We start from the raw sequence: 242,500 nt of genomic DNA, 5'->3' as shown, positions 1-242,500 counted from the left end.
AGGGAGGCACAGAAGAAAACTCCAAGGGCCCCAAAAAGCAGAGAACAATCAAATAAACCATTGGTTGCTGCTGCTTCCCTTCTGCAAACACATGAAGACAAAATTTCTGGGCTTTGTGCACATGTTCATTTTACAAAGCACAATTTTAGTTCTCTGTCTCATACACCTACACTAAAAATCCATCTTTCTCTTCCTGGTGTAGGATTTTCCCACCCATCCATCATCTTCCAAGTGGCTCTCTGATATTTCAAGTGCTTTTCTTGTCCCTCTTCTCTTCCTTCATTTATCCTGCTGCACAATTTGCATCTCCTTTGTAGGTGATGAACGTGCATCTCACTGATAAGGGCATTGAGATCTGCAGTTTATCTTCTCTGGAAGGTTTTGGCCTCCTTCCTGGCTCTCTAGGTATGTCTGCAAAAATAGCCCCTGGGCATGGCTGGCTGATGAGCACACCCTGGAGAAATAACCCCCCTAAAGAACAAGCCCAGAAGCCAAGACGCTCTGGCCTTGCCACATGCCACAAAGATCACCAGCCCCAGAGTGCCACCCAGACAGGACAGAATGCCAGGAGCAAAGGACACATAAATCTACTGCCTGTCAGCTTAACTGTGTCAGCTGATTTCTGAGCTCAGGCAGAGGGGGAGAGGAGAAGGGTGGCCCCAGGTTAACCTTGGTCATCTCAATGAGTCCAAACCTCTTCCAAAGTGATTGGGGCAGTTCCTTAAACGTTTCACCCAGGAGATGTTCATTGACATGATCCATCAGACAAGCCACCCAGAGGTCACAGAGGTGGTCAGAGGGCAGCAGGAGAGCTGGGAGGCTCCAGGGAGCAGCTGAAGCCTGTGGGATTTATTTCTCTATTTATTTATTCCAAAGGGTTTGTCGTTTGCCACATCACGTCACCCTGATCGTTGTTTGCAGAGATGAAGGTCACAGCACCCAGACAAGTCTCAGAATCATGGAACCACAGAGGCATTCAGGTTAGAAAAGCCCTCTAGGACCATGGAGTCCAACGTTCTCCCAGCACTGCCATGGTCACCACTGAGCCATGTCCCACATTGCCACATCCATGGGTTTATTGGACATTTCCAGGTATGGAGGCTCCACCCTTGCCCTGGGCAGTCTGTGAAGTCCTGGTGAACATGAGAGTCACCTGGTCTGGCAGCTGAGAGAAGCTGCAGCTGGGTCAGTGATGGTCACTGATCCACAGAGGTGACAGTGGAGGAGGGTTCTGGAGGTTCCCACTCCATCCTCCCACTCAGGGCTGGACCCTCTGGAACACCACATTGCAGCAGTCAAGGCTTTCCCACTGAGTCTCATCAACCCCCTTATACACCCCCAAGGGTGGAGGTTCCCCCTTCTTTGATGGCCTGTCCCAGCTTCCTGGAGAAGCATTTTCCTAAGCCCAACCTGAACCTCCTGAGGTGGAACTTGTGGCCATTGCCTGTTGTCATTTGGCAGCACCAAGAAGTGTTTGGCCCTGTCCCCTCTGGGGAGGCCACACATCTCCCAGTGCAGCAAAGGATGCAAAGGGCTTCATGATGAGCACACAGAGCTGGTTCATCCCCAACCTGGAGACCTGGAGACCATCTGCACCAGAACATTTGTGTGCTCTCCAAGGCAGAGAATCACAAACCACAGGTGGAAAATTGTGCTAATTTTGATTAGTGAACATGAGATCATAATGAAGATTCTGTGGACAAGCACCAGGACAAAAGGGAGGGGACTCTGTTAGAAGATGTGGGAATGGCTAAAAGGAGGTAACAGCCATGAATTCAGCAGAGATCAGCGTGGAATTGGAGTCAGCATGGCATGACCTGAAGAAGGGGAAGCTGAAAGGAGAACTCCTGAGTCAAAACCCCTCTGGACAAACCATGTCCCATGAGGCAGTTTTGAATGTGAAGCTTCCAAAGCTCAGCATGCCAGAGGCAGGGATTTGGGATTCCTGGCAGCATTTCTCTCCTAATGGTTTTGCTTACCAGAAGGTCTGTCATCGAGGCTCTGTGAAGAATTGCTGCCCTGCTGCAGCCTGGTCTCAGCTGGCATTGATAGCTGGGCAGCCCTGGCCCACGGAAGGGGCACATTTGGATGTGCTCAGGGAGGACACACCTTGTTTTCATCTGCCCTCAGTGAAGAGGAGACTGTGAGGGGTGGGGTTTGTCTGACCTAGCAGAGGTGGCACAAAAATGCCACTCCTGCCAGGGCCACCAGGGCCATCAGGGCCACCAGGGCCATCAGGGCCACCAGGGCCATCAGGGCCACCAGGGCCTGTCACTGATCTCAGGGGCCAGACTTGGATCCTCAAGGTTTTGCCACAGCACAAAGTTAATGTTGAGTGTAAGACACAAGTTCATCCCTGTGCTGGGACAGACTTTCATCTGTCTGGTCCTTGGAATCTGTTGTTTTCCTCTGTGTTCCAGAACCTTCTGAGGCTTACAGACCCCAAATGTGGTACTCCACACCAAACACAGATGGAAACAAAACCGGGGCTTTTTTCTGCTCTGATCTTAATTTCCAGTGTATTCCCTTGGCACCTTCACACCTGCAGATTTTCTCAGGCTTCTGGTTCTCACGAGTCTGAGAAAGGATGTTTGAGCAGCTTTTACGCCTCTTCCAACCTGCTTTGTTTGCAAAGTGGTTTAAGTAACAATTGACAAATATCACCCTGGGTAGGACAGTCCAAATTCCTTAAGACAAACAGTGGGAAAATCCAGACCGAAAAAGATTAAATGGGCTCACTCTGCAGCGTTGAGAAGGTGAGAATGTGTGAAGCCTCAGTTTTAAATAATAATGAGGGAGATAATGATGATGACAAAGCCGACTGGGGAACAGAGGGGCAAAAACGGAAATTACTGTGGGAGAAGTGGAAGGAAAACGTGCCAAGGAAATATCAGTGTAAGATTTTTATCTCAATCTCTGAGCTCTCCACCACAAGCTGTGGACGCTGCTCTTCGTCCATGTTCAAGAACAACTTGCTCAAGGAGGAGGATGTGTGGGGATGGCACCAGGGGCTGCTCAGGCAGTGGAGGTCAAGTTGGACTAAGAGTGAGTAAGGTGTGTTTGTTTGGTCCAACAAAAGAGAAATGGGAGAAAAATACTATTAAATACCATCATCATCATCATCATCATCATCATCATCATCATCATCATCATCATGGTCAGGCTTCGTGGATGAAGATTTGGGAAGGGCACTACCCAGGCTTGCTGCAAGCTGCTGGTGGCTAAAAGGGCCGATACGGGACAGGCAGGTCTGGTCACAAAAGGCACAGGGGAACCTCTCCCTGGGTGACATTGGCAAGGAACGGTTCTGTCTGCGGTGTCTGTTCTCCTCCAGACTGACTGTGCTGCATTCCCAAAGGAAGCAGCAGCGTCGGGAATGGTGTGTCTCCATGAATCCCGATTGGAGGCCAGAGTGGGCCATTGGGGCAGTCAATATGGCCAAGGCTGAGCTGTTGTTTCAGGGATTCCTTGTATCTCCTCTTGGGGCTCCTCTCTTGCGGCAGCGGGTGGCGAGTTCCCCACAGAGCACAATCTTTGGGAGGCAGTGGGTGATCCTCCATCCTGGAGATGTGCCCTGGGCAGTGGGTGATCCTCCATCCTGGAGACGTGCCCTGCCCTGGGCAGTGGGTGATCCTCCATCCTGGAGACGTGCCCTGGGCAGTGGGTGATCCTCCATCCTGGAGATGTGCCCTGCCCTGGGCAGTGGGTGATCCTCCATCCTGGAGATGTGCCCTGGGCAGTGGGTGATCCTCCATCCTGGAGACGTGCCCTGGGCAGTGGGTGATCCTCCATCCTGGAGATGTGCCCTGCCCTGGGCAGTGGGTGATCCTCCATCGTGGAGACGTGCCCTGGGCAGTGGGTGATCCTCCATCCTGGAGATGTGCCCTGGGCACTGGGTGATCCTCCATCCTGGAGACGTGCCCTGCCCTGGGCACTGGGTGATCCTCCATCCTGGAGACGTGCCCTGCCCAGCTCAGCTGCGTTCTCACCAGCATGGCCTCCATACTGCTGACCCTGCCTGTTCAGAACAGACACACTGGTCACGTAACCAGCCCAGTGGATGTTTAGGATTGAACGGAGGCAGCGCTGATGGAACGTTCGAGGAGCCGCAGGTGGTGACAGATGACCCAGGATTCAGACCCATATAAGAGAGCAGACAGAACAATGGCTCTGTAGACACTGATCTTTGTACTTTTCTTCAGGTGTTTATTGGACTAGACCCTTTTATGGAGTTTTCCAAAGGCTCTGTGTGCCTTTGCTGGCCTGTTGTCTGTCTCTTTGTCGTTCTTACAGTCTGAGGAAATGATACTTCCCAGACAGGTGAACTGCTGGACTGACTTAAGCTCTGAATTGCCTATGGTGATGTGAGGATGATGGAAGACTTCCTGAGGTACAGGTTGGTAGAGAACTTCTGTCTTCTTCAGGCTGACTTCCAGCCCAAAAAGCTCAGCAGCCTCTGCAAAGCAGGATGTGAAGCGCTGCAGAGCTGCTTCTGTGTGAGCAACGAGGGTGGCATTGTCAGCAAAAGCAGCTCTGGACAAGGTGATTCAGGGTCTTGGTGTGGGCCTTCAGTCACCTCAGGCTGAATGGGCTTCCATCGGTACCATATCGGATGGAGATGCCGTTTTCTTCATCGAGCTCTGCTGTGGCTCTTTGGAGCATCATGCTGGAGAAGATTGTGAATAGAGTTGGTGCAAGAACACAACCTTGTTTCACACCATTGGTTATTGGAAAGGGCTCAGAGAGTGCATCGCCATATCTGACTTGTCCACGCTGATCCTCATGTAGCAGGATGATCCTTTTGAGGAACTTGGGGGGACATCCTAAACGTTCCAAGATCTGCCACAGCCCTTTTCTGCTCACAGTGTCAACAGCTTTGGTGAGGTCAACGAAGGTTACATAGAGACCTTTGTTCTGTTCCCTACACTTCTCTTGCAGTTGCCTGAGAACAAACACCATGTCTGTGGTGCTCCTATTGGCTCTGAAACCACACTGGCTTTCAGGTAGAAGTTCTTCTGCAATAGTGGGTACTAATCTGCTCAGAATATTCTTGCAAGGATTTTACCAGCAATGGAGAGCAAAGTGATACCTGGGTAATTTGAGCAGTCTGATTTTTCTCCTTTCTTCTTGTACAGGGTGATGGTGACTGCATCACAGAGATCTGGTGGAAGTTCCCCTTGTTCCCAGCAACGCACAACAAGCTCGTGGAATTTGGCATGGAGTGCTTGACCTCCATGCTTCCAGATTTCAGGTGGAATTCCATCAATCCCAGCTGCCTTGCCAGTTTTCACCTGTTGTATGGCCTTGAGTATCTCTCCCATAGTAGGGGCTGCATCCAATTCATGTTTCACCGGTTGTTGTGTAATGTGCTGAATTGCTGAGCCTTGGACTACACGGCTGGCTCTGAAGAGAGTCTGAAAGTGCTCAGACCATCGGTTCAGGATGGAGGTTTTATCTGTGAGAAGCATTTGACCTGGTGTGTGGGTCCGTACACTGCTTTCAGGGCCTCATAGAATCCTCTTTGGTCACCCAAATCTGCGCATAGTTGTGTCTTTTCTGCTGGGTTGAGCCACCATTTGTTCTGGATGTCTCAAAGTTTCTGTTGGAGCTCACTGCATGCAAGATGAAAGGCGGATTTTCTTACATGGCAAGATGGCTGAGCAAGGTGTGCTTGGTGAGCAGTTCTCTTCTTCTTCAACCATTCCTGAATCTCTTGGTTGTTCTCATCAAACCAGTCTTTGTTTTTCTTCAAGGAGAACCCTCGGGACTCTTCAGAGGACTGCAGGATGCAACTTTTAATATGTTGCCAAAGCGCTTCAGGAGAGGGATCTATGGGATTATCTTTAAGTCTAGTTTGAAGGTTTCCCTGGAAGCTGTCTCTCACTGTGGCTGTTTGAAGATTGCTGACTTGGAGCCTCCTCCTTGGAATGCCGCCACTCTTAGGTTTGGGCTTGAGGTGGAGGTTAAGTTTGCAGCACACAAGGTGGTGTCTGTTTGACATTCTGCACTCGGCATGACTCAGGTATGACGGACATCGCTGACATTTCTCTGTTGTACTAAGACATAGTCAATGAGGTGCCAGTGCTTGGATCGAGGATGCATCCAGGTTGTCTTCAGGCTGTCTTTCTGTTGAAAGACAGTGTTGGTGATGGTGAGCTGCCGTTCTGCACAAAACTCTAGCAGGAGGCATCCGTTGTCGTTGCAGTTTCCAAGGCCATGCTTGCCCAGGACTCCTTTCCAGGCTTCAGAATTCTTACCTACTCTGGCGTTGAAGTCACCAAGGATTATGATCTTATCATCTGCAGGAACCTTTCGGGTGAGGCGGCGCAGGTCAGTGCAGAATTTGTCTTTTTCCGCTGGGTCAGCTTGGAGAGTTGGGGCATAAACGCTAAAAAGAACAACATGTTGCTTGTTGTGTAGAGGGAGGCGTAAGGACATAATGAGATTGGAGTGACCTGTCAGCAGATTTTCAAGTTTGGAGGCCATGGAGATTTTAATCATGAAGCCAACTCCTGTTGGTTTTGGGCTTGCCTGACCAGCAGAGTGTGTAGCCAGCTGTCTCGGTTTGAGGGGAAAAAACCAAAATGTTTTACCCACAAGCAGGGGAGGGGCCTCCTCCACAATAATCACACCACTCTTTATCAAATTTAAGAAAAGGAATTTTAATACAAGAAGGATAACTGATATATATATATATATATATATATATGTAAACAGACTAGTGCAACCCACTTCCCTAACACCACAAGAGAAAGAAAAAAACCAAAACAACAAAACCCAGCAGGTTTTCCTCCGGGAGAAAAGGTTATACTTAAGTGTCCTTGTCACAGCCCGCTGGCTGCAGAGTGAGTTTCAGTCCCTCTCCAGCGAGACAGACGAGCAGTGGGCTTTCAGATGGACTCAGTCTCTTCCCCCTGTGCTCCCCGTCCAAGAAGCAGAAAGGTACGAGCAACCAAAAGCAAATCCAAGGCAGGCAGCAGCAGCGCGGCACAAAAAAGTAGTCCGGGGTAGGCAGCAGCGAGACAGCCAGGAAAAAACCCCAGCAGTACCAGCAGGGCAGCTGCCTCCTTGGAGCCCCCACTCCCGCGTTCCGCCGAGCCAAGACTGGGAAGAATATCCAAAAAAAAAAAAAACCAAAAGAGACAAACCTGCCCCCACCCGAGCGATCAACAGTTAACTGCTTCTTTTGTTAACCGCTGGCCTGGGCAGTTAAGTGGCAGGGGAGAGAATTTACATAATAATCCCAAACTACAACACCAGCACCATGTTCTTTAAGGCTGCCCCTTCCTCATGAAGACGAACTTCACTGAGAGCAGCAATGTCGATGTTGAGCCGTGACAGTTCGTGGGCAATTAGAGCAGAACGACGCTCAGGACATCCACTATCCCCAGTATCAAGCATGGTTCTGATGTTCCAACATGCCAGTGTTAGTTTGAGCACACCTTTGCAGGCAGGTGTCTGCCTTTGAAATCTCTTTGGTTTCGTTTGACCGCATGGAAGATGCCGGTTGGCCGCGGTTATCCAACCAGGTGTGGAGATGAGCTTTGTTTAGGCCACCTTTGCTGGGCCCCCCTGCGTGTGGAGCAAGCAGTGCTGTCCCTAGAAAAGGCTGCTTGGTCAGTCAGGATGCTGCCCCACAGACTGTCATCTCCGGGGTCAGTCTCTAATGACCCATATCCTGCCCCTCCTGCATGCAGGGTTGGGTCTGGCGCTTCCAGCTGCTTCCCATCACCTGCCGTTTCCGACCCTCACCTGTCGCTACAGGGCTTTGCAATGTGGGTGAACCCTTTGAGGCTGCACAGTGGATTGTTCAGGTGAGGCTCAGCGTGCACAGAACTGACCCCACCCTTTACTCCTGAGGTTCATCTGCCACGGCCCAGCGAGCTTGGACGGTGACAGTGAATACCTCAGGACGTAGGTTTGGTCAGAGTATCCCTCTCTTAGATGGATGGCCTTACAGGGCTAAGTGAGCTCCACCTGCCCCGGGTTGGGGTTGGAGTTGTCCTTCTCCTAGGATGGTTGCCATGGGGCCAGCGAGCCCATCCTGGTTTGTCCTTCTCCTAGGATGGTTGCCATGGGGCCAGCGAGCCCATCCTGGTTTGTCCTTCTCCTAGGATGGTTGTCATGGGGCCAGCGAGCCCATCCTGCCCATGGACACACTTTGTCTGACCCTTCAGCTGAGACCTGTCTGGCATGGGAGACCCTACGGGTGGCACAAACCACCTCCAGCACAGCTCTCAACCTCATGAGGGCACGCAAGCTCCTCCCCCGCGACAAGGGGGTGTTCCTGGAGAAGTATTAAATACCATTTAAAAGTAAATATCAAAGGAGAGGATGAGGTGACAGAAGGCCAGAGGAAATAACTGTCCATAAAGAGAAATATCAGGTTTTTAACCTTCAGCCGTGCCTAGAACAGTTGGAATAACAAGGCAAAGTGTCTGACAGAGCTCCCATGGATTATTTTATAATGGGAACTCAGAGGCACATCTTTCTGCCACTCAAACCCAGAGGCCTTTTCTAAGGTCAGGGCCGATGTCTGGGAGGACAAATGGGCAGGAGACACTGAACTCAGACACTCTTGGCTGCAGTAAATGCCACTTGGAGTGACTTGCTTTACAGTTATTTTGGCAATTTGTTGTCCCAACCCTTGGATATTCTCTTTCAGTTGCCAAACTATGGTGAACTTTGTGCACAGCACGACAGGGCAGCCCCAGCCCAGCCCAGCAGCAGCAAAGGAGGGAACTGTGGGTACCACAGGGCTCTCATCTGGGAGGACAAGGCAGTGCTGTGCCAGCTTTACACACCACCAACACCCCTGCCAGCACTCCCTTAGAGCAAGAGGGGCCCAACTCTTCAGGTAGAAAGCACAGCTTGCTGTTCCACCCAAACAGGAATACCACTTTTGTGTGTCTGTTCTCTGTCAGACACGGTGGTGATTCTTCCATCACCTCACAGAATCCCAGAATAGGCTGAGCTGGGAGGGACAAGGACAGGCAAGTCCCACCTTCAGCCCTGCACAGGCCCATCCCCAAGAGTCCCACCCTGTGCCCCAAAGCATCATCCAGGCACTCCCTGAGTGCTGTGCCCACTGCCCTGGGGAGTCTGGTCAGTGCCCACCACCCTCTGGGGGAATAACCTTTTCCTGATACCCAACCCAAACCTGCCCTGACACAACTCCAGGCCATTCCCTGGGTGCTGTCCCTGGTCCCCACAGAGCAGAGCTCAGTGTCTGCCCCTCCTCTGCCCCTTCCCAGGCAGTTGTGACTGCAATGAGGTCTCCCCTCAGTCTCCTCTTTCCAGCTGAACACACCAAGTGCCCTCAGTGTCCCCTCCAGGCCCTTCCCCATCTCCTTTGCCCTCCTTTGGACACTCCCTAACAACTTGGTACCTCTCCCATTTGTGTGCATGTTCCCACGTGCCTCTGCCTGGCAGAGCTTCCCTGGGACTTCAGCACCTGAGAATCACCACATTTGTCTCCAGGCTCATGACTGTGCTGAGCAGGGATGGAGAACATGGCAAGCTGTGACCCAAGCAGTGTCCCCCCCTCCTTCTCCTCCCTCAGCTGCCAGTGGAGCTGCCAGCAGAGCTCCTGCCCCAGTGCCCAGTGCTGGGTGTTCCTGCCCCTGCTGCAGCCCATAAATTACCCACGGCCACTTTTAACACCTCACTGTAGTTATGCCCAAAAGCTTCCAGTCCTGGTGGCTCTGGAAGTGGGCAGAGCATCTGCCTGGCCAAGCAGGTGCTGATAATAAGGAAATGCCCCCCTTGGTGAGAGGAATTTTAGAAGCTGTGAGGAGAGGTTGCAGGGGTGGGCAGGGCAGTGTGAAGGTAGCTCTGTGTGCCCACTGGCACCCCCGGGCACGTGGCTTCAAGGACAGGAGCTGTGCCTGCAAACAGATCCTTGGCAGAGCCTGTGCCAAATACAACTGCTACAGCACAGTCCCCGTGCTGTGCCTTCTGGCTGGGAGTGTTCTGCTGGACCAGGGATCTTCAGGGGAGGTGGGAAACACAGAGTTGTTGCATGGTTTGACTTGAGAAATGAGCATTCCTGAGATAACCATTAGAAAAATCTCTCCCCAGACTTTAGGACAATAGTCAGAGCTACAGAGATGATGCAGAGGCTCTCAGGTATTTCTTAATATTTGGGTAATTTGGTTACGAATCAAAGACATCTCACCATTCAGAAAGGAAATCCATCATGGGAACATTAGTCAGGAAGCCAAACCAAATAAAAGTCCCTTCATACTCATAAGTGAGTGTTCCCTCACACTCCAGTATCCCCTAGGGGTGAAGAATTGCCTCTCTTTGGTGGACTTGGATGAAGTGGGAGAAGGGGACATGGGGTGGGCACTGAGAGCATCCTGCCCACAGCTCTGTCAGCAGCCCCAGCACCTGCTGCAGTTCTTGACTGTTTGTACTGATTCCCTGTGAGTTCAAGGGGCACTCTCTGAGTTCCCAGCACACACATTCCAAAGGAAATGGTCCAGCAGAGCATCTACTGCAGCCAGTGCCAGAATCCACCTCCCTTTCCCACTGGTTGCTGTTCCCTGTGTTGCAAACTGCAGGAGGGTGAGTTAGCCAAGGGCAGTTTACGTTGAATATTAGGAAAAACTTCTTCCCTGAAAGGTTGCCAGGCAATGGCACAGCTGCCCAGGGCAGTGGTAGAGTCGCCACCCCTGGAAGTGCCCAAAGAACGTGCAGATGTGGCACTTGGGGACATGGTGGCTTTTGCAGTGCTGGGTTAATGGTTGAAATCGGTGATCCTGGAGGTCTTTTCAGCATAAATGACTCTGGAATTTTCTGGCTCATGAGTAGCACAGGACCTTCAGCCTGACCACTGCCACTCCTGAGATGTCACTGGGATGTCTATGCTGCTCCAGACTCTTTGTCTCTACTGGTACAGCCACAAGGCCCTCTGGGTCACCCATTTACCACCGTGTAGGACAGTAGAACCTCATGTTGAAGCCAGAGATTGACCCTGCAGAGGGAGTTGGGAAGTTGTGATGCCATCACAGCCTCCCAGAAAATGCCATGAAAACAGGTCTCTGTTGCAGTGCCCCACAGTGTGTGTGGGCAGTGGCTGCCCTGACCCATCAATTACAACATGCAATTAGCTGCCCTGAGCCAGAGGCACGGCACAGCCCTGGCAAATGGCCCTTCCTCCCACCTCTCCCTCATTAGGCTGCTCCCTGCCCTTGCTTGGTCTTTAGCTTGTCATCTGCAGCTTGGGCTGGGTTGAACACACCACATTGTCCCAGATGAAACCACGTGAGACAGATGGGACACCAAGTGTATCAGGAGAGGAGGTGAGAAGACATGCAGAGCCATCAATAAGTGTCTGACTCCACGGCCAGGCTTGCCAGGGGCAGCAGTGAGATTTCTTAGTTGGACAAACTGGGGGGGTCCAAACTGAAGGGTGGCTGAGACCAAACAACCCCATTTCAGCAGGACCAGCAGCAGGGAGAGACAAAACCCAGTGAAACCTTGAGGAATAAATCTGTTTGTTGTGCCAATGAGGAGCCCAGCCATGGCGAACCAGCAGTTCCACAAGGAATCATCATCACACCCTGACTCCCTCATTTGCCCTCACTCAGAAGGCAACATTTGGCCTCAAACCCCTTTTTCCCTGCCTGCTGCAGCATTCCCTGTGTGCCACCCATGGAGGGAGGGAGGGAGGGCAGCCCCCAGAGCTGCCACCTGTTGCCAAGCAGAAGCCAAGGCTTGTGTCAGCCTGCTGCAAATGTTTTCCCTCCGACCCTGGTGACCTTTTCCATCACCCTTCCCGAGGCAGACTGCTCCCATTAAGTGCCACTTGATCCTCTGCTAATGCAGCAGTTATGAAAGGCCCACAGCACTTGTCACTGGGATAAACACCTCTGCGGTGGGGGCAGGCTGTGGGGAGCGGGCACAGGCTGGCTCTGCCCTCTGCTCCCTCACCTCCCTTTCCTGTTTGCCCATCACCACTGGAGCAACCTCTGGTTTGGGGCAGGAATGCTGAAGCACTGCTGTCTGTCTTTGCCGCCTGGCAGGCTCAGCTGCCAGTACCTGAACAGGCACACAGACAGGGGGTTCTGGTCAGAGAAATGTTCCACTGCAAGAGAGGGATTCAGGGAAAGCAGGGGGTGTGATCCCCTCAACACTGTGGGTCAGGTGGGCTCAGTCAGCTTTGGAGAAGACAGGTCCTGCTGCAGCCACCCCTGCAGCCTCACTGAGCTTAGGGACAAAGGACTCATGTGCCAGGGATGGTCCAGGTTGGGCTTCAGGAGGGATTTCTTCACTGAAAGGACTGTCAGGCATTGGAAGGGGCTGCCCAGGGACTGCCCATCCCTGGAGGTGTCCAAAGAACAACGGACCTGGCACTGGGTGACAAGGTTGGACTTGATGATCTTGGAGGTCTTTTCCAGCCTCAGTGATTCTGTGATTCTGAGGCATGAACCCACTTTCCCCACTGGAGCACCCCTTGGCACTGCCCTCAGTCTTCACAGGGGTGACTTAGTGTTTGGGTGGCACCTGACGAGGGTCACCAAGGGGCTGGCACTAATGGGTGGCACTACTGCCCTTCAAGACTTGCCCAAGGAAGCTCTGGGGTCAGGGCAGCCTCCCCTTCAGGAGTGTGCAGAACCATGGTCACCACTCTGGGTGCTGGGACAGGTGACACCCTGGAGGACAAGGAGCCCTGCTCTGGTCAGGTGTCATGTCTCTGGGCTCTTCAGAGCACAAACAAGCTGCCATCAGTGTCCTGCCAGGAGGCCCCTTCCAGCTCCTGGTGCCACTCACATGAGTGCCCAGCACTGGGCATTTCACCAGCCCTTTGAGGAGGGTGAATAAACCAATTTCTCTGTCCCAGAACAGGACTGGACCCACACAGGATCTGTCTTATCAACCCCGTGGAGAGACCTCAGGACTCCCAAAAAGGGACTGACTTTTTGCAGAAAATGGACAAAATGTAGTGAATTAAAAGGTCCTCAGTAACTTCTGCCTGAGGAGAAGAAAAAGCAATGAAATGAAGTATCTTCCTTTTCCAGCAGCTCTGGTGCTCCAGCCCTGGCTCTCTCAGCTGGGTCTCAGGGAGCAAGAGAACCTCCAGCCAGCAGGAGGAGCAGGTTTGCAGCAGCTCCGAGGGCTGGTGGCAGTGGCAGCACCTTTGGGGTTGCTTTGGGCCTCACCTGGGGGTGAGAGCTCAAGGTGGGTGTGCCAGTTGTACCACCATGTCTGGCCTGAATGGTATGCAGTTGCTCTTGGGCAAACAGGAGGTGAATCTGAAGAGACACCTGAGTATTATCTGCCTTGGGTGTAAAATACATCCCTTCTGGACCAGCATCTACAGAGGACTGCTCCTCTAGGCAGTGGTCTCTGTGCATGTCTGTGTGAGACTTCTGAAGGCTCTAACCCAAACCCAAGCTCTTCCAGAGCTGTACCTGCTCAGGTATTTTTGGGAGGAAGCAGAACAAAAGGAAGTAGTTGGGACACCGGCAAAATCATAGAATCATAGAATCTGTTGGGTTGGAAGAGACCTCTGAGATCATCAAGTCCAACCCTTGATCCAACCCTACTTTGATTACCAGACCATGACACTCAGTGCCACATCCAGTCCCACCTTAAAAATCTCCAGGGATGGAGAATCCACCCCCTCCCTGGGCCCATTCCAATGCCTGAGCACTCTCTCTGTAAAGAACTTCTTCCTGATATCCAACCTAAACCTTATCTGGCAGAGCTTAAGCCCCTGCTCTCTTGTCCTACTGTTGGTTGCCTGAGAGAAGAGACCAATCCCCACCTGGCTACAACACCCTTTCAGGGAGTTGTAGAGAGTGATAAGGTCTCTCCTGAGCCTCCTCTTCTCCAGGCTAAACAACCCCAGGTCACTCAGCCTTTCCTCATAGGACTGGTCCCCAATCCTATGGCCTGTCTGGCCACCCCTTCCTACCTGTCAGGAGCATTCCCCAAGAAGGAAAGAGTCATCAGTGCTGGGAAGGGCTGTGAAATCTGCCCCATCACAGCAAGATCAGCTTTGAGGAGAAATTTCCCTTTTTCTGTTGCACTTGAGGTAAAGACTACAGAGGTCTGAGGGGGAATCCCACCACACCCAGGGCCCTCATCCGAGAGTTTGGGGGAAACAACACCTGAAGCACCAAAGTTCCTGCTGGGCAACTGCAGGTCCCCAGCAGTAGCTTTCTGAAGATAAGGCAAAAGAAGGAATGGGAGCAATAATGGAGATACTGTTCACTGTCTTCAAATCACCAGGGAGAGAATTCTGCCCATCTGGCCATCAGCTGAGTGGCTTCCCTTCAGCTTGCCCTGTGTGCATGGAAAAGACAACCAACACTGCTCTGGGAGACCAGGCAGTTGGAGAATAAAGGGGGAGATGTTATCCCAGCCCTTGGGTGAACAGTCCTGGCCAGGACTGCCATCCAGGTGATGATAACTGGGCATGATTTATTCAGGTAGAAATCCCTCTTCCCACTCTACCAACACTTTGTTTGCTTTGTCCTGAATAACAAACCCACTCGTGCCCTGGAGCTGGTTGTTCAGAACACATGTGAGAGTCCCTGAACTGGGCACTGCCAAGGGGTTTGATCAGCTCAGATAAATCCCCTTCTCCCCAGAGACAGGCCCTCATGCTTCAAATGTCTCACCTCCCCTACCTGCCAACTCTTGAAACCAGAACCAGGCCAGCAGGGAGGGGTCTGGGGGGGCAGTGCCACCCACGGGATACCTGTCAGGCCAGGGGTGAGGGAACAGCTCAGCACCAGGCAGGAGGGGCCTGGCTCTGCCAGGCTGGGCAGTGCTGGGGCACTGAGCATTCCAGGGTGGCTCTGGGAGTTTCTCCAGCTGTCCCAGCACCTCTGGATGCTTCAAGGCCGGAAGCAAAGCTCCAGTGGAGACTCCACCTCCTGCAGCAGGTTCAGAAGAAGCTGGGGACGCCCAGTGCAGCACTCACTGATGTTGGTGTCAGCCCTCCCATCACTGCCAGGGTGTGCCAAAGCAGGATACCACCACCTGCCTCCCCAGTAACCCACCAGTATCTTCCAGTGCTGCACCAGACACCTGCTGGCCCTTCTCTCTTCTCAAAGGCTGCTCTCAGTGGTTTGTGATTCCCAGCAGTGCAGGTCACCTTTGTTGCCATAGATGGGGCAGGTACATCCCTCCATAGATGTTCTTCACCTCCACAGCCATGGGCTGTGTCCTCCTCTGCATTACACACCCCTCTGTCACTGAGCCCAAAATAGCAATGCAGAGAAACAGGATTTTTGGCTCCCTCCCACTGTTCATGGGACCATTTGTTCTGCAGAGCCAGAAACCCAGAACCCTCCAGCATGGTCTGGGTGATGTGGAAGTGCTCAGGGGTGGGGGGCCACATCCACAGGCCACTCCTGACAAAAGGTACCACTTGGAATCTACTCCTGAAATAATCCTGCCCATGCTGAAAACCACCACAGCAGAAATGCAGAGCAGCTTCTGTGTCCAGACCCTCCTCTGCCTTCCCCTCCAAGGAGAAAGCTCTTCCACAAGTGATTCTGTGACATAAATACCTCCAAGGTGGGTGTCAGAGGATGGTGCCAGACTCCTTTCAGTGGGGCCCAGTGACAGGAGAGGAGCAATGGCCATAAACTAAAACACGAGAGGTTTCAACTCATCATGACGAAGAACTTCTTTCCATGGAGGTGGCAGAGCACTGGAGCAGCTGTCCAGGGAGACATTCCAAGCCCACCTGAACACCTTCCTGTGTCACCTGCTCCAGGTGACCCTGCAATGGCAGGGAGTTGGACCGGGTGATCTCCAGAGGCCCGTTCCAACCCCAACCATCCAGTGATTCTGTGATTATGGAATGGCTCTTTGACCAGCACTGAATAACCTGTATCCAATCAGAGCCTGCTTGCTGGAGAAGCTGTTAATTGCCTCCTGTGGTCTTCTGTCAGCAACATTATCCCCTCCTGCCCTGCTGAAACTGGGATGAGGGATTGTCCTGGTCAGTGGCTGCAGTGGGATATGAAGAAGAGGAAGGTGAAATATAATATGAGAATAATATCTATGGCAGCGAGCGATGCTAATCAAAAAATCGTGAGGGGAGCAGGATTCCAAGGAGGGAGGAATGCTGGGGGAGGAAAAGCACAGCCCTCTCTTGACAAAGGTCCAGGCTCAGTTTAAAAGGGCCCAAGAAATTCTGTTTTACTGTCTATTTTTAATGCAACCTCCATGTGTGAGGAGAGCACTGCCTGCCACGCCGTGATCTCGTTACTTCCCAGATTAGCAACAAAAAGATTAATTTAGAAGGGAGGGAATAATTTTTAATAAAAGTGTCACTGCCTTGTGGGGAGCAAGGCTGACCCAAAAAGAGCACGTACAGGGAAATCCCACACCCCAGGCAATCCCTCCTGGAGGGGAGTCCCCCAGCTGGAAACACAACAGTTTGGGTTCATTTCAGCATGATGATGTCACAGGGCTGAAAGATGTCTCTTTAACTGGTCATAAATATCTGCGATTCCACTAAGCTGTGGAGACAAAAGAGCCCTCAGAAGCTTCCCACTTGCTTGTCCTTGCTTGTTTTCCTGGTTTACATTTTAATCCCTCCAGGTAATCCAGAAATATAAGGCTTGTGTTTGCTCCCTGTCCCTTTTCCAAGAGCTGCAAACCCCCCTGAGAAACCCTCAGCCTTCTCCAGATTTGGCCCACGCCGAAGGTGACAATCCTTCGTAGCTGGAGGCTCCATGGTTCTCCTTCTCCTTCTCCTTGAGGCCAGCCCTGCCCCATATTGCTGGATACACACGGGGATGGCCCATCTGAGGCCTCCAAATTAAAGGCAGAGCTGAGAAGGCACATCAGCATTTGGGTTGAACTGAAGGAACTTGCCCACTTTTTAACTTTTTTGTATTATCTTCTTTGCCAGAGAAACTAAGCTTTTACTGGCATTGAAAATCATGTCACAACACAACTGAGCCATTTCTCCAAGTTGCTACCAGCATTTCTGGAGAGCATCCTGCCCCAAAGGAGCCAAACACAGGTGGGATCCTGTAACCACAACCCCTCCCAGTCCCACCAGCCCCTTCACACAGAGAAATTCATCCTGCCCAGGGGCCTCTCCAGAAATCCCTTCATCCTTTCCAGAACAGAGCAGCTGTTTAGCAGTGGCTCAGCACAGCAGCTCAGAAGGTGTTGGATTCTGCATTCACTTTGGAATTTGTAGAGAAACAAAAGCCCAGCTGTGCAAGCTGGAAATGGGCTGACACATGGTCAAACACTGCCCTGAGTAACCCTTCCAAACCATGGGCACTTGGCTACAAACTGCCCCCAAATCAGCAGCCTCTGGTAGGAAACACTTCCTTGGTCTCACACAGAATTTTCCCTCCCGTTCCTGCCGCTGGGAAGTAGTGAATAAGTTCCTTGTTTTACTTTTTTTGCGTGCATGGCTTTTGCTTTACTTGTTAAACTGATTTACCTCAACATACAAACTGTCTCACTTCTACTCTTCTGATTCTCCCCCATCACACCGTGGGGCAGTGAGTGAGTGTGGGGCTGAGCTGCCAGCTGGGGTTAAACCAGGACACCACTTGGAAGCAGGAGGGATCCCTGACCATCAGCCCAGCTCAAGAGCTCTGAGCAGACCAGGCTTAAGAAGCAAATCCCAGTGTGAGCAGGGCTGGGCTGACTGCAGCCCTCCTGCATGACCTTAGAAGGCAAAACCAAGCCAGGGCAGGCCTGAGGCCAAAAATACACTGAGGCATAAATGTTCTGGTGTTTCATTCAACTCCATCAAAAATCCTGGAGAAATTTATTTGTGGCTGAATCAGGTGTCACTGAAAGGAGTGCCAGCTGCAGGTTTCTCTGCCAAGTCAGGAGGAGACAAGACTTCCAGGGACTCCCACGGGGTGCAGAGAAAGTCACCAGAGGCTGCAGCCACTCAGTCTCACAAACAGGATCCACCACAACCAGCCTGATGATGTTCCTTCCCCTCTTCCCCCACATCACACATAGTGGGAGGGCAGCAGGAAGGGTGTCCCTGGTACTTCCCAGCCTCTGTACAGCCAGAAGGGCTGTGAGTGCCTCTGCTGTAGACAGTGCTCTACACCACTGGCTTGAAAGGTGAGCAACACCTTGTGCCTGGCTCTGTGAAGTCTCCATTTGCTCCAGCTCCAGCAGAGCACATTCCCTGCCCCTTCCCATGGCAGCTCCATCCCAGAGGCTGCTGCTCAAGCTCCTGCATGGTTCAGCAGGGCTGCACCACCACACAGGCCCCCAGGCTCCAGGACAGAGCATTGACTCTTCAAAATATACCTCTGGCCACACAGAATTCCCTTTTCCCTCTAAAAAAGGCTTCTGTTTGCTTGGGAAAACACAGGGAACTCAGGCAGAGGGACCTGTGTGGGCCTGTGGCTGTGGCCAGAGCAGTGCCCTGGGCTGCAGCCACTCCCTCCTCTGATCTCAACACTGCAGTAGCTTCCTTGAACTCTGACAAGGCCTTGCTCCTCAGCCATCCAGTGTCAGAGTCCCAGAATCAGCTGGGCTGAAGAAGAACTCTGAGATCATGGAGTTCAACCTTTGACCAAACACCACCTTGTCAACAAGGCCAGGGCACTGAGTGCCACGTCAAGTGGTTCCTTGAACACCTCCCCAGACAGTGATTTCACCACCTCCCTGGGAAGCTCAGTCCAATATCTTATCAGCCTTCCTATGAAGAAATTCCCCCTAATGTCCAGCCTAAACCTGCTCTGGTACATAGTTTGTGACTGCTTAGACCAGCAGTGGCCTCCAGTCCAGGGGAAGAAGCAATCTATGAAGTAAGGTGGAGAAGTGTAAGTGCAGCCCTTTGGGGCATCAGCCATGTCTGGGTTGTTTCCCCCTCACCACCCCCAGAGACACCCCAGGTCTCGTCACCCTTCAGTGGCTGCGCAGCCACGAGCCCCAACACCCGACACCATTGTCCAGATTTATCCTGCCATGGCTGGTACATTCGTGGTTGTTCTCTGCCCATTCATCCCATGGGCGCTCATGGCTGACAGAGTGTCCCTCCCAACAGCAGCCTGTCTGTGCATGACACAAGGACACACAGTGACACTGGATCTCCAGGGTTATCAGAGTCCAACGTGCTGGAGAGCCACAGCTCCTGTCCACTCCCCCCCACACACACCAGCTGCTCCTGCCTGTGACTGACCTGTGCCTCTGAACCGCCCTCAGCAACGGCCCCCATAGCAACCGTCCTAGCAATGGCCCCCTCAGCAACTGCCCTAGCAATGGCCCCTCCCCATAGCAACTGCCCTAGCAACAGGCTCTCCTCATAGCAACCACCCTAGCAACAGCCCCTGCCATAGCAACTGCCATAGCAAGGGGTTCTGCCCATAGCAACTACCCCAGCAATGGGCCCTCCTCATAGCAACCGTCTTGGCAACAGCCCCCTCCATAGCAACTCCCCCAGCAATGGCCCCCCCACAGCTGACAGTGTTTGTTGTGCTCACAAATCTCCAGGAGGCTTCTACATGGCTTTTTAAGATCATCAGCTCTTTCATGTTGAGAGAAGCTCTCAAGAACTTGCCCTCACAAGCAGGTCTTGTGATCCTCACAAGCTCATCAGCCACCCTCACAGAACCCTACAGCATTGCTGTGGACCATTTGACTGAGGAAACTATGGCAGAGCACCAGAAAACAGTTCCTTGGGGTTGTAAGGGAGCTGACAGCAAAAAGAGGAAAAGAATTTCTGCTCCTTGGTCTGACAAACCACCCTGCACAAGGAAGAGCCCTGTAGGTTGGCCCAGTCCCAAGCACCCTTGAATCTTCTCATCAGCTTACAGTTCTCAAAGCATTTCATTTCATGCTTGATACAATGACCAGATCATCTTTCTGCTAGTGAAGAATGAAACGTGTTCTCTCCGAATTATAGAATGTTTTTATAATGGCAGGATGTCTTTCTAGAATATTTACAAGTGGGTCTGTGTGTTCACAATCTCAAATAAATTGCCCTTTAACCGTGTGCCAGGTGCTGTGACCCAGCGCTGTGCCGGAAGGAGGCTCCCAGCGCTATCACCAACCCGGGTGTGTCCACAGAGAACAAGGACAAGCTGTCCCTGGGTGGGCTCAGCCTTGTTAACAAAAATGCCACCTGTCCTCCAGGCACTGACACCACGAGTGTCAGCAGGGCCTAAGGGGCAGGGACAGCTCAGGGCATTAACAGGAGCACCAGATGCCCTTCCCCTCTTGTGCATGTTTGTGTTTCTGTGTTTCCTGTGCTGGTCTCTGATTCCCTTCACGTCACATGAATTGTGTTTGGCCTCTCTTTCCCAGGACACTGCCCTCCTCTGAGGCACCTCTGCCTTGTCTGCTGCCAGCAAAGTGAGAGGCAGAAATGGGGAATGAACAGCCCTGTGGGGTCACTGCTAATTCTGAGGTCTCCATACCAGAATGAAGCCTCTTGCCCGATCCCTCCAGGTCAGTGCCAGTGGCTAAAATCAACCCCAATTAGTGGCAATTCAGGGCAAGACCTCTAAGGGTTCAGGACCCACTACTGGGGAGATTTTTGAAGGGACTTGCATTAGACACACTGAGAAATTCAGGAAACGACCACATCTGTTGGATGTGGTCACTGAGGAATAAGGACAAAGCTGAGCAACAGCTTGGGAGAAATAAAGAAGCAAATCCTGCTCCCTCTGGGCAAACTCATTTTCTCCACTGCTGCTGGGCTTTAAACACAGCCACAGGGATGGCACCCAGAAGATAACTGAGCCCACTGCATTCCAGTTCTCTGGGACAGACAAAAAGGTCTCTGGGCAGAGGGAAAGCCTGGAAACAGTTTTCTGGAGGTGAGTCCCCCATCACTCTGCAGGAAATGCACATGCAGTTCACCCTCCCATCCAAAAATTGGAAACCAGTTTCTTGGAAAAGGGACTTGAACTAAAATGCTACTTTCAAGCTCATCTTGTATTGGCTGGGTCTGGTTTCAAGGCATTCACCTGAAAAACCTGATCCCTGCATGTGGTCTCTCAGCTGCCTGGGCCTTTCCTTTGCATCTTGCAAGGGCATTTTCCAGGGTCTTGTCACCAGCTCAGCCGCTTCCTCCAGGTGTCAATCCAGCCTCCTCCAGCAGTGCCATGTACCTTTGGGCTGCAGAAGGACACAGAGGAACAGATTGCTGCTTTCCAGAGGAGATAAAAATACCCCTCACCAGTCTGGGAAAAGTCAGTAACAGAAAATCCCCGTGGTCTTGTGGCTTTGAAACCTGCACAAACTCAGTGGTGTCACAGCACTGACTGTCCATGGGCAGGTCGAGGGTTCTGCTCTGAGCCACCACCAAAGAGCTCCTTCCGCTCGGAGTAGGAGGAAGGAATTAGAGGTCCTTTGAGCATGTAATACCCAGGATTATTCCCGTGGAATATTTCCTTGGATCAGTCCAGCTGCCTTAGGCATACAGACTGCAGTGAGTGGGGGGGAATGCAGCCGTGGCAGGGCCAGGATTTTGCACATTACAGCAATGGGGTGAGAAAAGGATTTACACTGTTATTTACAAGAGCGTGTAGTGACAGGACAAGGGAGTAGGATTAGATTAGATATTAGAAATTCTTCCCTGGGAGGGTGGGCACGCCCCAGGATGGAATTCTGAGAGAAGCTGTGGCTGCCCCAGCCCTGGAAGTGTCCAAGGCCAGGTTGGATGGGGCTTGGGGCAACCTGGGATAGTGGAAGGTGTCCCTGTCCATGGCAGGGGATGGCACTGGATAGACTTTGAGGTTCCCCTCAACCCAACTCATCCTGGAATTCTGTGAAAAAACTTTCACAACAGTGATTCCCATATTGGGGGCATGGAGAAGTGTGGGACATTTTAAAGCATAGCAGCCTCCACAGCCTATATATTTTACTGACAGGGTGTGAGGGGGAATGGGATGTGAAGGGAGAGGGGTGTGAGGAGAGAGGGGTGTGAGGGGAGAGGGGTGTGAGGGGGAATGGGGTGTGAGGGGAGAGGGGTGTGAGGGGAGAGGGGTGTGAGGGGGGAATGGGGTGTGATGGGAGAGGGGTGTGAGGGGGAATGGGGTGTGATGGGAGAGGGGTGTGAGGGGGAATGGGGTGTGATGGGAGAGGGGTGTGAGGGGGAATGGGGTGTGATGGGAGAGGGGTGTGAGGGGGAATGGGGTGTGAGGGGAGAGGGGTGTGAGGGGGAATGGGGTGTGAGGGGAGAGGGGTGTGAGGGGGAATGGGGTGTGAGGGGAGAGGGGTGTGAGGGGGAATGGGGTGTGAAGGGAGAGGGGTGTGAGGGGGAATGGGGTGTGATGGGAGAGGGGTGTGAGGGGGAATGGGGTGAGGGGGAATGGGGTGTGAGGGGGAATGGGGTGAGGGGGGAATGGGGTGTGAGGGGAGAGTGGGATGTGAGGGGGAAAGGGGTGTTGGGGGGAATGGGGTGTGAGGGGAGAGGGGTGTGAGGGGGAAAGGGGTGTGAGGGGGAATGGGGTGTGAGGGGGGAATGGGGAGTGAGGGGGGTATGGGGTGCGAGGGGGGTATGGGGTGTGAGGGGGGAATGGGGTGCGAGGGGGGAATGGGGTGTGAGGGGGAATGGGGTGTGAGGGGGAATGGGGTGTGAGGGGGAATGGGGTGTGAGGGGGAATGGGGTGTGAGGGGGAATGGGGTGTGAGGGGAGAGGGGTGTGAGGGGGAATGGGGTGTGAGGGGGAATGGGGTGTGAGGGGGAATGGGGGGAGGGGGGAATGGGGTGTGAGGGGGAATGGGGTGTGAGGGGAGAGGGGTGTGAGGGGGGAATGCCGCTCTGAGGGCGGAGCGGGGCTTCCCGGCGGCTCCGCCCCAGGACGGAATGGCCCAGTCCCACGAGGGTCAGCCCAGCCCCACGAAAGGAGGCCCAGCCCCACGAGGCTGGGCCCAGCCCCACGAGGGGAGGCAGGCAGGAGCTGGCCGGGCCATGTCTGCCGAACGCCGCCCGGCAGCGGCGATGCCGCCCGGCCCCGGCCCCACCATCGGCCCCGGCCCCGCTCCCTCCTCCCCTCGCTCTGAGCGGCGCGAAGGGGGCGCGGCCCCGCCCTCAGGACCCGGCGGTTTCCTGCCTTCCCATTGGCCACGCCTGCTGCCTGTCACCGACCGTCGCGCTCTGCAGCCAATGGGCTGGCGGGGAGCGGGTCGGGGGCGGGGCCGGGGCGGTGGCGGCGTGAGGGGCAGGTACGGCAGGTGGGAGCGGCCCCGCGGCCCGGGCCGGCTCGGGGGGGACGGGGGTGGCCTGTGCTATCGGGGGAATCCGTGCTACCGGGGGCATCCCGCGTTACCGGGGGCATCCGTGTTACCGGGGGCATCCGTGTTACCGGGGGCATCCCGCGTTACCGGGGGCAGCTGTGCTGACGGGGACATCCGCACCATCGGGGGCATCCCGCGTTACCGAGGGCGGCCCGTGTTACCGGGGGCATCCGCGTTACCGGGGGCATCCGCGTTACCGGGGGCATCCCGCGTTACCGGGGGCATCCGCGTTACCGGGGGCATCCCGCGTTACCGGGGGCATCCGCGTTACCGGGGGCATCCCGCGTTACCGGGGGCATCCGCGTTACCGGGGGCATCCCGCGTTACCGGGGGCATCCGTATTACCGGGGGCATCCCGCGTTACCGGGGGCATCCGTGTTACCGGGGGAATCCCACGTTACCGGGGGCATCCCGCACCACTGGGGGCGGCCTGTGCTACCGGGGGAATCCGTGTTACCGGGGGCATCCCGCGTTACCGGGGGCAGCTGTGCTGACGGGGACATCCGCACCACCGGGGGCATCCCGCGTTACCGAGGGCGGCCCGTGTTACCGGGGACATCCCGCACCACCCGGGGGCGGCTGTTACCGGGGGCAGCTTGTGTTACCTGGGACATCCCGTGTTACCGGGGGCATCCGTGTTACCGGGGGCATCCGCATCACCAGGGGCATCTCCGCGCCCCGTCCGGTCGGTGTCGGGGATGGTTCGGGCACAGATGTGGGTGGGAAAGGGGCTGGAGCTGTCGGAGCCTTAGAAGGGCTCCAGGTGGTCCGTGGGATCATTCCAGAGGGATTCGGGTGGGAAGGGACTTTAAAGCCCATCCGGCGGTGCAGGGACACTTTCCATAGCCCAGCTGCCCAGAACTCCATCCAGCCTGGCCCTGGGCACTGCCAGGGCTGGGGATGTTGAGGGTGAGTGGGAGGTTACAGGGTGGGTGCTTGCAGGTGTGCTGTGGGCATCCTTTTGGGGGTTCATTCCTGGGGGCTGCCACACTCAGAGCCCCCAGGACCTTCACTTCAGCCACCCCCTGTCACTGCTCCTCACGAGTTTTGGTGCCATGCAGGTCCTTTTGGGCAGATCCTTTGGCACAGGTGGCAGCTGTGGGCTGGGCTGACTGTGTGGAAATCAAGAAGGGACATGTTCATGAGCCCCTTTGGTGTTAGAAAGAACCACATATAAATTAGCCTTTGTGTGGCCGTGGTTGTCCTACAGTTCATGGTAGGTGGATTCTGCCCAGATGCCATTGCAAGTTTTTATTTATCATATACATTAATCAAATGTATTTCCCTGCTTTTATTGAAAGTGACATTTATTAGTTGTTCAGATGTTCTGAATTCAGCCAAGAGGCCAAAACTCAATTCCAGGCACACACCTCATTGCTGAGTTAAAAATTCAGCTCAGCCCAGTCCTGCGGGGGAGTCTCCCAGGAAAGAGTTTGGAAAATGTGGAGCAAAGGGTTAATAAATGCTGGGCTCAGGTGATAGGACTGGAATGCATTTTGGTGGGTTTGGCAGGTCAGCTTGATAGAAGTGGCTGGTGCTTTGTTAGATAAAGAAGAAAGGAACTTGGTGGTGGTAATCCATTATGTGAGTTTACAATGTTGACATAAGATAAAGCAAAGGGTGACAGAATATTGTAGGGTTGTCAATCCCAATGGAATCAGTGACAGGTGATGGAGTAGAAGGACCTGGAGTGACCCATGGGTTAACATGGAGCTGATTTATAAAGGTGTAAATGCCCTCCCTGAGGCAGCTTTTCTGAGCTGTCCCAGGGTCCCCATGAACCTGCTCCTCCTTTTCTCTCCTCATGAGCTGCCATTTCAAGGGTGAGCACCAGCCTGGCCATGGCCAGCTTGGCCTTTGTGCAAAGAAATTTCATATTACGGATTTGTGCAAACTCACATCTCTGGAACAACTTTTATCCTTGCATGTGGGAGTTGGAACAAGGTTCCTTCCAACCTAAACCATTCTGGGATTCTGTGATATGTAGCAAAAGACATTGATGAATTTACCAAGCTGCCAGGATTTTACTGAACAAGTATCTTAGGCTAAAGGAGCTTTAGGAATTGGTTTGGGATACTTAGGAATATTCCACCCCTTTTCCATGACTTGTGAGAGGAGAAAACACACTGATCCCTTCAGCAGCAAAACTTTGGGTATCAGAAAATGAATGATTTTTTATGACACTGCAGCAGTGAGGCCCCAGTGTGCTGCAAGGTAACTCTTGCTTCAGGGGTTTTCTGGTTCTGTGTCTTCTCCTGAGCACAACTGTCAGCAGCAAAATACCTGTTGCAGGTCTCCACAGTGGAAAAGAGGAACAGGAGGTTTTGTGGAAGTCAAATTGTAAGGAAATCAGGACTGGTTTTGCAGGGCTGAGGTAGTTGGGATGTGTGGTTGTAGGTGGTGGAAGCTGTCCTGATAGAATTGTTTCTTGGGATTTCTGTGTTTCCAGGAGTTTCTGGCTGTGATTCAGGGATAAAATCTTACTTTCTGGGCTGTGTTCAGCTGAGATCCTCTGTCCTATATGTGAGCTTTTGTTCCCTCAGGATCCCACGATGTTGGCCCAAAAGTGCTCCTGGAACTCTGTGAGCCCCGTGGTGCTGTTAGTGCTGCTGGGCTGCCTCCTGTGTCCCCCAGCACAGGCCAGCAAGGTGGGTGACTCTGTGGGGCACCGTGTTGGGGGCACAGCAGAGCCAGAGTGGCAGAGAAGCAGCTCTTTCTCTGGGGCTGTTTGCAAAGATAAGGAATGTATTTGATGTGTGTGTCTTGTGTAGGGCTGGGACTGTGTGTGACAGTGGCCCTTGCCCTGCCTTCTGCTGGGTTTTGGAAGTTTGCCTTGTAAAGTCTGTTTGAAAAGCACCTGGTTGGAGGTGCTGGAAGTGGCCGAGGTGCTTGGGATGTGTTAAACCTGTGAAGGTACTGCTGTCAAAGCAGAAGAGGAGACATGGGGGGGAGTGTTGTGTGTCCTAGAGAAGGCTCAGCCTGTTCCCACCCTGGGGTGGGAAGGGTGCAGAGCTGTGATTTCCCTCTCTCACCTGCTCCTGTCCCCCTGCAGAGCTCGGAGGACATTCGCTGCAAGTGCATCTGCCCCCCGTACCGGAACATCAGTGGGCACATCTACAACAAGAATGTGTCACAGAAGGACTGGTGAGTTGGGCTTGAAGCCTGAGGGGTCAGGGTCAGGGTCAGGGTCAGGGTCAGGGTCAGGGGCAGGGGCAGGGGCAGGGTTAGGGTTAGGGTCAGGGTTAGGGTTAGGGTCAGGGGCAGGGTCAGGGTCAGGGTTAGGGTCAGGGTCAGGGTTAGGGTTAGGGTTAGGGTTAGGGTCAGGGGCAGGGTCAGGGTCAGGGTCAGGGTCAGGGTCAGGGTCAGGGTTAGGGTTAGGGTCAGGGTCAGGGTCAGGGTTAGGGTTAGGGTCAGGGTTAGGGTCAGGGTCAGGGTCAGGGTTAGGGTTACGGTTAGGGTTAGGGTCAGGGTTAGGGTTAGGGTTAGGGTTAGGGTTAGGGTTAGGGTCAGGGTTAGGGTTAGGGTTAGGGTTAGGGTTTAGGGTAGGGTAAGGGTTAGGGTTAGGGTTAGGGTTAGAGTCAGGGTCAGGGTTAGGAGCAGGGTTAGGGTTAGGGTTAGGGTTAAGGTTAGGGTTAGGGTTAGGGTTAGGGTTAGGGTTAGGGTTAGGGTCCAACGCTCCAGAGTTCCCAGCTGCTGCTAAGGCAGCAATTCCCTGTGTGTTTGCACAGGGAGCTGTGGTGGGTGAGGTTCAGCACAGGCCAGGGGCAGTTTTTGAACAGAAATTGAGGAATTTGGGATGATTTTTTAACCGACAGCTCTTGGCAGATGTACAGTGTACCCTCCAGTCTCTCTCACCTGGATTGAATCCTTGCAAAAGGCACTTGGACAGTCCTACCACTAGTAAGACATTTTTATGAGATAAAGACAGACCAGGACTAGCTGAGCTGTGAAAAGCTCTTAAAACCAGATCAGCATTATCAGCCTAATGGAAATGCTGTGACAGACACAAAGTCACCCCAGTGTCCTTCCAGAGTGCTGGTTTCACCTTGTCCTGCTGCTGACCCTGGGTTGTTTCTGTTGCAGCAACTGCCTGCACGTGGTGGAGCCCATGCCGGTGCCTGGCAATGATGTGGAGGCCTATTGCCTGCTCTGCGAGTGCAAGTACGAGGAGCGCAGCACCACCACCATCAAGGTAGCTGTGGGTCACAGAATCACAGAATGGATTGGGTTGGAAAAGACCTCTGGGATCATCAAGTCCAACTCTTGATCCAGCCCCACGGTGATCACCAGCCCAGGGCACTCTGTGCCCTGGGCTGGTGATCACAGTAGGGTTGGATCAAGACATGGTTGGATCAAGACATGGTGATCACAGAGGGGTTGGATCAAGACATGGTTGGATCAAGACATGGTGGATTCTCACTCAGTGCCACATCCATAGAATGACAGAATCATGGAATGGATCAGGTTGGAAAAGACCTCTGGGATCATCAAGTCCAACCCTTGATCCAACCCCACTGTGATCACCAGCCCAGGGCACAGAGTGCCCTGGGCTGGTGATCACAGTGGGGTTGGATCAAGACATGGTGGATTCTCACTCAGTGCCACATCCACAGAATTGGGTTGGAAAAGACCTCCGAGATCATCAAGTCCAACCCTTGGTCCAACTCCAGTCCCTTTACCAGATCATGGCACTCAGTGCCACGGCCAAGCTCAGTTGAAAAACCTCCAGGGATGGGGAATCCACCCCCTCCCTGGGCAGCCCATTCCAATGCCTGAGCACTCTCTCTGCAAAGAATTTTCTTCTGCTCTCCATCTTCAATTTCCCCTGGCAGAGCTTGAGCCCATCGTGGCCCCTTGTCCTATTGCTGAGTGCCTGAGAGAAGAGACCAACCCCCACCTGGCCAGAACTTCCCTTCAGGCAGTTCCAGACAGTGCTGAGGTCACCTCTGAGCCTCCTCTTCTCCAGGCTGAACACTCCCAGCTCCCTCAGCCTCTCCCCACAGCACTTGTGCTCCACTCCCTTCTCCAGCCTCATTGCTCTTCTCTGGCCCCGCTCCAGTCCCTCAATCTCTTTCCTCAACTGAGGGGCCCAGAACTGAACACAACACTCAAGGTGTGGCCTCCCCAATGCAGAGTACAGGGGAAGGATCGCTGGTCCCTCCAGGCCTGGCTCCTTCTCCTGGCCATGCCACGCCAGCCCAGGCACTGCTGCACTGGTGGGTACCTGCAGAGGAGCCCAGAAAGAAAATCAAACTGTCAGAGTGAGCACACAGCGGCAGTGCCAGGAGCTCGCCCTCTACAGCTCCCTGAAAGGAGGCTGGAGCCAGGTGGGAATTGGGCTCTTCTCTCAGAGAGCCACTGACAAAACAAGAGGACAATACATCAAGCTGCACCAGGGGAGGCTTAGGTTGGACATTAGGAAGAAGTTCTTCACAGAAGGGGCGATTTGATATTGGAAGGGGCTGCCCAAGGAGGAGGTGGTGGAGTCACTGTCCCTGGAGGTGTCCAAGGAATGACTGGATGTGGCACTCAGCGCTCTGGTCTGGGTGACAAGGTGGGGATCGGTCGCTGGTTGAACTTGATGATCTCAGAGGTCTTTTCTCACCTAACTGATTCTGTGATTTCTGTGTCCAAGGCAGGAATGTTCCTGGCAGTGAGGAGCTGCCCAGGAGCCCAGTCTTCTTGCTGGGGATGTGTGACAGTGCCAGGCACCCATCTTGCTGGTGTCCTCTCATGTGCAGCACATGCCCTCAGCTGGCACAGTGGGGATGGTCAGCACAGTGGGGAGATGGTCAGCACAGTGGGGATGGTCAGTGCAGTGGGGATGGTCAGCACAGTGGGGATGGTCAGCACAGTGGGGGGGTGGTCAGCACAGTGGGGATGGTCAGCACAGTGGGGGGATGGTCAGCACAGTGGGGGGGTGGTCAGCACAGTGGGGATGGTCAGCACAGTGGGGGGATGGTCAGCACAGTGGGGAGATGGTCAGCACAGTGGGGGGATGCTCAGCACAGTGGGGATGGTCAGCACAGTGGGGGGATGGTCAGCACAGTGGGGAGATGGTCAGCACAGTGGGGATGGTCAGCACAGTGGGGATGGTCAGCACAGTGGGGAGATGGTCAGCACAGTGGGGGGATGGTCAGCACAGTGGGGAGATGGTCAGCACAGTGGGGGGATGGTCAGCACAGTGGGGATGGTCAGCACAGTGGGGAGATGGTCAGCACAGTGGGGGGATGGTCAGCACAGTGGGGGGATGGTCAGCACAGTGGGGAGATGGTCAGCACAGTGGGGGGATGGTCAGCACAGTGGGGATGGTCAGCACAGTGGGGGGATGGTCAGCACAGTGGGGAGATGGTCAGCACAGTGGGGGGATGGTCAGCACAGTCTGTGCAGTGACAGCACAGTGGGGAGATGGTCAGCACAGGGGGGATGGTCAGCACAGTCTGTGCAGTGACAGCACATCCTTCTGGCAAGGGCAGGAGACTCATGAGCGCAAAGAGAATGAGAGCTCAGACATCAGAGGCAGCTGCAAAGGCCCTTCCTGTGCTGCTGCTCCCCCACAGTGCTGATCCTTTCCCGTGTGCTGTGCCTGCCTGCAGGTGATCATCATCATCTACCTGTCCGTGGTGGGGGCCCTGCTGCTCTACATGGCGTTCCTGGTGCTCGTGGACCCCCTGATCCGCAAACCGGACGCCTACACCCAACCCCTGCACAACGAGGAGGAGAATGAGGTGAGGGCTGCAGGGGGGTCACCTGACAAGAATGGGTGACAGGGAAGCAGTGACCTGTCCCCTCTGGTCCAGGGAAGGATCAGCACTGCTGCTTTGTGGCTGTTTACCCAGTGAACACTTAGATCAAGTCTGCGCAGGTCATGCTGAAGTACAAGGAATATTCAAAGCTCTGTAACAAGCCCATGATGTGCCCTGTCCTCTGGGGCAGGGGTGGCTTTGTACCAAGTGGACTGAGTTTGGCGTGTCTGTCTAGATGGAACCAAAACTCACATGGATCCTGTTTGTGCAGTGCACAGGGTGGATTTATGTGGTGCTGAGCTCCCAGGGAAAGATGGGCATAAGTATTGGCTGAAACATCTTAGAGACCTATAAAAGAGCAGCCTCTGAAGGGCTGTCTGATCCTGCTCTGGGGCTGGGCCCTGTTGTATTCAGACTGCTTTTCCTCTTGCTTCTCACCAGAGCAGAATTTCATTCAAATCCCATCTTTTTTGGAGACAGTGGCATACAAGTCTTGGTCAGGAAGATCAGGACCAGTAGCAAAGAGAGAGCCTCTCTCACACATGGGTTTTTTAGGGGGACAAATTTCTTGCAGCATGAATTTCATGCCATTTCAGCACTGGATCAGACTGCTGATAAGTCCTGTTTGTACTTTGCTTTAAGTTTAAACTATTTGGCCTAATTCTTTTGTACTCTATATTATAAAGTGAGGAGTGGCTGCTCCAGTGTGCACAGTCCATCCATTACCAGCCTCTGCTGAAAAATGGGGTTTTGGAGGAGGAGATGAATTGTATTCTAAAATTGTGGGTTTGCTCCCCGCTCCACAGCAATAATTCAGAGTGAGATCCAGGTGCATGCTGTAAATGCCTGGAAAGCTTTATCTTAGCCCAGTGTGCTGTATTCTGGAACAGGCCTTGGTGCTTGTGTGCCACAACAGCAATCTCTGGCTTGGTTTCAGTGGGGTGATGTGGGTCACTTCAGCATGTGGTTCCTTGCAGACTCCGAGCAGTGGATTTTTCAAGCAGAGCTTTAGATTTAGTGCAGTTCCTGTCCTGGGGACTTCTGTCTGGAGCTACGGGTGCTCCCCAGGGCAAGGAGTTGGGGGGTGGGTGTTGAGGAGCTCTGGAAATGAGGCTCTTCCTCAGGACAACTCAAGCCTTGAATTGCTCTTCCAGTTGCAGTTTGTCCCAGGGTGAGCTGCCCCCCTGTCCTGGGGCTGGGCATTCCCAGCTCTGCTTTCCCTTGCAGGACTCTCGCTCCCTGGCCGCAGTGCCCGCCCCGGCGGGGGCCAGAGCCAACACGGTGCTGGAGCGGGTGGAGGGCGCCCAGCAGCGCTGGAAGCGGCAGGTGCAGGAGCAGAGGAAGACGGTGTTTGACCGGCACAAGATGCTGAGTTAAAGCCCTCTGAGGCCTTGGCACCACCTCCAGGACATGGGGCAGCTCCTGGACGAGATGGACAGTGATGGACAGTGAAGCCCTCAGGACACCCACGGGGCTGGACTGAAGGCTCGAACCCTCCTGAGTGACCGTCTCCATCGAGAGCAGCAGCCCCCAATGGCCCCTCTGGCTCTGCCCCCCTGCCCTTCCCCTCTTGGCCCAGAGGCCATGCTGATCCTGTGGGTGCATGTGGAGGTTGGCCACACTCCCAGGGCTCCATCAGCACCCCCTGCATCAGACAGTGATCTCAGGACACAGCGCTGGGGGCTGGCTGAGTCTTCCTGGGGGGGAAATAGTGGGATAATTTTGATGTGGGATAAATTATGTGATGTTCCTCCAGGATGAAGCAGCCACCTCCTCCTCCTCTTCCTCCATCGTGCGCTGATGTTAACTGGGTGTTGTGGTGCAGCACTGGAAGGAGGAGGAAGGGGTTCCTGCCAGCTGCTGCTTCCACTTATCCTGGTGTAAATGGAAGGATTTCCACACTTCAGTGGAGTCTCTCCAGGTTTACAGCAGCGTAGCTGAGACTGCAGCTTGTTACTGTGCAGGTGAATATCACAAAACCAATTAGTACCTGGACCAGTAAGAGTCCAACAAGTAAAGTGCTGATTCATACTTACAGCTTTTCAGGCTTTAGCAGTGAATTAAAACCTCCTGCGTAAAAACCTCTCATTTGTACCCACACCGGTGGCCCTTGGTGCTCCCCCAGTGTGGGCAGGAGCATTTGTGTCCAAGAGAACCAGGGAGAGGCTCTCCTGGAGCACTGGAAGCACTTGTCTGGGCCTTGGGGCCCTGGGAAGGGGACACTTATGCTACTCAAAGCACTCTGAGAGCTCTGACCAGACTTGGGCTGTGGGGAAGAAACTGAAGTGTTTCTGTGAGGAGCACACTGAGAACATTTGGAATGTCAGGGAGGTGCTGGAGTTCATCATGTAGCATCTCTGTATTAAATGCAGACAAAGATCCAGTACTTGGGTGGCTTTTTTCTCAGGGAAAAATCCCATCACTTCAGGTCTGGGCTCCCCAGCTGCCTTCCAGTGCTCAGCAGGTGAGTTGATGCCACCTCAGTCCAGAGCTGTGGTTACAGCACTTGGGTGTTTGGGCACTGCAGGTGTGTCCCTGGCACTGGTCTGTGCTGACAGTGACCAGCCTGCCCCAGGAGAGCTGGGCTTGGAACACGGGCACACCAGAGCCCTCCTTGGCACAGGCTTGGACAGCTCTGAGCTGTCTCATGGCAAGGCCAAACTGATCAGAATTCCTTGTTTGCTGGAAGCTGAGGAATTGTTGCTAAAAGCCCAACTGGGAGAGGTTCTGTGGGCAGCAGCTTCTGATGGAGCTGCCCAGCAGCAGCCAGCCCTCCCAGCTGAACACAGGATGAACTGAGGTCATCCAGTCCAGCCTATAACCATGATAATTATGATCCTGCCAGACAAACCCTAAGAGAAGGTTTTGGGGGCCTGTGTGTTCCCCCGTTACCCTCCAGTACCTAAAAAGGCTAAAAAGGACCCTGAGCTTCCTGTTATATGGAGGTCACATTTTCCTTGACCTGTCCTTGTTCCCCGGTGCTCAGTTCTGCACCTTTCCCCCCCTTTGCAGAAACCTCATCTTGCCTGTTGTCCTTCCCTCTAGGTGTGAATCCCTCATGGACACAGGGTGTGGTCCCTGGGAACTGTTTTTCCTCCCTCGCGGGAGAGGCGCTGCTGGGTCGGGCTGAGCCGGCGCGATGGGTCCATCTGGTGGCCGCAGCCCCTCGCTCAGCACCGGGACGTGGGTGGTCACCAGTCGGGGGGTTCCTGCTCCCACCAACCGGAGCCTGGAGGGGGAGGGGTTTGGTGAGCGGCACCCCCTGACCTTCCCCTGAAGGAGCAGCTCGGAAATGGGAGAGGAAAGGAGGGAAAAATTGCTGGTAGAAATTGAGTTTTGGTGAGTTAGAAAGCTTAGGGAAAGGGATGATGTGGAGAGGCTGCAAAAGATGCCACTGCCTGATTAGTTACTTGGTTTGTTAATTAACTGATCAGCTTTGTCCTGGACATCATCCTCCCTGGGAGCAGATGTTTTCTACAGCCCAGCCTGGAGCTCCCAAGCCTCTTCCCCTCCCAGTACACCCTCCATTGCTCACTGGGACACCCAGCTGGGCACATCCTGGTAGGGACTGCTCCCAGTCCCATCCACATCCCACAGCAGTGGTTCCCATCCCTCAGGAGATCCGACAGTGCCAGTAGGAGTCAATAATTTAATTCCTAAAGGACCTCTTAGAGCAAACCCAGCTGCTCTGACAACCCGCCCCATCAGGTGCCCGCCGTGGTCCAGATGTCGATGCTCTGGATGATGAGCCACTCGCTCTGTGCGCGGGTTACCCGGATCCTCACGCACTCCACAGGGCCGGGGATGCTCTTCTGCAGCCCCTGCCGATCCAGGGTGCCCTTCTCGAAGGTGCCCACAGGGATGTAGGTGGAGCAGTCGTGGCCATCACGGCGCCGCTGCCGGCCCAGCTCCAGCACGCCCTCGCGCAGGAAGTCGCCGCGGCGCTCGGCGGAGCCCGTGCGCACCCGCACGCGGCTGACGTGGGCTGGCTGCTGGAACACGACGGAGAACACACTCCCAGCCGCTGGGTCCTTCCCCCAGAAATAGCCCTCGACTGAGCTGTAAGCCTTGAGGGGCTCATAGTGCTCGAAGATGGCCATGCTGGTGTACAAGGACGCTGGAGGGTTGTCCGGAATGTCCGAGGCATCAGCCTGGAAATCGTCATCCTCCAGCCGGTTGACGGTGCCCTGGAAGGAGGAGTAGAGGCCCATGTGCTGGAAGAGGGATGGCTTGAAGCGGATGGCGTCTCTCTGGGTGAGCAGGTAGCGGAAGTGGACCAGCAGCCAGTCACAGGGCATCTCCTGGTAGAAGAGAAGGAGGAAGCGAGCCAGGCGGGGGAGTTCGCTGGAGCGGTAGAGCTTCCCAATGTAGCCCAGCTTGGAGAACTCCAGGGTGGCCCAGTTGGAGCCTTCCTGGGACGCCAGTGCCCTGCGGATGGCCGTGAGGAAGGACTTGGCGCACAACACGTCGTCCTCGATCATCAGGTAGTAGGAGGAGAGGTTGGCGGCGAAGGCGAGCAGGAAGGCGTAGTCCACGTTCTGCTTGGAGCGGAACCTCACCCGCTCCTCGGGGTCATTGTAGTTCCTCTTGAGGCCCTCTAGGGTGGGGTACAGCTCCTGGGGGGCGTGGATGAGCAGCAGCCGGCCCAGCAGGATGTGCTGAGCAAACTTGTGGGCGATGCTGAGGGCGACGCGCGCGTTCCAGCCAGGATCCACGTCGGCCAGGTGCACCACCACCACCATCTCCTGCAGCTCCTCCTCGGTGGACTGGTTGAACAGCGACTCCAGCGTGGCAGGGAGGTAGAAGCCACGTGGCCGCCGCACCGATGCCAACCCCACCGCCAGGAATTCTGTACAGCAAAGGAAAGGCATGAGCAGGCTGAGGGGTGGGATCCACCATGGTGAGGTTCTGCCCTGCAGGCCAGAAAGAGGCTTTAAAAATCTCTTCCCTTGGCCAACCTGCACAGTTAGTTCTATTTATAACCCCATGTCCAAGGCTGTGGGTCCTTTGTGAAGCTGAAGCCCCCCGTGTCTCTGAAGGGGCACAAATGGCAGGGAGAGGATGGGAAGAGGAAGCAGGAGCTTCTCTGTAGAAGAAATACTTGGGGAAAATACCTTAAAAAGCCAAACTCAGAGAAGTAACAGGGCAGGAATGACTTGTTAGCATGGCTGCGCATCCTGGAATGTGCCCTACTCTGAACCTTGTGGAGATGCACCCACTGTGGCATGAGGCATCAATCCCACCTCCTCCCCACAGCCCATCAGTGGCTGTACTGGTTTAGCTTCTCTTGCTACTGGTCTGTGTAGCACCATCCACATCCTGGTTCCAGCACAGCCTCATATGGGGCTGCCATGAGCTTCTTCCTGTGGGGTTTGCATGGGAACTGTTCTTTGTGCACCTGCCCAACAGCTTGGCCCGCAGTCCCACAGTGTGAGCTTGTCCTGGTGCTCCAGATCCACAAGAACCTCAACCCCAGGGAGATGGGATCTCAGCCACCTTCCCCACAGAGGTCTGGGAAACCCCAAATGCCTGCAGTCACCTCAGGGCCAAGGTGCAAAAAGATGGACCATGCTTGGAACATGTGGACCTTCCCTTACCCCTCCATCCCCACAGAGTGGCAAAGGCTGGCCAGGGAGGAGGTCACCAGGTGTTGGCAGGTCCCCCACCCCAACTGGGTGGACACAGCCCCTCCCTGCCCTGGCAGCAGCTATGCTGGGACAGATGTGCAAACCCAGAGCCCTGCTCAGGCCTGGGTCCCCAAAGCACTCACTTTTATGGGGTGACAGGGAGCCAGCAAGGAGCTGGGAGGAGACATTGTGGAGTATGGAGAGGTCCTCTGTGTCCCTGAGGATGTGCTGGGCTCTTTCTGGCTGCATCGTCTGCAGGATCATGTCGGGGGTCAAGCCCCTGAGATCCACCTGTGTGGGAGACACAGGCAGCCAGGTCAGACCCCAGAGCACCAGTGACACACATCAAAGGGGGGATGACAACAGGGGTCTCAGAAGTGAGGGGGAACAACCATCCTGCCCTCCCAGCTCCAGGATCAGGGGAGGCGCAGCTGCCCAGGGCACCCCCAGGGAGAGGAGAAGGCAGAGCTGGGGTTTGGGGGTGACATGGTGCAGGGAAGGGAACAGAGCTGGGGTTGGGGTCCATGTGGGGCAGGAAAGGATGGAGGATGCTCCAGTGGCCCCTCCAGTGGGACATCACTGGTTAGGGACTCACCTCCAGGGGATCCTGTTTCTGCTGGCTGCCCCCATGGAGGAGGAGGAGGAGGAGGAAGAGGAAGGAGGCTGTGAGCACAGCTGTGAGGGAGCGCCTCAGGGAGCATCGCATAGCACTGGGCCGGCACTGCTGAGGGCTGCAGAGGAAAGGGTGTGTCAGGGATCAGCCTGGGGAAAACCACTTGGATGCACCCCTGGGACTGACCCCTCTGCCCAGACAACCCAGGGGCAGCCATGGGGCATCAGGGGACCCTTGTGCACTGTCCCCTTTGGGCAGGTGGGACAGGATCCCCCAGCTTGGCCAGAAGAACATCAGCCAGGTACAAAAAAATCCACTCCCTGCCCCAAAACAACCCAACTGCCCTGGGACACCCCCCACAGCACCCCCAGAGATGGAGGCAGGAGAAATGCAGGGCCACGTGCCTTGAGGAGGGCTTTTGGGTCATGGGGACAACCCTGGAGCAGTCACCAACACCTCAGGGCTTGGCACCAAGCCCTGGGAAACACTCAAGCCTCAAAAGAGCCTGGGCTGCTCTGCCAGCACTGCGAGGATGAAGCAGCTCCCCCAGCCCCTTCTGGTTCCAACCTGTCCCCACCATGTCCCCTGGTGGGTAGGACAAGAAAGGTGTCCCTGAGGTGACAGTGTCACCTTCAAGAAAAGTCGTACCACCCTTGAGATATTTTACCGTGTAGCAGAGGCATGGCAGGAGGCTGAAAGGCTCCTGTGTTTGCCTGGGTTTTTTCCATTATGAGCATGACTGGGGCTGTCCTGGAGCAGGAGAGGCTGGAGACTCACTGAGTGCCCGTCCGAGTGGGGCAGACACACTCAGCCCCATTCAAACTGCTCTCAGTGCCTTGGTTTGTCTTAGTCACAGCATCTATGAGTGCAAACGTGGAGAAGAAACCCTTCCAAACCTTCCCAAAACAAGGCTGGGAACTTCTCCAGACACTCCAGAAGTCCTCCAGGACTTCTCCCTAAATACCTCCCTGCACCCACTGCCCTTGTGCAGCTGATGCTCCCAGCCCATCCACTGGCCCCACGGTAACAACCCTCAGTGTTCCTGTCCAGGAGTCCTCTGGGGGTTGGCAGCACCTCAGCCGGCTGGTGCTGAGCAGGTGCCCCCAGCACCGCAGGCAACCTGTCCTTGTGGCACTGCCCGTCCTTGTGGCACTGCCCGTCCTTGCGGCACTGCCCGTCCTTGTGGCACTGCCTGTCCTTGCGGCACTGCCCGTCCTTGCGGCACTGCCCGTCCTTGCGGCACTGCCCTTGCCCAGGAACACGCCTGTTCCTCGGAGACAAACCTTTGGAGCCAGGAAGTGGCTCCTCCAGGAAGCAGCACAACCTGTCCTAGCCAGGGAGAGCAGAGCAGTCGCCTGCCCTGAGCAGGAAGCCCATTGTGGGTGAGGTTTTTCGAGCAGTTGGGAGGATAACAATCTCCTGGAGCTGCCTCAAATCTCTGTCCAGGTCCCAGCAGAGAGTGAAGCCCTTCCTTCCCTCACAGTTCTGGGACATGGGGAGCTCACCAGTTTATGGGGGAGCAGCATTAGGAATCCATCCAAGCCACAGGGATATCACACCCTGAAGCCACCCTGGAGGTGAACTCCCCAACCTGGGATCTGCAGCACCAAGGCCATGGGGTGAGTTGGGCAGGGCAAGGTTTGGCAGCTTGCCATGGGCTGAGTGCTTGGTTGCTCTGGGTGGCCAAAGGTTTTTCTGCCTGCTGGGGAGTGTTTGGCTGCCAACAGCCCATCCTGGATGGAAGACAACGTGCTGCTCAGCACCTCCAGCTCCCACAGGCAGCAGCCTCACCCCAGGGAAGCCCCTCCAGCGAGGCAGGTTTGTCAGAGAAGGGAACAACGCTGCCCCAAAATTAGCACCCTAACTGGGCTTTGGATTTTTGCCTCCATGGAGAAATAAAGCAGCCCAGCTAGATGGGAACAACCAGGATCCTCAGCACTGTGGGCACTCACCAGGGTGCAGCACCCTCTCAGTTCTGGCTTGGGTTGACACCTCGGAACATACTTGTCCCCATTTTGGTCCCCAACACCTCATGCACCTTCCCCACAGCTCAGCACCCCACTGGTGGTGTCCCCAAAAGCCACCCTGCTGTGGGGACACGGGCCAGAAGGAGCTGGCTGCTGACAGTCACTCTCTTGGAGCCAAACTCCTGAGTTTGCTGGGAGACTCCGGCCCAATGGAGCAGCCGTGGCTCAGTCCAGCAGCGCAGGGGAGGGACTGGCAGCACACACAGCCCGGTCCCACGAGGAAGGGCTGGATGCTCCCCACAGGCAGGAGGCTCCAACTGCTTCTGCTGGCACTGGAGAGAGCAGGGCTGGCTGCACAGGGAGCAGGGAACAGCCAGGGCTCCCCCTCCCACTGCCAGCAGTGCTCTTCCACGCTGGGGGAAACTGAGGCACAGACAAAGGATAAAGGATACAGGATAAAGACTGTGTCACTCAGCAGGATGAGCGCCAGGTCTCTGCAGCACAGGTCTGTGTCCTTCCCACCTCCCTGTGAGGGTCCCCAGGATGGAGAGGGACAGAGGGTAGCCCAGCACCAGAAATAGACTGGGGGACACTGCAAATTGTGGCAGCACAATGTCCCTCATGGGGAATCATGGCCCTTCAGGGCTGTGTGGGACGGGGGCTCCTGGACCCCCAGGGAGCCAGCCCAGGTTCCAGTCCCACCACCCATGGGTGTCTCCGCTCCAAGGGTTGTCCCACAGGGAGGAAGGAGGGAAAATGCTGTGTCTCAGCTAAACACAACTCCAGGAGCCAAAGCTTTTGGTCAGCACAGGTGTCCCACTGCCCCACAGCCACAGAGGGGTCCCTGCAGGCAGCTTGGGAAGGGGACACTTGGCTCCAATCTGGCCCCCACTGCTGACAGCACAGGGACCCCCAGCCCACCACCCCATCCTCATCCCTCTGGGCCCCCAGGCACCCCTTTCCATGACACCAGAGCTGCTCCTGCCCAGCACTGCTCCAGATGTGCCCACCGAGGCAGCAGAGACTTACAGAGGGGTGGCAGCCTGGCAGGGTAGGCACAGCCGGGCAGGGTGGGCAGCAGAGACTCACGGAGGGGCAGCAGAGACTCACGGAGGGGCAGCAGAGACTTACGGAGGGGCAGCCCTCTGGCAGGGTGGGTGCAGCCTCGCCGGCTCCAGGCGCTCGGCCCTGGCAACTCCCCCGGCCTGGCCAGGCTGTGGATTCTCACTCGGCAAAGCCCCACCCCGAGCCTTCGCCTGCCTCCCGCAGAGGAGGAGCGTTGGCCCGGCAGGCTGTGCCCCAGGAGAACCGGCCAGGCCGGGGGGGGCACTCCGGGGGTACTGCCAAGGGCATCCCGCCATGGCTCCGGCTGTATCCCACCCACCCCATCTCCACTGGCAGCTCCAGCCCCCCAGGCAGCATCAACCCCCTCCAAGGGCTCTTGCCAAGCCCCAGCATCCCAAACTCTGGCTCAAACCTGCCACTTCAGTGGCACTGAGGTGAAAACACACCACACATCAAGCCAGGAGCTGGGACACGGACTTAAGCTCTGCAGGGGAGGTTTAGGTTGGGTATCAGAAAGAAATTCTTCACAGAGAGAGTCATCAGGCACTGAAATAGCTACCCAGAGAGGTGGTGGGTTCTCCATCTCTGAAGGTTTTTAAGATGAGACTGGATGTGGCACTCAGTGCCATGATCTAGTAATCATAGTGGGGCTGGATCAAGGGTTGGACTTCATAATCTCAAGAGGTCTCTTCCAACCCAGCTGATTCTATGACATGGAGCTGGCACAGCTCTTTGCCTGTTTATTTTCCAGCTCTCGGGCTGAGATGGCAAAAATCTCTGGGGCTGCTGAGCCAGACCTGCACCCCCTGGTACCCCAGGCCAGGACAGAGCTGGCTGCCTGGATCCCACCTGGGATGCAACCCCTGAGGCACTGCTGCTTCCCTGCACACCTCAGCTCCTCCCTGGAGCTTGAGCATCACAGCTGGGCTGAGAATGAAGCCCCTTCTAAGCCCCATGAGCCAACGTGGCCCACGCGGGGCCCTTCCATGGCACAGTTTGTTCCCTCCTCCTCCACCCTCCAAGCTTTGTCTCCCACTGCTTCCCTCCTCTGGATCCACAGCAGGAAGGTGGCTCTGGAGAACCCAGGATGAGTCTCCCAACAGCATCACTTGCCCCCAGCTCAGAACCAGAGCAGCTCCTTCCAACATGGCCACTCACCCACAGCATTCAAACAGAGAGGAAACCCCTCCCCTTCCCCTCCACCCCATCCACTCCATCTATTCCTACAGAAGCCTGGATCCCACATCCCTTCTCTCCGTGCTGGCCTGGACCCCTCCTACCTTCAGGAAGGCCCCACGTCTCTTCCAAGGCTCCGTCTTCTACCAATGCCCCATGAATTCCAGCCCAGGCTGCTCAATGTGGGAGAACATGGAAACTGTCCCGGGGCTTGTCTGCGAGGACAAAGGTGGCCACAGAGAGATCCTGCGGGGCAGGAAGCAGGTGGTGGCTCTGGGAAGGGGAGGAAGCGATGCCTGCAGGCTCCCAGATCTGCTTTTCCCAAGCGGTTTGGGTTTTAAATCCTTACTCTCCCATCATGGGATGCCAGTGGCTCTGTCCCCAAGGAGGGGCTCAGTGGGGACACCCCACCTGCACTGGAGCAGGGGCAGTCTGGTATTCTTATCCGGGCAGGGGTTGGAAGACGCCAGGAGGGCCAAGGGAGCCGGGATGGTGTAACCCAGCAGAGATTTGATGTCCAGTGGCACAGGACAGGAAGGGTTGTGGGACTCGGTGGCTCTGGGAAGTGTCACAATGGCAGCAGCTGCAGGAGGGAGAGGGGTTTTCTCACCATACGTGTCCCGTGACCCCCATCCCTGCCCAGGAAATAACAGGGCTGGTCCTTCCTGCCCTCATAGGAAGGAAGGGGAGGGTGGTGGGGCTGTGGGGCCCAGCACAGCCCTGGTGTCCCCAGAATGGCCCAGCACTGCCAAGGGCTACAGCAGAGCCACCAAACCCCACTTTGGTCCCCACATGCCACTCCAAGGTGCAGTGCTAGGGCAGGATTTGACCCTCTCTAGGCACATCCAGCCTGCCTGGAGCAGGAAAGGAATCCACAGCCAGGACACAGCCCCCAGGCAGTGCGGCCCTGGGTCCTCCTGCCCTCCAACAGGTCCCACAGGCCCAACCTGAGCCAGCCCATCCAGTCACTCCCTTGTGCCATGGGGCAGATCCCAAATGGTGTTTTGGGTGCTGGAAAAGGGCCTTTCCACCTGTCCCCCTCTGTGAGGGCCATGGCACAGCCCCAGTGCCCAGGTACAACCAGGGCCCAGCACCCAGAGCCACTCTCAAACCTCCCTCTGGCCCAAAACATGCTCTGCTTGCCAAAATATTTGGCCTGGGGGAACAGGAAGTTGCTGAAATGAGGCAAAAAGGCACATTGTTTTTGCTGGAGAATGACAGAGAAGCCCCAAGTGCAAAGACTGTTCTGAGAGGGGCACACACACAGCTCAGGGGACTGGGGAGGACCAGTTCCCCCACTTTGGGCTGGAGGTGAGCACTGGGGTGGGACAGGCACAAGGACACCCACGGCAGGGCCCAGCCACCTCCCCCAAGCGCCCAGCCTTCACCTTACCTGGCTCAGCTCCTGTTGGACACCGGATCCCTGACAAGGAGGGGAGCAGGGTGAGGCCAGGGTGGTGGCCAAGCCTCTGTCCTCCCCTGGGAAAGCAGAGAGCCAGCCCGGATCTGTTTACAGACCTTCCATTATTCAGGAGCCCAAGCAGCCCAAAGGGGAGGGAAAACAGAGCTTCACACAGCAGGAAGAGCATCAGGGCTCCAACCACCACCAGGGCTCCATGTCCACACCAACAGGGACCCCTCTGAGCCATGTCCTGCACAAAAGGACACAGCCTCTCCTGTCTGTGCACAGCCTCACTCCATCCTATCCCTGGAGAACACCAGAGAGGAGATTTTTGGCAAGCAGGCTCTGAGGGAGGCTGGGTCTGGGGCACAGGGGTGGGAAGAAACCCTCCTGCTCAGGGCTGAGATCTGGCCAGGGTCACTCACATCACCCAGCAAACCTCAGCGGAGGGGCAGGTTCTGCTGCTGTGGGTCAGGCAGGAAGGGGAACACTCACTGCCTGCAGCTCTAGACGTAGGCAAGCAGAGCCCAACCCATCCCTGCCACCTCCAGGGCATCCCTGCCACCTGCACAGCACTTCTGCCACCTGCACAGAACCCCTGCCACCTGCACAGTATCCCTGCCACCTGCACAGCACTTCTGCCACCTGCACAGTATCCCTGCCACCTGCACAGCACCCCTGCCACCTGCACAGCATCCCTGCTACCTCCACAGCACTTCTGCCACCTGCACAACATCCCTGCCACCTGCACAGTATCCCTGCCACCTGCACAGCACCCCTGCCACCTCCACAGCACTTCTGCCACCTCCACAGCACTTCTGCCACCTGCACAGCATCCCTGCTACCTCCACAGCACTTCTGCCACCTGCACAACATCCCTGCCACCTGCACAGTATCTCTGCAAACTCCAGGACATCCCTGCCATCTCCACAGCATCCCTGCCACCTGCACAGCATCTCTGCCACCTGCCCGGCATCCCTGCCACCTGCACAGCACCCCTGCCACCTCCACAGTATCCCTGCCACCTCCACAGTATCCCTGCCACCTGCACAGCATGCCTGCCACCTGCACAGCACCCCTGCCACCTGCACAGCATCCCTGCCACCTGCACAGTATCCCTGCCACCTGCACAGTATCCCTGCCACCTCCACAGTATCCCTGCCACCTCCACAGTATCCCTGCCACCTCCAGAACATCCTTGCCATCTCCACAGCATCCCTGCTACCTCCACAGCATCCCTGCCACCTGCCCGGCATCCCTGCCACCTGCACGGCACCCCGGCCACCTGCACGGCACCCCGGCCACCTGCACGGCACCCCGGCCACCTGCACGGCACCCCGGCCACCTGCACGGCACCCCGGCCACCTCCAGGGCATCCCTGACACCTGAACAACACCCCTGACACCTGCACAGCATCCCTGTCACCTGTACAGCATCCCCACATGGATCAGGACACCTGCTGCCTGGCACAGCTCCAGCACCAGAGTCACTGGAAAACACTGCAAATCGTTCTTCCACATTTTATCCATTTTAGCCTAGAAAAAGGCTGGTATTGGAGAGGCATCTCTGGTGAGGGACATCTGTCTGTATTTATCTGTATTTGAATCCAGCAAGTTTATCAGCAGCAGGGAACATCCCATCCACCTGCCTTCTGGGCCACCCACTCTGGCTGCACCACCTGGGATCAGCCCAGGGCATTGCTCTGGGGTGGGTGCTGCTGAGTGCTCCACAACACTGGGCAAATGCTGGCCATGCCACCCTCCAGATTAGAACATACTCCTGCTTTCCCAGGAACATCCAGGAACACCCAGCCCCAGGATCTGGTCTGTATTTCTCTACAGAAACAAGGCCCAGGCTGCTGTTCCCATCCTTGTTCAGCCAGAGCAGCTCTCCAAGGTGAGGACAGAGCTTTACACAGCCTGCTCCATCCTGCCCTGACCTGGGAACCAAACACCTCTGCTCCCACTCTCCAGAGCCCTGCAGAAGCAGCACCCACCAGGCACACGGGGCTGGCATCATCAGAGAACACTCTGAAGCACAGTCAGAACACGGGCTCTGAGTGAGCAGCTGCCTCCCTCCAAAACAGGGAACTGAGCAGCCTGACCAAGTTTCACTCTCTGCCCTCCTCCCCCTGAGCACTTGTCCCAGGGCTCAGTGGTATTTAACCCCATGGCAAAGGGAAGATTGTTGTCCCTCACTGCCCTGGAGCAGCTTCCTCCTGCACAGGAATGGAGCACTGCACCTCCACACACAGCTCCAGCACCAACCTGCTGTCCTGCCCCTCCTGCAGGACACAGACCAGGCTCTGCTCTGCCATGGCAGCCTCAGGATCAGTGACAGCCTGTTTTTCTCTCCCTGTGTCTCTACTTTCACCAACCCAGTTCCAAAACTTACCTGCTGGCATCCCCAGGTGTTCAGCAGCAGTGAGAAGGGCAGGAGCTGTCCCAAATGTGTGTCTGAAGTCGTCATCAAGAGCCTGGACTGCAGATCCAGGCTGGGGCAGATGTTTTCGGTGGTGATTTACAGAGCTGCAGAAACTCCTCACAGGGTCATGGGGGATCACAGAATATGCTGAGCTGGAAGGGATGCACAAGGATCGAGTCCAAATCGAGCTGGCAGAACTCCCTCTCCTTCCAGGTGCTTCACTAAACATTATGTATGGAAAAGTGCTGTTACTCCTGCCCAGGACAAGATCTGATGGGCACTGGGACTGAGGAGCTGAGCACTGATAGGCAGCAAGACTCAGTCCACTGCTGCTCAGCTCCCTTCCAGTTACTCCACCTCATTTGCACCTACACTGCAGCACCTCCTCTGCCTGCACCACTCCTCCACCAGGCCTTGTCTCCAGCCACATCAAATCTCCAGCCAGATCCATCCTGGACACACTGTCCTCCTGACAGGCCCAGCCTCTGTGCCCCTCTCCCTTCTCAGGCAGCCCAGAGCCACAGAAAGTTTCAGGGTCGCTTCTTCCTCACAGAAATTAATTTGTTTAGTCAAAAGCCAGACCAGCGATTCCTTGTGGGCTTTCAACAGGAAAGATTTCCACACTGCTCACTGCTCTTAGAAACAGCACAGAGTCGAGTCCTTCATCACTGCTTTGGTTATTTCAGTTTTTCCCCTCCAGTTCCTCTCCCTCTCTGTGTATCTTCTCAGAAAAGCACCTTCTGGTTTTAAAAGTTTAGCTCTTCTTTTTCTTTTCAAAGCAAACCACCAGCATGAGAACTTGTAGTACCTTTACATTCAAGACAGACTGTTGCCTTATGACTTCTCTTTGAAATAATTCCTTTTTTTGATCATTTATGCCTTTTTCTTTCCTTAAGCTTGGATCTGTTGGGCTGGGAATTATTGTCCATCCCTTCTGCTTTGCTCACTGAAATTATCACACTGTGTGTGAACACAAAGGGTTTTGTTTGTAAATTGTTTCTGGAAAGCAAACTGCAAAGTTCTTGGAAAGCAAAACCTCCTGCTTCTTCCCAAACAACAGAACACAGGACCACTTTGATTAGCACCAAAAGGATTTTAAATGAACAGCTCCAGGGAGCTCCTTTCAAATCATAAAATGTCAACTTTACATAAAAGTGTGTTTACAAATAGTTTCTGCTTTACACTCAGCTCGGCCCATTACTGACCAGAAGTTATATACATACAAACTACCTCAGCAGCTTCGACCACTTGCAAGGAGACTGCAGAATTTATTTAAGAAATAAAAATAGGATTTCCTGGGTCCTAAGAACTTCTCTTCAGCCCGCCAGATTCAGCCACCTGCCGGCCCCTGCAGCCTCAGGAGGGCACTAAGCTTTGGGGGAGAAGGGGTACTGTGGGTGCCACCAATCCAGGAGCCTGACGCTGTGCACGGGGTCCAGCACCACCTGCACCCCCTGCTCCAGGCGCGGCTTCTTCCCGTTGCGCACGGGCGCGTCCTGGAACACCAGGCGCACGCGGTGGTGCCGCATGTCGGTGCTCACGTTGATGGTGAACTGCAAGAGAGGAGAGCAGGAGGGGCTCAGAAAAACAGCAGTGGAGCTCTCAACACAACACTTGTGGATTTGTTTAGAACTCCTTCTGGACTGTACAAGTATTTCAGAATCTGCAGCTCTGGTTTGCTCTGTCTGGCAACCCCAACTAATGCTGTTCTAAGGGTCGTGAAACACTGGCACAGCTGCCCAGGGCACTGGTGGAGTCACCATCCCTGCAAGTGTGCAGAAGGCCTGTGGATGTGGCACTCAGGGATGTGGTTTAGGGGTGACCACAGCAGTGCTGGGGGATGGTTGGACTTCATGGATCTTAAAGGTCTTTTCCAGTTGAAACAATTTTGTGAGTCCGTAAGTGTCTCTGGAAGCAAGTGGCTGTCAGGGGAAGTCTGGAAGTCACTTCAGAAAAATCAGTGGGGTTCTCAAAACAACATTTGTGGACTTGTTTATAATTCCTTCTGGATTGTACAAGTCCTGAAGTATTTCAGAGTCTGCAGCACTGGTTTGCTCTGTCTGGCAATCCCAAATAATGCTGCTCTACGGGTTGCAAAAGGGTTGTAAAACCTTGGCACAGCTGCCCAGGGCACTGGTGGAGTCACCATCCTGCAAGTGTGCAGAAGGCCTGTGGATGTGGCACTCGGGGATGTGGTTTAGGGGTGACCACAGCAGTGCTGGGGGATGGTTGGACTTCATGGGTCTTAAAAGGCCTTGTCTTTTCCAATCTGTCCTAGTTCAGCAGGAGGGACCAGCTAACCCTGTGTGGGGGTGATCAAAGCTGTGTATTCTACCCCCTCTGTTCATTCCCCAAGGTCAATGGGCCATTAGCAGCAGCTGCCCAGGGAGCCATTATCACCTTCACATCCAGCCTGAGGGGGGCGGAGCTGCTAATGGGCCATCAACAGTTCAACACCCCCTGGCTCCCAGAGTTAATCACCCATTGTGTGAGTCCCCGCCCAGGGGGAGGGACTGGTTGCTCCCTGAGGGTACATAAGTGGTGGGTAAGAAAACCTTGGGAATGTCTCGTTGGATCCAGAGCAGCAGCAGGACCTCGACAGGAGGAGATCCCCGCTCTCGCCCAGACCACAGCCCTTGCCTGCACCAACAGGTTTTTTCTTTTCCTTTTGCTCTGGACTTGGGGGAACCTCAGGGGTCTCAGCACAAGGGCAAACAAACCCCCTTGGGTTTGTGCCCCAGGACACTGGGTTATACTGCTGGGGTTTTGTGAGTTGAAAGCCATTTCCCTTTTGTGTCAGTGTTGTTATTGTAATATTATTATTAAATTGTAGCTCTGACTTATAATCTCTCTCGTGGTGAGTTCATTTCCCCTGCTGGTTCACCTTTAAACCAGCACACAATCAAAACAATTTTATCAGTCTGTGATTCTAAGTGACTCTGGAGGTAAGTGGCTGTCAGGGGAGGTCTGGAAGTCCCTACCCCACTCCTCAGTAAAGCCAGACTGAGCCCCTCCTGGGCACAGGCCACTTCTGAAGCCCTGGCTCACAAGCACAGCCCGTTGTTCCCCAGGGCACTGCCCAGCCCTCCTGCTCTGCTGCTGTCTGGAGCCCAGTGTGGGGGCTTTGCCCCAAAGCTGCTCTTCCTCCCAGTTAGGGACCAAACACACATTCAAAGAGTCTGCTCATATGGGATCTTCCCCTCAGAATGTACTGCCAGGAAGGAGGTATTTTTTGAGGAGGGCAGAGCTCCACCTCTCCTGCCCCCTCCCTCTCAAACTGCTGCAGTTCTGGTAACCAACCTGCCCTCACACACTGCACAACCACAGCTCCCTACAGATTCTCTACATCCTCTATATTTACTGTCCAAAATAGGGAAGAGCCAATGGAAATGGAGAAGTTAAACTGAGCTCCTCAGCATCTTCTGTCCATTAAACACAAGATTCCTGGAACTGGTTTGCTGATGGAGCACTGGGATTTACACAGCCCCAAAGAGGCACCAGCTGGGATTCCTGGGGTTGTTCTGTGCAGGGCCAGAAGTTGGACTCCACGATCCTTGTGGGTCCCTTCCAAGCCAGGAGAGTCCATCATTTTAGGTGCCTTCTCCTTACAGAAGCCTCACCTGCAAGGCCTGGCCAGCAGCTTTGCCCCACTCACCAAGGTAAACGTCATGCCCATGACGATTGGCACGAAGATGAAGTTGAAGGTGGTGATCTGCAGCAGGCAGCAATCCTGATCCGGGTTTGTGTGCACTTCCTCGTACTGGATGGGGGGCTGCAGACCTTTGCAACACTTGCTCTTAAATCTGGGGGACTTGAAAGAAAGAGAGGTTGGTTTAGCCAAGCAGGTTCTCGACACCTCCCCACGTGTCTGGGCAAAGTGTTCCATGAGCAACACAGAGCCATCACTCAGGACAGGCAGCACCAATTCCTTAGAGGGGAAAGCTGCAGGATTCCCAAGGCTGCCTGGAATTACTGGCTTCTCCCAAGACCTGTTCCTGGAGGTTTTTCCTGGCTTTCTTCATTTCTCTGAGAGATCTTTGCCATGGTAAAACAAGAAGTTTCAGATTTTGGTCAACATTTTGACCACTTCAGTCAAACAGCTGGGTTTTGGTAGTAAGTTTTAGCAGTGACACGTCAAAGACGAGGTTATTTGAGGTAACAAATGATCCACACCTTATAGCAGAGAAAGGATATCAAAGGAGGCAATAAAAATGTGGGATTCTAAATGTCCTGATAACACAGACTGAAAACTGAGTGTAGTTTCAGAATGTGCTTTAGTTTACCATGGGAATCAGGCTTTCTCTTTATCATAAAAAGTCTACACCTTCCCTTCTACCACCCTGAAAAATAATTCCTGCTTCAAACAAAAGTCACAGCCAATCTGGTTCTTCTTTCATACCTGCTTTTTGAACTTGAAGTTGAATTCCCACATTGCTTCTTGTCTGTTCCCTACAATCTTTTTGCACCAGAAAAGCAGACACTGAGGTGGAAAAAAGAAACACAGAATTATGAAACCCTTTAGAGGCACCACTTTAAATAAGTTTTAGCAGAGCATAAAGGCTTTCAGTTACAAACAGAATTACACAGGAGCAATTAGGAGCCATTTATTCCAATCAATCATGTTCAAAGAACACTCCCAGCAGTTTAGGTCTCCCAGTTTCAAGTGGTCCAACTCCTCATGCAACTGTACAATACCACACACAGCCACTGATGTGCCAAAGAGAAAAATCCTGTTGTGCCATTTATGCCTTTCCCAAGGCAGGGATGAGTCGTGCAGATTCACCCATTTCCTCTACCAGGAACTGCCATTAAACTCCAAACAAGGTTAAAGAGAGGAACAGCTGAAAACAGAGTAAGGATCAAGAAAAGGATCCAGAGAGAAATGAAAAGACATCTAAACTATGGGGTGATGGATGAGGAAGTTCCTAAGCCACTGTGGTGTCAAACCTTGACATCACCAGGCACTGCCTGTCATTGCTCAGAGTACAAACCACTGCCAGGACAGCACAGTCTGACCAACCTCCTACCCCTTTGTCTAAAGAAAAGGAGTAAAAAGCCTCAAACAGCCCCTGAGGTCACCAGCACTGCCTTCCCACACACACGTAGCACCAGAGTCCTCCACTTTCACCTGGTTATCCCTGTGTGAGCCACAGGCTCACCCCAGCATCCAGCACTTCCTCTAGAGCAGGAGTCCCAGCAGAACTCCTGCAGGAAACTGGGTGGGAGGGAAACTCCCTGCCTGGCAGTCAGCAGAAGCAACTGGCCCTCAACAGCCAAGGAAAGAAGGTGGCAAGTCAGTCCAGCCATCCCTCAGAGCATTTCTACAGGAGAGGTGCCAGCCCACCACAGCTGGTCTTACCTTCCACCAGTGTCAGCAGGAAAAGGAGGAACAACTGGGTGAGGAGAAGTCCCTGCGAATCACACACAGTCTCTCCTGAAGAGGGAATGCCTGGCTGGGCTGCAGGGTGCAGCACACACCTCATTTCACTCTGGGACAGAGTGACCCCAATGAAACAAAGCCAGAGTCAGCCTTCACCTCGAGGGCTCCAAAATTGGAACCACAGGTGATACAGGACCCTCTACTTCAACTCTGAGTCATGTCCATAAACAAGAGTCCTTAAAGGACCTTTATCTCCACAAGAGGTGACCAACAAAGCCATGTGGAGCCAAGCTCAGAAACACCGTGACAAAGCAGCCCTCAATTTTTTTTCCAATAAAAACATTCTCCAGATCTTTTTTAAACTCAGGTGGGCAGCGGGTGCTGCTGAGTTTAACTCCACCACCACTCGTGGTTCACCTGCAGAGACAGCCTGGCCCAGCAGCTCGTTTGGTCACGGCAAGTAGTGAAGCACAAAACGGTCAGTACCTCCCAAGGGGCAGAGGATGTCCTCGGGTCAGCCGTCCTGCCCTTCAGACGCGCCGTGCTCCGCCAAAAATTAGGGGGTGTCTTTAAAGGGCAAACACCTCTGCTGACACCATAACGGCTCCAGTGTCCCACACAAGCTAGGCTAGGGAAAGAAAAAAGGAAATTAAAGAGGAAAAGCTGCATTGGACAACACCAGGCTCTGGGCTCTCCTCTTGCCACATGCAGTTTAGGGAGGTGTTGCCGTTAGTTTGAACGACCCGTAAAGGTACAACCAAAGCCCATGGAAGCCAGAAGGAGGGGAGGCAGTGTCAGAGCCTCCTTCAAACCCTCTGTGCCAAGGAATTTCTGTGCACAGGCACACAGCTGGAGCTCAGAGTCCTGCAATGCCATGGTACAGCAAGACCAGACTCAGGATGGCTCTTTCATGCTCCAAGGTTTTAGGTCAATCTGCTCTGACAAAGCCTCTCATCGCCATTGCATTTCCTTTTTTAAAAGCTGAACAACAAGAAGCTGCACTTAACAGATGTTCCTCTAACCATTAGTAGGAGAAGCACTAGCAGTGGGCACCAAAGCCGTTATGATGTCAAGGTGAATCCTTCCCAAATGCCCTGCCAGCATTGTCCTGGGGTTTCCAGCTCTTACTGCCACTGCAGACCCGAGCAGTGGTAGGAGGTGGGCTCAGGACTAGAGTTAACTTGAAACTTCCTCAAAACGTTTTGTTTTTTTAATCTTTTAAGAGCACTGATCCTCCAAGTGGGGATTGAGGAAGAGCACGAAGAGCTCTGGATGCAGAGCTAAGACCACACACAGATCCGTGTGTGCTTTTTTCCCTGTGCTGCAGCACCACCTGCCTGTGTGCTGCTGGATGCTCCCTGAGCCTGGGACAGCCTTTCCAGTCCCACCCAGGGAGAGGAAGGGAGGAAGGAACAAAGCGGGGATGTCACCTATGGATAGATGAGGTTGTTCTATTTTGAATGGAAAAGGAAGTACAACTCCTGAACCAAATCCACTTCAGCTCCAAAAACCTCATTCACCAGGTTTTTGACCTTGGATTTGGAGGGTGGAGAATTCACATTGTTGCTGAAGCTGCTCACAGAGTATCAGCCAGTTGCAAGTAAGAAACCAAACGAGCCACAGAGACATTTCAGAGTTAATGGTCAACAGCAACTAAACAGGAATGGTGCAAGTGCTGCAAGCTGGGTCAGCACAGGGAAATACCTGCCCACACCAGAGACAAAGGCTTTACAGCCCAACACAAGTACAGGCCCAGGCCCAAAGCAGTCACTGGCTCTGCACATCTGCCATGCTAACCACCCTGGCACTACCCTCCCTCACCCCGATACCCGACCACGGATGACCTACAGGAAGGCAGCACGACATGACTCCTGGCTACCAGTGTCACTCCGGAGCTCTCCACATGCCTCTTACGGAGAAAAGACGTACTCTGACAGACAGTGTCAGAATAAAGCAGAAGATACAAAAGCTGATCTGTGGAGCCTCCTTTCAGAGGAGGGGAGAGCTGCAAACATGCCAGGCAGTTCTCACAGCCAGTGAAGCGAGTGCCCTTTTGCTGGTTACAGACGTGCTGTGGTAGGACTTGAGCAGAAGTTATTCCAAAGAGTAACTACAGACATAAACAACCAGCACACTTAGAAATCCCTGCTCCAAGTTAATAACCAAGCTTTGCTGGTGACCATCTAAACATCCTCTAGAAAGAAAACAATCCAAGGCAAACAGAACCAGCAACACCTCAGGTATGTCCCACTTCCTCTGCGACCCCACTTACTCTGGAGTTTTTTAAAGTGCTGGGAGTAGTGTCTGGAATAGCTGGATTCCTGGAGAGGCGGGAGGCGAAGGGCTCGTACATGTGGTAGAGCGAGCGGATGACGCAGGCGCGGAGGCAGTGCAGCTTCTCCATGGACTCCGGGCGCAGGCGCAGCGGCAGGTACGCGTCCAGGCTGTAGTGCCTGAGGGCCAAGCACAAACCCAGCCTGAGCTGCGGGGCACAGCACCAGGCACAGAGCCAGCCCAGGGCAAAAGGGGACAGCTGACTGAGCAGAGGAGCTCTGGGCAACACCCTGAGAGCTGTGAGGGTGTTGTGCTGCTCTGTGTGGCACCCTGTGACCTGCACCGGACAGGTTTCCAGCACACGCACCTCTCCTGGAATAGTGGGGCAGTTTTGGGCACCACAATGTAAGATATAAAACCATTAGAAGGGCGTCCAAAGGAGGGCAATGAAGATGGTTCAGGGCCTGGAGGGGCAGCGTGGGAGGACACTGAGGGCACTTGGTGCGTTCAGCTGCAGAAGAGGAGACTGAGGGGAGACCTCATTGCAGGTACAACTTCCTTGGCAGGGGCAGAGGAGGGGCAGACACTGAGCTCTGCTCTGTGGGGACCAGGGACAGCACCCAGGCAATGGCCTGGAGTTGTGTCAGGGCAACGTTGGGTTGGGTATCAGGAAAAGGTTCTTCCCCCAGAGGGTGGTGGGCACTGACCAGGCTCCCCAGGGCAGTGGGCACAGCCCCAAGGCTGACAGAGCTCCAGGAGTGATGGATGATGCTCTGGGGCACAGGGTGGGACTCCTGGGGACGGGTCTGGGCAGGGCTGAGGGTGGGACTTGCTGATCCTTGGGGTCCCTCCCAGCTCAGCACGTTCTGTGGTATCATGCTGCAATTTCCCAATTAATTCCCAGCAGACAATTTGCCTGGAGGCACCAGACAGGGATTGAGCTGCTGAGCTGGGCACTGCCTGAGGAGCCTGAACTCTGCGCTCCAGGGCCACTCTTTGATCAGATCCCAAAGGAGCCCTTGCTGGGGACTGTCCCACTAAAAACCAGGGGTAGGGATGACCATGGATGCTCTCTGCCCTGTGCCCTTGCTGCTTGTGCCTCCCGGGCAACAGTCAGAGCAATGTAAAGAAAATGTTTAGTCCTGAAGGAAAAACCCGGTGACATGTCCTGGGACAGGAGGATTTATTTCCAGTTCTGACCCCCTCTGTCCTTTTTCTCTGGCTTTAACTTACTTCTGCCACTGTACAGCTTCCAAATGCCTTGGTTCCTTTCAGGTCCCCCTAACTACAGGAAGGTGGCCATGACCAGAGCTCAAGGTAGGACAAGTTGATCACCAATGATGTCGCTGCCATTCAGGAAGGGGACAGCTCTGACCCTGCCCTAAGTACCTGCAGCGCTTCACACACACACACACAAGTGCTGGGCCATGGAGAGCAGAAAAGCTCTGAGATCTTACAGGGAACATACAGGAATACACCACACAGATCCACTTCCAGACCCAAGAAAGATGTAACATTAGAATCAAGGATTGGTTTGGACTGGAAGGAACCTTAAAGCTGCTCATTCCACACCCTGCCATGGGCAGGGACACCTTCCACTGTCCCAGGTTGCTCCAAGCCCTGTCCAACCTGGCCTTGGACACTGCCAGGGATGGGGCAGCCACAGCTTCTCTGGGCAACCTGTGCCAGGGACTCACCACTCTCTGAGTAAGGAATATTTTCCTAACATCTAACGTAACTCTGCCCTCTGTCAGTTTAAACCCCCTTCCCTTTGTCCTGTCACTATCTACCCACACAAAAAGTCCCTCCCCCTTCTTTTTACAAGCCCCCTTAAGGGACTGGAAGGCCACAGGGAGCCTTGTTTAGCCTGGAGAAGGCTCAGGGGAGACCTTGTCACTCTCTACAACTTCCTGACAGGAGGTTGTAGCAAGGTGGGAATTGGTCTCTTCTCCCAGACAGTAGAACAAGAGGGGCTGAAGCTCTGCCAGGCGAGGTTTAGGTTGGATATAGAAAGAAATTCTTTACAGATAGAGTGCTCAGGCATTGGAATGGGCTCTCCAGAGAGGAGGTGGATTCTCCATCCCTGGAGGTGTTTAAGGTGAGACTGGACGTGGCACTGAGTGCCCTGGGCTGGTGATCACAGTGGGGTTGGATCAAGGGTTGGACTTGATGAACTCGGAGGTCTCTTCCAACCCAGTTCATTCTATGATTCTATGATTCTCTTCTCCAGGCTGAACAACCCCAGCTCTCAGTTTGTAGGAGAGGGATATTCCATAATTCCTTGCCAAACAAGGCCCACAACACCTCATCAATACACAAATACAGGGCCCTGGCCTGTAGGGAATTATTCCCTTATTTCCAGCTCTGCTGAGAGCTGCTCATTGCTGAAGGCTCCTACAAACAGTTTAAAAACTCTCTCAAGTCTCACCTTCTGTAGAGCCTGGTCCAAAAGGCAGCAGTGCAAGTCACAGTCCAGGCTTTCTTGCAAATCAGAGAAAACCTGACAATGTCTTCAGGGCGAATGTAGGAAGCCAAGAGCAGCCAGATGTCGATGGGATACTCCTCTCCACCTCCCCCTTCGGCACTTTCTAGATGCAAGGGAGGTGTGTTAGAGGAGTGAAGAACATCTGTACCAAGTCACACCTCCACGTGCTTCACTCCTGGTAGCACAGGGAAGCAGCTGAATGATGGACAGTCAGCCCAACAAACCCAAGGAAGAACAAGGTCAGCATCACTGCTGTTGTTTCCACACCCACAACACCCCTTTGTTGGACACCGGCCATTATTATCCCTGTATTGGCTGCATGAGTGGCTTAAGTGGCAGATTCAGAGTCATTCAGGCTGAAAGGGTCCTCTGGGGGGGTTCTAATCCAACAGCCAGCTCAAAGCAGGCACAATTAGAACGTTCTGTTTGGGATCTTGTCCCATCAAGTTCTGACTGTGTCCAAGGATGGAATCCCAAAGCCTTTCTGGCCCCTCTTTCAATGCCTGACCCTTTCACAGCTAAAATACCACACTGAAGTGGAGAAGTAAAAACTGAGTGGGAAATAAAGAGGCAACTTTATACAAAGGAGGGATGAATTCCTGCATTTTTAATCAAAGCTGCTCATTTAACAGGACACCAAAACTGCTTTACACTGAAGTCCCTGAGCATTAAGACACTGGTGAGTTTATCAATTCTTTGTCCCAGTGGTCACAATATTTTTGTGGGAGCTCTGTCAGGGGAGAAAAACAATTCCCTCCTGCAACTGGCAATCAGCTGCTTGCCTTAAATCTCTAATTTCATTAAAGCTTCTTGGATGGGAAACTTGATTGCAATTCAGTCTGTTCTTCCCCTCAGAGGTGTCAGAACTGCTCCTCCAGAATTGAGGGTTCAGACACTCCTTTCACTCCCGTGGTGTTTTTAGGTTTACACCAGATGTTTTTCTACAAACGCTGCTCCAGCTTTCAGAGAAAAAATACTTCTAAAGAATATAAATAGCTAAACAATAGTGAGCATTAGGGATGTTAAGGAAAGAGAAAGAAAACACAACTTGCAGGGAGTGCTAACAAGAAAAGCTGCTATGAGGCCTGTGGCATAGAGGAGCTGTTTGCCAGATCTAATCCTGAGACAGCAGGTTAATAACAAAGGGCAGGTCTTTATCCTCATGTGATAATTGCCAGAGAAAGCTCTGGACTGATCACTTCCCCACAGCACTTCAGATTTATGGCAGGCACACCCACAACAGGCTGCAAAATCCACCCTGCTGGGTCAGCTCTGGCTCAAGGAGTCACCAAACTTCCCACTCTGAACTCAAAAGCATCACTGGTCTAGCACCATTCTTTACTTCCTAAACATGTAGCAGAAATAAGACAAGGCTGTAGTAGAACAGAATAGTCTTTCCACACTCAAACTCCACCCACTCAGGTATTATTTTGCCAGGAACCTGAAGGATCTCTTAATAAAAGAGGTTAAACTCCCAGAGGAGTGCTGTGCACCTGCAGTCTGTGGTTAATGTTGATGTGTTATAGAAATCAGCATAAAGCTCAAGAAAATTAGTTAAAATTTGTTTCTCATCCTGAAAGCAACCTGTTAGTAGAAACTTCTGCAGGGTTCCACAGTGCAGGAGAGCAGTTTGATGCTTACACTGCATTGCAAATGGAATTCTAGAGTTGCACAAAGACTAAATGCTGAGGGATCCATCTCCCTGGAATTAACCTGCTGTGATGCCAACAGGATCAAATGCACTTCCTTGCTGGAACAAGAGCCCTCTGAACTCATTTGTAACAAAACACAGCCTTGAAAATAGAGCTTGTATTTTGCCAACACTGTATCCTGGACAGCAGCAGGTCACCCCCAAAGCAAATCTGTTTTCACCAACACAAGCTCAGTGAAGCAACATGTCCAGTGGCAAAGTTTTGCAACTCTGGAAGAGCAGTGTTTGTTTTCCAAGGCTCGGAGAGATATTTATTTAAAAGCAAGGAGCTCTCAGGCTTTGATTTCACACCCCAGGCTCTGCCTTTGTGCAAATACAGCCCCTCTGACCAGCTGAGGGAGCTGGGGGTGTTTAGCCTGGAGAAGAGGAGGCTCAGAGGTGACCTCAGCACTGTCTGGAACTCCCTGAAGGGAAGTTCTGGCCAGGTGGGGGTTGGTCTCTTCTCCCAGGCACTCAGCAATAGGATCTATGGGGTTCTATGGGGGGTCCATGGGAGTCTATAGGGGTGTGTGAGGGTCTATGGGGTGCATGGGGGTCTAAGAGCATCTATAGGAGATCTATGGGGCATCTATGGGAGGGTCTATGGGGAGTCTGCGGGGGTATATGGGGGGTCTATAGGATTCTATAGGGTATCTATAGGGGGTGTGAGGATCTGTGGGGTCTATGGGGGTCTCTGGGGAGTCTATAGAGGGTCTATGGGGGGTCTATGGGGGATCTGTGGGGGGTGCGTGAGGATCTATGGGGTGTATGGGGGTCTATGAGCATCTATAGGGGGCCTATGGGGGGGTCTATGGGATTCTATAGGGCTCTATAGGGGTGTGTGAGGATCTATGGGGTGTATGGGGGTCTATGGGATTCTGTAGGGGGTGTGTGAGCATCTATGGGGGGCTATGGGGGGTCTGTGGGATTCTATAAGGCCCCAGGCACTCAGCAATAGGACAAGGGGGCACGATGGGCTCAAGCTCTGCCAGGGGAAATTGAAGTTGGAGATCAGAAAAAAATTCTTTGCAGAGAGAGTGCTCAGGGATTGGAATGGGCTGCCCAGAGAGGGGGTGGATTCCCCATCCCTGGAGGGTTTTCAACTGAGCTTGGCCGTGGCACTGAGTGCCATGATCTGGTAAAGGGACTGGAGTTGGACCAAGGGTTGAACTTGCTGATCTCAGAGGTCTTTTCCAACCCAATCCATTCTGTGGATGTGGCACTGAGTGAGAATCCACCATGTCTTGATCCAACCCCACTGTGATCACCAGCCCAGGGCACAGAGTGCCCTGGGCTGGTGATCACAGTGGGGTTGGATCAAGGATGGGACTTGCTGATCTCAGAGGTCTTTTCCAACCCAATCCATTCTCTGATTCTAAGTGCCAGGAGGTTTCCAAGTGACTGACCCCTCAGCATTTCCTTGTGCACACGCAGGTTACAGAATGCCCCGGGAGCAGCCCCCAAATCCCAAGCACTGCCAGGAGGAGATGCAGCAGGAGCCCAGAGTGCCAGGAGAGCTGTGACCACACCTTTGTGCCTTTTGCTCTTCTTTTTCCTGGAGGCAGCCCGCCCATTGATGCTCTCCTTTGTATCCATCTCATCGCTGCTGTCACAGGACTCTCCTGACACAGACAGAACTTCCTCAGCAGGAACACAGGAAGCTTCCAAACCACACAGGGATTTCACTGGAATGACAAACGGCACGGTAAGTACAACAGCAGAGAGGAAAAGGTGGTCCAAGTTCAGGAGATCCTTCAGTGGAACCACTGCCTTAAAGCTTCCTGGTGAGTGACACAAGCAAGTAAATCCTGCTCAAGGATTACCTTGTCAGGGACAATTAGCAGGGGTGAGTGAACTGGAAACAAAATTATTTGCCTTCTTGTTTTAAAGAATGAACAATGAGGATGATTAGGAGCACATTATGTAGATCCTTCTGGTTTAGCTGTAGCTCTGCACAATTCTGAACAAAACAACAGGCTCTTTCTGCAGGGGTAAGAACTGTCTTGAGTGGCCACAGTTCAGCCTGGAGCCAGCACCTACTCTGGAAATGTTTTATCAGCACAGAGAAGGCACACTCCCTTCTCAGCAGGACAAACAGATCCTGTGGCTGATGACACACAGTCCATCAGTGAAATAACTCAGTGCCAAGCACACAGGAGCTCCACTTACCCTGGAATGTAGTGAAAGGAAAGGCTTTGGCCTAACGAAGCAAACAGCAAGTCGAGTCAGCTGGGATTTGTTTTGGGTTGAGGGTTTTTTCCTGCCTTTGGAGGCATGGTCAGAATCCTTCCTTGTTCAGAAGGATTAGTTTTAAAAGTTCATCTGTAAACTGAGGAGTCAATAGGGCAGAAAAATCCACATGAGTCAGTAATGACAGTGTTGGAAAATAAAAGGTGTGGTCCTGTGTGGGGCACTGTCAGACACTGGCACTGTCACAGCTGCACAAACTCTGCAGAGAGTCTGTAAAATTCACTCAGGAGCTGAATTTCAATCCAGCTTGCTGGGTGGAGAACAGCACTGCTACCAAGAGGCACCTGCCCATGCCAGAGGGGGCTGGCACTGCTCAAGCTTTTCTGCCTTAACACGAACCACAGCCCAGGAAGGTTTTCTACGTCTCATCTGCAGTCACCAGAGCCACTGGAGAGCAAGATGTGCTACTTGAATCACAGGGGCAGAGTAGCAGAAAACAGAAACAACAACAAAAAAAGAAACTGATCACAAATAAATTCAGGTGAGAGATATTCCCATTTCTAACCACTAAACAAGGTTTCAAAATGGTAATACAGAAGAAGGAAAGAGTCTCAAGACAGAGCTTGACTGTACCCACAAACTAGAGACACCTTCAGTGCTTTGCTAAGCCTGTTCTACCTCCTTTTGCACTGTTTACTCTGTACACTGGATGCACCCGTGGTATCTGAATGCATTCATGGTATCTGGATGCACTCATGGCACATAAAACCCAAAACCTACAGCCCTCTCCACATGACATTTTCTAGGCAAAAAGACAGAGAAATAGATGGCAACACAAATGAGTGATGACATCAAACACAGCCAAGCCAGGGAGGACAAAGTGACAGGGACTCAGAGAGGGGTTTAGGAGAAGAACCACCACACTCTGCAAAGGAAAGACCAGCCTCTGAATCAAAACCACACAAGTCTATCAACAGTGGGTCAGGCTGCACTGCAATCCTGCAGGGGCACCCTCTCCATCTCCCAGCTTCAATCCCCCCCATCCTGAGAGGTAGAATGGGTAGGAAAAAAGCCCAGGAAAACTCCCCCTGGCCCTCAGTCCCCTCCCTGTGGGAGGCTCCCTGGCTGGCAGTCACACCCAGCTCCACAGTTACTCTGAGCCAAGATCCTCGAGGGCAGGGAGGCCAAAGGCTGCAGCCCCCGGGGCAGAGGCTCCCGCCCCACTCGTGGCACCCCAGGCTGCCACAGACACGGCTGGGCCAGATAAGGTTGCAGCAGGTCATGGCTGCACCAGATAAGGCTGGAGCACAGCCCTGAGGAGGAGAGATCTCGAATCCAGAGGGGAAACCCACTGCAAAGACCTGAGAAAGGGGTGGGCAGGGAACTGCTGTGAGCTGGAACCATCAGGATGGTGTGGAAGTGAGCCAGGAACAGAGCAGGATTTTAGGGAAGGGACAAAGCAGGTGATGCTGGATGCAGGGACTCGGGTGGGGCAGGGGGAAAGAAACAACAGCAGTTTGCCAGTGTGATGCTGAAGTGCAGTGCTTTGCTTCAAAAACAGAGAATACACAAGGGTCAGCAGGAGAGGGAATGGAAGAGGAAGACCCAGGCCTATACCAAAGGAGGCAACAAAAGAGGGATGTTTCCAATCTTAAGAGCTGGAGAAGCAGCAGCTCAAAAGGATATTCACCAGCATCACTGATCCTGACAGAATTCATGCAAAGAGCAGATTTTCTTTACATGTAACATTTCAGCAACAACCCAAGAGTTTCCCCATATGAACAGTTCAGTCATCACAGTCAACACAACAACGTCCCCCTCCAAACTGTGTGACCAGCTCCTTTCCAGAGTCAAGGCCTAAACTTTAACATTTCTCAAGCAAATGGGGTGTGTTGGTTCAGAAAGCTCCCAGTTGAGGAGGAAGTAGATAACAAAATAATGCAATACCTTCCCAGGAAACCCCTTGTTTTACAAAGTTCCCCAAGAAACAGCAACACTCTCCCAAGACCTCCCTGCAGCACACGTTTGCCAGAACTGTCACAACCTCACTGCCACTGCAAAGACTTTTACCTGCTGATAAAGTTGTCTACTTTTTATATGAGGTAATAAAGCAATAAAGAGTTTTATTCTGTTATTTTCTGCTTCAAACAGGAGATGACACCCAAGGCCTTCTATTTCAGGCACCAGCAAAGACTCAGCAATTCCTACTGGACTTGCAGCAGCCTTGCTGCAACCTCCTGTCTGAGCCCTCACCACCTGATTCTGCAGAGCAGCACAGGCTCATTTTCAGCACTAAATGACACACATTCTCTCAGGTTAGGGAAGGGGAGTTTCCCACCCCATGCAGAGGTGGAGGCAGCCTGGGGCAGGCAGGCCCCCGGGGCAGACTCACCTTCCTGCTGCACTGCATTGGCCACAGCCTTCTTCACCCTTCCAGACTTCACCACAGCTGGGTCCGAGTTGGCATAATCTGCCACCGTCACTGCAGAGGGTGGGACACAGGGGGCAGGGGCATTAGGGATTACAGGGCAGGGGACAGAAGGGCTGAGAGCCACGGTGCCTGAAAGGGACAGACCCCAGAGCAGCAGAGGCTCCAGCAGGAGATGCACACGCAGGAAAACGAGTCCCAGCAGAGAGGTCCAGGCCAGGGCTCCCCGGCAAGTCTCTACCCCAGCCCAACAGTCTACCAGGCCCAGGGGAGCCACCTCATGCCCAGCCCAGCCCAGATCCCCCTCTCCCACCACCAAACCCCAGAACCCCACTAACACCCGGCCTAACCGGAGCCTGGCTGATTCCCCAAGTCCCAGGCTCTTTGTACCCAGGCAGAGCTCTCATTCCCACCCACCAGGCCAGATCCCCCTCTGCCCACCAGACACACTCTCCCCACAACCCGAGTGGGCTGTGCTCACCTCCCAGGTGGGGCTGGACTGTCCTGCCCCTCAGACCCTCAGCCAGGCCAAGCCCAGGCCCCTCAACCTCCTCCTCTTTCAGACCCCAAACACAGGCCCAGGCCCAGGCCCAAGACCAAGCCCCACAACCATCTCCTCTCTCTGGCCCTAACGCAGGTCCGGGCTCTGCTCTGCAGACACCACAGGCCAAGGTAGGACCGAGCCGGGCCCGGCTCCTCTCATGTCCCGCTGCCCTCAGCACCCGCTCCAGGCTCAGACCCTTTCCCTTCACGCTCTCTCCCTTCACGCCTTCTCCCCTCACACCCTTTCCCCTCTCCCCTCACACCCTTTCCCCTCTCCCCTCACACTCTCTCCCCTCACACCCTTTCCCCTCTCCCCTCACACTCTCTCCCCTCACACCCTTTCCCCTCTCCCCTCACACTCTCTCCCCTCACACCCTCTCCCCTCACACCCTCTCTCCTCTCACCATCTCTCCTCACACCCTTTCCCCTCTCCCCTCACACCCTTTCCCCTCTCCCCTCAAACTCTCTCCCCTCACACCCTCTCCCCTCTCCCCTCACACCCTCTCCCCTCACACCCTCTCCCCTCTCCCCTCACACCCTCTCCCCTCTCCCCTCACACCCTCTCCCCTCTCCCCTCACACCATCTCCCCTCTCCCCTCACACCCTTTCCCCTCTCCCCTCACACCATCTCCCCTCTCCCCTCACACCCTTTCCCCTCTCACCATCTCCCCTCTCCCCTCTCCCCATCTCCCCTCTCCCCTCACACCCTTTCCCCTCTCCCCTCACACCCTCTCCCCTCTCCCCTCTCCCCCGTCCCTCCCGCCCCGCTCCCGGCCCCGCTCCGGGCCGTGTCTCACCGCGCTCAGAGCACACATCGTCGGCGCGGAACTTGAGGCGCTTGCGGGCGGCCCTGCGGGGCATGGCGGCGGTGCCGGGGTTGGTGGCGGTGTTGGTGGCGGTGGCGGCGGGGCGGCCGCGCGGGGCCATGTCCGGCCGGGCCCCGCGGGGACAGCGGGGACAGCGGGGACAGCGCCCGCCCCGCGACAGCGCGTCACGGCCGCGACAGCGCGCGCGGGTGACGTCACCGCGAAACGGGGGAGGGACACGGCCACCCCCAGTCCGATCAGAAACGGGGGTGGGTGAAGGAACTGCCCCTCCCAGTGACGGGGGATCCCCCCCTCCCAGTTCTCCCATTAACGGGGTATCCCCCACCACCCCCCAGTTCTCCCAGAAACGGGGGGACTTCAGGGGGTCCCTCCCAGTAACGGGGGAATCTCAGGAGGTCTCTCCCAGTAAGGGGAGTGGGTGAAGGAACTGCCCCTCCCAGTAACGGGGGATCCCCCCGCTCCCAGTTCTCCCAGTAACGGGGGGACTTCAGGGAGTCCCTCCCAGTAACGGGGGGAATCTCAGGAGGTCTCTCCCAGTAAGGGGAGTGGGTGAAGGAACTGCCCCTCCCAGTAACGGGGGATCCCCCCGCTCCCAGTTCTCCCAGTAACGGGGCAACCTCAGGGGTCCCTCCCAGTTCTCCCATTAAAGGGGTACCCCCCCACCCCCCAGTTCTCCCAGAAACGGGAGGACCTCAGGGGGTCCCTCCCAGTAACGAAGGGAACCTCAGGGGTCCCTCCCCGTAAGGAGGGTGGGTGAAGGAACTGCCCCTCCCAGTAACGGGGAGACCTCAGGAGGTGCCCCCCCAGTAAGGGGGATGGGTGAAGGAACTGCCCCTCCCAGTAATGGGGGATCCCCCCTCCCAGTTCTCCCAGTTAACGAGGGGACCTCAGGGGGTCCCTCCCACTAAGGGGAGTGGGTGAAAGAACTGCCCCCTCCCAGTAACGGGCGTGGGTGAAGGGACTGCCCCCTCCCAGTTCTCCCAGGAATAAGGGGACCTCAGGGGGTCTCCCCCAGTAAGGAGGGTGGGTGAAGGAACTGCCACTCCCAGTTCCCCCAGTAACGGGGTGGGGGGGGGACCTCAGAGGGTCCCTCCCAGTAACGGGTGGGTGAAGGAACTGCCCCTCCCAGTTCTCCCAGTTAACGAGGGGACCTCAGGAGGTCCCTCCCACTAAGGGGAGTGGGTGAAGGAACTGCCCCCTCCCAGTAACGGGGGTGGGTGAAGGAACTGCCCCCTCCCAGTTCTCCCAGTTAACAAGGGGACCTCAGGAGGTCCCTCCCACTAAGGGGAGTGGGTGAAGGAACTGCCCCCTCCCAGTAACGGGGGTGGGTGAAGGAACTGCCCCCTCCCAGTTCTCCCAGTTAACAAGGGGACCTCAGGAGGTCCCTCCCATTAAGGGGAGTGGGTGAAGGAACTGCCCCCTCCCAGTAACGGGGGTGGGTGAAGGAACTGTCCCCTCCCAGTTCTCCCAGTCAACAAGGGGACCTCAGGGGGTCTCCCCCAGTAAGGAGGTGGGTGAAGGAACTGTCCCTCCCAGTAATGGGGGATCACCCCCCTCCCAGTACTCCCAGTAACAGAGGGACCTGAGGGGGTGCCCCCCAGTAACAGAAGTGGGTGAAGGAATTGCCCCCTCCCAGTTCTCCCAGTAATGGGGGACCTCAGAGGGTCGCTCCCAGTAACGGGAGTGGGTTAAGGAACTGCCGCTCCCAGTTCTCCCAGTTAACGGGGGGACGTCAGGGGCCCCTTCCTAAGGGGAGTGGGTGAAGGAGCTGCCCCTCCCAGTAATGGGGGATCACCCCCCTCCCTGTTCTCCCAGTAGTGGGAGACCTCAGGGGTGTTCCCCAGTAATGGGTGTGGGTGAAGGAACTGCCCCTCCCAGTTCTCCCAGTAACGGGGAGTGGGGGGGAGGGGAAGGGGGGGAGACAGACCTCAGGGGGTCCCCCCTCCCAGTCTTCCCAGTATTGGGGGAACCCCAAGGAACATTTTATCAGCAGGGAACACATTTGATTGAGAAAACTGACCATGCCAGGCAGGAAAGGCCATTCCTTGCCAGCAATGCTGTCCCTGGTCCACCTGTTCCCAAAGCAGTGGATACAATGAAGGGAATGGCAGTGGATAAACGGGATCCTGGTGCTCATGGCTCCATCCACCTCCTTGGAAATGTTCTGCTTGGAAATGTTCTCCTTGGACCATGCTATTCATCATTGTTATTTCAGAACTGTATCACAAGTACTAGTTTTAAAAAGTAAAGGTTGTCCTGGCTTGGAAAACCCCATGGAAAACAGATGGAGTTTTATTGGGATACAAGAGCAACGTGAAGCCAGAAAGCGTTTGCTGGGCTGGTGCAAACTGAGGTGGCTGTAAGTGGATTAATAATGGATTTTCCTGGGGGAGTTTGAGATCCCTTGGGTGACTGTGCAGAGAAGAATGTCACAAAGAGTTACTGGGCAGCTGTATCCATAGCCAGTAGTCCATAGATGTGTTCAGAGAAATTCCATCAGGAAAACCTCTCTGGGGACCATGGTTGGAGCTCCCTGGCCTTGGTCCTCCCTCCTCCCATGCTCTCATACCACCAAAGGACTCGTGTGAAATATTTCATACCTTGTGTGATATTAAGGATAACTCAGTTCAGCAGCTAAAGTTTCTGTCTCTTCTCCATCCCAGCTTCTTTTCCAAGCAGGATATTTTGGAAACAGGAGAATGAGCCCTTTGAACCATCATAAGATATTCTGATGGCACACGATGACTTTGGGGTGACCCAGATGGATGTTTTCAGTCTCTTTTAGTTTATCCTCCTTTTGTTGTAAGTTTATCAGGTACTTCATGAAACTGCAAGTCTCCAAATCCTCTTTCTCTCCCAAATACTGAAAAAACCTGGTTCCCTGAAGCCCTTGGCAGATTCCAGTGTCCCCTTCTCTACTTCTGGTCCCCTGCTGTGGCACTGCCCCCCTGCCAGGGCTTGTCCTGGTTCCCCAGGAGTTCTCCCAGTATCCTCCAGCTGGTGATTAGTTAATAGTTAATGAAACTAGAAAGATTTTATTTACCTGCTGTGCCCATGTTCAAAGAGCTGGGGGAGGGTTGTGCTTTCAGGGCCCCCAAATTAATTGTTCACTAATGATGTCCCTGGGCTGGGTAGGGTGATGCTCCAGTTGCAGTTTCTGGGCACCATCTGTCCCAAATCCTATGTAGGGTGCCCAAGGCTCTCCCCAAGGGTGGCAAAGGGTGATGGTCCAGCCTTGCACATCCTGAATTTAGGAGGGGTGACATATGACCCCCCACAGGGTGAGGACGGGCCCATGGCACAGTCTGGGGCTCCACTGCCAGGCCCCATCCCTGCTCCCCATGCTGGGGGGTCTCCACAGCTGGGGGCAACAGGGCACCCAGGACCTGGGACATCCCACAGCCGAGGTCTGCTCCTGCCTCCCTCTCTCTGGGATAGAAAAGACCCTTCGGGAAATCCTGTTCCCATGGAGATTTCTAAACCCCAAGGAGCATCATAGAATCATACAATCGATTGGGTTGGAAAAGACCTCTGAGATCATCAAGTCCAACCCTTGGGCCAACTCCAGTCCCTTTACCAGATCATGGCACTCAGTGCCATGGCCAAGCTCAGTTGAAAAACCTCCAGGGATGGGGAATCCACCCCCTCTCTGGGCAGTCCATTCCAATCCCTGAGCACTCTCTCTGCAGAGAGTTTTTCTCTGATATCCAACTTAAATTTCCCTGCCCATCCCAGGAGGGAACCTGTCCCCCAGGAGAGATTTCTGCTCCCACAGGGGGATTCCTGACCCTTCTCAGAGTTTTCTGTTCCACAAGAAGGGTTCCATCCCTTCCCAGGGGATCCTGCCCCCCAGGAAAGTTTCCTCGGGGGAAATTTCTGCCCCTCTTTAGAGTTCTCTGTCCCTCCAAGTGGATTCCTTCCCTTCCCAGGGGGGTTCCTGCTTCCCAAGGATGTTCCTGTCCCCCAAGGATGTTCCTGATGCCCAAGGATGTTCCTGCCCCCCAAGAATGTTCCTGATGCCCAAGGATGTTCCTGCCCCCCAAGGATGTTCCTGCTCCCCAAGGATGTTCCTGTCCCCCAAGGACGTTCCTGTCCCCCAAGGATGTTCCTGCTCCCCAAGGATGTTCCTGTCCCCTAAGGATGTTCCTGCCCCCTAAGGATGTTCCTGCACCCCAAGGATGTTCCTGCTCCCCAAGGATGTTCCTGTCCCCCAAGGACGTTCCTGTCCCCCAGGGATGTTCCTGTCCCCCAAGGACGTTCCTGTCCCCCAGGGATGTTCCTGCTCCCCAAGGATGTTCCTGTCCCCCAAGGATGTTCCTGCCCCCCAAGGATGTTCCTGCTCCCCAAGGATGTTCCTGTCCCCTAAGGATGTTCCTGTCCCCCAAGGATGTTCCTGCACCCCAAGGATGTTCCTGCTCCCCAAGGACGTTCCTGCCCCCCAAGGACGTTCCTGCTCCCCAAGGATGTTCCTGACCCCCAAGGATGTTCCTGACCCCAAACCCCACCGTGCCCCCCACCCCACCTGCGGGGCGTGGCCAGGGGAGGGCGTGTCTCTGGGCGTGTCCAGGCGGGGACGGTGACGCAGTGGGCGGGGCAGGGCGGGCCGGCGCTGGCGGTGGCGGCGGAGGCTTCCAGCGACTTCGGCGGGCGGTGAGTGCGGGCGGGGCCGCGCTGCCCGCGGGGGATGCTCGGACCGCGGGGCCCCGCGCTGGGCCCGGGCGGGGGATGCTCAGCCCACCTCCCCACCGCTGCGCTGCGGCTGCACCCGCAGGATTCGGTCCTTTTAGTCTCCCCACCCCGAGGATGCTCCGCTCCCCCCGCGAGGGGATGCTGAGCCCTGCGCAGTGAGGCTGGACTCAGGGAGCTCTGCTCTTATTGCCTTCCCCCGTGGGTGCTCTGCTCCCCCCGAGAGGATGCTCTGCTTCCTACCCCGAGAGGATGCTCTTTTCCCCCCGAGAGGATGCTCTTTTCCCCCCGAGAGGATGCTCTGCTCCCTACCCAGAGAGGATGCTCTTTTCCCCCCAGGATGATGCTCTGCTCCCCCTGTAGGGATGCTCTGCTCCCCCCGAGATGATGCTCTGCCCCTCCCGAGGGGATGCTGATCGCGCCACAGCGGGGCTGCACTCGGCGGTCTCAACCCTTTTAGCCTCCCTGAGAGGGTGCTCTGCTCCCCCCAGTGCTGTCGGACTCGGGGGGTTCTGCCCTTTTAGCAGCCCCCAGGGGTGCTGTGCTCCCCCCCACGACGGGATACTCAGCCCTGCCGTGCCTGGGGGAATGCTCTGCCCACCCCCGGCGGGCCTGGCTCCCTCCTGGGGGGGCTTTGTTGCTCTGCCCACCCCCGGCGGGCCTGGCTCCCTCCTGGGGGGGCTTTGTTGCTCTGCCCACCCCCGGCGGGCCTGGCTCCCTCCTGGGGGGGCTTTGTTGCTCTGCCCACCCCCGACGGGCCTGGCGGCCTCCTGCGGGGGGGTTGTTTCCCACCCCGTCCCTCCTTGGAGGGGGTGGCTGAGTCGGGGTGTGTTGAACTCCCCTGTTTCCCCGGGGTTGAATCTGAGCTGGGGATTGTCATCCTCACCCTCCAGCCGGGGAGGGAGGGACCTGCTGTGCCCTGACGTTGCCCCCGGGCTGGTCGTCTGAGCCAAGGGGGATAACGTGCCCCCTTCTCTGCTGGCCCCAGAGCAGGGGGCAGAGCCAGGCAGACGTGCTGCCCCATCCCCACTGGGCACATATCCCCCCGAGGCTGCATGGTTGGGGGAAGGCAATGATTGCTGTAACCCAGGAGTGGGGAGGGGGTTTCTGGATTTTCAGCTGCTCTCTGCCCCTGGCAGCCCCCAACCTGCTCCCAAGGTGTCCCTTTGCACCCTCCTCCCTCCCAGCTGCCACCTCATGCTGAGGGGAGGGCAGGGAAGCTGCTGAGCCTGGTGTTACCCTGCCCTTCTCCTGCTCCTCTGATTTCCCAGTGCCATGTCCCTCCTCCCTCAGTGCTGTCCCAGCCCTCGAGCTCTGGGCTGTGTCAGCCCCTCTCAGCATCTGCCTGGCACTGAACTCTGGGCTGGACCAGCTTGTGGAGGTGCTGCCACACAGATGGAGCTCAGCACCTGCCAAGCTGGTCCAGCTCAGAACTGGGCAAATGCTCCCTGGGCATTGGCCACTGTGCCCAGGGCTGGAGCAGCACAGGGAGGTCCTGCCAGCCTGGCCAGCTCCAGCTGTGCTCACATCCTCTGTCAGCTGGGCCAGCTCATCACAGCCATGCCAAGCTGCCTCCAGACACCACAGGTTTCTCCTGAATAACCAGCCTTGAAGGGCTTGTTTATCCCCTAAATTGCATCATTATGACAGCAATTGGCTTCGGGAGCTGGGCTTTGTCAGAGCTGTGCAAACCCTGCTGGGGACGCCCCGGTTTGGGCCAAGGCAGGCTTGGCAAAGTGTTCCTTTAAGCTCATTTGCCACCATCTGCTGGATGCTGGAATGAGGTTCTCATGGTGGGTCTGATACCACCAGGGCACTCTGTGAGTGTGAGCTGGTCCAGAGGGGAGCTGTGAGCTGCAGTTTGGGGCCTGGGGGAACGTCCCTGTGTGGTTGGGGAGTTTCTCAATTGTGGTGCTGCCTGAGCTTTAGAGCAGGTGGAAAGTTGGTGTCTTTGTGTCTCATATGGCCTGGGAGTCTCAGGGCCCTGTGTTCTGAGGGACACCGTGACCTGCTGCTCCCTGCATATGCTGGTTGAGAAACAGGACTGATCTCTGGGGACTTCCCTGGAGATTTGTCAGGGAGCCGCTGGCACAGCTCCTGCTGCTGCCTGCCTGGCACCCAGCAGTGCCCAGGTGCACAGATGCCCTCCCAGCCCTGGGGCTTTGCTCCTCCTGCATCTCTTTTCCAGGAGAAAGCCCAGAGATTGTCTGGGACAAGTGTCACCACCTGGGGAGTGGGGGGAGCCTCCAAACTGGCAGGTTCCTGAGGCACCAGTGCTGGCACTGATGGACAGATCCAGCTTTTTGGAGTGCCCAGCACAGCTGGGGCTTGGCAGACATTGCATGAAGCATCTCAACCCTCTCTGTGCAGCTTTCTGGCTTTGTGATGAGTGGGTCTTCTCTACACCAGTCCAGCTGTGCCTTGGCAGCCACCAGCAACTGGAGTGCAGGTGCTGAGGGACTGAACCTGCTGCAGATTTGGGTTCCTGCCTATCTCAGTTTCAGGGAACACCAGGAATCAAAACCACCCTGAAACCCACCCCATCTGTACCTTCTGAGGGGTTTGTTTTCAAGCTTTGCCCTTTCAGGCAGCACCCACTGAGGTGCAGGGGGTGAGGATGGTGCTGTGAGGCTGAGTGTGAGTTGATGAGGTCCTGGTGTGCTGAGGGGGGATGTGGTGGCTGTGAGTTGCTGCTGGGAAAGAACCTGACACCGTGGTGGAGGTGAGGGAGGCTGAACCCAAACTGGTCCCAACTGGAAATGCATCTGGAGGGCTCCACTCTGGGGACAGGGAGTGACTTTGGCAGGGATGTCCATCCTCTGCCTGGGCTCTGCCATTTCAGGTTTTCCAGCAAAGCAGAGAGATACCGAATTCTTTCTCTAACCTTGAAACCTTAATTTATAATTAATTTCCTCCTAAAGAATGCTTTGGTGAGCCAGAGGTTTCTCAGATGGCTCCCAAAAGTGACCTGGGAGGTCTCTGGAATATTAACTGGTAGAGAAGGATGTTGGATCCATTGCCCAGCTTTCCTCCCAGAGAGACAAGCCCCCATCTGGAAGGCACTTTCCAGATGCTTTCTGTGCAATTCCAAGCCCCCGGTGTGGGGTGAGGGACCTGACTGAGGCTGAGGGCTCTGCCATGGGCTCTGCAGGTGGGGCCAAGCCCTGCTCAGGCTCCTGAGGGTTGTGGTTGGGAATTTTCAGCTCTTAAAGGCCTCCTGTGTGAGCAGACGATGCCGAGAGGCTGGAGGTGGGTGCAAGTGTGGGTGTGTTCACACAGGCTGGCATTTGGGAGGGAGGAAAAATATCACATGGAACAACTGCAATGGTGGGGGACAGGTCTGTGTTGGGCCCATCTGGAGCAGAAGTCGTGAAAAATCATTCAAGGCTCTTTGCTAAGAAATAAGTTGTGCTTGTGCTGTAATTGGGGTTTGCTTGGGCTGTGGTCAAGCAGGTTAAAACCTGGTGGGCATGTGGTAAAACCCTCTGGTTCGTTTGCAGGGTGAGGGTGTTCTGGGGAATCCAGCTGAAAGTTCAGCCTGGAGAAGGGAAGGGTGTGTGGAGACCTCACAGCCCCTTCCAGTGTGTGAAGGGGCCTCCAGAGAGGTTGGAGAGGAACTGGAGAGACAGGACAAGGGGGAATGTGTTCACACTGAAAGAGGAGAGATTTAGATTAGATGTTAAAAATTCTTTTCTGAGAGGGTGGGCAGGCCCTGGCACAGGTTGCCCAGAGAAGCTGTGGCTGCCCCATCCCTGGAAGTGTCCAAGGCCAGGATGGAGCAACCTGGGCTGGTGGAAAGTATCCCTGCCCATGGTAGGAAGTGGAAGGGGATGAATTTTGTGGTTCCTTCCAAGCCAGACTGGGGTTCTGTGAGTGAAGCAGCTGCTCATCTCTGTCCCTTCTGTGCCAAGCCAAGCCTGGAGCAGCCCTGCTGCCCCTCAGGACACTGATGGCAGGGCATCAATTCCCATCCCACAGGAGGATCTGGGTGCCAAACCCTCCCCAAACTCCACTGTCCAGGAGGCGACTGCCCCTTCCGTGCCTCTCCCCTCGAGTGTTCAGAGCACCTCGTGGGTCGCTGCCCCTCCAGCTCTGCAATCCTGCAGGACTCACAGAGCTGCAACGGAGCTGAAATGCAGATTTTTTATTTTTTTTTCCCAGCTCCCGGTTTTCAGTTCCTGCCTCGTTTGTCTTCGCAGGCGTCAGGAGGTGCCTCTAATTCATCCAAAAAAGAAAAAAAAAGGGGATAAAAAAGGAAAAGGAGGAAAACAAGTGGCGTCTGAGAGTGCAGCTCCCCCGTCCTGTTGGAAAGGAGAGGGAATTTTGCTCTGCCCTGTAGCCCCTCGGTGGTCCCGACGGCAGCGCCGTGCCAGGGAATGCCAGGGAGTGCCAGGGAGTGCCAGGGAATGCCAGGGAATGCCAGGGCACGGCTCCTGGGAGGGGAGGTGCGATGCTGACGGGGCGGCCGAGCACTTCAAATAGCGGGCGCAGTGCCGGGATGTGCGGCAGGGAGGGAAGGAGGCTCTTCCTGCCTGGAATCGCCTGCCAGCCTTCCGGAGGGCACAGCATCCCTGGCCAGGGCAGGATGGCACAGCAGGGGCAGGGGCCCCCTCCCGAAATCGCTGCCCAGCCACCTGGGGCATGGGTTTAAAGCTCGTTTCCACCCTTTCCTGGCAGAAATGAATTTTCATTGTAATTCCCGGTGGGATTCCATGCCTGGCTGGTGTCATGCCTGGTGTGGGGGATGTGCTGGCACAGCAGGAATGTGCTGCAGGCCGGGGGTGCCCAGAGGGGTCCAGGAACGAGCTTTAAACCCATGCCCCAGGCGGCTGGGCAGCGATTTCGGGAGGGGGTCCCTGCCCCTGCTGTGCCATCCTGCCCTGGCCAGGGATGCTGTGCCCTCCGGAAGGCTGGCAGGCGATTCCAGGGGCTGGGCTGTGCAGTGGGGGGCTGGAGTGGAGGAAAAGGGGCTGTTCAGGCCCACTGCCCACCCAGCTCTCACCTTTGCAGAGCCTCTTTAGTGCAGTGAATCCTCACATGGAGCCTCTCCTGGCAAAGCCTGGCCCTTCCTGGCTTCCAAAACCGGGAAGGTGTTTATGGCCTTGCTGTGGCATTAGCACAGGTGTCATAAACCTGATCTCAGGCTCTTAATCAGGACTTAAATAGGCTTGGTGGTGGTGCCTACACTGCTCCCTGTGCCAGGCAGTGAGGGGAAGGATGGGCTTGTACAAGGTCCATAATCCAGTTAATCTGGCCTGTAATTCAGTGTCTGGCAGCTCTACTGACTCGAGCTTGGCTTCTTTCAAGCATCCCCCCCCAAACTGTTCTGCAGGAAGGAGTCAAAAAATGGCCAGAGGTTATTTTTGGCCGTGTGTGATTTATTCACAGGCTGATCAGCCAGGAGAGAAAGTTATTCTGGTCCCAAACTGTCCCACATAGCACACAAGCACCTTGTGTGAGTGTCATTTCTCGGGGTGAGGTTGCAGGAGGGTGCTCTCCTTTGGGAATGGAGCTCTCAGGAAGCACCTGGGTGGCTTTGGAGGCCTGTGAGCCCACCTGGGCACCTCAGGTGAGGCCAAAGCCAGGGGACACTGTGCCCTGCTGTCCCTGGGGACAGACCTGAGCCTTGTGTCCCTCTGGTGGAAAGCTCTGTGCCTCGAAATTCCTGCTCATCCCAGTTTGGGTGTGGTCTCCCTGGGTGCCACCAGGATTTGAGGAGTGCAGGGAGATGTTTGAAGGCTCCTTTGGGCACAGCATCATTTGGAGGTGGTTTCCCTGCAGGATGAGGTGGCTTTGGTGCTGCTGAAAGTCTCCTTCCTTGATTTTGCTTTCCCTGGCATGTTGTGGAACTGACCTCCTACTCCTGGGAAGGGGTGGTAGGAATGAAGTGTGAGGGTGGCAGTGCCACATCCTGCCTTTCTCCCGTGTCTGCACAGAAGGTTGTTTCTGTGGGGCATCCTGGTGTTGCCAAGCTGTTTTCTGGCCATGGGTAGTGGGGTCTGCCAGGGTGGGCATCACTGGGATGTGCTGCTGCTGCTGCCTTTGCCATCCTGTTGTGCTGGTGACGTGTTTCCCACCCTGGCTGAGGGTGGAGTTGCTGTTGGCTGTGTCCCCATGCAGAGGTGCCAGCTCCAGCAGAGATCCTACCCCTGTGCCACCCCCATGGTTCCTGTGGGACTGGGGGCATCATCAGTGGCAATATCTGACCATGGATGTGCTGCAGGATGGGCCAAGGGAACGTGATGCAGCCTGGAGACAGGAAGGGCTGTGCCTGCCAGGAATTTGGGCTAGGACAGGCTGGGGAGGGTTCCCAGAGGTTTTGTGGGGGCAGAGGAGCAGCAAACACAAGTGGAAGGGTTGATCACATCAAATTTCCCGACTTTGATCTGGCTGTGCTAGAGAGTGGATGGGTGAAGTCCTGGAGATTCCCATCTGCTGACCATGCTCCTCTCCAGCATCCCAGCACCTGGAGACAGGTGAGCTTTGCTGAGACACAGGATATGGAGCAGGGTCTCTGAGGTCCCTGGCAGCATCCCTTGGAGAGTCTCCTCTCCCTGAACCTTCCACGGGCTTGGGCTCTCCACTCTCCATGTGCACAATAAATTGGATTGATTCCTTTTAACCCGTCAGGTGTTTAACTGGAGTCAGAAGGCTCCTCTCCCCTGCTCTGAGCTGTCTCTGCTTTGACCCCAGATCCAGAAAGGCTTTGCTTTGCTGCTGTTACCTGTGTGACATCCAAATGTGCCATCCAGATGGCAGCTTGTGTTTGCTGGGGAGAGAAGATTCCCTCTCCCTCTCCCCAGCATGAGAACCTGGATGATAATCACTCCCCTGCTGCCAACACATTGGGGCTGCCATATTCAGAAAAGAGCATTTTTTCCTCACTTTCATCATCTGCTTCTAGTTAGTTTAGTTACCAGCCTTTCACAGTGGCCATTTTTGGAGTTGGCAGCCAGAGCATCCCTGCAAACAGAAATGACTTTCACTCTGCCTGTCCTTGGTGTTTACAGGAAGGAATTTGGCCTCTCAACGTGGAGCCCCAGCACTGCTGGGCACTGCCTGGCTCTCTATGGCCCTTTCAAACCACACTCCGTGGCAATAAATCTCGTTGGCACTGCCCTGCAGCAAAAGGCATCAGCCTGCACTTGGAGATCTCTCCCACACGTCCTCCTGCTGCCTAAAAATACCAGTGCTTTCCTTCTCCAATGCCTTGGCTATTGCACAGCCCCCAGGTTTTAGGGAAGTGTTGCTGCAGGATGCCCTGTGAGCTCCAGAGGGAGAATTCTGCTCTCCAGGTTGGCTCAGCAGTTTGAGCAGCTCTGGGGTAAATGGACATCATTAACTTTTACACTCTGGGCTGTGCTGTGTGTCAGTAATCAGGGGTGGAGTAGGGAAATCTCATTCCTTGATGGAGGATCAAGCAAAACACCCCTCCAAAATTCATTCTTTTATGAAGAGTTGGACCCTCAGCGGCCACCAAAGAAAGTGCCCTCGTTGCTGGTGACCTTCCCACAGTGTGGCAAAGGCTCTTCCAAAATCCCTCCCAGCCCATCACTGGAGCCTCCCAAGCCCCTGAGCTGTCCCTGTGGTCAGAGGAGCAGAAAACAGCAGCATCACCGACGAGGATGCTCCTGATTCCAAGTAGCTTTGTGGTTTAGGAGCTGTGAAACCATCCCTGTTAACCCTCTGTGTGTGTCCTGGGGGTCTGTTCCATCCTCTTTGTCAAGGTAAAATCTACATTTCCACCTCTGGCTTTGAGCTGTGGGATACAGGGAAGGGGAGTGGCTGCTTTGGTTTAACAGATGAGTCTCTGCTGAGTGACAGTCCCAGTTCCCACAGGGCACTGGGCAGACTGGTGTGTGGCTCAGCAGCCAGCAGGCTCTTTTCTGCAGCAGATTGCAGCCTCTTGACCTCACTGCCTTGTGGCAGAGCAGGGAGGGCTCATCCCTTGGACTGTGAATGAAGCCAAGGGCTGATGTCACGTGCTGTGACCTTGGGGTGAAGTGACAAACTGGCTTTGTGGCACTGCCCGGGGATTTGGGAGCTGCCTGGGTGTGGGGGATGAGCAAACTGGAGTTCAGCATAACCATAAAACACGATGCTCTGAAAGGATGTGCTTCTTTAGGAGACTTTGGATTGAAGGTATTTGGATTTTGCTCTCTCCACCTCCACGTGATGAATCCATTTATTGCTGGGGATGTTCATTTTGGGGCTGTAAGTGCAGCAGGGGGTGGGCACAGGCTCAGGGCACACCCAGTTATGGGGCTGGCTGGTACCTGGGAGGGCTCTCACTCCTGGGCACAAGTGCTGATAAAGCCCCCAGTCTTTTAAACACAATAATGGCTATTTTGGAGGCTGGAAAGGTGAGGAAACCAATGCCATGGTTTTGATTTCCACTGCAACTCACAGGAAATCCAATCACTGGAGGTGCCAGGGAGGTGCTGCCACAGCCCTGAGATGGGCCAAGTGTAGTGACCCATCAGGAGAAGCCACCCCGGTCTGTCACACCGAGAGGTGGCAGGTCCTCCATCACTCAGTTCCTGGACTTTCTCCTTCCAGGGACTCTGCTCCACGTGGGTTCTGCCTCAAACTGCCAAAAAGCTGCTGTGGGGAGGGAAGCAGAAGGATCTTCCCGTGCTGCTGCCTTCACACCCTGAGCTTTTTGCCCCTTCATGGCAGGTGTGTCCACTGGGACAGTAACCATGGCTCAGCTCCTGTGTGGTCCCTCAGGAGCTGGACATTGGCCTGTTCTCCAAAAAGCATGACAATTTGCAGGATTTATCCTGAAATCATGGAATCCAAGACTTGCAGAGTCATTAAGATTAGAAAAGACCTTCAACATCATCAAGTCCAGCTTTGACCTAATACCACCACTAAACCATCATCAGGAGCTGCTTGTGAGCACCCAGTTTGACCAGTCTCTGGGGCAGCTGGGACCTTTGTGGCCTCTCTGGCTTGGATTGAGACCAGTCCACTCTGAGGCAGCTGCTGAGAGCACTTGGTGGGACCCAAAACTTGTGTAAATCTGTGAGGACTCCCAGGCCCAGGACAGGTGCTGGTGTCACCAGTAACCAGGACAGGCTGGTGGGGCAGAGCTGGGCCAGACTGGTGGGAGGAGGATGCTGAAGGGGTGGTGGCCACTGTGACAGCTTTATCATCTCTGCACCTTCCTCTGGAGATGATCTGGGTTGGAAAGGGTCCAACCTCAGTGCAGCCACAGCTCCCTCTTCCTGCCACCCTCCACCCTGCTGTGCCAGGAGACACCTGAAGTTTGGCTCTTGCTTCTCCTCCTGTCCCAAAAAGTGACTGTTGTTGTCAGGGTCAGAGCTGCTCTGGCCCTGTGTATGTTCCTGTGGAGCCAGAGCAGGCTCTGCACACGTGTGTCCTCATCCTCATCCTCACCCTCATCCTCATCCTCATCCTCATCCTCATCCAGGGGGGCTGTGCCAGGGGGTCGGAGGGGCTCGTGGAGGGCTGGGGAGGGGGTGGGGACCTGCCAAGAGAGGAGGCTGTGCAGGGAATCTGTTCCTGCCTGGAGGACTTGGGAGGTGCCAGGGACAGGGATTGCTGGGGACAACCTGCCCCAAGGGCAGGAACGGGGCTGTGCCACTACTGGGGGTGGGGGGGGCAGGAACTGGGCTGTGCCAGTGCTGGGGGTGGGGGGGGGCAGGAATGGGGCTGTGCCAGTGCTGGGGGGGCAGGAATGGGGTCTGGGGGCAGGAACGGGGCTGTGCCAGTGCTGGGGGGGGGGGGGGGCAGGAATGGGGCTGTGCCAGTGCTGGGGGGGCAGGAACGGGGCTGTGCCAGTGCTGGGGGGGGCAGGAATGGGGTCTGGGGGCAGGAACGGGGCTGTGCCAGTGCAGGGGGGGCAGGAATGGGGACTGGGGGCAGGAACGGGGCTGTGCCAGTGCTGGGGGGGGCAGGAACGGGGCTGTGCCAGTGCTGGGGGGGCAGGAATGGGGTCTGGGGGCAGGAACGGGGCTGTGCCAGTGCAGGGGGGGCAGGAATGGGGACTGGGGGCAGGAACGGGGCTGTGCCAGTGCTGGGGGGGCAGGAACGGGGCTGTGCCAGTGCTGGGGGGGCAGGAATGGGGTCTGGGGACAGGAACTGGGCTGTGTCAGTGCTGGGGGGGGGGGGCAGGAACGGGGCTGTGTCAGTGCTGGGGGGGGGCAGGAATGGGGCTGTGCCAGTGCTGGGGGGGCAGGAATGGGGTCTGGGGGCAGGAACGGGGCTGTGCCAGTGCTGGGGGGGCAGGAATGGGGTCTGGGGGCAGGAACGGGGCTGTGCCAGTGCTGGGGGGGGGGGGGGCAGGAATGGGGCTGTGCCAGTGCTGGGGGGGCAGGAACGGGGCTGTGCCAGTGCTGGGGGGGCAGGAATGGGGTCTGGGGGCAGGAACGGGGCTGTGCCAGTGCTGGGGAGGGGGGGCAGGAATGGGGACTGGGGGCAGAAATGGGGCTGTGGCAGTTCGGGGGGAGGGCAGGAACGGGGCTGTGCCAGTGCTGGGGGCAGGAACAGGGACTGGGGGTGCACGAAGGGCTCTGTGCCCGCGCTGGGAACGCGAGAGCAGCGTGACCCGAGCCTGCCCCGGTTGGGATGGAGCTCCCTCCGCTCCGCGGTCCCGCAATGCTGCGTGACGGTGGCACTGTCGCGACTTTGCTCTGCCGCCAGCGCCGAGGCCGTGCGGGCTGCGGGGGCTCCAGCTCAGCCCCTCCCAGCTCGGGGTGGTCCCCGGGGAGCTCAGGACTGGGGATGTCCCCCCCGCTGGGTGATGCCACTGCTGGGGTTGCCTTTCCACTCAGGTTGTGGCTGCTGTGGCATCCACGTTGCTGTCCCCAGGCAGGACCCTGCGGCTGGCACAGTGCCCAGGGGTGGCAGGAGAGCAGGATGAGGCCTCGGGAAGGATGCTTTAAAATGTGGGGTGATTTAACTGCATCTGTCCTCGCTGGGCTGGGCTGAGCTGGGGGAGGTTGTCCTGGGGCTGCTGTCACCTGCAGTGCCACTGTCACCTGCAGTGCTGTCACCCTCCTGCCAGCATAGCTCTCAGCACCCTGAATTTCACCCCAGAGCACCTCCAGGAGTCAGCCCACCCCTGTGGTCACCAGAGTGGCCTTCAGGGGAGAGCAAAGCCCTTCTCAGGTTCTTGCTCCCCATCCTGCTTGTTCTCCTTCTGTTCAGCCTCCCCCATCAGATCCCTGTTCTCATAAGTCATTATTTCTCTCCAGGTGAAGGCTTTTTAATAACATCTGACATTTCAGCCATTTTTGAGTCATTTCCTTTCTTCTACTCCAATTTTCTTGCTCCTCTTCATAACTAGGAAGCCTTTCTTTGTCCTTGGCCAGAGGGGAGGTGTCTGTTGTTGCCTCTTGTCATATTCCAGGAGGTTTGATCGGGTTAATGAAAATCCTTCTCTCTTTCTCTCGTGTGTCACTTCCACTCCCATCTTCTTCAGCCTGGTTTCTGAAGGAAATTAAACCAAAGACCTTCTTTCATCATGGCCTTTTCTCCACCCCCCTTTTGAGTGTGTTGGTGTCTGATGGGCTGGAGAGCTCAGAATGCTCAGGGGCTTGTGGGGAGGACAGAGCCAGGTGATGCCCCCAGGGCCACGGTGCCAGGGGGTCATGGTGAGATGGGCTGTGGATCCCACCAGGAACACAAGGGGCACAGGGTGGGATCCCCCAGCCCCTGAGCTGGGATGGCACCACCTGACTGTGCTTTCCTTGAGTTCAGGGAGGGATCCAGAGGAGAGTCGCTGTAGCCTCGTAGGCGGGGTTAGTCTGGGCTTTGGGGGGCTGTTTTTGTGCCTGGCTGTGCTCGAGGGCTTTTCCTGCAGCAGCAGGAGCTGCAGCTGGTTTAAGCTGAGCTGTTGGAGTGTGAACTGCAGTGACAGAGGAGCCAGAGGAGATTTTCCACTGCCACAGCAGGGAGAGGCAGTAGAGCTTCGCCAGTGGCTGCTGCAGCTCTGGTTCCCTGGAGCTGCTGCTGGGGGAGGTCCTGGGGTTCCTGTGGAGTTTAAATGCATCAGTGGGAAAGGTCCAAAGGGCTTCTCGGGGTGTCCTTGGAGCTCATTGCCCTTTGCAGAAAGGGATGGGGCACCTCCTGAGCGTGTCCCCTCCTGACCCAGCTGCGCCTGAGGGCGGCATCGTGCCAGGCTGGGGAGGAGGGTTTGCTGCATTCCTGCAGTGTGGAGCTGCTGTGCCCAGCTCTGGCAGTGAGGAATCAGCCTGTCTGCCTGGCAGTTCAGCCTTTCTGCAGGTGACTTATTGCTGCTGGCAGCAGGTTGTGTTGGCGAGCTGCACTCTGATGGTTTTCCCCTTGGTGGGCCGTGTCCTCCCCTTTGATTTACCTCTGGGATTTATTTTGGGCAGCCTGTTGTCCTGTTCTCTCTTCAGTCGCTGCCCAGTCCCACTCCCCACTGGGAGCCTGTCCCACCTCCCCTGTGGTCCTTCCCAGTGTGGGGGCCTTTCTGGGTGAGCACAAGGACACTTGTGGTCCTGCACTGAGCAGAGCCCTCACCAGCTCACAGGCTCCCTTCCCCAGGCCATCCCTAAACATGGAATCCTCTTAGAGGAGGATGCACAGAGGTGGCTTCATGTCCCAGCTCATCCTGCATCCCTCTCCCTTTGCTTGTCCTCTCCACCTCCTCATGGGCTGGCTTTGTGGTGGTGAGACAAAGGTGTGCTGATTTAAAGGTGAACTGGCAGGAGAAATGAACCCAACAGGAAAGAGATTATACATCAGAGTTCCAATTTAATAACAATATTACAATGAATGCAATGGCACAAAGAGAAATTGGATTTAACCCCCAAACCCAGCAGTGTAACCCACCCCCAGGGCACAAACACAGGGGGGTTTGGTGGCCCCTGTGCTGAGCCCCACGTGGGTCCCCTGAGGCCAAAGGAAAAGGAAGGGACAAACCTGTTGGTGCAGATGATGGCACAGTCTGGTGGAGAGTGGTGGGCTCCTCCTGTCCAGGGTCTGCTCCTCCTCTGGATCCAATGAGTGGTCCCAGAGGTCCCCAAACCCCAAGGTTCCATCCCCTTAGGTTTGGGTGGGAGCCCCCAGTGCCTCCCCCAGGGCAGGGAGTTCCACCCTGGGGGATCTGACTCTGGCAGTCAGGGGGGATTTTGGACTCGTTGCTGGCCCATGAGCAGAGCTGAGCCCTCAGGTGGGTGTGGAGGTGCCAAGGAGTCCCTGCAGGGCAGTTCTCCCAGCTCCTCTGCCAGGCTTCTTTCCCAGCCAGCTCCCAGCCTGAGGGCTCAGCTGTGCCCTGGGCAGCTGCTGCCAATGGGCCATTGGGAACAGTTCTGGGCAATGGTCCAGAGGGTTTAGAATGCCCAGCTTTGGTCCCACCCACACAGGGATAAACTGGTCCTACCTTGCTGAACTGGGGCACAAGGCCAGCCTTGGTGTTCCCATGGCCATGCATGATGCTGCTGTTTGGGGTGTGGGACATGGATAGAGGTAAGGGAAGGGCTTGGCAGGGACCCCCATTGGCACGGGTTGCTTTCCAGGAAGGGGTTTGGTTTTCCTTTGTTCTCTCCAGCCTCTCCTGTGATGGTGGTGAGTTGGGCTCTGTAACTGAGGAGTTCCCAGCTGAACAACCCGCTGAGGAAGCTGCTAATTCACAGACATGTCTGTAATAATTAAATCGTTATCTGGAGGGAAGAGAGAGCAGATACCAAAACGCAGCTAATTAAAATCCAAACCCTGGATGACTTGGGCTCTGGGCCAGAGCACAGCATAGTCTGTTGGGGATCTCTTCATGTGTAATTGCTTTTCAGAACATCAGTCCCACCAGAAAACCCATCTGTTCCCGCTCAGGAGTGCAGGGCTGACCCAGAAACCCTTGTCATGTCCCATGTTCCTCAGACCTTGTCCTGTCCCATGTTCCCCAGACCAGGCAACTGGAGGAGACCCACAAAAGGCAGAGGAGATGGTGAGACTCAGTTTGGGAGGGAGTTTGGTCCTGGGTCTCAGGAACTGGATTCCACCTTATCTCTGGAAGATTTGGTCCTTATCTTATTTCAGCCTTCAGTCTTGGCTGCTGCTCTTTGGAAATCCCTTCAGAGCTTGGAGCAAGGTGGGCTCGTGTCCATGACTGCTCCGTGCATGGCAAGATGTGAACATACAAAGGTGCCACCACAGGGACTCAGTGCCTGGGAGGAGGGTGGCTTTGGGTGTAGGGAGAGATGGGTCCTGTTCAGGTTCACTCCACATCTGGAGATGGAGCTGGATGTGAGCCCAGGCCTGGAGTTACCCCTGGGCTGGCAGCTCTGAGCAGGGGCAGAAAGGTGTTCAGTTCTGGGCCCCTCAGTTAAGGAAAGAGATTGAGGGGCTGGAACGGGGCCAGAGAAGAGCAACGAGGCTGGAGAAGGGACTGGAGCACAAGTGCTGTGGGGAGAGGCTGAGGGAGCTGGGGGTGTTCAGCCTGGAGAAGAGGAGGCTCAGAGGTGACCTCAGCACTGTCTGGAACTGCCTGAAGGGAAGTTCTGTCCAGGTGGGGGTTGGTCTCTTCTCCCAGGCACTCAGCAATAGGACAAGGGGGCACGATGGGCTCAAGCTCTGCCAGGGGAAACTGAAGATTGGAGATCAGAAAAAATTCTTTGCAGAGAGAGTGCTCAGGGATTGGAATGGGCTGCCCAGAGAGGGGGTGGATTCCCCATCCCTGGAGGTTTTTCAACTGAGCTTGGCCGTGGCACTGAGTGCCATGATCTGGTAAAGGGACTGGAGTTGGACCAAGGGTTGGACTTGATGATCTTGGAGGTCTTTTCCAACCCAATCCATTCTGTGATTCTGTGATTCTAAGGTGGTGACCAACAGCTGTGGTTGTGATGTTGGCGGGGATAAGGGGTATTTGGACAGCACCTCATGCCATGCCATTACAATGGCAGACCTGCAGGGTGGGTGTTAATTACTCAGAGCTGCTGGGAATGCTTTACCGGAGGCTCCTCAAGCCCAGAGTCCACCAAGTTCTTCAGCAGGACCAAACCCTTTGCAAAGGGCAAGGCACAAAAATCCCACTGTGCTGGTTTAAAGGTGAACCAGCAGGGGAAATGAACTCACCACGAGAGAGATTGTAAGTCAGAGCTACAATTTAATAATAATATTACAATAACAACACTGACACAAAAGGGAAATGGCTTTCAACTCACAAAACCCCAGCAGTATAACCCAGTGTCCTGGGGCACAAACCCAAGGGGGTTTGTTTGCCCTTGTGCTGAGACCCCTGTGGTTCCCCCAAGTCCAGAGCAAAAGGAAAAGAAAAACCTGTTGGTGCAGGCGAGGGCTGTGGTCTGGGCGAGAGCGGGGATCTCCTCCTGTCGAGGTCCTGCTGCTGCTCTGGATCTGACGAGAGGTTCCCGATTCTTCTTACCCACCACTTACGTACCCTCAGGGAGCAACCAGTCCCTCCCCCTGGGCGGGGACTCACACAATGGGTGATTAACTCTGGGAGCCAGGGGGTGTTGAACTGTTGATGGCCCATTAGCAGCTCCGCCCCCCCCAGGCTGGGTGTGAAGGTGATAATGGCTCCCTGGGCAGCTGCTGCTAATGGTCCATTGACCTTGGGGAATGAATAGAGGGGGTAGAATACACAGCTTTGATCACCCCCACACAGGGTTAGCTGGTCCCTCCTGCTGAACTAGGACACCCACCCCCAGTTTCCGCCTGTTGGATCCAGGGTGGTTTCAACCCTTCTGAGCACCTGCACTGGGTGGATTCTGCATCAAGGAGATGTTACTGCTCTGTGTAGGCTAAAGGTCCTCACGTGGGTGGTGGGAGGTGAAACCAGCAGCAATCCCTGCTCAGATGAGCTGGCCTGGAATCCCTGCATTTCAGCAGGGAAGTGCTGGTGTCTGTCCAAACCAGGCCCCTTCCAGAGCTGGTTGAGCTCCATTGGTCCATTCAGGAGACAAGGTCAGGAGCTCTATCGGATGTTCACATCCTGAGCATCACTCATGCAATGTCCTCAGATCGACACGACAGGCAAAGGTCACCTCAGATGTGCTGGTGCCTCTGGGCACCATCTGAACTTGGCAAGGCAGGAGGAGGGCACAGGGGGCTGGGCAGGGAGCCACTTCTGCTCAGGTGAGCATCCCACCAAGCCCTGCCACATGGTGGGTTTGCTGCCTGCCTTGCCCTGGAGGGGCAGCAGCAGCACAGCCTGGCACTGAAGGGGCTGCAGCAGCAGCAGCACAGCCTGGCACTGGAGGGGCACTGGAGGGGCTGCAGCAGCACAGTGGGGCACTGGAGGGGCTGCAGGAGCACAGCCTGGCACTGGAGGAGCACTGGAGGGGCTGTAGGAGCACAGCCTGGCACTGGAGGGGCACTGGAGGGGCTGCAGCAGCACAGCCTGGCACTGGAGGGGCACTGGAGGGGCTGCAGCAACACAGTGGGGCACTGGAGGGGCTGCAGGAGCACAGCCTGGCACTGGAGGGGCTGCAGCAGCACAGCCTGGCACTGTGGACGTGCTGAGCTCAGGGGTGGGCTCATTCCCCCCCTCAGTCCATGCTGGGTTCTGCTTGGCCCAACATTTGCAGGGCTGGGTGATGCCCAGGGTCCAAAACTGTGTCCTAAAGAAGTCAGGAATTCAAAGCTGTCCTGCACAGGTGGTCACTGAACCCTCTGGAAGGTGTTGGCTCGGCTGTTGGGCTGCAGTTGTGTGTGGAGAGCACTCCCAGCACCATGTGTGTCCTTTCTCCTCATGGGCTTTAATGTGCTGTTGGCTTTAATAGTCAGTGCGTGCCATGGGCAGCAGATGTTTTCCAGCACAGTGGGTTGTCCCCTTCCCTCCATCCCCCTCCAGCAGTTTTAAGGAGTCCTTTCCAGCACTTTTTGGAGTGTCCACGGGAGCACTGCCTGGATAGAGGGACCAGGATGGGAACCACCACACCTGTGTCTCCTCCAGCCAGTCATGCACTGGTGTGTTCACCTACATTTAGTTCCTTTCAAAGCCTGCTGAGCTGCAGATCTGTCCCTCCTCTCCTGGTGACATCTCCCATGCATCGGCCAAATCCTGCTCTCAGCTCCTTCTGGGGTGGTTTGTGGGATTCTCCCAGGGCTTGGCCAGGGGCCACCTGCTGTAACTCAGGTTGCCCAGAGGAGCTGTGGCAACATCCCTGGGAGTGTCCAAGGCCAGGCTGGACAGGGCCTGGAGCACCCTGGGCTGGTGGGAGGGTGGAAGGAGGTAGAATGAGATGGGCTTTGAGGTCCCTTCCAAGCCAACCCATTCTGGGGTTCTCAGTGTGTGCAGGAGCTGCCCACAGTGCTGGGCAAGTGGCACAGAGGTGCTGAGGGGCTTTGTGCTGAGGGGCACAATGAGGTGGGTGTTTTTTGGGTGCCCTTTGGGGGTGATGGGTGGCAATGTAGGCCAGGCTCGATGAGGGCATGGTTGGGGCCACCCCTTTGGGTCAGCTGGGCATGGCCATGAGACCTTGTGGGGGGACAAGGGGGCAGGAGCTCCCAGGGCCGGCAGGGGCTGTGCCCAGGTGCTGCCCAGCTCCCTGCAATGCTGGGCTCCACTGAGCTGACATTTGAAGAGGGAATGAGCTGGAAACTGAGCTGAACTAATGCCCAGTGCTGGTGTTTATGATGCTCCGTGCTCAGAGGAGAGCTCTGCTGGCATGGGTCAGCTGCCACCCCAGCACACTGCCCACGCTTTGTGCTCTGTGTTAGTGCCCTCCATGTGAAACTCTCCCTGGGTTTGCCAGTCCCCCAAGCCAGGGAAGCAGTGCTGGGCACTGTGTTTGCCCTGGTCCATCTCTCTTCATCCAGGGTGGTGCTGAGCACCCCTGGATCAGGTGCTGGGGCAGAGGAATGGTGAAGGCAGTGCTGGGCATGCACAGGTGGGTGCCAGGACCACCAGGAGGGCACAGCATGGTCTGGAGCATGTTCACTTACCCCTGGATGCCCCATAGTGCCAGCACATTCAGTGGCCTCTTCAGGGACATCTCAGGGGGACACTGCCCTAGGACACCCCATCCCTCCCCACTGGCACACCAGGCTCCCAGCTGGCATGGGAACCCCATCCCAGCTCAGCCACACCCAGGCACACTGGGACCCTCTGGATGAGGAGCTGGCTGGTGCCCACCCCTGCTCTGCCCTCCAGGCCAGTCCTGCTCTGCCTGCCCAGGCTGCTGGAGGTGACCTTTCTGCCCCTTAAGCCATGGGCATCACAGAATCATAGAATCATGGAATCATGGAATCATGGAATCAGCTGGGTTGGAAGAGACCTCTGAGATCAGCAAGTCCAACCCTTGGGCCAACTCCAGTCCCTTTACCAGATCACAGCACTCAGTGCCACGGCCAAGCTCAGTTGAAAAACCTCCAGGGATGGGGAATCCACCCCCTCTCTGGGCAGCCCATTCCAATCCCTGAACACTCCCTCTGTGAAGAATTTCTTTCTATATCCAACCTAAACCTCCCCTGGCAGAGCTTAAGCTGAGCCCTCTTGTTCTTCTGATCATTACCTGGGCTAGGGGGATGCCATAGAGAGGGGCAGGAGGGGCTCCTGGGGCTGAGTGAAGCCCTCAGAGCTCCCTGCTGGGTCTAAAAGCTCCTGGCACTCACCGAAAGCTTGATTTGTTCTTCCTGAGCTTCTCCAGTCCTTGGGATCTCTGGAGGGAACTGGACTTACCTTTCTGCCTTCCTTGTGAACTGTATCTGAGAGGAGAGAGCTGCAGATGGAGCTTTGTCCATGGCAGCCTATTTTGGAGGTACTTTCTGTGGCTCCTCTGATACCTGGTAAGAGCTGAGCTAATCCCACCGTTCTCCTAAACTTGGATTTTCCTTCTCAACTTGTAATAGATAATTAATTTGCTAGAAACCAAATCAAATAGTATTTTTAATTTTGTTTTAAATGTAAAATTAAATATGCCTGAAAACTTGGAGGATTGTTAAAAAAAAAAAAAAAAAAAAAAAAAACCAGAAAGACAGCTTCTCAGCAACGCCTTATCAGAGAATGGCTCGGTGCCTATAACAAACTCAGTTCCCAAAGCACGGGATGTTCGGGACCCTCCGTGTCGTTGGCACCACGAGCCGGGCACAGTTTGTGTGTCAGTGTTTGGGGCTGTGCAGGAGCAGAGCCACCACCAGAAGGTCCTTGTGGCAAGAAAAGAGGCAGCTGTAGGAGAATTCCCTCCTGCAGCTCTTCCTGCAGCCCAGTCCAGCTTCTCCAGCACTTCCCAGCCCTGGGGCTGGGCTGGGAGCAGGATGTGCCCAAGGGGCTCGTGACAGGGGCTGGGTTGGCACGTGAAGGGTGTGGGTTGAAGGATGAACTTGCTCCATTCGTGTTCTCCAGAGCAGAGCTGCAGTGTGTGTGCCTTGCCCTCAGCCAGCCTGTGATGTCACTGTCCCCAGATGTCCCTGTCACTTGTCATGCATGGCAGGGGCGAGACGCTGCCAGCTGCCAGTGGCACTGGCACGGGCACCGTGGGGACAGCAGCAGGGCGATTCCAGGGCGATTCCAGGGCAATTCCAGGGCGATTCCAGGGTGATTCCAGGGTGATTCCAGGGTGATTCCAGGGCAATTCCAGGGTGATTCCAGGGCGATTCCAGGGCGATTCCAGGGTGATTCCAGGGTGATTCCAGGGTGATCCGCATCTCTACCTAGTACTCCTCACTGGGACCAGTCCTGACTTCTGGGCTCCTGTCCTGGCTTCACTTCCCTCTGCCAAACCAGCCAAGGTGCCAAAGGACCCAACTTGGCAAGGGGAGGTTGTGGTTGTCCCTGGCATGAGGATGCCTGGGAGGAAGGGCGGGTTTGGACCAGGGAGAGATTTAACCCCTTGATCCTGCCTTGTCCTACATGGAGCTGAACAACCTGAGGTCCTGCCCACCCACGTGTCCCAGTGGGGTGGAGCTGCTTGGGGTGTGCTCAGGGGTTTTCCCTGTGGGTGTTGCAGAGCTGTGCTGGTTCTGGATGTGGCCTGGGCATCCTTGGAGCACAGAAGTTCTCTGGTGTCCCACTGCCCACCAGGGCACAGCTGCAGCTGGGAGGGAGCTCTGCAGGGATCGGCTGCACCCTCAGCAAAGGGATTAAGGAACTTGCTTAAGTTCCTCAGCACAGGGAAGGGAGGGCAGAAGGGATGAATAAAGGGGGAACCTCCATCTCTTGAGTTACCCAAACCACCCAACCTGCCCCTGGTGGGGGTCACCTGATGTCCAAGCCACAATGTCACTGCACTTCTTGAACAGGAAGGACTAGAACTTCCAGTGTTGTGGGAGAACAACATCCTGATGCACCTGAGGAGCCCTGGCTTGTCTGCAGGTGGCATGGGGAGCACCATGGGGTGGAGACCTCCCTTGAGTTCTAGGGTAGTTGGCGGTGAATGGTTGAACCCTGGAGGCCTCCCCTTGCTCCAGGTTGTGCTCCAGAACTGTTGTTGTTCCCTTTCAGGTTGTTTTTTGGCTGTGAATTCCCCCTGGGTGTGGTGCAGGGACGTGTTCCTGAGCCTGGCATGGTCCCACCTGGTGCCAGCAGTGCTGGGCATCTCACTGTGGCTCTGAAGGCTTCAATGCTTCCCAAATTTCACCCTGAAAGGCCACTCTGCCTCTTCTCTGACTCCGGATTGCCTCACTGGGCTCTTCCTCATCACACTCATGGTATAGAGTCTGCTAAAGGATGGTTGGAGCAACCTGATGTGGTGGAAGGTGTCCCTGCTCATGGCAGGGCATTGGAATGAGATGAGTTTTAAGGACCTTCCCAACCCAAACCAGTCTGAGATTCTATGGTGGCAAAATGCTGATGACCTGCCTGAGAGGGGCAGTGATTTCCCCCTGGGCCTTGGGGGCCTCACTGAGCCACTTTCCACCACCCATAGGCTTGGTGGCCACACTTTGTCCTGGGGAGCTCCCTGAGCCACTTTCCCTTTCCCTGCCCAGGGTGTGGGTGATGCCCTGGGGTGTGGCAGAGGTGCCATGGAAACCCTGGATCTCTGGAAATCCTGGCTCTCTGGAATCCCTGGATCTCTGGAATCCCTGGATCTCTGGAAACCCTGGATCTCAGGCAGCCAAGGCCTGGCAGCTGCTCAGGGGCAGTGGCTGCTGTGCCAGGAGATGCACATGATGTTGGTACAGGGTTTCTGTACCAGCAGCAGCCCCCCCTGTGCCCTGGGCTGGGAACAGGCTGTGTGTGGGTGGCAGTGCCCAGGGTGGGTGAAGAGGCACCTTGACAGCATTTCCCAAGGCTCGGGGGCACCCATGGCACAGATTGGCTCATCCCCCCTCCGAGCTGGTGGCTCTTCCCCCATCACTGAATAAATTAGCACCAGCAGGAGCTGCTGGGGTGTGACTAAAGCAGGGCAGGGGCTGCTTTGGCAGCGAGGAGGAGGCCCCAGCTCCAGATGAGATAACTGCTCATCACAAGTGTCCTGGGGGTGGGGGCCTGTACCCGTGGCAGAACCTCCAGTGAAATCATGGAAAATCACCAGCCAGCCCTCGGAGTGCCAGCCATGCCCACAGTCCTGCCTGGCTCGTGAGGAAGCTGAGGCACAAAACCTCACTTGCCCAGAGGTGAGGGGACTTTGGCAGTGGTGCCACATCTGGGGTGAGCAGATAAGGTTGTGGGCTGCTTCCCCCTGCCTTGGTCCTTCTCACAGGGCTCTGCATCCACCCTGGGCTGGGCAGTGCCCAGTTGTTGGGTTCCCAGAGCTCACCATCCCTTACAGATTCATCCAGGGGCTGGTTCTCCTCGAGTTGCTGCTTCTGGAGGAGCTGGGGAGTTTGCATGTCCCTCTGCTGCTCCTTCAAAGTAACATTGAATGAAGGAGAAGTCAAAGACTCTCAGCAGTCCAGCATGAGGAAGAACTGCCTTCCAGGAGGGGGCAGAGCCCTGGCAGAGCTGCCCAGGGAGGGTGTGGAGTTTCCAACCCACCTGGACACCTTCCTGTGTCACCTGCTCCAGCTGACCCTGCAATGGCAGCGGGTTGGACTGGGTGATCTCCAGAGGCCCCTTCCAACCCCAACCATCCTGTGATTCTGTGACTTTGGCCTAACAAAGCAAAGAACGTGGGGTTTGGTGGCAAAGTTGCTGATGAGAAGAGTGAATGAGCCTCAAAGGGCAGCAGAGCAGCTCTTGGCACAGGAAAGGGTTGTAACCAGCCTTGTGGCTCTTCTGCATGGGGTTGGTTGGTCTTAATTCCCCTCCTTGTCCCTGTGGATGGACCTGAGTGCAAACCACATCCTGGCAGAGGGATGTGAGCTTGGTGTCCATCTCCTTCTTCCCAGGGAGTGTGGCTCATGGCACACAGGGGTTTCCCAACCTCTCCCCTTGGAGGAATTGGGATTTCTCCAGCTTTGCAGTGATTGTGGGGTGGGATTGTTGTGGCAGGATTTGGGGGAGTTGGTTTGTGTTCCCACTGGGCTGGGACAGCCCCTTCTGCCAGCTGGGGCAGGTGTCCCCAGGGGGAGATCCAGCTTCTGGGGCTATTTTGGTGACCACAGTCCTGTGTTTCACCTCTCCCCTGTGAGTTCCTGAGGATCCTCACGGGTTTAGCAGCATCTTCAGATCTATCCTCCCTCCTCCCATCCGTGGTTTGGGCTGTTGCAAAGCCAGAGATGAGTCTCTTGGCCAGGCTTTGGGATCCCACTTGTCAGAGGGATCATCCATTTGGAGCCCCTCCAAGGCTCATTCCATCTCCTCTCACCCCAAAGTGCACAGGCAGGGGGTTTGTGTGTTGGTGGCCTTTGCCCTGCCCGGTTCCTCCATGGGATAAACTGGGATTCCACCTTTCCCCGGGGCCAGAGGGGGACACATGGACCATTCTGGAAACAGGGAAACTGAGTCAGGACTCAACAACCCCCTCCAGGGATGCCCCAGTGCTGTGAATTGCCATGTGAGACTGATTTGGGGTGTTCCCACCCTCAGTGCTGGAGGAGCCACCAGAGGTTTCGGCTCCTCATCTGACGAGCTTTGTGTTTGTGCACAATGGTGAAGAGCAGGTGGCTGCCTGAAAATACCCTCTGGAAGGGGTGTGGAATGGCTCCCCTCCCTCTGGGAAGTATAAATATCAGCTCCACACTAAGTCTCTCTTCTCCCTGCAAATAAACAGCCACTTCTGGACAGTCTCCCTCACGGTTTCTCCTCTGGTTTGGCAGCAGGAGTGAGCAAGGGCTGCAGTGAGAACTGCTCTTTGGGGTTTGGAGCAAATCTGTGGGGCAGGAGCATGTCCTAGAAGGTAAGAAATGGGGAGTAGCTGCCTTTTGTGACTTGCAGTGTCCTTAGGGGCACCCTCTGCTTCCCAGTGCCTCCCAGATGGGTCCAAATCCTGGAGGTGCTTCCCAAGTGTCCTGTTCTGCCCCAGTTGCATCTCCAGAGTGGGTGTGCTGGTTTAAAGGTAAATCTGCAGGAGAAATGAACCCAACACAAGAGAGATTATAAGTCAGAGTTCCAATTTAATAACAATATTACAATGAATGCAATGGCACTGTTATAGTTTGAGCTGGCAAAATGCCAACTGCCTGGTACCCAGTCAAAAAGTCCACTCCCAGAGCAGGAGAGTGAGGGAAAACAGCAGAAATGAGGCTTTAAACACAGTGAGGTTTTATATTTATACAGAGAAGAGGAGAGCTTAACACAGAATATGAAATAGCACATGGTGACAGGAAACAACAACAGGCTCACTGAGGTCGCCCCAGCTAACAGGTGAAACTCCAAACCAACCAAACCCCCTCCCCAAAGGAAACCTCCCAGCAAGAGGGAAAGAGGAATTAACAGGAATGTGCTCACGTCCCCGGGTAAACAGACGTGCGGGGCCTGATATCAGCAGTCAGGGAGCGGGAACCGTCCTGGTCAGAAGCAGGGACCGAAGAGAGCAGAGACTCCTCCCACCTTGCTTGTTATACTCCCCGACACTTCCTGATGATGTCAGATGATATGAAATACCTCTATGGCTGCTTAAGTCAGATGATGCCTGTCCCCTCTAACTGTGTCACAACCTTTGAGGCCTGCTAAAAACTGAGGCCTAAATGGGGACCTATGCTGACTAAAGCCAAAACTACTACAGGCACAAAGAGAAATTGGGTTTAACCCACAAACCCAGCAGTGTAACCCACCCCCAGGGCACAAACACGGGGGGGTTTGGTGGCCCCTGTGCTGAGCCCCACGTGGGTCCCCTGACTCCAAAGGAAAAGGAAGGGATAAACCTGTTGGTGCAGATGATGGCACAGTCTGGTGGAGAGTGGTGGGCTCCTCCTGTCCAGGGTCTGCTCCTCCTCTGGATCCAATGAGTGGTCCCAGAGGTCCCCAAACCCCAAGATTCTGTCCCCTCAGGTTTGGGTGGGAGCCCCCAGTGCCTCCCCCAGGGCAGGGAGTTCCACCCTGGGGGATCTGACTCTGGCAGTCAGGGGGGATTTTGGAATCGTTGCTGGCCCATGGGCAGAGCTGAGCCCTCAGGTGGGTGTGGAGGTGCCAAGGAGTCCCTGCAGGGCAGTTCTCCCAGCTCCTCTGCCAGGCTTCTTTCCCAGCCAGCTCCCAGCCTGAGGGCTCAGCTGTGCCCTGGGCAGCTGCTGCCAATGGGCCATTGGGAACAGTTGCTGGGAAATGGCCCAGAGGGTGGAGAATGCCCAGCTTTGGTCCCACCCACACAGGGATAAACTGGTCCCACCTGCTGAACTGGGACAGTGGGACAAGCTGGACATAAATCCCCTTGGGGGCAAAGGACACACTGGTGCAGGTGTGGGGAGCTCAGGAGGCCTCCAGAGCTGGATGGGAGAGGAGGAACCTCTGCCCCTTTTCCCAGATCTCCACCACACAAATCCCAGCAGCGACAACTCTCCCTCAGCGACTCCCTCTCACCCTTTGGCACAGGAATCTAATTCTTTCCTGCTAAAAACTGGCACCTCCTTTCATGCCAGAATGCCTCATTTCCCTTACTCTCCCTGGGTGTTCTGGCCACGGGCTGCCCCTGGCATCAACCAGGTGCCATCTGTGCGGTTCCCTGACAGCATGAGGGCCGTGTTAGGGAATGTGGGAGCACCATCCCCACATGGATCCCATGGAAAATGGGATCTTTGTCCTTCTCAGGGGGCCTGGAGGTCCCTGGAGGCCACAGAGTATCCTAGGAGTAAATGTGGGAACTTGGGAGAAAAGCTGTGCCTGCAGGTTGGTTTTCTGCTGGAAAAGCAGCTTTTTTTTCCCATGGATCACTTGGGATGGGGAAGGCAGGAGGATCCACCCTCAACAGGGCTGCTCAGGCTGAGAAACCTGGGAGGTGTGTGGGTCTGTGCCAGGGCACAGAGAGGAAGTATGAGAGGGGCTGGAGAGGGTGATCCAAGGAGCTTCTGGCACAGGTGGAGCTCCTGGCACAGGAGGAGCTCAGCTGGGTGTCTCCAGGGCTCACATGTGGACTCTGTGGCAGGAGCAGCTCCTCTCCTGAAGTCTCAGAGTAGAAAAGCCTTGGAAGGTGGAATCCTATCCCATGACCCACACAAGCACGTGACAAAGGCTTCTCCAAGACTTGTTGCAGGTGAACATTCCCATTTCTACCTTAAAGCAGCAATTCCTATTGCTGATCCAGGGCATTGTAGCATCTCCTTTGTCTGTGTGCAGCAATAACTTCCCTTTTCTAATTGCCACGTCTCCCACTGAGGACAGAATGGGAAGTGGCTCCTTGGCTGGTGAACGTTCCTGCTGTGCCATCCATAAGTCACCAAACTGCTCAGTGGGTCAGGACAGATGTGGTGGGATCAACATGTCTTGGCTGCTCCAAAGTGGTGTCTGACATCAGGGATGGTGGGAAGGACTTGAGCTGGGACACAACTCTGTCTGCAGGAACAGGGATCAGGATGGGCCTGCTGGGAATGTCAGGATGTGACACTTGCAGCTTGTCCCTGTGGTCACTTCTAATGCAGCATCACAAGGAAGGAAAAAGTCCTGCAAGGAAAAACCAGCAGCAGAAGGGATCACCCTCCTTCTGCCCCCTGGATGTGGCTGGGAAGGGCTCAGTGTGGGTGCTGGGCCCTGTCTTGGCCTGGGTTGGTGGAGGGCAGAGCTGGCAGCCAGGGGTGCTGCTGTTGGCACTGCCACCCTGGCTGGGCTGCTCTCCAGGGCCAGCCTGGGCAGCTGATGAGGGTTTTCCAGGAGCAGAAAAGATCAAACTGACATTTTTGGGGGCTGATCATCCCTGTTGCCTCCAAGGTGTGCCCTGAACCCTCTCTGCCAGCTGCCTGCCAGGGTGATAATCCTGCTGGCAGAGCTGTGGAGGGTTTTTGCTTTCTCTTGTCAGGGCTGAAGCTGCTCAGAGAGAAACCCCTGTCTCTGCCCTCGAAGTGGGGGTGAGTTCTGGGTGTGCTTCTCTCCCTGCCTGGGAAGGGAAAGCCCTGGGAGGAGCATCCCACAGTCAATTTGACTCCCAGCAGGTTTGTGCCCAGCAAACCATCAGCTCAAGGGCCAAATCTCCCCCCTCTGCTCTCCAACAGCTGCTCCACATCTGGGAACCAGCCCCTCTGAGTGGGCAGGGTCTGACTGCTGTTTCCTATCCCCCAAAAGAGGGGAAAAGCATCGTTTTGGGGTGGAGGGGGAGGGATGGAGAAGCAAACACGTTTTCCCTGGCAAGGAAAGCTGCTCCTGGTGAGTCTGTGCCTGGCAGCCCCAAGGGACTAAAAATAGCCTGCCAAGGGCTGGAGCTGCAGGGCCTGTTTCTCAGCTCCCCAGCTGTCTCCTCACACCTCTCCCATCACTCAGGGCCCTCCAAACCCGACAGCAGCACTGGGGAGGGGGCGGGGGTCCCAGAGGCAGGTTGGGGGGCTCAGGTTGTGGGCGAGCTCAGCACCCAAGGGCTGCTCGGGGGGTGCCCTGCCGAGCTCCCAGTACAGCCTGAGGGGGTGTTTGGGCATCACCCACACTGATGTCCCCAAGGTCTGTAGAAGTGGCTGGTAGGACCTGCAGCTCTGCCTGAGAACAGAGTTAGGGGACAGCACTGTGGGTGTCACCCACCAGCTGGGAAGGGGCACCTGGGAATGGGGGATGAGCTGTGGCTTTTGGGGAATGGAGGCAATGCCAAGGTTTGAGGTGGCACAGAAAGCAGGGGGGCCGTTTTGGAGGGCAGGAGCTGCCTGTGCCCCCCTGTGTGTGTGGGTGTTGCTGTGTCCATGCCCCTGTGTGCCCATCCTTAGTGCTCACCACACACAGTTCCCACCCCAAGGAGAAGGCAGCAGGTGCCAAGCCCAGCCTGGGCCTCCTCCCTCACAAATCCCAGACTCCTCCAGGCTGGCAGAGACCTTCAGGAGCATCGAGGCCAACCACCAACCCAGCTCCACCACAGTCACCCTTAAACCATGTCCCCAAGTGCCACATCTTGAACCCTTCCAGACACAGCAACTCCACCACCTCCCTGGGAACTCGCTCTAATGCCTGACCACTCCTTCAGGGAATTACTAATTTAAACCTCTCCTAGTCCAACCTAAAATCATTTTCTTTCATCCTTTCACTTGAGAGTGGTAGAATTTAAACTTCTCTTTTGCATAAAGTCTAACTAACAAAAAGCCAAAACACATTGAGCAATAAATGGAATATCTCCTGGAATTTTTCAGCCTCATTTGATGAACAAGGAAGAGCTGCAAACAATTGAAGAATAAAACCTTTGCAGCTGCCCTGGCATCAGGTGAGGGCCTTCCTGGTGTCTGGGCTGCTCCTGGGACTTGTGGGTTTGCAGTGGAAGCTGCAGTGGTTGGATCCAGAAATAATCACTTCTGAATCCATGGGGTAGAAGAGTTCCCCAGTGGCTGTTGGAGGAATGAATCCGTGGTAGGATGCTTGAGGCAGCTCAGTGTCTGATGTGGGTGTGGGTGTGGAATTGGGTGTGGGTGTGGGTGGGAATGTGGAATTCGATGTGGATGTGGAGTTTGGGTCCCAGTTTTGTGCTGTTTCCCACCTTTGCTGAGCATCCTCAGGAGGGCAGAGCTCAGAGGCTTTGGGGGACCAGTGGGATGTGATGAATCCGCCATGGATCGGTGCCATGCAAGGTCCCCAAGATCCCTTTATCACCCTCTCCTGGCTGAGCTGTCCAGGCTGAGGTGTCCACTCTGAGGTGTCCAGGCTGAGGTGTCCAAGCTGAGGTGTCCAGGCTGAGGTGTCCACTCTGAGGTGTCCAGGCTGAGGTGTCCAGGCTGAGCTGTCCTGGCTGAGTTGTCCAGGCTGAGGTGTCCACTCTGAGGTGTCCAGGCTGAGGTGTCCACTCTGAGGTGTCCACTCTGAGGTGTCCAGGCTGAGCTGTCCAGGCTGAGCTGTCCAGGCCATGTTTGTCACCATTCCCAAGCTCAGCAGCTGTGACAGGACATCACTGTGTGCAGGAGCAGAGAAGCAAAGTAGCAAAGACCCCCAAACCATCCATGCAGGAGCTCACCTGTCAGGGAGGCAAAAAGAAAATGAGTTCTTGAAGGTAAATCTGTGCCACCTCCTCCTGCGCCATGAGGGTCCAGCCCCTTGGGTTCCCTCCGTGGGGTGTGGGGACCCACCCCAGCCCCACTGGGACTGGCATCTGCCAAGTCTCCTCATGGTAAAGGAGTCTCTGCTTTGCAGCTGGGATGAATTTCCTCCAGGTTTGTGTCTTGGTCATTCCCTGTGGCATTTCCCCTCCCTGAGGGTTTGAAGGGCTCTTCCCTCTGCGTGCCTTGATTAATATCTCTTAATTCACTGCTAATTCACTCCCTTCCCTGCCAGCAGCTGGGGTGGGATGTGCCCACGTGGCTCACCTTGCCACTCTTGCTGTGCTTGGGCACTGTCTGCTCTCCCCATCACGGATGTTCCTTCTTCACACTCATCCCACAAGCAGGGAAATGGTGCATGAAAGTCACCTCAGTTGGGTTTTGCACCCAAATTCGAGTGGCTCAGCCCTGGGGAAAGGCTTTTCTATGTCCCTGGGGTATGTGCCCTTCAGGAGAGCTGGCACTGTGGCCATGAGTGTGTTTGGGGGGTTCTCACTGCTAAAATTGGGGCAGGAGAACTGCAAAGCAGATTATTATTTACGGGGCTGAGGGTCGTGTCCAGCTCCACCCCAGGAGAGCAGGGGCTGGACTGGCCCCTCTCTCTGTGCCTTTCCCCCCCCAGCCCCGTTGTGTGGGACATCCTGGGTGCACCATTCTCCTGGTCATCCATGTCCCAGCAGCCTGGAGGGAGCAGGAACAACCCTTAGAGCTTCAGGGCAGTGTTTCCTGCCTACACACAACAGGTTGGATCCCACTGGAGGATCAAACCTGTGGAGGAGAGAAGGACAACCCCCTGCAGGACAATCCCACCTCCTGGACCTGCTGTCAGTGTAACACACCGAGGGGCTGCTGCTTTGGCCAGAGTTTCTCTATTTTTGGGGGGTTCCTTTGGGTCAAACTTCCCACCAGCTGATGGGGCAATGTCAGCCCAAGGGCAGAGCTGCAGTTCCCTCGGGCTGGGTGTGCTCAAAGGCACCTCCTCATGCCCACAGCCTTTGATGGGGACAGTCCCTGCTGGGCCAGGAGCTCCTGGACACACGAGCTTTAAGCCCAGTCCAAGGGTCAGATCTGATCCAGGCCAGGTCTGTGTGCAGGGCCTTTATGTCCATGTGTTGGTTTGAAAGGGAAGTGAAAGAAGGATATTCATAGAATCATCAGATGGTTTGGGTGGGAGGGACCTTAAATCTCATCCCATCCCACCCCCTGCCATGGACAGGACAACCTCCCACAGCCCAGGGGGCTCCAGCCTGGCCTTGAACACTCCCGGGGTGGGGCATCCACGGATTCTCTGGGAATTCCATGCCAGCCCCTCCCCACCCTCCCAGGGAAGAATTCCTTCCTAATTAATCTGAACTGGAGGTTGTTGCCCACTCACCTTTCAGGAACAATGATCTCCAGGTCGAATATTCCCTTCTCATATGGTGTGTCTGCCCCTCCAAGGATTTCTTTAGGAGCAAGAGGGAAACAGAAACATTCTCAAAAATCACCTGGATTTTGTCCAGCAGCCTCCAAGTGTCTCCCCCAGTTCCAGAACTGCTCAGATCACACAACCAGAGAATGGTCAGGGGTGGGAGGGACCTCAAATCCCACCCATCCCTCCCCATTCCTGGACAGGAACACCTCCCCCAACCCAAGGCCTTGGACACTCCCAGGGATGGGGCAGCCTCAGATGCATCCACAGCCTCGGAATATTCAGACCTGTCCTCAAGTGTTGTATCTGTTGCAAAGTTTTAAATCTCAAGGGGCACTTCCACATAAGCAGCATTGGACCAGCAAATCCTCACCCTGGACTTGCCACGTCTGGTTTGGTGGGCAGGTCCCCAAGGCGCCTGGGGTGGCAGTGGCACCCTGGCCCTCGCTGCTGGGGACCCCCATCCCGCTGTAGAGGGATGAAGCTCACCCAGAGCAGGAGAAATGCCCACCTGGCACCTTGTCTGCCATGGGTTTGGGCTGCAGAAGTGGAGGTGGGCTGTGGGTCTCACCATCACCCCACAGGTCCAGCTGTGCTCTAATCCAGCCTAAATCCAGTCTGGTGCCCAGATTGGTGGCTCTGCCTCACCCCTCAGCCTCTCACCCCTGGCACTGCCAGGGAATGGTGCTTGTGCAGGAATTGCTGCTGCCTCCATCCCCTGGGCAGAGGTTTGACCAAGGGAGGGTGTGCTGGAGCTCAGTTGGCACTGAACAGCTGGCCCCAGCACATCTGTCCTGTTGGTGCCACAGGCAGTGGAGGGGTGGGCACAGGGCAACATTAATCCAGTCATCCAACTCATTTGTAGCTGTGACTCCATGCTAGGCTTGGGCCAAACTCAGGTTTAAACCTGATTTTCTGTCAGTGTAAATCCTCTGAGGCTGGAGATCACCTGGGCCATGGGGTCCCTTGGCCTCATTCCGTGGAGGGCATGGCATCCTGGCCTGGGATATGTGGATGCCAAAGGTGATCACAGAATTTTGGGTGCTGGGGATGCTGCTCCCTGCAGCTTGATGCCATCCTGGGTGCAGGGTGGTACAACCCAGCACAACCCATTCCTGTGGGGACTGAGCCCACCCACTGTGGTCCTGAGGGGTTTGATGGGGGGCAAAAGGGGTCTGGGCAGGTGCCCTGCACATTTTGGGGGCAGCAGGAGATCTAATCAGCGGGAGGGATCTAATCTCTGGTCCCCTCTCTTGTAGGTCACTGCTGGGTGTTTGAAGAGCTGTGATGCCCAACAGAGTGCCAGTCCCACGTGGGCAGTGACCATCTCACCCAGCTTTGGGGGAAACAGCCATTCAGGAGAACTCCCCATCATCACCAGCCATGCTCGGGCAGCCCAAATACCCCTTGGACCCTCCCTGTGCCGTTGCCAGCCTGGGCTGCCCATTGGGACAAGTCCTCAAGGGTCACTTGGCCCTGCTCTGAGCACTCCCTGATGCTGCAGCCCCTCCCAAAGGCAGCGCGGAGGTGCCACACGGCCCTGGCAGTGACAGCAGCCGAGGGGGGGACCCGAGACCGCGCGGACCTCGTCGGTGCCAAGGACATCCCTCCATCCCCACCAGAGCGATGCCAACCTCTGCTTAGCCCCCAGCAAGACAGCATGGGGCATCCCTCCACGCTCAGCACCCCACTGCCCCCTCCTGCCCTGGCTCCCCCGGCCCGCGGGAGCCCGTGGTGATGTGAGCAGGGCCGTGCCCTCGGCAGCGCCCACCCCACCAGGCACCGGCAGGACCGTCCCGCGCCATGATGTGCGAGGTGATGCCCACCATCAGCGAGGGGGACCCGCTGGGGCCCCCGCAGGGCTCGGAGGCGGACGCGGACTTCGAGCAGCTGATGGTGAACATGTTGGACGAGAGGGACAAGCTGCTGGACACGCTGCGGGAGACGCGCGAGACGCTGGCGGTGACCCAGAGCCGCCTGCAGGAGACGCTCCGGGAGCGCGACCAGCTCCAGAGGCAGCTCAACTCGGCGCTGCCGCAGGTGAGGGGCTGGCACTGCCATGGCAGGCAGGAGCCTTCACGGAGCCCTCGGGGTGTTGGGCATGTGCCTCTGGGCAGCGTGGCCTGATTTGGCCGCATTGGTGTCACCTCGTGGGACAGGAAAAGCTGGAGCGGGTCCAGGGAAGAGCAACGAGGCTGGAGAAGGGACTGGAGCACAAGTGCTGTGGGGAGAGGCTGAGAGAGCTGGGGGTGTTTAGCCTGGAGAAGAGGAGGCTCAGAGGTGACCTCACAGAATCACAGAATCAGCTGGGTTGGAAGAGACCTCTGAGATCATCAAGTCCAACCCTCGATCCAACCCCACTGTGATCACCAGGAATGGCATTGAGTGCCATGTCCAGTCTCATCTTTAAAACCTCCAGGGATGGTGAACCCACCCCCTCTCTGGGCAGCCCATTCCAATGCCTGAGCACTCTCTCTATAAAGAATTTCTTTCTATATCCAACCTAAACCTCCCCTGGCAGAGCTTAAGCTGTGCCCTCTTGTCCTACTGTTGGTTGCCTGAGGGAAGAGACCAATCATCACTCCCTAAAACTCCCTGACAGGAGATTGTACCCAGGTGGGGATTGGTCTCTTCTCCCAGGCAGTAGAACAAGAGGACATGGGCTGAAGCTCTGCCAGGGGAGGTTTATGTTGGATAGTAGATAGAAATTCTTTACAGAGAGAGTGCTCAGGCATTGGCATGGGCTGTCCAGAGAGGAGGTGGATTCTCCATCCCTGGAGGTGTTTAAGGTGAGACTGGACGTGGCACTGAGTGCCCTGGGCTGGTGATCACAGTGGGGTTGGATCAAGGGTTGGACTTGATGATCTCGTGGGTCTCTTCTGACCCAGTTCATTCTGTGATTCTCCCAAGATACAACCAGCTTAGACATCCCTTTTCCTTTGTCCCCCTCACTGGGAGTCCACGTGGGGAGGTGTGGGAGGGCAATCCCTGCTGTGCACAGGGAAGTGGATCTGGAGAAGGGACAAAACCCTCCCAAGGACACCCCCACAGGTGCAGAGCCTGCACCAGCCCATGGGGACAGTCCCTTGAGGACAGCACCTGGGAAGCAGGTGGCACATTCCTGCAGTGGATCTGGCTTGGATTCCAGCCAACTCCTTGGGGTGTCAGGAGGTCCTGAGGTGGCACTTACAGTCCCCAGATGGGCACCTTAACCCCTCACCTTCCCCACTGCTGGAGGGCAAGCCCCATTCCTGCCTCTCCCCACGCCAGGAGGGCTCCGTCCTTCAGCTCCATCACCCACTGGGGTGATGGGACTTCTTTGCCTCAAGCTTGGCCCTGAGAAGGGACAATGGAGGCAGAGCTGGGCACAGGGTTGGCATTGGGGATTGCAGGGAGCAGTGGGCAGGGAGGCTGCCAGAGGGCTGTGCTTAGCAGACAGCCCAGGGCATGGCAGGTCAGGGCTTGCCTTGGCTCCACTGGAGCTCCTCATGTTGCTCTGCCCATGGTTCCTCACCTACAGGACCCTCTCCAGGTGCTCCAGAGGCCTGGACTTGAGCTCAGCCTCCACAAATATTCTCAGGCCAGGAGAGGATGAGGTGGATCAGCCTCACAGGGACCTGAGCTGCTCATGGTCCCTGCAGGGTCTTGTGGGACAGGGCACAGTGTCCCAGGGCCCAGATTTGGGGGAACAGGGATTTTGGGGACCTTTTGCACCCCTCCATGGTGGGTGTGGTGTGGAGGGCAGCCCAGCAGCCGGGGGAAGCAGGAGGCTCCAGATGTTTGTCCTGTGCCAGTGCTGAGCCCTCAGACCCTCCTTGCCAGGGTGCTGAGGTTTGGGGCACCCTGGGGAGGTGGGAAATGGCTAATGGATCAAAACTGGGGGCATGGGCGGGCACAGAGCTCAGGCTGGTGGCTGCCCAGCTCTCTGCATCCCTCCTCCTCTCTGGGTGTGGGAAACCAGCTCAGGAGGAAGGCAAACCACATCTCCATGCCCAGAGCTGGGCTGGTCCTGGCTCTGCTGAGAGTAAAACACCGGGCAGTGCCTGGGCACGAGTTGCTCCTGATCCTCAGAGATGTGCTGGGACATTGCCAAGTGTTGGGTGCACCCAGAGCCACCACCACCATGTGCTGGGGGGGGCTTGGTGCCCTCTGCTCCCCGCCCCTGTGCCAGCATTCCAGAGGGAGCAAGCCAGGTCACCCTGGCGCTCCGTGCCCGCCCCGCCGGGATTAAGGGAGCGCAGGGATTTATCCCTGGCAGCGGAGCCTCGGCACGGGCAGAGTGCACTCGGAGCAAACTGGGTCAGGGCACGCAAACTGGGTGCCCTGCTGGGTGCCCAGCTCTGCCGGGATGTGACCAGCGGGGTGTCATCTCATGGGGAATTCTCGCTGCTTCCTGCTGCCCTGCCCGACCCTGCTTGGGCAGGGCACTGCCCGCTGTGCCCCCCGACCCCGGGAGATGAGGGCTTGGCATGAAAACGGGGAGCAAATCCAAAGATTCTCACCTGCCCAATGGGATTAATCCCACCATGTACATGTACCAGGTAAGGGGGAGGCGGCGGGTCCCTTCCTCGGGCACTGTGTGTGGCATCCTGCGGGTCTGTGCCATCTTCTTCCTCCGTGTCTGTGAGCCCTTTTGCCCGGGAGCTCCCTGCGATGTGTTGGGATGGGATCCAAGCTGGATTGCTGGGGGAAACCCTTTCATCGGGGTGGGGCCTCCCACAGGGTTGAATCCCCGAAGAGCCTTCTCACAGATGGCATGGAGGGAGGGTGGCACTGTGGCACTGCATCCCTTCAGGGCACGGGGGCACCTGGATGCTGCTGTGCCTGCATGGGATTCAAAGGGACAGGCAGGGAATGTGTGTGGGGTGCAGAATCACGTGTGGGGCAGGCAGGGGATGTGCCAGTCTGTGGGGCAGGCAGGGGATATGCCTCTCTATGGGGCAGGCAGGGGATGTGCCCATCCATGGGGCAGGCAAGGGATGTGCCAGTCCGTGGGGCAGGCAAGGGTTGTGCCTCTCTATGGGGCAGGCAGGGGATGTGCCAGTCGGTGGGGCAGGCAGGGGATGTGCCTCTCTATGGGGCAGGCAAGGGATGTGCCAGTCTGTGGGGCAGGCAAGGGATGTGTTTTTTCATGGGGCAGGCAGGGTATGTGCCCATCCATGGGGCAGGCAGGGGATGTGCCTCTCTATGGGGCAGGCAAGGGATGTGCCAGTCTATGGGGCAGGCAGGGGATGTGCCCATCCATGGGGCAGGCAGGGGATGTGCCTCTCTATGGGGCAGGCAAGGGATGTGCCTTTCTATGGGGCAGGCAAGGGATGTGTTTTTTCATGGGGCAGGCAGGGGATGTGCCAGTCTGTGGGGCAGGCAGGGGATGTGCCCATCCATGGGGCAGGCAGGGGATGTGCCTCTCTATGGGGCAGGCAGGGGATGTGCCTTTCTATGGGGCAGGCAGGGGATGTGCCCATCCATGGGGCAGGCAGGGGATGTGCCTTTCTATGGGGCAGGCAGGGGATGTGCCCATCCATGGGGCAGGCAGGGGATGTGCCTCTCTATGGGGCAGGCAGGGGATGTGCCAGTCCATGGGGCAGGCAGGGATTGTGTCCATCTATGGGGCAGGCAGGGGATGCTCCATGGATGCTCCTGCCTGCAGCTCCCATTGCCCCTTCCCTGTGCCACGTGGCCCTGCCACCCCCACCCCCTGCCCATGCCCTCAGCCCCCAAAAGGCAGAACCCCGGGGCGCTTTCTGGGCACACTAAGCTGCCCTAATGCTTCTTACATGATTTATTTATTCATGTGGAGCACTGAATGCGACTTAATCGGGCTGAAAGCTCCGGCCCCAGCCCTGCTGCCCTCCCCACACTGCAGGGAGCTGGGGCCAAGGACCAGCCCCTGAGGGGGGGCTGGGTGCCCTCAGCAGCCCCCCAAAGCCCTGGCCTGCTCCTCTGCCCCCTCCTGCTTACTCATCCAGCTCCTGGGGGTAGGTGCCACCCCAGGATCACAGAATCACAGAATCATAGAATCAACTGGGTTGGAAAAGACCTCTGAGATCATCAACTCCAGTCCCTTTACCAGATCATGGCACTCAGTGCCACGGCCAAGCTCAGTTAAAAACCTCCAGGGATGAGGAATCCACCCCCTCTCTGGGCAGCCCATTCCAATCCCTGAGCACTCTCTCTGCAAAGAGTTTTTTCCTGATCTCCAACTTCAATTTCCCCTGGCAGAGCTTGAGCCCATCGTGCCCCCTTGTCCTATTGCTGAGTGTCTGGGAGAAGAGACCAACCCCCACCTGGCCAGAACTTCCCTGATGTGACACTCAGGGCTCCAGGTTTGTCCAGATGTGTTCCCAGGGTGGAGTCCTGTGCTGGAATGGAACTGTGGAACTCCTCCCTGTCCTGGGATGGACGTCCTGGGGGTTTGGCAGGAGTCCCTGTCCCCAGGCTGTGTCAGGGGAAAACAGGCTCCCAGATTTCAAAGATGGAAACCTCTCACTGTTCATCCATCCTGGCCCTGCTCTGCTTGTGCCTTCACTGCCTCTTGGGGCTGCCAGGGAGATGGGAACTGGCCTTTTGGGGGGTGAGTAGAGACCTCAAGACTCTCTGAGCTCCATGAAGGTCACTCAGGAGCTGAGGGGAGTCCTGACATCAAACAACCTCGCAAATTCTTCCCATTGAACTTAAAAATATATTGAGAGTTAACTTGAGAAGAACAGCCTGAAAATAGGAGCCTCAGCACCTTCAGGAAGGGAGAAAACACCCACTGGGAAAGTGTCTTCAGGTTTTGGGGAGATAAAGAGGGTGTTGAACCACTGGAGCTGGATGTGCTCCCACAATAGCAGGACAGTGAGATATTGAATTCCTGTTTGCTCTTTGAGCAATCCCAGGTGGAAATACACCTCCTGACCACATGCTGAGAAGGGAAGGCACCAGTTCCCCATGGATGGTCCCTCAGAGTGCCAGTGCTGCAGCCAAGAGGTCCAGGACGTGCCTGTGCCCAGTGCTGGGGGTGGGTAATGGTGGGAGCCCTGGGTTTACCCGACAGGATTTAATCTTTGTAATCCCCTGCTACACATTGTGCTTATCCCCCGGGCTCTGATGTGGGGCTTCCTCCTCATCCTGCACCACCCTGGCACACACAGGGTGGTCCCCTGCCAGCACCCAGCAGGGACAGACCTTGGGTGGGGCTCCATCCCTGGGTGCTGAGTCAGCAGCGCGGAATTCCCGGTGCGGACATCCATCCCATCCTTCCCACCTTCCCTCCTTCCCACCTTCCCATCCTTCCCACCATCCCATCCATCCCATCCTTCCCACCTTCCCACCTTCCCATCCTTCCCATCCTTCCCACCTTCCCATCCTTCCCACCTTCCCATCCTTCCCACCATCCCATCCTTCCCACCTTCCCATCCTTCCCACCTTCCCACCTTCCCATCCTTCCCACCTTCCCACCATCCCATCCTTCCCACCTTCCCTCCTTCCCATCCTTCCCACCATCCCATCCTTCCCACCTTCCCACCTTCCCATCCTTCCCACCTTTCCATCCTTCCCTCCTTCCCATCCTTCCCACCTTCCCATCCTTCCCATCCTTCCCACCTTCCCACTTTCCCACCTTCCCAACCTTCCCACCTTCCCACTTTCCCATCCTTCCCACCTTCCCTCCTTCCCACCTTCCCTCCTTCCCATCCTTCCCTCCTTCCCACCTTCCCATCCTTCCCACCTTCCCATCCTTCCCACGTTCCCACTTTCCCACCTTCCCAACCTTCCCACCTTCCCCTCCTTCCCACCTTCCCCTCCTTCCCACCATCCCCTCCTTCCCACCTTCCCCTCCTTCCCACCATCCCATCCTTCCCACCTTCCCACCTTCCCTCCTTCCCACCTTCCCATCCTTCCCACCTTCCCATCCTTCCCACCTTCCCACCATCAGGAGCAATCACTGCAATGAGGGGCTTTCAAATGCCATTAATCTGCAGCTGGAGCCGCTTTGTTCCCAGGCTCGGGGTGTTGGAGCAGCAGCCACACTCCTGCCACAAACAGGAATTTTGCAGCCACACTCCTGCCACAAACAGGAATTTTGCAGCCACACTCCTGCCACAAACAGGAATTTTGCTCCTTGTATTTGTTGCATCCGTCTGTGCCCACCAGGAGGTGACTCTGGGTTGAGGACTTTGCATTTCCGCTTTTTCATCCCATGATTCTTCTCCCCCTGAGCTTTCTAAACCTCTCCTTGCTCTCCCAGCCATCTCCACGTGGTTGGTTTCTGGCTGCCCTCCAGCTCTTCCCTATGCCCTCCCCACTGATGCCACCCCAGACCCCCAACATTCCTGGTGTTGACTGAACACCTGATCCACAGCCTCCCATCCCAACACCTTGGGTGGTGCTTTGGGTGTCCCTTGCTGCTCTGACAGAGAAAACACCATCCCCTCCCTGCTCCCTTTTTCACCCCGGGCTTGGGACTGAGCCCAGCCAGTCGGGCTGGGGGTGGTTTGGTTTTCATCCAAATTAGCCACTTTTCCTGGGCTGTTGGGCTTCCACGAGGCTTCCACGGACTCCGAGGGCTGTTCCTCATCATCCCTCCTCTGACTGAAGATCAGGCATCTCTCCTTCACTTTCTAATCTGTTTATAGGTGTCCCTGCTTATCCAAGAGCTTATCTGAGCCAGGGGCAGGCGCCTCTGCCCTGCCTGGGAGTCTCCTGGCCACGGCCAGGGCAGAGGAAAACCATCTGGATCCTCTTTATCCCAACTTCCCTGGGATGCTGGACACTGGCACTCTGTGGATGTGGTGGCCACCAGTGGCCCAGAGCGAGGTGGCAGCGCTGGCACCTGGTACACCCAGGGCTGGGGCAGCAGCTCCAGGCGGGTGCTGAATTGATTTATTCCTATTTTTTTATTCCCGAGGCATCCCAAGGAGGCCCCGCGGCCTCGGCTCACCCTCTGCCGTCCCATCTCGCCACAGGGGCTTTGCTATTTTTGCTGTAAATGTTCCTTTTTTTGCGGTCGTTTCCCCGGACCCCGCGGGCTCTTTGATTTTCCGTGGGATGATGGGATGCCCAGGGCGGGATCCAACGAGCCAATCCCGCCGGGATGGGGGGCTCGGGCAGGGGCACCCCGAGGGCACTGGGTGGGCACAGCTCTGCGTCTGACCGGCTATTGCAGTGGGGGCTGCTCGGCCCTCCCCAGCGGATTTTCTCCCTTTAAATCCCCTCTTTGGGGATGAAAGTCTGATTGTGGGCACAGTCTGCCCGCCCCAGAGGAGGGCAGAGTCCTGCAGATCGCCGTGCCCAGCGTGGCATCCCTTCCCCTGCTGCCTCCCCTGCCTCGTCCCATCCACCCCACGCTGCCCCGTTCACTCCAGTGCCCACGTCAGTGCCCACAGTGTTTTCCATGCCAGCCCCGGGGCACAGCAGATCCGGGGGCTTTGGATCCCACAGCGTTCCTGCCCCAGTGCTGGAAGAGCCCAAACCGATGTATCCCCTCCCGGCGCTGCTGGGGGACATTCCCGGGGCCACCACGGCTGCCGGGATGCTGTTCCTGAGCTTCCTAAGCCTGGCTGCCTGTCCCTGGGCATCCTGAGGGACTGGGAGTGACGTTTCCCTAAATCCGAGCAGCCAGCGATGCGCAGGCACCTCTCGCTGCCGCCTCCTCTCAGCGGCATTCCCAGCCCGGGTTAATCCGCAGGGATGCTCAGGATGCTCCGGAGCTGCTCAGCGATTGCATAACCCGGCAGGACACGCACGTGTGGCCGGGCTGTGCCGAGCCGGGATCCAACCGAGCCGGGATCCCACTGAGCAGGGATCCAAATTATTCGGGATCCCACTGATTCGAGATCCAAATTATTCGGGATCCCACTGATTTGGGGTCCCACTACTGAGCAGGGATCCCACTGATGGGGGATCCCACCACTGAGTAGGGATCCCACTAATCCGTTATCCCACCACTGATCTGGGATCCAACTGAGCAGGGATCCAACCATGCTGGGATCCCACTGATTTGGGATCCCACCACTAGGCCAGAATCCCACCAAGCCAGGATCCCACTGAGCAGGGATCCCACAGGCAGGAAGGATTTGGCTCCTGGAAGAGCCGCGTTGGTGCAGCAGGTTCCCAGAGGAGCTGGGCTGTGGGATGGGCAGGGAGTGAGTGTGGGATGGGCAGGGAGCGAGTGTGGGATGGGCAGGGAGCGAGTGTGGGATGGGCAGGGAACGAGTGTGGGATGGGCAGGGAGCGAGTGTGGGATGGGCAGGGAGCGAGTGTGGGATGGGCAGGGAACGAGTGTGGGATGGGCAGGGAGCGAGTGTGGGATGGGCAGGGAGTGGGATGGGCAGGGAATGAGTGTGGGATGGGCAGGGAATGAGTGTGGGATGGGCAGAGAGCGAGTGTGGGATGGGCAGGGAATGAGTGTGGGATGGGCAGGGAATGAGTGTGGGATGGAGCCTGCTGGGCATGGCAGAGGGTGGGGATGGAGGTTCTGGGCATTGTGAGGGATTTGGGGGACAACTGATGGGGAGAGGGATGACCCCGGGTCTGGAGTGGTCACTGTGGGAGGGATGGGAAGAGGGGAAACCCCAGGACTGGGATGATCCTGGGACTGGAGTGATCCTTGGAGAAGTGATAGGGACAGGAATGACACCAGGTCTCAAATGGGGAAGGGATGGGGTCAGGGATGAGCCCAGGGCTGGAGTGACCCCTATGGAAGGAATGATGACAGGGATGAGCCCAGAGCTGGAGAGTTCTCTGGGGAAGGGATGGAGACAGAAGTGGGTCTGGGATGGAACAAGAACTCATGCCCTGGGGTGATGCCAGAGTGAGGATGCTGAGGGGCATCCTGAGGCAGGTGAGGGGCACCAAAGCAGTTGCTTAAATGGACAGTGACTCCTTCCCTTGCCCCACGTTGTGCTGAGCCAGGTGCCTGCCCCCCTGTGGAATCTCTGCATCACCAGATCCAGCACCAAACCCCAGAGCAGAGAGGTTTGGGGTGGGAAGGGAGAGGGAAAGCCTGGTTGGGACCAACAGGGATGAAAAGGCTCTCGATTTCTTGGAGCTTCAGCTCTTGCAGGAGGTTCCACTTGGAGCTGAGCAGAGCATTTGGTTCAACCTAAGCCTCAATGTTTCGCATTGGCTTGAAGGGTTTTTATTTGTGTAACCTGAAAATTAAAGTGATAGAGAATTTCATCCTGTGAAGCAGCTCTCAGCCCCCGGTGGAAATTTGGTTTGTTAATGCTCCACCAAATCCTTCTCAGCTTCTTCTGAAACCCTTTGCCTTTTCAAACCCTTCTCCACAACACTGTGAAACTGTAAATTCATGCCTCGTTTCCACATTTGCATTTTTCACCCTTAAAAATCCCAGCTGCAAAATGTCTCCTGGTACTGGCACCACTTTCAGGGACTGAAAGAGCAACTGGCAGAAGTGGGAGATGCTCCTGGGCTCCCTCAGGTGCTGGACTTTCATTTTTGAAGGGAAAATGAAGCCTCCTGCCTCCCAGGAACTTCGGGGGGAGTTTCCTTTCCCCTCTGGCACAGCCACAAGGGTGATGGGTGTTTCCCAGGAGCCCATCCCAAGGGATGTGCTGGCTCTGCAGCTCTCCATTGGCTTTGCTCTGGGCTTTTCCTTGCTGGCTGCCACCTCTTGGGGGCACCTGCCACGTGTCCTGCTGTGCCCCATCCCTCTCACTGGAATTCCATAAGAAGCTCAATGGAGCTCCATGTACTGGACTTGGGCAGGTCTTGCTTTCTTTTGGAGGGAGGTTTTGGGTGATTCCAGGTCCTGAGGCCACAACAGAGGCTGGCTGAGGGCCAGGGGACTCATCCCAGCTGGCTGTGGCTTTGTGGTGAGTTTGAGCCTCATGGGGTGCTCCAAGGTGGGTCCTCTGCATCAAGGGGACAGTGGGAATGGGGACATGCTGGTGGCCTTGACTGGGAAGCTTTAAATGCCATCGAGCACCTCTGGAGCTGTAGAGTAGTTTCTTGTGTCATTGGACACCAAATGGGTAAATATTGGGAAACTGCATCTTTCTTTGTCCAAAGCACTTAGAGAAGCCAGGAACGAGGCTTGGAATGTGCTTCTCCACAGGTTCCTTGACGTTCCCTCTCACTGGTTGGGTTTGATTCCTTGACATTCCCCTCTCACTGATTGGGTTCTATTCCCTGAAATTCCCTCTTGCTGGTTGGACTCTATTCCTGGACATTCCCTTCTCACTGATTGGGTTCCATTCCCTGAAATTCCCTCCCACTCTTGGGTTCAATTCCTTAATATTCCCTCTCACTGATTGGGTTCTATTCCTTGACATTCTCTCTCCTCTCACTGGCTGGGTTTGATTCCTTGACGTTCCCTCTCCTCTCACTGGTTGGGTTATTCATTGATGTTCCATTTCTCTGGTTGGGTTCAATCCCTTGACATTCCCCTCTCACTGTCTGGATTCTGTTCCTTGACATTCCCTCTCTCTGATTGGGTTCTATTCCTTGACATTCCCCTCTCCGTGGCTGGGTTCGATTCCCTGACATTCCCTTCTCACTGGTGTTGTGTGCTGTTCCTTCTCACTGGTTGGGTTTGAGTCCCAGAAATTCCCTCTCTCTAGTTGGGTTCCATTCCCTGACATTCCCTCCCCTCTCCCTGGTTGGGTTCCATTCCCTGACATTCCCTCCCCTCTCCCTGGTTGGGTTCCATTCCCTGTTGTTCCCCTGTCCCTGGGGGGGCTCGCTGGGAGCTGCTCCGTGCCGGTGCCAGCGGTGTGGCTGGAGCGCCGCTCCCCGGCCCTGTGCCCACCCCCGGCCCCGATGCCCGCAGGAGTTCGCGACGCTCACCCGGGAGCTCAGCGCGTGCCGGGAGCAGCTCCTGGAGCGGGAGGAGGAGATCTCAGAGCTGAAAGCCGAGCGCAACAACACCCGGGTAAGCAGGGACCTGCTGCCAGCCTGGGCAGTGTGGGCACAGCCCGGGCACTGCCCCTCACACTGCCCTCCTGCAGCTCCTGCTGGAGCACCTGGAGTGCCTGGTGTCGAGGCATGAGCGCTCCCTCAGGATGACCGTGGTCAAGCGGCAGGCCCAGAGTCCATCTGGGGTCTCCAGTGAGGTCGAGGTGCTCAAGGCTCTCAAGTCACTCTTTGAGCATCACAAAGCACTGGATGAAAAGGTGAGAGTGGCTGCTGGGGCCTCTCCTGCTCAGAGCTCCACCTTCTCCCAGCCCTCAGCTCCCTCCCACCAGGATGCCACGTTCTGCTGTTAAGGTGGGCGGGTGGAGTGGGGTCCCTCAGGAGGAAGGGCTTGGATGTCCAAAGGCTGCACTTTGGGGCTGCCAAGGGGCTGCTCTGGGTTTGAGGCTGTTGGGAACTTCCCTGGGTCAGTCATGGGGTGATGGTGGTGGGTGCTGGCATTTGGCACCCTGTGTCTGTCAAGGGGTCTGGGTCAGTTATGGGGTGGTGGTGGTGGGGCCTGGGTCAGTTATGGGGTGGAGGTGGTGGTGGGGCCTGGGTCAGTCATGGGGTGATGGTGGTGGGTGCTGGCATTTGGCACCCTGGGTCTTGGGGTGGTGCTGGGGGCTGGCATTTGGCACCCTGGCTCAGTCTTTGCTCTATGATTCTTGATCCTCCTGATTCATTTCCCTCAAGTATCTCCTTCCTTTGCTGTCCAGGCTGTCCTGGCCATAGATCTCCAAGAGGTGGCCCAGGTTCTTCCTCTCCAACACACTTTTTCTCCCCCACGGATGATCCTGAGCCTGTGGATCCACCTGAGCCGGGGCTGGGAGCTTGCCTGGCTCCTGGGCATCCTCCTCCTGGATCAGTGATGGCCTTTCCCATTGTTTCCCACCCATGCAGGTCAGGGAACGCTTGAGAGCAGCCCTGGAGCGGGTGGCAACCTTGGAGGAGCAGCTGGTGGATGCCCATCGGCAGGTGAGGGGCACCTGGGCAGCCCTCCTGGGCCCCTCCTGGGGCACTGGAGCTGCTCCCCATTGTGGCATTTGAGAATTCAGGTTACCTTTGCTCAAATGTCACCTCAGATGGTCATGCAAAAAGAAGAGATGGTGTTTGGGTGTCTTTGGTGGGAGGTTTTTACCCTCAATTTGCTGTTCACACAAAGGATTTTCTGTCTTTGAGGGAACCTTGGAAAGATTCTGAAAACCTTTGTCTCACAGGGGAGGTTTCTCCTGTTCTTTTGTGTTTGAAGTTCATTTCACTGACCAAAACCCACCTGAATCTGAGTCATTTCAGGGAACTGAGGGTGAATTTTCCCTCAGAGGAGACCCAGCCTCTGCTCTGAGCACCTCCCCTGGCATCCCACACCTCCTTCCTCACTGGAGCCCTGAACAGGAACTTTGCTGTCCCCAACCTCCAACCCTTTTCATCTTAGAATCCCAGAAGCCCAAAAGGGTTTGGGTTGGAAGAACTTTAAAGTCCATCCATCCCCACCCCCTGCCATGGACAGGGACACTTTGCACTGGACCAGGTTGCTCCAAGTTTATCCAGCCTGGCCTCGGACACTCCCAGGGATCGGATGTTCTTGGAGAGACATCAACCTTGTTTTCCTTCCTGAAGTTTATGTCCAGCCACTGCTGCCCAAAGGAAGGGGCCATCCCTTGGCTTGGCCAAGTGTTGCTCCTCTTTCCAGTTCCCTGGAGAAGTGTTGTGGTAATTCCCCAAGGTCTCAGGTCCCTCACCTTGCAGGGACCATTCCCATTCTCCCCCATCAGAGCAGGACATGATGGCAGAATTTATCCCCTGCTTCTCATGCAGAGTTTGGAGTCTGTCTGTCTTCAGACTAGTTGGGAAACCTGGGATGGAGCACTCAGATCCCTGAGGGTTCACCAGGAAAACCTCCCTCAGTGCTCAGGGCTCACCTTCACAGCCCCTCTGCCTTCCTCTTCTCTTGGAATCATGAAATCATTAAAGTTGGATAAGACCTCCAAGACCATCAAGTCCAACCTTTGGCCAAACATGGGCCACTAAACCATATAATGAAGTGTCACATCCACTTGTTTGTTGAACACTTCCAGGGATGGGGACTCCACCCCTGCCCTGGGCAGCTGTGGCAGGACCTGACTACCCTTTCCATGAAAAAAAATTCCCAGTATCTCCCCTGCCCCTGCCCTGGCCCAGCCTGAGGCCGTTCCCTCCTCCTGTCCCTGTTCCTGGGGCACAGCCCGACCCCCCCGAGCTCCCCCTCCTGGCAGGGAATCCTGGAGAGGGAGAAGGTCCCCCCTGAGCCTCCTTTTCTCCAGTTGAGCCCCTCCAGCTCCCTCAGCCCCTCCTGCTGCTCCTGCCCCTTCCACAGCCCCATTCCCATCCCTGGACACACTCCAGCCCCTCCATGTCCAGAACTGCCCCCAGGACTGGATGTGACCTCACCAGTGCCCATCGCTCTGGTCCCTCACAGCACTTGCTGCCTGGCAGTGGAGGGAGCCAGCAGGGAGCAGGAGTGGCCTCAGCTGTGGCCCATGTCCTGCTGTGCCCCATGCCCTGCTCCTGTGCCATGCAGGTGGCAACTCTCCAGCAGGGCACCATGCGGGAGGTGCCGACGGGAGAGCGGGAGGAGCCCAAGGAAGCGGCACCGAAGCTCCCCTGGAAGGTGAGAGCCCCAGAAGCCCCTTCTCTGGCCATGCTCAGGGGGATCCTCGTTTCTCCAATCCCCTTGTGACAGCTCCAGAGTGCTGGAAACCTTTCTCCAACCCCCCCTGGAAAATGCCCTTCCTGGTGGATGGGCCATTTCTGAGCAGAGGGGAATTTGTGTTGGGATGCTCCTATGGGCTCTGCTTCCCAGAAATTACAGAGTCCCAGACTGGATTGGGTTGGAAGGGACCTTAAAGACCTTCTCATTCCAACCTGAGACTGGATTGGGTTGAAAGGGACCTTAAAGACCTTCTTACTCCAATCCCTCTACCATGGGCAGGGAGAACTTCCCAGGAAGCCCTCAGGCATCCCTATCCCATGGTGCCCATAGGAAGCCTCATCCCTGGCTGGAGGAGGCTGTTGGTGGGGCCTCAGAGCTCTGTGTGTCCACTCCCACTCCCTCACTGGTCCCTGGGTGGCCACACTGCCCTATGGTGTGGCCACAGGCCAAGCCAGAGCCCGGGCACAGCCTGGCACCGTGTCCCTCCTGCAGCGGCTCTCCAACGGCTCCGTGCACCCGGATGATGAGGCTGGGAGGGTGGTGGAGCTGCAGGAGCTCCTGGAGAAGCAGAACTTCGAGGTGGTACAGGCCAAGGAGCGCATCTCCGCGCTGGCAGCCAGCGTGGCCGAGCTGGAGGAGGACCTGGGCACTGCCAGGAAGGACCTCATCAAATCCGAGGAGATGAGCAGCAAATACCAGAGGGACCTCCGAGAGGTGAGGCACGGCCTTCTGCTGAGCCAGGCCTGGCCAGGGACCTGCCCAGCAGCTGCCAGGCTGGGAAGGGTTGGAACTCCTGCTGCCTGCAGGTGTTCCCCAGTTTGGAAGGGTGTTCCCCAGTTTGGGAGGGTGTTCCCCAGTTTGGGAGGGTGTTCCCAAGCCCACCAGCAGGATTTCCCCAAGGTCCCAGTGTGCTGTTAAAGGTAAACCAGCAGGAACTCAACACAAATGGGATTATAAACCAGAGTTACAATTTAATAAAAAATATTGCAATGAATGCAATGGTATAAAGAGAAATTAGTTTTGCTCCCCAAACCCAGCAGTGTAACCCACCCCCAGGGCACAAACACAGGGGGGTTTGGTGGCCCCTGTGCTGAGCCCCACGTGGGTCCCCTGAGGCCAAAGGAAAAGGAAGGGACAAAGCTGTTGGTGCAGATGATGGCACAGTCTGGTGGAGAGTGGTGGGCTCCTCCTGTCCAGGGTCTGCTCCTCCTCTGGATCCAACAAGAGGTTCCCAAAGCCCCCAAACCCCAAGATTCTGTCCCCTCAGGTTTGGGTGGGAGCCCCCAGTGCCTCCCCCAGGGCAGGGAGTTCCACACTGGGGGATCTGACTCTGGCAGTCAGGGGGGATTTTGGAATGGTTGCTGGCCCATGGGCAGAGCTGAGCCCTCAGGTGGGTGTGGAGGTGCCAAGGAGTCCCTGCAGGGCAGTTCTCCCAGCTCCTCTGCCAGGCTTCTTTCCCAGCCAGCTCCCAGCCTGAGGGCTCAGCTGTGCCCTGGGCAGCTGCTGCCAATGGGCCATTGGGAACAGTTCTGGGCAATGGCCCAGAGGGTTTAGAATGCCCAGCTTTGTTCCCACCCACACAGGGATGAACTGGTCCCACCTGCTGAACTGGGACACCCAAGCAGTCTCAGCTGTGCTACAGACCTGGGGCAGTGAGCTGTGTCCTTGCTAGAAGGTTTTCGTGGGACTGCTTGACTCTCCCTTCATCTCTGTCCCACTCTCCTTCCCTCATCCCTGCCTGAAGGAGGAGTTTCCCTGTGTTCTCAGACTCGGGGTGGCCCAGTTATTCCCAAAGTGCTGCTCACAGAGCAGGATGTGGTGTTCCCCAGGCCCTGGCCCAGAAGGAGGACATGGAGGAGAGGATCACCACGCTGGAGAAACGCTACCTGGCAGCCCAGCGAGAGGCCACCTCCATCCACGACCTCAATGACAAGCTGGAGAACGAGTTGGCCAACAAGGAGTCCCTGCACCGCCAGGTACCCAAACACTCCCGGGGCACCTGGGGGGCAGAAGTGGGTGCTGGGGGTGGGCCAGGTGGGCAGGCCTTGGTGCCAGGCACCCATACTGGCTGCCCCACAGTGTGAGGAGAAGGCCAGGCACCTGCAGGAGCTGCTGGAGCTGGCGGAGCAGAAGCTGCAGCAGACGATGCGGAAGGCGGAGACGCTGCCTGAGGTGGAAGCGGAGCTGGCCCAGCGCATCGCTGCCCTCACCAAGGCAAGGGGGCACGGGGGGCAGAGGCAGAGGGGAGGGCAGCAGCCAGAAGCTGGAGCCCCTGGCAGCCCAAGGCACCCCATTCTCCTTCCCAGCTGTGACTTTTCTGTCCTCTGCCATCCCTGTGGCTGCAGGGACAAGGCACCACTTTTAAAGCTCTCTGTGTGTCCTCCACCCCTGGGGTTTGCTCCCTGCCCTTAGCCCCTCTCTCCAGGGCAGACATGGCCCTCTTGGTGTGGATGGGCTTTGGTTTGTGCTGGGCTGACTCTGGGAAGAAGAGGAAGAGGAAGCACTGGGCTGAATGTGGGAGGGTGCAGGCCTGGAGGGAGAGGTGGGTGCTGGGATGTCCCTCTCAGGACACGTCCACCTCCTGCCACGGCACTGGCAGGGCTGCTTTGGGCTCACAGTGAGCCCTTGTTGGCGTGCTGCATCCCAGGAAAGGCAGGAAGACCCTCCTGGATTTGGGGAGCACCACCCCAGAGGGCTGCTCTGCTTTTCCCAGGCAGAAGAGAGGCATGGGAGCATCGAGGAGCATCTGCGGCAGCTGGAGACTCAGCTGGAGGAGAAGAACCAGGAGCTGGCCAGGGTCAGTGTCCTCATCCAGCCTTGGCTCCCCTTCCCTTGGTGCCCACATACCTGGGCACACCTGGATGCCTGGGCACACCTGGCTTGCCAATGTTTCTGAAGCAGGATGGGTAATCCTTCAGCATTTCGGATCTCTCAAACTGGAGCCACACCGGAGCTGGTGGCCCTCCCTGCTCTGATTGCCCCCTTTCCCAGGCATCCAAGTCTTGCTGTGAACATTCCACACTAACTCCTCTCCCAGCCTCTCCCCCTGGGTCAGGCTGGGACCCCAAATGAAGGGTGGAAGGGGTGGCTCCAGCAGCTCTTCCCCCAGGCCTGGATCAGCAGGATCCAAAGGGCAGGGGAGGTTGAGCTGCTATGCCAGTCCCTGCTCTGCTCCTTGGCCATTGGGGTGTGCATACAGGACCTGTGATGCCCATTTCCTGGGCATTTGCAAATCCAGGGGTTTGGCATGCCCTGGGCTCTGGAATGTGCCCCAGTGTGGCACAGAACAATGCCCAGGGGGATGGTTCTGGAGGGTCAGGCAGGATGTCCCTGAATCCTGTCCTCTCTCCTGCCCACTCCCAGCTGGGAGGTGGGAGAAACCAGATGAGCCTCACCAAAGGGGTGGATTTGTCCCCAGAAGCTTGGCCTAAGCCCACAGCAGGCAAGGGGTGGCACAGGGGGTACTGAAGGCCCCTGTTTGCTGTGCCAGGCCCGCCAGAGGGAGAAGATGAACGAGGAGCACAACAAGCGGCTCTCGGACACCGTGGACCGGCTGCTGAGCGAGTCCAACGAGCGGCTGCAGCTGCACCTCAAGGAGAGGATGGCAGCCCTGGAGGAGAAGGTAGAGCCTGGGGGGTCCTCTGGGTGGCTGGGAGTGGGGCTGAGGGGTCTGCAGCTCCCTTGGCACAGAGCCTGGTGCAGCCACGGCACAGGGTTGGAAGGTGGAGAAATGGCCACATGCAGGACTGACCACCCCACACCTCACCCTCCTGCAGCGAGACCCCCTTCCTCACCCATTCCCACCTCCCACAGCAGCAGGATTGTCCTGCTCCATGCCCTCCCTTCCCTGTGTCTGTGCTGGCACAGCCTCAGTGCCACCTGTGCCCAGCTCCCGGAGCAAGTCCCACCTGCATTTCAGGAACTGCAGCATCCCTGTCCCTCTGCCCACCCCTCCACAGGCTCCCCTAAAACCTTCCTCCCCCCAAGCCCAGACTGGTGTGCCCCCTCCAAGCCAGGGCAGTGCCCATGAGGAGCTGCACAGCTCCCACCCCACCCCTGGGGCTTTCCTTGGAGGACCCACCTGGAAGTGCTGCTGCCCTGGTGTGAATTTTTTTGGCTGGAGAGCAGCAAAGATGCCCCTCGCAGTGCCAGTGAGAGGGCAGGCCTTGCTGAGTGCCCTCCCTTTGGGTTCCTGCAGGGCCCAGACTTCCCTCAGCCAGTCAGGGCACACAGGGGTCTGTGCCCCAGCTGGTGCCCCCTGGGCTGGCTCCTGTCCCCAGCCAGATGTGGCTCTGGCAGCATGTCTAGTTGTTCAGCTCTGGGTAAAAAGCAGGACCCAACCCATGAGGATGAGTCCAAACCCCACCCCAGCAAGTAACAGGGACCAGAGTGGTGGCACCTTGGGCATCGCCAGCTCCCCATTCTGGTGTCAGCTCTGCCCCACCCAGAGTTTGTCCAGGTGTTTCATGAAGAAAAATGGTCCTGTTTGGCTGCCAGAACCCCCAGAAAGGGGGCATGAGTCCTGCAAACTCACCAGGGAGGTTTAGATTAGATATTAGGAACAAAATGGTTCACAGGAAGGGTTCTGGCATTGGCACAGGCTGCCCAGGGCAGTGGTGGAGTCCCCAGCCCTAGGAGTGTTCCAGAAATGCATGGATGTGGCACCTGGGGACATGGTTTAGGGGGCAGTGCCAGGGGAATAGTTGGACTGGATGACATTAAGAGTTTTCCAACCTTAGCAATTTCATGATCCTGTGGTTATATAAACACACCTGCTTTGATGAGGGGACACTTCTGCCCTCCATCCACTGCTCCAGCAGCTGATCTCTCAGACACATCCCCTGATCTCCAGACACATTCCCTTCTCCAAGCCCTGTCCACCAAACCCCTCGTGCTCTTTTCCATTCATGGCCATGCCCAGAACTGTGCCCACCCTGCTTGAGGGGCAGGAATTTTGCAGGGGAGACCCACCCATGGGCAGGCAGGAGAGGAGCAGCTCAGGGAGCCTTTGCTATCCCTGTGCCAGGTGCCCATCCTTGTGCCAGGTGCCCATCTGTGCTGGTTTAAAGGTAAACCAGCAGGAGAAACAAACCCAACACAAAGAGATTATAAGTCAGAGTTCCAATTTAATGACAATATTACAATGAATGCAATGGCACAAAGAGAAATTGGGTTTAACCCCCAAACCCAGCAGTGTAACCCACCCCCAGGGCACAAACACAGGGGGGTTTGGTGGCCCCTGTGCTGAGCCCCACATGGGTCCCCTGACTCCAAAGGAAAAGGAAGGGACAAAGCTGTTGGTGCAGATGATGGCACAGTCTGGTGGAGAGTGGTGGGCTCCTCCTTTTGAGGATCTGCTCCTCCTCTGGATCCAACAAGAGGTTCCCAAAGCCCCCAAACCCCAAGACTCTGTCCCCTCAGGTTTGGGTGGGAGCCCCCAGTGCCTCCCCCAGGGCAGGGAGTTCCACACTGGGGGATCTGACTCTGGCAGTCAGGGGGGATTTTGGAATGGTTGCTGGCCCATGGGCAGAGCTGAGCCCTCAGGTGGGTGTGGAGGTGCCAAGGAGTCCCTGCAGGGCAGTTCTCCCAGCTCCTCTGCCAGGCTTCTTTCCCAGCCAGCTCCCAGCCTGAGGGCTCAGCTGTGCCCTGGGCAGCTGCTGCCAATGGGCCATTGGGAACAGTTCTGGGCAATGGCCCAGAGGGTTTAGAATGCCCAGCTTTGGTCCCACCCACACAGGGATGAACTGGTCCCACCTGCTGAACTAGAACACTATCCCTGTGCCAGGTGTCCATCCCACAGGGATCCCACTCTGGCCATTCCCAGGAAGCCTCAGGGCCGTTTTCTAAACGGTCTCTTTTTCTTTCCTGTTTTTGTTCCCTTTTCTTTTCTTTGGGTTTTTTTTTAAAGAACACATTGTTACAAGAGCTGGAAAATACCCAAAAGCAGATAGAGGAACACCAGCACGACAAGGTAAATGTGGCTGCAGGGAGACTGTCCCAGGGGCTGCTCTTCCCACTCCTAACCCAGGATAGGGGTGGTGGCTTCTCCGAAAATTCACTGGTTTTGGAGGAGCTGCGTCCTGGAATGCCTGGCAGGCCACGAACTAGCCCACACAGCATGGAAGCTGCCACCCACCTCCCTGGAGATCCCTGGGTCGGTTCCCAACAGGAATGTTTGGTCTTGTTTCCATATTCCTGTAACTCATCCATTCCTGACCCTCCGAGGGCAGGGGTGGCTTTTCCCACGTCCAGAGAAGGGATCAGGGAGCCACATCCCCAAATTTGGGGCAGATCTGCTCCATGCCCAGCATGCAGAGGCCCTGGAGGTCTTCCCAGCCCCCTGCTCTCAGACTGAGCATCTAAGTGGAGTCTGCATGAAACCTGTTGGAGCTGGAAAGCTGGAGGGTTGCAGCTTTTGGAAGCAATGGGAGTTTTTGGGATCTCTCCTGCATGGCTAGGAAGGATCTGGGGCTGCTCTTCTCCTTGGCCAAGGCCTTGATATCCCAGATGTTCCAAGGGTGATGCTGCTGGGGTATTGCCCACCCGGGCTCAGCCTGTTTGCCCACCTGCCCCTCCCTTCCCTCCTTCCCTGCCGGCAGCCTCCCCTCTCCAACTCCCACTGCAGGCACAGCTTCCCCCTGGGAATGGGGCTGGCAGAAGGAGGGACAGGGCCAGCAGCAGACTTGGCTGGTGGGTCCCTCACCGTGGTCCTTTGCCAAGGGAACATGCAAGGGCAGTGTGGAGCCAAACCAGAGCACCCAACTGGGACCAGTTCTCCTCCATCCCCCAAACCAGCATGGCTTGAGCACTCACATGTCCGTCTGTCCGTCCCGTGCTCCCTCCCCTCACTCCCTGTGCCTGCATGAGCTGTTTCTGCACTGATGTCTCCTGGGCTGGTGGTTTTTGAAGGGGACACAAACCTGGGGGTGGCTGAGGGTGTGGGTTGCCCCAGGCCTGGCAGCTCCTCAGGGCAAAGCCAAGCCCTGCCTGTCTTGTGTCGCCCCAACAGCGACGTTTGTCCGACGAGATCGACAAGCTCAGGCTGGAGGTCGATCAGCTCAAGACCAGAAGTGGGACCTTTGTGGAGAGTGTTCACTCCAGGTAAGAGCCAGGGCCCTCCCCCTGCATCCTGCACCCCCCAGCTCTGGGGACATTTGGCTGGAGGGACTCCAAAGTGCTGTGGGCCAGTTCTGGTGGCACTCAGTGCAGGGTGGTCCCTCATGGCAGAGCTGTGCTGTCCCTCCATAGGTCTGTCCTGGGGTGGGACACAGGCACAGCATTTGCCCTTCTAAGGGTGAAAAACAACTTGCCTTTCCCACACAAAGGGGCTCAGGGGTGAATTTTCTAAGCAAGCTGCATGTCCACAGAAGGCCTTTCCCCCTGTGGTGGGCAGGGGATGGGCTGGTGGAGAACGAGGAGTCATTTTTGAGGTGTTTTAGGTAAAGGAGAATGAACCTCCCAGTTTTTCCCCTCCTTTCTACAATGGTCCTCCCACAGCCTTTCATTTAAGGTCAGCTGGGAGGTGGGGACATCCCAGCCCAGAGCTCCAGGAGCAGAGGGGAGTCCCTTGGGTCTCAGCCTCGAGCTCTGCTGCAGAAAAACAGGGAGGTGGGAAAGGAGGTGACACCAAGACATGGAGACCACTGTGGTGCTGCAGCCACCTGGGAGGTCCCAACCTCTCCTGAGCTCTCCTCCTCCTCTCTGGAGCACCTTCAAGACAGGGAGGGATCTATGGAGCAACAACCAGGTGGTAAAATCCCCCTCTCAGGAAAGAGGAGCCACCATAACCAGCCTGAGATCTGCCAACAGAAGGTTTGGAGACCCCATATCTGTGGTGGAGAGAAGAACAGGGGACAGTGAGGAAGAGCCTGGGTAGCTGCGCACTGGAGGAAGGTCTGGAGCATGAATGGGACCTCTTTGCTCCTGCAGAACAGGATGTACAGTTCCATGGGGGTTTTAATGCTTCTTGGAGGAAAGATAGGCATAAATCTGAATAATCCCCGAGCTGAAATGTCCAGGGTGCTTTTCTCTGGTCTTGGCTGGGGAGCAGCTTCTCAGCAGTTTCAGTGGCCCTGGACCTTGGGCTGCAAAGCCCAGCCTGACACCAGTCATAGAACCACAGAATCACAGAATGAACTGGGTTGGAAGAGATCTCTGAGATCATCAAGTCCAACCCTTGATCCAACCCCACTTTGATTATCAGATCACGGCACTGAGTGCAAGTCAAGCAGCTCCTGGTGGTGGCTTTGTGTGGGCACAGAAGGGGAGCCCAGACCTGCATCTGCACTACAAACCAGGCCCACCATGGGGGACCAACAGTGCCTCAGACACCTCCTCTGTCACCTGGAATTGCTCTGAAGTTCAGCAAACCTGGTGTCTCCCCTGGCAGTGTGTGCAGGGAGTGACCACCCCGTGCCCCTGGGTGGGTATTCTGGGCAAGGAGGACTAACCAGGCAATGTGGAGACATGGAAGGAGCACTGGGAGTGGCACAAAGTGTCCTCCTGTCCAGCAGCAGCCACTGCCTGGCACAGGACCTGCTCCCCAGCACAGAGGAGAAGGAGGAGGAGGGTGAAGAAGGCCCAGCTGGTTTCTGCTGGGACTTCCAAAAGATCTTCATATCCTCACACCTGGAAGATGCTCCCATTGGGATTGTATTTGTAGAATTATGGAATCATTAAGGTTGGAGAAGACCTCTAAAATCAAGTCCAACTTTTGTCCAAATACCATTCCCACTAAATCGTATCACAAAGTGCCACCTCCACTCATTTGTTGAACAATTCCATGGATAGTGACTCCATCACTGCCCTGTGCCAGGGCTTGACCACTCTTTCAGTGAAGAAAACTCCCACCTGAACCTCCTCCTGTTGCAACTCGAGGCCGTTTCATTCCCTTGGAGAAGAGCCCAGCCCCCAGCAGGGTGTTTTTGTCATGAAAATGTTGGAACAGACATGAAAAGGAGCAAAGGTCCCTGACTGGCACGTGGAGATGGAGAAGACAACCACAAGTTGTGCTGTACATGTTGGGAGGTTCAAGCTGGAGGGAACTGTTCAGCCCGTGGTTTCACAGGGGGGTTTTGGGGCTGGGGGAAGCAGAGCAGGGGGAGGGAGCTGCAGGGTAGGACCCTGGGCTGAAGTTTCTGCAGGCTGGGGGAAAACTGAAGTCTCCTGAGGTGCCTCAGAAGGGCAGCTCCGTCTCTCCTCTGTGTGACCAGGGACAGGACCCAGGGAATGGCTGGAGCTGTGCCAGGGCAGGGTTAGGATGGATTCAGGAAAAGCTTCCCCCTCCCCCCCCCGCCCCAGAGGGTGGTGGGCACTGAACAGGCTCCCCAGGGCAGTGGGCACAGCCCCAAGGCTGCCAGAGCTCCAGGAGTGTTTGGACAACAATCTCAGGGACAGGGTGGGATTGTTGGGGTGTCTGTGCAGGGCCAAGGGTAGGCTTGATGATCTCTGTGGGTCCCTTCTAGCTGAGAACATTTTATGATTCCATGAATCCATGAGCACATCTCCAGGGCCAGTGTGGGCACAGTGGGACACTTTCCCAGAGCCTGTTTTTGAGCCCTGCTGGGATGGCCATCCTGGCGCAGCCTCATCCTGCTCTGTCCTGACCAACCTGGGCTGCAAGGGGGGGGCATCTCTGCCCAGAGCAGTGCCCACCACAGGGCTCTCTGTCCCCAGGTCCCACATGGGCAGTGCCACAGACCTGCGGTTCCCGCTGGGTGCCGTGGTACACGCGCCCACTGAGCCCTTCGGAGCAGCCCCGGCACTGCCCCGGGCACAGAAGGGCAGATTCACTGCCCGGAGAGAGGAGCCAGCCAAGGTAACCCACTGTGGGCACAGGGCTGGGGCTGGGGATGCTTCTGCCTGGCATTCTGGCCTCGTGGGTGCCCTGATTTGGGGATGTGGGACAGTTTCTTTCACCTCGTGCGTGGATGGGGTGGCACAAAATCAGTGAGTTTTACAGAGATCTCTGAGATCATCCAGTCCAACCTCTGACCCAACACCACCTCGTCACCCAGACCATGGCACTCAGTGCCACCTCCAGTCTCTTCTGGAGCACCACCAGGGCTGGTGACTCCACCTCCTCTCTGGGCAGCCCATTCCAATGCCCAGACACTCCCTCTGTAAAGAATTGCTTCTGATGTCCAACCTAAACCTCCCCTGGTGCTGCTTAAAGCTGTGCCCTCTTGTCCTACTGCTGGTTGCCTGGGAGAAGAGGCAACCCCTCCTGGCTACACCTCCTGGCTAACGCTAACCCTGAGCCTCCTTTTCTCCAGGCTGAGCCTCCCCAGCTCCCTCAGCTGGTCCTCACATGAATTGTCCTCCAGACCCTTCACCATCTTCATTGCCCTTCCCTGGACCTGCTCCAGCACCTCAATGTCCTTCCTAAATTGAGGGGCCCAGAACTGGGCACACACTCAAGGTGTGGCCTCAACAGTGCCCAGTCCAGGGGCAGAATCATCTCCCTGGTCCTGCTGGCCACTCTATTCCTGACCCAGGCCAGGATGCCACTGTCCTTCTTGGCCCCCTGGGCACGTGGTGGGAAGGCTTTGCCCCTGAGGTCCCACTGAGGTGCAACCCCCATGTGGAGCTTTGCAGTGTGTCTTTGTGGGGGTACCAGTGGCCCTTGTGCCCCCAGGACTGGGAGCAGGCCCAGGCTGGCAGTGTCCTGGCCACGGGGCCCCACGGCTTCGACAGCGACCCCGACATCTCGGACGTGGACGACGACGACCGCGAGACGCTGTTCAGCTCCATGGATGTGCTGTCCCCTGGTGGGCACTCCGATGCCCAGACCTTGGCCATGATGCTCCAGGAGCAGCTGGATGCCATCAACGAGGAGATCAGGTAGTGACCATGGCCAAAACCCACCCCTGCCTTCTCCTGAAGTGGCTCCAGAGGGGCAGCAAGGGGCCAAGTGGTGGGAGGTGGCGCCCTGAAGTTGGGGCATCTTCTGCCAGGGAAGTGGTGCCAGGGTGTGCAGCCACAGGGATTGGTCCTTCTTGCCCATGTCTCCTGATCCCTCAGCTGCACCAGGGCTGGATCACAGGGTCATGATTTTAAAGGGTCATGACTTCAAAAGGATCAATATTTTAAAGGATCTTTATTTTAAAGAATCATAATTTTAAAGGATCATTAAAGGATCATGATTTTAAAGGGTCAGTATTTTAAAGGGTCAGTATTTTAAAGGGTCAGTATTTTAAAGGGTCATGACTTAAAAAGATCATGATCTTAAAGGATCCTGATTTTAAATGATCATGACTTTAAAGGATCATGATTTTAAGAAAAGATCTCCACGACCATTAAATCATGATGTATCTCAGCTCTGGTTCATGCCAGTCCTGATGGCTCTTCCTGCCATTCCTGGAGTTCAGGGGCTTGAGGCACAGCCCCAGGATGTGTTCCCCCAAGGCAGGGGTGCCCTGTGGCTGGCAGGGCTGTCCTTTGGCTGGCAGATGTGCCCTGTGACTGGCAGGGGTGTCTGTCCTGTGGGTGGCAGGGGTGTCCTGTGGGTGGCGGGGGTGTCCTGTGACTGGCAGGGGTGTCCGTCCCGTCGCTGGCAGGGGTGTCCTGTGACTGGCAGGGGTGTCCTGTGACTGGCAGGGGTGTCTGTCCTGTGGCTGGCAGGGCTGTCCTGTGGCTGGCAGGGCTGTCCTGTGGGTGGCAGGGGTGTCCCGTGACTGGCAGGGGTGTCTGTCCTGTGGGTGGCGGGGGTGTCCTGTGGGTGGCAGATGTGCCCTGTGACTGGCAGGGGTGTCTGTCCTGTGGCTGGCAGGGCTGTCCTGTGGGTGACGGGGGTGTCCTGTGGGTGGCAGGGGTGTCCTGTCCCATGGCTGGCATGACTCCCCTCATCCCAGAGCCCTCTACTCCCGCAGGATGATCCAGGAGGAGAAGGAGTCCACGGAGCTGCGCGCGGAGGAGCTGGAGACGCGCGTGACGAGCGGCAGCATGGAGGCGCTCAACCTGCCCCCGCTGGGCAAGAGATCCTCCATCCCCACCTCGCTCACCGCCTTGTCCCTGGCCAGCTCGTCCCCCCCGCTCAGCGGCCGCTCCACGCCCAAGCTCAGCTCCCGCAGTGCCGCGCAGGACCTGGACCGCATGGGGGTCATGACGCTGGTGAGGAGGCCTGGGGGGCTGTCAGGGGGGCTGCCAGGGCAGGGGGGGCGGGGTGGGGTGGCACTGATGCCCTGCGGTGGGGGGAGGGTTAGGGTTAGGGTTAGGGTTAGGGTTAGGGTTAGGGTTAGGCTTGGGCTTAGGTTTAGGCTTAGGTTTAGCCTTAAGGTTAGGTTTAGGTTTAGGCTTAGGCTTAGGTTTAGCCTCAGGGTTAAGGTTAGGTTTAGGCTTAGGCTTAGGTTTAGCCTTAGGATTAGGTTTAGGCTTAGGCTTAGGTTTAGCCTTAGGATTAGGGTTAGGTTTAGGCTTAGGTTTAGCCTTAGGATTAGAGTTAGGTTTAGGCTTAGGCTTAGTCTTAGGCTTAGCCTTAGGTTTAGGCTTAGCCTTAGGTTTAGGCTCGGGTTTATGTTTAGGCTTAGGTTTTCAGGTTAGGGAAGGGGGTGGGGCCAGTCAATTTTAGGTCAAGACTCTAAGAAGAGTTGAGTCTTCAGTCTCTGGTTTATAAGACCAGTGCTTTTATAAACCATTAGAGTATGTCAGGGGTTGAGTGTCTTGTTTTCCAGGGCTCCGATAATCGGGAATAGAACTAGGAGGGTAGGAATGTAAGGAAGTGAGGCTTGTTGGCCAGTGATGCTGAAGGGGTGCTCTCCTGGTTGGCTGCCCATTCATGTGAGGATCCAGGGCTTTGGTACCAGCATCCAGAATATAAGTTGGGAAAGGGAACAGAAAGTTACTGTTCGTTGTTTTGATTTGTGTAGGAAAGGAATTAGGAATAAGATAAGGATGGACACTGTGAGGGCAAGGACTCCCTGTAGTGTTTTGGGGATAGGTCGTAGGATGGTGTGTGCAAATAGGGAGTATCATTCAGGCTTGATATGGGGAGGGGCTACCAGTGGGTTTGCAGGTGTGAAATTATCTGGGTCACCTAAAAGGTTAGGTGAGAATATAGCAAGGGATATGAGAGGGAGGAACATGGCTGTGAAGCCTCAGATATCTTTTGAGGAGGAGGAGGGTGTGGGATGTGAGGTGGGGATGCCCGTGTTTGCTGTGCCCAGTCTGGCACACCTGGTGCCAGGGCTGCTCTGGGGCTTTCTCCATTAACTGCCCCCCTTTCTGTGTCTCTCTCGCTTGCCCCCCTTGCAATCAGCCCAGCGACTTGAGGAAGCACCGCAGGAAACTGCTAGTGAGTGGCTCCCATCCCGTTGGGTTTGGTCCAAGCCCCTTTTTTCCACCCTGCTCCCAGCTTTGCCCATGCCGGGTCAGGCTGTGGCGGGCGCGGGATGGAGCTGGGGCACCCCAGGGATTCGGCATGAGGATCTCGGGGACCCCCAAAGGTGCCCAGGTGGCAGCCTGGGGGGTCTGGCAGGACGTGGGGAGGTTCAGAATGCCACTGGGTCCTCAAACTGTCCCCTCTGGCAACAGGGTGTGTTTGGGACGTTGCCATCTGTGCTCCTCAGAGCCCTCTGCTGAGGGTCAGCAGCTTCTGTCCCCACACCCTGCCCTGGACCACGGGGTGCATCTCCCACCTCCCCCTGCCCAGGATCTCAGCCACGGGGCCACATCCTCCTCCCCAGCCGCTTTTGGGCAGCTGCAACCATTGCCAGAGCTCTAACCCAGGAGCATGGCAAAGCCTTCGGGGCTCTGGTGGCTCTTTTGGCCACTCCTCCGTGGAGCAAGAGAGAGGCAGGACGCAGGGCACGGATGGAGGTGGGCTCTGGCTTGCCCACCCTCACGGCCCCTCCCCTTGTTCAGTCACCTGCAGCTCGGGATGAGAGTCGGGAGGACAAAACCACCATCAAGTGTGAGACGTCCCCACCATCCTCCCCCAGGACCTTGAGGCTGGAGAAGCTGGGCCACCCCGCCCTGAGCCAGGAGGACAGCAAGGGGTACGTGGACGTCCCTTGGCATCTCACTGCTGGCTCGGTTTGGGGGTGGGCATGGGCATGACCTACAGTCCTGGCTGTTGCTCTCCCTCCTCCACCCCAGCTCTCTGGAGGACCAGGCCAGCAACCCCAGCAGCAGCCAGGACTCCCTGCACAAGGGCTCCAAGAGGAAGGGCATCAAATCCTCCATCGGCCGCTTGTTTGGGAAGAAAGAGAAGGGGCGTTTGATCAGAGAAGGGGCCACAGGACAGGGTCTGTGAGCAACCCCCTCTCTGCATACCAGCTGGGCATCCTGGGGCAGGCTCTGCACCCTCCTGGCTCTGGGGCACTCCAGAGTGGCAGGTGGAGGGGCAGGGTCTGTGAGCAAACCCCTCCCTGCATGCTGGGTGGGCATCCTGGGGCAGGGTCTGCACCTTCCTGGCCCAGGGGCACTCCTGGGTGGCAGGGTCTGTGAGCAACCCCATCTCTACATGCTGGGTGGGCATCCTGGGGCAGGGTCTGTACCCTGCTGGCCTTGGGGCTCTCTTGGGTGGCAGGTGAAGGGGCAGGGACATCCCTGCTGGTTTGGGAATGCCAAGGCCACGCAGCCCCAGGGCAGGTGGAGCCTGGTGCTTCCTCCCCTGTGACCTGAGCATGGTGCCACCCTCAGTGCCCTGCCAGAGCTGGGGTGTGGGTGGTGCCCTCCCAGATCTTCCTCCCCCGTGGGACCCTGTGGAGTTTACAGAGCCCTTTGACAGGAACTGTTTCTCCACTCCCAAATCCTTTCCTGCTTCCATGTTGAGCACTTTGATCGGGAGGGGTGGCAGGTGGCAATGCCCTTGGGCTTCCCAGGGGGCCAGGAGGGTTGGAAATGGGCACTGTAACCCCTGTGCTGTGACAGTACATCCCCAACACCCTGGCATGGGCACAGTACCCACACCAGCCCTGTGGGGTGTCACACGGCCCCTGGGGTGCCACACAGCTGAGGGTGCCCTCCTTGCCCCACAGTGGTGCTGACTGACGTGGAGGGTGGCATCCAGGACACCCTGGGACTTGGCAAGCTGGGTGCCCAGGCCGAGAAGGACCGGCGCCTGCGCAAGAAGTGAGTGAACTTCCTGCCCTGCCCCATCAGGGAGATGTTGGCTGGGAGGTCACGGTGTGGGAACTGCTGGGAGGTCTCCTCTTTGCCTTCCCTTGAGCCCTGTGACCTCCTGCACTGCTTTGGCTCCAGCTGGTTCTTCCTGCCCATGGTTTCTTCCTTCCCCAGCCTCCCCCAAGAAATCACTCTCCCTTCTGCTTCTGTTCCCTCCAGGCACGAACTCCTAGAAGAGGCTCGGAGGAAAGGGTTGCCCTTTGCCCACTGGGATGGCCCCACCGTTGTGTCCTGGTTGGAGGTGAGGAGGAGCATTGTCCCCACGCTGTCACTGCTGGTCCCCCAGTCCCACCAGGCCCACCAGACTTGGTCCTGTCAATCCCAGGGGAGAAGAGGAGATCCCCAAACCCCTCCCAGAGGCTGTGGAGTTGTGGTTTGAGTAGAACTTTGGGTTAGAGCACAAGCTGAGGGAGTTGGGGGGGCTCAGCTGGAGAAAAGGAGGCTCAGGTGGGACCTTCTCCCTCTCCAGGATTCCCTGCCAGGAGGGGCAGCCAGGGGGGGGTCGGGTTCTGCTCCAGGAATAGAGACAGGAGGAGGGAACGGCGTCAGGCTGGGCCAGGGCAGGGGCAGGGGGGACACCAGGACTTCTTTTCCATGAAAGGAGTGGTGAGACCCTGGCACAGCTGCCCAGGACAGGGGTGGAGTCCACATCCCTGGAAGTGTTCAAAAACCAGGTGGATGTGGCACTTGAGGACATGAGTAAGTGCTGGGGAAATGTTGGGACTTGATGGTCTTAGAGGGTTTTTCCAGCCTCATTTCCATGACTGGAGGGCTCTGCTGTGCCCACCACACACAGGGCAGCCCACAGCCCACCTGTGAGAGATGCCACCTAGAAGGTGCTTCATGAATGTGCCCCACCTTCAACCAAGGTGGCCTCGGCCCTGCCAGGGCATTGGGGTGGCTCAGCTGGGCAGTGGGGTAGGTCTAATGGTCAGTGGGTGGCTCAGTTGGGCATTGGGGTGGCTCAGCTGGGCAGTGGGGTAGGTCTAATGGTCAGTGGGTGGCTCAGTTGGGCATTGGGGTGGCTCAGCTGGGCAGTGGGTGGCTCAACTGGGCACTCAGGGTGGCTCAGCTGGGCATTGGTTGGCTCAACCCACACTCACTGTCTTTGCCCTGCCCTGGCAGCTCTGGGTGGGGATGCCAGCCTGGTATGTGGCCGCGTGCCGTGCCAACGTGAAGAGCGGTGCCATCATGTCAGCGCTGTCAGACACGGAGATTCAGCGGGAGATTGGCATCAGCAACGCCCTGCACCGCCTCAAGCTGCGCCTGGCAATCCAGGAGATGGTGTCGCTCACCAGTCCCTCGGCACCGCCCACCTCGCGCACGGTGAGTGCCCCCCATGCCCACCCACCCACCTCCCGCACGGTGAGTGCACCCCATGCCCACCCACCCACCCACCTCCCGCATGGTGAGTGCCCCCCATGCCCACCCACCTCGTGCACAGTGAGTGTCCCCCATGCCCACCCACCTCCCGCACGGTGAGTGCCCCCCATGCCCACCCACCCACCTCCCGCATGGTGGGTGCCTGCCATGCCCACCCACCCACCTCCTGCATGGTGAGTGCCCCCCATGCCCACCCACCCACCTCCCGCATGGTGAGTGCCCCATGCCCACCCACCCACCTCTCGCACGGTGAGTGCCCCCCATGCCCACCCACCCACCTCCTGCACAGTGAGTGCCCCCCATGCCCACCCACCCACCTCGTGCACAGTGAGTGCCCCCCATGCCCACCCACCCACCTCGCGCACACTGAGTGTCCCCCATGCCCACCCACCCACTCCCTGCACGGTGAGTGCCCCCCATGCCCACCCACCCACCTCCCGCACGGTGAGTGCCCCCCATGCCCACCCACTGACCCACCTCCCGCACGGTGAATGCCCCCCATGCCCACCCACCCACCCACCTCCCACACAGTGAGTGCCCCCCATGCCCACCCACCCACCCACCCACCTCCCGCACGGTGAGTGCCTCCCATGCCCACCCACGCACCTCCCGCACAGTGAGTGCCCCCCATGCCCACCCACCCACCTCCCACACAGTGAGTGCCCCCCATGCCCACCCACCCACCCACCTCCCACACAGTGAGTGCCCCCCATGCCCACCCACCCACCTCCTGCACAGGGAGTGCCCCCTGCCCACTCACCCACCCCCTGCAGGGTGAGTGCCCCCTGCCCACTCAGACCCCCCAGGGCACTCCTGGTTCCCTCCTTTCCCCTGAAACTACAATGGTCCATCCCAAATCCTGGCATGGGCACAGAGGGTGGGATGTTCCCTGATGGACCAAGGGGTGGGGACGTGCAGGCACATACCCCCAAAACTATTGGATATTGGGAAAATTTATTCATGGCAAGGGTGGTGAGGCCCTGGCACAGCTTCCCAGGGCAGGGGTGGAGTCCCCATCCCTGGAAGTGTTCAGAGAACAAGTGGCTGTGGCACTTGAGGACACAGTTACTGGTGCCCATGGTGGTGGTGCTGGTTGGTGGTTGGACTTGGTGCTATTAAAGGTCTTCTCCAGCCTTACTGATCCCACAGTCCTGTGATGGTTGTGACCCAAGGCCACAGCTCTGTGGTGGTTCCCTCTGACCACTCTGCTCTTTTCCCTGCAGTCCTCTGGAAATGTCTGGGTCACCCACGAGGAAATGGAGAACTTGGCAACCTCCACCAAGACGGTGAGGGCTGAGCAGCTCCGCGGTGTTTCCAAGCTCCGGGCAGGTCTCAGTGCCCCAAACCTCAGGAGGGGAAGGGATTTGTGCTCCATCTCCTTGTCAGCTCCTGGCCTGCCCTCTGCACCTGTTTGGAAACCATCTTTCAGCCTTTAATATCCCCAGAATTTCTCAGACTGGCTTAAAGCCATGGGGAGTGTCTTCTGGGGGTTTCTGGAGCAGCTTCTCTGTGGGTTGGGAGTTGAAGGCAAAAACCAAGAGACATCTCAGCACAGACACGAGGTCGAGTCCCTGCCTTGTTCTGCACCCACAGAAGCCACTCCATGCCCTCAGTACACCCAAGTATTGTCCCCACTGCCTGTCCCTGCTGCTGGCTCGTGGCCTGGTGTCCTTCACAGGAACGTGGCCGTGTCCCCGAAAGTTCTGGTTCCTTCAGAGATGTAGCCACGCTCCCCTCTCTGCAACCTGATGACCTCCTGTCCCAGAGCAGGGGCAGCAGTTTGGATTTGTGGGTGAATTATGTGTCCAAGGCCAGGTTAGACAGGGCTTGGAGCAACCTGGGCTGGTGGGAGGTGTCCCTGCCCATGGCAGGGGGTGAAACAAGATGAACTTTGAGGTCCTTCCAGCCCCAACCATTCTGTGCTTCTCTGAATTAGCCACTTTATTGAACCTTTTCTTTGCTGTTTGATTAGCACAGGCCTGGGATTGGCAGGTGTCTTTTGGGCAAGGAGAGCTCAGGGAGGTGACACTGTCCCTTGGCAGGTTTTGTGAAGAAAACCAGCCCAGGTTGACAGGGAAGGACATAACCACAAAATCCTGAGATCAGGTTGGCGTTGTGACCCATGAACTGAAGCTTCAGGTCCTCTCTGCATCCATCTGACCTTGGGGGGACAGAAGAACTTCCCATAATCCCCAGGGAGGATGTGGGAGCCATCTCCAGCCCAAGGCTCATCCTGTATCCTCCTTACTTGGTTAGGGATGGGGTGGCAGCCAAACCCACGCTGGTGACACGGCTGAGCCCCCCCAGTGCCCCCTGTCCCCTCCTGGCCCTGCACGTGGCAGGGGCTGCCCCCATGCCAGGCACTGATTGATCTGTCCTTTCTGTTGACATGCTGCATGTGTCACCTGTAGGACACAGAGGAGGGCAGCTGGGCACAGGTGAGCTCCCAGTGCCACCCTCCCTGGCACGGTGCATGGGGTGGTGTGGGAGGGAGGGAGGGAGGGAGGGAGGGAGGGAGAGCTGCACATTCCCAGGGGATGAATTTGGGGCTTCCACATTCCCTCAGTCCCTGCTAGAGCCTGAACCTGCACCCTGGGGTTGCTCCAGAGCCACCTCTAAGGTGCAGGGTGTCCTCCTGTGGCCTGTCAGGGTCCTCTCCTGTCCCAGACAGTGACCCTCCCTGGCACCTCGTCGGGAGGACACAGACCCTGTGCTAAGAACCCCCCTGGGAGCAGCTTTCCAGCTCAGACTTTTCCTTTTCCCCTGGATTTACCCCCTAGTCCTCAAAGGCCCTTTGCATGACCCAAAAAAGTGGGAGGAAAGAGTCCTGCTTGGATCCAGCTCTTCTGGTTTTGTCACTCTCAGATGTTTGGCTTTTATGCTTTTTGTTTAATTTTGGAACCCTGAACCTGTTTGCTGTGGAAGTGAATGGGAGTCTTTTCTGCCCAAAACTGATTTTTTTTTTGTTTTGAAGTAATAAAATAGAGATTCTTCAAACAGAGATTCTCAAATATTAGTTGGGAACGCACCAAACTCTGTTTTTCACTTGGTTCAGCTTTCAACAAATGTGCTTTTCCCAGAACCAGCTGCTCATAAAGCTCAGCCATTCCTTGCTTTTTGGGCTCCTGCCTTGTCTCCTTGGGGGGACACCAGCAGGACACAGACCATGGCCAACAGGACAGTTCCCTTGGGGTTAAACCTGGGGTTAGACTTGGGGTTAAACTTGGGGTTAAACTTGGGGTTAAACTTGGGGTTAGACTCGGGGTTAAACTTGGGGTTAAACTTGGGGTTAAACCTGGGGTTAACCTGGGGTCAAACTCGGGGTTAAACTCGGGGTTAAACTTGGGGTTAGACTTGGGGTTAAACTTGGGGTTAGACTTGGGGTTAAACTTGGGGTTAAACTCTGGAGTTAGACTCTGGGTTAAACTCGGGGTCAAACTCGGGGTTAAACTCGGGGTTAAACTTGGGGTTAGACTTGGGGTTAGACTTGGGGTTAGACTTGGGGTTAGACTTGGGGTTAAACTTGGGGTTAAACTTGGGGTTAAACTTGGGGTTAGACTCGGGGTTAAACTTGGGGTTAAACCTGGGGTTAGACTCGGGGTTAAACTTGGGGTTAAACTTGGGGTTAAACCTGGGGTTAGACTCTGGGTTAAACTCGAGGTTAAACTTGGGGTTAAACTTGGGGTTAAACTTGGGGTCAAACTCGGGGTTAGACTCGGGGTTAAGCTCGGGCTTAGACTCGGCGTCAGACTCGGGGTTACACTCAGGGTTAAACTCGGGGTTAGACTCGTCTGGCCTGGGCTTGGCCCTCAGGACAGTGACCTCGGGATGCACGGCTGTTCTCCTGGGATTTTCCGGCTCCGCCACTCCCAGGGTTCTCCCAGACTTCTCCCTGTGCTTCTCCACAGACCTTGGCCTATGGGGACATGAACCACGAGTGGATTGGGAACGAGTGGCTGCCCAGCCTGGGGCTCCCCCAGTACCGCAGCTACTTCATGGAGTGTCTGGTGGACGCCAGGATGCTGGACCACCTCACCAAGAAGGACCTCAGGGTGCACTTGAAGATGGTGGACAGTTTCCACCGGTGAGTCCCCTGCCCTGGGGGGCCCTGGGGTGCACGTGGGGCAGAGGAGGGGCTGATTTCGGGGGTTCTCCCCTGTCCTGGCCAGCCCTGGATGGCTCTTCTAGGCTGGACCACCTGGGCTGAGGCAACTCTTGTGGGAGGTGCTCTCCTTCATCCCACTGCAGAGGACCAAGCCTTCTCCTGGGCAGAAATGAAGGTTCACCCCAGCTGGTGCCCCACTGGCAGGCCAAGCTGTCCCCTGCCAGCAGCACAGGTGGAGAAGGCTGATGCCACTCCAGCCACTGCTCAAACCCCACCCTCCAGCCCTGTCCTTGGGGTCCACCATGCCCCCTGGCCCGTGGGGATGTGCCCAAGGGCGTGCCAGGGCCCCCTGTGCCCCTTGGGACTGAAGCTGCCTCTCCCTTCCCTCTCCCCCACCAAGGTAGCATTTTTTGGATCTATGTGCTCTCAGACAGCCCAGAACTGGTGGAATGGGGAATTGCCATGGGAGGGAGGGACATTCCCAGCCTTCCAGTTGTGGTTGTGTCTGTCCTGACCAAGGTACCATTTTTTGGATCCATCAGACAGCTGGGACAGCCTGGAACTGGTGGAGTGGGGAATTGCCATGGGAGACAGAAACATTCCCCACCTTCCAGCTGTGGGTTGTGTCTGTCCTGACCCATCCCTGAGCCTCAGCATCCTTTGGGCACAAGTGGGGCCCTGCAGAGGTCCCTGCCAGCCCCATGCCCTGTGCCCTGTCCCCTGAGGGGGTGACACCTCATGTCCTTGCAGCACCAGCCTCCAGTATGGCATCATGTGCCTCAAGAGGCTCAACTACGACCGCAAAGAGCTCGAGAGAAGACGAGAGGAGACCCAGCACGAGATCAAAGGTCAGCAAAACCTGCTCCAGCCTGGCAAAGGAGAAGGGCAACCAGCCAGGAGGTGCCCAGTCCCTCTCCTGTCCCTCATTTTTAACACGTAATCTCTCAGTCAACCAACAGCAGGACAAGAGGGCACAGGTTAAGCCCTGCCAGGGAAGGTTTAGGTGGGATATCAGAAAGAAATTCTTCACAGAGAGGGTGGTCAGGCATTGGCATGGGCTGCCCAGAGAGGGGGTGGGTTCCCCATCCCTGGAGGTGTTTAAGATGAGACTGGACGTGGCACTGAGTGCCATGATCTGGTGATCACAGTGGGTTGGATCGAGGGTCGGACTTGATGATCTCAGAGGTCTCTTCCAACCCAACTGACTCTGTGATTCTGTGATCATCATTTCTGAGCCCACAGATCTGTCCTCCAGAGGGGAACTCCCTTGGTGTGTCCCCACCATGCCCTGATGCAGCTGACCCCAGTGAGGCACGAGGAAGGGGGGGAGGGTGTCAGGATAGCAGAGACCCAGCTTGAGCACCAGCTCTTCTCCTGCCCCTTCCAGGTGCTCAGCACACCCCCAGCTTGCTCAGTGTGGTGGGTTTGGTTTTAGTTTTAGTTTCAGCCAGGCCTTAGTTCAGCAGGCCCAGAGACCCTACACAGATTAGAGACGAAAAGCATCACCGGACTTAAGCAACCAAAAAGATATTTCATATCATTTGACATCAAAATCAAGTATAAAAGGTGTAGGAGGTGCCCAGCTCAGTCCCTTCATGGCTGGGTGCTGAGGGGACCTGCTCTCACCCTTGCTGGGGGTGTTGCACAACTCTTTGGTTTGGGAAGTACCTTTTTCTTTTCCTTTGTTGTTGGTTTTCTCCTCTCTTGCCAGGTATCCTCTGGGGGGAGTTTGTTGGAGTGGTTTTGTGAGCTGGGGTGCTGGAGGTCTGTGTTGTGTGGGTGGGTGACTTAGTGGTTGTTGGTTTGGTTTTTTCCCACATTTGTTATATACATGTATTATATCATTATCTGGTTTTAATTGTCTCTCTTGTTTCATTTAAGATCCTTGCTATTTCAGGTTTGGGGGATTTTTTTCCCCTTATTTCCTCTTTTTCTGTTTTTTTTCCTCCCTCCTCTTCCCTTGGTCATGGGGGTGTCGGTTTCTCTCTCTCTGTGTTGGGCAGTTGGCATTTTCCTGCCAGCTCAGCCCAGCACACAGCCTGCCCTTGTGCCCATTGCTGTCCTGAACTTCCCTGCACATCTGGCTGCTGCTTGGATTACACCTCATTAGTGCTAATGCCCCTAATTACACCAGCGGGTTCTGAGGATTAATTTGGCTGTTTTCTGCCTGTTATTTCAGCCGTTGGTTTGGTACATTGAAGGGAGATGTTCCTGGCACTTGATCTCCCACCCTGGCTGAGGGTGGGGAGTCCCAGGAGAAGGGGAAGGACCTCAGGACAGGATCAGATCCCCCCTGTCTTGGGTTGAGCTTGGCAAAATGCCAGCTGCCCAACACAGACAGACAGACAGACAGACAGACAGACAATTCTGAGTTGGAAGGACCCACAAGGATCATCGAGTCCAACTCTTCAGTCAATGCCCCACACGGGGGATTGAACCCATGACCTTGGCATTATTACAACCAAGTTTTAACCAACTAAGCTGATCTCAGGGTCGAGTCACAGCTTCTCCCCCTGTCCTGCCAAGAAAAGGAAGAAAGGGGGAAAACCAGGAAACGCAGAGCTTTAAACTAAATATATATATTTCTACAGAAAAGAGAGAATTAAAGAAAACTACAATATAACACTTACACAATTGCCTTGGGTTGAGCTGGCAAAATGCCACTGCCCAGTACACTGTCAGCCTTCTTCCCCCACTGAGAAAAGGGAGGAAAGAAAAACCTCAAAACAGGTTTGAACTTAGACTAACTGTATATATTTCTGCAGAAAAGAGAGAATTAAAACTACAATATAACACAACTTACACAAGTTAGAAATAACAACAGTTTTCTACCTCCCACCAAACCCAGATTTCATTACTCGAGATGCACAAAGCACCCCAAAAGACATCCAGCAAAGAACAGAAAGAAAGAATAACAATAAAATGTTTCTACTTCCCTGAACTAAAACAAAATGGCTGCAGCAAGGGCAGCACAGCAGGACAGCAGCGAGTCCTGCCCCCACTGCAGCCACGGGGGGAGGAGGTTTAACAATGCCAAGTGCTGGGGCCTGCCCTTTGGCCACAACAACCCCCTGGAGCAGCTCAGGTGGGCACAGAGTGGCTGGAGAGAAAGGGACCTGGGGGTTTGGATGGACTGGAGGCTGAGCATGAGCCAGCACTGTGTGCCCAGGTGTGCCCAGGTGTGCCCAGGTGACCAAAAACACCAATGGGATCCTGGCCTGGATCCAAACTAGCGTGGCCAGCAGGCCCAGGGCAGTGACCCTTCCCCTGGACTCTGCCTTGGGGAGGCCACACCTTGAGTGTTGTGTTCAGTTCTGGGCCCCTCAGTTCAGAAAGGATATTGAGGGGCTGGAGCGGGGCCAGAGAAGAGCAACGAGGCTGGAGAAGGGACTGGAGGTGGCACTGAGTGTCCTCTTAAACACCTCCAGGGACAGAGAATCCACCATGTCTTGATCCAACCCCACTGTGATCACCAGCTCAGGGCACAGAGTGCCCTGGGCTGGTGATCACAGTAGGGTTGGGTTTGATAATCAGAGGTCTCTTCCAACCCAGCTGAGAAGAGAAGAGCAACGAGGCTGGAGAGGGGACTGGAGCACAAGTGCTGTGGGGAGAGGCTGAGGGAGCTGGGGGTGTTTAGCCTGGAGAAGAGGAGGCTCAGAGGTGACCTCAGCCCTGTCTGGAACTGCCTGAAGGGAAGTTCTGGCCAGGTGGGGGTTGGTCTCTTCTCCCAGGCACTCAGCAATAGGACAAGGGGGCACGATGGGCTCAAGCTCTGCCAGGGGAAATTGAAGTTGGAGATCAGGTAGAAATTCTTTGCAGAGAGAGTGCTCAGGGATTGGAATGGGCTGCCCAGAGAGGGGGTGGATTCCCCATCCCTGGAGGTTTTTCAACTGAGCTTGGCCGTGGCACTGAGTGCCATGATCTGGTAAAGGGACTGGAGTTGGACCAAGGGTTGGACTTGCTGATCTCAGAGGTCTTTTCCAACCCAACTTATTCCATGATTCTGTGGTGCCAACTGAGAGAACACTCCTACTCTGCTCTATTTATATCACAGGTTTGCATCATCTGGTATGAAATATTTCTGTGGTTACTTAAGTCAGGTGACCTCTGTCCCTCCTAATCTACGTAGATTCTCTGAGCCTGCTAAATCGAGGCTTAGCTAAAACTAAAGCCAAAACTACCACCCCCTCCCAACCCTGGACATCCCTGGGGTGTGCCCTTGCTCTCTTGCAGATGTTCTGGTGTGGACCAATGACCAGGTGATGCACTGGACCCAGTCCATCGGGCTCCGGGAGTATGCCAACAACCTGGCAGAGAGCGGCGTGCACGGTGCCCTGCTGGCCCTGGACGAGAACTTTGACCACAACAGCCTGGCCCTCGTGCTGCAGATCCCCACTCAGAACACACAGGTGGGGGCAGCACCCTTGGGGGGCAGTTTGGGGGAGGGTGGTTGGTATGGGGCACGGCCGTGGGTGGGATGATGCCACTGGTGCCACCAGCGCGACTCTTCCCATCAAGACAGAGCTATCTGGTGGCACATGGGCTCTCTCTGCCATGCTCAGGCTTTTTCTGCCATGCTCAGGCTCTCTCTGCCATGCCCAGGGTTTTCTCTGCCATGCTCAGGCTTTATCTGCAATTCCCAGGCTCTCTCTGCCATTCCCAGGCTTTCTCTGCCATGCTCAGAGTTTCTCTGCCATCTCAGACTCTCTCTGTTCTCAGGCTTTCTCTGTCATGCTCAAGAGTTTCTCTGCCATTCCCAGGCTTTCTCTGCCATGCTCAGGCTTTCTCTGCCATTCTCAGGCTTTCTATGCCATGTTCAGGCTCTCTCTACTGTACTCAGGGTTTCTCTGCCATGCTCAGGCTCTTCTGCCATTCTCAGCATTTCTATGCCATGCTCAGGCTCTCTCTGCCATGCTCAGGCTCTCTCTGCCATGCCCAGGGTTTCTGTGCCATGCCCAGGCTCTTTCTGCCATGCTCAAGCTTGCCTGGGGTGGGATTTTTGGCTGCAAACACATCCCACATTGATGGACAATGCCCCTGTTTTGGCTCATTTCAGGCTCGGCAGGTGCTGGAGAGGGAGTTCAACAACCTGCTCGCCCTGGGCACGGACCGGAGGTTGGATGATGTGAGTGCCAACCCTGCCCTGCTCCCGTGGTGTTGGGGGAAGGACTTGGGGGTGCTGGTGGATGGGAAGCCCTACATGCCCTGCAGGTGTGTGCTGGCACCCAGAGACCCCTCAGTGCTGGTCCCAGGGGGGATTCTGCCCCTCTGCCCCCACAGGTGAGACCTCACCCGCAGAGCTGCTCCAGCCCTGGGGCACCAGCAGCAAAAAGATGTGGAGCTGCCAGAGCGAGTCCAGAGGAGGCCAAAGGGGCACTCCAAGGGCTGGAGCATCTCTTGAATGACCCCATGTCCTGGGTTGAGCTGGCAAAATGCCAACTGCCCAGTAAAGAGTCAGAGCCTCCCTCCCCTCCAATGAAAAAAGGGAGGGAAGGAAAAAAACTCAAAACAGGTTTAAACTTAAATTAACTATATGTAAGAGGAGGCTCAGAGGTGACCTCAGCACTGTCTGGAACTCCCTGAAGGGAAGTTCTGTCCAGGTGGGGGTTGATCTCTTCTCCCAGGCACTCAGCAATAGGACAAGGGGGCACGATGGGCTCAAGCTCTGCCAGGGGAAATTGAAGATTGGAGATCAGAAAAGAATTCTTTGCAGTAGAGTGCTCAGGCATTGGAATGGGCTGCCCAGAGAGGGGGTGGATTCCCCATCCCTGAAGGTTTTTCAGCTGAGCTTGGCCGTGGCACTGAGTGCCATGATCTGGTAAAGGGACTGGAGTTGGACCAAGGGTTGGACTTGCTGATCTCGGAGGTCTTTTCCTACCCAGTCCATTCTGTGATTCTGTGATGTCCCACGGGTGTTAGTGAAGCTCCTCTGGCTCCGCCGGGGGGTGGTTCCTGTGCCTCTCCAGCCTCCTCCCTGCCCTTCTCCTGCACAGGGCGAGGACAAGACGTTCCGCAGGACCCCGTCGTGGCGCAAGCGGTTCCGGCCGCGGGACGTGCACAGCATCAACATGCTGAGCGGCTCGGCAGAGACCCTGCCCGCCGGGTTCCGTGTCACCAGCCTCGTGCCACTGCCACCCCCCACTGCCCCCACCAAGAAGATGCCCCCGGAAGGTGCGGCAGAGCTGGCTCTGAAGGGTGGTCTGTGCCAGGGAGGGGTGGGGGGATGAAGGGAGGGAGGGGAGGAAGGGAGAGGAAAAGGGAGAGGGAGAGGAGGAGGGAGAGAAAAGGAGAGGGAGAGAGAGGGAGAGGGAGAGAGGAGAGGGAGAGGGAGAGAGAAAAGGAGAGAAAAGGAGAGAAAAGGAGAGGGAGAGAGAAGGAGAGGGAGAGAAAAGGAGAGAAAAGGAGAGGGAGAGAAAGAGAAAAGGAGAGAGGGAAAGGGAGAGGGAGAATGAGAGCTCCCCCAAGGTGCTCAGTCCATGTGGCCCCTGAGCCACTGTCTGCTGTGTTTGTGTCAGGAGGGTTCTCTCACTCAGAGGGATTTCTTGCTTTGGAAGCACAAGGCCAAGGGAGAGTCTGAATTGGGGCATGAAGGGGGGATGTGTCACCCCAGGTTTGGCATCCAGGGCTGAGCCTGCTGGGGTGGCACTGGCACTGCCCTGGCCCAGGCACCCTGGTGTCACTGTCCCAAGCCACCAGCCACATCCCCAGTGGGGCAGAGGTGGCTTCAGCAGGCACAGAAATGAGTAGGAGAGTGACAGAAAACTGTATGTTCACCTTCCATCTCCAAACGCCAGAGACTCAGCTCTTCTCCTGCCCCCAGACTGGCCCAAACGTCACAGTTTCCCACCCAGCAGTTCAGGTCAAACCTTCTCCCCTCCATCCCTGAAAGCTGCAATTCCCCTTTGGAAAAGTAGAGTGAAAGCTGGGACAGAATCCCACCCAGGCAGGGGCAGCAGGGTGGTCATTGCCCAGGGGCAGGGGTGGCAAGAGGCCTTTTCCCAGACCCCCTGGCACCTTGGCATCATCAGAGCTGGCCAAGCCCTCCTCCTCCTCCTCCTTTCACCCTGATGCTGCTGAGTGAAGGTGGTTTTTTGGGGAAGCCAAGAACTGATTGCAGCAGTCACTAATTGCTTTGCTCTTTGGCTCCCTCCCAGTTGGTGCCTCGGGGTCCCCAAGGCTGGAAACCTCCACGGTCCGGACCTACTCCTGCTGAGGTGGAACCCCCAGCCCTGGGTAAGTGCCAGGAGACCTGGGAGCTGGGTGGGGGCACAGCAGTACCCAGGCTGCCCTCACCCAGCTCTGCCCCGGGTCTTGGGTTGAGCTGGCAAAGTGCCAACTGCCCAACACAGAGTCAGAACTTCCCTCCCACTAAGAAAAGGGGGAAAGGAAAAAAACTAGAAACTCAAACAAGGTTTATACTTAAACTAATTATATATATTTATACAGGAAAGAAAGAATTAAAAGGAAACTACAATATAACACAGACTTGTGTGTCTTGAGTTGAGCTGGCAAAATGCCAACTGCCCAACACAGAGTCAAAGCTTCTCTCCCCCTGCTGAGAAAAGGGAGAAAGGAAAAAAGCTACAAGCTCAAACAAAGTTTATACTTAAACTAATTATATATATTTAGGCAGAAAAGAGAGCATTAAAATTAAACAACAATATAACACACACTTACACAAGTTAGAAAGAACAAAAAAAATAACTCCCCACTCCACCATTCCCACTACAAATCACTCCAGAGAACTCAGTCCCCACAGACAGAGCCAAGCAGAGAGAAGGACTAAGAACAAACATTTTACTCCCCCAGGATAACATGGTGGGAAGGGGTGCTGGGCCTGGGCCTGCTGTCCCTCCTGGGACAGCACAGCGTGTCCTGCTGGGCCCACAGCTTGGAGGAACTGCCCGAGCCACTCCCACACTGGCTTTTATGTTTTGAGATGATGTTGGAATATGGTCTGGAATACCCTTGGCCAGCAGTGTCAGCCGGCCCGGCCCAGCCCAGCTCAAGTCAGCTGAGAGTCTCAGGCTCAGTCTGAAATCCAAAGCCTGAATTTAGGCCTAAACTGAGCTAAACCCTTAACACCTTGCCAGGGAGGGCCATGGGGACAGGGAGGACCATGGGGACAGGGAGGACCATGGGGACCTCAGTGGTGCTGCTGCCTGAGGCTCTGGGAGGACATGGGAGGGATGTTCAGCATCTGTCTGTTTGTCCATCCCTGGACAGACAAACCGCACGGGGTGGGGGTGAGGGGAGGCTGGTGAAGCACTCCCAGGATCCAGCTGTGCCAGGAGGATCCACTGCCCACCCAACCTGGGTTTGTGGGGGCACAGGGCAAGTGGAACCCTCTCCCTGATGGGCCCTTCCCTTTTTGTCCCTCAGCACATCCCTGCTCTCCACTGGGCCATGTTCTGGCTGCCCTGGAGGACAAGAGCCCAGCCTGTGCCAGCTCCTGGGCACAACCCTCCAGATGCCACAGACTTATTGCTCTGGACTGAAAAGGATCCTTCCCTCCTGCTTGTGAACCCACCTGTCCTCCCGTGGCTCCCACCTGTGGCCTGTCCACCCTCCTCTCCTCTCGCTGGCTGGGCCATGGAAGTGCTCCAGGTGCCATCCTGGCATGGCCAGGCTATAGATGTGTTCCAGGTGCCATCCTGGTGTGTCTGGGCCATGGATGTGTTCCAGGTGCCATCCTGGCATGGGCAGGCCATGGATGTGCTCCAGGTGCCATCCTGGTGTTTCTGGGTTATGGAAATGCTCCAGGTGCCATCCTGGCATGTGTTCCAGGTGCCATCCTGGCATGGCTGGGCCATGGATGTGCTCCAAATGCCATTCCAGTGCGGTGCCACCCAGCAGAGCCACAGAGATGCCCCACAAGTGGGCTGTGATGTTTTTGAACCCTTTCTCCTGCCTGGCTCACATTGCCAACACCCCATGGGCACCACACTGACTCTCCCAAGCCCTGGCCACTGGGGCTGCTGCTGCCCACAGGCCTTGAAGCCAAGGGTGATCCAGGCTCGTGCCAATCCTCCTGTGCTGGGGTGGGAGGGCATGGAGCTGCCCCCCGGGGGAACTGGGGCAGTGCCAGGGTTGGTGCTGGGTGGGGTGGAGTGTGGGGCCACCATGGGGGTGAGGAGGGCAGTGCCTGCCCAGTGCTGGGCAGACAAGGTGCTCATTTTGGTGCTGTCAGGTGCCCACAGGGCAGGGAGGCTGTGCCCACACAGCAGTGCCATGAGGGGCTGCGTGGGAAGGGCTGGAGCTGCCCTGTGTGGCTCAGTGCCAGCCAGGATGGTGCCACAGGGGAGGGGACACTCCTTGGGTGCCCCCAGAGCCCCCCAGGGCATGCCCACCCCTTCCCTGTGGGCACAGAGGAGGTGCCCTCCCTGCTGCGGGCAGGGCTCGATCCAGGAGGCTCCCAATGTCCCATCCCCCCCTAGGGTAGGATCTCTGTCTCCTCATGCCACGTTTGCCTTGTGTGGCCCCTGTTTCTGATGTGATATTTATTGATGGCTGGAATGACCTTATTAATTATCATGTGCTGTCTGGAAGTGCAATATCCGAGAGGCTCTACAGTCACAGCGTCTTCTTCGGTGTATGATTTGCCTAATTAAATATTTTTTTAATTTGAAGAGTCGGTGAGCCCTTTATATTGATGCCCCTTTTCTTTGGTCATATTATTGGTACTGCATGGACTCCAAACCCTGGACTGGGGCAGGAAAGGATGTATGTGTGTTCCAATAAACAGGATTTTAAAACACTGCTGGTTTGAGCCTTCTTTCTAGAGGCCAAATTAAAATTATGATGAGTTTTTACCTCCCTCGGGAGCTTTGGGGTCAGGGCTGAGCTTTTTCCAGGGTTGTTTCAAGTGTGGGACATCCAGTTCCCACCTGGATTTTCTGATACGGAAAACCCAGACTTGGGAATTGGGGGAGGCCCAACACAGAAGGGAATAGCAGGAAAGAAAAACCCTGAGCAGTGCAAACAAGAATGCCTTTATTTAAAAAACAACAAAAAATCCAAATAAGTTAGCAAAAATAATAATTAAGGAAAAAAACAAACCCTAAATGGCAACGGCACACAGTGTTCAGTAGAAAAGGGGCAGGCTCTGGGGCAGCACCCGCTGGGCACCAGCTGGGCACAGCCCTTGGTCGAGGAGCATCTTGGAGAGCATCAGCAAAGCCAACCCAGCACACACATTGGCCCCAAACCCCACCTGGCCCGTGCCAGGCGCTGCCAACACCCCACCTCGGAGGCAGGTGGTGCCAGCGGCGCAGCCCGCGGTGCCAGGGAGGGTGAACACGATTCCCAGCGGCTGGACCCTTCCAGAGTCTCATTCCCAGCCCATTCCCAGCGAGAAGAGCCCCTGGGGTTGGCACCAGCTCGGGGTTGGCACCGGCTCAGGGTTGGCCCCGTTCCTCCGGGAAGGTCACGGCCACGTCCTCCACGGCGATGCTCTCCACGATGGAGGACAGTGAGGAAAGGGTGGCATCCTGAGCCGTGTCCTCGGCCAGGAGGTGATCTGGGGACAGCGAAGGGGTGGTGACACCGCTGAGACAGGGATGCTGTGCTGGGGGGCAGCTCCTGGCTCTGGGGGGTCATGGTCTGTGGGGGTCATGGTCTAGTGGTGAATGTGGTGCTGTTGGTAACTGGACCTGATGATCTTGGAGGTGTTTTCCAATCATAATGATTTGGTGATTCTGGTCTATGATTCCATGACCTCGTGATCCCTCACGTGGCCAAAGCAGGACCTGCTCTCAGTTCCCACCATGGAGGAGGGGGAGTCCAACAAGGAGTGAAACTTTTGGACACTTTTTGAGTTCTATTCTCCAGTGGAAAATGAGATTCAAGTTTCTGCCTTCTGGGGAAAATAACAGGTGGATTTGACAGGGAAGGAGATAATTGTAATCATGGAAAAATGATCAGCAGCTGCAAAGGGGGTGAGGGGAGGGGAGGCCAGGACAGAAATACTGAAAGATCCTCAGCAACACTCAGAGACCCTCAGCAATGGAGCTGAGGAAAGAGGGGGAGTGGGGGGTGTTGGCTCAGTGATGCTCTGCCCCAGGGCTGTGGTGACCCCCACTGTTCCAGGGAGGCTGTGGGGTGGCACAGACTGGCAAGGAGGACTTTACCTGCAGGGTTGGTGCCAAACTCCAGCTGGCTGCTCCACTCGGGGCTGCAGGACGAGCTGCTGGATCCACACTCGCTGGTCACCTGTGAGGAGTGGAGATGCCAACCATGGGTCTGACCTCCTCCAGCCCAGCAGCCACCCCAAACCCACCCTGGGGTGCCAATCACCTCAGCAAAACACCCCTGTGGAAGTGGGCACTCCCCTCCACACCTGCACAGCAGTGGAGGAGCACTTGGGATCCCTGAGATCCACCAGGACAAGGGGATCCCTCAGCCATAAGGAGCACTCAAGATCCCTGGGATCCACCAGGACCAGGGGATTCCTGAACCATAAGGGCTGGAAAACAGCAGCTGGAGGAGCATTTGGGATCCACCAGGACAAGGAGATCCCTCAAACCTAAGGACTGGAAAACAGCTGGAGGAGCACTTGGGATCCACCAGGACAAGGTGATCCCCAAACCATAAGGAGCACTCAGGATCCCTGGGATCCACCATGACCAGGAGATCCCTGAACCATAAGGAGCACTCAGGATCCCTGAGATCCACCAGGACAAGGTGATCCCCGAACCATAAGGAGCACTCAGGATCCCTGGGATCCACCATGACCAGGAGATCCCTGAACCATAAGGAGCACTCAGGATCCCTGAGATCCACCAGGACAAGGTGATCCCCGAACCATAAGGAGCACTCAGGATCCCTGGGATCCACCATGACCAGGAGATCCCTGAACCATAAGGGTTGGAAAACCTCCTTTTGGGGTTGTGGACACAGAGAGATGGGTCATGTGCTCACTGCAGGTCAAAAGGTGTCTCTTTGCCCAGTGACTGCTGGAGATGGACAAATGTCCTTGGGCAAAACAAGCTTTTTGCTGCAAATCACCTCATCAGGCCCATAAAAAATGACTCTCTCGGACCATCCCGAGGGGATTCCCAGGGAAGAGCTCTTGGCAGTTTGATTTGTGGGTGTGGGGCTCAGTGGTGGCTTCAAGGAGAAGAGCTGACAGCCTGAAAAATGAGAGGGTTACTCAGCAGAGCTCTGAAGGAAGTTGTTGTGGAGCGTGTCTCCATCTGGGAGCGGATTCCAGCTCTGGTGAAACCTGGAATGTGACTTATGGGGGCAGCCCCAAGGCCCCAGCTCTTTGTAGCAGCCCAGAAACGGCCCTTTGGGTCTCCAGGCTCATGGCAGCCCAGGAGAATTCATCATTACTTGGATTTATTTCCCACTAAAGCAGGAAATTCTCGTGGTTGATTTTTTTCCCCTAAAAATATTGGCTTTTGTGTTAATATGTGACCCCCTGGATACACCTGGAAGAAGGGGAGGCTCAGAGCCACCAGATCCACCCAAATCAAAGTGGCTCCTGGGCGGTGGAAATTGGATTCTGGTGTCCAAGTGGACACTGAGAAGTCCCAAGGACGGAGCCTAAAAGCTTTTTCAGCCCTTTATTCAGCATCAGGTGGTGGGTTCTGGTCTGGTCCTTAAATCCCTCAGTCTGAAAGCAGATGAGTCTCTGGGAATCCCTTTCTGAGCATCTTATAAAGTCCTTCTGTATCTCTATCATTTATATCTATACCTAGGACTTTATCTGGCTATTTATATCTTTATCTGGTTATTTACATCTTTATCTCTATCTAGACATCCATATCTTTTATCCATACTGAGATATCCACATTTTTATGTCATTTATATCCATATCTGCATCATCTATATCTGTATCTGTGTCACCCAGATATAAATTATCTGTATCTGTAATCTGCTTAGATCTATATAATTTATATGTCTATCATATATCCAAGTATATCCATTTATAATCTATACCAATATTTATATAATCCATAACAATATTTATATAATCTATATATTTATGTCCTCTCTATATATTTATATCATCTATCTCTATTTATATAATCTATATCTAGCTATATATCCATATCTATACACTTTCATTTTTATGGTTTAGATTTTCACTCGTTTGTTTTTTCTGTTTTGTTTTGTTAATTTAATGTCATTATTTTATGCCGTGTTATATTATTAATTTCATTAATTTCAGTTTAATTTCATGTTATTGTGTTATCTCTCCCAAGCCCAGACACACGTGTCCCTTTGATTTCATTATTTTATGCCATGTTATATTTTTAATTTCATTTATTTCAGTTTAATGTCGTGTCCCTGTGTCGCCCCTCCCAAGCCCAGGCACACAGTGCCCAGCCCCATCCCACTGCACCCATTCCCAAGGGATAACCAGCTGGATCTCTGCTGCCCTGTGCCCACAGGCAGGTCCCTGTCCCCAGCCTTGTCCCCAGGGCTGGGGGGGCACTGCCCCCCAACAGGACCCAGAGCGTCTGGAGGGCCTCTGGTTTGGGTCACCCCATAGGGCAGCACCCCCATAGGGCAGCACCCCCGTAGAGAGTCACCCCCATAGGGCAGCACCCCCATAGGGCAGCACCCCCATAGGTCAGCACCCCCGTAGAGAGTCACCCCCGTAGAGAGTCACCCCCATAGGTCAGCACCCCCATAGGTCAGCACCCCCATAGGTCAGCACCCCCGTAGAGAGTCACCCCCGTAGAGAGTCACCCCCATAGGGCAGCACCCCCATAGGTCAGCACCCCCATAGGTCAGCACCCCCGTAGAGAGTCACCCCCGTAGAGAGTCACCCCCATAGGGCATCACCCCCATAGAGAGTCACCCCCATAGGGCAGCACCCCCATAGGGCAGCACCCCCATAGAGAGTCACCCCCATAGGGCAGCACCCCCATAGGGCAGCACCCCCATAGAGAGTCACCCCCATAGGGCAGGACCCCCATAGAGCAGCACCCCCATAGGGCAGCACCCCCATAGGGCAGCACCCCCATAGAGCAGCACCCCCATAGGGCAGCACCCCCATAGAGAGTCACCCCCATAGAGAGTTACCCCCATAGGGCAGCACCCCCATAGGGCATCACCCCCATAGGGCATCACCCCCATAGAGAGTCACCCCCATAGGGCAGCACCCCCATAGAGCAGCACCCCCATAGGGCAGCACCCCCATAGAGAGTCACCCCCATAGGGCAGCACCCCCATAGAGCAGCACCCCCATAGGGCAGCACCCCCATAGAGAGTCACCCCCATAGAGAGTTACCCCCATAGGGCAGCACCCCCATAGAGAGTCACCCCCATAGGGCAGCACCCCCATAGAGCAGCACCCCCATAGGTCAGCACCCCCATAGGTCAGCACCCCCATAGGGCAGCACCCCCATAGGGCGTCACCCCCATAGAGAGTCACCCCCATAGGGCAGCACCCCCATAGGGCAGCACCCCCATAGAGAGTCACCCCCATAGGTCAGCACCCCCATAGGGCAGCATCCCCATAGAGAGTCACCCCCATAGGGCAGCACCCCCATAGGGCAGCACCCCCATAGGGCAGCACCCCCATAGGGCAGCATCCCCATAGACAGTCACCCCCAGGACAATGTCCCCATAGAGTATCACTCCCCTACAGCATCACCCCCACAGAATGTCACCCCAAAATGGCATCACCCCCACATAGCATTGTGTCCACAGAGCCATCACTCCCCCGCAATGTCACCCCCACAGGGCATTGTCCCCACAGGCACCACCTTCAGAGAATGGCACCCTGAAATGGCATCACCCACATCAGGCATCACTCCCATAGAGCCTCACCTAAATAGCATCACCCCACAGAGCATTGTCCCATAGAGCATTACCCCCACAAATGTCACCCCCATAAGGGCATCACCCCCACAGGCCACTGTCACCCCCACAGAGTGTCACCCTCATAGGATATCACCCCCACAGACCACTGTCACCCCTACAGAGTGTCACCCCCATATGGCATAACCTCCACAGGGCATTGCCCCCATAGAGCATCACCCCACTGGGCAGTACCCCCATTGGGCAATATCCCCATAGAGCACCACTCCCATCCATGGGACATCACCCCATCAGGCATCACCCCCATTGGGCAGTATCCCCATAGAGCACCACCCCCATCCATGGGCCATCACCCCCTTTGGGCATCATCCCCATAGAATATGACCCCCCATCCAGCATCACCCCATTGGGCACCACCCCTATAGGGCATCACCCCCCTAGAGCATCATCCCCATCCAGCACCATCCCATGGGGCATCACCCCATTGGGCATCATCTCCAACAGACCATCATCCCCATCCACCATCACCCCACTGGGCTGCACCCCACAGAGCAACACCCCCCTAGAGCATCATCCCCATCCAGCACCATCCCACGGGGCATCACACCATTGGGCAGTACCCCCATAGGTCACCACCCCCATCCAGCATCACCCATTGGGCATCATCCCCAATAGACCATCACCCCCATCCAGCATCACCCCATTGGGCATCACCCCCACAGATCACCAGGCCCATCCAGCATCACCCATTGGGCAGTACCCCCATAGGTCACCACCCCCATCCAGCATCACCCCATTGGGCATCACCCCCACAGATCACCACCCCCATCCAGCATCACCCCATTGGACAGTACCGCCAGAGAGCAACACCTCCATAGATCCTCACCCCTACCCAGTATCACCCCAAGGGAAAGTACCCCCATAGATCATCAGCCCCATCCACCATCACCCTATTGGGCATCACCCCCATATTTCACCACCAAGAACCACCCCACCATCACCCCAAGGGGCATCATCCCCACAGGTCACCACCCCCATCCAGCATCACCCCATAGATCACCCCCCATCCACCATCACCCCAAGGGGCATCACCCCCCGTCGTGCTCAGCCCACGCCGGTCCTGCGGGTGCCCCCGGCCACTCACCGCGGGCTGTGGCGCTGCGGGGCCGAACCGCAGCTCCCGCTGCTCGCGCTCCTGCTGGTTGAGGGAGCTGAGCAGGCTCTGAAGCCGCTCGATGTACTGGATGGCACTGCGCAGGATCTCCACCTTGGGCAGCCGCTGGTTGGGGTTCAGGAGGGTGCTGCGCTTGAGCGCCTCGAACGCCTCGTTCACCTTCTTGAGCCGCCGCTTCTCCCTCAGCGTGGCCGCGCGTCGCCGGTCCATGGACACCGTTTTCCTCTTGCACACCTTGCACGCCCAGGGCAGGCACTGCCCGGGGCAGTGCTCGCCCAGTGCCGAGTCCTTCTCCTCCAAAGCCACCCTGCCCTCGGGGCACAGGGGCACCTCGGCCCGCTCGGGGAATGCAGCTGCTTCGTAGCCCGGCAAGCGGGAGCCCAGGAAATTCTCGCCGTCGTAAAACCTCTGCTCCGGGAAGAAGTAAGGGTTGGTCTCGAAGAGCTCCATGGGCGCTCGGGGGGCTCCGGGACGTGCGTGTGGCTCGGGGGCTGCTGCTCCTGCTCCCCACGCCAACTGCTCGGTGCCATTTAAACCCCGGCGCTGGCATTAAATCACGGAGATAAATATAGAAAAACCCCAAGGAAACCTGAGCCCACCCTAAGCTGCTGCCTCGCATCAAAACTTGTCCGTCTGATTTCATGTGCTCTCCCCACGGGGATTACAGTGCCCGGCGCTGGGGGGGCTGGCACGGCAAGGGGGCGGTTCGCCCACCCCCTGAACGAGGGCTTTGTGTGAGCCCAGGGTGCCACTGGAATGCCAGCGCCCCCCCCCCCCCCCCCCCGGAATTCCTGCGGCATCTGGTCCCTTCAGTTACGGTGGGGCTGGGGGAGCCCTTCGTGGCCAGGGCACCTTCGTGCTGCCCCCTCAGCCCCCTGGCACCCCGGATCTGTGTCTGTCCTGCCGTCAGACCCCACACTGGCACCGCATCTCCCGCCTTTCCCATGTCCCGATCCCGCTCTGCCCCATATTCCCCATGGCCCCATCCTGCCGGTGCCCTGATCCCACTTGTGCTGAGGCCACGGGGAAGAGCAGGAATCCAGTGCTGGGAGGGACATCCCAGTGCAGGGAGCACTCCCAGTCCTGCCCAGTCCTCGGGGACACCCTTGTCCCTGCAGCACCTGCCCTGTGCCCGCTGCTGTGCCTGCTGCCTGTCCTGCAGGGATGAAGCAGGCAGGAGCAGGCAGGATGGTGCCAGGCCCAACCTTTTCTCCACCATGGCCTTCTGAGGGTGCCTGGCCAAGTCCCTTGTCATATTTTTGTCACAAAATCCACAGTCGTGGCTTCTCCCATGACCCAGACTCAAAGGACACCTTCTCCCATGTGTCTCCAGAAGATCCTGGCTGGGCTGGGCCTCCTCCAGCCCTGGCCCTGCCTCATCCCACCTGGTCTCTGTATTTGGGGATAACCAAAGCCCCAGTGCCATCCTGGCACACCCTTTTCCCGGAAAAGACACACTGGTGCCACATTCCTGATGGGAAACTGAGGCACGAGCAGCAGCAGCAGTGGCATGGGTGGGATTTTAACCCATGCCCAGCCCTCCTCTGCTAATTCCAGCCACTTGACCACATCTCTCCAGCCTTGTCTTTAATTCAGAGGAGATTTTTTTTTCCCATCAGAAACCATCTCCCATCTCCTCCTATTCCTGCTTCAGGCCAGATTCCAGCCGAGGGATCGGTCAGTGGAAAGAATGTCAGCAAAGTACAGGGCCAACCCTACCGGGATTTTCCTTCTCCAAATCCCCCCTCCCTGGAGAGGCTGTGCCACAGCACATTCCCTGTGCCTGACACCAACACCCTCACTCACTTTGGGTCCATTCCTGGCCTTTTTGGAACCCACCAGGATACTCCTCTCTCTGGGTAGTGATTTCTTTGGGTCCAGGAGCTTTACAACATCTGATTTCAGCTCCCCCGAGGTCCCAGCCCTGGGGATTTGCTGTCCCCACGCTTTTAATATCTGTGAACATCTACACTAAGGAAATCAGGACCCACAGCCTCGAGGTTCACCCTTGGCAGAGCCCCTGGGGTCCTCTGGGTCAACCAAAACCCAAAACACTCAGGAAGGCAAGAAATCAGAGCATCAGCTTGAGCCCTGCCTAAGGTAAAAGCATGAAATCAGTTGGAAAGAGGCAGGGCTGATCCCTCAGAAGGAGCAGAGGAGCCCATGGCAGGTGTGAAGGTGTTAGGAGGGCCCAAGGGCTTCACATCAGCTTCTCATCCTCATGGGAAGAAGCCGAACTTGCTCATGAGGGCATTTGTTGGTGGCAGTTCTGGTGGGCATGGCCTTGGTGAGCCCCTCGAGCTGCAGGAGGGTCCCTGGGCAAGGGGAGCCTGCAGGACCACCCTGGTGCCACCACATAAATGGGCTTTTATGAACTGCAGGAGGTGTTTGGAGACTGAGGGACATGGCAGTGACATAACGGGGCACGTGTTGGACTGCACAAGGGAGAGGTTAAGCATTTAGCACTTCATAAACAGGAGCAGGCACGGGGTGTCACCGTGTCCCCAGCCAGGAGAAGCAGGTTCAGCCACACCCCACGGGCCACCAAGGCCACTGTGTGTCCCCATGGCTTGGTGGGCAGAAGAGTGAGGAGGCAGCTCAGTGGGAAAGGTCACCCAGAGCCAGTGTGTGATGGGGACTGGGGAAAAGGCACCCCACTGGGGTGGCAGCCCCAGCACCTGCACCTGCTCCACTTCCTTCTAGGGATCTTACCCACGCTGCCCACGCTGCCCACGCTGCCCCGGGAGCTGGGATAACGCTGTGCCTGCCCAGCTGCAGCTCCGCTCCTCCACCAGTCCCTCTGTGCCAAGGCTGACACCAGCCCTGGGCACGGCGGGCTCTGTGGGTCCAGCAGGCTCATCCCGGTGGGTACCAAATCGGGGATAACTGTCGGGCGAGCTCCTGGGGGGCTCCCACCACGATCCTCCCCACCCTGGGCACCCCACAAAGACACCTGCGGGGAGAGGAGGCGTCCGTGCGCGGTGCTGCGGGTGCCCGGGGAGCTGTAGGCGGTGCCCGGGGGCGCTCGGAGCCGGCGGGGGATTAGGGGTGTGCTGCCGGCTGTCAGGTTAGCCCGTGATGGATGGCACCGGCTGGGAGGCAGCACAAAGGCCGCGCTGTGCGAGCGCCGGGCAGAACGTGCTGCCATCCGTCACGGGCTGCCCTTCCCCCGGTCACCCCGCCGGGCACGGACGGACACGAGGCCCCGGCTAAAAATACCCTCCCATTGAGAAAATCCCGGCCGGGAGGGTTTGTCCTTGCTCCGCCGGGGCAGATCCCCGGGCCGGGGCAGCTCCAGGAGCGGGGACACCGGATGGCACCCCCGGGATGCCCTTTCTTCCCTCGTGGTCTGGATTTGCTGAGTTTTAGGGGTGCGCTGGGGGTGTTGTAGCCTGGTGAGCGTTTCCGGGAGGGCACAGAGCAGTAACCAGAGCGCTGTGCCTGTTCCGCGCCCGGAACACACTGGTTGCACGTCCCTGCCGTCCAGCGCAGTCCCTGACCCAGAGGAGGAGTGGTGGGCATGGATCTGGTCCTCTCCCTCTCCAGAAAGGGTGGGAAGAGCTGGTTTTAGGGGCTGGGGTGCCCAAAGCAACATCTGCATCCCCTGGTGTGGGCACCATCCCTAACGGGGAGGAAGGCTGGGGCTGGCCAGGACCCAGCTGGGATCATCCCACCGGGATTCCAGTCCCACCGGGATTTCAGTCCCACCAAAGTGACACTTCCAGCCGGACCCATCCCCCCGGGCATCCCCCTGTATCCCGTGCCCCCTCTCGCTATCCAGGCTCCCCGACACCCCTTCCTGCCGCCGTGACAAGTCGTAACATATTCGGGAGCAGCTGCAGGCGGGAGGGAGATGCCTGGCCCCGTCCCCGAGGAATGCGGAGCGGAGCCCTCCTCCGACGCGCGGGATTTCCGACGTGCCTGCCCGCGGAGATTTGGGACGGCGACAGCTGCTGGCCCGGGCTGGGGCCACGGCACGGCCTCCCCGCTCAGCCCCAGCTTGGCACTGCCACGTCTCATCCTGTCGGGAATTCGAGTTGGTGTGGGGTGCAGCCCGTGGGGAGACGTGGGATGCCATGAAGGATGATGTCCTGCCACGGGAAATGATGTCCTGCCACGGGGAATGATGTCCTGCCACAGGGGACAATGTCCTGCCATGGGGGACAATGACCCACCACCCAGTCCAGTGACCATACTGGGTGCCCTGACCCACCAGTTTCCAGGATCCCAGTCTCAGGACCAAACCAAATGTCCCAACTGACTCCCAGTCCACTGACCATACTGGGTGGCTCTGACACAACATCCTGTCCCAGTCCAGTGACCACAGTGGTGCCCTTACCTACCATCCTGACCCACCACCCCATCCCAGTCCAGTGACCACACTGGGTGCCCTGACCCTCCATCCTCTCCCAGTCCAGTGACCACACTGGGTGCCCTGACCTCCCTGCTTTCCCCCACTGACTGGGAGATGCTCTGCCCCACTGCCAGCACCCAAGCCCCCTGTGTTTGTGCCCCACCATGGCCTCCCTCTCTCCATGCCCCCATGGCCTGGGCACGACCTTTCCCTGTCCCAGCCCTGAACTGCAGCTGGAGGGGGAACTCACCCAGCAGGACCCCCAGAAATGAATCCCACAGTGGGTTTCCCTTCTGGAACGCCCCCATGCCAGGGGTATCTCTGCCTACTCCACCACCCCCTGCCTGGTGGCACTGGCCAGGCTGTTCCCACATGTGCCACAGGGGCCTGGGTTTGCCAACAAGGGGCTGTTTTCCCTGGAGTGGGAGAGTCTGGTTGGGGGACAGGTGGGTGTTTGGAGGAAGCCCCATGAATGTGAGGGATTCAGCAGCGACATGTGGTGGCCATTTGACCCCCGAGAGGGACAGCTGTCCTGGCAGGGGGATGGCACAGGGCCCGGGGATGGGACCTGGGGACAGCAGTGTCCCTGGGCATGGGACAGCCCTGGGATGGGATGCCTGGGATGACACAGGGAGGGGGCTGGGAGGAAACTGGTGCCTGCCAGCCAGGTCTCCTGGGTGAGTGCCCATCATCTTGTCCCCATGGTGGCCATCTCCCCATGGTTGTCCCCATAGTGGGCAATGCTCCATCTCCACCGTGGTCTGATCTGGGACCACCCCAAGTGACAGCAACTTTTGGCACAAGGAGTGGTGACCCCGCCATGGAGGGGTGACTCAGAGACCCGAGCAGGGAGGTTTGTGGCAATTTTGTGGCTTCAGGATGGAATTCCCAAGAGGAGAAGGGGCAGCAGCCCCTCCCCGGGGCATCCCGGAAAAACAGGACCCCAGGGAGGGGCTCCAGCCCTTCCGGAGGGGCCTCACCCTGTGCATTCCCCTGGCAGAGGTGGAGCCTCAGGGCTCGATGCCCCCCAGGATGGTTTCCCCCTCCCCAGGGTGTCTCAGCAATGCCCCGACTCCCACTCGCGTGCCCAGCTGTCCCTCCCAGCATGTGCTGTGGGGACCGGCAAAGCTGCCGGAGGATAATCGCGACCCGGGGCCGGGCAGGAACAGCTCGACCCCAGGGGGGTCCCCGGGTCACCCCGGAGGGGATTTCCTGAGTCCAACAAACCCCTGGAGCTGGACCAGAGCCTGGGAAGGGGAGAACCAGGAGGAGGAGGAAGGGCTGGGAGGGGGGAAGGCTGGAGGGGTTTGGTGTAGGGAGCAGAAACCAGGGGGATGTTTTTGGGACTTCCATTGCAGGGGATCAAACTCCTTCCAGCCCATCTCAGCCACTGAGGAAATGTAATCTCTGCCTGCCTGGGAGGGAAAATGCCTGGAAAGAGCAGTTCTTGAAGCCAGGAGGTTGTGAACAAGGATAAACCTTGGCTGGGTCACCTGAGAGTCCTGGTCTGTGCAGGAGGGAGGGCAGGAGCAAAACGGGAGGAATAGAGGAGGGATGTACAGGGATACACAGGGATGCACAGGGATGCAGGAGGGATGCAGGAGGGATGCAGGAGGGATGCAGGAGGGATGGACAGGGATGCAGGAGGGATGGACAGGGGTGCTGGAGGGATGCAGGAGGGATGTAGGAGGGATGCAGGAGGGATGCAGGAGGGATGTAAGAGGGAAGCAGAAAGGATGCAGGAGGGATGGACAGGGGTGCTGGAGGAATGCAGGAGGGATGGACAGGGGTGCTGGAGGGGTGCTGGAGGGATGCAGGAGGGATGCAGGAGGGATGCAGGAGGGATGCAGGAGGGATGTAGGAGGGATGCAGGAAGGATGCAGGAGGGATGCAGGAGGGACACAGGAGGGATGCAGGAGGAATGTAAGAGGGAAGCAGAAAGGATGCAGAAGGGATGGACAGGGATGCAGGAAGGATGGACAGGGGTGCTGGAGGGATGCAGGAGGGATGGACAGGGGTGCTGGAGGGATGCAGGAGGGATGGACAGGGATGCAGGAGGGATGTAGGAGGGATGCAGGAAGGATGCAGGAGGGATGCAGGAGGGACACAGGAGGGATGCAGGAGGAATGTAAGAGGGAAGCAGAAAGGATGCAGAAGGGATGGACAGGGATGCAGGAAGGATGGACAGGGGTGCTGGAGGGATGCAGGAGGGATGGACAGGGGTGCTGGAGGGATGCAGGAGGGATGGACAGGGGTGCTGGAGGGATGCAGGAGGGATGAACAGGGGTGCTGGAGGGATGCAGGAGGGATGTAGGAGGGATGCAGGAGGGATGCAGGAGGGATGCAGCAACCCTCAGCCGCCGCGGCTGGACGGGAGAGGGCACCAGCAGCCCGGTTATCCACAGCCGAACCCGGATTGAGGGATGCCAACGCCGAGTCAGAGCCCCAAATCCCCTCAGATCCCCTTGAACCACTTTTTTTTTTTTGGGCGGGGGGAGAGCAGGGCGGGGGGCAAACCACGCACACACCTCCCTTGGAGGATCCGGGGTGCGGCCCCAGACCTTCTTCAGGGGCTGAGAAGGGGGACCAGGACCTGGAAAGCCGCGGGGTGTCCCCTTTGTATCCATTTCTCCACCAGGGATGAGTCCAGCAATTTATTTCCGAGCTCCCCAGGGGAGAACATCTCGCCGTTTGTTTTTTCCCGCGGCGTGATGAGCCCAGCAGGTGCTTTTCCTGCCCGACAGCCGAAAATAGCTCCCAGGGCTTGGCTTCCTGCAGTTCCTGCCCCTGTCCCAGTTCCCTCCTTCACCTTCTGGGCCAAAACATCCCAGCAGGGGGAGGGGAGGCTCCGGGGAAGTGGGGGGATTTCCTGGAAATGCTTTTCTTTGCGTTTTCTTGCTCATCTGGAGTTGAAATTGTCCCGGAGAAGGAAGTTTTTCACCTCAGCTCTTAGAGCCACACTTGCCCTCGAATTTGTTTTGTGGAGCAGCTCAGCTTTTCACTCCATTGGGAGGGACAGGAAGGTGATTTCAGGGGTCTCCCCCTATTTCTTCTGCAGGAGAAATACATTATTATTAATATTTCCATTCATTCTGTTTCTCCTCTGTCCCTCCCAGGATGCTCTTGAGCAGTGTCTCTGTCCCGTCTGGTCCCTTTGGTCCCATGGATTGAATTGCTTTTGGGGAGTGAAATGTCTGGGAGAGGGGAAAGCTGAGCCTCTCCTCTCCTGGAATTCACGTTGGTCTGTGCCTTTCCAGGATTATTTTCTTAGGGAGGTGAAGCTGGGAGCCCCTGGGGCTGGACAGGTCCCTTGTCCTCAGGAAGGGCCCCTGATGTGCATCTGGGGCTGTTCCTCGATTTTTCTTTCCTGGGCTCTGGCTCCCTTTTAATCCCAGGGGATCCGTGGAGGTGCCACCTCAGAGCCCCCTGTGGTATATTGGGAAGTTATTTTGGTTTCACCCTCTTTCATCCCCATGGGAAAACACAAGGGATGGGCACAGGGCGAGGAGGCTCCTTCTCTGCTCCATCACCACGTGCCCACCCTGGATGGAGCAGATGGGCAGGGATGGCAATCGCTGCTTCAGCCAGGGCTGTTCATGGCAAAGGGCTGATCCTGGGTGTGGAGAGAGGAAATGTGGGACCTTCAGAGCCTCTGGCAGAGGTCTGTGCCCTTCAACCCCAGCCTTTCCCAGCCAGGCATTGCCCCCATCGCCCCTCGCCCCTCCTCAGCTCCCCCAGAGCCAGGAGAGCATCTGGGGGGTCCAAACACCCCAAAACCTGCAGCCCCCCAGCTGTAAACCCCCACAGATAGAATCACTGATAGAATCACAGAATGGATTGGGTAGGAAAAGACCTCCGAGATCATCAAGTCCAACCCTTGGTCCAACTCCAGTCCCTTTACCAGATCATGGCACTCAGTGCCACGGCCAAGCTCAGCTGAAAAACCTCCAGGGATGGGGAATCCACCCCCTCTCTGGGCAGCCCATTCCAATGCCTGAGCACTCTCTCTGCAAAGAATTTTTTCCTGCTCTCCAACTTCAATTTCCCCTGGCAGAGCTTGAGCCCATTGTGCCCCCTTGTCCTATTGCTGAGTGTCTGGGAGAAGAGACCAACCCCCACCTGGCCAGAACTTCCCTTCAGGGAGTTCCAGACAGGGCTGAGGTCACCTCTGAGCCTCCTCTTCTCCAGGCTGAACACCCCCAGCTCCCTCAGCCTCTCCCCACAGCACTTGTGCTCCAGTCCCTTCTCCAGCCTCGTTGCTCTTCTCAGCTGGGTTGAAAGAGACCTCTGAGATCATCAAGTGCAACCCTTGATCCAACCCCACTGTGATCACCAGCCCATGGGTCAGGGTTAGGGTTGGGCATGGAATGACATGGGCTGATGATCACAGTGAGGTTGGATCAAGACATGGTGGATTCTCTGTCCCTGGAGGTGTTTCAGAGGACACTCAGTGCCACATCCAGTCCCTTCTCCAGCCTTGTTGCTCTTCTCTGGCCCCGCTCCAGCCCCTCAATGTCTTTCCTCAACTGAGGGGCCCAGAACTGAACACAACACTCAAGGTGTGGCCTCCCCAAGGCAGAGTCCAGGGGAAGGGTCACTGCCCTGGGCCTGCTGGCCACGCTAATCCTGATCCAGGGTGGGTCCCGACTTCTCCATCCCCTCCCCCCGTGGTCACAAATTCCCCCCCTGAGCCCCAAACTGGGTCTCAACCCCAAATCCCAAACCCCACGCACGGGGGCAGAGGGTGCAGAGGCAGCGGGAGGTGCCGTGTCTGGCCGAGCTCCTGGCACGGGACTGGCGGCCCCGCGTCCCGAGTAAGGGGCCAGCTGTGGGAATGTCGCTGTGAGCGATGTCACATGTCCCTCTGCAGCGTCACCGACCCCGAGCGGCCTCTCCCCGGGGATCGGGGCTGCGAGGCTGTTTTTGCCGCCGCTCAGGCGGTTCTGGGGGTGTTTGTGCCGCCCCAGGGCGACGGGGGAAGGATTCCAGCTGGGAGACAGAGGAGCAGGGACGTGGAGGATCCTTTCTAAGGAATTTTCCGTGTTTTCAATAGGAATCTGTAGGTTTAGGTGCGTGGGAAGGGTTGGACCAGCTTTTCCTGCAGTATAGAGGACCTGCCCCGTGAATTGCCGTCCTGATTTCATTTCTGGGTATAAAAAAAAATCGTCTTAGATTGGTTGAAAGGCGATGATTGGGGCGGCAGCAGGAGCGAGGTGGGGGAAGAGCTTTCCCCGTGGAGGGTGGGATGTGTTTGAGTCTGTGAGTGTCTGAGTGGGGAAAAAAAAAGACTCTCTGAGCACATCGGGAGCTGTAACGACAGCTGGAAGCTGAAAACAGGGAATTTAAAACCAGAAATATGGGACATATTTCTAAAGGGAGAAATCCAGGCTCGGGGAGCAGCAGGGTGGGTTCTCTTTATGCCCTTCCTGAGGGGGCACCTCTCCATCCTCCCCGCGGGGGCACCGATCCAGCCCAGCTCGGTCCTCCTCGACCTTGTCCCTCTGTCCCTGTCACTCCTTCACCCCAAATCCTGATTTCCCACCACCTCTGTGGAGCACAGGGAGGGAAGGGCAGGTGCCCCCATGCCACCACAATCCCATGTTTGGAACTGGTCCTGGTACCTGCTTTTTCCCCAAAGATCCATCAGAAAACGATTTTACACCTCAGAGCTCCCCCGGGCGAAGCAGTTCCTCTCTCTCGCACCTCGCGGCAAAGCAGAACTCACAGATTCACATTTTTCCTTTTACAGTTTCCACCCTCCCTGCCTGTTTTTAAATTATTTTTCCCTTTTCCTTTGCTGGGAAGTCGCCGTTTCGCTCCAGCCTTTGCCCCAGAAAGGTCTGTCATCACTGCTGGGTGTTGTAGAGCTCTCACCCTCTGCGAGTACCAGCGGGCACCATCCTGCCCTTCCACGGGTTATTTCAGCTGCAAAGACAGGCCAAACAGCGCCGCGTCTGTTTAAGGGGTGCGGGCAAAGGGGTTTGAGCGCCCTCCAAAGCGCTTTGCGGGGTCGGAGCGGTTTAACCCCCTCCTGACCCTCCGCCTGACTCGGTATCGCCCCCGGGGCTCGTCCGAGGTTAAAATAACCCCTGTGGTATTTTGGGAAGCAGTGAAAGGGGAAGGGGCCCGGGCTGGGTGTGGGGGCACCCTCTGCGGCCCCGGGGATGGGGCCAGACCTCTGCCCCACCCGTCAGCGCTGCCAAGGACGGCGCTGGCACGGGAAGTGTTTGCTGTTCGTGCCGTGATGGCTCAGCACTTTCTCCCCGGCAGGGAAGAACAGAAGCCCATTGGCAACGTGCTGTGCCAAGGCACCCGGCCTGGCTGCGGGGCAGCTTCTGTGGGCAACACCTGGCTGTCATCTGGCAGGGTTTGGCCCCTGTGGGCACTGCGTGGGAACCTGCAGGGCCGTGGGTGTGGCATCTGTCGGGCACAGAGGGATGTCCTTGTGCCAGCACGGTGCTGAGTGACCACGGGCGCCCTTGGCACAGAGGCAGTGCTGCCAACCTACCCTCGAGCCCGCCTGGGTGGCAGGGATGGGATGTGCTGGGTTGGGAGGGTGAGGGCAGTGCCCTTCCCTCATTCCCCCTCTGGGATTTGCTGGTTTATATCATCTCCCAGGAGTTTTTGCTCTGCTGTGTCATTGCTGTTGAGGACCTGCTGCCAAGCTCAGGTGGGGTGGCACCACTCTACAAGAGCTCAGTGCCCCTTGCTCCCCAAACAGCTTCCCAGGGCTGTGTATCCCATTAAATGGAAGAGAAACTGGGCACAGGTCGTGGCATGAGGTGTCCAGGTGGCACATGGCACAGGCAGAGGGGTGGCCCCAGGGCTGGTGGTGGAATGGGCAGAGCTCCACAGCATCTCAGCAGTGCAGAGGCCTCCTTGGAAAAACTCTGGGATTATCCTTTGTTTGCTCCTTCTATTTTTGCCTTGTGCCATCTTGTGTGGACCCACCAGGCCGTGGCATTGGGGTGGTCACTTGTCCTAATTAATGTCCCACAGAGACGTCAGCCCTGTGCTGTTGGCACAAGCCACTGTCCTAATTAACTTTCCTAATTGAGGTCCCTTTGCATGACCAGAAAGGATGGTTCCAATGATGGAAGAGGTGGAGAAACCCTCAACTTCTTGCCCTGAGTGCTTGGGATGGCATCAGGGAGCTGCTCTTGGTGTAGATAAACTGAGGCAGGAGGTGGGAAAAGCTCCAACCTCAAAGACAGGCCGGGAGGACGGGTGGGAATGAGAAATGAGCTCCCCACGCCCTGACTTGACTCCCTGTCACACCATTTCTCAGCTGCTGTGGAGCCCCAAGGGCACAGTTTGGTGTTGCCAGCTGGGCAGGGTGGGCGGGCTCAGCCGGCCCTGGCACACCAAACCCTCCACCGTGTCCCGCTGGCACCGTGCCAGGCACCAACCATCCCCTCCTGCCACAGCCACGGGCTGGCCTGTCCCCACCTCGTGCCTGTCCCCCCTCTTTGTCCTCCTTCATCCCATCTCTCCTCCAGTGCCAGGAATGGCAATGGGGATTTATTGTCATCCAACGATTCTTTGGGGTCATCACAACCCATCGCAGCTCTTGGGCAGTTTTCCCCTTCCAAGAATTCTTCTCTCTCCTTCTTTTCCCCAGCAAGAACGTGTAAAACCTGAATAACCTTCTCAGGGCTGGATGTTCAGCAGAAAATCTCTTTTCATGGCTGTTTGAGGGATCCCTGGCACTCTCTGGGCACATCCCCAGCCTGGTGCCCAGGAGGACGTGTGGACAATGCCATGTCCACCAGGAACAGGCTGTGCTCCATCACCAGCAGCATTTGGGCCACTCCACCTTTGCAGCCTTGTCCTAATCCCTGGCACACCTTGCTTGGCCTGGTGGGAGAGCTGGGACCACCCCTCTCTGTGCCAGGCTCCCCCCTGGCAGCTCATTTTTGGCATAACACGGGGTTTTCTTTTAGGGGTGCTGCTAAAATTAAGCTCACAGGGGCACGAGTCCAGGCAGGGCGAGCAAACTGCAACTCCACAGAGGAAAAGGAGTGGTTTTAATCTCTGTTCGGGAGATTTGCATACAATTAGGCCGGGCCCTGCCTGCCTTTGCTTCCGCATTGCTCACCCGTGAGGAACCTGCCGCTTTTCCTGCTCTGCTTTTCCAGAGGCTGATTGCGAGGACACCCACCCTGGTGGGCGAGGGGGCTCTCTGGGGATGCCCTTGCCACCCTCAGAACACCATGCTGAGCGCCCTCCGCCCTCCCGTTCCCTCCGGATTTCGGGATTGAGCCGGAGGGGGGCAGCGGCTCCCCGCGGAGCCGGAGGTGTGAGGAGATGCTGTGGGATGCAAACGCTCCCAGAAATAGCTCGCTGTTTACAGCAGCCCTCTGGCCTACGCTTATTTTTCTCTCTGCAGAGCAAACAGATCGTTCAGACGCAGCCAGGCTCACCTGCCCCTGTCACTGGCACTGCCCGGTGCCCAGAGGTGGCACAAAGCCACAGTGCCTGGGCAGCCCCGGGATGCTCGGAGCCCCCAGCCCTGTGCCCTTGGAGGAGGGCACGGAGCCCACGGGGCACCAGCCGGTGGAAAATCACCTCTGGTCGGTGATGGCCCCATCCCTGCAGCGGGTGAGGGAGCAGAGGGTGAGGGTCAGATCCAGCTGCTGGGACATCTGTCCCCAAGGCAGAGCAGAGCAGGAGGGGACAACTCCAGCCCCGAGTGTCACCAGAGGAAGGAGAAAGGAAAGGAAGAGGCACAGATGGGGGTTGGCAGAGCCTCCTGTCCCCACACCTGAGCTCGGGGCTGGTCCAGCTCCTGTTCCTGCTGCGCTCGGAGGAACCAGCCCCGCTCCTGGGGAGGGAATCGTGCAGGCTGAGCCTTGTGGGTTCCCGGAGTTCCTGGAGGGCTTGGCTGGGTCAGATGGAGCCCCCAGACCCATTGTCTCTGCGCTGCCCGGCCCGGGGTAGGGGATGGACTTTGAGGGTGATCATTTGCCCAAACTTCTCCCAGGACCTCAAACAGTACCTGGTTCGGCCCCACCACCAGTTTGGGGGCACCGTTCCTGCACCTCCCGCCCTGTCCAGACAGCCCCTACTCCAGCACACACAGACCCTGGCAAGTGGTGCAGCCCCCCAGCACCCAGGTGTGCCCTTCGAAGGGTGAAGGGGCTTCAGGGCTCGTCCCCGCCCACCCCAGCAGGGATTTGGGGTAAGGCATTGCCACCCACCGCCCGGGCGAGCACCCCAGGCCGTTCTGGTCTCAGCTGGGGTCCCGACCCCGCTGCCCCGGGGGGGGATGATGGGTCGGGTCCTCGCCCACCCCGAGCACACGCTCTGCCTCCGCCCTCCCCTCCCCGCTCCGCTCCTCTGCTCACACCCGACCTCAAAAACCGGTTTTAGCGCTAAATCCGGGGCCTGGCCCGTGTCTGGAGCGCTGGGGCCGGGACAGACCGCGCTGCTGTCCCCGCTGTCGCCTCCCCCCGTCCTGCCGCCTCCCCCCGGTCCTGTCGCCTCCGCCCACCCTCCCTCCCTCTCTCCTCCCCCCCTCCTCCCCCGGTTCCTGCCGGTGCCGCCGAGCCCCGAATCGGGTCAGTCGCTCTTTAAGCGCTGGAAGGCGGCACCATGTGATGCCCGGGCTCCGGCGGGGAGTGGGCAGCGCCTGCGGGAGCCGAGCGGTGCCGGGCACCGGGCACCGGGCACCGAGCGCAGCCCCGGTGCCCGCAGCATCCCCCGGCCGCCCCCCAGCATGAGCCCCGCCCCGCCCTGCGGGGGGACAGCGCTGCCTGTTTGGGGGTAAGGGCACCCCAAAAACAAGCCCTGGGATTGCAGGACAAGGTGAGAGGGGTCGGGGCCGGGGCTCGGGCGGCTGCGGGAGCGTGCGGGAACATCCAGCCGGAAGGGGTTGGGGGGTCCCACCGCTGCTCCGGCAGCCCCGAGGGGCTCCGGCAGATGGTCCTGGGGCGCTCCGAGGGGCGGGGGGGCCTCCGCAGCTCTCCCTGAGCTGGTCGGCGTGTCCCGCTGTTCCCGCAGTGCCGGGAGGGATCGCGCTGCGGGATGGAGGGGCTGAGGGATGGAAGTGGCTGAGGGATGGAAGTGGTTGCGGGATGGACGTGGCTGAGGGATGGAGGGGCTGCGGGATGGAGGTGGGTGCGGGATGGAAGTGGCTGAGGGATGGAGGGGCTGCGGGATGGAGGGGCTGCGGGATAGAGGTTGTGCGGGATGGACGTTGTGCGGGATGGAGGTGGCTGAGGGAAGGAGGTGGTTGCGGGAAGGCGGTGGCTGCGGGATGAGACCCAGTGGGGGTGTCGGAGCCCCAGGGGACGGCACAGACGGGAGAGGTTTTTTTCCCACCCTCCCGCACGGGCTCCATCCCGCTCGCAGTGCACTCGGCAGTGCCAGTCCCTCACAGCCTCCCTGTGCATGTGCAGGTGACCGAGGGACCCCAGCGGCACCGGGGGGCACTGGGGCACCATGGCCCACCCCATCTCAGCCTTCCAGGCTGCCTACATCTCCATCGAAGTGCTCATCGCCTTGGTGTCCGTGCCGGGGAACATCCTGGTCATCTGGGCTGTGAAGATGAACCAGGCGCTGCGAGATGCCACTTTCTGCTTCATCGTCTCACTGGCGGTGGCCGACGTGGCCGTGGGGGCTCTGGTCATCCCCCTGGCCATCATCATCAACATCGGACCCCAGACGGAGTTTTACAGCTGCCTGATGGTGGCGTGTCCCGTCCTCATCCTCACCGAGAGCTCCATCCTGGCGCTCCTGGCCATCGCCGTGGATCGTTACCTGCGGGTGAAGATCCCTGTCAGGTGAGCAAAAGCGCCGGGACCGACACGGTTTGGCTGCCGTGAGGGTTAAAAGGCAGCGAGGGAGTCTCCAGCTCTTGGAGAAGCACTGGGAGAAAGGTCTTCCTGAGCTTTGCCGTCCCAGACACATCTGGCTGCAGCTGCAATCGGGGCAGGCTGAGCTGGGGCGGCTCCAGAGCCTCCAGCAGTTCCTCTGGGGGTTCAGGGCGTGCTGAGTGTGCAGGCAGAGGTGACATTGTGGCAGGTGGCAGGCAGGGCGGGACAGTCCCCGCCAGGGTCCCTGTGGCCAGAGCAAAGTGTGTCCCCACCCTCGTCAAAGCCCCGGCGTGGGCTCAGGAAGGGGAAAGGGGACGCAGCTCTGGCTTTGAGCCCAGGTTTTCCCTCGCCTGGGGGGATGTCCCACATGGCCCCTGGATGTCCTGCTGGCTCATGGACAAGTGGGACACAGCTCTGGAGTTTTGAGGGACCAGAGGCACGTTTGGTGGGGCAACCTCACCCAGGAGGGACCCCTGCCTTGGAGAGCCCCACAAATGACTCCTTTCCATTTCCCCCTTCTCATCACCTGTCTCTTCTGCCATTCCAAGCCCATGGAAAACGCCTTGGGGTGTGGATGGGGGGGACGCGCCGTGTTTGAACTCTGCTGCTCCAAGAGCTGGCATTTAACCCTCTGTGCCCTGTCAGGACTGTGCCCCCCGGCCTTGGTGCCCCCCGAGCACAGGCTGTGAGTCCCAGTTCTGCCCCTCTCCGTGGCCGGTCCCCCCGGCTCGCTCAAGGACATTCCTGGGCTGCAGGGACACCTTTGTCAGGCTCCCAGCGCTGAGAGCATCGCTGGAAAACAGCCCGGGGGCAGGAATTGCCTTTCCATGCAGGGCGACAGGGACACCTCCTGGGGATCTGACTGTTCCAGAGCCCTCAGTGTCCCTGATCCATGGGATCGGGCCAGGGATTGTTTGCTTGGGGGTTTTCCTGCCCCCACAGCCAGTGGAGCCGCGTGGGGAAGGAGCGTAAGACGGAGTCGGGGCGGGGAGGGGGGCGACGGGATAAATCCCCAGTTCCTGCCCGCCCCCTCCCTGCCACACACGGTTTCACAGACTGTTCCCCTCTTCCTCCCCGGGTGTGATTTTCCCATCCTGACAAATCTCTGTCTGTCAGTCCCGACGTGTCACCAAAGCCATTCCCACCCTGTCGCCGCTCCCGATGCTTTTTTTTGGGAAGGAATTGGGCGGAGTGTGGGAGTTCTGTGGAGTTACAGCAGCACTGAGTATTCCCCTCTCAGTCCCAGCCCGTTTTCCTCCCCTGCTGCCTCTTTTGCGGAGATTCCTGCCCCGATCCCAAGAGTTTTCCTGGGAGTGGCATTAATTTCGAGCCTATCGTGCTGGGTGGAGCTTGGGTGGGTTTTTCTCCTGCAATATCCACCTGGAATTTTGTCAGCCCATTATGTGCCTGAGCACTCGGCGGCAGGAGAGTTTCCTCTGTCTTTAATATTCAAAAGCCTCATCAACTTAATGGTTGCACTGGAGTATCTTGGAGGTCTTTCCCAGCCTTAATGATTCACGACCTGATGAATTCCCAGCATACACAAGGATTTTAGGGGATGTTTTGCCCTGTGAGAGGAAAGAGCACTAAAAAATATCCCATGAATCTGAAATGCCTCGAGTTTCTCCTGACCCATTGCTGGATGCTAAAAATGAGATTGAAAATATTTTTCCAGAGCTGTCAAGCCTGAATTGCAGCCTCGTGGTGTTGTTTGTGTGACACCAAACCCAGGAGGGGACAGAGAAGGTGCTGAGAGCCTGTGACACCTCAGCAGGACTGGTGTCCCTGGTGGCACACGTGTGACCACTCGTGCCTGGTAGAGCTCAGGGAGGACTGTGAATGTCTCCAGAGGTCCCCAAGCAGTGATGGCATCTGGTCCTGGGCAGTGGTGCCATCCCAGGGGGGTTTGCAGCCTGGGGCATCTCTGCCTCGGGCTTATCATTCCCAGCAGGGAATTCCCTCTGGCAGGTGGCAGGTCAGCATCGGGCACAGAGGGGGCACTGGGTGTGCTGGAGCCTGTCCCTGTGCCACTGGAATCCCTCAGATAAGCCTGGCATGGGGTGGGAGTTTTCCAGTGTGATCCACCCCAGGCTGAGGGGTCTTGTGGATGTTTGTCTTTGGGGATCCCCCACATTTCCTGCCCTGCTCTCTTTTCTCAGGCAAGGAGAGGGAAATGAGTGTCATGGAATCCCAGAATGGTTTGGGATTAAAGCTCATCCCATCCCACCTCATTCCTGAGCAGGGACACCTCCCACAGCCCAGGGAGCTCCAAGTTTATCCAGCCTGGCCTTGGGCACTGCCAGGGCTGGGGCATCCTCTGGGAATTCCGTCTCAGCCCCTCCCCACCCTCCCAGGATATTCCTTCCCAATATCCCACCTGGCAGTGGGAAGCCATTTCCAGCAGGGAATTCTACAGAGGCAGCTGACAGGGACCAGGATCAGCAGGAGAGAATGTCCCTGAATCCCCACTCTGTCCTGATGCCAACCACGCCCCGATGCCATCCCCAGTCCAGGGGTCCACAGCAAGTCACCTCTTGCCTTTTGGGTGTCATGAGGGGCTGTGTGAGGGTTCCCACATCCCTGTCACATCTCCAGTTGCAGGGAGAAGCCAATGGGATGGTTGGTTGGGAAGGAGAAGTGAAGCCACCCCTGGACTTTTCCAGCTTGCCCATTGACTCAGACAGAGCTTGGACTGGCAGTGCAGCTGGGCAGGGATGGGGCAACACGGTGCAGCCCAGCCCAGCCCCAGGCTCCCAGTGGGCACCCAGCCCTGGGGGCACAACCTGCAGCTCTGATCCTTCTCCCAGTAAACCCATAGACCCACCCACCGCCAGGGAGATGAGCCCTGGGGTGACACCGGGAGCTTTCTGGCCCCGGGGCTGGGGGTTTGCTGGCAAGGAGTGGTGCTCTGAGCCATTTGATGTGCCCAGGGTGGCAGCGGGAGGTGCCAAAGCAGCATTTGGTGCTCCATCTCCAGCATCCTCCTCACTCCCGTGGGCACCTTGAGCATCATCCCCACTCCTGTGGGCACCTCGACCATCCTCCTCACTCCTGTGGGCACCTCGACCATCCTACCCACTCCCGTGGCCATTTCAAGCATCCTCCTCACTTCTGTGGGCACCTCGAGCATCCTCTTCACTCCCGTGGGCACCTCGAACACCCTTCTCACCCCTGTGGCCATTTCAAGCATCCTCCTCACCCCTGTGCCCATCTTGAGCGTCCTCCTCACCCCTGTGCCCATCTCCAGCATCCTCCTCACCCCTGTGCCCATCTTGAGTGTCCTCCTCACCCCTGTGCCCATCTCCAGCATCCTCCTCACCCCCGGGGCCGTTTCCCACAGACACAGAAGCCCAGAGCAATGTCGAGGTGGAGGCAGATTTTTTCCTGTGCAGTCAGGTCTTGGTGGCTCTGAGGTGGCACCTCCTTCCTCCTGCTCTTCCTCCTCTGCCCAGCAAGGTCGGGATGTCCCCCCAAGCCCTCTCCTGCCGCAGCCTCTGGATCTCATCTCTCCTTGCTTCTGGGATCTGAAGGATCCACCCGAGGGTCTTTCCTTGCCTCTGAGGGGATGGAAGAGCATTGTTTGGGCTGAGCCCCCCGCAGGAACTTCCCCGAACAGCTGCAAACCGCCCAAAATAGCTTTGCTGCCTCCGTGCCGCTGGAAAAGTTCCCCTCTCCCCTCTCACATCCTTCCTCGGCGCCCGCAGACAGGGCAGGACGCCCATCCTGCCGTGCCCCCCGCCGGGCACAGCGGGGACCCCTCGCCCAGCCCAAACTTCCCTCTCACCGCCGCGGCTCGGGGAGATGAAACGAGTTCAAAGGGAGGGGAAGCAGCCACCGGGGAGTGGGGGGGATCCGACCCTCGGCATCCTCTGCGGGCAGGAACCGACTCCTGAGCATCCTCTGAGGGCAGGAACCAGCCCCTGAACATCCCCTGAGCATCCTCTGGAGGCAGGAACCAGCCCCTGAACATCCCCTGAGCATCCTCTGGAGGCAGGAGATGGTGCTGGGGGGAGTTCTGGGAGCCTTTGATGCCAACCTCTCCTGCCCTGGGGGCCCATCCGTGCCCTGAGATGGGTGTTGGGCCATGGCAGGAGGAGTTGGAGTCCTTGGGATGCCCCACCAGCCCCTGGCAGAGGATTCTGGAAAGGTGGATGCATCTTGCCCCTGTCTTGGGGTGTCCTTGGGGTTCCTCACCTTGTGGCCTCACCTCAAACCCTTTGAAACAAGTGCCAGGGAGTGAAAACCCCAAGTTCTTTGCTGTTTGACCTTGGGGCGCCTGGGAGGGGTCTCTCACTTCCCACCAGGGACACCCCCCTCTGTGCTTGAGCCCCCACATCTTGGTGCCCCCTCTCCAGCCCTGCCCTGCCCACTCTGTGGCATCTCCAGGACCATCCCAGCTGTTGGTGAAGGTTGGGAATGCACATGGAAGGCTGCAGAAATGTGGGATTTAGAGCAGAATGGGCTGGAAATCATCAGGAAATGGGGGGCAGGAGCTGGGGGGCAGCAAGGGCAGTGCTGATGTTCTCCCATGGTTCTGTCCTGAGCTTGAGGAACATCCCTGGGGCAGGGACTGCAGTTCCTGCCAGGCAGGGGGTGAGGGGGACACACAGGGGGCCTGGAGAGTCTTGGATGGACACAGAGGTGGAAGGGGGAAGATTCCCACCCTGGTCTCCCAGTTTTCAGGCTCCTGCTGGAGCTGGGGCTCCTGCCAGGATTGCAGTGCTCTTTGCCCTCCTCTGCAGCCCTGCCAAGGGCCTCAGGCATGGTGCCAGCTGGGGCTGGGGCACAGCAAGCCTGGCAAGGCTTGTCCCTCTCAGCCAGTCGGGCTGGGGCGCAGGACACGTGTCGGAGGAGGCTTTTCCCCCTTTGGGGTGTCCCACAGAAGCTGTAGCTGCTCCATCCCTGGAGGTGTCCAGGTCTTGGAGCATCCTGGGCTAGTGGAAGGTGTTCCTGCCCATGGCAGGGGGTGGAATGGGATGAGCTTGAAGGTCCTTTCCAACCCAAACCATTCTGGGATTCCATGATTCCTCCTCAAAGAGTTAGTGGAGAGTCTTGGCAGGACAGCAAAGGGCACCCCACTGTCATGGGAGGGGTGAGGCAGACATGGGGGTGAGGAGAACATTGGAATGAGACCCTACTTTGGTCCAAATTCTCAGGCACCAAATCACCTAAAGGCTCCTGGGACTTCTTTCCTTCTTTTCATCTTTCCATCTTTCCACTTCTCCACCAAGTACCAGGAGACCTTCCTGGAGACTTAGGGATCTGAGGAATATTTTCATTGGTTTTTTTCCCCATTCCTCCTGATTTTTGGGATGAAGCATCCACCCTTGGTGATGCACCCCCAGGAAATTTGAAGGCACATTCCCAGCAAGGGCAAGAGCACCTCTGGGAGCAGGGAAAGTGGGCCATGGAGGAGCACCCAGCAGATGTGCCAGGGATGGAGATGGGGAGGGCTGGGACCAGGCTGGGATTTGTGGTGGCCCCAGCTCTGCTTCCCTGGGACAGGAAGAATATCCAACCACAAAAGGAATTTTCCAGGCTGTTTCAACCCAAAGCAATGGGATAAAATCAAGAAAAGGGCGAGTTTCAGATGCCCCCACTGACTGGAGATGTCTCCACCCACCCCAGCAGGTGACCAGTGAGGGCTGTGCTGAGCCATCCTGTCCGACCAGGCCAGTGAAAAACCAACCCATGGCTCTTCCAAGGCCTATTTTAAACCCCGGAGGGACTCCCAGTGTGTCCTGGCGACACTCAGAGCCGAGAGCTCAGCTCTTCTCTTTCAACCTCCACCAGTCAATGAAAAGATGTCACCCATCCTGACAGGCCCTTCCCTTGTGAAATCACGTGCCATTTCCAGGGAAAACATTCCCATTTTCCCTATCCCAGAGTCATTTTGGCGACTGACAGCTCTTTGCACCGCCCTCCTCCAGGTGTATTTTTAGCGAGGCAGAGCCATCCTCGGGGACCTTCAGTGCTCAGAAAGGGCAGAGCTGAACGAGGCTGGGGATGCCAAGGCAGGAATCACATCCAGGGAGGATTTTGAAGGCTCCAGGCTGTCCCCGAGCCGCAATTCCCACCGAGTTCTGCTCCCGGTGCGGGAATTCGATTCCAATATCCCCCAAACCCTCAGCGCCTTGGGAGGGATTCACCAGCAGGTTCTGCTGAGCCGAGATCGCGGTAAAAACCTCGTGAATGCCCAGACGAGCCGGTTTTGTCTGTGATCTGCAGAGTAATTCGCAGCTGAGTGAGGGATCAAAGCCACGAGGGCCCTTCCCTGGGAAGGGAATGTCTGGATTAGGATCGCAGGAAGCGCTCGGAGCTGCGGCAGCGGCGCCGCCAGAGCTGCTCTGACTGTGACACAAAATCAGGTCACTCCAAAAAGCTCCAGACGCTGCAGGAAAGGGACTTGGACCATCTGCAGCATCGCCAGCCCCTGAAATAGCAGGGAAAACGCTGGGATTGGGGGAAAACCCCTCGGTATGCGGCGCGGAATGCTCCGCCCTCGGTGGGAATGCGAAGGGAAGCGCATCCCGCGCGGGGATGGTCCGGATTTGCTGCTCTTTGGAGTTATTCCTGTTTTTTCTTTTGGATTAAAAGGGCAGAGGGAGGTGAATGGCCTGCAGAGACCGCGGAGAGGCTTCCTGAGCAGCTCTATCCCATCTCATCCCTGTGGATCTCGGCAGGGCAAGACACGATTCCCGTGCCAAGTAATCTGCCCTGACCCCGTTCTGTGAGGCCACCTCTGTCCCCAGGCAGAGCTCAGATCTGTCCCCAAACAGAGCTCACATCTGGCCCCAGGCAGAGCTCAGATCTGTCCCCAGGCAGAGCTCACATCTGGCCCCAGGCAGAGCTCACATCTGGCCCCAGGCAGAGCTCAGATCTGTCCCCAGGCAGAGCTCACATCTGGCCCCAGGCAGAGCTCAGATCTGTCCCCAGGCAGAGCTCACATCTGTCCCCAGGCAGAGCTCACATCTGGCCCCAGGCAGAGCTCAGATCTGTCCCCAGGCAGAGCTCACATCTGCCAGGGTCAGCAATGAAAACCAGCTCCTTCCTGCTCTTCTCCTGCAGCCCCAAATGCTGCCCTGGGAATATTTTTACCCATTTCTGCTGGTTTTCATCCCCTGAGGATGAACCTCCAGGAAAACTGATGGCACTTTCCCAGCAAGGGCAGGGCCAGGGAAAGGGGGGCACAGCAACCCCATGGGTGGCTCAGAGTGGCCCTGCTGGGCCTGGGCACATGGAAGGGGTGGAGGCTGGGCAGTGCCAAGGGCAGCCAAGCTCCTCCACCATCCCAGCCACGGTGATTCCTGCAGGAGTAACCCCATGAAACCGAATTGTTGCCCTTTTCCACCCAAGGGTGTATCACACTGAGGGTTTGGAGCCCACTGGTGGGTGTCAGAACAAGCTTAAATGTGTCTGAACAGATCCAGGTTGACTCATGAGGGTGTCTGGAGATAGGACAAGGAATTGTGGGTTCAGACAGAAATATGGTGAGATCTGGGGAAGAGATTCCTCCCTGTGAGGGTGGGCAAGCCCTGGCACAGGTGGGGCAGAGAAGTTGTGGCTGCCCCATCCCTGGGAGCGCCCAAGGCCAGGCTGGATAAACTTGGAGCCCCCTGGGCTGGAGGGAGGTGCCCCTGCCCAGGGATGGGGTGGGATGGGATCAGCTTTGCAGTCTCTTTCCACCCAAACAATCCAGAGCCTGAAGGGGCTCTAGGAGAGCTGGAGAGGGACTGGGGCCAAGGGCTGGAGGGCCAGGCCCCAGGGAATGGCTTCCCACTGCCAGAGGGCAGGGAGAGGGGGGAGATGGGGAAGGAATTGCTGGCTGGGAGGGTGGGGAGGGGCTGAACTGGAATTCCCAGAGGATGCCCCAGCCCTGGCAGTGCCCAAGGCCAGACTGGATAAACCTGGACCCCCCTTGGGCTGTGGGAGGGGTCCCTGCCCAGGGATGGGGTGGAATGAGGTGGGTTTTAAGGTCCATCCAACCCAAACCATTCTGGCGTTCCCTGGCTGCCCATGAACATGACCCCAGACCAGGTGGAGGTGGGTGGGTGGGACCCATCAAGGCTCTGCCACCTGGGTCAGTTGTCATTTGGGTACCTCCAATGCAAGAGGACCTTTTGTGCCAACTGGGCAGGTGGGACACTGCCCAGGTGGTGTTTCCTCATCCCATGGCAACCTAAACTGAGCAAAAATCCAGGAGCACCAAGCCAGGGCCCCCCAGGTGGGATGGACAGGAGGAACAGGAGGTCCCCCAGTGCAGGTGAGCAGAGCTCCTGTGTCCATGGTGTGTTGACCCACCAGACCTGGAACTGAGCACCCAAACCCCAGCCAGGCTGTCACACCTCCAGCTGAGCTCTCTGGAGGTGCCTTCCCCTTGTCTGGAGTGTCTGGGCTGTCTCCTGGGACACAGGGTTGGTGTGGGATGGTGATGGGGCACTGGGTGGGTGGAGGGGATGGTGCTGCACCCCTGGGCACTCTCCCAGGGCAGCTGCTGGCCCCAAGCCCAGGGAAACACCCCGAGGAAGGGGCAGTGCCAAAGCCAAAGCCGCTGACTCAGCTGCCCCAGTGCCAACCCAGCCTGGCCCTGCAGGGAGGGCGGGGGGCTGAGTCAGTGCCAGCTCACCAAGCTGTGGCACAGGAGCTGTAGAACCCCTTTGGGGGGGGGCCTTCCCCACCCCTCAGATCAAGGAGAGGTGTCACCATCACCTGGTGTGGACAGGGGTGATCCCACCTCAGCTCCACATCAGTCAGAGGAGGGCATGAAGTAGAGAGAAGGGATTGAGGGGACTCAGGAGGGCTCAGACCCCTCTCTGGGGGTTCAGGGGGATCTCAGACCCCTCTCTGGGGGTTCAGGGGGGCTCAGACCCTGCTCTGGGGGTTCAGAGGGGGTTCAGAGACCTCTCTGGGAGTTGAGGGGGTTCAGACCATGCTCTGCAGGTTCAAGGGGGCTCAGACACCTCTATGGGGGTTCAGGGGGTCTCAGACCCCTCTCTGGGGGTTCAGGGGGACTCAGATGCTGCTCTGGGTGTTCAGGGGGGACTCAGACACCTCTTTGGGGGTTCAGGGGGGCTCAGATGCTGCTCTGGGGTTTCAGGGGGGCTCAGACCCTGCTCTGGGAGTTCAAGGGGTTCAGACCCTGCTCTGGGGGCTCAGGGGGGCTCAGACCCTGCTCTGGGAGTTCAAGGGGCTCAGACCCTGCTCTGGGGGTTCAGGGGGACTCAGACACTGCTCTGGGGTTTCAGAGGGCTCAGACACTGTTCTGAGGGTTCAGGGGGGCTCAGACCCCTCTCTGGGGTTTCAGAGGGCTCAGATGCTGTTCTGGGGGTTCAGGGGGGCTCAGACCCTACTCTGGGTGTCTGTGGGGGTCACTGGCTGTTTTGGGTAGATTATTTTGGGGGTGTCATTCTGGGGGTTTGGGGTAATTTTGGGTGGATTATTTTGCGCAGTTATTTTTGGGGAGTTATTTTTGGGGGGTCACTGAGTGATTTTGGTTTTTTTTTTTCTGGTGGTCATTGGGTGTTTTAGGGGGTCATTTTTAGGGGGTGGTTTTTGGGGCAATTTGGGCTGGATTATTTTGGGAGGTTATTTTGCGGGGGTGGGGGGGTTGAGGTAATTTTGGGTGGATTATTTTGGGGGGGGGTTACTTTTGGGGGTTGGGGTAATTTTGTGTGGCAGGGGGAACAGGGAGGTCATGACAGCACCAGGAAGGATGGGGGGAAAAAGGATGAAAACCTGTGGGTGGTGAGATCACCTGAGAGATGAGGCTTTTTGTGACACACACCAGAGTCAGCGCAGACTGCAAAGGGACTGAGGGCAAAGTGTCTGGGAGAAGGACAGGGAAAAAGGGGAGAAAGTCCTGGTGGATACAGTGACAGCTTGAGGGTCTCCTCTGGTGGGAAACAGCAGCTCCTGAGAATCTGGGGAAGGGACAGCCCAGAGCTGAGGGTCATTCCTTTATCCCCAGGTCATTCATTCACCCCCCAGGTCAGTCATTTGCCCCAAGGTCATTCATTCACCCCCCAGGTCAGTCATTTGCCCCAAGGTCATTCATTCACCCCCCAAGTCAGTCATTCACCCCCCAGGTCAGTCATTCACCCCCCAGGTCAGTCATTCGCCCCAAGGTCATTCATTCATGTGGAGGGTCGTTCATCCACCTCCAGCCCTGCTGTGCCCTGGTGGGGAATGAATGACCCTCCCCAGTGCCCCTGCCAAGGCAGCAGGGGGGGAGCCAGGGAGAGCCCACCCGGGGGTGGCCCGAGGGGCTCTAGTGGGACACATCCCACCCCAGGTGCCCTGCCCAGGAAATGGGCAAGCAGCTGCCCCAGAGCCTGGCAGAGCTGCTGGCAGGGCCAGCCCCAGCTGCAGGGTGGCAAGAAAGAGCAATTGATGCTCACCAAATGGCCACAAAACATGCCCACAGCCAGAGGGGCATCCTGGGAATAGCAATGAGCTCAGCACCCCTGGCAGTGCCAGGGCAGTGCTGCCCTGCCAGCCTGTGTCCCACCCCCCTCACCCCCCCGCCTGTGCCCCATCCCAGCCTGTGCCCCATCCCAGCCTGTGCCCCACCCCAGCCTGTGCCCCACAGGGGGGCTGGATGGACAGGGCTGGGGGCTGAGGAGGCACCACTGGTGGTGCCACCAGCAAGAGAGGGTGAACTAACCCCAAGAGGGTGAGACCCTCCTGCCCACAGAGCCCTGGGCCAGCTGGGGGTGGGCACACAGGGCTGGGAGGGCTGTGGTTGGCAGGGCAGGGCAGAGCTGGATCTGGGTTTGCCCTTCACTGCCCTGAGCCCGGTGGGCACCCTGGACCTCTCCCTCCCCTCCTTGCCCTCCCCATCCTTCCCCCAGCCCCTCCTTGCCCCTTGGAGGGGGCATCATATCCGGCAGCTGCCCCAGGTCTGGGTGCTTTGGGTGGGCTTTGGGTGGGCACAGGAGCCTCTGGGCACCCAAAGGAGCTGGAGGGGGAAGGGCAACTACTCCCCCACCCCATTCCCTTGCCCCCTCCCCATCCTCCCTCTGTACCACCCCTGAGACCCTCCATGGTGCCCCTGAAACCCTCGTGCCACCTTTGAGACCCTCCATCGTGCCCCTGAGACCCTCCGTGGTGCCCCTGAGACCCCCCATGGTGCCCTTGGGTGCAGAGCTCTGGGCACCAGCAATGCCCACACAGGCACACAGAGGCAGAGAGGGGTCACCCCCGGTGCCACCCCCTGCCAGGGGTGACAATGACACCTTTCCACCCTCCTCCAAGGCAGCAGGACATGGAAAGCTGGCACATCCCTGCCTGGCCGGTTACCCACCTCCTCTCCCCGAACCTGGAGACAGGGAGGGTTTTTTTGGCCTCTTGCAGAGGGAGGTGCCAGCTCCTGGCACCAGGAACGCTTTCTCATTCCACCTGATCCATCCTGGCACGTCACAGCCCCCTCTGAGACGCGGTTTGCCCATCTGTTCACTCAGTGGGTGATGCCCAACCCCTCCAAAAGCACCAGAGGGCGATGCCAAGAAATGCTGCCCACGATCAGCACAGTCTGAGGGATTCCATTATCCCTCCTTCTTCCCCATGGAAAGGAAACACTCCTTTTCCTTGGGAAAGGAAACTCTCCTTTTCCTTGCTTTGATCCCTGGAGTTGGCACCGGGAGCGCTCAGGGCCTGGCCTGGGTCCAGCTGGACGTGGGAGTTGCTGAGCTGGGATTATTTTTAGGGAGCTCATTACCCACATTCAGTGCTGGGACTGAGGGTCTTGTTTGCTCCAGGGGAGCTTCAAGTGCTCTGAGAACAGAACACAGGGAATCATGGAATGGGTTGGCTTGGAGGGACCTCAAATCCCACCCATCCCACCCATCCCTGGGCAGGGACCCCTCCCCCAGCCCAGGGGGCTCCAAGTTTATCCAGCCTGGCCTTGGGCACTGCCAGGGCTGGGGCATCCTCTGGGAATTCCAGCCCAGCCCCTCCCTCCCTCCCAGCCAGCAATTCCTTCCCCATCTCCCCCCTCTCCCTGCCCTCTGGCAGTGGGAAGCCATTCCCTGGGGCCTGGCCCTCCAGCCCTTGGCCCCAGTCCCTCTCCAGCTCTCCTGGAGCCCCTTCAGGCCCTGCCAGGGGCTCTCAGGTGTCCCTGGAGCCTTCCCTTCTCCAGGGGAACATTCCCAGCTCTCCCAGCCTGGCTCCAGAGGGGCTGCAGCCCTTGGATCCCACCCTGCCCCTGCATCCCCCATCCCATGCCCTGTGCCAGCCTGGGCAGCCTCAGGGGGGCTCTGCCCCTTGTTCCTGGCCTGGAATTAAGGCCAGAGCAATTAGGAAGGTAATTAGGAAGTGTAATCCACCCCAACTCCTGGGTCTCTGCTCTTCCACCATCTGATGGAAACACTGAGCTGGTTCCTCCCGGGCAACAAAGGGTCACAAATTATCTTTTAATCTAAAAGATTAAACCGAGTGTAAATAAACTCCAGGTTTGTTTTGAATTTCCTCCTTTTATTTGTTTTCCTGGAGACAGATGGATCCTCTGAGGTGAGGGAACATTTCATTGTGGATTTAACTGGAGCCTTCCCTTTAGTTTGGCATTTTTGGGACTGGTTGAGCTGTGGATTCCCTGGACAGGTTCATCCCAACTGGAATAACCTCTGAGCCTCATTTCTCTGTGGTTTTGGGGTGTGGAGGGGAGAATGACACAGGTTTTCCTCAAGATTCTGTTTGGAATCCACCTCTGTCCAGAACTGGCACCTCTGAAATGATTTTCATTAATTGAAACTGCCTTGATCCATCTCATTAGCCAAAAAAAAAATCAATTAACCAAGCTGCTTTTTGCATTTGAAATTTGTCTTTTAATCAAGGCAAAAATGCTCTGGCCAGGAGGTGCTGGACTGGTTGTTTTGGGTTACTGTGTCCTCTGAGCTGCAGAACCAGGAGATCTCATCAGCCCTCCTCGTTCTCCTGCAGACATTGGGTGGAGATAAAAGACGACCTCCCCGGGGTTTGGGAACTTCCAGCCAAATTTTTCAGCCTTGAAGCCTGAAGGGGGTTGAGTGCAAGAAGGGGAATGTGGCTGTGCAGCCACAGGCTGTGCCCTGGTGCCACCGCAGCCCGTGGCACTGAGGGGTTGGGGGTTGATCAGGAGGGGGAGCAAGGAAGGAGAGGGCAGTGATCTGATCTCCTGTTCCACACCTTGAGTGTTGTGTTCAGTTCTGGGCCCCCCAGATCAGGAGAGAGATTGAGGGGCTGGAGCGGGGCCAGAGAAGAGCAACGAGGCTGGAGAAGGGACTGGATGTGGCACTGAGTGTCCTCTGAAACACCTCCAGGGACAGAGAATCCACCAGGTCTTGATCCAACCCCACTGTGATCATCAGACCAGGGCACTCTGTGCCCTGGGCTGGTGATCACAGTGGGGTTGGATCAAGGGTTGATGATCTCAGAGGTCTCTTCCAACCCAACTGAGAAGAGCAACGAGGCTGGAGAAGGGACTGGAGCACAAGTGCTGTGGGGAGAGACTGAGGGAGCTGGGGGTGTTCAGGCTGGAGAAGAGGAGGCTCAGAGGTGACCTCAGCACTGTCTGGAACTGCCTGAAGGGAAGTTCTGGCCAGGTGGGGGTTGGTCTCTTCTCCCAGGCACTCAGCAATAGGACAAGGGGGCACGATGGGCTCAAGCTCTGCCAGGGGAAATTGAAGTTGGAGATCAGGTAGAAATTCTTTGCAGAGAGAGTGCTCAGGGATTGGAATGGGCTGCCCAGAGAGGGGGTGGATTCCCCATCCCTGGAGGTTTTTCAGCTGAGCTTGGCCGAGGCACTGAGTGCCATGTTTTGGTGATCACAGTGGGGTTGGATTGAGGGTTGGACTTGATGAACTCAGAGGTCTCTTCCATCCCAGTTGATTCCATGATTCTATGATTCTCTGTCCTTTAGGACATCTCTGAAGAGCTGGAGAGATAAGGACCTGCCTCAGCCCTGCTCTGGACTGGGTTGGTGCCTCTTCAAGGAGGTCCTCTCTGAGTTTCTCTGGGCAGCAGATCTTGGTGTCCTACCAAAGGCACAACCAGACCCCCCTGATCCTCCTTCCCCTTGGGGTCTCTGATCATCTCCTGCCTTCTGGTGGCTCTTCGTGTTCCCCAGACTGACCTGAGCTGTGCTGGTGGCACTGATGGCACTGGTGGCACTGGGTACCCTCCCCTGGTGCTGCACAGGTGGCACCAGGCCCTTCCTGAGCTGGCATGTCCCTCCCACCAGGCCAGGTTGCTCCAGTATTCTGTGGGATCGAGTTTGATCCAGAGGTTCTGGGGGCTCAGTCCCACCACACTTTGCATCTGCTGCCTCATTTCCACCTCTCAAGGAGCCACATTTGGCAGAGTTGGCATTTTAAGTGGTTTCTGGAGCCACTTTCTTTCTTTGTCTTTCTGAATTCCCAGGGGCAACTTTGAGTTCTCCTTTCAAAGAGGTTCTTCTGCATAAAGAGCAAAAAATCCACAATGCATAGAAAAAATCAGGTACAATAAAAGCAGGAATTGGAAAAACGCTGTTTTTATCCTGCCAAGCCCTGCATTGGCACCTGGAGGTTGGCAGAGCTGCCTTTTCTCCCTCCTCCTTCGTGCTCTGTAAGTGCCTTGCCCTGACTTCTCCAACCCCAAGTGTCAGACACTTGGAATCCAAGTCTTGGAATCCGGGTCTTGGAATCCAGATCTTGGAATCCAGATCTTGGAATCTGGGTCTTGGAATGAAGGCTGAGCCAGGCCTGGGCACCCAGAGCCCACCCAAGGGCCATGGCAAGGGCAGGGCTGCCCTGTGAGACCCTTGGAGGTGGCCAAACCCACGGGGTGATGGCCCAGAGAGGTGGGGACAGGTGAGCTGGGACTCCTGGCCGAGCACATCGAGGTCCCCCCCACGATGGTGGGTGAGAAACACCTGCCATGGGATCCTGGAAAGGTTTGGGTGGGAAGGGACCTCAAAGACCATCCCATTGCAGTCTCCCACCAAGCCAGGTTGCTCCAAGGCCCATCCACCCTGTCCAGAGAGGGACCCACACAAGTTTTGAGTGGCTCCTCCCCAGACCTTCTCACCCCACAGGGATTGTCCTCCCCTGGAGCTCATCCCCGTGGTGGGGCTCACCCTCCTCCCCAGGCACAGCAAGTTCCCACTTTTTGACAACAAAACTGTTTGGACACTAAAACCATCCCTGGAATTTCTGACAGGGGAGGAAAGCTGAGGGCAAACCCTTCGTGCTCCTTTGTGGTGGGACCACCAGAGCTTCTCCCCCAGCTCTGAGGGACCAGCCTGTTCCTCCCTGTGTGTCCCAATTTCCAAAGCTCTGGGGATCAAGCCCTGCTCTGGGGGTTCAGGGGGGGCTCAGACCCTGCTCGGGGGTTCAGGGGGGGGGCTCAAGTCCTGCTCTGGGGGCTCAGGGGGGGCTCAGACCCTGCTCGGGGGTTCAGGGGGGGCTCAGACCCTGCTCGGGGGTTCAGGGGGGGGCTTGAGTCCTGCTCTGGGGTTCAGGGGGGGGCTCGAGTCCTGCTCTGGGGGCTCAGGGGGGGCTCAGACCCTGCTCGGGGGTTCAGGGTGGGCTCAGACACCTCTCTGGGGGTTCAGGGGTAGCTCAGACCCTGCTCTGGAGGCTCAGGGGGGGGCTCAGACCCTGCTCAGGGGATTCAGGGGGAGCTCAGACCCTGCTCGGGGGGTTCAGGGGGGACTCAGACACTGCTCTGGGGTTTCAGAGGGCTCAGACACTGTTCTGGGGGTTCAGGGGGGCTCAGACGCTGCTCTGGGGTTTCAGAGGGCTCAGATGCTGTTCTGGGGGTTCAGGGAGGGCTCAGACCCCTCTCTGGGGGTTCAGGGGTGCTCAGACCCCTCTCTGGGGGTTCAGGGAGGGCTCAGACCCCTCTCTGGGGGTTCAGGGGTGCTCAGACCCCTCTCTGGGGGTTCAGGGGGGGCTCAGACCCCTCTCTGGGGGTTCAGGGGGGGCTCAGACCCTGCTCGGGGGTTCAGGGGGTTTGGAGTAATTTTGAGTGGATTATTTTGGGCGTTATTTTTTTTGGAGGGGGTTGTGATAATTTTTGGAAGTTATTTTTTGGGGGGTTATTTTTGGGTGGATTATTTTGAGGGGGTTATTTTTTGGGTCTCACTGAGTGATTTTGGGGGTTCCTTTGTGGGTGTCACTGAGTGTTTTGGGGGGTTATTTTGAGGGGGTATTTTGGGGGTGTTGGGGTAATTTTGGGTGGATTATTTTGAGGGGTTATTTTTGAGGGGTCACTGAGTGTTTTGGGGGGTTATTTTGGGGGGGTATTTTGGGGGTGTTGGGGTAATTTTGGGTGGATTATTTTGAGGGGTTATTTTTGGGCAGTCATTGAGTGATTTTGGGGGTTATTTTGTGGATGTCACTGGGTGTTTAGGGGGTTATTTTGGGGGGGGTCAGTGGGTGTTTTGGGGGGTTATTTTGGGGGTTCACTGAGTGTTTTGGGGAGTTATTTTGTGGTGGGACCACCAGATCTTCCCCCCAGCTCTGAGGGACCAGCCTATTCCTCCCTGCCTGTCCCAATTCCCAAAGTCCTGGGGCTATAAAAGGATCTCAGCCTGAGTTTCTTTTCTCTTTCCAAGCAGGATTTTAAGTGTTTGCATCACTCAAAAAACTACCCCAGGGAGCCAAGAGACAAGAACATCCCATTTCTCCCCCCCTGGTTCTGAGGTTCTCCAGCTCCCCCCGGGACTTTGAGGCCTCTGCCAATGGCACTAAATCATCTCCCTCCCACCCACCTCGGGGCTTTGGAGGAGGAAAATCCTCCAGGATAACCCTGGAGGGGCCGTGACCACATGTGGTGGGACTCGGAGGGATCTCTGGGGGTGCCTGGGCAGGAATGGGGGTCGGTGGCACTTTGTGCCCAATGCCCAGGGACAGTGGGACTGGCACCCTGACACACCCAGGGCATGGGCACCCACTCAGCACCCTCAGAGGGGCTCGGGGCTGCCCAGGGTGCCAGGCGGTCCCACGGCTCCCTTTGGGACAGGAAGGACCTCCCTGGAGTCAGAGGGAGTGAAAGGATTTGGGGAGCAGAGCTGGAAAAGATTTGAAGGATTTGGGGAGCAGAGATCCAAAGAATTCAGAGGATTCAAAGGATCCAAAGGATCTGAAGGATTTGGGGAGCAGAAATTCAAAGGATTTGGGGAGCAGAGACTCAAAGGATTCAGAGGATTTGGGGAGCAGAGATTTTTCTCCTCAGCTCCTTCCAAACCAGGTCCTCGAGGTCCCACCAGGAGCCTGGGGCTGGGATTCCTCTCCACAGCCCCCTGGCCTGTCCTTTCCCACCGTGTCCCCCCCTTTCCCACCGTGTCCCCCTCTCCCCTCTTGTCCCAGGGCTCTGCTGGCACCTCCCAGGTTCTCCCCCAGCTCAGATCTCTTGCAGGTCATGATGGAGGTGACACGCACAGGTCACTTTGTGCCCTCCTGCTCCCTGGGGAGCACTGGGAAGGGTCTGGGGTAGGACATCAGTGTCAGGATGCAGGACAGGGTCCCACCACCCCCAAATGCCAAAGGCCCTGGGGGATGAGCTCTCCTGGTGACACTGGAGCAGCTTTTCAGGTCTTGATTTTCCTGTTGGCTTTTGACAAGCACCAGACCTGAGATTCTGGGATCAGAACAACCCTCCTGCACCCCAGAAGATGTGCTGGTAGTGTCCCGAAATTTTGGGATCAGGACAATCCCTTTTGCACCCCAGAAGGTGTCCTGATAGTGCCAGTCCCCTCCATCCCAAGGATCTGCAGGAACAAGTCCTGGAGAGCTTCATCCAACCATCAGCTCTGGCTGCTGTTGGTTGACATCTGTCCCTCCCAAGGCCACCACTCAGGTGGGGACACAACCACCAGTGTCACATTTGTCCCAAGATGGAACAGCAGAGCTGATGTGGCCATAAGAGCCAAGTGCTCCTCTGCCCAGGAGGTGTTTCCTCACATCACTTGCATGGCTGTGTCTCCTCCTGGTTGTGTCTCCCCCTGGTTGTGTCTCCCCCTGGTTGTGTGTCCCCCTGGTTGTGTCTCCTCCTGGTTGTGTCTCCTCCTGGTTGTGTCACCCCCTGGTTGTGTCTCCCCCTGGTTGTGTCACCCCCTGGTTGTGTCACCTCCTGGTTGTGTCTCCTCCTGGTTGTGTCTCCCCCTGGTTGTGTCTCCTCCTGGTTGTGTCTCCCCCTGGTTGTGTCACCTCCTGGCTGTGTCTCCTCCTGGTTGTGTCTCCCCCTGGTTATGTCTCCCCCTGGTTGTGTCTCCCCCTGGTTGTGTCACCCCACCCTTGGCTGTGAGACCTCCCGGGATGATCCCAAAAAAACCACACAGCTCCTGAGGGCCACGTAGGAGGGACATGAGCAAAGGGATTCACTCAACCCATGCCAGGGCACTTTGTGCCAAGTGACATTTGTGCCAGTGTTGAGAGACCTTTACAGACCTTTCAACACACCTGCAGATCCTTGGGGACCTTCATGACTTTGAGCTTTGGGTTTGCAGCTTTAATGAAGGTCAGAAGAGCTGAAGGGAAGGAGGAAAATGGTCAAAGCAGGAGGTTGAGGAAAGAGGGAAGGGATGGGTGGGATTAGAGGGAGAAAATCCTTCCCTGGGAGGGTGGGCAGGGCCTGGCACAGGGTGGGCAGAGGGGCCATGGCTGCCCCATCCCTGGAAGTGTCCAAGGCCAGGCTGGATAAACTTGGAGCACCCTGGGATAGTGGGAGGTGTCCCTGCCCAGGGCACTGGGTGGGCTTTATGGTCCCTTCCCACCCCAACACTCGTGGCATTCCAGGATTCTGGAGCCAGGCTGGGAGAGCTGGGAATGTTCCCCTGGAGAAGGGAAGGCTCCAGGGACACCTGAGAGCCCCTGGCAGGGCCTGAAGGGGCTCCAGGAGAGCTGGAGAGGGACTGGGGCCAAGGGCTGGAGGGCCAGGCCCCAGGGAATGGCTTCCCAGTGCCGGAGGGCAGGGAGAGGGGGGAGATGGGGAAGGAATTGCTGGCTGGGAGGGTGGGGAGGGGCTGGGCTGGAATTCCCAGAGGATGCCCCAGCCCTGGCAGTGCCCAAGGCCAGGCTGGATAAACCTGGAGCCCCCTGGGCTGGGGGAGGGGTCCCTGCCCAGGGATGGGGTGGGATGGGTGGGATTTGAGGTCCCTCCAACCCAACCCATTCTGCGGTTCTGTGATTTTGGGGTCAGAGCCACCTCAGTGTCACCCTCTGTCTCATGACCCAGAGCAGCAGGAGGTGGAACAAGATTACCCTTAAGGTCCCTTCAGCCCAAACCATCCTGTGATTTTAAGAAGGAAGAATAACCTTTCCACCTCCAGGCCTCGAGGTGCCAAAGGACCCATGATGAGGGTGGTCCTCCTGCAGCTCTTCCCTGCTCAGGGACCTCCTTGTCCCACCCCTCAGCCCTGGCTGGGACAGCCCCCTCAGAGCCCACTTTGCTCTCCCAGATTGTCACCTCTGAGCAGGTTGAAGCTCTGAGTTTTCCCACCCCATCTCCAGGAGAGATCCCATGTGGAGACACAGACAGGGGAAGGAGCAGAAACCCAAACCCTCAGAGATCAAAGCCCTTTTGTCTGGAGATTCCCACTGAGATCAGGCCAAGCTCTGGCTGCTGTTTCTCACTGTTGAGGAACAAGAGGAGCTTCAGGTCAGCTTGGCCTCTCCTCCTCCTGCCATGTTGGCTCCAGCTCTTTTTCATTAGCCATGCTCTGTCTTCATTAGGGAATTAATTCCCTGCAATCAAATCCACCAGAGCAGGGACCAGCAAAGCCACATCTTGGCTCTGCCTGGACAACAGAAAGGCTTTTCTGGGTGTTAAAAAAAATCATAAAAATGATAAAAACCTCCACAGTTCATTCAAACAAGACCTGGAATCTTTGAGGCTTTTTTTAAACAAAACAGGGATGTTTTGTGAGGGTGAGATTTGGATGGACCTGGAGGTTTTGGAGGTCTTGGCAATGAACCCTCAGATCTCTCTTAGGGGAAGGACAGACCCCCAAGGAGAGAGTCAAACCCACGGAAATGTGATCCATCCTCTGCTCTCCACCTGTTCTGAGCCGTGCCCTGATGTCTGAGGGGCTTTGCCCACCCTGTGCCAGGTGCCCAGAGAGCAGAAGGCTGAGCAGGGCAGGGGGATGCCCAGGGGGTTGGGACACCAAGATGAGGCAGAAGAAGCTGAATTTGGTTTGAGAATGATGAGCAAAGAGAAAGGAGAGCAGACTGTGTCTTTGGGAGAGCATTCCAAGGGTGTGGAGGGACAGGACACAGGGAATGGCTCCACAGTGCCAGTGGACAGGGAGAGTTGGGACACTGGGAAGGAATTCCCAGAGGTTGCCACATCCCTGGAATGCCCAAGGCCAGGCTGGATTAAACTTGGAGCACCCTGGACTGGGGGAGGGGTCCCTGCCCAGGAATGGGGTGGGATGGGAATGGGATAGGATGAGATGGGATGGGATGGGATGAGCTTTGAGGTCCCTTCCCACCCCAACACTCGTGACATTCCAGGATTCTGGAGCCAGACTGGGAGAGCTGGGAATGTTCCCCTGGAGAAGGGAAGGCTCCAGGGACACCTGAGAGCCCCTTGCAGGGCCTGAAGGGGCTCCAGGAGACCTGGAGAGGGACTGGGGCCAAGGGCTGGAGGGCCAGGCCCCAGGGAATGGCTTCCCACTGCCAGAGGGCAGGGAGAGGGGGGAGATGGGGAAGGAATTGCTGGCTGGGAGGGTGGGGAGGGGCTGGGCTGGAATTCCCAGAGGATGCCCCAGCCCTGGCAGTGCCCAAGGCCAGGCTGGATAAACCTGGAGCTCCCTGGGCTGGGGGAGGGGTCCCTGCCCAGGGATGGGTGGGATGGGATGAGCTTTAAGGTCCCTCCAAGCCAAACCATTCCATGATTCCATGATCTCCTGGAGGAAAGTGGCCTCGGTTTCTGCTCCCTCAACCCATGTTGGCTGCAGCACCTCCTGGAGTGTCTCATCTCCCCTGGAGCTCCTGCTCAGTGTCTCCTGTCAGGTCCAACCAATCTGTGTGACCCTGGGGACAATCTGTCTGCCTCCATCTCCATCCCACCCCTCCCCTCCCTCTGCCATCTGCACCATCAATAATGGCCATTTTGGCCAAGTGAAGCCTCTTTGCTTCACTTCCCAAAACCTCAAAGACACTTTTGTCCCACACCAACCCAACCCTCCTGCCCACCCCATCTCACCAGGATGCCCAAGGGGCTGGATGGTGGCTGTGCTTCCTTTCTCCTGCTCTTGGCAGGAGCTCTTGGGGCGATGCCCATCCCTGTGGGGAAGGGATGGTGGAAAAACCACCACTGGGAGAGGGCAGGAGGAAGATCTGCCCATTATGGTCAGGCTGAAAAACCCACAAGCAAAGGAGACAACCCCAAAGTGGATGATGATGACGATGCTGGTGGTGACTTTTTAGTCATAGCTGTCAATAAAACTAATAGCAGCAATTAAATTGCAATGATGCTGCTGATAATAATGATTATTTATTAATTGTGAGCCATTATCAGCATCTTCTAGAGCTTCTGTCTCCCACACCCAGCCCAGGATGAGCTAAAGGAGAAAGGATTTTCTTCATGGCATAACCAGGGGAGAAATGTTGGCACAGCAAAGATGCCCCTCACCCTCCTGGCACCTGCCCCACCACGTGCCATGGGGGTGGGGATGGGATGGCATCTTGAATTTCCACCCTTTACAGAAGCACAGAATCATTAAGGTTTGAGAAGACCTCTGAGGTCATTGAGTCCAGCCTGTGCTGGTCTTCATGGTGCCAACCAGACCCAGTGCCATGCCCAGTTCTCCTTGGATGCCTCCAGGGAAAGTAGAGGTGGCAAAGTGATTTAAGAGGGGCTTGTCCGGAGGGGCTGAGCCCCATGGTCAGAGCCAGTGGGTGGATGGACCTGCTGGGGTGGACACGGGGGGAACTTGGAGGAATCTTTTGGCTCCAGGAGGTGACGACAGGGAGTGTCTCTGAGTTCCCAGGGAGAACATTTTCCTGCAGCTCCCTCTGCCCTTGGCTTGGTCCTTGAAGGTCCTTGAAGGAGAGAAGGGAACAGAACCAGCTCCAAATGTTGCTGTTTGTTCTGGACATTCTGGGGTTCAGCCATGGCGTTTCTGACCTTGGAGCACACTTGGTGGAGGAGGATGGACCCTCAGCTGCTCCTGCAGGCGGAGCTGGTGGTGCAAAGGACACTGAGGAGCAGGGAGAGCTGGGTCCTGCTGCTCCAGCTGTGTGGGACACGCCAGGCACGTGCAGGGAGGTGGGAAAGTGAAGATGCAGCAAGAAGGGGTGGGTGTGGACCATGGCAGAGGGACAGGGCTGTGGGGAGGAGCAGGGATGGATCTGGACCATGGCAGAGGGATGGATGGGCAGCAAGGAGGGATGGATGTGTGAGGGGCAGCAGGGATGGATGTGCAGCAAGGTGGGAGCAGCCACGTGAGGCAAAGAGAGATGGATGTGCAGTGAGGAGGACAGATGTGCCACAAGCAGGACAGATGTGCCACAAGTGGGACAGATGTGCAGTGAGGAGGACAGATGTGCAGTGAGGAGGACAGATGTGCCACAAGGAGGACAGATGTGCAGTGAGGAGGACAGATGTGCCACAAGCAGGACAGATATGCCATAAGGAGGACAGATGTGCCACAAGGAGGACAGATGTGCCACAAGGAGGACAGATGTGCCTTAAGGAGGACAGATGTGCCATAAGGAGGACAGATGTGCCACAAGCGGGACAGATGTGTCATAAGGAGGACAGATGTGCAGTGAGGAGAACAGATGTGCAGTGAGGAGGGCAGATGTGCCACAAGCGGGTCAGATGTGCCACAAGGAGGACAGATGTGCCACAGACAGGACAGATGTGCCACAAGGAGGACAGATGTGTCATAAGGAGGACAGATGTGCAGTGAGGAGGACAGATGTGCCACAAGCGGGACAGATGTGCAGTGAGGAAGACAGATGTGCAGTGAGGAAGACAGATGTGCCACAAGGAGGACAGATGTGCCACGAGCACATGAGAGGTGGAGGAGCCCCTGGCACTGTGTGCTCTGGGTTTTACCCCCTCTGGGGTTCTGTGCCACACTGGGTGGGCCATGTGGCCCACGTGGCCTCCACATCTGTCCCCACTCCCCACATCTGTCCCCACACCCCCAAAAACTGTTCCCACCCCTCACATCTGTCCCCACCCCTTACAGCCGTGGAGGGCCAGGGTTGGTTGGGCCCCTGTGCTGTGCCCCACGCCCTCTGCCATGGCTGTAGGATGGCACAGCCAACAGGGTTAGCTTTGGGTTAACCCGTGGGTTGGGCACCTTGGCAATGAGCCCTCAGGTCTCTCCTGGAGGAAGGACAGACCCCAAGGAGAGAGTCAAACCCACAGAAATGTGGCCAATCCTCTGCTCTCCACCTGTTCTGAGCTGTGCCCTGATGTGTGAGGGGGCTTTGCCCACTCTGTGCCAGGTGCCCACAGAGCAGGAGGGCTGAGCAGTGTCCTCTGCTCTGAGCTGGCCCCTGACTGGCAGAGGGACTCAGTGCCCACCCCACCCAGGCACGAGGGCAGAGGGACAAGGGTTGGGTGCTCTGGGAGCATCCCCATACCAGGGTGCTGCCCAAAGCCCTGGGAGGGTGTTGGGGACCGTGGCAGCACCGTGGCTGCCCAGCAGCTTTGTCTCTCTGCCAGGGGCTCTCAGACAGCTCGGCAGGGCAGGGCAGGGCAGGGGTGGCAGAACCTTCAGGAAAATCAGGAGGAGACCCTGGAAACCTCCAGGAGATGGAACCAGCTTGGAGGGAGGAGCTTGCAGGGGGTTGGCACTGTTGTTTCTCCTGTCACTGCCCCCCAAGCTGCTCAGAGAGGTGGCAGGGGGTGCCCCAGGTGCCAGGGTACCTCAGACCCCCCCCAAGGCCCTGCTGTGGGTGGCAAGGGGTGCACAGACCACCATGGGAGCCTCTGATCTCCCTCTGCCCTCCCCGTGCCCCCCTCCCCTTCCCTTCACTAGACCCAGAGTCCCAGCTCTGTGCCACCCCCTGCCCTCCCCGTGCCCCCAGCTCTGTGCCACCCCCCTGCCCTCCCCATGCCCCCAGCTCTGTGCCACCCCTGCTCTCCCCATGCCCCCAGCTCTGTGCCACCCCCTGCCCTCCCCGTGCCCCCAGCTCTATGCCACCCTTCCACCCTCCCTGTGCCCCCGTCCCCTTCCCCTTCATTCCACCCAGAGTCCCAGCTCTGTGCCACCCCCCTGCCCTTCCCATGTCCCCAGCTCTGTGCCACCTCCCTGCCCTCCCCGTGCCCCCAACTCTGTGCCACCCCCCTGCCCTCCCCATGCCCCCAGCTCTCCCAACCCTGCCCCTTTCCCAGGGTCTCGTGCCCTCTCTCCTGCCCACAAGGAATAAATCACCCTCCCAGCCCAGCCCTGGCTCCCAGAGGAAACGGCTGCCCACGTTGTGCCCTCCCTCCCAGGAGACCCGGCTGCCCCCAGGCTGGTGGGAACCTTTCCCAGGGCGCAGGGGGGTCACCCAGGAACGCTGAGTGGTGGCTCTGGACCCTCTGGACCCTGAGGATTAATGTCCCCTCCTCCCCCCTGGGCCCCTCTGTGTCCCCACCCCGACACCCTGAGGTGGGGCTGGAAAAGGGGGGGCGGCTTTGGATCCTCTGCTGGATTAAAAAGCCTCCAAATGCTCCATTTTCCATTTCCCACCACAGGCAAAGGAAACTTTTTCCCAGAGGGAGCTCTGGGCATCATGATGGAGGTGCCACCCACCTCCACATGGTGCCCAAGTTAATGCCAGCAGCACCCAGAGACCCAGCAAACAGGCACAGAAACAGCCTTTATTTAATGCCCTCTGGTGAAAAGCAACAACCCCAGGGCTGAGAATCTTCTTGGCCTCCAAGGAGAAGCTTTTCTGAGGGCCAGGGGGAAAAAAAATCCATGTGGGAGAGCGGACTTTCCACTTGGAGACCTCTGGGAAGACCAACCCAGCCCTGGTGAGCTCCCCGTGGCACCAGGGAGGGAGCAGAGCCCTGGCAGAGCCATCCTCCACCTCCTCCTCCTGCAGCCTTGGCACCAGCCCAGGCGGAGAGAGGGTTTTGTGGCATCAGGAGATGGAACAGGCTGTGCCCAGGAGCATCCCCAGGGCTCCATCAGCACCCACAGATCCTCCCTCCATCCTCACGGCTCCCAGGGGATCCTTTGTCTGCCCATTTTCTGCCCGGGCACCGGGGAATTGTCTGGGCAAGGAGCTGGCAGGGAGCTGGCAGGGAGCTGGCAGGGCTGGTGCTGGGCTGGAGGGAAGGGGAAGAAAAGGAATTGTCTGGGCAGGGAGCTGGCAGGGAGCTGGCAGGGAGCTGGCAGGGCTGGTGCTGGGCTGAAGGGAAGGGGGTCCTGCAGCTCTGGGTGGCAGCTGGGCTGGCAGAGCACAGGGACCCTCCTGGGTAGGAGGGTTGACCACCAGGCACAATTCAGGCTGTTAATGCAGTTCCTGGCTTGGCATCAACGGCCTGAGCTCCAGGATGGGACTGGGAGGCACTGGGAGGCATTGGGAGGGACTGCGAGGCATTGGAAGGGACTGGAAGGCACTGGGAGGGACTGGGAGGGACTGGGAGGGTACTGGGAAAGACTGGGGGGCACTGGGAGGCATTGCAAGGGACTGGGCACACACAGTTCGTTAACACAATTATCAGAACGGGCTGTTGCTGATTGCCAGGGGAGGGAGAGAGGGGCATCACCCTCTCCCACCAGGGCACTGCCACCCACCCAGAGCCCACCCGACCCCCACCAGGGCACTGCCACCCACCCGGAGCCCACCCGACCCCCTCCCACTCGTGTTTAACCCTTTCCATGGCTCTGCTGTCCCCCCAGGTATAAGAGCGTGGTGACCCCCCGGCGCGCGGCCGTGGCCATCGCCTGCTGCTGGCTCGTGTCCCTCCTGGTGGGACTCACGCCCATGTTCGGCTGGAACAACCTGAGCAAGATGAGGAGGACCGAGGAGCCCAACGCCACCCACACGGAGCTGCTCATCACGTGCCAGTTCGAGACGGTGATCAGCATGGAGTACATGGTGTACTTCAACTTCTTCGTGTGGGTCCTGCCCCCCCTGCTGCTCATGCTGCTCATCTACCTGGAGGTCTTCAACCTCATCCGCAAGCAGCTCAACAAGAAGGTCTCCTCCAGCTCCGCCGACCCCCAGAAATACTACGGCAAGGAGCTGAAGATCGCCAAGTCGCTGGCGCTGGTGCTGTTCCTCTTCGCCCTCAGCTGGCTGCCCCTGCACGTGCTCAACTGCATCACGCTGTTCTGCCCGTCGTGCCACACGCCGCCCATCCTCACCTACATCGCCATCTTCCTCACCCACGGCAACTCGGCCATGAACCCCATCGTGTACGCCTTCCGCATCAAGAAGTTCCGCACCGCCTTCCTGCACATCTGGAACCAGTATTTCTGCTGCAAGGGCACCAAGGGGGGCACCGCAGAGGAGCAGGGCGACTGAGGCCAGGGGGGCACCGGGGATGGGGGGCTGTGCCCGCCCTGACACCGTCCTGGCACTGCGGTGGAGGGAGGGAGCACCTGGAGGGTCCGCAAGGAAAAGGGACTGTGCTCACCCTGGCACCACCCTGGCGCTGCCAGACCCGCTCCTGCTGCAGGGACGGAGCACCCGGAGGGTTCACAAGGACAGGAGACTGTGCCCTCGCTGGCACCGCCCTGGCACTGCCAAACCCGCGGTGGAGGGAGGGAGCACCTGGAGGGTTCGCACGGACAGGGGGCTGTGCCCACCCTGGCACCGCCCTGGCATCGCCAGACCCGCTCCTGCCGCGGGGAGGGAGGAGGGTTTGGGCACCCAGGGAGTTATTTATTCACAGCATCGCCCCCTGTGGGTGTTGGAACCTTCGCGGTTCCTTTCTGGGCTTGAGTTTTTTTGTTTTAGGGTTTTTATTCGTTTACTTCCCCCCTCTTTTTTTCTGGTTTTCATTTTTTTTCCCCTAAGGGTTGCCAAGTATTTAAGGAGACCTTGCACGGACGAACTCGCAGTTTATCCCCATGCCAATAAAGCCCAACCATCCAAACCCCCTGGGGGTGGAGACCTTTGGCTCGGGGGGGGGGGGGGATGCTGGGGCACCTCGTGCCCTGACCACCCATCTCTGCACCCCCAGGGGTGCCAGGGCACCTGGAAAAGGGGTGCCCTGGTGGAAGTGAAGCTGCTGAGGGCCGGGGGGCACCAGGCACAGGGGGCTGTGCCCCCCTTGACGCCACCACACCTGCTTCTGCTGCGGGGAGGGAGCACCTGGAGGGTTGGCAAGGACAGGGAACTGTGCCCACCCTGGCATCGCCCTGGCACTGCCAAACCAGCTCCTGCTGCAGGGAGCAAGGGAGCACCCAGAGGTTTGGGCACCCAGGGGGTTATTTATTCACAGCATCACCCCCTGTGGTTGTTGGAGCCTTCACTGTTCCTTTCTGGGCTTGGGGTTTTATTGTTTTGGGGTTTTTTTGTTTTGGGGTTTCATTGGTTTGTTTTCCCCCTGTTCGTTTCTGGGTTTCTTCTCTTTTTTTTCTGGTTTTGTTTCTTTATTTCTAAGGGTTGCCAAGTATTTAAGGAGACCTTGCACGGACGAACTCGCAGTTTATCCCCATGCCAATAAAGTCCAACCATCCAAACCCCCTGGGGGTGGAGACCTTTGGCTCGGGGGGGATGCTGGGGCACCTCATGCCCTGACCAACCCACCTCTGCACCCCCAGGGGTGCCAGGGCACTGGGAAAAGGGGTGCCCTGGTGGGAGTGAAGCTGCTGAGGGCCCAGGGTGGTGGCATTGCTGAAGGTCTGGAGCTGGGCTGAGACACAGGAACAGGAAAAGCCATGGCACCCCCTGTGCCCACAGAGCACACCCTGCAGGGGCCTCAGGGCATCATTCCCAGGGTCCTGGCACAGCCCACACGGGGCAAAACAGGGGCAGAGAGAGGGACAATGGCAAGGAGAGGAGCAAACCCTCCCCTTGGGGCACACCACGATGTCTGAACACCCTTCCAGGCTCCTGGAGGTGGAGAACCCAAAATCAGTGGGGCCTGAGGGTGCTCCAGCTCTCCATGCCACCCCCAGGTGGGCAGAGGGGAGGTGAAACCCTGAAACAAAATCCCAAAGTCCTCTGCAGAAGCACCTTTAGATGCCCCCATGGCTCCCATGGCCCCCACTGGAACACATGAACCCCCATGGCTCCCATGGACCCCAATGGCAGCCATGGACCCCACTGGCACCCATGAACCCCACTGGCATCCATGAACCCCACTGGCTCCCATGGACCCCCATGGCTCCCTTGGACCCCACTGGTGCCCACAGACCCCACTGGCACCCACCACCAGGCCTTGTGTCCTCTCCTCATGTCTTCTCTCCCCATTTCCTTTGGATTTGAGTCCTTCTCCCTGTTTTTTATCCTACTGTCTCCTGTCCAAAGTGGCATCAAATCTCTCCCAGGCTGTTTGTCTCTCCCTCTCTGTGCAGCCAAAGGCTCTTGACCCCAAAGCTGTGGGATGATGAAGCCATTCCATGCCCCAGGTGGGCACAGGGGCACCTGCACCCATTTAGGGGCAACTGGGGGTTGGCTACAGGGCACTGAGTCGCTGCTGGTGCTGCCACTGGGGCACTTTGCCACCCCTCAGCCCTGGAGGGTCCCATTGTGGCTGGAGATGGACCCAGCTCTGGTCCCTCTGGGGGGTGGCAGTGCCCACCCCTCCCCTGCAGCCCCTGCGAGGCTGGGACAGTGTTGGGAAGAGTTAATTAGAGTTGATTGGCATTCTTTCCTTATCAGCATCCCTCCTTCCATGCCCTGTGACCCCTCGCTGCCCCAGCAGGGCTTTGCTCTCAGAGGGGACATCACCAAAGGGGCACAGGGTCTGCAGCAGGTCCCTGCAGGGCTTGAGGGGGGCACAGAGGGGAAAAGGGCCTTGAGTGGGTGAGTTTGGGGGTGGGTCATTAGCTGGGCACCAAGGGCAAGTGGGGCTGCTGGGTGTGTCCTGTGCCACTGCTGGGCTGAGAAGGCAGAGGAGGGCAGCAAAGAAGGGAGGACATGAGGGGCTGAGCCTCCCCCACCCTGCAGGGGCATCAGGGCATCGTTTACAGGCTCCTGGCACAGCCCACACTGGGCAAAACGGGGGCAGAGAGGGGAACAATGGCAAGGAGAGGAGCAAACCCTCCCCTTGGGGCACACCACGGTGCCTGAACACCCTCCTGGAGGTGAAGAACCCAACATCAATGGGGCTCAAGGATGCTGCAACCCAGCCTGGCACAGAGAAACTCTCCCAGCCCATGCCCATGGTGCCCCTGGCAGAGCAGTGTCCTCAGTGCTGCTTTTTGCCAGCTCCAGCTCCCACTTGCATCTCATTCCTGCTGCTTTCCTGGCACTGCCACCTTTGGCTGGTCCTCTCTGAGGTGCCCACAGACCTGGTGACTGGCATGCTCATAAAATCAAAGGGCATGTGAACAGCTTGGGGAAAAAAAACACCATCCAGTGGATTTTTCCACTCTCCAGACTTTTTCTGGGCACAGCTGGCTAAAAGGGGGTGCTGGTGCCCACCTGGGTGCCCTGGGGGGTGACAAACACAGTCTGTGCCCTGCAGGGCTGGATTGAGGGGCTGGAAAGGGCACAGTGGCACAGTCTTGGGGTGCTGCTTCTCCTCTGTGTCAGCAAAGCCCCTGTTGAGAGCCTGCATCCCTCAGAGAATCCCAGGGGCACCAAGGGGGCATCACTGTCCACCAGTGGACATCCCCATCGGTGGACATCCCCAGCACTGTCCATCAGTAGATATTCCCATCAGTGTCCATCAGTGGACATCCCACCAGTGTCCATCAGTGGACATCTCCTCAGAGTCCACCAGTGTCCATCAGTGGACATCCCACCAGTGTCCATCAGTGGACATCTCCTCAGAGTCCACCAGTGTCCATCAGTGGACATCCCATCAGTGGACATCCCCTCAGTGTCCCAGGCCAGGACAGAGCAGCTCTGCACCTGCACTGCCACCTCCACCCTGTGGCACCTCCACTGGTCCCAACCACATCCACGATCCACCCAACCAGCAGCTGGCACAAAAATAATCCAACGGTGCCCTCTGATGGTGGACCCGAGGCTGGTGTGGAACAGCAGCACCCCCGGCCTTGGGCACGTGGGGGCAAAGCAGAGGGGCTGCAGGAGAGATGGGCAGAGAAAGTCAGATCAGCCACAGGCACTGCCTGGCTTTGCCCCCCGTTGCAAGTGTGGGGTGAGCCCACACCTGTAGATGCCAGGCAGGATTTGCACCCACATCTGCAGTGCCAGGACAGGGCCAGGGTGTGGGGCTGGCCCATGACGAGCTGCCACTGAGTGGGGGAGCCCCTGCCCTCACCCACGTGTCAGGGGGGCTGTGCTGATGAAGGGGTCACAGCACCCACCCTGGTTACCCACGTGGTGCCAGCTCCTGGCTTGGTCTGGGCTCTCTGGGAGAGGGACATTCCTGTCCTGCCCCAGCAGGAGCTCACAGGGACAACTGCACCTTCTCTCCTGGATAATGAACAGCCATGTCCTGCCCCTGTGCTCTCAGTGCCCTCATGCCATGGGGAGGGGCTGCTGGGAGTGCTTCAGGGCTGGGCACTGCTGTGGGTAAAGGGGTTGTGCTCTGATGAAGAAGCATCGATGCAGTTTTGACTTTGCTGTTCTTTCTCCAGAATCTTCCTCCAGCTCCAGCAGGAAACTTCTCCCCTTCTCCTTCCCCTGGTTGGGTTCTTTCTGGCTCAGACATCTCCATGTGTGTGACATGAAGCTGGTCTGAGCTGTCCAAGCTGCAGAACCTTCTGCTCTACCCACGGCTGGGTGGGATGTCCCACCACCTCACCCCGCCCCACCCCTACTCACTCCTTCCCCTCCACCTCCCACCATCCAGGTGAGTCCCACAAGGAGCAGGACAGAGAGACTGGAGGGTTTGGGGACCAAAGGCCCTCAGATGGACTTGCTTTATTGTCACAGCTGAGGGCAGGCTGAGGGGCAGCACCCCCCAGGGCACTGCCAGGGAGGGGCAGCCCTGCGGGCAGCAGATAGAGAGGACATCACCACAGGCACCGATCCCAGCCAGCGGCTCCAGCATCCACCTGGGGACAAGGAGTGACATCCAGGTTCTGGAAGGTCAGGGGTGAGGTGGGAAAGGTTCCTGCTGTGGTTCTAAGGCAAAACAAGCCCAGCCCAGCCCTGGTACCCTCTCATGCCCCACAGAAGTCGGGCACAACCCTTTGGCTCTGCTTTCCCACCCCACAGCCCCATCTCACACCCCTTTACACCTGCCCCAGTGCCAGGACTTGCCCCCCATACCCACTCCCTGGTGCTCTAGAGGCCCTGGCAGCAAACTGAGGCTTTGCCCACCATATTGGGCACACCAGTCTGCCCCTCATGTTCCTCCTGGCTGCAAACTGGGGCTCTGCCCACCATATTGGGCACACCAGTCTGCCCCTCATGTTCCCCCTGGCTGCAAACTGGGGCTCTGCCCACCATATTGGGCACACCAGTCTGCCCCTCATGTTCCTCCTGGCTGCAAACTGGGGTTCTGCCCACCATATTGGGCACACCAGTCTGCCCCTCATGTCCCTCCTCCTGTCTGCAAACTGGGGCTCTGCCCACCATATTGGGCACACCAGTCTGCCCTTCATGTCCCCCCTCCTGGCACAACCCACAGCCCTTCCTGTACCCCTCACAGGGCAGTTTCTCCCAGCCCAGCAGTGCCAGGGGGCAAGGGAGGCTGGGCTGGGGCTCCGTTAGCAGGTGACAAGGATGACCCAGGACAGTCGGTTGGGTGGCACCCTTGTCACCCGCTGCTGGGGTGGGTTCACCCCACACCCTACACCCCACAGATGCCACCCCAGACCTACCTCGCTCCGTGTCGTGGCCTCCAACCCATTCTCACTTGGGCACTGCAGAGAGCACAGAGAGGAACCTCTGGAGCTGCCCTGGGGCTGCCCCGCTTGGACTGCCAGGGGTGGGCGAAGGCACAGCCAGCACTGCCACGTGTGCCCACAGTGCCAGCCCCACAGCACCAGCCCCACAGTGCCAGCCCCAACACACACGTGTGCCCACAGTGCCAGCCCCACAGTGCCAGCCCCACAGCACCAGCCCCACGGTGCCAGCCCCAACACACACGTATGCCCACAGTGCCAGGCCCACACATACATGTGTGCCCACAGCACCAGCCCCACAGTGCCAGCCCCACACACACACGTGTGCCCACAGTGCCAGCCCCACACATACACGTGTGCCCCACAGCACCAGCCCCACAGTGCCAGCCTCACGGTGCCAGCCCCACACATACACGTATGCCCCACAGCACCAGCCCCACAGTGCCAGCCCCACAGTGCCAGCCTCACACATACACGTGTGCCCCACAGTGCCAGCCCCACACATACACGTGTGCCCTACAGCGCCAGCCCCACAGTGCCAGCCCCACAGTGCCAGCCCCACACATACACGTGTGCCCTACAGTGCCAGCCCCACACATACACGTGTGCCCTACAGCGCCAGCCCCACAGCGCCAGCCCCACACACACACGTGTGCCCACAGTGCCAGCCCCACACATACACGTGTGCCCTACAGCGCCAGCCCCACAGTGCCAGCCCTACAGCGCCAGCCCCACACATACATGTGTGCCCACAGCGCCAGCCCAAGAGTTTCAGCCCCACAGTGCCAGGCTCACAGTGCCAGCCCCACACATACACGTGTGCCCACAGCGCCAGCCCAAGAGTTTCAGCCCCACAGTGCCAGGCTCACAGTGCCAGCCCCACACATACACGTGTGCCCACAGTGCCAGCCCCACAGTGCCAGCCCCACACATACACGTGTGCCCCACAGTGCCAGCCCCACACACACACCCCAGCTTGCCCCACACACACCAGCCCCCCCCAAACGTGATCTGAGCAGCCCCACACTCCATCAGAGCCTCTTCCTGGCCAGACTGGCCCTGACCTCCCAGCCTGGGTGAGTGCCAGGTGTGCCCAGCACAACCACCAACTCCTCAGCCTGCCTGACTGGGCAGGTCCCACAGCGTGGGCAGGAGGGGAGGGGGAGATTCTGCCCCTCTGCCCCACCTGCAGAGCTGCTCCAGCCCTGGGGAACAGCAGCACAAGGATCTGGAGCTGTTGGAGAGAGTCCAGAGGAGGTCACAGAGATGCCCCAAGGGCTGCAGCCCCTCTGCTCTGGAGCCAGGCTGGGAGAGCTGGGAATGTTCCCCTGGAGAAGGGAAGGCTCCAGGGACACCTGAGAGCCCCTGGCAGGGCCTGAAGGGGCTCCAGGAGAGCTGGAGAGGGACTGGGGCCAAGGGCTGGAGGGCCAGGCCCCAGGGAATGGCTTCCCACTGCCAGAGGGCAGGGAGAGGGGGGAGATGGGGAAGGAATTGCTGGCTGGGAGGGTGGGGAGGGGCTGGGCTGGAATTCCCAGAGGATGCCCCAGCCCTGGCAGTGCCCAAGGCCAGGCTGGATAAACTTGGAGCCCCCTGGGCTGGGGGAGGGGTCCCTGCCCAGGGATGGGGTGGGATGGGTGGGATTTGAGCCATCTGTGGGGGCAGCTCCTTGCAAGGGCCACTCTGGGTGTTCTGCTGAGGCAGCGAAATGTGAGCTGGGCACTCTGGGCACGATTCCGGCATATAAATCAGGGCAGTCCAGGTGCAGGGGCAGGAGGGGCAGCGCCCGCCCCGCAGCAGGGCTTGGGGGGGCTTGGGGCACATGCTGGGGATGCAGAGAGGGGCAGGAGGTGGGCACAGCCTCCCGAACCTCCGCTGCTCCTTTGGCTCTGTGGTTCTGGTTTCCTCCTCATTGTGCAGTTTTGGGCACCACAATATAAGATATGAAACCACTGGAGAGTGTCCAAAGGAGGGCAAAGAGATGGGGAAGGGCCTGGAGGGGCAGCATGGGAGGACACTGAGCGCACGAGGAGACCGAGGGGAGACCTCATTGCAGGTACAACTTCCTTGGCAGGGGCAGAGGAGGGGCAGACACTGAGCTGTGCTCTGTGGGGACCAGGGACAGCACCCAGGGAATGGCCTGGAGTTGTGTCAGGGCAGGTTTGGGTTGGGTATCAGGAGAAGGTTCTTCCCCCAGAGGGTGGTGGGCACTGACCAGACTCCCCAGGGCAGTGGGCACAGCACTCAGGGAGTGCCTGGATGATGCTCTGGGGCACAGGGTGTGACTCCTGGGGATGGTCCTTGTGGGTCCCTCCCAGCTCAGCACATTCTCTGATACTGTGGTTTTTTGGCCATGAATGTGGGAAGATTATTTCAAGACACTTGAAGACCAGGACCCCAGAAATCCTGAAGCTGCATCTCCATGGGGCTGCTCAGAGTCCTTCAACCTTCCCATCACCAGGACCAACTCTAAGCAGGGACAAACCACACTCCTGTGAAAGAGAGACCAGGAAAGGGTAGGGCAGGAGTCTTCTCCTGGGCCAAGCCTACCTTTCACATCGAGCCTGCAGTCCACTGAGGCCTCCCCCAGGGGGTTCACAGCCTTGCAGGTGTAGACCCCCCCATCAAAGGGGCCAGGCTTGCGGATCTCCAGCGAGCAGACCCCCTGCTCGATCATGGCGATGTACTTGGGATCCTCCCGGATCTCCATTTGGTTCTTCATCCAGATGATTTTGGGCTGGAAGGGAGCAGGGTTTGTTCAGTTGTTTAATGAGAAATCTGAGCCCAAAATGCAGCCATCTCCCTCTGCCTTTGCCTTGGCCCTGCCTGCACCTGGTGGTCATGGTGGAACTCACAGTCACAAGAAACTTGAAGACCAAAATCTCCCATTCTTGAGTTCTAAACATTGTTCAATTCCTCCCTCTGCCTTTGCCTTGGCCCTGCCTGCACCTGGTGGTCATGGTGGGACTCACAGTCACAAGAAACTTGAAGACCAAAATCTCCCATTCTTGGCCCTAAATATTGTTCCACACTTCCTCCCCCAGCACAGCAGGGCATAGGTCATGGTTGGAATGACAACCAAGAACACCCTAAACCTGCCCCAGTTTGAATCAGGGGCAGCTGCAGCTCCCTGAGCTCATCCAACCCTCACCCAACACGTCCAACTGTCTCCCAGTCCCTCCAACCACCTTTCACGCCCCTCCAGGTGCCCCCACACGGGAGTGGTGCTGCCCATGGAGGCTCCTCTGACCTGGGGGAAGCCCCTGACTGAGCAGAAGAGGTGTGTGCTGTAGCCACGGGTGGTGGTTCGGTCTGTCAGGGGCTGTGTGAACTTTGGAGGCTCCATCATGTCCCTCTGAGGGATCTTCTCTGGCTGGTAAGTGGTTTCTAAGGAAATAACGAGTTCTGGCCTGAGGCAGAGGGGTCAGGGTGTCAGCACAAGGTGCCCAAACCCACCTCTGCTCCCTCACAGAACAAGCCAGAGGTCATTCCACCCAACCAAGGACTTGGTCTTGGGCTCAGACCAGCTCTGCCTCCTCATCCAACCGCACCACACCAGTGCCCAGTCCCTGCAGGGCACAGGGGAGATGCCAGTCCCCAAACTCCCTGTGATCCCTTCGAGGTGCAGCAGGTCAGATCCAGGCCAGGCACCTCTAGGGACCTCCCACTTCATCCCCAAATCCAGTGCCCAGGAACAGGAGCTGGGGGGAAGCTCTGCAGGTGGCAGAGTCTCCCAGGGGCAGGATGGGGGCAGAGGGAGGAGAGCAGGGCTGGGGGACCTGGGTGGAGGTTTGACCTGAGATGAACACTGAGAGTAGGGTTGGGGGCCACTGGGTGGAGGTTTGACCTGAGATGGACACAGAAAGCAGAGCTGGGGGTGCTGGGTGGAGGTTTGACCCCGAGATGGACACTGAGAGCAGGGCTGGGGGTGCTGGGAGGAGGTTTGGCCATGAGATGGACAATGAGGGCCCTCTGCTGGCCCTGAGCTGTGGGGTCAAAGGTAGGGCTGTTCCTCACCCCCCCAGCTCCTACTTGAATCCCAACCCAGGGCTATCCATGCCTTGATTCCTTCCAGGGGGCTGACCATGGCACAAGTTCTCCTGAGGAGAACTGAGGAGCAGGAAGGAGCCAGGAGACTTCTGGACCTCACCAAGAGTCACCACCGCCCCACCACCTTCCCCCCAACAGGGTCAGGACCCTCCTCACCGCCCAACTCCCCAAAATCACTGAGCCAGGACACCTCTGGATCTCTCCAGGGGCCACCACCGCCCCTACCACCTCAACCCCAGCATGGTCAGGACCCCCCTCACCCCCCAAACTCCCCAAAACCACTGAGCCAGAGGCCATCACCTCAACCCCAGCATGGTCAGGACCCTCCTCATCCCCCAACATGCCCAAAAAACCAATGAGCCAGGGCCCACCACCGCCCAACCACCTCAACCCCAGCAGGGTCAGGACCCCCTTCACTCCCCAACCCCCCAAAATCACTGAGCCAGGAGACCTCTGGACCTCTCTAGGGGCCACCACCACCCCCACCACCTCAACCCCAGCATGGTCAGGACCTCCCTCGCCCCCCAAACCCCAAAACCACTGAGTCAGGGGGAGATGCCCACTTGTCTTCTCGATGTGGGCGAGCCCCGGGGCGAGGGCGGCGCTGTCGCTGAGCCCGCAGCAGTTCTCAGAGAACACACGGAAGGAGTAGGAGTTGCCGATGATGAGGTCGGAGACGGTGCAGCTCGTGCGGCTGCAGCGCTCCAGCACTGTGAACCACTTCTGCCAGGGAGGAGAAGACAAGTAGTGCTGAGGGCAGGCAGGAGGTGCCAAGCAGGGAGGAGGGGTGTGGGGGGCCACCAGGTGTCCCAGTTCAGCAGGTGGGATCACTGTGTGGGTGGGACCAAAGCTGTGGATTCTCCACCCTCTGTACCATTTCCCAGAACTGTTCCCAATGGCCCATTGGCAGCAGCTGCCCAGGGCACAGCTGAGCCCTCAGGCTGGGAGCTGGCTGGGAAAGAAGCCTGGCAGAGGAGCTGGGAGAACTGCCCTGCAGGGACTCCTTGGCACCTCCACACCCACCTGAGGGCTCAGCTCTGCCCATGGGCCAGCAACGAGTCCAAAATCCCCCCTGACTGCCAGAGTCAGATCCCCCAGGGTAGAACTCCCTGCCCTGGGGGAGCCACTGGGGGCTCCCACCCAAACCTGAGGGGCAGGGGATTCTGGGACCACTGATTGGATCCAGAGGAGGAGCAGACCCTGGACAGGAGGAGCCCACCACTCTCCACCAGACTGTGCCATCATCTGCACCAACAGGTGTTTCACCTCCTTTTCCTTTGGCCTCAGAGGAACCACGTGGGGCTCAGCACAGGGGCCACCAAACCCCCCAGTGTTTGTGCCCTGGGGGTGGGTTACACTGCTGGGTTTGGGGGTTAAACCCAATTTCTCTTTGTGCCATTGCATTTATTGAAATATTGTTATTAAATTGGAACTCTGACTTATAATCTCTCTTGTGGTGGGTTCCTTTCTCCTGCCAGTTCACCTTTAAACCAGCACACCAGGGCACTCACCCCGCTCTTCTTGTCCGACTTCTGCACCCTGTAGCCCTTGATCTCGGCGTTGCCGTTGTCTGCGGGGGGGCTCCACTCCAGGGCCACGTTAAAGCCCCACACGTCCACCAGCTTCAGGTTCTGGGGGGGCCCAGGGGGCTCTGCAGACCCAAAGCCCCCCAGGGTGAGATCCACCCCCAGATCCAAAGCCCCCCAGGGTGAGATCCACCCCCAGACCCAAAGCCCCCCAGGTGAGATCCACCCCCAGACCCAAAGCCCCACAGGGTGAGATCCACCCCCGTTCTGTGCATTGGGCACCAATTGTGCCTCAGTTTTAACCTCTTGTCACCCCCTTGCAGCTCACAAAGGGTGAGGGGCTGTGAGGGGCAAGGGCTGGCAGAAACCCTGCACCCTCAGGCAGAATTCACCTCCAGGATGCTGAAGAAGATCCCACTGGAAAAGGGGCCCCAGAGTCCCTTGTTGTTGGTCCTGCCCCATTCCATCCCACCCTCTCCCATCCCACCCCAAACAAGACCTGTCCAAAACCAAGGAGAAGAACCAAGCCCTGGAGAAGATATGAGGGGAAAGGAATGGAAGAAACCCTGAATTTTGGATCAGAAGAGTTCACCTTCAGGATCCTGGAGAAGATCCCAGTGGAAGAGGGACTCCAGAGTCTCTAGTTGCTGATCTTTCCCCATCCCATCCCATCCCATCCCACCCCAAACAAGACCAACCCAAAATTAAGGGGAAGAACTGAGCCCTAGAGAAGCTGTAAAGGCCAAGGGATGGTAGAAACTCTGAATTTTGGATCAGAGGAGTTCACCTCCAGGATCCTGGAGAAGATCCCACTGGAAAAGGGACTGCAGAGTCCCTTGTTGCTGGTCCTGCCCCATCCCATCCCACCCCACCCAAGAACAAGCCTGACCCCCAGCTGAGGAGGAGGAATGAGCCCTGCAGGGCCCCGTCCCACCCTTGCTGGAGGGGTAGGTGTCCTTTTTCTGAAAGTTTTCACTTTCAGGAGATTAGACCTTAATTCAATGTTGGCTTAACGAGACTTTCTGCCTAAGGAGAACCCCATTTTTCAAAGACAGGGAGATGTTTCTTTCCCTCTTACATTCCAGGGAAAAGCTCCCTGGAAAGTGTGGAGACAAACCAGATGTTCCAGGTGGGCACAGCAGAGAGGACAGAGAAGGAACCAGGAGTTTTTTCTCTTTCTCAACCCCAGAGCTGTTTTGTGACCTGCTGCATCTCGGATCATCCTCACCCTCACACTAAACCTTTTTGGGGGTTCTTTCCCCTGCCTTGGCATTTCTTGGGGGAGTGTGGTAGTTTTGGGTTTAGTTCCAGCCAGGCCTCAGTTCAGCAGGCCCAGAGAATGTGACAGAGAATCAGAAGGGATGAGCATCACCTGGTTAAGCAACCAAAGGGGTATTTCATATCATCTGACATCATCAAGAGGTATAAAAGGAGAGGGAGGAGGAGCTTTTCTCTCCTTTGGTCTTTGCCTCAGCCCCTGAGGCCGCCCTGCCCTGCCCTGCCCTGCCCAGATCAGGCCTTGCTGCCATCCCCGCTGGGTTATCCAGGGAGGGGAACATTTTCTTGTTAATTTATCTTTTCTCTTGTTGGGAGGTTTCTCTGGAAGAGTTTTTGGGAGGATTTGTGGGGTTTGGGTGGTTGGAATCTGTATTATTTGATTGGATGGCTCAGTGAAAGTGTTATTATTCCTTTTCACATTGTAGATATATGTATTATATTCTGTTTGTAATTTTCTTATATTATACAATTTCTTATACAAAAGAAAGACAATTAAAACCAGAATATGATATTATATATATATATATATATATATATATATATATATATATATACAAATGTAAGAAAAAACAAACTAACAACAATAACTGCTGAGTCACCCAACACCAAACCAAATAATACAGATTCCAGCCACCCAAACCCCACAAATCCTCCCAAAAACTCTTCCAGAGAAAACTTCCGGCAAGAGAAAAGATAAATTAACAAGAAAATGTTCCCCTCCCTGGATAACCCAGCAGGGATGGCAGCAAGGCCTGATCTGGGCAGGGCAGGGCAGGGCAGGGCGGCCTCAGGGGCTGAGGCAAAGACCAAAGGAGAGAAAAGCTCCTCCTCCCTCTCCTTTTATACCTCCTGATGATGTCAGAGGATATGAAATATCTCTTTAGGTGCTTAACCAGGTGATGCTTGTCCCTTCTGATCTCTGTCACATCCTCTGGGCCTGCTGAATCCTGTTTTTTCCTCCCTCTTTTTCCCTTGGTTGGGGGGACAGACCCTTTGTCTCTGTGTTGGGCAGTTGGCATTTTACCAGCTCAACCTGACACAGGGGGATGCACCCCTGGTTATGGGTTTGGTGAGGTGTAGGCCTAAATTCAGGCTTTGGATTTCAGACTGAGCCTGAGACTCTCAGCTGACTTGAGCTGGGCTGGGCCGGGCCGGCTGACACTGCTGGCCAAGGGTATTCCAGACCATATTCCAACATCATCTCAAAACATAAAAGCCAGTGTGGGAGTGGCTCGGGCAGTTCCTCCAAGCTGTGGGCCCAGCAGGACACGCTGTGCTGTCCCAGGAGGGACAGGAGGCCCAGGCCCAGCACCCCTTCCCACCATGTTATCCTGGGGGAGTAAAATGTTTGTTCTTAGTCCTTCTCTCTGCTTGGCTCTGTGCCTCTGGGAATTGAGTTCTCTGGAGTGATTTGTAGTTGGAATGGTGGGATTTTGTTGGTACTGAGAAATGAAATGTGAACAATTCAGATGTATATGGACCCTGTGGGACTGAAAGAGCTGCCAGTGAGGAATGAGCAGAGCCACAGGGTAGGGGTAGGAAGGGAATCACTCCCCAGGAGCTCTCAATTCCTCCCCAGAAGTTTCTCATGAGAACTCTTCAAGCTTCCCCCAGGACTCTGGGGGTGTGCTGAAAACAGTCAGGATGAGTTCACCAAAACACTGGACTTGTGAGATACGGATTATAACCAATTAGGACTTGTAGTTTGATGGTGTGAGATTCAATGTAGCCAATAGAATGTAGCCTTAACCCTGAATAAACTGTATGCAATGTGTAATAACGGGGCATTTGCTTGATCACATTGGTCTGTGGTAGTGTCCTTATTCCTCAGCCCTTTTATTGCTTACTTTAGGATTTGTGTTCCATGAGGAGTGGGGAGTTACTTTTTATGTTATTTCTAACTTGTGTAAGTGTGTGTTATATTATAATTTCCTTTTAATTTTCTGTATAAATATATATAATTAGTTTGGGTTTAAACCTGTTCTGAATTTCTAGGGTTTTTTTTCACAGAATCATAGAATCGATTGGGTTGGAAAAGACCTCCAAGATCATCGAGTCCAACCCTTGGTCCAACTCCAGTTCCTTTACCAGATCATGGCACTCAGTGCCACGTCCAATCTGTGTTTAAAAATCTCTAGGGATGGGGAATCCACCCCCTCTCTGGGCAGCCCATTCCAATCCCTGAGCACTCTCTCGAGAAAGAATTTTTTTCTGATCTCCAACTTCAATTTCCCCTGGCAGAGCTTGAGCCCATCGTGCCCCCTTGTCCTATTGCTGAGTGCCTGGGAGAAGAGACCAACCCCCACCTGGCCAGAACTTCCCTTCAGGTAGTTACAGACAGTGATGAGGTCACCTCTGAGCCTCCTCTTCTCCAGGCTAAACACCCCCAGCTCCCTCAGCCTCTCCCCACAGGGCTTGTGCTCCAGTCCCTTCTCCAGCCTCGTTGCTCTTCTCTGGACCTGCTCCAGCACCTCAATATCCTTTCTGAACTGAGGGGCCCAGAACTGAACACAACACTCAAGGTGTGGCCTCACCAATGCAGAGTACAGGGGAAGGGTCACTGCCCTGGGCCTGCTGGTCACGCTATTTTTGATCCAGGCCAGGATCCCATTGGCCTTCTTGGCCACCTGGGCACACTGTTGACTCATGTTGAGCTTCCTGTCAATTAGTACTCCAAGGTCCCTTTCTGTCTGGCTGCTCTCCAGCCACTCTGTGCCCAGCCTGGAGTGCTGCAGGGGGTTGTTGTGGCCAAAGGGCAGGACCTGCACTTGGCCTTGTTGAACTTCATCCCATTGCAATCAGCCCATCTCTCCAGTCTCTCCAGATCCCTCTGCAGAGCCCTCCTGCCTTCCAGCAGGTCGACATTCCCTCCCAACTTGGTGTCATCAGCAAATTTGCTGATGATGGACTCAATCCCACATCTAAATCATCAATAAAGATGTTAAACAGGACTGGACCCAATACAGACCCCTGGGGACACCACTGGTGACCGGCCACCAGCTGGATGCAGCTCCGCTCACCAGCACTCTCTGGGCCCGACCCTCCAGCCAGCTCCTAATCCTTTCTCCCTTTTCTCAGCGAGAGGGGAGGGAGGCTTTGACTCTGTATCAGGCAGTTGGCATTTTCCCAGCTCAGCCCAAGACAACCCCACACCTACCAACCACCTGGATGTGGAGGGTGGCCCTGTCCTCGGCGCCGCCGATGCCCACGGTGAGCTGGTAGTGCCCGGAGTCGCCGCGCTGCGCCTGCCGGATGTAGAAGATGGTGTCGCGCGCCGTGGTGCGGATGTTCACGCGGCTGCTGTCCAGGGGCTGCCCCTCCTTGGTCCAGGTCACCTCGGGCTGGGGCTTTCCCTGCAGCAGAGGAAGGGTGTGAGGATTACAGAAGGTTTTTTGAATTAGGAAGGCTTTGGTGTGGGTAGACACGGTAAGGTCGTGGTGGCCAAATGGAGAGAGCGCAGGTTGGAGGTGTCACACAGGAAATGGTTTATAAATCACTCTGTGAAGGAAGAAAAATAATAGAAAAAGGCAAGCAAGAAAGATAGATACAAGAATATCCTCTAAGTACAAGTTACACAATATATATTGTAAAACCCCACCCACAGCCGAGTTCTGTGCGTTGTATCGCGATGTCCATAAACTTTATTACAGCTTCTAATTTGATGTTACTTTCTGCCCAGATGTTCTTTGTGAAAAATTTATCTCTTCAACATTCTTTTTCTCATGCCTGCTTCTCTCAAAACTGTCTTATCTCATTTTGGTTTTGCTGGCCTGCTGGTTTTTCTCACAGGACTGATTAAGTTTCAGTGTTCTCATCTCTGTACCAAAAAGCACGAGCTACAAGGCCCAGCCTGCAGCTTCCAAAACCTTCCTAACTCAAAAACCCCTTAATAATCCTCACTCTTTGGGGCTGCAGGCAGCTCTCTAGGCCTAAGGGTTGGCTGGTACCTCTTGGTACCAGATGGGAACAGTAAAAGATAACCAATCCTGTGAGACTGAAACAGACATTTGGCTTTAAAGAGTTAACTGAGAAACTGTGGAACTCCCATTCCATGTGCCTTGTCCTACCAGCATTATGGAAATACCAGATAAATTGTTTTATCCCAGAAATGGATGTCAAGAATGTACTTAAAACATCCTTTAGTTGTTGCTACAGAGAAATGAGGAGGGAGCAATTCAGATCTGTATAAGATCCTGTAAGACCTAAACCAGCCTGCACCAACCCTGTGGGACTGAAGGCAGCCAAGAATAAACAAGTCCAGGCTGCCTGGAGGAGTTCTCTGCTCCCCAAGGATTCACACAGTAGTTTCCCACAGGACTCTGCAGGCACCTGAAAACATCTAGGATAAGTTCTCCAAAACATTGGACTTGTGAGATATGGATTATAACCAAGTAAAGATTGTGGCTTGATGGTGTGAGGTTCAAGCTTAGCCAACGGTGTGTGGCTTCAGCCCTGTATAAACCGTGTGTGGTGTGTAATAAAGGGGCATTCACTCCATCACACTGATCTGTGTGTGGTGTCCAGTTCCTCAGCCATTTATTTATTTATTTATTTAGTCACAGATTGATAAGATGCTCACTTAAAGAGAACATGAATCAGAAAACTCCCTGATGTCAAACACCGTGAGTCAAGAGAATGAAGAAAGGTGAAAAGTTCAAGCGAGGAAGATGAGCAAGAAAGACCCTTAGAGAGGCCAAAAATACCAGAACAACCCCAAAATACGTCCCCTGAAAGAAGATTCTAGCAAAGCCCCTCCTCTAACTCCACCTAAACTCCACCTGTTATGAATATGCATGTAAAATGTTGTCACCCCATCCTGACACTGGATAAAATCCCCCAAATTCCTACAAAAGTTGGAAGTGAACCCTCAGCAGTACCCACTGCTTCACTTCCCCTGCTCAGTGAATAAATCCCTTCTGATAAGATAAAACTTTTCTCTTAGCAGTGTTGAATTCGGCCTTTTATCGGCATCAAGAAAACTACAAAGCAACTAAAACAAAGTGAGAAAAGGAAAATTTGAGAGAAGCAAGTGTGAGAATGGAATGTGGGGAGATAAATCTCTCATGAAAAGAAAGTACATCTGGGCAGTGAGTAACATCCAGTTAGAAGCTGTGATAAAGTTTATAGACACTGTGATTGAACCTATGGCAGCTCACCATGGCTAAGATTTTACAGTGTCACAGAATTCCAGACTGTTCTGAGTTGGAAGGGACCCACACAGATCGAGTCCAACTGTTAAGTCAATGGCCCACAGAGGGGATTGAACCCAGGACCTTGGCATTGTTACAACCAAGTTATAAGCAACTGAGCTGATCTCAGAGTCAATATATATTGTGCAACTTGTCTTCTATTTTCTTTCTTTTTCCCTTCTTCATGTTCTTTTTGGTGGGATATAATAAACTTTCGTGGGTGTGACACCGGCCATCTGTCCTCCTTTTCTCCACCACAAGGAAATGCAGCCACAGAAGGGTTGGTGTTGGAATGTGGAATTCTGCTTAGAGCAAAAAGGGCTAGAATTCCCAAACAGAAAGCCTTGGACAACAAAGGCTGAAAGAAATTCTGTCACCAAGAACTGAGAAGGCCTCGTGATGCTCAATTTGAAGATAAATCTGCCTCCTACCTTGAGATAAGGACGAGCTCTGGAATGAGCTCAGACCATGTTGTAAACCTTTGCTCTCTTCCCCTCATGTAAATCTCTGAGATAACAAACAGTGACTGTTTCTGTAACTTAGCAAAGTATAGTGTAATTCTCTAATTAAAATAAGCCCTCCTGGGATTACCATAACTCTTCCTCCCTATTAGCATGTGCTGTCTCGGAGACCTCAAATTGAGGATTGAGAGTCAATAAAGTATTCCAGGTTCCATCCCCAGAACTGGGATTCTCAGTTATCATTGACCTTCACAGGCTGGAGGCACTGGAGAGTGGGCCCAGGGCAGACCACCCCTCCCATCCACTGATCCCTGCCAGCCCCATGGAGGGGGAACCATCGGGATCCAGGGATAAGCTGGCACATGTTGGCTCCCAGATCCCTCAGGGAACAAGCACAGCTTTACTAGAGCTGCACTCCCCTTGCCGAGGGGCTGAGCCCAGGCTCGAGCCCAGCAGTGTGGGCTTCAATTCAGCACCCAGGGGAATGCCCACCTGAAGAGCAGCCAGCACAAGGTCTCACGTGTCTCCAAGATGCCACATGGGCAGGTCCCTCATCTCAGGGGCTCTCACCTCCCCCTGCTTGGCCAGCAAGTTTTCTCCCTCCCAGACAAGGTGGTGGAGATGGTTTGGTGGTGCCCCACACAGGGTGAGATAGGTCAGCTGAGGAGACAACCTCCAGCTTGTCCCACCAGTGCCAGCATTGCTCCCCACCCCACATTTGCTCCAAAGGCAGCTGGTCCCCTCTAGAGGACCTCCAGTGTCCTGCTGTGGGGTTCTGGAGTGTGTGGCCAAGTCTTGGAGTGTGTGACCAGGTCCTGGAATGAGTGGCCCAGTTCTGGAGTGTGTGGCCAAGTCCTGGCCGGGAGCAGGACCTGGGCAGGGCTCGTGGGCTGAGACAGCAGCACAGACAGCCCATGTCCTGGTGTGTTTGGGGTTGTCCCATTGCCAGCACCACCAGTAAAGGTGTGGCAGGGGATAAATGAGAGCTGGGCAGGAATAGGGAAGAGGCTCCCACCCCACCTCCCACCCTTGGCCCACGAGACACAGGGACCAGGACGAGTCAGGCCATAGTTGGCACTAACGATGCTGATGACCATAAAAGTCATTGCAGAAGCTCACCTGGAGTGGGAACCCCCAGGGGATTAAATCCCAGCTGTCCCACCTACCTGGAAGGGGATCATGATGTTCACGGCATCCCCGACACGCCTGATGTAAGTCTCCCGCAGGTGACGAGGCATCCGGATCTTTGGGAGCTCTGGAGATCAGGAATTCAGGTTTAGAGGCCAAGGAATCACATCCCACCAGTAGCTGACACACCCCACTCATCCCCCTGATTGGCCATCCAGAAACCCAACAAGAACCACGGCCAGCTCTTCCCTCTCATCTCCTGGAGGGTTCTGATTGCCACCCCCTTGCCTGTACCCCCAAATTATCTCCATCCCTGGGGTATCAGGTCATCAATCCCATGGGTCAGTCACCCCCTTCACCATACTCAGGTCATGGAGGCACCATGGGCTGAACCAGAAGAGCCCCAGCATGACCCACATGGTAACAGCATCTCCCAGCTGGAAAATATTCCTCCCCCAGACTTTCCAGAGGCAACACAACCCAACTTCCAGCAAGGACAAGGCTCCCAAGACTTCCACCTTCCCTGTGCCATGGAGACCCGAGGAGGTGCCTGGTTAGAGCAGAGCTGTGACAGCCCCAGGTCTGGGACAGAGGACGTGTCCCCAAGGGAAGATGACAAAGGACGAGTCCCCAAGGGAACATAACAAAGCCAAGAAAAAACAACCCTGGAGAAGGCAGAGGGAGGGGTTGTCCCTTCCCAGGGTGAAAATAGCAGCCCTGTAACTCTACCAGGGATCCTCCTGGAGAGGCTTTGCGGGAGTCCCTATGGAAGAGCTGAGTGTCTGTGCACGGATTAAAGGGACAGGAGCTGCGGGGAGTGGGCGCGGCTGGAATGAAACCAGACTGAGCCGAGGCCCAGCAGCTGTGAGGAATGCTGGGCTGGGCTGAGCTGGGAGGGCAGCAGGTGCACAGCACTCCCAGTTGGCCTCGACAGCTGAGGATGTCCCTGCTCCACTACAGCTGCCACTCACTGTGAGGCTCCACCCACCCATCCATACATCCTTCCCTCCTTCCCTCCATCCATCCCTCCCTTCATCCCTCCATCCATCCATCCATCCATCCCTCCCTCCATCCATCCCTCCATCCATCCCTCCCTTCATCCCTCCATCCATCCATCCATCCCTCCCTCCATCCCTCCCTCCATCCATCCATCCATCCATCCCTCCCTCCATCCCTCCCTCCATCCATCCCTCCCTTCATCCCTTCATCCATCCCTCCATCCATCCATCCATCCCTCCCTCCCTCCCTCCCTCCCTCCATCCCTCCATCCCTCCCTCTCTGCTGCCTCTTGGGCTCATCCACAGAGACCCGACCTCGAGGAGGAATGTTAATCCCGGGGTGTTTCCCTCAGCTCCCTCCCTGTAACGAGGGTGGTGGCCCAGGGGACACAGTGACAGGGTGGTCAAGGCTGTTCCTGCCCCAGTTCCCTGTGAAATGTGTGTCCCACATCACCCCTCCATCCAGAGTCTCCTGGTCTCCCTCTGCTTCCCAAGGCCTCTCATCCCACCTGGTGCTCAGCCCTGGGTGTGTCCCTGCTAATTAAAATCCCGTGTGCTGCTCTAAATGAATGGGAGACAGGTACCGGGACCAGGAGGAAAGGGAAAGGGAAAGGGAAAGGGAAAGGGAAAGGGAAAGGGAAAGGGAAAGGGAAAGGGAAAGGGAAAGGGAAAGGGAAAGGGAAAGGGAAAGGGAAAGGGAGGGAAGAGAAGGGATGCTGCTGAGAGCCTTCTCCAGGCCTTTTCCTCTGAAAAGCTGATGGTTCCTGGCACAGCCTTTGCTGGCATTATTTCTACTTTTAAGCAGCTGAAAAATCCACCATGTCCTTCAAGTCCCAGGAAAACTTGTGACTTGCTAATTCCTGGTGGAGCAGAAAGGAGCAGAAAGGAGTCTGTGTTTGCAGTTGGCTGGTGGGAACCAGCCCTGCCCTGCTGGAGTGGCAGCTCCAGGGAGGAATGTGAGCCCTGCCAAGCATGGCAGCAACTCGTTCATTAGCGAGTTCAGCATGATTAAAGTTCCCACGCTCCAGACATCGGCATTCCTGGGCTAAACAAACACTGTGTGGTGGATTTGGGATGTGAGTGTGGCCAGGGGAGGGCATGGGCTGGGAAGGACATGGATCTGGGAAGGACATGGATCTGATTAGGACATGGATCTGCGAAGGACATGGATCTGAGCTCCTGTCCTTGGAGTCCTTCACCTGCTGCATTTCAGTGTCTTGGAGTGGGGAAGTCTCTCCTTGTCAAGGGAATTTGACACAGGCATTGAGAAGAACATCAAAAAGTGGGATCAGTGGGTTGGAAAGTTGTGGGTTTGATCCCTGTGTGGGACATTCACCCAAGAGCTGGACTCGATGAGCCTTGGGGTCCTTTCAAGCAGGAATATTCTGGGATGTCAGTCAAGGGAGGGATGTGACACGTGAGAGGCCAGAGGAGGCTCAGGAATTCTGCAGGAGTGGACACATGGGAATACTGCAGGGATTAAATCCAGGAATCCTGCAGAGATTTCAGCCAGGAATCCAGCAGGAATTTCCCCTGGGAATCCAGCAAGGATTTCAGCCAGGAATTCTACAGGGATTTCCTTGGGAACCCAGCAGAGATTTCCCTGGGAATACAGCAGGGATTTCCCCCGGGAATACGGCAGTGATTTCAGTCAGGAATTGTACAGGGATTTCCCCAGGGAATCCGGCAGGCATTTCCCCCAGTAATCCCGCAGGAATCCCTCGGGAATGCCGCCCCCACTCACGCAGGATCTCCCGGATGAGCACGGGCTGCTCCAGGCTGGCAGGGGCGCTGGCACCGCTGGCACTCAGCGCCGTCACCCGCACGTGGATCTTGTCCCCGGAGCTGAGGTTGGGCACCGAGCAGCGCGTGGACAGGAAGGGCTCCTTGTTCACAGCTGCCCACTCGGAGCCTGCGGGGGGACAGGGACAGACAGACAGACACTCCCAGACAGCCCAGGGGGGCAGCGGGTCAGGAGGGGCAGGGACAGACAGACAGACACCCCCAGACAGCCCAGGGGGGCACACCCAGGGCAAATAAGCCTTTCCTTGGAAAGGCAGAACGATTTGGGGCAGCAGGAAAAGTGGCCTTGGATGGGAGGGTGGGCAGTGCTGGGGTGGGCAGTGCTGGGGTGGGCAGTGCTGGGGTGGGCAGTGCAGGATGGGCAGTGCTGGGGTGGGCAGTGCTGGGGAGGGCAGTGCAGGATGGGCAGTGCTGGGTGGGCAGTGCAGGATGGGCAGTGCTGGGGTGGGCAGTGCTGAGGTGGGAAGTGCTGGGTGGGCAGTGCTGGGGTGGGCAGTGCAGGATGGGCAGTGCTGGGGTGGGCAGTGCTGGGTGGGCAGTGCTGGGGTGGGAAGTGCTGGGTGGGCAGTGGTGGGGTGGGAAGTGCTGGGTGGGCAGTGCAGGATGGGCAGTGGTGGGGTGGGCAGTGCTGGGTGGGCAGTGCAGGATGGGCAGTGGTGGGGTGGGAAGTGCTGGGTGGGCAGTGGTGGGGTGGGCAGTGGTGGGTGGGCAGTGGTGGGGTGGGAAGTGCTGGGTGGGCAGTGCAGGATGGGCAGTGGTGGGGTGGGCAGTGCTGGGTGGGCAGTGCAGGATGGGCAGTGGTGGGGTGGGCAGTGCAGGATGGGCAGTGGTGGGGTGGGCAGTGCTGGGTGGGCAGTGCAGGATGGGCAGTGGTGGGGTGGGCAGTGCAGGATGGGCAGTGGTGGGGTGGGCAGTGCTGGGTGGGCAGTGCAGGATGGGCAGTGGTGGGGTGGGCAGTGCTGGGTGGGCAGTGCTGGGGTGGGCAGTGCTGGGTGGGCAGTGCAGGATGGGCAGTGGTGGGGTGGGCAGTGCTGGGGTGGGAAGTGCTGGTGTGAAGACCTTAGGGTGAAGCGTTGAGGGTGAAGTTCTGGGGTGGGCAGTGCTGGGTGGGCATTGCTGGGTGGGCAGGGCAGGGTGGGAAGTGTTGGAGGTAAAGTTTTAGGGGTGAAGTTCTGGAAGGTGCTGGGATGGGAAGTTCTTGGGGTGGGCAGTGCTGAGGTGGGCACCTCCCTCACCCCAAACTGGGGAGCTGAAGTGGGCACTTCTGGGTGGGCAGTGCTGGGTGGGCAGAGCTGGGGGTGAAGTTTTAGGGTGGGCAGGGCTGGGCGGGCAGTGCTGGGGTGGGAAATTCTGGGCTGGGCAGTGCTGGGGTGGACAGTGCTGGGTGGGCAGTGCTGGGTGGGCAATGCAGGGGTGGGCAGTGCTGGGGTGGGCAGTGCTGGGGTGGGCACTGCTGGGGGGGCACTGCCTGGTGGGCACTGCTGGCAGAACCTCAGCACTGGAACAGGGGTGTGGTCACTGCTGCCCAGGGGCATTTGTGGAAGCAAAGGTGCTTTGCCCCCCTGCCAGTCTGCTCCTCTCACTGCCCCAGGGCAGCTCTGGAGCTTCCCCACCTTCTGCCCATCCCCTGCCACCAGCAGCTGAACCTCTCCATGCCAAGCACCTTCAAACCGAGGTGGTTTTCCTGTCAGTGCCATCAGAGCAGGCACATCCCACCAGCTCCTCTTTCCCCCTCACCAATTCCTGCTGCTCCAACCCACTGTATGGGGAGCCCCTTGTACCGAGCAGGGCTGTGTACTGACGGTCAGAAGAGCTCAGGCACAGCAGTCACCAGAAGGCTTGATCAGAAGGCTCACAACTTAGGGAGTTTATTCAAGATAGATTAACAGACAGCTCTTCACAGCTCATAGTAGAAGAAGTTAGTCCCTAGAAGTTCCCATTACATCACCTCACATCCTCGTAGATCTAGATCTGACTCTCACGCAGTGATAACCACACCTTTTATGCACTCTCACATCCAGCATGCTACTACATATTGGTTCACCAATTCACCTTGCACACTCCACAGCCTCTCACTGGTCACAAGCCACCACACACACTCCAGGTAGCTCTGATCTCTTTAAGGTAGAACTCCAAACAGCTTTCCTTAAGGGATGCACTTACACTCACCCCTACAACCCACCCCACGGCCAAGGGGCAGAACCTCCCCCTCGTGCCCAGCACTGCCTTTTGCCAATCTCTGAAGAGGTTTCTCAGCTAAAAAACAAACTGCCCCAGTCCCCAAAGTCCTGAGTGTCCCAGGTGGGCAACCAGAACAACCCGTGTATGCCAGGGTTTGACAACCCACCCTGGGCACCTCCAGACTGAGAAGGTTTTCCTGTCAGTGCCATCAGAGTGAGCAAATCCCACCAGCTCTTCTTTCCCCCTCACCACATCCTGCTTCTCTAACCCACCCCCTGTGCCAGGGTTTGCCAAGCTACCCCGGGCACCTCCAGGTTTTGCTGTCAGTGCCATCAAAGCCAAATCCCACCAACTCCTCTTTCTTCACTGCCCAGACCAGCCCTTGCCCAAACCTCACCATGTTTTAGTCTTGCAGCAGCCACAGAGCCCTTGTGGTGGTCCCAGCGTGCCTGGGGCTCTCCTGCCACCCAGGCAGGCCCAAGGAGGGCACCCAAGCTGTGTCCTTTGGGTTGCTGCCACCCATCTCTCTCCAGGAGCTGCTGCACCTTTCCTTGTGCCCCTCCATGGTCACCTCCTGGCCCCAGCCCATGGTGGAAGCCAAGAACGTGCTGTTTGTGGCTTCCACAGCCAAGGATCAAGTTTCCAAGGCCCTCAGACCACCTGGGCCTCCAAATCCACTCCAGGCTCATGCAGGCCACCAGCCTCGGCCCTGCAGACCCCCCAGAGAGTCCCCCTAAAGCCCAGCAAGGCTTCCAGAGAGAGAGTAAAACACGAGTCTTGCCCACCCACCCCATTCCAGAGCCCAGCAGTGCAACCAGAGAGCCACAGATGGTTCCTGTTGCCACCCCCAGCCCCCTCCCTCCACCACAGCCATCCCTCCTTCAGGTCCCCTGGCACATTCCAGCCCCTCCTGTGCTGCCCAGGGACCTTTCCTGCCTCATCCTCCCGCCTTGGCCTCATTCCACCCAGGCTTTATTTTGGGCAAACACGGGAGAATTGAACTTCTTCCTCCTGTTTTCTGGGATCCCCATCCCAACCCTGCAGAGCTGGAGTTCATCAGAGACCATCAGGGAGTGCTGGTCTCTCCTCCACACCTGAGCTGGACTTAACAGGGACTTTAAACCCATCCCAACCCCCTGCTAAAGACATCACTACAATCTGAAGCCAACAAGAAGCTCCACTTCTCCATGGGGAAAAAAATGAACAATTTGGGCAAAGAAAGGGCAATGCACCCCCACCCTGCTCCAGCCACCACCTGCCCAAGCCCCGAGGAGGCAGCAGAGCCTTGTCCTACCTCCATCCTTGCGGATCTCCACCACGTACCCATCCAGACCCGCCCTGCCCGTGCGCTCCGGGGCTCTCCAGGTCAGCGTGAAGGAGTTCTCGGTCACTTCTTCCACCGCCAAGGACAGAGGAGGGCTGGGTGGCTCTGAAAGGCACGCAGGGCTTGAGAGGGCACTGCCACCCAGCTGTGCCCATCCTCAGCCCAACCACCCACCCTCTGAATGCCCGGCAAAACTTCCTCGGTGACTCCTTTCCTCTGTCCTTTCCCCTCTCCCCTTCTCCCCTCCCCGTCCTCACCTTCCTTGGGTTTCTCTGGTTTGGGTTCGGGGGCAGGGGTCGCTTCTGGAGCGGCTCCGTCTGTGGGCACCGGGGGCTGCTCTGTGCCAGGGGGATTCTCTGTGCCAGGGGGATGCTCGGGGGCTGGGGACTCTTCAGCACCCGGGGCTGGCGCTGGGGCTGCTTCTTCCTTCGGGGCTGGTTCTTCCTTGGGGGCTGGGGCCGGTTCTTCCTTGGGGGCTGGGGCCGGTTCTTCCTTCGGGGCTTGGGCCGGTTCTTCCTTCGGGGCTGGCACGGCCTTTTCCTTCGCCGCCGGTGCCCCCTTTTTCTTGGCAGCGGCCGGGGTTGGTTTTTTGGCCGGAGGGGCCGCTTTGCCCGTCATTGCTGCGGAGCCTGGGGAGGAACAGCGGGGTTTGGGGTCTCCCCTCGGGGGTCTCTGCTCGGGGGTCTCCGCTCTGCTCTGGGGTTCCCTCTCCCCACAGAAGGTTTTTGCTGTCGGTCCGAACCCCGCAGTGGGGTCTCTGCTCGGGGGTCTCCTCTCGGCACGGGTGGTCTCTGCTCCGGGCGGGGGGAACGAGGTCACTGAGCCAGGACAGTGGCTGGGGGACTTTTATAGGCTTGGGCTGGCACTTGTCACCTGCCTGCAAACCAATCCGCCTGCGCGGGCGGCACGGCCAGGAATAGCCACCTCGGAGCTGCACATTCAGCAGCCCCCGCTGCCCCCTCCTATGGCCTGGCAGCTGATGGGCCCGGCCCCCCGGCCGCCCCCTGGGCACGCACGGGCTGGGCACGCCGCGGCCGGGTCACCTTTCGCTGGGGACAGGGCTCCTGTCGCCAGCACCCCTCGAGCCAAGGGCTTCCCCACGCCCCCCTGGTCAGCACCCACTGTCCTCCCGCAGCATCCAGTGCCCCCTGGTCAGCACCCACGGCCCCTGATCAGCACCCACTGTCCCCATCCTGCACCCACTGCCCTCTGGTCACCACCCACTGCCCCCTCTCTGCACCCACTGCCCCCTGGTGGGCAGTGCTGGGGTGGGCAGTGCTGGGTGGGCAGTGCTGGGTGGGCAGTGCTGGGTGGGCAGTGCTGGAGTGGGCAGTGCTGGGTGGGCAATGCCGGGGTGGGCAGTGCCGGGGTGGGCAGTGCCGGGGTGGGCAGTGCCGGGTGGGCAGTGCCGGGGTGGGCAGTGCTGGGTGGGCAGTGCCCGGGTGGGCAGAGCTGAGTGGGCAATGCTGGGTAGGCAGTGCTGGGGGTGGGCAGTGCTGGGGGTGGGCAGTGCTGGGTGGGCAGTGCCCAGGTGGGCAGAGCTGAGTGGGCAGTGCTGGGTAGGCAGTGCTGGGGGTGGGCAGTGCTGGGGGTGGGCAGTGCTGGGTGGGCAGTGCCCGGGTGGGCAGAGCTGAGTGGGCAGTGCTGGGTAGGCAGTGCTGGGGGTGGGCAGTGCTGGGGGTGGGCAGTGCTCCAAGGGGTGCATTGCCAGAGCAGGAAAGGTGCCCTCTGACCCAGCTGTGGTTTCTGGTCCAGCTGTGCCCCAAGGGGTGGCACTCCAGCACTGGGCAGAGCTGTGGCCACCCAAGGGTGGGAGGCAGAGCACAAAGCAAAGCCCTCTGGCCAGGCTGGTCTTTAGGGGGTTGGGGACATCCCAAAGGAGATCCCGAGGGTGATGAATCCCACCTGGAGCTCCTGCCCAGGGCAGGATGGTTCCTGTCCCCTGGGAGGTGTCAGCACCTCAGGGAGGTGACACCTCAGATGTTCCTCCATAACTTCTCCCCCTTCATGAGGAGAAATGTGGCTCCCTAAAGCTCCACCTTCCCCAAAATACCCTCGGAGTGGGTGAGGGATGAGCTCTCCAAGGCAGGAGAAGGTGACATGGGACTCCCAGACATCTTTGCTGCCCTGGGCATGGAGGGGCAGCTCCTCCTGTCCCCTGGGGCATCTTGGAGTGGCTCAAACTGCCCAGGTGGGTCACGAACCAGCAGATTTTCTGCAGCAGCTCTGGCAAGATAGGAGACAGTTCTGCTGCTGCCCAGCACGGGCAGGAGGGGCTGGAGGAGACCTGAGGGTGTCCTCCCACCTGAGCTCCTCCTGAGCCTTTGGCTCCCAGGTGGGTCTGGCACCCGTGGGAGAGAATTGGAGGAGCTCTGCTCTCCCCACACAGGGATCTCATCCCACCCTGACCCCTCCACTTGACCATGGCCCACGGTTTGGTGGCTCTTTCCATCCCAGGTGACCATGGCCAGACTCCCCCAAACCCCAGCAATGCTCAGAAGTTTCTCTGTGTCCTTCCCAAAGACCATCACAATGTTTAATCTGAACTGAAACACTTTGCTGCCAAAAACAACCCAAACCAAACAAAAAAATAAAGTGGGTTTCTTTTGATTTTGTGGTCAGAAAAGCAATTTAAAGAGCTCTGAAAGCAGAATAAATCAAGAGCAGGACTCCAGTTGAGGAGGAAACGAGGCCTGGGGTTTCTCCTCAGGGGACATGGCTGAAAATCCAACATTTTCCTGGGAAAGAAGAAGATCAAGGCAAGAATTTGGCTTGATTTGGGCAGCACTGGAGTTGTCCAACTCTCTGGGTGACGTTGGGGAGCTGTTTGCTCTGTTGACTCACAGAGTGACTCAGAGTGCCAATGAATCAACATCTTATCCCGTCCCACTGGTGCCACGTTACTGGAGGGCATTGGCATCTTGTTTATCCCCAAAGCTCTGCTCTGCTGCTCTCCCTGGCACAGGAACCCTGGCAGGGGGTACAGAGGGGCTTCCTGAGGGCACCACACTCAGGAGGAGAAGGATTTGTTCCCCACCACAGTGGGTGAACAGCAGGGGTGGACTTCCCATCCCCATCTCTGCCCACCCATCCCTGCCCACCCAGCACTGCTCATCCCCAGCACTGCCCACCCAGCACTGCTCACCCAGCACTGCCCACCCAGCACTGCCCACCCAGCACTGCTCATCCCCAGCACTGCCCACCCAGCACTGCCCATCCTGCACTGCCCACCCCAGCACTGCCCACCCAGCACTGCCCACCCAGCACTGCTCACCCCATCCCTGCCCACCCAGCACTGCCCACCCAGCACTGCCCACCCAGCACTGCCCATCCTGCACTGCCCACCCCAGCACTGCCCACCCAGCACTGCCCACCCAGCACTGCCCACCCAGCACTGCCCACCCCAGCACTGCTCATCCCCAGCACTGCCCACCCAGCACTGCCCACCCAGCACTGCTCACCCAGCACTGCCCACCCAGCACTGCCCACCCCAGCACTGCCCACCCAGCACTGCTCACCCAGCACTGCCCACCCAGCACTGCTCACCCAGCACTGCCCACCCAGCACTGCTCATCCCCAGCACTGCCCACCCAGCACTGCTCACCCAGCACTGCCCACCCCAGCACTGCTCATCCCCAGCACTGCCCACCCAGCACTGCCCACCCAGCACTGCCCACCCAGCACTGCCCACCCCAGCACTGCTCATCCCCAGCACTGCCCACCCAGCACTGCCCACCCAGCACTGCCCACCCCAGCACTGCCCACCCAGCACTGCCCACCCAGCACTGCTCACCCAGCACTGCCCACCCAGCACTGCTCACCCAGCACTGCCCACCCAGCACTGCTCACCAAGCACTGCCCACCCAGCACAGCCCACCCAGCACTGCTCATCCCCATCCCTGCCCACCCAGCACTGCCCACCCCATCCCTGCCCACCCCATTCCTGTCCACCCATCCCTGCCCACCCAGCACTGCCCACCCCAATCACTGCCCACCCAGCACTGCCCACCCCATCCCTGCCCACCCAGCACTGCCCACTCAGCACTGCCCACCCAGCACTGCCCACCCCAGCACTGCTCATCCCCAGCACTGCCCACCCAGCACTGCCCACCCAGCACTGCCCACCCCATCCCTGCCCACCCAGCACTGCCCACCCAGCACTGCCCACCCCAGCACTGCCCACCCAGCACTGCTCACCCAGCACTGCCCACCCAGCACTGCTCACCCAGCACTGCCCACCCAGCACTGCCCACCCAGCACTGCTCACCAAGCACTGCCCACCCAGCACAGCCCACCCAGCACTGCTCATCCCCAGCACTGCCCACCCAGCACTGCCCACCCCAGCACTGCTCACCAAGCACTGCCCACCCAGCACTGCCCACCCAGCACTGCCCACCCAGCACTGCTCATCCCCAGCACTGCCCACCCAGCACTGCTCACCCAGCACTGCCCATCCTGCACTGCTCACCCAGCACTGCCCACCCAGCACTGCCCACCCAGCACTGCCCACCCAGCACTGCTCACCCAGCACTGCCCACCCCATCCCTGCCCACCCAGCACTGCTCACCCAGCACTGCCCACCCAGCACTGCCCACCCAGCACTGCTCACCAAGCACTGCCCACCCAGCACTGCTCACCAAGCACTGCCCACCCAGCACAGCCCACCCAGCACTGCCCACCCAGCACTGCTCACCCAGCACTGCCCACCCAGCACTGCTCACCAAGCACTGCCCACCCAGCACAGCCCACCCAGCACTGCTCATCCCCATCCCTGCCCACCCAGCACTGCCCACCCCATCCCTGCCCACCCCATTCCTGTCCACCCATCCCTGCCCACCCAGCACTGCCCACCCCATCCCTGCCCACCCCATTCCTGTCCACCCATCCCTGCCCACCCAGCACTGCCCACCCAGCACTGCCCACCCAGCACTGCCCACCCAGCACTGCCCACCCCCAGCCTCCCAGTTTGGGGTGAGGGAGTTGCCCACCCCAGCAATGCCCACCCCAGCAGTGCCCCCCAGTTTGGGGTGAGGGGGGTCAATCCCCACTCTCAGAGTTGGACTTGCTGACCCTCAGGGGTCTCTCCCAGCTCGGGGGATTTTGTGGTTCTGGGTCTGTAGAGACGACTCTGGTGGTGGAAATGAAATGAAATAAAAGTGCCAATTGTCCAGCTTGCCATGGAATGGGCACCACACGGTGTGGGCTGTGCTGCTCTTCCTGCAGAAAACAGAGAGGGCTGAAGGTTAAAGATTCAGGGGGAATTTAAATCCCAGCACTTGGCTGCCTGCAGCCCAAAAATTCCAGGATTTTCCTGGGATAAAATTCCCTGTGATTCCCAGTGAGGAAAGATCTCTCCCCACAGAAATCTCATATTTATAAATCGATTTTGACCCTCATTTCCAGCCCTTTGATGTTTCCTTGCTCTTCTCCCAGGTGAGTGTCACTCTAAACAGGGGCAGTGCCATTTATCCCTTCAGGGATCAGATCCTGCTGTGGTACTGCCAGGCACACCCCGGGGGTGGCACCACGGGCACCTCCAGGGGCTTTGCTGGCAGGGCCCCACCGCAAGGGGGTCAGTCTGTGCCACCACAGCATCAGATCCATCCACCCACCCTGACCTTCCAGGAAATCCAAGCCCTGCTGGGTGGGAAACCTCAGGGCCCCTTCCCTGCCACAACAGCTGGGGGGGGGAGAGGGAGATCCTCCAACAGCTGGAGCCTTCCAGGGATTAGAACATCCCAAACCAAGACTCCAGGATTGGGCAGCAGCTGGGAGACCCTCCCACGGGGGGGCTGAAAGGAATGAAGGACAAAGAATGAAGGAGAAAGGAATGAAGGACAAGGAATGAAGGGGAAAGGAATGAAGGACAAAGGAATGAAGGACAAAGGAATGAAGGACAAGGAATGAACAAGAAAGGAAGGAAGGACAAGGAATGAAGGACAATGGAATGAAGGACAAGGAATGAACGAGAAAGGAAGGAAGGACAAGGAATGAAGGACAATGGAATGAACAAGAAAGGAATGAATGAGAAAGGAAGGAAGGACAAGGAATGAACAAGAAAGGAATGAACGAGAAAGGAAGGAAGGACAAGGAATGAAGGGGAAAGGAATGAAGGGGAAAGGAATGAAGGGCTCCCTTAGGATTTAAATCCTCTCTGCTTGTCCCATGGACATCTCTGGAGGTCCTGGAGGGCTCTTTGCACCTCAGGGGGACTGTGGGTGTCACACCTGGGCCACCTCAGGTTCTGGGTATGGCCCTGGCACAGGGGACAGAGCCAGGCTGCCGGGGTGGTCCCAGGAGGGGCAACAAGGAGTCACCCACAGTGTGACAAGGGGCACCCAGGTCTGGAAGACTCCTCAGTGGCACCCCCAGTGGGGCACAGCAAAAGCCACCCAAGAGCAGAGGGCAGGAACTGTCCCCACCTTCCTTGGGACACATCCAGCTCTGGATCACATGGATCACAATCCTATGGATTGGGAGTCCAGGGGACACACCTCACATGCCCAGAAAAATGCCCTGAGTTTCAGCAGAGGAGGTGCCCATCTGGAGATGATTCCTTAGTGGGGCTGTCCCTCCTTTCAGCTCCTTCCCCACTCCCACCCCTGCCTGTCCCCTCCCCAGGGGGGTTAAGTCAGACCTGCAGGGGTAGTTAAGCCAGACCTGAAGGGGTAGTTAAGTCAGACCTGAAGGTGTTGTTAAGCCAGACCTGAAGGGGTAGTTAAGCCAGACCTGCGGGGGTAGTTAAGTCAGACCTGAAGGTGTTGTTAAGTCAGACCTGAAGGGGTAGTTAAGTCAGACCTGCAGGGGTTGTTAAGCCAGACCTGAAGGGGTAGTTAAGTCAGACCTGAAGGTGTTGTTAAGCCAGACCTGCAGGGGTAGTTAAGCCAGACCTCCCAAAACCCAGGGAGCTCCCATGGCACACACCCAGTGCCCAACCCCCTGGCACCAGCGGGGCTGAGGCTCAGGGGCCTGAGTGCCCTCTGTGCCACCTCCCACCTCCCTGATCCCAACTCCAGCAGAATTCCAGCCTCCCCTCTTCCCACCCCCCCATTCCCAGATTTCCACCCTCCACTGTTCCCACCTCCCTTTTCCCAGATTTCCAGCCCCCCGTTCCCAGATTTTCAACCCCCTCATTCCCAGATTTCCAGTCCCCCGTTCCCAGACTTTCAGCTCCCCATTCCCAGATTTCCAGCCCCCATTCCCAGGTTTCCAGCCTCCCAGTCACTGGGATATTCCCAGGGGCTGAGTCAAGGGCTGGGCTGGCAGCAGGTGGGCACAGACCGGGCAGGGTTTCCACTTGCCTGGCACACACAAAGTGGGCTCTGACTTCATCCCACAGCAATGGCTGCAGGGGGAGCTCGGAGGGCAGGGGGGGCACACCCAATGCCACCCCAACCCCTGGGGCACACCCAGTGCCACCCCACCCCATCCCCCCGGGGCACACCCAGTGCCACCCCAAATCCTCCTGGGGCACATCCAGTGCCACCCCAACCCCTGGGGCACACCCAGTGCCACCCCACCCCATCCCCCCGGGGCACATCCAGTGCCACCCCAAATCCCCCCGGGGCACATCCAGTGCCACCCCAAATCCTCCCAGGGCACATCCAGTGCCACCCCAACCCCTGGGGCACACCCAGTGCCACCCCAAATCCCCCCGAGGCACATCCAGTGCCACCCCAAATCCCCCCGGGGCACACCCAGTGCCATCCCACCCCATCCCCCCGGGGCACACCCAGTGACACCCCAACCCCCTCTGGGGCACACCCCAATGCCACTTCAAACCTCCCAGGGCACACCCAGTGCCACCCCAGAGCCCCCCGGGGCACACCCAGTGCCACCCCAACACCTTCCCCACCCCTCTTCCCCCGGGGCAGGGGTGGTTCTGGTGCCACCTCAGGGCAGGAGTTTTAGGGAAGTTTTGCTTTAAAAAGTCCTTGTCTGGTCTGGAAACCCGATCAGGCAAGGAGGGGGCACCAGCAGGAGGGGCCCTGAGGGGCTGGTGGGCACCTCTGCCTGGTGGGCACCTCCTGCCTGGTGGGCACCTCCTGCCTGGTGGGCACCTCTGCCTGGTGGGCACCTCCTGCCTGGTGGGCACCTCTCCCTGGTGGGCACCTCTGCCTGGTGGGCACCTCCTGCCTGGTGGGCACCTCTCCCTGGTGGGCACCTCTCCCTGGTGGGCACCTCTGCCTGGTGGGCACCTCTGCCTGGTGGGCTCCTGTCCCCACAACTGCCCCCTCTAGAGGTGCCCCTGGCGCTGGTGGCACCCCAGCCCACCCCACCAGCACCCAAAGTGCCCAGCTGGACCCACCGAGCCTTCCATGGCCCTTTCTCCAAGGGAGGGACTGCCCAGCCCTGGCACAGCTGCCCAGGGCGGGGGGTGGGAGGTGGGGGGGTGGGTCACCAACCCTGAGGGGACTTAAAAAATGTGGGGATGTGGCACTTGGGGAAAGGGGGCAGTGGTGGCCATGGGGCAGTGGTGGCCATGGGGCAGTGGTGGCCATGGGGCAGTGGTGGGTTAAGGGCTGGGATCCATCTGAAGGGTCTCTTCCAGCAAAAATAATTCCCATTCCCAGTTGGGGTTCCCCCACCCTCGGGTGTCCCAACAGCAGCTCCTGGAGCAGCACAGGGGGGGCCCAGCCCTGCCCTGCTGGGACCAGATGGACCCCCCAGACCCATCTCTGGGGCTGTTGTTGGACGGGATGGGATGGGGTGGGGTGGGATGGGATGGGATGGGATGGGATGGGATGGGATGGGATGGGACGGGACAGGATGGGATGGGATGGGATGGAGTGGGATGGGATGGGATGGGATGGGATGGGATGGGATGGGATGGGATGGGATGGGATGGGATGGGGCGGGGTGGGATGGGATGGGATGGGATGGGATGGGATGCGATGGGATGCGATGGGATGCGATGGGATGCGATGGGATGGGATGCGATGGGATGGGATGGGATGGGATGCGATGGGATGGAATGTGGGATGCGATGGGATGGGATGGGATGGGATGGGATGGGATGGGATGGGATGGGATGGGATGGGATGCGATGGGATGCGATGGGATGGGATGGGATGGGATGGGATGGGATGGGATGGGATGGGATGGGATGGGATGGGATGGGATGGGATGGGATGGGATGGGATGGGATAGGATGGGATGGGATGGGGTGGGATGGGATGGGGTGGGATGGGATGGGGTAGGGTAGGATGGGGTGGGGTGGGGCAGCATGAGACAAACCTGAGTGGGGCTGTCCTGGCTGTGCCCTGGCACTTGCTGGGAGCTGAGCCAGGAGCTCCCTGTGCCCTCCACAGCCTGGGCACAGCCCTGGGGCACCATTCTGGGGGGCACCACCTCACAGAGCCACAGAAACACAGAACCAGAGAATTAGTTACAGACTCAGAGGATCCCACAATGTGCTGAGCTGGGAGGGACCCCCGAGGACCATTCAGTCCAACCCTCAGCCCTGCACAGGCCCATCCCCAGGAGTCCCACCCTGTGCCCCAGAGCATCATCCAAACCCTCCTGGAGCTCTGGCAGCCTTGGGGCTGTGCCCATTGCCCTGGGGAGCCTGGTCAGTGCCCACCACCCTCTGGGGGAAGAACATTTCCCTGAGATCCAACCTGACCCTGCCCTGACACAGCTCCAGCCATTCCCTGGGTGTTGCTTCTGGTGCCCACAGGGCAGAGCTCAGTGCCTGCCCCTTCTCTGCCCCTCCAGGCCCTGAACCATCTCCGTTGCCTCCAACCAAGGAGGTTCCCCAATGCTCTCCGTGGGGACATCAGAGCCCCCTCTGCCCCCCAGGTGCCCAGGGCAGTGCCCCCCCAGCAGCAGCTGCCCCCGTGCCTGGCTGCCCCAGGACGTGCCAGGCAGGCAGGAACCCTCACGTACCCTGGCACTGCACCCATCACCTGCCAGGAGCAATGCCAGCCCTGGGTGCTGCTCTGCCTTTGGGGGGTTTCTCCAGCCCTGCCCTAACCCTGGGGCTGCCAGGAGGGCTCACCCAGCCCGGGGAGGGGGCACCTGCAGGAGCAGAGCCATGGCAGCCCCGCTGTGCCCGGAGTCACCTCCACCAGGGCTTGGGGACAACATGGCTCTGCCACCCCTACCCTGCCACCCCCTGCCCTGTGGCACCAGAGGCTTGAACAGCAGCTCAGGATTTTCTCCTGCATTGGAACCAGGTGCTCAGGAAGCCCCAAAGCTGTTTCGTTGAGGGCATTTGTACCCAGAGGACACAGTAACACACCTGGCACTGCCCCTGAGCTGTGCCAGCCCTTGGGCCAGTGAGGAACAGGAGGAGAAGGAGGAGGAGGAGGAGAAGGAGAAGGAGAAGGAGAAGGAGAAGGAGGAGGAGGAGGAGGAGGAGAAGGAAGAGGAAGGACAGCTCAGCAGCACCAGTTTCATTATCTCTGCCACCAGCAGGGCTGAGGCTTTGCCCTGCCCTGCACAGAGACCCGGACCCTGCCCTGCTGACCTTGCCCACAGCCCCGGGCAATGCCAGGCCCTGCTGGTGCCCAGGAGGGTGTCCAGCCCTGCCAGAAGGATTTGGAGAACTGAAGCCTCTGCCAAGGAGCACCATGACTTTGGTGTTCCACTCCTGGTCTCACCTGACCTTCAGCTTTCCCTCTGGTCCCCTTCACCTCCAGCAAGGATTTAGGGCCACCTTGAGTGTCCCCAAGGCCACTGCTCCTGCCCATAGTGGTGGTGCTCCTGCACCTGCCATGTCTGGGGGTCTGGGGTGGGCTGTCCCTTCCCAAGATGCTCTGAATCCATTGGGATCTGCTCCCTTGAAGAGACAACATGTCCTGGTCCCACCCCATGTCTCTCTCCAACCCAAACAGACCTCCATGGTCAGTGTGGTGGTGGCCACATTGTGGTGGTGGCCACATTGTGGTGGTAGTGGCCACGTTGTGGTGGTGGCCACATTGTGGTGGTGGTGGCCACGTTGTGGTGGTGGTGGCCACATTGTGGTGGTGGCCACATTGTGGTGGTGGTGGCCACGTTGTGGTGGTGGTGGCCACATTGTGGTGGTGGTGGCCACGTTGTGGTGGTGGTGGCCACATTGTGGTGGTGGTGGCCACGCTGTGATGGTGGTGAAGCAGATCCAGAGGAGGCCACAGAGCTGCTCCAAGGGCTGCAGCCCCTCTGCTCTGGAGCCAGGCTGGGAGAGCTGGGAATGTTCCCCTGGAGAAGGGAAGGCTCCAGGGACACCTGAGAGCCCCTGGCAGGGCCTGAAGGGGCTCCAGGAGAGCTGGAGAGGGACTGGGGCCAAGGGCTGGAGGGCCAGGCCCCAGGGAATGGCTTCCCACTGCCAGAGGGCAGGGAGAGGGGGGAGATGGGGAAGGAATTGCTGGCTGGGAGGGTGGGGAGGGGCTGGGCTGGAATTCCCAGAGGATGCCCCAGCCCTGGCAGTGCCCAAGGCCAGGCTGGATAAACTTGGAGCCCCCTGGGCTAGGGGAGGGGTCCCTGCCCAGGGATGGGGTGGGATGGGTGGGATTTGAGGTCCCTCCAAACCAAACCAGTCTAGAACTCCATAACCCAGCGATCCCACTGAGTCCCACTGCCCTTCCCGTGCCATGTGGAGGAACCCACGGTTCCCACTGGCTGGAAGTGCCCCGGGATCCCGCCGGGAATGATGGCCAGAGGTGCCACCCCTGCCCAGCACCTGCAAAGCCCTCAGGGGGCTCTGGCACCGCAGGAATCGAAAGGTCCGTGCAGGGCTCGGGCACAGCCGCGGCTGCCGCAGGACGTGAGAACCTGATTTACAGTCGCGACCTGATTTATTGTCACGACCTGCAAAGCCCCGGGGAGTGGCCACGGCCAGGCCGGGCCAGGTGCCACCTGCCCTCTGTCCCTGGCATCGCGACTGGCACAGCAGAGAGTGGGGACTCCCCAGCAGTTCACACCATCCCTTGCCCCGTCCCACCCACCACCCGGACGAGGAAAAACGCCCTTGGTGGTCCCTTTTTCCTGTTGCTCCCTCTTTTTTTGGGGTGCAGGAGGAGCTGGGGTGTCCTTTCCCAGCCTGGCACGGAGGGATGGGGGGAGGGAGGTGCCAGGTTCCCGATACCCGATCCCAGCAGCTCCAGAGTAAACTTAGCATGGCCTTTTGGAAGGCACTTGCAGTGGCAAAACACGCCGTAAATCACGGCCCTGGATGCCAACAATACTTCGAGATTAGCAAATCCTCCAGCCTGGTTTGGGGTCGGGGTTGGGGCTCTGCCAGCCCAGCTGGGGGGGCTCCTGCCCACCTGGTCCCCCCCCGGCTCCCAGGGATGGCACTGGGCAGCAGATGGTGGGTTTGGAAGGAGATGGGGCAAAGTGTGGGGTGGGTACTGGGGGGGGAAGGATGGGCACTGGGTATGGGGTCAGTGTTGGGTGTGGGGTCAGCACTGGGATGTCCCCAGTGCTCCCAGTGTCCCCACTATCCCCAGTGCCCCCAGTGCCCCCAGTGTCCCCAGTACCCCAGAATCCCCAGTGTCCCCAGTGCCCCCAGTGCCTCCAGTGTCCCCACTATCCCCAGTGTCCCCAATGTCCCCAGTGTGCCCAGTACCCCAGTGCCCCCAGTATCCCCAGCATCCCCAGTGTCCCCAGTGCCACCTCCATGAGGTGCCACAGCTGGATGGGGATATTTGGGGTTCAAACCAGGAGGTGCCAGAGAACGTGGCCAGCTGAGCTTTGTTTCCTGAGCCCTGAGAGCTTTGCAGCCACCAGAAAGGAAAAGGGGCCTTGAGCTTTTTCTGTGCCAAAATGGGCATTTTTGGGAGGGTGTGGCTTTGGCACAGGGGTTGGTCCACTGCAACTGGGACAAGGAGGGATTTGAGGGACACTTTGGATTTCAGGGATGCTCCTTTCTAAGAAGTCGTGGGTTTGGTGCCCCATGAGAACTGGCAGAGCTTTTCCTTGCCCAGTCTGGAGCTGCTTTGCTCCTGGTCGTGGCTCCCACCCCCCATCCCAGCACCAGAGGGAAGAGGGAAAGGCAGAGAATATTCCATGGCACCGAGATTTGGGGAGCTGGGAATGACCACAGGGCACCAAACAGGGCAGAGAGAGAAGGATCAGTGGCACAAACACCCATGGACTGAACCCACACGATCCCAAACCTTCTGAGAGCTCCATACCCAGAGGGAAAAGTCTCTCTGGAGGAGGTTCAGGATAACCAGAGGAAAAATCTCCCTGGAGGAGACCCTGAATAACCAGAGGGAAAATTCTCCCCGGCAGACATCCCGGATAACCAGAGGGAAAAGACTCTCCAGAGGAGGTTCAGGATATCAAGAGGGAAAAGTCTCTCCAGGAAAGGTCCCGAATAATCAGAGGGAAAATTCTTTCCAGGGGAGATTTGGGATAATCAGAGGGAAAAGTCTCTCCAGAGGAGGTCCCAGATAACCAGAGGGAAAAGTCTCTCTGGGAAAGGTCCCGAATAACCAGAGGGAAAAGTCCCTCTGGGGGAGATCCCGAATAATCAGAGGGAAAAGTCTTTTCGGGAAAGGTCCCCAGAAACCAGAAAGAAAAGTCTCTCAGGGAAGGTCTGGGATAACCAGAGGAAAAAGTCTCTCCAGAAGAGGTCCCTTCTACCCCAAAGTCTCCCGGAGACGTCTCCTTGCTCTAATGCTGCCATCCAGTGGGAAAAACTCCCTGGCGCGGGAAAGGCTGGAAAAGGAGCCCTTGGGGACACGCAGCGGGGACATCCCGGGCAGGGATGGCGTGTCTGGAACCCATCCGCGGCTCCAAGCCCCGAATCCAGCCGGGATGCCACGGGGGAAATGGAAACAGCTCGCATGGAGTTGCCCCGGCACGAAAACCCCTCCCAAAACACCCAGCGAGGGAGTGAGGGAGGGATGAAGATGCATCGGGGAGGAGCAGAGGGGACTCCCCTCTCCCAGGGCGATGCTCCCAGTGGTGCATTCCCGAATTCCAGCGGGTGTTCAGCACCAGAGGAGCTTGGAGGAGGGAAAAATCCCAAGCCCAGAACTCCCTGGAGATCACAGAATCATAGAATCAGTTGGGTTGGGACAGACCTCCGAGATCATCAAGTCCAACCCTTGATTCAACCCCACTGTGATCACCAGCCCAGGGCACTCAGTGCCACGTCCAGTCTCACCTTAAACACCTCCAGGGATGGTGAATCCACCCCCTCTCTGGGCAGCCCATGCCAATGCCTGAGCACTCTCTCTGCAAAGAATTTCTATCCAACCCAAACCTCCCCTGGCAGAGCTCAAGCTGTGCCCTCTTGTCCTGCTGTTGGTTCCTGGGAGAAGAGACCAACCCCCACCTGGCTACAACATCCCTTCAGGGAGTGATAAGGTCTCTCCTGAGCCTCCTCTTCTCCAGGCTAAACACCCCCAGCTCCCTCAGCCTCTCCCCACAGCACTTGTGCTCCAGTCCCTTCTCCAGCCTCGTTGCTCTTCTCAGTTGGGTTGGAAGAGACCTCTGAGATCATCAACCCTTGATCCAACCGTACTGGGATCACTCTGGCACTCTGTGCCCTGAGCTGGTGATCCCAGTGGGGTTGGATCAAGACATGGTGGATTCTCTGTCCCTGGAGGTGTTTCAGAGGACACTCAGTGCCACATCCAGTCCCTTCTCCAGCCTCGTTGCTCTTCTCTGGCCCCGCTCCAGCCCCTCAATCTCTTTCCTCAACTGAGGGGCCCGGAACTGAACACAACACTCAAGGTGTGGCCTCCCCAAGGCAGAGTCCAGGGGAAGGGTCACTGCCCTGGGCCTGCTGGCCACGCTAGTTTGGATCCAGGCCAGGATCCCATTGGTGTTTTTGGCCACCTGGGCACACCTGGGCACACTTGGGCACACCTGGGCACACCTGGGCACGCAGAGCTGGCTCATGCTCAGCCTCCTGTCCATCCAAACCCCCAGGTCCCTTTCTCTCCAGCCACTCTGTGCCCACCTGAGCTGCTCCAGGGGGTCGTTGTGGCCAAAGGGCAGGACTTGCCAGATGCCCCAGGGAGGCGAAAGGGCTCGGGCAGAGCGGTGGGACCGCGGGGACCACAATGAGCCGCTTTGGTGGCCCCGTGGGTGGCCGCATTCCAGCGGGAAGGAGCTTTCAGTGGGAATATTCCCGAGTCCGAGGTTCTTTGGATTAAAGGGGTGACACAAAGGGACTGTGTTTCCCGGGCCACATTCCCGCGGGAAGGAGTTTTCAGGGGGAATATTCCCGAGTCCCAGGTTCTGGCACAAAGGGACGGTGTTTCCCGGGCCACATTCCCGCGGGAAGGAGTTTTCAGGGGGAATATTCCCGAGTCCCAGGTTCTGGCACAAAGGGACGGTGTTTCCCGGGCCACATTCCCGCGGGAAGGAGTTTTCAGGGGGAATATTCCCGAGTCCCAGGTTCTGGCACAAAGGGACGGTGTTTCCCGGGCCACATTCCCGCAGGAAGGATCTTTCAGGGGGAATATTCCCGAGTCCCAGGTTCTGGCACAAAGGGACGGTGTTTCCTCGGGAGCGGCGCTGGGACACGGCGTTTTCCCCCCCATACTCGAAAGGAATCGTGGCGTTACCGAGGCAGGATCATGGTCGGAGATTTGCCTCGAAGGGAGAAAGCAGGAAAGATTTGTGTAGGTGGGAACGAAATCAAGGAATTCGGGGATTTCCTTCGGCACCAGTTTCCAGAAAAGCAGGGATTTTCCTCAGAAATCCAAGGGGAAAGCCCCGAACCTTTTCGTGCCAAGAGGAAATTTGACCTGGGAACAAGCCCTTGTGTGCAAACAAACGCGCTGCTCCCTCCTCCAGGAAGCACAAATGCTTTTCCACCCACTCTAAAGCGGCCAGAGAACGACTCCCGGAGCGGCAATTCCCTGAGAACCCCCCGCGGAGGAGGCAGAATCCCGGCTGGATCAGGGACACGTGTCCCGTTTGGATTTCCAAATCATCCACCGCTTCTCCGGCTGCAAAGCCACCCCCGAGCTCCTGCCCACCGTCGGAGAAGGGAAGGAGATGTTGCAAAATAAAAAAGATTGGGATATTTGGTGTAGGGAATGTGCTCTGCAGCTGCAAACGCTGCCACTGAGGCTGAGAACGGTGGCAGCTCATCACACACAGCCCCAATAACCGGCAACTGAGCCCAAGGTCCCTCTGTGTGTTTAATTAGGCTCCCAAAAGGCAAAACGTGATTTAAATTATCAGATCAGAGAACGTTTGGATTGGAAGGGATCTTTAATTACAGTCCAGGCACTGCTCCAGAGGAAATGTTAGGGGTGTGGACAAGCTGAGGGTGGGAAAAGGGGATTTTTCTGTTAAAGATCTCACTGGTTTTATTAAAGAGACTTTCCCTCTTGGTGGGTTTGGAGCAGTAAAGCCACCCGGTAAAGCTGAGCAGCTCCGGGACAGGGATCGCAGCGCTGAGGAGCTGCTTTTCCAGCGGGATTCAGCACCTGGAAGTCCCTCTGGGAGCGGGAATGTCTCTCAGTGGCGGGAAAAGGGAAAGCGCAGCCCAGCCGGAATTCCCGAGCGGAGCCGGGACGAGGTCGCACCCCGTGGGAATGAAACGCGGTGGAATCAGCGGGGAGGGGGCTCGGCTGATGCCCATCCCACTTCAGAACCTCCGTGCCCCAAACCTTCGTTTCACCCCCGGGGGCTGCGCTGGTCACCGGCCTTGGCACTGGGGGCTCCTGGGGCCAAAAGAGCTTGGGGGGAACGGGGCAGGGCCGGGCAGTGCTGGAGCACCGGGGGTGGGTGTTTTGATCCCTGCGGTGAAGGGCAAGGCCATCCATGCCCCAATTCCCACCCTGTGCCCAGTCGTGCCCGAACCCCGGGCTGTGCCCGGCGCCCCATTGGTGGGGTTGCTCCACTCTGTGCCCGGTTCCCTCGGGCATCCTCACACCTCGGGGTGTCCCCGCCCCCCCATTCCCGATCCCACACGACCCCCGTGCCCGCTGATCCGGCTCCTCTGCAGCCAGGTATTCCCAGCTCCCCCATTCCCGATGCTCCCGGGTATTCCCAGCTCCCCCATTCCCGATGCTCCCGGGTATTCCCAGCTCCCCCATTCCCGATGCTCCCGGGTATTCCCAGCTCCCCCATTCCCGATGCTCCCGGGTATTCCCAGCTCCCGCATTCCCGATGCTCCCGGGCTCCCCCGTATCCAGGTTCCTCCCAGGCCCCCCTCGCCTGGGGCTCCTGGTTCTTCCTCCCCAGCGCTCCCATGACTCCCATTCCCAGTTCTCCCAGGATTCCTTTTCTCCCGGATCCTCCATTCCCAGTTCCTCCGGGCATCATAGAATGAACCAGGTTGGAAGAGACCTCTGAGATCATCAAGTCCAACCCTCGATCCAACCCTACTTTGATTACCAGATCATGGCACTCAGTGCCACATCCCGTGTTATCTTAAACACCTCCAGGGTTGGAGAATCCACCCCCTCTCTGGGCAGCCCATTCCAATGCCTGACCACTCTCTCTGGAAAGAAGTCCTTTCTAATATCCAACCTAAACCTCCCCTGACAGAGCTTCACCTGTGCCCTCTTGTGCTACTGCCTGGGAGAAGAGACCAATCCCCAGCTGGGCACAACCTCCTGTCAGGGAGTTGCAGAGAGTGATGAGGTCCCCCCTGAGCCTCCGCTTCTCCATCCTTCGCTCCCTGCTCCTCCCATTCCCGGTGCTCTCGAACGCCCCATGCCCGGTTATCCCGGTTCTCCCTGTTCCCAGTGCCGCTGTGCCCCCTCTCGCGGGGAAAGTCCCCCGTGCCCGGCCTGTGCCAGGTGCTGCCCCGCTACCCGCTCCTCCTCCTCCTCCTCTCCGCCCTGCCCTTCCCTCCTCCCCCGGGAAAGCGAAAGCGCAGCGGGCGGAAGCCGAGCACTCCCCGCCGGGCCGCGCCGGGGCCGCTCCGGGACCGCTCCGGGACCCCTCGGGGACCTCCCCGGGGTCACTCCGGGACCCCTCGAGGACCTCACCGGGCCACCATGTCTTCCATCAGCAGCTTCTTCCGACAGAGCCTCCGGCGCCGCAGAGGTGAGAGGCGAGAGAGGTTCCGGGAGATGCCCGTGCCGGTGTCACTGTGGGTGCCACTGTGGGTGTCACTGTCGGTGTCTCTGCCGGTATTGGGACAGGTCCATGCCCGGGGCCGCGGGAACGTTCCGGGGCAGCGCAGCGCGGGGACCGGCACGGGGACCGGCACGGGGACCGGCACGGGGACCGGCAGCGGCACCGGCTCGGTGCCCTCCAGCTCCCCATGCGCGGCTCGGCCCGGCCCGGCTGCCCCCGGGACTCGCCGCATTTCCCGGGCCGTGCTCCATCCTCGGGGGCTCACCCCAGTACCGGCAGCGCAGCCCATCCTGGGAGATCTGCCCATTCCTGGGGATCATCCCGTCCCGGGACATGCACCCCATCCCCCAGGAGCCCTCCCCATTCCAGTCAAGCCTACCCCGATCCAGTCGAGCCCACCTCGTGCCAGCCGAGCCCACCCCCTCCCAGCCGAGCCCACCCCCTCCCAGTCGAGCCCGCCCCGTCCCAGCCGAGCCCGCCCCGTCCCAGCCGAGCCCACCCCGTCCCAGTCGAGCCCACCCCCTCCCAGTCGAGCCCACCCGGTCCCAGGCGAGCCCACCCCCTCCCAGTCGAGCCCACCCCGTTCCAGTCGAGCCCACCCCCTCCCAGTCGAGCCCACCCCGTCCCAATCGAGCCCACCCCCTCCCAGTCGAGCCCACCCCGTCCGAGCCGAGCCCGCCCCGTCCCAGCCGAGCCCCCACATCCCCCCGCAGGTTCCCTGCCAGCCCCCCCCCGCGCTCCCCTGGGAGTGCGGCACCGCGGGACATGCCAGGGCAGGGCATCAGGGACAGCCGGGGGGGCACCCACGGGTCAGCCACGCGGGACACGCTGCCCCGAGGCACGTGCACAGCGCAGGAGTTGAGATCCTTTGGGATCCGGGAGCCTTTCCGATTCATGGATCACTGAGCGCTGCTGGGCACAGAGAACAGGATGGGGCAGCCTGTGGATTAGGGGGTCACTGCACCCCCTCCCCTTCCGGATGTGCTGCCCTGCCCTGGGTGTCATCGCTGTTGGTCCCGGCTCTGGGTAGGATCGATCCTGGCTCCGGGTGGGATCGATCCCTGCTCTGTGTGGGATCGCTGTTGATCCCGGCTCTGGGTGGCATTGTTGTTGAGCCCGGCTCCGGGTGGGATCGATCCCTGCTCTGTGTGGGATCACTATTGATCCCGGCTCTGAGTGGGATCGATCCCGGCTCGGGTTGGTCCCGCTCTGGGTGGCATTGCTGTCGATCCCGGCTCGGGTTGGTCCCGCTCTGGGTGGCATTGCTGTCGATCCCGGCTCGGGTTGGTCCCGCTCTGGGTGGCATTGCTGTCGATCCCGGCTCGGGTTGGTCCCGCTCTGGGTGGCATTGCTGTCGATCCCGGCTCGGGTTGGTCCCGCTCTGGGTGGCATTGCTGTCGATCCCGGCTCGGGTTGGTCCCGCTCTGGGTGGCATTGCTGTCGATCCCGGCTCGGGTTGGTCCCGGCTCGGCAGAAGGTTCGGAAAAGCCAACACCGTTTCCCCCCGCGGGGCGGGTGCGGAGGCCGCGCTTGCGGTGCCAGGTGGGGAGACTTTGGCCCGGCCCGGCCCGGCCCGGGACTGTTCCGGGAGGCAGGAAACAGGTTGAGCCACATGACAGTGCGGGGCTGAGCCCGGCAGAGCCCGCGGCAGCCTCTGCCCTGCCCTGCCCGTGCCCGCAGCATGGAGCGGCTCTCCAGACAGGAGCTGTGCCAGCCCGCCCGGGGCACTGGGGCATCCCGCCCATCCCAGGGGATGCTCCTGCTGGATCAACCTGTTCCTCTCAGAGGATATTCCTGCTGGATCATCCCCCTCCTACCATGGGATGCTCCTGCTGGTTCATTGCCCGCTCCTCCCAGGGGATGTTCCTCCTGGTTCATCCCATTCTATCCAGGGGATGCTCCTCCTGGATCATCCCCCTCCTCCCAGGGGATGTTTCTCCTGGATCATCCCCCTTCTTCCATGGGAAGTTCCTGCTGGATCCTCCCCCTCCTCCCATGGGGCTGGGGGTGGTCCCCAAATCTCCCTCACGTGTCTGTGGGAGGGTCGGTGGGTTTTGTGCTCTGGGACTGGAACCTGCTGGTTTGGGGAGCACTGATGGGATCTCTGATGGCACACCCAACCCCAGGGCTCGTGTGCCAGCCCAGGCAGGAGCAGCTGTGGGCTCAGGAGGGGGTTTTGGCTGTGCCAGGCCGAATTTGCAGGCAGTGCCAGCAAATCCAAACTCCTCCTCGAACCAGAGGTGGAGCCACAGCCTGGCACGACCCAGCAGGGCCAACACATTTCCTTGAGAACCCCGGGGAGAAGATGCAACTCCAGCTGGTGTTCCCTGCAGTGCAGGATGGCACTGGATGGGCAGGATCCAACCAGCCTTTCATCTTGCCCTGGGCATGGGACAACCACTGACTCCTGTGCCCAGCAGGGATGGGGGACACCAACTCAGCCTGGTGGTTCCTGGAGTTCCCCAACAACCACCTGGCTCTGAGGGTGGGATGGGACCAAAGCCATGGCTGGAGCATCCCAAGGAGGAGCAGGAGTAGCAAAGCTCATTTTGGTGGCCATTTCCCTGCCTGGGGCTGTCCCAGGAGGTCCCCAACCAGGACAAACCAGAGGTGTCCTCAGCCAGGGATCCTCCTTGGAGCTCTCCTGGGCCTCCCCTGCTGCCAGGGGACTTCCTTGGGATGAGGTTCCTTCTGCCAAGAGGAAGGACTTTGCTCATGGAGGTGCCCAGGGGGTGGCTTTGCACTTCCTGAGCTGGGAAAGGATTTTGTGATCCCTGGGAAGGGACACCCTGTGGTGGGACTGTCACCTCCTCTCACCAGCTCCTGGTGTCCTGGACAAACTCTGGGGACAAACTCTGGGGTCTGGGGACAGACTCTGGGGACTGGGGACAAACTTTGGGATCTGGGGACAAACTCTGGAGGCTGGGGACAAACTCTGGGCTCTGGGGACAAGGTCTGGGGACAAACTGAGATCTGGGGACAGGCTCTGAGATCTGGGGACAAACTCGGGACCAATCACAAGAGCCAGTTTTCCTACCCAGTTTATTTTCCCACCGTTGTCCCTCAGAGCAGCTCAGGCTCTTCTGCTCCAGCTCCGTGTCCCAGTCAGGGGCAGACCAAGCCCGGCACAGTTCCTGTGCCAAGAACAGGGTAGTGGGGGTCACAAGTGGCTGCTAGGAGAGGGGCAGCTATGGCACAGCCTGGCAGCATTGAACTCCTCTCCTTCCCAGCCTCAGGTCTCATTGTGCCACCAGGATGGTATCTGGGGCTGTTTTCCCTGTTTTTCCCTGTTTTTTGGGGTGTGACAGTTGGCACTGCCCAGTGCCCTCCCCAACTGGCCCAGCAAGACCTGGGCTGTCACCTCAGGGACCTGGGAACAACCCTGGAGTGGCTCCTTTGCAACCAGCAATGGCCAGGGCTCAGGGCATGTGGGGGCATCCCACTCTGGGCATCCCTCTCTGTGCCATCCCAGTCTGTGCCATCCTACTCCGGGCATCCCAGTCTGTGCCATCCCACTCTGGGCATCCCCCTGAGGGGCTGATGGCTCTTGGATTTCCCCCAAAAGCCTCCTAAAAGCCATTTCTCTGCCCATTTTGTGCCCCCAACTGTCCACCCCTGGGCACCAAACCCCGCTGAGCTCCCCTGTGCCCAGTTCCTGTGCCACTCTGCACCTCCCACCTTTTATTGCCCTCTGAGCTGATTTCTTGGTGGTATTTTTGGTTGCAGAAGGCAAAGCTGAAGGTTCTGCTGCAGAACAAACCCCTCCCCTGGGGAAGGGGAGGGACAGGAGCTCCGTCCTCTCCTCTGCTGGGCAGTTCTTCTTCGAGTACCTGGTGGTGGTGTCGCTGAGGAAGGGCCCAGATGGACAATACGAGCCCAAGGTCACCTACCAGTTCCCCAAGGTATTTGGTGCCTGGTTTGGGGTGGGATCAGATCTCCAAATCCAGGGGGAGAGATCACAGAATTGATTGGGTTGGAAGAGACCTCCGAGATCAGCAAGTCCAACCCTTGATCCAAGCCCACTGTGATCACCAGCCCAGGGCACGGAGTGGGTCAGGGTTAGGGCTGGGCATGGAGTGCCCTGGGCTGGTGATCACAGTGGGGTTGGATCAAGATGTGGTGGATTCTCACTCAGTGCCACATCCATAGAATCACAGAATGGATTGGGTTGGAAAAGTTCTCCAAGATCATCAAGTCCAACCCTTGGTCCAACTCCAGTCCCTTTACCAGATCATGGCACTCAGTGCCACGGCCAAGCTCAGCTGAAAAACCTCCAGGGATGTTGGTCCTTCGCCACCCCCAGAGCCAGAGGAGGAGATGACACCTCAGGGCTCTGCCTGGGGCGGGGTTGGTGGGACCATCTGTCCATCCCCATGTACCAGCCCAGGGCCATGGACCTCCAGGGGTGGTCTCTGTCCCAAAACGGGAGAGCACAGGGGTGACATCACCCCTTGGGCAGGTGGACCAGGAGGAGACCCCCGTGTGTCCTCACTGTCCATGGGGTGAAAGGGGTAAAAGTTGGGGGTTGGGAGTTGTTTGCCCAGGGCTGTGAATGGGGCCAAGCTGGGGGTCACCTCAGGGCAGAGCCAACACCACCCCACCCTGGGGGTCACCTCAGGACGGAGCCCACCCCACCCCACCCTGGGGGTCACTACAGGACGGAGCCCACCCCACCCCACCCCTGGGGGTCACCTCAGGGCACAGCCAACCCCACCCCACCCTGGGGGTCACCTCAGGACGGAGCCCACCCCACCCCACCCTGGGGGTCACCTCAGGACAGAGGGGGTCACCCCATCCCACCCCACCCCAGAGGTCACCTCAGGACAGAGCCCACCCCACCCCACCCCAGGGGTGATGGGCACCCCCCACTCCCCTGATTTGTGTCCTCCCTTCGTTCCAGCGGGAGAACCTGCTGAAGGGGCAGAGGGAGGAGGAGGAACGTCTGCTCCAGGCCATCCCCCTCTTCTGCTTCCCCGATGGCAACAACTGGGCCCCTGTCACCGAGTTCCCCAGGTGGGGGCTGGGCAGGGCTCCTCCCGCACACCCTGGGATGCTCCTGAGGGCTGGAGGGATCACCCCACCCCACCCCAGACTAGCCCAAACAAACCCATCCCATCCCATCCCACCCCATCCCATCCCATCCCATCCCATCCCATCCCATCCCATCCCATCCCACATCCCATCCCATCCCATCCCATCCCACCCCACCCCATCCCACCCCATCCCATCCCATCCCATCCCATCCCATCCCATCCCATCCCATCCCATCCCATCCCATCCCATCCCATCCCACATCCCATCCCATCCCATCCCATCCCACCCCACCCCATCCCACCCCATCCCATCCCATCCCATCCCATCCCATCCCATCCCATCCCACCCCATCCCATCCCATCCCATCCCATCGCATCCTATCCCATCCCATCCCACATCCCATCCCATCCCACATCCCATCCCATCCCATCCCATCCCACCCCACCCCATCCCACCCCACCCCATCCCATCCCATCCCATCCCATCCCATCCCACCCCACCCCATCCCACCCCACCCCATCCCATCCCATCCCATCCCATCCCATCCCATCCCATCCCATCCCATCCCATCCCATCCCACCCCATCCCATCCCATCCCACCCCACCCCATCCCACCCCACCCCATCCCATCCCATCCCATCCCATCCCATCCCATCCCATCCCATCCCATCCCATCCCATCCCACCCCATCCCATCCCATCCCACCCCATCCCATCCCATCCCATCCCATCCCATCCCATCCCATCCCATCCCATCCCACATTCCATCCCATCCCATCCCATCCCACATTCCATCCCATCCCATCCCATCCCATCCCATCCCATCCCATCCCATCCCATCCCATCCCATCCCACATTCCATCCCATCCCATCCCATCCCACATTCCATCCCATCCCATCCCATCCCATCCCATCCCATCTCATCCCATCCCATCCCCACATGTTGTCTTTCCTTGCAGTGAGACCTTCTCCTTTGTCCTCACCAACATGGATGGCAGCAGGAAAATTGGCTACTGCCGGAGGCTGCTGGTGAGTACCCACCACCCACCCTGGGGTCAGCCCTGGGGGGACACCACACTCTGGGGACATGCTCAGGAAGCCACGGGGCTGGGCAGAGCTGGTGACATCCCAGAGGAGCTTCCCTGAGGTGCCAGTGGGACTCTGGATGGAGGAGAACATGAGTGTCCCCAGGATGGGTGGGTGTGGCCCCTCAGGACAGGGTTTAGGGGTGACTGTGGTGGAGCTTGGAGATTTTGGAGGGCTTTTCCAGCCTGGTCCCTGCAGCTCCCCTGGCTCCTTCCCCCAGGATGAGGATGCTCAGGGTGGCTCCACATCCCACCTGGGGTGGGATTGGGGGTGGAGTGTGCCCCTCCAGGACCCCTCAGCCCCACCCCCAAACCTGCCCCAACCCAGGGCTCAGTGGGAGGTGAGATGGTTGTCCTTGGCTCCTGCTTTGGGCAGGGACACAAATCCTCAGGGACATCCCTTTTCCATGATTTGGAGACTTGGTGGATCCCACCAGTCCCTCATCCCCTGGGGGACCTTCCCATTTGGCCCCCCAGAGCTGAGCTTGGGCTGTGGGAACTGCCAGTCTGGAGCCTCAAAGGACATGGGAAAGTCCAGTTGGAAAGGGGGGGAAAATTCCAGGCAGCAGGAGGGAGGATTGGCCCCGAGGACATCCTGAAGAAGGAGATTTTGGGAAGAAGCCAAAGGACTTTGCACCAAAATAATGACCAGCTTTGGACCCTAAATCACCTTCTCAGGCACCTTCCTCTTCTCCAGCATCAGCTGCACCCTCAGCCTTGGCCCCAGCTCTGAAAATGACCTGGAGAGGGATTGGGAATTTGGGCTGGGGGTATCCATGGAGAGGGTGGGGCTGGTGCTGTGGGTGGGAGGTGCTCAGAGCCTTCTCCATCCCCTTCCAGCCCTCGGGCCGGGGGGTCCGACTCCCCGAGGTCTTCTGCATCATCAGCTGCCTGGGCTGCTTCGGGCTCTTCTCCAAGGTAGGGATGTGGTGGCCCTGGGTGGTGGTGGCCCTGGCACAGTGGTGGCCCTGGGTGGTGGTGGCCCTGTCTGACACAGTGGTGGCCCCATCTGCTCTGGTGGTGGCCCCATTTGGCCTGGTGGTTGCTCCATTTGGCCCAGTGCTGGCCCTGTTTGGCCTGATGGTGGCCCCATCTGGTGTGGTGGTGACCCCATCTGGTGTGGTGGTGGCCCCAGTGGTGGTCCCAGCGGTGCCCCCAGTGGTGGCCCTGGAGGTGCCCCAGTAGTGACCCGGTGGTGGTACTGACGGCGGCCCCATCTGGCCCGGCGGTGCCCCTGGCAGTGCCCTGATGGTGCCCTGGTGGTGGCCCCATCTGGTGTGGTGGTGCCCCCGGTAGTGCCCCCAGAGGTGGCTCTGGTGGTGGTCCTGGCGGTGCCTCCGGTGGTGCCCCCAGCAGTGCCCGGGCAGTGCCCCCGGCTGTGGCCACGACAGCCTCTCCGTGTCCCCCGCTCCGGTGTCCCCACCCTCTCGGTCCCTCCCGCCGCAGATCCTGGACGAGGTGGAGAAGCGGCGCCAGATCTCCATGGCCGTGATCTACCCCTTCATGCAGGGGCTGCGCGAGAGCCCCTTCCCCGCGCCCGGCAGGTCCGTCACCATCCGCAGCTTCATCCCCGAGGCGGGCACCGAGGTGGGTGGGGCCTGGGGGCACCCGGGGGGGCATCGGGATCATCCCTTGGGAATGGCACCTGCTCCTGGAGTGGGAGGGGAGAGGTGAGGGTGAGCATGAGGATGAGGATGAGGATGAGGATGAGGATGAGGATGAGGATGAGGATGGAGCCTTGGGGAGGATGAGGATGAGGATGGAGCCTCGAGGGGGATGAGGATGAGGATGGAGCTGCCACCCAAAACTTGCCTCGACTCCAGGTTAAGGCTGTGCCGGGATTCTTGGAATGCAGAGGTGCCAAATTCCTGCCCTGAAAGTCTGGCCAGGCCCTGGCACAGGCAGGGGAGCAGTGCCTATCCTTGGAGTTGTCCAAAAAGCATGTGGATGTGGCATTTGTGGTGGAACAAGAGTTGGACTTCATGGTCTCAAAGGGCTTTCCCAACCTGGATAATTCCGTGATTCCATGATTGTCCCTCCAGCCCTCTGTGCTCGGCTCCCAGTCCTGATCCCAACCCTGATCCCAACCCTTATCCCAACCCTGATCCCAACTCTGATCCCAGCCCTGATCCCAGCCCCGATTCCCGCCCTCACCCAAGGCCTGATCTCAACCCTGATCCCAGTCCCAATCCCAGTCCCGATCCCAGCCCTGATCCCAGCTCTGATCCCAGTCCTGCAGGGAAGTGTCCAGCTATCCCAGCCTTTCCCTATGGAGATCAGACCCGATCCAGTCGGGATCATCCTGCCCATTCCCAGCCTCGCAGCAATTCCAGCCTTTTAACTTGCCTTTCTTTTCTTTCACCGCAAAGCTGGGCTGGAAAAACGGGGACAATCCGCCCTGGCCCCGGGAAAATACCGGCGGTTGGAGCATCCCTGGGCATCTGCCAGGGAGGGGCATCGGGCGCGGGGCCGGGGATTTCCTCACCCAGGAAGGGCTTGTGAAAGCTCCGCAGGTTTCCCAACGCCCCGAGCGAGGAGGGAGGGGGAGCCGGGGGGGAATTGGAAAGAACCGCGCTAGGGAGAGCCTGGAGAAGGACCGGGAGATCGGGAGAGAACAGGGAAAACTCCTGGAGAGGGACCGGGAGAAGGGGGCACGATGGGCTCAAGCTCTGCCAGGGAAAATTGAAGTTGAAGATCAGGAAAAAATTCTTTGCAGAG

The 242,500-nt window shown here is 57.4% G+C and overlaps 8 protein-coding genes across 16 annotated transcripts in view; 4 read left to right on the top strand and 4 right to left on the bottom strand.

Moving 5' to 3' along the window:
* The first annotated feature begins 23,115 nt into the window (after positions 1 to 23,115).
* TMEM9 (transmembrane protein 9) lies at positions 23,116 to 32,342 on the top strand. Of its 4 annotated transcripts, none has more exons than XM_071578880.1 (6): positions 23,116 to 23,138; positions 25,754 to 25,858; positions 26,263 to 26,354; positions 27,294 to 27,402; positions 29,807 to 29,938; positions 31,184 to 32,342. In XM_071578880.1, exons 2-6 carry the CDS (start codon positions 25,763 to 25,765, stop codon positions 31,331 to 31,333), a joined length of 579 nt encoding a protein of 192 aa, XP_071434981.1. In that variant the 5' UTR covers positions 23,116 to 23,138; positions 25,754 to 25,762; the 3' UTR covers positions 31,334 to 32,342. The 4 variants fall into 4 exon arrangements, with proteins under 4 accessions (XP_071434981.1, XP_071434982.1, XP_071434979.1 ...); XM_071578881.1 differs by having other exon boundaries at positions 23,125 to 23,147; XM_071578878.1 differs by lacking the exon at positions 23,116 to 23,138 and adding an exon at positions 23,218 to 23,895.
* Positions 32,343 to 33,211: 869 nt separating this feature from the next.
* On the bottom strand, positions 33,212 to 44,282 carry LOC139683476 (alpha-1,6-mannosyl-glycoprotein 4-beta-N-acetylglucosaminyltransferase-like). 5 transcript variants are annotated; one of them, XM_071578657.1, is made up of 4 exons: positions 44,201 to 44,282; positions 36,179 to 36,314; positions 35,727 to 35,874; positions 33,212 to 34,805 (listed from the first exon to the last, which is right to left on the bottom strand). In XM_071578657.1, exons 2-4 carry the CDS (start codon positions 36,287 to 36,289, stop codon positions 33,661 to 33,663), a joined length of 1,404 nt encoding a protein of 467 aa, XP_071434758.1. In that variant the 5' UTR covers positions 36,290 to 36,314; positions 44,201 to 44,282; the 3' UTR covers positions 33,212 to 33,660. The 5 variants fall into 5 exon arrangements, with proteins under 5 accessions (XP_071434758.1, XP_071434755.1, XP_071434756.1 ...); XM_071578654.1 differs by lacking the exon at positions 44,201 to 44,282 and adding an exon at positions 40,509 to 40,597; XM_071578655.1 differs by lacking the exon at positions 44,201 to 44,282 and adding an exon at positions 39,295 to 39,376.
* Positions 44,283 to 45,578: 1,296 nt separating this feature from the next.
* TMEM183A (transmembrane protein 183A) lies at positions 45,579 to 62,209 on the bottom strand. The gene is made up of 8 exons (XM_071578659.1): positions 62,018 to 62,209; positions 60,642 to 60,731; positions 57,589 to 57,744; positions 54,313 to 54,472; positions 51,883 to 52,063; positions 48,630 to 48,710; positions 47,886 to 48,041; positions 45,579 to 45,783 (listed from the first exon to the last, which is right to left on the bottom strand). The coding sequence occupies exons 1-8, from the start codon at positions 62,145 to 62,147 to the stop codon at positions 45,598 to 45,600; spliced, it is 1,140 nt and encodes a 379-aa protein (XP_071434760.1). The 5' UTR covers positions 62,148 to 62,209; the 3' UTR covers positions 45,579 to 45,597.
* Positions 62,210 to 66,638: 4,429 nt separating this feature from the next.
* On the top strand, positions 66,639 to 142,516 carry PPFIA4 (PTPRF interacting protein alpha 4). 2 transcript variants are annotated; one of them, XM_071578720.1, is made up of 31 exons: positions 66,639 to 66,697; positions 97,826 to 98,606; positions 109,342 to 109,443; positions 109,520 to 109,684; positions 110,367 to 110,441; positions 112,024 to 112,113; positions 112,648 to 112,869; positions 113,985 to 114,131; positions 114,235 to 114,369; positions 114,869 to 114,952; positions 115,646 to 115,777; positions 118,064 to 118,126; positions 119,165 to 119,256; positions 121,831 to 121,972; positions 122,792 to 122,997; positions 124,026 to 124,266; positions 125,411 to 125,446; positions 126,016 to 126,149; positions 126,250 to 126,398; positions 127,134 to 127,227; positions 127,438 to 127,519; positions 128,404 to 128,604; positions 129,885 to 129,947; positions 131,073 to 131,099; positions 132,570 to 132,745; positions 133,517 to 133,614; positions 137,000 to 137,175; positions 137,823 to 137,891; positions 138,760 to 138,937; positions 139,921 to 139,999; positions 141,149 to 142,516. In XM_071578720.1, the coding sequence occupies exons 2-30, from the start codon at positions 98,370 to 98,372 to the stop codon at positions 139,977 to 139,979; spliced, it is 3,675 nt and encodes a 1,224-aa protein (XP_071434821.1). In that variant the 5' UTR covers positions 66,639 to 66,697; positions 97,826 to 98,369; the 3' UTR covers positions 139,980 to 139,999; positions 141,149 to 142,516. The 2 variants fall into 2 exon arrangements, with proteins under 2 accessions (XP_071434821.1, XP_071434822.1); XM_071578721.1 differs by lacking the exon at positions 125,411 to 125,446.
* Positions 142,517 to 143,163: 647 nt separating this feature from the next.
* Positions 143,164 to 149,165, bottom strand: MYOG (myogenin). The gene is made up of 3 exons (XM_071578416.1): positions 148,686 to 149,165; positions 143,896 to 143,977; positions 143,164 to 143,285 (listed from the first exon to the last, which is right to left on the bottom strand). The coding sequence occupies exons 1-3, from the start codon at positions 149,163 to 149,165 to the stop codon at positions 143,164 to 143,166; spliced, it is 684 nt and encodes a 227-aa protein (XP_071434517.1).
* A 13,285-nt stretch (positions 149,166 to 162,450) lies between these two features.
* ADORA1 (adenosine A1 receptor) lies at positions 162,451 to 190,909 on the top strand. Its single transcript, XM_071578889.1, has 3 exons — positions 162,451 to 162,876; positions 163,470 to 163,853; positions 189,706 to 190,909. The coding sequence occupies exons 2-3, from the start codon at positions 163,513 to 163,515 to the stop codon at positions 190,331 to 190,333; spliced, it is 969 nt and encodes a 322-aa protein (XP_071434990.1). The 5' UTR covers positions 162,451 to 162,876; positions 163,470 to 163,512; the 3' UTR covers positions 190,334 to 190,909.
* A 3,917-nt stretch (positions 190,910 to 194,826) lies between these two features.
* On the bottom strand, positions 194,827 to 216,351 carry MYBPH (myosin binding protein H). Its single transcript, XM_071578669.1, has 11 exons — positions 215,937 to 216,351; positions 215,650 to 215,784; positions 212,116 to 212,283; positions 209,412 to 209,500; positions 205,753 to 205,948; positions 201,303 to 201,442; positions 200,355 to 200,514; positions 198,992 to 199,128; positions 198,292 to 198,478; positions 195,721 to 195,762; positions 194,827 to 194,976 (listed from the first exon to the last, which is right to left on the bottom strand). The coding sequence occupies exons 1-10, from the start codon at positions 216,295 to 216,297 to the stop codon at positions 195,752 to 195,754; spliced, it is 1,584 nt and encodes a 527-aa protein (XP_071434770.1). The 5' UTR covers positions 216,298 to 216,351; the 3' UTR covers positions 194,827 to 194,976; positions 195,721 to 195,751.
* A 17,121-nt stretch (positions 216,352 to 233,472) lies between these two features.
* The window catches only part of DENND2D (DENN domain containing 2D), a 17,065-nt gene continuing 8,037 nt past the window's right edge, over positions 233,473 to 242,500 (top strand). Inside the window, exons 1-6 of the mRNA XM_071578807.1 lie at positions 233,473 to 233,631; positions 237,391 to 237,566; positions 238,565 to 238,677; positions 239,657 to 239,726; positions 240,623 to 240,700; positions 241,229 to 241,369. Coding sequence (XP_071434908.1) covers positions 233,583 to 233,631; positions 237,391 to 237,566; positions 238,565 to 238,677; positions 239,657 to 239,726; positions 240,623 to 240,700; positions 241,229 to 241,369 — 627 coding nt within the window. The 5' untranslated portion in view covers positions 233,473 to 233,582. The remainder of the gene's footprint in view (positions 233,632 to 237,390; positions 237,567 to 238,564; positions 238,678 to 239,656; positions 239,727 to 240,622; positions 240,701 to 241,228; positions 241,370 to 242,500) is intronic.

This window comes from Pithys albifrons, chromosome 28 (genome assembly GCF_047495875.1).
Source record: "Pithys albifrons albifrons isolate INPA30051 chromosome 28, PitAlb_v1, whole genome shotgun sequence".
NCBI classification, from domain to species: Eukaryota; Metazoa; Chordata; class Aves; order Passeriformes; family Thamnophilidae; genus Pithys; species Pithys albifrons.
Note: the sequence above shows the minus strand (reverse complement) of the source record. Positions and strands in the feature narration are given on the sequence as shown.

Coding starts and splice junctions, on each gene's coding strand:
- TMEM9 (XM_071578879.1), top strand. Junction 25,859..26,262: donor CCCCAGCACAGGCCAGCAAG/GTGGGTGACTCT, acceptor GTCCCCCTGCAG/AGCTCGGAGGACATTCGCTG. Junction 27,403..29,806: donor GCAGCACCACCACCATCAAG/GTAGCTGTGGGT, acceptor GCCTGCCTGCAG/GTGATCATCATCATCTACCT.
- LOC139683476 (XM_071578657.1), bottom strand. CDS start 36,289: ATGCGATGCTCCCTGAGGCGCTCCCTCACAGCTGTGCTCACAGCCTCC. Junction 35,875..36,178: donor AGAAACAGGATCCCCTGGAG/GTGAGTCCCTAA, acceptor TCTCCCACACAG/GTGGATCTCAGGGGCTTGAC. Junction 34,806..35,726: donor CTCCCTGTCACCCCATAAAA/GTGAGTGCTTTG, acceptor TTTGCTGTACAG/AATTCCTGGCGGTGGGGTTG.
- TMEM183A (XM_071578659.1), bottom strand. CDS start 62,147: ATGGCCCCGCGCGGCCGCCCCGCCGCCACCGCCACCAACACCGCCACC. Junction 60,732..62,017: donor CGATGTGTGCTCTGAGCGCG/GTGAGACACGGC, acceptor CACCCTCTGCAG/TGACGGTGGCAGATTATGCC. Junction 54,473..57,588: donor GAAGAGCAAAAGGCACAAAG/GTGTGGTCACAG, acceptor CCTTGCATCTAG/AAAGTGCCGAAGGGGGAGGT.
- PPFIA4 (XM_071578720.1), top strand. CDS start 98,370: ATGATGTGCGAGGTGATGCCCACCATCAGCGAGGGGGACCCGCTGGGG. Junction 127,520..128,403: donor CCGTTGTGTCCTGGTTGGAG/GTGAGGAGGAGC, acceptor CTGCCCTGGCAG/CTCTGGGTGGGGATGCCAGC. Junction 132,746..133,516: donor ATGGTGGACAGTTTCCACCG/GTGAGTCCCCTG, acceptor ATGTCCTTGCAG/CACCAGCCTCCAGTATGGCA.
- MYOG (XM_071578416.1), bottom strand. CDS start 149,165: ATGGAGCTCTTCGAGACCAACCCTTACTTCTTCCCGGAGCAGAGGTTT. Junction 143,978..148,685: donor CCGCAGCGCCACAGCCCGCG/GTGAGTGGCCGG, acceptor CACTCCTCACAG/GTGACCAGCGAGTGTGGATC. Junction 143,286..143,895: donor GTTTGGCACCAACCCTGCAG/GTAAAGTCCTCC, acceptor CGCTGTCCCCAG/ATCACCTCCTGGCCGAGGAC.
- ADORA1 (XM_071578889.1), top strand. CDS start 163,513: ATGGCCCACCCCATCTCAGCCTTCCAGGCTGCCTACATCTCCATCGAA. Junction 163,854..189,705: donor CGGGTGAAGATCCCTGTCAG/GTGAGCAAAAGC, acceptor CTGTCCCCCCAG/GTATAAGAGCGTGGTGACCC.
- MYBPH (XM_071578669.1), bottom strand. CDS start 216,297: ATGACGGGCAAAGCGGCCCCTCCGGCCAAAAAACCAACCCCGGCCGCT. Junction 215,785..215,936: donor ACCAGAGAAACCCAAGGAAG/GTGAGGACGGGG, acceptor CGTGCCTTTCAG/AGCCACCCAGCCCTCCTCTG. Junction 200,515..201,302: donor AGTCGGACAAGAAGAGCGGG/GTGAGTGCCCTG, acceptor CCTCCCTGGCAG/AAGTGGTTCACAGTGCTGGA.